The sequence below is a fragment of the Hypanus sabinus genome, chromosome 3, assembly GCF_030144855.1.
Source record: "Hypanus sabinus isolate sHypSab1 chromosome 3, sHypSab1.hap1, whole genome shotgun sequence".
Classification (NCBI taxonomy): Eukaryota; Metazoa; Chordata; class Chondrichthyes; order Myliobatiformes; family Dasyatidae; genus Hypanus; species Hypanus sabinus.
Genome location: NC_082708.1, coordinates 186,259,914 through 186,505,713, shown reverse-complemented (window position 1 = coordinate 186,505,713; position 245,800 = coordinate 186,259,914). Strand labels below are relative to the sequence as shown.

Here is a 245,800-nt window from a genome sequence, read left to right as displayed (position 1 = left end):
ATCTCTGCCTTAAGTGCACGCAATGACTTGGCTTCCACAGCTGCTCGTGGCAACAAATTCTACAGATTTACCACCCTCTGGCTAAAGTAATTTCTCTGCATCTCTGTTCTATATGGACATCCTTCAATCCTGAAGTTGTGCTCTCTTGTCCTGGACTCTCCTACATTGGGAAATAACTTTGCCATAACATCATAGCCTCAACATCACATCCCTGCTAGTATATTCTATACCTCTAGAAATGAATGCCAACATTGCATTCGCCTTCTGCAAAGCCGACTCAACCTGGAGGTTAACTTTGGGGTATCCTGCAGAAGGACTCCTAAGTCCCATTGCACCTCTGCATTTTGAATTCTTTCCCCATCTAAATAAGTCTGCCTGTTTATTTCTTCCGCCAAAGTGCATGACCATACACTTTCCAGCATTGTATTTCATTTGCCACTTCTTTCCCCATTCCCCTACACTATTGAAGTCTGCAGGCTCTCTGTTTCCTCAACACTACACACTCCTCCACTTATCTTGTATCAGCAGCAAATTTAGCCACAAATCCATTAACCCCATAGTCCAAATCATTGACATACATCGTAAAAAGCAGTGGTTCCAACACTGACTCCGGCGGAACTCCGCTGGTAACCGCAGCCAGTCAGAATAGGATCCCTTTATCTCACTCTCTTTCTACTGGTCAGCCAATGTTCCTCCCCTGTAATTGCATGGGATCTTATCTTGCTAAGGAGCCTCATGTGCAGCACCTTGATAAAAGCCTTCTGAAAATCCAAGTACACCCCCTCTACGGCATCTCCTTTGTCTACCCTGCTTGTAATTTCCTCAATGAATTGCAGTAGATTAGGCAGGATTTTCCTTTCAGGAAACCATGTTGGCTTTGGCTTTTCTTGTCATGTGCTTCCAGGTACTCAGTAATCCCATCCCTAATAATCAATTCCAACAACTTCCCAACCACTGATGTCAGGCTAACAGGTCTATAATTTCATTTCTGCTGTCTCCCACCCTTCTTAAATACCAGAGTAACATTGGCAATTTTACAGACATATGGTACAATGACAGAATCTATTGATTCTTGAAAGATCATCGTTTATGCCTCCACAATCTCTCCAGCTACTTCCTTAAGGACCCAAGGATGCATTCCATCAGGTCCAGGAGATTTATCCAGCCTCAGACTATTAAGCTTCCTGAGCATCTTCTCTGTCGTAATTTTCACTGCACCTACTTCACTTCCCTGCTGCAGATGTCTTCCACTGTGAAGACCAATACAAAATAGGCATTCAGTTCCTCTGCCATCTCTACATCTCTTATTACAAAATATCCAGCATCCTTTTTTATTGGTCCTATATCTACCCTCAACTCTTTTATCCTTTATATACTTAAAAAAAGCTTTTGGTATCTACGCTGATAATAGTCATCAGTTTCTTCTCATAATTCTTTTCCTTCTTAATGACCTTTAGTTTCCTTCTACAAGTTGTTAAAAGCTTCCCAATCTATCTTCCCACTAGCTTTGGCTTCCTTGTATGCCAGAGGTACAGCCCCAGCTAAGGTTCCTCCCTGTCTCCCCCCACCCCCAACAGCACTCAAAATGGATTACTTATTGTTAAGGGGGACAGCCAAAGGGGTACTCTCCACTACCTAACGCCCTCCCTTCCCTCTCCTGTGATCTCGGGGTGACTACCTGCCTGTAGCTCTTGTCACCTCCTCACTTTCCCTAACAAGCCAAAGGTCATTGAGCTGCAGCTCCAGTTCCATAATTCTGTCTCTAAGGAGCTGCAGCTCGATGCAGCTGGCACAGATGTGGCCATCAGGGAGGCTGACGGTCTCCTGGACATCCCTCATCTGACACCTGGAACAGAAAACTGGCCTCACAATCATATCCACTATGCTTGTTAGGAGGAGGACTAGAAAGTAACCTACCTCACCTAGGCCCGTCCTCACTGAAGCCCTGATGAGTGGAAACCCTACTACTACGATGACCACTCCGCTAGACATTGACTCTCTCTTATTTCGGAACTTTCTCAGCATCCCTGCGCAATGATGAGCCACTGCATCTGCGCACTTCTCCCCGACCTGTGCGAAGCTCTCTCTTCAATTCGATAGGTCTGCCGCTAATGCATAAAGGGAACAAAGTGATAAACATCAAAATAGATTTGTCTAATTTATTGGGATGCAATGAGGAAAAGGCACTTACGGCCCTTTGAGCCACACTGCCCAAAAAACCCCCCAATTTAATCCCAGCATAAAATGGAAGTTGCAAATATAGAGGCTATCCACTACATCCCCAATCCTAGTGTTATCTGCAAATTTGCTGATTGTGACAGTTCTCTATGTACTGCACCACCTTCCTGCCCTATCATCATACCTCTTTGTTAAATTAATGCCCAGAAGTTCTGTTCATCTCTCTTCTGAATGAACCCAATAATTGAACTTCCACAACCCTCCAGGGCAAAGAATTTCAAAGGTTCATTGTCCACCTGAAGGAGTTTTTCGAGATCTCACAGTTAAACAACCTACCACCGTTCTCAAACTACACCCCAGATTCTGGACCTCTTGTGGAAAACATCCTCTGTGCATCCAGACTTGAGGATTTCAAGAACTTGGATTTTTTAAAGATCTGCTCATTCTTCTAAACTCCAAAGTTGTATTCAATGGCTCCTCATCTGTTAGACCCACCATTCCTGGAATTGCTTCTTTGAACCTTTGTTGCACTTCTATACCAAATATTTTCTTTCTTAGGTGATGAGATCTACACTGTGCAAATATTCACTGTCTCGCCAATGCCTCATACAATTGCAGGAAGTCATCCTAACTCCAGTAACTGAACATGTTCATTGTCAAGTCGAGTTTATTGTGATGTGGTACAATGAAAACAGCTTGCAGCAGCATCACAGCCATGTAGGCACAGACAACAGACAGAACTTAAATTATACCTGAATTGTACAAGGGCTGCTAATGCAAAATGCTAATTTTCTTAGCATTTATAACTTAGATATGTAGGCCTGTGGTAGAAAGCTTGAACTGAGTAGAGAGAGGAAACAAGAACTGCAGAAACATAACATGAGTGCAAGAAAAAAGACATCAGTCAAGTCCATGAAGTGGTCCATTGTGTTCCATTGCTGAGGTAGGGTTTGGGTTGTGCAGGTCAGTTCAAGAACTTGATGATTGTAGCAAAGTAGCTGTTCCAGAACCTGATGGTGTAAGTGCTAATGTAACATCTGCCCTCCTAAGTTGGTTGCTATGCCTTCAGTGACATATAAAAACCATACATTGGTCCCTTTGAACATTAACACTATAGAATCTCTCTGCTTTTCTGTTCTGTGTACTGTGTCCTCACATCTTTTTCCACATTATTCTCCATCTCCCATGTTCTCACACACTTGTCTATATCCCCTTGAACCTTCTTTATGTCCTCCTCTTACAATGTTTATTTTCATTCACAAATTTGAACTATCATCTCCTAGTTAAATCATTCATATAGGTTGTGAATAGCAGGGGTCCAAAGACTGATCCCTGTAGAATGCGTAAAATGCTGGAGGAATCAGCTGGTAAGGCAGCATCTATGAGGGAAATGAACAGTTGACAATTTTTGGTCTCGGACCAAAATGTTGACTGTTTATTGCCCTCCATAGATGCTGCCACATTTCCCTGGATTTCCAGCATCTATCGAGTCTCTGGTGTCTGCTGTTCCCTGTGGTACATTGCTGGTCACAGCCTGCAGCTTGAAAAGATCCCATTTATTCCCACTCTTTCCCTCTGTCCAATGGTTGTTTCTCAAAGCTTGTCAGTACATGAATCCCCAGTTCCATGACTAATTGTTAAACAGTCCTTGAGTGGGATATCATAAAGCCATCTAGGGATCCAACATGATACATCTTTTGGCTCCTCCTCATCTACTGGTCATATCCTCAAAAAATTCCAAAAGTTTTCCCTTCATAAATCAACACTATCTCATTTCAGTTGTGTGATTCTTTCTAAGGCATTTTGTTATTACATCTTTACAGAGTCTAGCATCTTCTCTACTCCTGATGTTGGGTGGACAAATAAATAATTCATGATGAAGGGTCTCAGCCTGAAATGGAGACTGTGGGTAGTTTTTCATTGTTTCTATTGTGTTTCCTTGTTCTACTGTGAATGTGTGCAAGAAAATGAATCTCAGGGTAGCATATGGTGATATATACTTACTTTGTTAATAAATTTACTTTGAACGTACTCCCCTCCATAGATGCTACCTGACTGTTGAGTTCTTCCAGCATTCTGTGTGTTTTGCTCAATAATTCCATTTTCTTTCTCCTTCCCTAAGTAGTGAGGTCGTAATCATTGCCTTCCAATTCAGAATGACAATTCAGAATCGACAAAACATGAAACATCCAAGTGTCACACAGGACATGCCCTCTTCTCATTACTACCATCAGGGAGGAGGTTCAAGGGCCTGAAGACACACACTTGAAGTTTTAGGAAGAGCTTCTTCCCCTCTGCCATCACATTTCTGAATGGCCTATGAACACTACCTCACTAATTTTTGTATTTTTATCATAATTTTCATGTCTTGTCTAATTTATATTTAATTTTGATTAATTTTTATCCACTGCTGCTGCAAAACAATAAATCTCACAATGTATGTTTTTCATTGCCTGTTCGCCGCTGATGTTTAGGGCAACAATAAAGGTCCTTCATCTCTGGTGATGTTCAGGGCTTCCTTTATTGTGTCAGTAGCTTCCTCAGTTTTCATGACTGGCAGTCATGCAAGTCCTAAGCTGGAGACTCAGGAATACCGTCACACTCAGATGTAGAAGGATTCTTCATTGCTGCTTCTGCAACAGTTTTGTTTTACCAGGCAGGGTTGTTAGCCCTGCACTGAACCCCAGAACTTGGTGGACCAGTCTTAGACTGTCCTCTGTCCTTTGACCTGACCTACCAAGAGCCAAAGCAATAAAGCCCTGACTCCAGCCAACATAGCTCTCCAGATCATTGAGGCACAAAAGCCTCCAAACCCCACGACAAGGTTGTGGCCCTCTTGGAGGCACAACTTATGTCAGTGACAATAAACATAATTCTGAACATTACCTCCAATTCAGAAACTCTGTTCAGATTGTATTCAGAATGTCCATATCCAGTTCCCTTTATTTCTTTCTTGACAAATTTGTACAGATAAGCATACCGACGTAGAACATTTTCTATTGATGGTCTTCAGCACTGTGTGGATTTCAGCAAGGATAATGGACGGTACTTGTTTGCATAAGGCGATACTAGAGGCCCTATTTCCAGTTGTGAAGGTTTTTTTCCCCTCAATGTGCTATGGACAAGTGGGGGCAAGAGGGCAACATTGGATGGCAGGATTTGGGGTTTAGTGTTCATCAGAATTGAATTGGAAGTGTTGTCCAAGAACACTTTATTTGCTGACTATGGATAAGTAATAAGGACTAAGCCAAGATTAAGCTCCTGGAATGCAGAAGAATAGCAGCAAGGGAGAATGGTACCACAGCCATTGAATATATAATGTATCAATCGATGGTCCTTCGGTTTCTTCTCTTGTTCTGTACAGTTTAAGTTATCTGTGGCCTACTCAGTCTTTTAGCTTGTTCTTTCCAGCCTATTGCAGCTGTAACTACAAACAAAAAAAAGAGAACGTTAAAGGAAATTACTTCTAAAAGATACACCCAGTCCCCTGGTTTACAATATCTATGTTCACAAGAATCAGAAAAGACACTTTGATGGGTTTGTAGATGAGTATCTATGTGTCAAACTCGGGCAGTTGGGTAAAGTAATGTGTAATGCAGATTTTTAGGTGTGTTGATTGTTGACACAAACAACATTTCATTGTGTTTCAATGTACATGTGATAAATAAATCTGAAGCTGAAATTATTGGAAGATATTCCAAGGGAAAGGGGGAGGGAGCACCAGAGGGAGATGGAGAACAGACAAAGAGCGATTGTGAGGGGGACAAAGAGAGAAAAAGGGGGGGGGGCATAAATAAATAAATAAGCCCCTCTCGCAATCACTCTTTGCCTGTTCTCCATCTCCCTCTGGTGCTCCCTTCCCCCCCCTTTCTTTCTCCTGAGGCCTCCTGTTCCATGTCCTTCTCCAGTTCTGTATCTCTTTTGCCAATCACCTTTCCAGCTCTCAGCTTCACCCCTCCCCCTTCCACTTTCAAATCTCTTACTATCTTTTCTTTCAGTTAGTCCTGACGAAGGGTCTCGGCCCAAAACGTCAACAGTGTTTCTCCCTTTAGATGCTGCCTGGTCTGCTGCATTCCACCAGCATTTTGTGTGTGTTTGCGGATTTCCTCATGTTAGAGTTTTTTGAGGAGGTTGCCAGGAAAGTTGATGTAGGAAAGGTAATGGACTTTGATAAAGTCCTGCATGGGAGGTTGGTCAAAAAGGCTCAGTTGCTTGGCATTCAAGATGAAGTAGTAAACTGGATTTAACTTTGGTTTAGCAGGAGAAGTCACACAGTATTATATGATTGTGTCTCTAACTGGAGGCCTGTGACTCGTGGCGTGCCACAGGGATTGGTGCTGGGTCTATTGTTGTTTGTCATCTGTATCAGTGAAGTGGATGATAATGCAGTTAACTGGAACAACAAATTCACAGCTGCCACCAAGATTGGGGTGGAGTGGACAGTGAGGAAGGCTGTCATGGCTTGCAGCCGGAAAAATGGGCTGAAAAATGGTAGATGGAATTTACTGCAGACAAGTGCAACTTAGTCCCTCGAGACCCAGCAACATGTTCATAAATCTCCTCTGCACTCTCTTCAGCTTAATAAAGTCTTTTGTATAGGAGACTGACTAAAGCTGAGCACAATACAGATGGTACAATAGCATAGCAGTTAGCTTTACGCTACTACAGCATCAGTGTCTGTAAGGAGTCTGTCGTTCTCCCCATGACCATGTAGGTTTCCTCCGGCTTCTCCCGTTTCTTCCCCCAGTCCAAAGAATACCGGTAGGTTAATTGATCATTGTCAATTGTCCCCTGATTAGGCTAGGGTTAAACTGGTGGATTGCTGGCAGACTTGGCTCGAAGGGCCAAAGGGGCCTATTCCACATTGTATCTCACTGTCAGTCAATAGCTGTAATGGGCAGTGAGGGCTCATGGGGCTAGAAGAGCCCGTTACTGTGTTGTATCTCTAAATAAATAAACAAATGTGGCCTCACCAAGATCTTGGAGAATGTCAATGTAACATCCCGACTCCTGTGCTCAATACATTGATTTATGAAGACCAATCTGCCAAAAGCTTTCTTTATGACCCTGTCTACCTATGATGTGACAGATAAACAGTGCCTATGAAAAAGATTCACCCCCCCAGAAGTTTTCATGTTTTATTGATTACAACATTGAATCACAAAGGGTTTTTTTGACACTGATAAATATGAAAAATAGTCTTTTGTGTCAAAGTGAAAACAGATCTCTATAAAGTGATCTAAATTAATTACAAATATAAAACAAATTAATTGATTGCATAAGTATTCTCCCCCTTCAAGTCAGTATTTAGTCGATGCACCTTTGGCATCTTGAGTCTGTGTGGATAGGTCTCAGCTTTGCATATTTGGACACTGCTATTTTTCCCCATTCTTCTTTACAGAACTACTCGAGCTCTGTCAGATTGCATGGGGACTGTGTACAAGTCACACTAGAAGTTCTCAATTGGATTGAGATTTGGACTCTGACTTAGCCACTCCAGGACATTAACTTTGCTGTTTTTAAGCCATTCCAGTGTAGTTTTGGCTTTGTGCTTGGGGTCATTGTTTTGCTGGGAAACAAATCTTCTCCCAAGTCACAGTTCTCTTGCAGACTGTAGCAGGTTTTCCTTCAAGATTTCCCTGTATTTTGTTGCATTCATTTTGCTCTCTACCTTCACAAGCCTTCCAGGGCCTGCTGCAGTGAAGCATCCCCACAGCATGATGCAGCCACCACCATGCTTCACGATAGGGATGGTGTGTTTTTGATTATGTGCAGCGTTTGGCTTATGCCACAGATGGCATTAAGTCTGATGGCCAAAAAGCTCAGTTTTGGTCTTATCAGACCATAGAACCTTCTTCCAGCTGACTTCAGAGTCTCCCACATTCCTTCTGGCAAACTCTAGCTGAGATTTCATGTGAGTTTTTTCAACAGTGGTTTTCTCTTTGCCACTCTCCCATAAAGCTCTCCCATGAAGCACCCGGGCAACAGTTGTTGTATGCACAGTCTCTCCCCTCTCAGCCACTGAAGCTTGTAACTCCTCCAGAGTTGTCATAGGTCTCTTGGTGGCCTCCCTCAGTAGTCCCCTTCTTGCACAGTCAGTCAGTTTTTGAGGATGGCCTGATCTAGGCTGATTTACAGCTGTGTCATATTATTTCCATTACTTGAATATCAACTTCATTGTACTCCAAGGGGATATTCAGTGACTTGGAAATGTCTTGGTATCCACCTCCTGACTGTGTTTTTCAATAACCTTCTTGCAGAATTGCTTGGAGTGTTCTTTTGTCTTCATGAGGTGGTTTTTACCAGGATACTGACTCAGCAACAACTGGAACTTCCAGATACAGGTGTATGTTTACTATAACCTAATGAAACACCGTCTCCAAAAACAGATCTCCATTTAACTAATTATGTGACTTCTAAAACCAATTGGCTGCACCAGTGGTGATTTGGTGTGTCATATTAAAGGGGGGGAATATTTATGTGATCAGTTACTTTTGTATTATATTTGTAATTAATTTTGATTAGTCTGTTTTCACTTCGACACGAAAAAGTCTTTTTCTGTTGATCAGTGTCCAAAATGCCAAATTAAATCCATTGTGATTCAATGTTGTAAAACAATAAAACATGATAACTTCCAAAGGGGGGGGGGTGAATACTTTTAATATGCACTGTATTCCCAGATCCCTCTGTTCTACCACACTCCTCTGTGCCTTACTACTCACCATGTAAAACCTACCCTTTCTGGCCCTTCCAAACTGCAACATCTTACGTTTGTCTACATAAATTCCAACTGCTACTTTTCAGCCCATTTTTCCAGCTGGCCCAGAACCCTCTACAAGCTTTCATAAACTTCTTTGCTGCCTACTACATCACTGCCCTTGGTGTCATTTGCAAATTTGCTGATCCAGTTAACCACATTATCATCCAGATTATTGATATAAAATGACAAACAGCAACAGGCCCACAGGCCCAGCACCAATCCCTGGGAACACCACTAGTCCACTAACTTTTCCACCGACAGGCTCATAGGCCTATAATTTCCTGGCTTATTTTTAAAGCCTTTCTTAACAGAACAACATTAGCCATGCCCCAATACTCCAACACCTTACCCATCCAATACCCCAACACCTTACCCTTGGTTAAGGATGTTTTAAATATCCCTGCTAGGGCCACTGAAGTTTCTAGCCTCTTTCAGAGTCCAAGGGAACACCTTGTCAGGTCCTGGGGATTTATCTACCCTAATTCCCTCAAGACAGCAAACACCTCCTCTGTAATCTGTATAGGGTCCCTGACCTCGCTGCTGTTTTGCCTCATTTCTGTGTCCACCTCCCGACTAAATCCAGATGCAAAAAAATCTATTTCAGAATTATTCCATTTCCTTCAGCTCCATGCGCAGATTACAACTTCGATTTTCCAGAGGACCAGTTTGTCCCCTGCAAACCTTTTCCTCTAATATATCTGTAAAATCCATTAGGATTCTCCTTCATTTGCCTGCTAGAGCAATCTCATACCTTCTTTTAGCTCTCCTGATTTCCTTCTTAAAAATTCTCTTGTACTTTTATTCTCCATAAGCACCTCATTTATTCCTACCTGCCTAAACCTGCTATGCTCCTCCTGTTTCTAAACCAGGGTTTCAATATCTCTCAAAAACCAAGGTTCCCTAAACCTGCTATCCTTGCCTTTTATTGTGACAGGAACACACAAACTCGGTACCCTCAAGTTTTCACTTTTGAAAGCCTCCCACTTACCAAGTACACCTTTGCCAGAAAACAACCTGTCCCAATCCACACTTGCCAGATCCTTTCTGATAACATCAAAATTAGCCTTTCTCCAATTTAGAATCTCAGCCCGAGGACCAGACCTGTCCTTTCCCATAATTACAGTACCTAGAAATTAATGGTATTACGATCAATAGATGTAAAGTGTTCTCCTACACAAACTTCTGTCACCTGTCCTGTCTCATTCCCTAAAAGGGTACCTAGAGTTGGGGTTTCATCTCTCGAGTTCATCTCTGGAGTCTCTCGAGTTGGAATTTCTATGTACTAATTGAAGAAACTTTCCAGAACACATTTACAAACTCTTTCCCATCCAGCCCTTTTACAGTATGGGAGTCCCAGTCAATATGTGGAAAGTTAAAAATCACCTAGTTACTATCACAGCCTTATGTTTGTTGCAACAGTCTGCGATCTCTCTACAAATTCGCTCCTCTAAATCCTGTGGACTGTTGAGTGGTCTATAATATAATCCCAATAACATGGTCATAGTTTTCTTATTTCTCAGTTCCACCCATAAAACCTCAACTAAACGAGCTCTCCAGTCTGTCCTGCCTGGGCACTGCAGAGACATTCTCCCTGACAAGTAATGCCACTACACACCCTTTAAACCCTCCTGCTCTATCACATCCAAGACAACATTATATAATATTATACGGCTGGAAGAGTGAGCTGCCAGGCCTGCCCTTCCTACAACCAAGCCTCACTAACAGCTACAACATCAGCACGTGGAATTATGATCCATGTCCTAAGCTCATCCGCCTTTCCTACAATACTCCTTGCATTGAACTATACACAGCTCAGAACATTAGTCATGCCATCTCAACCTTCTGCTTGATGGCAGTTGGTCTGTACTTGCTGGACTTCAGAAGAATGGTGGGGGGGGGTGTGGTTTCATTGAAGAGCCTGATCTTTGTTCTCTTCAAGCTACGTGACTGTGCAGTAACAGAAATGCTCCTGTACACATAGCATTTGATGCCATGCAGCTGGAGTTTTCGTTTATATAATGTTTTATTAAAGTGCCACACAGTTTTCAAACCATGTAAAAATTTCCTGTTGGTCCGCGCAACTGTAAAAAAAAAATCAGAGGGAACGTTAGCCTAGATGGAGTGGCCATGGAGAGGATGTTTCCTATAGATGGGGAGTCTAGGATCAGACAGCAGACTCTGAGAATAAAATGGCGTTACATTGGAATAGAGATGAGGAAGGGTTTCTTTAGCCAGACGGTGGTGAATCTGTGGAACTCAATGCAAAAGGTGGCTGTGGAGGCCAAGTCATTGAATATACTTAAATCAGAGGTTAATAGGTCTTGATTAGTCAAGTGTCAAAGGTTATGAGTAGAAGGCAGGGATAATAAATCAGCCGTGATGGAATGGCAGGGCAGACTCGATGGGTCAAATGACCTTTTTCTTCTCCCATGTCTTATGGAATGGAATTGAACTCTGAGCTCAATGGGCTGGATTGAGTCGTGTTTCATGAGGAAATATGGAACAAGCACGCCACTCAAGTAGCAGTGAGAAGTCTGAGCACCTACCTGTACTCCTTTTGATGAGGTGTACGCATGTAAGGGTCACATGGATTAGCGACCACACCAGGATAGTGACAGTACCGGCTGTCGACCTTATGAGAAGGGAAACCAGACAATTGGCTTACTTGTGCTGAGAAAGGAAGAAGATCAAACAAGACTTAAAAGTCATAAAAACTCATCTGACCCCTCAGGGATTTTCCATCATTTGGTTTGTTAGTTTATTATCGTCATATTTACCAAGTCATAGAACATAGAACAATATAGCATGGGAAAAGGCCCTTTGGCCCACAATATTCTGCTGAACCAATTAAGTTAGTAATCAAATGGCCAGCTAAACAAATCTTTTCTGCTTACACAACGTCCATACCCTTCAATTTTCCTCACATTCATCTATCTAAAACAAGAGATAATCTGCAGATGCTGGAAATCCAAGCAACACACACAAAATGCTGGAAGAACTCAGCAGGCCAGGCAGAGTCTATGGTAAAGAGTAAACAGTCGATGTCTCAGCCCGAAATGTCAACTGTACTCTTCCATAGATGTTGCCTGACCTGCTGAGTTCCTCCAGCATTTTGTGTGAATTGCTTGTGTCTATCTAAATGTCTTTAAAGTCCCTGATGTATCTGTCTCTACCACCACCCAAGGCAGTGCATTCTAGACACCCACCACTCTGTGTAAAAAAAACTTGCCCCCACATCTCATTTGAACTTATCCCCTCTCCCCTTAAATGCATGCCCTCTGGTAGTAGATATTTGAACCCTGGGAAATGGATGCTGTCTGTGTACTCTGTCTGTGCCTTTCATAACCTTATACACTTCAATCAGAGCTCTCCTTAGCCCCTGCTGGTCTCTAATCCAGGCAGCATCCAGGTGTACCTCTTCTGCACCCTCTCCAGAGCCTCTACGTCTATCCTGTAATTGGGGGGGGGGGGGGGGGGCAGGGATCAAGGCTGTATGCTATACTCTGGATGTGGCCTAACTAGTGTTTTGAAGCGGCATAGATTCATACAGTGCTACAGCCCTTCAGCCCATCTAGTTTGTGCCAACTGTTATTTCTGTCTCGTCCCATAGATTCACACTGGACAACAGCCCTCTATACCCTACCCATCCATGTTCTTATCTAAACATCTCTTAAATGTTGCAATCTAACCTGCACCCACCACTTCTACTGGCGGCATATTCCAGTTCATCTTTATGTTTGGAAAGGTGGGTCTGGATGGTTTGCAAAACCAAGCTTTTCACTCTAAATTGGCGGACAGCTCTGTCAAGCAGCTCCGCACCATCCGTCACAAGTGGGACTTCACGGTGGCTGAACATTCAACATTGATTCCCATTCCAACACATTGGTCAATGGCTTCCTTTTGGGCCATGATGAGGCCACCCTCAGGATGGAGGAGCAACAACTTATATTCCATCTGGGTTCCCTCCAACCTGATGACATGAATGTGAATTTCTGCTTCCAGTGAACAAAATTTCACCCCTTAGCCCTGCTTCCTCTGTTCCCCACTCTGACCCTTTACTTCTTCCCAACTGCCTATTATTTCCCACTGGGAACCCTCCTCCTTCCTGTTCTCCTATCTGCTGTTGTCCACTCTCCTCTATCAGATTCTTTCTTCTCCACCCCTTGATCTTTCCTACCCACCTAGCTTCAACTATCACCTTCTAACTAGCCTCTTTCCCCTCCCTCACCTTTTAATTCAGGCATCTCACCCCTTACTTCTCAGTCCTGATGAAGGGTCTCGGCCTGAAATGTTAACTTCATTCTTTTCTACAGATGCTGCCTGACCTGCTGAGTTCCTCCAGCATTTTGTTGCTTTGGGTTTTCAGTATCTGAAGGTCATCTCGAATTTATGATTTTCTATTGTGGTTTATGTGACAATAACAAGCCAATTCCCACCAGTAATTGCTTGAAAGACAGAGAACTGACCTGCTGGGAAGACAGTGCACTGTTCCAGTTTCTTGTGAATGCCCCCCTCGGGAATCCGGGGCATCGAAGACGTTTTCCTCACGTAATCAGCACCGATTGGGACATTTGGAGCTTTGTGAGGAAGAAGGAGAATAGGGATAAAAGACACTTATGGTTGCAACTGAGAGAAGGAATTTATGTCCCACACTATTGAGTGTGGTGGTGATGTCACTAGAATTACACCATGGCACTGTGTGTGTGTGCGCGTATACTGTCAGGTCAAGCTAGATAGGGTAAATGCAAGCTGGTTTTTTCCATTGAGGTCAGGTGGGACTACAACCAGAAGTCATGGGTTAAGGGGAAACATCTTCACCCAGAGGGTCATGAGTGAAACGAGCTGCCAGCACAAGTGGTGCATGTGAGCTCAATTTCAACATTTAAGAGAAGTTTGGGTAGGTACATGGATGTTAGGGTATTGGGGGCCATGGTCCAGGTGCAGGTGGATGGGAGTAGGCAGTTTAAATGGTTTGGGATGGACTAGATGGGCTGAAGGGCCTGTTTCTGTGCTGTACTTTTCTATGAATCTATGACACTAAGCCTGTTGATATGTACACACATTCGGTGAGGTACAGATACAACGAAAAGATTCCTTGTAGGAACATCATAGGCATAGAAGCAGAGTGGTTAGCATAATGCTAATACAGTGCCAGCAATCAGTGATCAGGGTTTGATTCCTGCCACTGTCTTTAAGAGGTTTGCTCTGGGTGTCCCGGTTCCCCCCTCAAATTCCAATGACATACCGATTAGGGTTAGAGAGTTATGGGCATGCTAAGCTGCCTCCAGCACATCCTCGGACTGAGTTGGTCATTGACACAAATGATGCATTTTACTGAGTGTTTTGAAGTTTCGACATGCACGTGACAGATCAAACTAATCTTTAAAATCTTTAGGCGCACAAGTGCAGGCCACAGATAAATTACAAAAGACAGTGCCAGAGAGAGGGGAAACATGACCGTTCAAAACCAAAACCTCAGTGCAAACAAGATCAGTGTAAAGTCCACGGCAGCACAAATGGTGGTTTGTGATGTTCCGTTGCTCAGATAGGGTGAGGGTTGTGCAGGTCTGATGGTTGTGGAAAGTAGCTGATGGTGTGGGACTTTAGGCTCCTGTACTTACTGCACAATAGTAACAGTGAGAAGAGGATATGGTCCAGGCGGTGGGAATCCGTCAAAGTTCAAAGTGAAGTTATTATCAAGGTACATATAAGTCACATTTACAACCCTGAGATTCACTTCCCGTGGGCATACAGTACTCAACAATCTATAATAGAATAATAACCACAACAGAATCAGTGAACAACCTCACCAACTTATGCATGCAACCAGTGTGTAAAAGTCAACAAGCTGTGCAAATACAAAAAGTAGTAGTAATAATAATAATAATAATAATAAATAAGCAATAAATAGTGAGAACATGAGGTGAAGAGTCCTTGAACGTGAGTCCATAGATTGTGGGAACAGTTCAATGATGGGGCAAGTGAAGTCATCACCTCTGGCTCAGGAGCCTGATGGCTGAGGGGCAATAACTTCCTGAACCTGGTGCTGTGAGTCCTGAGGTTCCTTTACCTACAGCAGAGAGAAGAGAGCATGTCTTGTGTGGTGGAGGGTCACTGATGATGGATGCTGCTTTCCTGTGACAATGCTTTGCAGGAAAGCAGCACCCGTCATCAGGTTGCACCTTGTCGAGGAAGCGTCTCCTATAGTTGCTGTCAGTGGTGGGGATAGGAGGGTGGACTGTGCCTGTGATGCAGCAGCACCTTAGGTAGGTAGTATTGCCCAGCTTTCGTAGTAACAAGTACAAATGCAATGTTGGCATTCATTTCAAGAGGACTAGAAGACAAAAGCAAGGATGTAATACTATGGCTTTATAAGGCACTGGTGAGGTCTCACTTGGAGTATTGTGAGCAGCTACAGAAAGGATGAGCTGGCATTGGAGAGGGTCCAGAGGAGGTTCAGGAGAATGATGCCAGGTGTGAAAGGGTTAACATATGAGGAGCATTTAATGGCTCTGGGCCTGTACTTGCCAGAATGTAGAAGAGTGAAGGGAGGGAGGGGGTTCTCATTGAAAGCTATCAAATATTGGAAGGACTAGAGAGTGTGAACACAGGAGGTCTCAAAATAGAAGGGCGCCCCTTTGGGACAGATGAGGAGGAATTTCTTCAGTCAGAAGTTGGTGAATCTGTGGAATTCATTGCCACTGATGGTTGTGGAGGCCAAAGGAGAGCATGATAGGTTCTTTATTAGCAAGGACTTCAAATAATTTGGGGAGAAGGTAGGAGAATGGGGTTGGGAGGGGTAAGAAATCATCCATGATAGAATTGCAGAGCAGACTCGATGGGCTGAATGGCCTAATTCTACTCCTATGTCTTATGGTCTTATTGAGGGTCAGTAGCTCCAAACACTCTGTTGATCTGTCATCATTCCTGTTTACCAATCGGATGTACGCTTCTTAGAAAGGCTCATATTTACCTGTGAACGTGCAAGGGTTTGGTGCAATCTCATCAGGCGGAAACTTCTCTTTCTGTGAATGCAAAGAATAAGGGATTAACCTGTGGCCCAACAGGAGTCAGAACGTCTAAAGTAAAAGTCATCCTGCCGATTTTATTCCTCAAGTATAGTCTCAGAAATCCACTCTGCAGTGACAGGCAACTCACATGTATTCCCTTATAATGACATCCACGCAATGGGAGCTGAACAGTGAGCAGTCCTGGGCAACTCAGTTGAACCTCAGTATCCTGCTGTCGAAGTTGACTGTGTACGTTTGGGGGAGTGGGTGACCCTTGTGCAATGTCTCCATTCAGTCTACAAGTGTGACCTTTTTCATGCTCTACCCGAAAAACGAGGGTGAAGAGGAGGTTTACTGGGATGCTGTCTGATTAGAGGGCATGTGCTATAACAAAGAGGTTGGACAAATTTAGGTTGATTTCCCTGGAGCGACAGAGGCCGAGGATTGATCTGATAGTATGCAGTATGCATGGAATGAAAGCGGCAGGATTTTACACAAAGAGTGAAGCACATGTGGAACACCCAGCTAGGGGTGGTGGGAGAGGCAGATACATTAGAGGCACTTAAGAAACTCTTGGACGGGCACATTGATGATACAAAAATGGAGGGCTATGTGAGAGGGAAGGGTTAGATAGATCTTAGAGTAGGTTAAAAGATTGGCATGACATCGTGGGCTAAAGAGCCTGGAATGTGCTGTTGTGTCTATGTTCCATGTTCAGTGAATATACAGAGACTAGAGTGATATGGACATTGTGTAGGCAGAAAGAATTAGATTAATTAGTTAGGCACATCATTGGCAAAAAGGCCTGTTTTGGGACTGTACTGTTTGATGTATGTTCCATGCTAAAATTTGAGAGGTTAATTCCCTGACCAGAGGCTTGGTAAAGGAGCAACATGCTAAACCCTGCAGGAACTCTGCAGGTCAGGTAGCACCAGTGGGGTATCAGGTTTGTCTAATGGGGCAATGGAGGCCTAGGGAATCCATTGGAGGAAAGGTACAAAGTAAGTTTACAAGGATGTTGCCAGGACTTGAGGGCCTGAGATATAGGGCGAGGTTGAATAGGTTAAGACTTTACTCTCGGGAGCGTAGGAGAATGAGGGGAGATTTGATAGAGGTATACAACATTATGAGGGGTAATAGATAGGGGTAAATGCAAGCAGCTTTTTCCTCTGAGGATGGGTACTAGGTTCTAGTCTCACCCAACCTCCACGGACAAAGCCTGTTTAAGGATGAAAGGTGAAACATTTAATGGAAGCATGAGGGTCTTTGCTCAGAGAGCCATGAGTGTGCAAATGCAGGTTCGATTCATACATTCATGAGAAGTTTGGATAGATACGTGGATGGGAGAGGTACGGAGGGCTATGATCCAGTTGTGGGTCAATGGGACTAGGTAGATAGATGAGGACTATGCTAGGTGGATGGGGACTAGGCAGAATATCAATTTGGCAAGGGCTAGATGGGCCGAACAGCCTGTTTCTGTGCTGTAGTGCTCCGAGTGTTATCCAGATCCTAAAAGGCTCCCTGCTGGCAGAAACTGTCACAGCAACGCTATTGCAAACACACAAGTACAGTACACAAGGAAGCGAAGCAGAAGTGAACCAAATGGCCCTTCACACCTCCTCCATCTTAAAGAAAGTTATGGATATCTTTTTTACCTCAGTGCCTGCATTAATCCCTCATCCCTCCATTCCTTTTAATATTTAAAAATATGTGAATATTCCGAAGAGATAGGAACAGAATGAGGCCATTGTCCCATTGAGCCTTCTCCATCTTGGCTGATTTATTACCCCTCTCAACCCCATTCTCCTGCCTTCTCCCCATAACCTTTGACACCCTTACCAATCAAAAACCTATCAACCTCTGCTTTAACTATACCCAGTGACTGGCCTCCACAATCGTCTGTGGCAATGAATTCCACAGATTCACCTCCCCCTAAAGCAGGGGTTCCCAACTGGTCCGAGGCATAAAAAAGGTTGGGAACCCGATCTAAAGAAACTCCTCCTCACCTCTGGTCCTAAAGCGACATCCTCGTCTAACGCAGAGGCTCGGCCGTAATTCCAAAATCCACTGTCTCAGAGATCCAAATGTGCCCCTACTTGGAGATTGAGACCCTCTGATTCCGGACAATGCATCCTCTGGTTCTGGACACCTGAACCATGGCAGACCCCAATAGTTCTGGAGCAAACACGAGGAAATCTGCAGATGCTGGAAATTCAAACAACACACACAAAATGCTGGTGGAACACAGCAGGCCAGGCAGCATCTATAAAGAGAAGCACTTTTGACATTTCAGGCCAAGACCCTTCGTCAGGACAGTGCTTCTCCTTATAGATACTGCCTGGCCTGCTGTGTTCCACCAGCATTTTGTGTGTGTTGTCCCAAAAGTTCTGGTCCCTCTATTAAAGCTTGGAAAATATTTTTGGATTTCTCACTGTTTTTTTTTAAATTTTTTTATTAGTTTTTCAAAACATTTTCCAAATTAAAAACCCCAAATCCCAATGAGGAACATTAAAACAGTGCAAAATTAAGCATACAATAACAATATGCTACAAAGGAAGAGAATTTAACAAAAAAAAGCACCTAAATTAAAGACAAGTAAGCTTAGTGTCCTCCCCAAGCCCCACAACACAAGAAAAAACAACAGCAACTCCAGACCAACCACAACACAATATAGAGAGTATAAGTCAGGACAGCCAAGCTCCCAGACTGTGAATACACTCAGCAACAGAGGATAATAATGCCTTCTACCAGGAAAAAAAAAGGAGCTGAAAGCAAGGGACTGAAAAGAAAAAAAAACCCTAGTCAAGAGGAAGGTTATGAAAGGATTTCTCACTGTTTGACTTACCTGTGCGATCGGAGATGGCCCATAGAAGCTGTCCAGACACTTCTTGTACCTGTAGCAGGCAAGGGCATCCTCCGCTGCCTGGAATAAAGAACGCATGGATTTCTTACATGTTCTCTGGCCTGAAAAACAAACTCAGCAGACAAAGGAGATACGCCTGGAAATGCAAAGCTGTCGAGCCAGGAACCCCGAGGCAGAGCAAACAGCAACAAAAGGCTGGCTCAGTGGTGCAGTGGTTAGAGCTACTGCTCTCCCTAATGTATCTGCCTCTACCGTCACCCCCGATAACACATTCCCCACTCCCTGTGTAAAAAATCTTGCCTTTCACATCCCTCTCCATCCTTACCTCCAATCGCCTTAAAATTCTAGACTTTCCTGCCCTGGGTTCAAACCTCACCTCTGCCCTCAAATGTGCATGTACCTATCTCAGAGCTTCTTAAATGCCCCTGTCTGGAACACAGGCTTATGACATATGAGGTGCATAAATGGGATTGTTAATCAGAGTCTTTTTCCCCAGGGCAGGGAAGTCTGGAATTTTAAGCATGGACAGAGATGTCAAAGGTAAGATTTTTTACATAGAGAGTGGTGTAATATATTATTAGGGGTGATGGTAGAGACAGATACATTAGGGAGAGCTAAGACTCTGAAGGAAAATGGAGGGCTGTGTGGGAGGGAAGGGTTAGATTGACCATAGAATAGGTTAAAGAGTCAGCATAACATGGCGGGCTGATGTACTATGTTCCATTTTCTCCCTGTGGATTCATGGGATCACCCCTGCTGCTCTGGTTTCGTCCCACGTCCTAACGACATGCGGATCGGTAGGTTGACCAGCAACGATTGGACAGTGAGACCGAATTTGAAGTATTGCTTACAGTAGTGGTCACCATCCTTTTTTAAGCCCAAGATCCCCTACCTCAGCCTTAGTGAAAGGCAAGATCGACCTACTAAATCATTTAGAGAAAAACAGCTCAGATTGTACTTCCAACTTGAGGCCCTTTATTTGGGCTAATGGTATTTTAATTACATAAAAATGCTTTTGTCAAACTTTCAAATTAATTTAACCAAGGAAACACTGTAACTGGCATATCGAACAGGCCATAGCGGCATCATCCAGTAACGCCTAGAATAAACGGTGCTGAAGAGCACCAGTTTATCAGTTTATCAGTTTGACCACCAGTGTCATTACATGAGAAAAGTCCGCGACCTTCCCAGCCAAGACCTGCTGATGAATCACACAGTGATAATCCAGGAAGTCGGGAAAATCAGAGTCATTACGGCACAGTCCTGTAAAACCAACGCGCACACCGTGCATTGCTGGGGCCCCATCAGTAATAATTGCCACCAGTTTATGAATGGAGATGTCATTTTCACGGACTTTTTTAAAAACTAATTGTAAATATCCTCACCTCTTGCTCTCTCCTTTAAGTGCAAAAGAGTGAGGAAGTCCTCCTTTGTTGTAAAATTCTGGAAAGCCACTCTGACAAAAGCAACAAGCTGAGCTGTTTACATTACATCCAGGGGTTCATCAAACTGTCGTGAACAATATTCACAGAGTGACAAGTCCTTTAACACTGTCGATCCTCGTCCTCGGAGCAGCATGTTTGCTGGGCCTTCAACCCCGATTTCAGCTCCTCAACTTTCCTGGTATTGGTAAACTTACTGAGACGCTAGTATAAGTTTCAGGGGTACGCAAGCTAATGACACCACTGTTTTCGTTTCCCATTTCTTGGCCATTTGGGGAATGTTGGAATTTAAAGGGGGGGAAGGTTGTAATTGTCAGTATTATAAAAATACCAATTAGGATCATGGTAAAGCTGTTTGTAAAGAGAGATTGTTTCCAGGATTGCGGGGTTTTCCTTCCGGTCTTTTCTGCCCAGTGCGCATTAGTAAAAACCTCTGTATGTGAATATCGTTCTACCGTCCTAGATAAAGTTGTTCCTTTTGGGCACAAAGTTGTCAAGTGGTCCTTTTTCAAAGTAGATGTCACTACATATTTGCATCAGAAGGTTTATCAGGCATAATGTAATAGTATATTTATTTAACAACACACACAAAATGCTGGTGGAACACAGCAGGCCAGGCAGCATCTATAGGGAGAAGCACTGTCAACGTTTCGGGCCGAGACCCTTCGTCAGGACAGAAAGGAAAGATAGTAAGAGATTTGAAAGTAGTGGGGGGAGGGGGAAATGCGAAATGATAGAAGACCAGAGGGGGTGGGATGAAGCTGAGAGCTGGAAAGGTGATTGGCGAAAGTGATACAGAGCTGGAGAAGGGAAAGGATCATGGGACGGGAGGCCTCAGGAGAAAGAAAAGTGGGGGGGTGGGGGAGAAGCACCAGAGGGAGATGGAGAACAGGCAAATAACTAAATATGTTAGGGATGGGGTAAGAAGGGGAGGAGGGGCATTAATGGAAGTTAGAGAAGTCAATGTTCATGCCATCAGGTTGGAGACTACCCAGCCGGTATATAAGGTGTTGTTCCTCCAACCCGAGTGTGGCTTCATCTTGACAGTAGAGGAGGCCATGGATAATCATATCAGAATGGAAATGGGACGTGGAATTAAAATGTGTGGCCACTGGGAGATCCTGCTTTCTCTGGCGGACAGAGCGTAGGGGTTTAGCGAAACAGTCTCCCAGTCTGTGTCGGGTCTCACCAATATATAAAAGGCCACACTGGGAGCACCGGACGCGGTATACCACACCAGCCGACTCACAGGTGAAGTGTCGCCTCACCTGGAAGGACTGTCTGGGGCCCTGAGTGGTGGTGAGGGAGGAAGTGTAAGGGCAGGTGTAGCACTTGTTCCGCTTACAAGGATAAGTGCCAGGAGCAGAAAGGGGGGGTGGGGGGACGGAAAGATGTGCTTGGTAGTGGGATCCCGTTGAAGGTGGCGGAAGTTACGGAGAATTATACGTTGGACCTGGAGGCTGGTAGGTGAGGACAAGGGGAACCCTATCCCAAGTGCGGTGGCAGACGGATGGGGTAAGGGCAGATGTACGGGAAATGGGAGAGGTGCTTTTGAGAGCAGAGTTGATGGTGGAAGAAGGGAAGCCCCTTTGTTTAAAAAAGGAAGACATCTCCTTTGTCCTGGAATGAAAAGCCTCATCCTGAAAGCAGATGCGGTGGAGACAGAGGAATTGTGAGAAGGGGATGGTATTTTTGCAAGAGACAGGGTGGGAAGAGGAACAGTCCAGGTAGCTGTGAAAGTCAGTAGGCTTATAGTAGATATCAGTAGATAAGCCATCTCCAGAGATGGAGACAGAGAGATCGAGAAAGGAGAGGGAGGTGTTGGAAATGGACCAGGTAAATTTGAGGGCAGGGTGAAAGTTGGAGGCAAAGTTAATGAAGTCAACGAGCTCAGCATGCGTGCAGGAGGCAGCGCCAATGCAGTCGTCGACGTAGCGAAGGAAAAGATGCAGATGGATACCGGTATAGCCTTGGAACATGGACTGTTCCACAAAGCCAAGAAAAAAGCAGGCATAACTGGGACCCATACAGGTGCCCATGGCTACGCCCTTGGTTTGGAGGAAGTGGGAGGAGCCAAAGGAGAAATTATTGAGAGTAAAAACTAATTCCGCTAGACGGAGGAGAGTGGTGGTAGAGGGGAATTGGTTAGTCTGGAATCCAAAAAAAAGCAAAGAGCTTTGAGACCGTCTGGCTGGGGGGGTGGAAGTATATAGGGACTGGACATCCATGGTGAAAGTAAGGCGGTGGGGGCCAGGGAACTTAAAATCATTGAAAAAATTCAAAGCATTCAAATCATTCAAAAATTCAAAATAAATTCTTTATTTAGTATATTTTTCTTTTTTTTTCGGGATCTACTGGGGAAGTCTCAAAGATCGACCGGTCGATCGCGATCGACTGGTTGGCAGCCACCAGCGTACAGTTTGGGCCAAATACCTACAGGAATTATATCAATAAGACTGAAAGAGTACAGAAAAAAGTTTCAAGGTATTTGCTGGGAGTTGAGGCCCTCAGTTAGAGGCACTGTTCCCCCTAATTTGTAATACACAAAAATTGTGTGCTGTGCCATTTTTTGCCCAGTGACAACATGAGCACACTGAACAGTTTCTTCAGTAAACACAGCATCAATAAGTCAGTTCTAAAATGTTCAGACAAAGTGTCACAAGCTCCAAGTTGTCAACACGTCCACATCAGAAACCAGAAAAGGAAATGTGGTTGTGTACAATTGTGAAATACATTTAACATGCCAGTGAGGTAGATCGTGACGTGCTGAAATTCCTCTGTGCTCTAGTAGCAAAAGATGTGTGCAGAGGGAACATTGATTATAGGGAAAGGTTGAATAGTTTGGGACTTTATTCCCTGGGGTGTAAAAAATGAGGGGAAATTTGAGAGAGAGATATAAAAGTGTGAGAGGTATAGATAGGTTTAAGCAAGCAAGTTTTTCTGCTGAAGTTGGGTGAGACTAAAACTAGAGATTATGAGTTAAGGGTGAAAGATGAAGTGTTTAAGGGAAACAAGAGGGGAACTTCTTCACTTGAGAGTGGTGAGAGCATGGAATGAGCTGCCAGCGCAAGTGGTAGATGTGGGTTTGACTTCAACATTTAAGGAGAGTTTGGGTAAGTACATGGATAGGTGGGGTATGAAGGGCTGTGGTCCATGCGCTGGCCAACAGGAATAGGCAGAACAATATTTCAGCACAGATTAGAAGGGCTGAAGGGCCTGTACTACACTTTAGTACTCTATTACTTCAAGTCAAACTGCATCTGTGGAGGGAATAAACAGTCAACATTGCGGTCCAAGACTCTAAATCAGGCCTGGAAAGGAAGGGACAGGAACAAAATAATCCTTGATGCTGTAAGGTCTCAGCCCGAAATGACAACTGTTAATTTCCCTCCATGGATGCTGCCTGACCTGCTGAGTTCCTCCAATGTTTTGTGTGTGTTACCCCCCGGCTCTTCCATTACCTTGTTGGTGTCATAGGTGCAGCTGGTTTGCGGGCAGATCTGATACCCGCACGGGTCACAGGAGTGGTAGTTAAAGCGGTCCATGCAAGCTGTGTACGCGTTCCGGTGAGGCCTGCAGTAGTCGACGCAGGGCCTGACGGGAGGCAAGTTTCCTCGGTAGTGATCCATGTAGGTGGTTGGGATACACGGGTCTATGTTTGGAACCTTTAAATAAAGAGAAACGGATTGTCAAACCTGCAGCCCCGCCAGGAATGAAAGAGGGAATTCAGTTCACCCCCAGGGGAGATTGAAAACTTGGCTGAACAGTGCCACAATTGCCTCTTGCTCAACATCAGTAAAACCAAAGAGTTGATTATTGACTACAGGAGGAGGAAATCAGGGGTCCATGAGCCAGTCATTAGGGGAGCGGAGGTGGAGAGGGTCAATACCTTTAAATTCCTTGGGTGTTATCATTATCAGAGGATCTGTCCTGGGACCAGTACATCAGTGCTGGCACCAAGAAGAGACAACAGTGCCTCTAGTTTCTAATAAGTCAGAAACAGAATCAGGTTTATTATCACCAACACGTGTCGTGAAATTTGTTAACTTAGCAGCAGCAGTTCAATGCACTGCATTATATAGAAGAAAAACAAATAATAAAATAATAATAATAAATAAATCAATTACAGTATACGTATATTGAATAGATTAATTGTGCAAAAAACAGAAATTGTATATATTAAACAAATAAGGGAGTGTTTACAGGTTCAATGTCCATTTAGGAATCGGATGGCAGAGGGGAAGAAGCTGTTCCCGAATCGCTGAGTGTGTGCATTCAGGCTTCTGTACCTCCTTCCTGATAGTAACAGTGAGAAAAGGGCATGTCCTGGGTGCTGGGGGTCTTTAATAATGGACGCTGCCTTTCTGAGACACCGCTCCTTGAAGATGCCCTGGGTACTTTGTAGACTAGTACCCAAGATGGAGCTGACTAAATTTAAAACCCTCTGCAGCTTTTGAAGTTTGCGTAGTTCTGGCAAGTCATCTAAAAATTCCATTGATGCACAGTGACAAGTATCCTTGCAGCTTGGCATAGAAACACCAATGCCCAGGAATGGAAAAGTCTGCCAAAAGTGGTGACACAGCCCAGTCCATCACGGGCAAAGCCCTCCCCTTCAACGAGCACGTCTACAAAGAGCACAGCATATGAAAGCAGCATCCATCGTCAAGTATCTCCACCATCTAGACCATACTCTCTTCTCACTACTGCCATTGGCAAGGTGGTAGGGGCAGTTGCTTACTTGGGACAACTTTTAAAGAACAAAGACCTTTGTTTATTTCTGACATTATGTCGCTAATTGGGGCAGGAGACTTGAACAGTTTCTAACTAATGTCAGACACATGCAACGTGCATGGCTGTTAGACGCTACACCGTTCCTCAACTGTGTACATTTGCGTTCAAATAGTGATGATCCTTGGTGAGAAAGAAGCAGTAAGACAGTTCAGAACCGTTTTGCTCACTGCAGTTTCAGGCTGGAGGTGCCAGAAACGGTCGGGAGTGAAAATGAAATGATTTCACTACTTCAACAAGTTAGAAACTATGAAGAATTTGAAGATATCAATAATCGTCTTGAAAGCCATTTTTAGAAACATAGAAAATGATATGTGGGTCTTTGATATGAAATGATATGATAGGGTCTTTTAAGAGACTTTTGGATTGGTACATGGAGCTTAGTAAAATAGAGGGCTATAGGTAAGCCTAGTAATTTCTAAGGTAAGCACATGACCGGGACAGCTTTGTGGGCTGAAGGGCCTGTATTGTGCTGTAGTGTGTGTGTGTGTGTGTGTGTGTAAAAATCTTTTTTTTTCTCTCACCTCTTATGGGAGGTGTGTATGTGTATTTTTCCCCCAATCTCAGCTCTACCAGAGGCCTGGGAGCTTGAGGGTTCAGCACTGTATCCTTGCTGTTCCTATTAGAGCGTTCTTCTGGACCGAGGTCTCAGATGTTGCTCCCGGGATTTGTTGGAGCTACTCTCCCAGTCCAGGTGTCACAGCTCCTGGCTTTAACCTTCCACCCCCTTTCTATCTGCTCTTTCTAGCCCTGGTCTTTCTCCAGCCTCTCATACTCTTTCTTCCTGATGTTACTGTCATTCGGGATTGCTGCATCTGTTACAATTGCTTTCTTCTGTTCCTTGTACAGTATTTGTGTGTGTGTGTGTGTATATATATTTACATATTTATTGACATATATGTCAATATATAAATAAACTGGACATATAGATAAGCAGTAAAATATATTTCTTTCATTTACATTATTTATCTTCTTTTGTACATGGGTTGTTTGCCAGTCTTTATTTATGTTTTTTTTTCATAAATTCTGTTGTATTTCTTTATTTGCCAGTAAATGCCTGCAAGAACATTAATCTCAAGTACACTATGATGACATATGTGTACTTTGATAATAATGTTATTTTGACTTTGACTGTGGGCATACACTGGGCTGTGCTCAGTTGCCATCTCTAACTCTGCCCTTGGGGAGTTCAGCGTCACTCCACCATTCTATGGACTTGGTGTTCAATTCTCCTGCCTTCTCCCCATAACTTTTGATGACCTTACTAATCAAGTCAAGTCAACTTTTATTGTCATTTCGGCCATAACTGCTGGTACAGTGCATAGTAAAAACGAGACAACATTTTTCAGGACCATGGTGTTACATGATACAGTACAAAAAACTGACTGAACTATGTAATAAAAAACAAGAGAAAGCTACACTAGACTACAGACCTACACTGGACTACATAAAGTGCACAAAAACAGTGCAGGCATTACAATAAATAATAAACAGGACAGTAGGGCAAGGTGTCAGTCCAGGCTTCGGGTATTGAGGAGTCTAACTGTTACATAGTCTGGTTGTGAGAGCCTGAATGCTTCGGAGCCTTTTCCCCAGACAGCAGGAGGGAGAAGAGATCGTATGAGGGGTGCAAGGGGTCCTTCACAATGCTGTTTCCTTTGTGAATGCAGCGTGTAGTGTAAATGTCCGTGATGACAGGAAGAGAGACCCCAATGATCTTCTCAGCTGACCTCACTATCCGCTGCAGGTATTAACCTCCACTTGAAATATATCAAATGACTTGGCCTCCACTATTGTGGCAGTGACTTTCACAGATTGACCACCCACTGGCTAAAGGAATTCCTCCTCATCTCTGTTCTAAAAACACGTGCTTTTATTCTGAGGCTGTGTGTTCCTCTGGTCCTAGATTCCCCCACTTAAGGAAACACCCTCTCCACATCCACTCTATCTAGGCCTTTCAATTTTTGATATGAGATCCCCTCCCACCGCTCTTCTGATTTCCAGCGAGTGTAAGTACAGGCAAAGAGCCATTCAGTGCTCCATGAACATTAACCCTGGGATGTTCTCCAATGCCAGGACATCCTTTCTCAGACAAGGGGCCAAAAACTGCTCACAATACTTCAAATGCAGTCTGACCAATACTTTTTTAAGCTTCAGCATTATATCACTGCTTTTATATTCTAGTCCTCTTGAAATGAATGCTAATATTGCATTTGCCCACCTCACCACAGAGTCTGAGAATGTGGCAGTACTGCTGGGAGGAGGATGCAAAAGATGTTATTAGTTTAGAAGTCTGAAAGCAGTGGAGGAAAAGCTGTCCTTCTGGACATCCAGGCTTTCAAGCTCCTGTACCTTCTCCAAGAAGGTAGAAGAGAGAGAAGGGAAAGGCCAGGGTGAAAGGTGTCCCTGTTAACTTTCCTGAAGCAAAACACTGGGAAGGTGGACTGGATGGAAGGAAGTGACGAGCCTGCAACTGGGCACTGATGTCCAGCCCTAGAGGCCCTTGACAAGGTGCAGTCCCTTCTGCTGAAGGTTCTCCAACCGTGCTTCTAGAGATGGAGCAACACACACTAAAATGCTGGAGGAACCCAGCAGGTCAGGCAGCATCTATGAAGAAGAATAAACAGTCGCTGTTTTGGACTGAGAAACAAGTCCTAGTGGCTAACCATATTAATTCCTATCCCCATTCCTCTTCTGACACGTAGGTCCATGACCTCCTCTTTTGCCAGAATAAGGCCACTCTCAAGGTGGAAGAGCAGCACCTCAAATTCTGTCTAAACCTGAGGGCATGACCATCAATTTCTCCTTCCATTAATTTACCCTCCCTCTTTCCTCTTCTTTTTCTTTCCACTTAGGCTTCTTATCTCTCCTCCTTACCTGCCTATCACCTACCACTGGGTTTCCTCCTCCTTCTCTTTCTCCTATGGTCCACCTCCTCTCCTTCTTCTCCAGCCCTTTACCATTCCCACCCACCTGGCTTCACCTATCACCTTCTAGCTAGTCCTCCTTCCCCTCTATTTGCCTTTTTATTCTGGCAATGTTTTATTGTGGGAAAGCAGCATCCATCATCAGGGACTGCCAGATCATGCTCTCTTCTCATTGCTGCCATCATGAAGAAGGTACAGGAGCCTCAGGACCCACACCACCAGGTTCAGGAACAGTTATTACCGCTCATCCATCAGGCTCTTGGACCAAAGGGGAAAACTTCACTCGCCCCTTCACTGAACTGTTCCCACAACCTATGGACTCACTTTCAAAGACTATTCATCTCATGTTCTTGATAATTATTGTTTATTTATTATAATTACCTTTCAACCCACTCTAAGGTGAATCTAGCCTGTCCCTCCTACATAACTTTCAATTTTTCTATCATCCATGTGCTTGTCTAAGAGTTTCTTAAATGTCCCTGATGTATTGGACTCTACCACCAACCCTGGCAGCACGTTTCATCCACTCACCACTCTCTGCTCACTCATTTCTACCCTGGGAAAAAGTCGCAGGCTATTCACTCGATCTATGCTTCATATCATCCTGTATTCCTCTATCAAGCCACCTTTAATCCTCCCTCGCCACAGAACAAGGCACAGAAGACGTCATGACCATCCACTGCAACCAAAGAAGACCCAGGTTGTGATGCTTGTTCATACCACTGAACCCGGATTTCTGAGGTCGAAAGAATGGAACTGCCTAGTGCAACAGCTTTTTCACTTTAAAAATTGTTCCACACATCCTGTCAACATCGGAAATGATGGACAAAATGTAGAGTAGGGACATGTTAGAATCATGATTAGTATTTCCCTATTACAGTATCAACAACCCAGGTTCAATTCCCACTGCTGTCTGTAAAGAGACCAAGTGGGTTTCCTCCAGGTGCTCTGGTTTGCTCCCACATTCCAAAGACGTAAGGGTTAGTCGGCTAATTGATCTGTAATTGGACGGCACAGGCTCATTGGGCTGGAAGGGCCTGTTACCATGGTGGTTCTCCAAATAAATAAAAGCCTCGTTAACATAGAGCACCACAGCAGAAAAATAGGTCCTCTGGCCCAAAATCCCTGAGCCAAATGTCAAACCAGTCCAAACCAATCCTATCTTCCTGCACATGGTCCAAATCTCCCCATTCCCAGCACATTCATGTACCGATCTGTCTGATACATACTGCTAGTATTGCTTATGTATCTGCCTCCATCCCTCCTTCCTGGCAGAACATTCCAGGCACCCAACACTCTGTGTAAAAATCTTTACTCGAAGATTAAAGATTAGCTTTATTTGTCACATGCACATTGAAGCACATAGTGAAATGCACAAGGTCTGAGGATGTGCTGGGGTAGCCCACGAATGTCACGCAGCAAGCCCACAACTCACTAATCCTAACTCATGAGTCTTTGGAATGTGGGAGGAAACCAGAGAACTGGGAAGAAACCCTCACACCACAGGGAGAATGCGCAAACTCCCTATAGACAGGGGCAGGAACTGAACCCAGATCGCTGGCGCTGTAAAACGTTGTGCTGATTACTAAGCTACCATGCACTGTCTCCTAAAGGTCCTTTAAAACTTTCCTCCCCTCACCTTAGATGCATGTCCTCTAATTGATAATTCTACCCGAGGGAAAAAAGTTACTCAATCTCTGCCTCTCATTGTTTTCTAAAGTTCCATCAGATCTCCCCTCAGACTCTGATTCTCCAGAAAAAACAAACCCAAGTTTGTCCAAACTCTCCTCCTATTTGACACTCTTTAATCAAGGCATGGTAGCGTAGTGGTTAGCACAACGCTTCACAGTACCAGTGACCCAGGTTCATTTCCCACCACTGTCCATAAGGAGTTTGCACGTTCTCCTGACTGCATAGCTTTCCTCCAGATGCTCCGGTTTCCTCCCACATTCCAAAGACGTACCAGTTGGTAGGTTAATTGGTCATTCTAAATTGTCCCCTGTTCAGGTGAGGGCCTCTGTGAGTTAGAGTTGATCATGGATGTTGCGTTTGAGCTGTCTTGATACACAAGCCAGGGCAGTACAGTACGAGCAAGCTGTTGCCCATGCGACAGGCTCTCCCTCTCCACGCATCTGATGAACTCAAAGGAACAGCAGAGACCGATACAGTCTGGTACCAGCAGCGTCAGGGGAGTTGCCAGTCAACGTTGAACTCAATGTAGGACTGCCTTAGGGACTCCAGCTCTGGATCTTTCCCCTGGGGTTTGCTCCTGAACCCTTCCCCATGAGGGGGTATAGCCACAAGGCAAGGGAAGTTTGAGATCAGAGTTTCCCTTCTACTAGATGAGCTTCCAACCACAGCTGATGAGCCCCCTCTGCCCAAAGTGACTGGTTTTAAGGTGCCAGTAACCCGCTTTTGCCCCTTCTCCTGTCTGTAGAAACGGTCCCACCGGGCTTAGTAGTTAAGGAGCTGGAATTGGTTGTCTATTTGAGGTGCACTCCATTGGGAGCATTCAATAGGCAGTGGGATTTTGTCCCCATTAGAACTCCTGGTGATAACAACCTTAAGGGACCCCTGATTAGGCTGGGATCAAACTAGTGAATAGCTGGGTAGTGTGGCTCGAAGAGTCGAAAGGGTCTGCTCTGCACTGTATCTCAATCAACCAAATCAATTAATCAATCAATAAATAAATACATAAATAAGGCATTGCAGCAGAATTAAGCCATTTGGCCCATTGATTCTGCTCTGCCATTTGACCATGGCTGATCCTTCTCAATCCCATTCTTCCTGTAGCCTTTGATGGCCATAGTAATCAAGAATCTATCCTGTGATCCTCTTCTGCACCCTCTCCAAAACTTTCACCTCCTTTATGGAGTGTAGTGACCAGATCTGCACACAATACTGCAAATGTAGCCCAACAGATTTTTAATACAGCTGCAATATGACTTCCTGACCAAACAAGACAGGTAGCCATTCTACTTGTATCTGCTTCTGTTGGGATCAGTTGACTTTCTCAACATGGGCAAGCTTGTCTGGTCCCATTTTGCTGATCTCTTTACCAAATTATTCATCACCTTGTCATAGTGTCATAGAGAGTCACAGAGTCATAGGAAAGTACAGCACAGATCTAAGTACACCTTAGATCTCAGCACGATGGTTAGCACACTTTACAGTACAGGGCCAAAAGGGCCTATTCTGTGCTGTATTTCAAGCAAGCAATCAATAAGTAAATGGAAATCTCACCAGGCTCTATATCTTCATAGCTTGGGTGTTGTGGCCCCCTTCACTGCCTTGCCAGCACTGTCCCAACACATCAGCATTGTAGACTAGGTCCAATTGTGATCTCACTGCCACCTGTCCTACAGACTCTCTCTTTCCCCTTTGCACCCCTCCTCTTCAGCCACAAGTAATAGGCCATTAAACCTTTCATGATGTTAACCATGCCTATTTAAAACACAGAACATAGAACAGTACAGCAGTGGGATACATCCTTCAGCCCATTATGCCTGTACTGTCTGTGATGCCAAAATGAAATGATTCCGGTTAACCAGGCCATTAGCTTAATGGCACAGCCGCTTATCTGGGACAATTCTTAAAGACCAAAAACTACTTGAGAAAATACCTGGGATTCCCTTTGTTTATTTGGGGCAATATGCCACTTAACTGGGTGGTGGGGCAGAGATACGTCTCTACCAAAGGAGGTGGAAGGCACTCCTTCCCTCCACTATCCTGTAGGTCACCCTTAGGCAAGGTGTGGCATCTGCTTAGCCCCCAATCAAGGTCACATGAAGCCATGGGAGCAGGTGGTGGATGGTCGTATGAGCAGCTGGTGCAGATCACCAGTCCTGGTTATGCGACCACTGACGCCAGGCAGACAATCTCTGAAGAGTATTGATAATGGCTGGGGTCACCTGTCTTGTAAAGACACTGCCCAGAAGAAGGTCGTGTCAAACCACGCCTGTAGAAAGATTTGCCAAGAACAATCATGATCGCCCACATAATATGACACAGCACATAATAATGATGATGATGCTATTTAATTGGGGCATGAAACTGTTGGTGAACGGTTTCTTACTAGTGTCAGTCAAATGATCTTAGTGAGGCCATTTGACACTACACAGTGTTTTTGAGCGAATGGTTTTAAATAGCGTCAGTTGCATGTGTTTGCCTGCAAACAGCAGTGATTTTTGTCACAGATTGTTGGTGAGTAATAAACAGTAAGACAATTCAGAACTGTTTTGCTCACTACGGTTACAAACATTGAGACTTGGAGATGCTGGAAATGACCAGAAGTGAAAATGAAATGATTTTAGTGCTTCAACAAGTTAGGAACTACGAACAATTTGAAGATGTTATATGAGGAGTATAAGCAGGGTAAATGTAGGCAGGCTTTTTCCATTGAGTTTGGGAGAGACTAGAACTAGAGGTCATAGGTTAAATATTATAATGAAAATGAAGATTTGGAGGATGCAATCTTTGATAGTGTTGTATGAAGGCAGTCCATTATCTAGGTTTCTGCACTGATTTTGTTCATTTACAGTCAATCAAAAGAACATGGCAGCGTACACTGTATGAATTAATCCGTCGATAACTATTAGGAACTAATAGTTTTATAGTACTGTAGTAGCATTAGCAGTGTCCTATTTTGTTGTGTATTTCACCTAAATACATAATTTGTTACTCAGTTGAATGATAGTGTGTCTTGTTTATACTTTTCAACTATTTGCATAAAACTTCAGGTGACGGGTAGCCACTTAATTGGGCCAAAATGTACTGGTCCTGATGAGTCCCAAATACCTAGATTCTACTGTAATCCCATCTGTCCAAACATTCTCCTATGCTCCACAGAATAAAGACCTAATCTATTCAACTCAGGTCATTGTCGAGGATAACTCAAGTCATCCACGACCCCAAACAGATTACTGGAAGAGTTTGATGGATGCGCTAAATGGATTTCAGAGTGTGAAGAAATGAGAACAGAATGAGGGGATTTTTGAGATTGAGGGGAGATTTGATAGAGGTACACAAAATTGAGGGGTATAATTAGGGTGAGGGGGTGGCAAGAGCGTGGAATGAGCTGCCAGTGGATGTGGTGGATGCAGGTTCAATTTCAACATTTGAGAAGTTAGGATAAGCACATGGATGGGAGGGGTATGGAGGGCTACAGTCTCAGTACAGACTGATGGGTCTAGCCAGAATAGCAGTGGAACACGGACTGGATGGCCCAAAGGGCCTGCTTCTACACTGTAGTGCTCTAGGTCTCTGTGACTAGTATGTGGCTGAAAAGAACGGACACTAAATGTGAAGTGTAGAGAGATCTCAGATTGTGTGCCTACTGTCCCCTGAAGGTAACAGGGCTGATAGACAAGGTGGTTTATTATACTCTTCGTAACAAAGCCATGCTCTAACAATGAGGACTAAACAAGGACCTTGCCAGCACAGGAGATCTTGGAGACTGGATAGGCTGGGACCGTTTTCCCCATAGTGAATGAGACTGAGGGTGATCTTTATAGAAGTTTATAAAACCATGAGAGGTATTGTAACAGTTAGCAAAACACTTTACAACGGCAGCAACAAGGGTTCAAATCTCACTGCTGCCTCAAAGGAGTGAACGCACAAGCTTTCTCCGTGTGCTCCGGTTTCCTCCGGCATTCTAAAGATGATGGTTGTGGGTATGCTATGTTGCTGTCGGAAGTGTGCTGACTTCTGCCAGCTGTCCCCAGTGCATCCTCTGACTGTGGTGGTCATTTGCACAAGCAGCACATTCACCCTAATGTTTTGATATACATGTGACAAATAAAACTAATCGTAATTTTTTTTGAGGTGGATGGTCACAATCTTCCAAGCAGGGTAAGGGCGTCTAACACTGGAGGGCACTAATCTAAGGTGCGAGGAGAAAGTGGATTGGAGAGGTAGGTTTGCCACACGTAGGGCTGTGGGTACATGGAATGAGTGACCAGAGGAAGGCAGATACAATGACAAAGTTTAAAAGACGTTTGAACGGGTACATAGATAGGACAGCCTTAGAGGGATAAGGGCCAAATACAGGCCAATGGAACTAGCTTAGATGGTCACCCATGATACAGCCAGCACCATCACAGGCACTAGCCTCCCCACCACTGAGGACGTCTTCACAAGATGGCATCCTTCACCTTCCAGGGCATGCCCACTTCTCATTGCTACCATTAGTGAGGAGATACAGGAGCCTGAAGACCCACATTCAACGTTTCAGGAACAGCTTCTTCCCCTCCACCATCAGATTTCTGAATGGACAATGAACCCATGAACACTACATCACTATTCTGCTCTTTTTTTTGCACTACTTGTTTATTTTATTAATTTTTTAATTGTAAGTCAGAGCAATTTTATATCTTGCACTGAAATGCAATAAAAATCAGAACATATGTCAGTGATAATCAACCGGATTCCACCGCACCTATAGAAGTTTGCCAAGGTTTTCGATGACATGCCAAGTCTCCGCAGACCCCCAAGGAAGCAGCGGCGCTGTCTGTCGTGCTTTCTTTGCAATTATATTTGTGTGATGGGTCCAGGACAGGCCCTTTGAGATAGTGACACACAGAAATTTAAAGTTACTGACCCTCTCCACCTCTGATTCTCCAATAAGTTCTGACCCATGGACCTCTGGTTTGCCTCTACTGAAGTCTCCTGTATGATGTTGGAGTTGTATATGGAGTTGAACGCCTCACTTAAAACAAAGGCAAGGAAAACTAAGTTCCTGGCTCCTGTGTTTTCTCTTTTGATTAGCTTCTGGAGTTGCAAAACATAATGCTTGGTACCTGCTAACCTGCCTCTGTGTCCCTCACTCACTGGGGCACGTCTTCTTCCTCTGTTGTGCTAATGGCGAATCACACCCATCAGGAAGGTGCGTTATGGCCACCTACTGTAAGGGAATGTGACAGGAGCCATGACCGGCATCAGATAGTCCCTCCCAAACCCGTTTTAACTTAAAAGTTCACCAGGACCCTACATGCCTCAGGTGCCAGAATATCCTGACAACCTTGGCACCCCAGTCCTACCCAATAATTGCCTAAATAGCTTCCTCTGTTCCAACGAATATCTGTGGTACACCCTGATCACACATTGCACTGTCTCTGGCACCTCACAAAAGTCATATCACCCATTCCCATGTTTACCAACAAGTGTACACTCCAGTGTCCTAACCTCAGTCTCACCAAGCACACATCGTCCCTCCCATTCCTTCCCAAAAGGCACCCCCCCTGAACTGATGGAACACAAATTATAATACCACCTTCCTGTCTCACTCCTATCCCACAAATTCTGCCACTTCCCAATACCAGCCAACCTAATACAAGATTTGACCATACTTCCCAATATTAATTATAATATCTACCTCAGACTCAGTGCCTGGTTTGCTATAACATCTGCCCTTTCATTACCTGATACAGCCATATGTTTACAGCAGCACCATTTTCCACAGTCCTTTTAAACTCACCGGAACCCTTTCCCATACTCCTTTTAAACTCACCCTGTCCTTGTTCCCATTCCATCCTTCAAACTCTCTGGATTCACTGGAAAATAATTGGTATATTGCTGCAAAGCATCTAAAAAAAGAGTGAACCAAGAGCTGTCTGTAACTGCAACACTCTACTTGGCCTTCTAATTATCCTTTCTACTACTTCAATGTACTTACAGTCAGGGTCACTTTATTAGTTACAAGTGCTCGTTAATGCAGATATCTAACTGGACAATCATGTGGCAGCAATTAGGTGCATAAAAGCATGCAGACAGGGTCAAGAGGTTCAGCTGTTGTTCAGACCAAACATCAGAATGGGGAAGAATCGTGATTGCTGGTGCCAGATGGGATGGTTTGAGTATCTCAGAAACTGCTGATATCCTGGGATTTTCACTCACAACAGTCTCTGGGGTTTCACAAACATGAGGAATACTGCAGACATGCTGGAAATCCAAAGATGTTGGAGGAACTTGAACAGTCTCCAGAGTTTACAGAGAATGGTGTGAAAAACAATAACTTCCAGTGAGTGGCATTTCTGTGGGTGAAAACTTCTTGTTAATGAGAGAGATCAGAGGAGAATGAACGGCCAGACTGGTTCAAGCTGACAGGAAGGTGACAGTAACTCAAATAACCACATGCTACAACAGTGGTGTGCAGAAGAGCATGTCTGACTGTACCACACATTGAACCGTGAAGTGGATGGGCTACAGCAGCAGAAGACCATGAACGTACACTCAGTGGCCTCTTTATCAGGTACAGGAGGTATAGGATAAAGTGGCCACTGTGTATAAACATGCAATGATCTGTCTGGATGAAATTCAAACAAAATATCTCAGTAAGATTTCCAATTCTATTGGCATTTTTACAGGTTAAAATCCTACAGGAATGGATTTATGAGAATTTGACTGCACCTCATTCACTCTTTACCTCAGTATCGAAATGTTCCTTGACCTTTACATGTGGAAACTCAATTATTCGAGGTCTCGTGCGCTTATTCAGTGGTTTGTAGTCATCCAGGTAGGTGGTGGGATATTTTTCACAGGTGTCGCTCTAAGTGGAAACAAATTTACAGTTCAGTTATGCTCTGTGATCCTCTAATATTCTATAAGATTCAAGATTAGAACATAGAAATTTACAGCACATCACAGGCCTTTGGCCTACAACATTGTGCCAACCATGTAAACTACTCTAGAAACTGACTGGAATTACCCTACTGCATAGCCCTCTATTTTCCTAAGCTCCAGGTACTTATCTAAGAGACTCTTAAAAGACCCTGTTATATCTGCCTCCACCACCGTCATCAGCAATGCATTCCATACAACCACCACTCTGTGTGAAAAACCTACCCAGTGAATACTGAAGTAAAGTATTCATTAAGTACCTTTGCTACTCCATGCACGTGTTTCCACTATCACACCTGATTGGTCCTTTTCTCACACAGCTCATCCTCTTGCTCTTCACATACTTGTAAAACGCCTTGGGGTTTTCCTTAATCCTGCTCACCAAGGCCTTCTCATACCCCCTTCTGGCTGTCCTAATTCCATTCTTGAGCCCCTTCCTAGCAACCCAATAATTTTCTAGAGCTCTAACAGTACCGAGTTTCTTGAACCTTTCATAAGCTTTTCTCTTCTTCTTAACTAGATTTTCCACATCCTTTGTACACCACGATTCTTTTACCCCACCATCCTTTCCTTACCTCCATGGAACATACCGATGCAGAATGCCATGCAAATGTTCCCTGAAAATTTACCACATTTCTGCTGTGCATTTCTCTGAGAACATCTGCTCCCAATTTACGCTCCCAAGTTCCTGCCTAATAACATTATATATCCCTCTAACTCCAATTAAGTGTTTTCCCAAATTGTCTGCTCTTATCCCTCTCCAGCGCTATGGTAAAGGAGATGAAGTTCTGATCAATAACTCCAAAATGCTCTCCTACCGAGAGATCTGACACCTGACCAGGTTCATTTCTCAAAACCAGATCAAGTACAGCCTCTCCTCTTGATAGCTTATCTATATATTGCATCAGGAAACCTTCCTGAACACACCTAACAAACTCCACCCCTTCTAAACCCCTCGTTCTAAGGAGATGCCAGTCAATATTAGAGAAGTTAAAATCTCCCATCACAACAAACCTATTATTATTACTTCTTTCCAGAATCTGTCTCCCTATTCACTCCTCAATGTCTCTGTTACTATTGGGGGGGGGGGGGTCTATAAAAAAACACCCAGAAGAATTATTGCTCCCTTCCTGTTTCTGACTTCCACACACACTGACTCCGTAGATAATCCCTTCATGACTTCCTCCTTTGCTGCAGCCAAGACTCTATCCCTGATTAGCAATGCCACACCCCCACCTCTTCTGCCTCCCTCCCTGTCCTTTTTGAAACATCTAAAGCCTGACACACTCAGCAGCCATTCCTGCCCCTGAGACATCCAAGTCTCTGTAATGGCCACTATGTCATAGTTCCACGTAAGTTCATCCACCTTGTATCTGCATTGTAGTGTTGAGGAGGAGGACATAGAACGTAGAACAGTGTAGGCCCTTTAGCCCACGATGTTTTGCCAATTTATGAACCTACTGTGGAAGAAAATTTTAAATATAGTGTTAAAAGATCTGTGTGTTGCTAAAATGACCTTGAGGACATCCTGTATTTTCTTTTTAATTAAGTTGCATATCTACATGACTAAGATTATGGTGCAAGGTACTTACACTTGGAGTTATAACACAGCTGCATAAACAAGATAAGCACAGACAAAGGTGTCAGAAATCATGAAGAGACACTATGGACTGTCAAGCCTTTGACATCTAAGGGGGCTGCTGGATTTTCTCACCTGTCTACTACTGGGTATAAACATAAGCTGATTTCCTTGTAGCTGACAGTTCCACACTTGTGAACTCATCATGATATCATGGTAAAATAAAAGATTTGCCACTTGAACTCTGGAATTGAGCTTTATTTTTAAAATTCGCTGACACCCACTCTAGGATTGATCTAACCTAGGGGTTCCCAACCTGGGGTCCACAGACCCCTTGGTTAATGGCATGAAAAAGGTCAGGAACTACTGACCTAACCCTTCCATCCCACACAGACCTCCATTTTCATTTATGAGATTTAATTGTGTTCAAGGTCATAAAATGTTTAGTTTGAGTGATCATTCTTTTACTGGTTAAGTGGTTACAGGTTAATGGGAGACGGCACGAGAACGGGGTTGAAAAGAATTAACCAAGACTGAATGGCAGAGCAGACTCAATGTGATGAATGGCCTAATACTGCTACTATGTCTGGTATGGCGGGAGGAGGGAGGAGGCCACTGCGCAGGATTGAAATAAGCCGCAGAAAGCTGTAAACTCAGTCAGCTCCATCATGGGCTCTGGCTTCCCCATCATTCAAGACATCTTCAAGGAACGATGCCTCAAAAAGGCAGCATCCATCTCTAAGGACCTCCATCACCCAGGACAAGCCCTCTTCTCACTGTTATCATCAAGGAGAAGGTATAGGAGCCTGAAGGCACACACTTTACGATTCAGGAACAGCTTCTTTCCCTCTGCCATCAGCTTTCTAAATGGAAATTGAACCCATAAACGCTACCTCACTATTTTTTTCTCTCTTTCTGCACTTACTGTAATTTACAATTTTTATTATGTCTTGCATTGCATGGTTGCTGTAAAACCTCATGACATTTGCCGATGATACAAAATCTGATTGTGATTCTGTACCCGATGGTCCTATTTGACGCACTTGGCAGTGTATGGAGTAAAGAGAAGACATTTTTGGGATCATTTATTCAACACGCTCACAAATAGAGTAAAACTAATTTTAAAAACAGTTCTCGGTTTGTCAGACCAGCCCCAATTTCTCAATGGAACGACCTGTAGTGTGCAGACACCAGAGACTGTGGACACGGAGTTTGGAGCCAAAAAAAAAAAGATGCTGGAGGAATCCTGCAGGTCAAGCAGTATCTGTGGGAGGGAATGGATAGTCATTGCTTTGGGTTGAGACTGTTCATTTGGGCTGATGTCACACCTGGTGACATCACCAGGTGTCTGGAATAGGTTGTGCACCACAGAACAGTACAACACTATGGCCTTCAGCCCACGATAAAGGGAAATGGAGCAAGATGTTGAGTGATGGTGAGAGTCAGCTCCTGGAGGGAGATAATCAGAAACATGAAGGGCTACTATCAGTGGACTCTGATAAGTAAAGGAGATTAGAAGGGGGACCATTGCAGGAGAGGTGAAGGGGATTTGGAACCAGAATAGGATGGGGAGTGAAATATGTGGCTAGTCAATGGATAGAGCTGGGGGGGAGGGATGGGGGCTGAGGAGGGGGGGGGTGGGAAAGGGAACAAAACTGGGAGAACTGGAGGTGGATCAGAGGAAGTATGAGGGGTGATGTGGAGTTGGGATTAAGAAGCCACTGAAGGTGAGGGGTCCATGATACTGGAGAATTCAATACAGATACTATTGGATTGCAGACTCCCCAGACAGAATCTGAGGAGCTGTTCCTCCACTTTGTGTTGAGATCCACCCTGGCAGAGGAGGTAAACCACAGTTGGACATGTGGGAAATGGAAGGAGATTTGAAATGTCTTGTAACTGGGGTCTTGGGCTGAACTCTCATTTTAGTGTTATTGCCTCTGCCAACCTCTTTGAACCCGTTCCCCTCTTACCACAGGAATCAGGAGCCCATTGGGATATAAATGTTGGCACAAAGTAGTCAAGCTCAATACAATGGCGATTCCCACCATTTCTGAGATTCCTCTTGTCTGTACTCAGCACAGGGACATCGAGGAGTTGGAATTGGAATTGGATTATTATTGCCACATGTACCGAGCAATGGTGAAAAACTTGTCTTGCAGACTGTTTATACAGATCACATTATGGAAGTAGACCAAGGTCAAATAATAACCGAATGCCGAATAAAGTGTAACAGCTACAAAGAGAGCGCAGTGCAGGTAAATGGCAAGGTCACAATGAGATAGCTATGAGGTCAAGCTTCTCATTGTACTAGGGAACCATTGTAACAGTGGGATAGAAGCTGCCCTTGAGCCTGGTGGAACTTGCTTTCAGGCTGTTGTATCTTCCATCCAATGGAAGAGGGGAGAAGAGAGAATGTCCGAGGTGGGAGGGGTCTTTGATTATGCTGGCTGCTTTACTGAGGCAGCGAGGAGTGTGTACAGAGTCCATGGAGGGAAGGCTGGTCGACAACTCTCTGCTGTTGCTCGTAGAGCAGCTGCTGTATCAAGCTGTGATGCTTCCAGTCAGGACAGCTTCCGGTGGTACTAACTTACCGTCCATTACACTCGGGTAGCAACAAACATCCTCCATCTCCAGTGGTGCTGTTCAGGGCTTCCCTCATCATGTTGGTAGCTTCCTCTCGGTTTTCACTCCTGTCAGCCATGCAAGTCCCGGGCGGAGACTCAGGAATACCGTCTCACTCAGATGTAGAAGGATTCTTCATTGCTGTTTCTGTAATGGTTTTGTTTGACCAGTCAGGGTTGTTAGCCCTGAGCTGAACCCCTGAACCTGGAAGACTAGTGGACCACTCTTAGTCTGGCCTCTACCCTTTGACCCTCATTTGGCATGGGTGACCCTACCAAAAGCTAAAGCATAAAGCCCAGACTCCAAGCAGCATAGCTCTCCAGGTCATTGAGGTGTGCAAGCCTGCAAACCACAAGTTGGTGGTCCTCTTGCAGGAACACTCTATGGTCCATTGATAAAAATCAGTGAGGATTGCCAGGGACATGACAAATTCTTTCAGCCTCCCGAGGAAGTAGAGACATTGGTGAGCTCTCAGGAACCTGATGGTTGCAGGGAGGTCACTGAACCTGGAGGTGTGGGACCTCAGGCTTCTGTACCTCCTGCCCAACAGGAGCAGTAAGAAGAGAACATGGCCAAGAGAAGAGATGTGCTTGCAGAACCGTCGCAGCAGGAGGAGGAACGAGGGGCTCGGAAGAGCACTGAGTGCTGGGAAGCAGCTGAGGTGAGAGTGTTTTAAAAGGAGTATGGAAGGCAACTGAAGGGTTAAACAGAGTGTTGATTAGTTGATTTGAGGGAGTGAGTACTTGAGATAATTGGCAGGGACAAATAAAAGGAGGGGTAACTGTAGAGGAGTGGCCAGTGTGTGAATGGCTCAGGGTAGGAGTGGAGCTTTGAGGCTGAGGACAAGCTTGCTCCCAGTGAGGTAAGGCCGGGTAAGTTCCTTTAATTAATTTAATTACCTTAGGAGTAGGCAATGGAGGCAGCAGTTAGAGCAGTCGAGTGCTCCGTTTGCAGTATGTGGGAAGTCGGGGCGAGCACAGCTGTCCCTGATGACTACACCTGCAAAAGGTGCATCCAGCTGCAGCTCCGGACAAACTGAGTTAGGGAACTGGAGCTGGAGCTGGATGAACTTCTGATCATTCGGGAGGCAGAGGCAGAAATAGACAGGAGTTTCAGGGAGACAGTCTCCCTTAAAAGTCAGGATGCAGGTAGCTGGGTGACTGTCAGGAGAGGGAAGGGGAATAGACAGGAAGAGCAGAGCACCCCTGTGGCCGTTCCCATCAACAGTAAGTATACCGTTTTGGATACTGTTGGTGGGGACAACCTACCAGGGACAAGTTGCAGTGGTTGCGTCTCTGGCACTAAGACTGGACCCTCAGCTCAGAAGGGAAGGAGGGAAAAGAGGAGAGCAGTAGTGATAGGGGATTCAATAGTTAGGGGGACAGATAAGAGGTTCTGTGCGAGAGATCAATAATCCCGAATGGTCTTTTGCCTCCCTGGTGCCAGGGTCCGCGATATCTCAGATCGAGTTCTCAGTATACTCAGGATGGAGGGTGAGCAGCCGGATGTCGTGGTCCGTGTAGGGTCCAATGACATGGATTGGAAGAAGGAGGAGGTCCTGCAAAGAGCGTTTAGGGAGTTGGGTGCAAAGTTGAAGGACAGGACGTCCAGGGTTGCAATCTCAGGATTGCTACCAGAGCCACGTGCTAGTGAGGCTAGAAATAGGAAGATAATGCAGCTAAATACGTGGCTAAGGAGTTGGTGCAGGAGGGAGGCTTCATGTTTCTGGACAACTGGGCTTTGTTCCTGGGAAGGTGGGACCTGTTCTGATGGGATGGTCAATTTGGACTGCCCAATCTTTCTTTTTCTTTCTTTTTTCTTTCTCTCTTTTTTGTTTTGGTTTAGTTAGTGAGGTTTTTCTTTCTCTATCAATAAAATTTCCAATCTTTTTTTTACGATTGCTATGAGGTGTTGTAATTTCTCTCTGACCATTGTATATATAACAACATAATATATTACCTATTTGAATTTGATATTATATGCTTTTTGTCTTTAATATATGTCTTTTATATTATCTACTTGTTAAACTCCTCTTTTGATTTGTATATTCTTTATTTGAAAATCAATAAAAAAGATTGAAAAATGAAATGAATTAACTTTCCACATATTGACTGGGACTCCAACACTGTGAAAGGGCTAGATGGCTTGGAGTTTGTCAAATGTGTTCAGGAAAGTTTTCTAAATCAATAAATAGAGGTACCTACGAGAGAGGATGCAATACTTGATCTCCTATTAAGGAACCAGACAGGTCAGGTGACAGAAGTATGTGTAGGTGAACATTTTGGGTACAGTGACCATAATGTCATTAGTCTCAAGTTAGTTATGGATAAGGATAGGTCTGGTCCTCGAGTTGACGTTCTAAATTGGAGAAGGTCCAATTTTGTGGAAATGAGAAAGGATCGAGGAAGAGTGGATTGGGATAAGTTGTTTTCTGGCAAGGATGTGCTCGGTAAGTGGAAGGCCTTCAAAGGCAAAATTTTGAGAGTGCAGTGTTTGCATGTTCCTGTCAGGGTTAACGGCAAAGTTAACAGGCGTAGGGAACCTTGGTTTTCAAGGGATATTGGCGATTTGGTTAAGCAAAAGAAAGAGATGTATAGCAGGTATAGGCAACAAGGAACAAATAAGGTACTTGAAGAGTATAGGAAATACTAAAGGAGGAAATCAGGAAGGCAAAAAGAAGACATGAGGTTGCTTTGGCAGATAATGTGAAGGTAAACCCGAAATGTTTCTGCAAGAATATGTAAAGGAGGTTTCTTCTTTTTTCTTTGTTACTGTTGGGAAAGGGCTTCTTTGTTTTCTGAAAAGCAGGAATGTTTCTTTGTTGCGAGAGAATGCTGAAAGCTTGTTTGGGTTAAAATTTACTGATAACGAGAATGGTATTCCTTTGTAAACCAAATGGGGATTAATGTTCTTTCTTCTGAGTCTGTAAGCTTTTGTTGACGGGCTTTTGGGCAGATCAGCGCGAGGGGGTCGAGAGAGAGGACGCAATGCTGTAAGCTGGGCGAGGAACGGACCCCAAGCGGGGGTCCGAGGCCAGGAGGTACTCCGAGGAGGGGGGGGATGAAGCTGGATGTGCTTGGTTGACCACTCGGAGGGTCCTGAACTGCGAGTTGAGGAGTTCAGAGGGGATCGAATGGTGGCCAGAAGACTTCAGTAATTGAGCTCCAACGGTTGTGCACGAAGTGGTTTGGACTTTGATAAGTTTGGCGCCTTTTCTTTATTTTTTCTCTTCATATATACTGCATCATTATTAATCACTTAGTTATAGTAACCTTTATAAATTGTACTCATTTAATCGCATATGGTGTACTGTCTGTTTTTGGGCGAGGCGGGGACATCACACAGCATCCACACCAGCTGATTACCCAGTTTGGTGGGGCCGAAGGCTGCTCCCCCTAGACAAGAATGAGCTGAGCGAGCCTGAGGTGACCCAGGGGGTTACATTGATTAAGAGTAAAAGGATAGTAAGGGACAAAATTGGTCCCCTAGAAGATCAGAGTGGTCGTCCATGTGTGGAGCCTCACGAGATGGGGGAGATCTTAAACAATTTTTTTCCTTCAGTATTTACTCAGGAAACTGACATAGCGTATATGGAAGGAAGGGAAACAAGCAGCAGTGTCATGGGACACATAGAGATTAAAGAGGAGGAGGTGCTTGCTGCCTTACAGCTAATAAAGGTAGATAAATCCGCAGGGCCTGACATGATATTTCCTCAGACCTTGAGACAGGCTAGTGTAGAAATTGCAGGGGCCCTGGCAGAGATATTTAAGATGTCCTTAGCCACGGGTGCAGTGCCGCAGGATTGGATGGTAGCTCATGTTGTTCCGTTGTTTAAAAAGGCTCCAAAAGTAAACCAGTTAATTACAGGCCGGTGAGCCTGAGATCAGTAGTAGGTAAATTATTGGACGGTGTTCTGAGAGATCGGATATACAAGTATTTGGACAGCCAAGGGCTGAATAAGGATAGTCAGCATAGCTTTGTGCATGGTAGACCGTCTTTAATGAATCTTGTAGAGTTTTTCAAGGAGGTTACCGAGAAAGTAGATGAAGGAAAGGCTGTGAATGTTGTCTACATGGACTTTAGTAAGGCTTTTGATAAGGTCCCACGTGGGAGGTTGGTTCAGAAGGTTCAGACACTAGGTATCCATGGCAAAGTTGTGAACTGGATTCAAAATTGGCTGTGTGGGAGAAGACAGAGTGGTAGTGGCTGATTGCTTCTCAGACTGGAGGCCTGTGACTGGTGATGTGCCTCAGGGATCTGTGCTGGGACTATTGTTGTTTGTTTATATCAATGATCTAGATGATAATGTGTAAATTGGATAAGCAAATTTGCTGAGGACACTAAGATTGGAGATGTTGTGGACAGCGAGGAAGGCTTTCAAAGCTTGCAGAGGGATCTGGACCAACTGGAAAAAATGGGCCAGAAAATGGCAGATGGACTTTAATGCAAACCAGTGAGGTGTTGCATTTTGGAAGGACAAATATAACCATATAACCATACAACAATCACAGCACGGAAACAGGCCATCTCAGCCCTCCTAGTCCGTGCCGAACTCTTAATCTCACCTAGTCCCACCTACCTGCACTCAGCCCATAACCCTCCACTCCTTTCCTGTCCATATACCTATCCAATTTTACCTTAAATGACACAACTGAACTGGCCTCTACTACTTCTACAGGAAGCTCATTCCACACAGCTATCACTCTCTGAGTAAAGAAATATCCCCTTGTGTTTCCCTTAAACTTCTGCCCCCTAACTCTCAAATCATGTCCTCTCGTTTGAATCTCCCCTACTCTCAATGGAAACAGCCTATTCACGTCAACTCTATCTATCCCTCTCAAAATTTTAAACACCTCGATCAAATTCCCCCCAACCTTCTACGCTCCAATGAATAGAGACCTAACTTGTTCAACCTTTCTCTGTAACTTAAGTGCTGAAACCCAGGTAACATCCTCGTAAATCGTCTCTGCACTCTCTCTAATTTATTGATATCTTTCCTATAATTTGGTGACCAGAACTGCACGCAATATTCCAAATTTGGCCTTACCTATGCCTTGTACAATTTTAACATTACATCCCAACTTCTGTACTCAATGCTTTGATTTATGAAGGCCAGCATTCCAAAAGCCTTCTTCACCACCCTATCTACATGAGACTCCACCTTCAGGGAACTATGCACTGTTATTCCTAGATCTCTCTGTTCCTCTGCATTCCTCAATGCCCTACCATTTACCCTGTATGTTCTATTTCGATTATTCCTGCCAAAATGTAGAACCTCACACTTCTCAGCATTAAACTCCATCTGCCAACATTCAGCCCATTCTTCTAACTGGCATAAATCTCCCTGCAAGCTTTGAAAACCCACCTCATTATCCACAACACCTCCTACCTTAGTATCATCAGCATACTTACTAATCCAATTTACCACCCCATCATCCAGATCATTTATGTATATTACAAACAACATTGGGCCCAAAACAGATCCCTGAGGCACCCCGCTAGTCACCGGCCTCCATCCCGATAAACAATTATCCACCACTACTCTCTGGCATCTCCCATCTAGCCACTGTTGAATCCATTTTATTACTCCAGCATTAATACCTAACGACTGAACCTTCTTAACTAACCTTCCATGTGGAACTTTGTCAAAGGCTTTGCTGAAGTCCATATAGACTACATCCACTGCCTTACCCTAGTCAACATTCCTCGTAACTTCTTCAAAAAATTCAATAAGGTTTGTCAAACATGACCTTCCATGCACAAATCCATGCTGGCTACTTCTAATCAGATCCCGTCTATCCAGATAATTATAAATACTATCTCTAAGAATACTTTCCAGTAATTTACCCACCACTGATGTCAAACTGACAGGTCTATAATTGCTAGGCTTACTTCTAGAACCCTTTTTAAACAATGGAACCACATGAGCAATACACCAATCCTCTGGCACAATCCCCGTTTCTAATGACATCTTAAAGATCTCGTCAGAGCTCCTGCTATCTCTACACAAACTTCCCTCAAGGTCCTGGGGAATATCCTGTCAGGACCCAGAGATTTATCCACTTTTAAATTTCTTAAAAGCGCCTGTACTTCCACCTCTTTAATTATCATAGGTTCCATAACTTCCTTACTTGTTTCCCACACCTTACACAATTCAATATCCTTCTCCTTAGTGAATACTGAAGAGAAGAAATCGTTCAAAATCTCTCTCATCTCCCTCGGCTCCACACATAGCCGATCACTCTGATTCTCTAAAGGGCCAATTTTATCCCTCACTATCCTCTTGCTTTTAATATAACTGTAGAAACCTTTCGGATTTACTTTCACCTTATTTGCCAAACCAACCTCGTATCTTCTTTTAGCTTTTCTAATCTCTTTCTTAAGATTCCTTTTACATTCTTTATATTCCTCGAGCAATTCCTTTACTCCATGCTGCCTATATCTATTGTAGACATCCCTCTTTTTCTGAACCAAATTTCTAATATCCCTTGAAAACCATGGTGCTTTCAAACCTTTAACCTTTCCTTTCAACCTAACAGGAACATAAAGATTCTGTACCCTCATAATTTCACCCTTAAATGACCTCCATTTCTCTATTACATCCTTCCCATAAAACAACTTGACCCAATCCACTCTCTCGAAATCCCTTCGCATCTCCTCAAAGTTAGCCTTTCTCCAATCAAAAATCTCAACTCTAGGTCCTGTCCTGTCCTTCTCCATAATTATATTGAAGCTAATGCTATTGTGATCACTGGACCTGAAGTGCTCCCCAACACATACATCTGTCAGCTGACCTATCGCATTCCCTAACAGGAGATCCAACACTGCCCCATCTCTAGTCGGTACTTCTATGTATTGTTGCAAAAAACTATCCTGCACACATTTCACAAACTCTAAACCATCCAGCCCTTTTACAGAATGAGTTTCCCAGTCTACGTGTGGAAAATTAAAATCTCCCACAATCACCACCTTGTGTTTACTACAAATATCTGCTATCTCCTTACACATTTGCTCTTCCAACTCACGCTCCCCATTAGGTGGCCTATAATACACTCCTATCAGTGTTACTACACCCTTCCCATTCCTCAATTCCACCCAAATAGCCTCCCTAGAGGAGCTCTCTAATCTATCCTTCCAAAGCACCGCCATAAGATTTTCTCGGACAAGCAATGCAACACCTCCTCCTCTGGCCCCTCCTACTCTATCACACCTGAAGCAACTAAATCCAGGAATATTTAGTTGCCACTCACACCGTTCCTGCAACCCATGTTTCACTAATAGCTACAACATCATAATTCCAGGTATCAATCCATGCTTTAAGCTCATCCACCTTTCTTACAATGCTCCTAGCATTAAAATAGATACATTTAAGATACTCTCCACCTCCTCCTCCCTTTTCATCCCTAACAATGCATTCAAATTTATTATCCTTTTCTTTCTTCTCCCCTACATCTTCGGGCTGAGCGCATCCCTTCTCCATCACCTGCCTTTTCTCCCTCACACACTGTCTATTTACTTGCTCTACTGGTGAACTAACCTCCTCTCCCATAGTTTCCTCAAATTGATTCCTGCCCCCCCATCTCACTAGTTTAAAGTCCGCCCTGTAGCCCTAGCAAACCTCCCCGCTAGGATATTGGTCCCCCCAGGATTCAAGTGTAACCCGTCCTTCTTGAACAGGTCACGCCTGCCCCAGAAGAGGTCCCAATGATCCAGAAACTTGAATCCCTTCCCCCTGCTCCAATCCCACAGCCACGCATTCATCCTCCACCTAATTCTATTCCTACTCTCACTGTCGCGTGGCACAGGCAGTAATCCCGAGATTACTACCTTTGCGGTCCTTCTTCTTAACTGCCTTCCTAACTCCCTATACTCTGGTTTCAGGACCTCTTCCCCTTTCCTACCTATGTCATTGGTACCTATATGTACCACTACCTCTGGCTCTTCACCCTCCCACTTCAGGATATCTTGGACGCGATCAGAAACGTCCCGAACTCTGGCACCAGGGAGGCAAATTACCATCCGGGACTCCCGATCACCTCCACAGAACTGCCTGTCTGAACCCCTGACTATCGAGTCCCCTATTACTATGGTCCTCTTTCTTCTATCCCTACCCTTCTGAGCTACTGGGCCGTCCTCTGTGCCGGAGACCCGGCCACTGTCACTTCCACCAGGTAGGCTGTCCCCCCCAACAGTACTCAAACATGAGTACTTATTGTCAAGGGGTACAGCCACTGGGGTACTCTCTAGTACCTGCCTCTTCCCCTTCCTGACCATGACCCACCTATCTGCCTCCCGTGGCCCCGGAGTGACCACCTGCCTCTAACTCCTCTCTATCACCTCCTCACTCTCCCTGACCAGGCGAAGGTCATCGAGCTGCAGCTCCAGTTCCCTGACTCGGTCCCTCAGGAGCTGCAGTTCGACGCACCTGGTGCAGATGTGGACGTCCGGGAGGCTCGGAGACTCCAGGATCTCCCACATCCGACACCGAGAACAACAAGCTGCCCTCACACTCATACCTCCCAAATAACTGAAAATACAAGAACTAAAAGATAAGCCTACTGTGCCCTCTTCTGCCTAAGCCCCCTGAGCCCAAGCCCTACACTCTGCGCCCGGCTCACTCCGCTGCCCGCAAACGAAGCTGCCCGCTTCTTAAAGCTGCGTTCTTTTTATATCTTCCCTCCTTCCCAGGCCTCCTCACGCGCCTGGTGTAAATCAAGGCAGTACATACACAGTAAATGGTAGGGCACCGAGGAGTGTGGAGGAACAAAGGGATCTGGGAGCTCAGGTACATAATTCCCTGAAAGTGGCGGCACAGGTAGATGGGGTTGTATAAAGAAGGCTTTTGGCATCCTGGCATTCATAAATCAAAGTACTGAGTATAGAAGTTGGGATGTTATGGTGAGGTTGTATAAGACATTGGTGAGGCCAAATTTGGAGTATTGTGTATAGTTCTGGTCACCTAACTATAGGAAGGATATCAGTAAGATTCAAAGAGTACAGAGAAGATTTACTAGGATGTTGCCGGGTCTTCAGGAGTTGAGTTACAGGAAAGATTGAACAGGTTAGGACTTTATTCCTTGGAGCTTAGAAGAATGAGGGGGGATTTGATAGAGGCTTGCAAAATTATGAGGGGTATAGACAGAGTAAATGCGAGTAGGCTCTTTCCACTTAGATTAGGAGAGATAAATACGAGAGGACATGGCTTTAGGGTGAAAGGGGAAAGGTTTAGAGGGAACATTAGGGGAAACTGCACTCAGAGCATGGTGGGATCGTGGAACGAGCTGCCATCTGACATGGCAAATGCGGGGTCACGCTTAAGTTTTAAGAACAAAATTTGATAGGCACATGGATGGGAGAGGTCTGGAGGGTTATGGACTGGGTGCAGGTCAATGGGACTAGCGGAATAAAGTTTCGGCACAGACTAGAAGGGCTGAATGGCCTGTTTCCTGTGCTGTAGTGTTCTATGGTTCTATGGTAAGAAACAAGATTCCAGTGCTGGAATTCGGAGCAACAAAGAGCCTTTTTATTCTTTTTATTTTTCTAACTGTGTAAAATTTGTGTTTGATTTATATTTTTCTTATCAATGCTGTTATTATTCTATAGGAACGAAACTCAAGAGTGTTGTGGTGCTATGTTCATTCCACACTAACATATAGAAGCAAATGTTAGACAATATGAAAGCAAAATAAGGGAAGACTCGAAGCTGCAGAGCCCCTGCGTCCCCTCCCCCCCTTTCCTTTCTCCTATGATCCACTCTCCTCCCCTATCAGATTGCCTCCTCTCCTGCCCTTTACCTTTCCCACCCACCAGGCTTCACCACTCACCCTCCAGCTTGCCTCTTTCCTCTTCCCCCACCTTTTCATTTTGGCATCTTCCCCCTTCCTTTCCAGTCCTGAAGGGTCTCAACCTGAAATGTTGACTGTTTATTCTTTTCCATCGATGCTCCTGACCTGCTGAGTTCCTCTGCCATTTTTTGTGTGTTATAGAAATGTGGATTTTGGGAAGAATGATGAAAATACTGCGGAAAGCCAGAATAAGAAGAGGGCTGATAACATTAATCAGGAAGTGGCAGCCTGAAATTTCTGGGACATGTGCTGAGGAAAGACAAGTTGGAAATTGATGGAAGAAAAAGTTGCAGTTGACAGCACATGATGTTCTTGAGTTACATCAAGAGATGGCCAGGTAAAAGTTTTAAAGAGCTTCTTAGAACTTCTCAGATTAAATGGAAGACCATGATCGTCCATGTCTTAAGACATGTCACGTGATGATGATGATGTCACTGTTTATCTGACACTGTGTAGCTGTGATGCTGCTGCAAGTTAGCTTCTCATTATGCCTACGCACGCATGTAACGATAAACTCAAGTGACTTTGATCTGCTGGAGGCAGACACTGGAATCTGAAGCAACAAACCATCTGTTGGAGGAACTCAGCAGGTTAACCTGGGATGGCTCAGTAGCGTAGTGGTTCAATACAGGGGGCCTGGGTTCAATTCCCACCGCTGCCTGCAAGGACATTGTATATTCTCTCTGTGACCACTTGAGTTTCCTCTGGGCACTCCAGTTTCCTCACACAGTCCAAAGTTTAATTGGTCTTTGTAAATTGTCCTGTGATTAAGCTAGGATTAAGACCATGAGATACAGGAGCAGAATTAGGCCACTTGTCTCATCGAGTCTGCTCCACTATTTCCATCATGGCTGATCCATTTCTTTCTCAGCCCCAGTCTCCTGCCTTCTTCCTGAATCCCTTCATGCCCTGACTAATCAAGAATTAGAATTTATCAACCTCTGTCTTAAATATACATAATGACCAGGCCTCCACAGCTGCCTGTGGCAAAGAATTCCACAGGTACACCACTCTCTCAAACTGGGGGATTGCTGCGCAGCATGGCTCAAAGGGCCAGAAGGGCCAATTCTGTGCTGCATCTTAATAAATAAGTAATAAATAAATATCTTGTGGGGTGGGGGTGCTGTTGAGGTAAAGGAAATGTCGATGTTTCAGGTTGAAACCCTGCATCAGGGTTCAAGGAAACTATCTCTCTGAGCTAGAGCTTGACTGCTACCCAACCTGTGAGGTGACGAAGGGGGAGCATGAGACATAGAGGCAGAGCAGACATTCGGCCCATTGAGTCTGTTCCTACATTCCATCACAGCCGAGTTGCTTTCCCTCTCAACCCCGTTCTCCTGCCTTTTCCCGGTAACCTTGGCTAATCAAAAAGCTATCAACCTCTGTTTCGAGATTTGAAACCCCATCTTCTGACTCAGAGGTAAGACTGCAAAGAATGTTGCCTTTTTATAAGACATAGGAGCAGAATTAGGCCGGAACTGGGAGTGCTATAATGCGGGCATCTGAGGGAGCATTGAGAAACAGAATGTATACAACACACAAAGGGGTGAGAGGTCAGGCAGCATCTTTGGAGGGAAATGAACAAGTCAGCATATTGAACATAAGAAATAAGAGCAGAATTAGATCACCATTTAGTGTATTGAGTCTGCTCTGCCATTCGATTACAGCTGATTTATTTTCCCTCTTAACCTCATTCTCCCACCATTTGGCCTAACAAGTCTGTCCAATCGTGACTGACTGGTGTGCGGCAACACAGCTGGTCTTGGCTGGGGGAAGAGTTGAAAAGGCGACTCAAGGTCACCCTTTCACTGGAAACCGATCTAGTGAGGAGTGCGTGAGTCTTGCATCCCTTGGGGAAGATACTGGAGAGTTTTCTCCAATAACTCAGAAGGGAACTAGTCTGTTGCATTATTTATACCGCCCATGGATCCATCCTGATCTCCATACCAATTTACCTTTGGAATGGTCAGGTTGTCAGCCATGGGTCTGATGGGACTCTCTTTCGCCATTCGAGCAGCCATTGAAGAAAACTTCTTGTAATCGTGCTGGTATGTTGATTGTGATTCATGATCCTTTGTTTGAAAACACAAAGAAAAGTGATTAATTCATCGGGTTAACAGGATCCAATCTCTCAGTGCCCTCAGGATCCAATATAGGGTCCAGTCTGTTCAATGCTTCAGGGGGCATTAGAACATTGGAGCAGATCTTGCAGTCTGAATCCATTCCAACATTTTCCTAAACTGTGGCTGATCTGAGTCAGCTCTTATGAACCATTTTTGTTCTATTTCCATTTGTTAACTTTCACAGAGTAAAAACATCCATTAGAATCAGAATCTGATTTAATATCATTGCTATATGTCATGAAATGTGTTGTTTTGTGGCAGCAGTACATAATAAAAACTATAAATTATAAGAAATGAAAAAATAGTGAGGTAATGTATATTGGCTTGTTGTCCATTCAGAAATCTCAATCATTCTCAGTCTTGTGCTGTGTATTTAATATTTAAGCAATCTTGTGAATATGATGCTGATCAAGCATTCCGCTTTGTTAAATTAGTCAATACAGGTTTTACATACAAATAAGTAAATTGCTTATGTCATGAGGCACTATGTGATACGTGCATGCCTTGCTCAAAGTAAAGAACAAAATAAGACTCGCATTTCGGGTTTTCCATCTTTTTCTTTTGGTTAGTTGAATGCTTTGAAGTTGCAAAACACAATACTTGAACCTTCCAATCAGAGAGAAGCTTTATTTGTCACATTCACAATGCACCAACTCTGGTTAGCGAGAGATGCTACAAACTTCGTCAGAAAGGAAAAGGAAACATTTGTGAGGTTTGAGAAGCTGATGCACCATCAATAACTCACTCTGAGACGTAAGGCGAGATATCGGCTTTTATTGACTGGAAGAAGGAACCAGCAGTGAGTGACCATCATACTACATCCTGGAGAATGAGGCAGAGAATCAGACCTCGATCGCCTTTATACAGGGGCCTGTGGGAGGAGCCACAGGAGCAGTCAGAAGGGGGCGTGTCCAGACAGGCACACGTAGTTCACAGAAGCTGAATTCGAACAGCATGTTTTGAGGAGTATCAAGGAAGCAGGAGAAAATGTAAAGAGGGAATCAGGGGCCAGAAGATGCCCTTGATCAGCAGGATGAAGGAGAATGACAGGGCATTTTATACCCTGATTAAAACAAGAGCACTGGGGGTCAGGTGGGTTCAGTCAAGGACAAAGGGGGGAAATTATAACTTGAGCTATGGGAAGTGGGTGAAGTACTAATTGACTACTTTGCATTAGTTTTCACCAAGGAGAAGGTCAGGGAGGATACACAGCATTGCAGTTAACGTAAATCCATTATGTGCCAGTGGCCAGTGACCTGGGTTCAATCTCCACTGTTGTCTGTAAAGAGTCTGTGTTCTCCCTGTGGATTTCCTCCAGGTGCTCCAGTTTCTTCCCACATTCCAAGATGATGAGGTTACTAGGTTAATTGGTCATATCCATGTAATTGGGCAGCGCAGGCTCATTGGGCCTGAAGGGTCTGCTACTGTGTTGTATCACCTAAAAGTGGAAAGCAAGCTTGAATATTGGGTCTCTTGAAGACCATAAGGTGAGAGTCTCCAGGGCCTGACGTGACCTATCCCACTGAGAGAGATTTCTAGGGACAGTGATATTTCTATCCTCTTTAGTCAGAGGCAAGATCCCAGAGCAAAGCCTATGTTGTACCCCTGTTCAGAGATTAGCTTTAGTTGTCACGTGAACATTGAAACACACAGCAAAATGTTCCATTTGTGTCAATGACCAACACATTCCGAGGATGTGCTGGGAACGGCCCACAAGGGTTACCATGCTTCTGGTGCCAACATAGCATACCCGCACCTCACCAATCCATACATGTTTGGAATGTGGGAGGAATCCAGAGCACCTGGAGGAAATCCCCATGGTCACAGGCAGAAGCTATAAACTCCTTACAGACAGGGGCCGGATACCTAGGCTGATATAGTCAATTATGGGTGGGACTTCACAGGTGCCAACTAGAAACAAATCCCAAAACAGGACAGCTGCACATTATTGAGAAAGAAAAGTTTAGCAGGGACAAAGTCCTGGATCTTACCATTATGCAGACTCCTGGTGTCAGCTAGATGGAAGACTTCAAAGGCTAAATGTAGAAAAAGAAGACATTATTAAAACTATATCAGGTTATCTTCAATGTAAATTCAAGGCAATAAGTTTCCTTTTACCCATCCCTAGGATGTGAACGTTGCTGCCAACACTGCACTTATTCCCTTTAGCTGTTGCTTGGGCTTTATGTGACAGACCGGAATGTTGGGAGGGGGGTGTTAGGAACAAACTTGGTTAAGGCTGAGGTAAAGAGAGATGAGGAGGAATTTCTTTAGCCAGAGGGTGGTGAACTTGTGCAATTCATTGCCACAGATGACTGTGGAGGCCAAGTCACTGGGTATATTTAAAGTGGAGGTTGATAAGTTCTTGATTAGTCAGGGCTTCAAAGTTCATGGAGAGAAGGTAGGAGAATGTGGCTGAGAGGGATAATGGAATGGCAGAGCAGACTTGGTGGTCTGACTAGCCTAATTCTGCTCCTGCTCTTAATTTTGCAATTTATAAAAGTGAATGTTTTGTGCGCCTATCACTGGGATAATTGGGAGCTATGGTAGCGTAGTGGTCAGTGCGATACCATTATCGCTGGGAGCATTCCAGACTTCAGAATTCAACTATGGCACCTTTGTCCCCATGGAATGTGTGGGTTTCCTCCCACAGTCCAAAAACGTAGCGGGTAGGTCATTGTAAATTGTCCCATGATTAGGTTAGGGTTAATCAGGGTTGTGGGGTTGAAGGGCCTACTCTGCACTGTACTGTCTAGTGTCGCCAGGTTAGACTTTATAAAGCATAAGAGCAGAATTAGACCATTTGGCCAATCGAGTCTTCTCTGTCATGGCTGATTTACTATCCCTTTCAACTCCAGTCTCCTGCCTTCTCTCAATAACCTTTAATGCCCTGACTAATCAAGGACTTATCAACCCTCACTTTAAATATACCCAGTGACTTGGCTTCCACAGCTACCTGTGGCAATGAATTCCACAGGTCAAATTCCTCTGGTTAAAGAAGTTTCTCATCTCTGTTCTTTATCCCCTGGAGCATGGGAAATTGAGGGGAGATTTGATAGAGGTGTACAAAATTATGAGAAGTATATAGGGTAAACGCAAGCAGGCTCTTCCCCCTCAGATTGGGTGAGACTAGAACTGGAGATCATCAGTTTAGGGTGAACGGTGAAATATTTAAGTGGAACTTGGCAGGAAGCTTCTTCACTCAAAGTGTGATGAGAGTGTGGAACGAGGTGCCAGTGGAAGTGGTGAAACAGTCAAGAGAAGTTTGGATGTACACATGGGTGGGAGGGGTATGGAGGGCTATGGTTCAGGTGCAGGTTGGTGAGATTAGACGGAAAACCAGGCTGGCACAGACTAGATGGGCTGAAGTGCCCGTTTCTGTGGTGGAGTGCTCTAAGACACAATGAACCTACGGCACAGAACTTTGAACAATACTACACAGAAACGAGCCCTTTTGTCCACTTTGCAACAACACACACACAAGAGATTCTGCAGGTGCTGGAGATCCAAAGCAACACACACACACAAAAAGCTGGAGGAAATCAGCAGGTTAGGCAGCATCCATGGAAATAAATAAAGTCAATGTTTCAGGCCAAGACTCTTCATCAGGACTGGAGAAGAAGGGGGCAGAAGCTAAGATGAGGAGAAGGGGGGAGAGGAAGGAGTACAAGCTGGCAGGCGATAGGTGAAACCAGGTGAGTGGGTGAGGGAGAAAGATGAAGTAAAGAGGTTGGATTTGATAGGTGGGAGAGATAGAGGTGGTTTGGAAAGATAAAGGGTTGGATAGGAGAGGAGAGTGGACCATGGGAGCGAGGGAAGGAGGAGGGGACCCAGAAAGAAGTGATAGGCTGGTGAGGAGAAGGAGTAAGAGGGGAGCCAGAAAGTGGAATGGAAAAAGAAAAGGTGTGGGGATAAATTACTGGAAGTCAGAGGAATCAGTGTTCATGCCATCAACTTGGAGACTATCCAGGTGGAATACCAGGTGTTGTACCTCCAACCTGAGAGCTGGAATTGGAAGGAGACTGGAATTAAAATGGTTGGCCACCAGTATTCAACAACTATTAAGGTTTCTCAAACACCAGCAATCCCACTGACCTCCCCAACCTCCCAAGCCAATAATATTCATAACATCACTAATTGGGTCCAGTTCTTTGGAGACGGAGTTATTACCTTCTGATTGTTCCAATAACAAGAATCACTTCCTCTCACTGCATGAAGATTGTCTTCTAAAAATGGTTTTGTCAATTTTACCATGTATGACAGTTTATAAATGCGTGCGTGCGTATACAGGTGTGCGTGTGTGTGTGCGTGCGTGCGTGTGCGTGTGTATGTAGATATGTGGAGATGAACAGCAATGTTACATTGTATTAAATGAGAAATATAATTAATTATGATGTCACTCCCCTCCACTCCTGTGACATCATTGCACCTTCCCCAGTTGATGATTCCTCCCCTCTCTCAGGACAAGAAAGCTCACCAGCACCTCCTTGTCCTCAAGAGGCAAAAGAAATTTTGCCTCATCTTTTTTTTTTGATCACACAGTGTCCCCTGTCTGGATGCTTTCAGTAAATTGAAGGCAGAGAGTCAGAAAAAGCTGCAGAGAGTTGTAAACTCGGCCAGCTCCATCATGGGCATTAGCCTCCCCAGCATCCGGGTCATCTTGAAAAGGCAAACACAAAGTACACTGCAGATGCTGTGGTCAGATTAACACGTACAAACAGGCTGGATGAACTCAGGCAGCATCCGTTGAAATGTTGACTGCTCATTTCAGCTTGTTCGTACGTGTTGATCTTGAAAAGGCGATGCCTCAAAAAGACATCATTAAGGACAACTATTACCCAGATGGGTGGCAGGAAGGAGATGCGTCTCTACCAAAGGAAGTGTAAGGCACTCATTCCCTCTGCTAACCAGCAGGTCACCCTTGGACAAGGGGTAGTACCTGCTTAGTCCCTTGATCAGTCATGTGAAGCCATGGGAGCAGGTGGTGGATGGTCGTATGAGCACCTGGTGCATATCACAAGCCCTGGTTATGTGACCACTGACATCAGGCAGACAATCTCTCAAGCTGGGGTCACCCACCCTGTAGGGACACCGTATAGAAGACAATGGCAAACCACTTCTGCAGAAAAATCTGCCACTAACTGGCAGATGAAGTTCAACCCAAATCAGTGTGAGGTGGTTCATTTTGGTAGGTCAAATATGACAACAGAATATAGCATCGATGGTATGACTCTTGGCAGTGTGGAGGATCAGAGGGATCTTGGGGTCCGAGTCCATAGGACACTCAAAGCTGCTGCACAGGTTGACTCTGTAGTTAAGAAAGAATACAGTTCATTGGCCTTCATCAATCATGGGATTGAGTTTAGGAGCAGAGAGGTAATGTTGCAGTTATATAGGACCCTGGTCAGACCCCACTTGGAGTACTGTGCTCAGTTCTGGTCGTCTCACTACAGGAAGGATATGGAAGCCATAGAAAGGGTGCAGAGGAGATTTACAAGGATGTTGCCTGGATTGGGGAGCATGCCTTATGAGAATAGGTTGAGTGAACTCAACCTTTTTCCTTGGAGTGACAGAGGATGAGAGGTGACCTGATAGAAGTGTATAAGATGATGAGGGGCATTGATCGTGTGGATAGTCAGAGGCTTTTTCCCAGGGCTGAAATGACTAGCACGAGAGGTCACAGTTTTAAGGTGCTTGGAAGTAGATACAGAGGAGATGTCAAGGGTAAGTTTTTTACTCAGAGTGGTGAGTGCGTGGAATGGGCTGCCAGCGATGGTGGTGGAGGCAGGTACAATAGGATCTTTTAAGAGACTCCTGGATAGGTACGTGGAGCTCAGAAAATAGAGGGCTATGGGTAAGCCTAGGTAATTTCTAAGGTAAGGACATGTTCAGCACAGCTTTGTGGGCTGAAGGGCCTGTATTGTGCTATAGGTTTTCTATGTTTCTAACTCATGGTCATGGAAGGACTGTGATCACCCACATCATATGACAAGGCACACAATGAACAAACATGTCCTCTTCTCATTGTTACCATCAAGGAGGAAGTATAGAAGCCTGTAGACACACTCAACACTTAAGGAACAGTTTCTTCCCCCCGCCATCAAATTTCTCTTTGGACAATGAACTGAAAAGAGGACTCTGTCCAAGTTGCATGCCATCATGGACAATGACTCCCATCCACTCCATAATGTACTGGTTAGGCACAGGAGTACATTCAGCCAGAGACTCATTCCACTGAGATGTAACACCAAGCGTCATAGGAAGTCATTCCTGCCTGTGGCCATCAAACTTTACAACTCCTCCCTCGGAGTGTCAGACACTCTGAGCCAATAGGCTGGTCCTGGACTTATTTCCACTTGGCATAATTTACTTATTATCATTTAATTTTTTTTGGTTTTATTTTGCTATATTTCTACACTATTCTTGGTTGGTGCGACTGTAATGAAACCCAATTTCCCTCGGGATCAATAAAGTATGTCTGTCTGAACCCATGTACACTTCTTTTTGCTCCCTATTTGCATTACTTACTTTATTTTATATAATAGTATTTCTTATTGTAATTTATAGTTTTATCTGTGTGTTGCACTGTACTGCTGCTACAAAACAAATTTCATGACATATGCCAGTGATTTAAAACCTGATTCTGATTGTGACTACAAGGTTGGTGGACAGATTCTTAACAGTATGGGAGAACATTGGGACTCTTGAGATCCCGCAAAGTTGCTGCACAGGTTGATGGTTAAGGGTGGTTAAGAAGGCATATCGTGCATTGACCTTCTTTGGTCGGGGGACTGAGCTCAAAAACCACATGGTAATGCTGAAGCTCTATAAAATTCTGGTTAGACCACACTTAGAATATTGTATTCAGTTCTGGTCACCTCATTATAGGAAGGGTGTGCAGAGGAGATTTACCAGGATGATGCCAGTATCAGGGAGCACATCTTATCAGGAAAGGCTGAATGAACAAACACATTTTTCTTTGGCATAAAGAAGGATGAGACGTGATTTGAAAGAGGTGTACAAGATGATTATAGGCATAGAATGAGTTGACAGCCAGAGACCTTTTCCCCAGGGCATAAATGGTTAAGATCAGGGGCATAACTTTAAGGTGATTTGAAGAAAGTATGGGCAGGGGATGTCAGAGGAAAGTTTTTTATTTACACAGGAAGTGGTGGGTTCGTGGAATGCCCTGCCAGGAGTGGTGTCAGATGCAGGTACATTTGGGACATTTATGAGACTCTTAGATAAGCACAGAGATGACATTATTTCTTATATCCTTCACATACATGAGAAGTAAAATTCTTTGTTATGTCTCCATCTGAATGTGCAATTTATAGTAATTTATAATAGATATTATGTACAACAGGACAGTCAATATAGCTTACAATTAGCCCCCATAATCAGTCAATATAGCTGATACAATTGTATCAGCATGAATTAATCAGTCTGTTGGCCTGGTGGAAGAAGCTGTCCTGGAGCCTGTTGGTCCTGACTTTAATGCTGTGGTACCGTTTCCCAGATGGTAGCAACTGAAACAGTTTATGGTTGGGGTGGCTCAGGTCCCCAATGATCCTTCAGGCCCTTTTTACGCACCTGTCTCTGTAAGTGTCCTGAATAGTGGGAAGTTCAACTACAGATGCGTTGGGCTGTCCACAGCACCCTCTGCAGAGTCCTGTGATTGAGGGAAGTTCAGTTCCCATACCACCAGTGATGCAGCCAGTCAGGTCCTCTCAATGGAGAAAATTGGTCGGCTATGTAAGAGAGAAGGGGTAGATTGGTTACGGAGTAGGTTTGAAGAGTTGGTATAACTTTAAGGGCTGAAGGGCCTGTATTGTGCTGTACTGTTCTATGTTCTGCAAGGGATGAGACTCAGAATATTCCATTCCATTTCAGCTAGCAGGACCTTAAAAAAACTTAGAAGAGGCACATTTGTAAGTGTGTTCAGGAAAGTTTCCTTAATCAATTAGAGGTTTCAATTAGAGAGTGCGATACTGGATGCAGTTTGGGAGTGTTGGCCAAAAAGTCTACAAGTTAGTGGATGTGAACGAATCAAGGACAGGGAAAGCAGACAAACCAGTTGTCTTTGTCACCTGTGGACCCTGAACTGATACAGAGCAATTCAATGTGGACACAAGGAGCTTCAGGTAAACCTGAGACCTTTCTCAGATGAGCGGCTATTTATTATGTAAAGTGACAGATTTCAGATTTACCAGACGAGCAATCTGTAATCAGATTAGAATCAGTATCTGGGTCACATAGTTTAACTGGTCTGAACTAGTCAGAGTTGAAAGGAACAAAGGCTTGGGGCAGAAACCATAGAACAATCTTGGTTCCAGCCCTACACTCAAGCCAGTAAGAAGGTGACCCAGATGAATCAGGTGACCTTGAGCCAATGGGATGGAGAGCCATCAGTTCAACTGATGGGGAATCAGGAGCTCTATATATGTAACAATAATGACCCTTCAGCAACTAGAGAACAGCCATTGTGAATGAGGAAGATCCCACAGACACCTGGGGATTGGGACCACAAGGAACGCCTGGCCAGCAGAGACTCCTTTCCTGGGTAATAACTTTTCTCTTCATTGACTGTTCATGGAGGGTTAGGGAATTCTAGTGCACATGCCCACAGGTAGTTAGTTTGTAACTCACGTGCTCTTTAGTTGAGACAATAAATACCGATTCTTTCTGTGCCTGTCTGATCATTATTTATCAAATAAATAAATAGAGGGTTACCTCAAGCGGAGCGGCCAGTGAGTGAGTGGGCCAGTGAAGGAGTGGAGATTTGAGGCTTTGACTCGAGAGATTCTGGCAGTTTTGGCAGTTGGACTGTGCAATCAAGTCAATCAAGATTTGAATAGCTCAGACTCAGCAGAAAGCAGCTGATTGGGCAATCGAGGCTTCGACAAGAAGAGGCTGAGGACGAGCTTCACTCCAAGTGAGGTAAGGCCGGGTAAGTTCCTTTCAAAGGAGAAAGTTTCAAAAGTTGAGGCAAGTATTGGGTAGGTCATGGCAGCTGAGATCAGCCCCATGGTTTGTTCATCCTGCAGCATGTGGGAAATCAGGGATACTTCCAGTGTCCCTAATGACTATGTGTGCAGGAAGGGTGTCCAACTGCAGCTTCTGGCAGACCACATTGAGCATCTGCAGCTGCAATTGGATTCATACTGGAGCATCCGCGATGCTGAGAAAGTCGTGAATAGCACGTTCAGTGAGTTGGCCACACCGCAGGTAAAGGCTACACAGGCAGAAAGGGAAGGGGTGGCCACTAGACAGTGTAGCAGTAGGCAGGTAGTGCAGGAGTCCCCTGAGGTCATCTCTCTCCTAAACAGATATACAGTTTTGGATACTGTTGGGGGAGATGTCTCAACAGGGGAAGGCAGCAGCAGCCAAGTTCATTGCACCATGGGTGGCTCTGTGGCACAGGAGGGAAGGAAACAGAGTGGGAGAGCTATAGTGACAGGGATTCGATTGTAAGGGGAATAGATAGGCATTTCTGTGGCCGCAAACGAGACTCCAGGATGGTATGTTGCCTCCCTGGTGCAAGGGTCAAGGATGTCTCTGAGCGGCTGCAGGACATTCTGGAACGGGAGGGTGACCAGCCAGTGGTCGTGGTGCACATAGGTACCAACGATATAGGTAAAAAACGGGATGAGGTCCTACAAGGTGAATTTAGGGAGTTAGGAGATAAACTAAAAAGTAGGACCACAAAGGTAATAATCTCTGGATTACTATCAGTGCCACGTGCTATGTGGCTTGAAAAATGGTACAAGGGGGAGGGATTCAAATTTCTGTGGCATTGGAACCAGTTCTGAGGGAGGTGGGACTGGTATAAACAGGACGGTCTGCACCTGGGCTGGATTGGAACCAATGTCCTAGGGGGAGCGTTTGCTACTGCTGTTCAGGAGGCTTTAAACTAATGTGGCAGGGGGATGGGAACAAATGCAGAGAGACAGAGGGGTGTAAAATGAGGGTAGACGCAAAAAGTAGTAAAGTGAAAAGTAAAAGTGGCAGGCAGGCAAATCCAGGGCAAAAATCAAAAAGGGCCACTTTTCAACATAATTGTTTAAGGGCTACGAGTGTTGTAAAAACAAGCCTGAAGGCTTTGTGTGTCAATGTGAGGAGCATTTGTAACAAGGTGGATGAATTGAATGTGCAGATAGTAATGAATGAATATGATATAGTTGGGATCACAGAGACATGGCTCCAGGGTGACCAAGGATGGGAGCTCAACATCCAGGGATATTCAATATTCAGGAGGGATAGACAGGAAAGAAAAGGAGGTGGGGTAGCGTTGCTGGTTAGGGAGGAGATTAACACAATAGAAAGGAAGGACATTGGCCTGGAGGATGTGGAATCGATATGGGTAGAGCTGCATAACACTAAGGGGCAGAAAACGCTGGTGGGAGTTGTGTACAGGCCACCTAACAGTAGTAGTGAGGTTGGGGATGGCATTAAACAGGAAATTACAAATGCATACAATAAAGGAACAGTAGTTATAAAGGGTGACTTCAATCTACATATAGATTGAGTGAACCAAATTGGTAAGGGTGCTGAGGAAGAGGATTTCTTGGAATGTACGCGAGATGGTTTTCTGAACCAACATGTCGAGGAACCAACTAGAGAGCAGGCCATTCTAGATTGGGTATTGAGCAATGAGGAGGGGTTAGTTAGCAATCTTGTTGTGTGAGGCCTTACTTGGTTAGCATTCTTACTTGGGTAAGAGCGACCATAATATAGTGGAATTCTTCATTAAGATGGAGAGTGACATAGTTAACTCAGAAACAAAGGTTCTGAACTTAAAGAAGGGTAACTTTGAAGGTATGAGACGTGAATTAGCTTAGATAGACTGGCAAATGATACTTAAAGGGTTGACGGTGGATATGCAATGGCAAGCATTTAAAGATCGCATGGATGAACTACAACAATTGTTCATCCCAGTTTGGCAAAAGAATAAACCAGGGAAGGTAGTGCACCCGTGGCTGACAAGGGAAATTAGAGATAGTATCAAGTCCAAAGAAGAAACATATAAATTAGCAAAAAAAAAAGCGGCACACCTGAGGACTGGGAGAAATTCAGAGACCAGCAGGGGAGGACAAAGGGCTTAATTAGGAAAGGGGAAAAAGATTATGAGAGAAAGCTGGCAGGGAACATAAAAACTGACTGGAAAAGCTTTTATAGATACGTGAAAAGAAAAAGATTGGTCAAGACAAATGTAGGTCCCTTATAGTCAGAAACAGGTGATTTGATGATAGGGAACAAAGACATGGCAGACCAATTGAATAACTACTTTGGTTCTGTCTTCACTAAGGAGAACATAAATAATCTTCCGGAAATAGTAAGGGACCGAGGGTCTAGTGAGATGGAGGAACTGAGGGAAATACATGTTAGTACAGAAGTGGTGTTAGGTAAGTTGAAGGGATTAAAGGCAGATAAATCCCCAGGGCCAGATGGTCTGCATCCCAGAGTGCTTAAGGAAGTAGCTCAAGAAATAGTGGATGCATTAGTGATAATTTTTCAAAATTCCTTAGATTCTGGATTAGTTTTTGAGGATTGGAGGGTGGCTAATGTAACCCCACTTTTTAAAAAAGGAGGGAGAGAGAAACTGGGGAATTATAGGCCAGTTAGTCTGACATCGGTGGTGGGGAAAATGCTGGAGTCGGTTATCAAAGATGTGATAACAGCACATTTGGAAAGAGGTGAAATCATTGGAAAAAGTCAGCATGGATTTGTGAAAGGAAAATCATGTCTGACAAATCTTATAGAATTTTTTGAAGATGTAACTAGTAGAGTGGATAGGGGAGGTATGTGGTATATTTAGATTTTCAAAAGGCTTTTGACAAGGTCCCACACAGGAGATTAGTGTGCACACTTAAAGCACACAGTATTGAGGGTATGGTATTGATGTGGATCGCAAGGCTCAGTGCTGGGACTCCAGTTGTTTACAATATATATTAATGATTTAGACGAGGGAATTAAATGCAGCATCTCCAAGTTTGCGGATGACATGAAGCTGGGTGGTGGTGTTAGCTGTGAGGAGGATGCTAAGAGGATGCAGGGTGACTTGGATAGGTTAGGTGAGTGGGCAAATTCATGGCAGATGCAACTTAATGTGGATAAATGTGAGGTTATCCACTTTGGTTGCAAGAACAGGAAAACAGATTATTATCTGAACGGTGGCCGATTAGGAAAAGGGGAGATGCAACGAGACCTGGGTGTCATTGTACACCTGTCATTGAAGGTGGGCATGCAGGTACAGCAGGTGGTGAAAAAGGCAAATGGTATGTTGGTATTCATAGCAAAAGGATTTGAGTACAGGAACAGGGAGGTTCTACTGCAGTTGTACGAGGCCTTGGTGAGACCACACCTAGAGTATTGTGTGCAGTTTTGGTCCCCTAATCTGAGGAAAGACATTCTTGCCATAGAGGGAGTACAGAGAAGGTTCACCAGATTGATTACTGGGATGTCAGGACTTTCATATGAAGAAAGACTGGATCAACTAGGCTTATACTCACTGGAATTTAGAAGATTGAGGGGGGATCTTATTGAAACGTATAAAATTCTAAAGGGATTGGACAGGCTAGATGCAGGAAGATTGTTCCCGATGTTGGGGAAGTCCAGAATGAGGGGTCACAGTTGAAGGATAAAGGGGAAGCCTTTTAGGACCGAGATGAGGAAAAACTTCTTCACACAGAGAGTGGTGAATCTGTGGAATTCTCTGCCACAGGAAACAGTTGAGGCCGGTTCATTGGCTATATTTAAGAGGAAGTTAGATATGGCCCTTGTGGCCGAAGGGATCAGGGGGTATGGAGAGAAAGCAGGTACAGGGTTCTGAGTTGGATGATCAGCCATGATCATACTAAATGGTGGTGCAGGCTCAAAGGGCCGAATGGCCTACTCCTGCACCTATTTTCTATGTTTCTACTAAGGATTAAATCCTTATAATAAGAGTGAGAAGATAAAATCAGATGTAACAGTATTACAATGGAGTAGAGGCATGAGAGCCAAAGTTGATTGGAAGGGGTCACCAGCAGGGGTGATGGCAGACTGGCTGGAGTTTCGGGAAGCACAGGAAAGATACACGCCAAAGCTAAAGACGTATTCTAAAAGGGACTGTGAATGACAAAGGAAGTCAAAGACACAATAAAAGCAACAAAAAAAAACAATAGGGCATATAATATAGCAAAAAATTATGGGAAGTTGGAGGATTGGGAAGCTTTTAAAAACCAACAGAAGATAACTAAAAAAATGAGGGGAAAGATTTAATAGAAGGTAAGTTAGCCAAAAGTATCAAAGAGGGTTTCAGGCTGAAATGTTGACTGTACTTTTTTCAATAGATGCTGTCTGACCTGCTGAGTTCCTCCAGTATTTTGTGTGTTGTAAGGAGGCTAACAAAAATTGTTTCAGATATATAGAGTAAAAGATGGATGAGAGTGGATATTGAACCAGTGGAAAATGACACTGTAGAGGTAGTAATAGGGAAGAAAATGGTGGTAAGTTTATTAAGCATTTGCATCAGTCTTCATTGTGGAAGACACTAGCAGTTTGCTGGGAATTCAAGAGTATCAGGGAGCAGAAGTGAGTGTAGTTACCATTAGTGAGGAAAAGGTGCTTGGGAAGCTGAAAGGTCTGAAGGTGGATAAGTCACCTGGACCAGGTGGACTACATCCTAGAGTCCTGAAAGAGGTGGCTGAAGAAACTGTGGAGGCATTAGTAATGGTCTTTCAAGAATCACTCAATGTTGGAATGGTTCAAGGGGAATGGAAAATTGCAAATGTCACTTCATTCTTTAAGAAGTATTGCAAGGCCCAGAGCATTGAATGCCTAGATAGAGTAGATGAAGAGATGGTGTTTCCTATAGTGGGAGAGTCTAGGACTAGAGGGCACAGACTCAGAATAGGGAGACGTTAATTTAGAATAGAGATAAGGAGGAATTTCCTTAGCCAGTGAGTGGTGAATCTGTGGAATTCTTTGCCACAGGCAGCTGTGGAGGCCAAGGTTGATATATTACTGATTGGTCAGGGCATGAAGGGATACAGGGAGAAAGCAGGAGATCGGGACTGAGTGGAAATTTGGATCAGCCATGATGAAATAGTGGAGCAGACTCAATGGGCCAGATGGTCTAATTCTGCTTCTGTATCTTATGGTCTTAAAGAATAGAAGTCCAGTTCTCTCACAATAGCTGTGCTGATGCCCACCTTGTTCAGACCAGTGACACAGTACCATGGACTTTGTGCAATCCTTTTACAGTGTCAGCTTTAAGACTGAGTTACAATTCATGCCACTTCCTCTGGGTGCTCCAGTTTCCTTCCATGTTCCAAAGACATACATGTTAAGACCATAAGACATAGGAGCAGATGTAGGCTATTCAGCCCATCAATCATGGGCTGATCCAATTCTTCCAGTCATCTCCACTCCCCTGCCTTCTCCCCATATCTTTTGATGCCCTGGCTAATCAAGAACCTATCTATCTCTGCCTTAAATACACCCAATGACTTGGCCTCCACAGACGCTCGTGGCAACAAATTCCACAGATTTACCACCCTCCGACCAAGGTCATTTATCTGCATCTCTGTTCTAAATGAATGTCCTTCAATCCTGAAGTCGTGCCCCCTTTACCTGGACTCCCCTACCATGGGAAATAACTTTGCCATATCTAATCTATTCAGGCCTTTTAACATTCAGAATGTTTCTATGAGATTCCCCTCTCATTCTCCTGAACTCCAGGGAATACAGCCAAGAGCTGCCTCACACTGTAATCCTTTCATCCCTGGAATCATTCTCGTGAATCTTCTCTGAACCCTCTCTGATGTCAATATATCTTTTCTAAAATAAGGAGCCCAAAACTGCACACAATACTTCAAGTATGGTCTCACAAGTGCCTTATAGAGCCTCAACATCACACCCCTGCTCTTATATTCTGTATCTCTAGAAATGAATGCCAACATTGCATTCGCCTTCTTCACAACCGGCTCAACCTGGAGGTTAACCTTTAGGGTATCCTGCATAAGGGCTCCTAAGTCCCTTTGCATCTCTGCATTTTGAATTCTCTCCCCATCTAAATAATAGTCTGCCTGTTTATTTCTTCCACCAAAGTGCATAACCATACACTTTCTAACATTGTATTTCATTTGCCATTTCTTTGCCCCTCAACTATCTAAGTCTCTCTGCAGGCTCTCTGTTTCCTCAATACCACACACTTCTCCACCTATCTTTGTATCATCGGCAAATTTAGCCACAAATCCATTAATCCCAGTCCAAATCATTGACGTACATTGTAAAAAGCAGCGGTTCCCAACACTGATGCCTGTGGAATTCCGCTGCTAACCAGCAGCCAGCCTTTATTCCCACTCTGTTTTCTAGCAACTAGCCAATGGTCCACCCATGCTTGTAACTTCACTATAATTCCATGGGCTCTTATCTTGCTAAGCAGTCTCATGTACAGCACCTTGTCAAAGGCCTTCTGAAAATTCAAGTACACCAAGTCTATTGCATATCCTTTGTCTACCCTGCTTGTAAATTCCTCAAAGAATTGCAGCAGGTTTGTCAGGCAGGATTTTCCTTTCAGGAAACCATGTTGGCTTTGTCCTATCTTGTCATGTACCTCCCAGTACTCCATAATTTCAACCCTAACAATCAATTCCAACAACTTCCCTGCCACTGATGTCAGGCTAACAGGTCTATAGTTTCCTTTCTGCTGCCTCCCACCATTCCTAAATAGCAGAGTATCATTTGCAATTTTCCAGTCATCCGGTACAATGCCAGAATCTATCGATTCTTGAAAGATCATTGTTAATGCCTCTGCAATCTCTCCAGGTACTTCCTTCAGAACCCAAGAGTGCATTCCATCAAGTCAAGGAGATTTATCCACCCTCAGACCATTAAGCTTCCTGAGCACCTTCTCAGTCGTAATTTTCAATGCACAAACTTCACTTCCCTGACACTCTTGAATGTCTGGTATACTGCAGATGTCTTCCACTGTGCAGATTGATGCAAGATGTGCATTCAGTTCCTCTGCCATCTCTGTGTCTCTCATTACAATATCTCCAGCATCATTTTCTACTAATCCTATATCTACCCTCAACTCTCTTTTACCTTTTATATACTCAAAAAAGCTTTTAGTATCCTCTTTGATATTAGTCACCAGCTTCCTTTCATAATTCATCTTTTCCTTCCTAATGACCTTCTTAGTTTCCTTCTGCAAGTTTTTAAAAGCTTCCCAATCCTCTATATTCCCACTAGCTTTGGCTTCCTTGTATACCCTCTTTTGCTTTTACTTTGGCTCTGATTTCACTTGTCAGCCACAGTAGTGTCCTTCTTCCCTTCGAAAATTTCTTCTTATTTGGAATATATCTGTCTTGCATTTACCTCATTTTTCGCAGAAATTCTGCTTTCCTTCCTGCTTGTGTCCCTTTCCAGTCAACTTTGGCCAGTTCCCCTCTCATGTCATTGTAGTTTCCTTTATTCCACTGAAATACCAACACATTGGAATTTAGCTTCTCCCTCTCAAATTTCAAAGTGAACTCGATCATATTGTGATCACTGTTCCCCAAGGGTTCCTTAACACCTCTGGATCATTGCACAACAGCCAATCCCCTAGTGGACTCAAGCTGTTCTTAAAAGCCACCCCTTAGACGTTCTATACATTCTCTCACTTGAGTTTCAGTACTGGCCTAGTTTTCCCAATCCACTTTCATGTTAAAATCCCCAATGATTATTATGACATTGCCCTTCTGCAACGCCTTTTCTATCTCCTGCTGTAATTGGTAATCCACAATCCGGCTGCCTTTAGGGTCCTTTTACCCTTGCCATTTCTTAACTCACCCCATAGAGACACTACACCTTACAATCCTATGTCATCCCTTTCTAAAGATTTAATATTATTTCTTATACACAGGAGCACTCCACCACCTCTGCCGACTAACCTATCTTTCCAATACACCGTATATCCTCGGACACTCAGCTCCCAGTGGCAGCCATCCTTTAGCCAAGTTTCAACATGGCCACAACATCATACTTGCCAATCTGTAGCTGAATTTCAAGATCATCCATTTTATTTCTTATGCTGTGTGCATTCAAATATAACACTTTCAGTCCAGTATTTGTTGCTTTCTGCTTTAACTGCACCATGTCTCTATTGCCCTGTAACTCATCCTACTGGCTGTGATTATGCCTCATCTCCTGCCTGGCCTTTCTATCATCTCTGTTACACGCTATCTTTGATTTATTTCTGTTTTCCCCTTCCTCAGCCCTATCACTCCGGTTCCCATCCCCCTCCCAAATTAGTTTAAACCCTCCCTAACAGCTCTTTTAAACCTGCCTGTTAGGATATTGGACCCCTTCGGGTTCAAGTGTAACCCGTCCTTTTTATACAGGTCGTACCTCCCTCAGAAGAGGCCCCAGTGATCCTGGAACCCAAAACCCTGCCTGCTACAGCAGTTTCTCAGCCACACATTAATATGCCTGATCATGCTATTCTTGCACTCGTTAGCATGTGGCACAGTCAGCAATTCTGAGATTACTACCCTGGAGGTCCTGCTATTCACCTTCCTACCCAACTCTCTGAATTTTCTCTTCAGGACCTCATTCCTTTTTCTACCTATGTCATCGGTACCAATGTGTACCATGACTTCTGGCTGTTCACCCTCTCCCTTCAGAATACTCTGCACCCAATCTGAGACATCCCATACCCTGGCATCTGGGAAGCAACACATCATGTGGGTATCTCTTATCAAGCTTATCCAAGATGGCGGCGCAACGCATCTTGCAGTGGACACTCCAGAGCTGATTATCTGTTATTTGTGAAGCGGGGTGCCGTGCACAATCATAATTCGATGAAAAACGGACGTGGGAGCACAAAGGAACATCCGAAAATCTCCAGGAAGACCTTCTTCGTTGCTGCTGCTGCTGTGAGAACCGGGACTCTGCTGGGAAGAACAGGACCCCAGTCCTCGGGGTCGCATTGCCGATGGCCGTTGGCGGGGCTGTCTTAATACGCTCGGCAGAGGATGGCGCTTGGAGAAGCTGTGCCGGAGGGGATGGTCAAAGGCTCGGAGGTTGCAGTGGACTCCGAGTCCGTCGAAATCAGTGTCACAGGTAGATACGGTGGCGAGGAAAGATGCTACCGTCCATGTAAGCTTGCATTCAAGACTTGTGCTGGCAGCTCATTCCACTCTCTCACAACCTGCTGTGTGAATAAGTTTCCTCATGTTCCCATTAAACTTTTCACCTTTCACCCTTAATTCATGGCCTTTGGCTGTCATCCCATCCAACCTCAGTGGAAAAAACCTGCTTGCATTAATCCTATCTCTACCCCTCATCGTTTTGTATACCTCTATTAAATCTCCTCTCAATCTTCTACATTCTAAGGAATAAAGTTCTAATCTAATCAATCCTTCTTTAAAAAAATCAGGTCATCCAGAACTGGCAACGTGCTTGTAAATTTTCTTCGTAATCTTTCAACATTCAATCATCCTTTAGTTCCATTTAATATCAGAGAAATTATACAATATGCAATCTGAAATTCTTGTTCTTCACAGACATCCACAAAAACAGAAGTGTGCCCCCAAGAATGAGTTAAAACATTAGAACACCAAAGCCCCCTACTCCCCCATGCAAAAGCAGCAGCAAAGCAACGATCCCCCCACCCACTTCAGCAAAAAAAAGCATCAGCACCCTCCACCTACCGAGTAACAATAGCAAAGCCCCCAATAAAGACCATAATCTGCAGTACAACAAAAATCAATCATTCACCTGACAATTTGACATACCACAGGCTCTCTCTCCCTAATAAAGGGAAAAAGAGGTGTTCCCTTTCACAGCGAGAGGGGAGATATAATACTCACTGATTTACAATGATAGAAGTTATTTACATCTTTCCTGTAGATAGGTGACAGGATATTGAATTAGTTTGATGAGGGATCTTGGCCTGTAACATCGACTCTTTATTCCTTTCTATAGATGCTGCCCGACTTGTTGAGTTCCTCCAGCATTTTGTGTGTGTGTTGCTCTGAATTTCCAGTATCTACAGAATTCCTTGTGCTGTTGAGTTTAGGAGTTGGTTTGCAAGTTGTCCAAGTTATTGGTGAGGCTGCCCTTGGAGTACTGAGAGTACGGTTACCCTGTTACCGTAAAGATGTGGCATGGCAGTGTAGCAGTTATCACCTGTGATCACCGCCTGGAGTTCAATTCCCGCTGCCGTCTTTAAGGTGTTTGTGACCACGTGGGTTTCCTCTGGGTGCTCTGGTTTCCTCCCACATGTAAAGCCGTCCAGGTTAGGATTAGTGAATTGTGGGCATGTTATCATGGTGATGCTTGCAGGCTGCCCCAGCATATCTTCAGAGAGTGTTGGTTGTTGACACAAAACGATGCTTTTCACTGTTTTCATGCACACGGGACAAATAAAACTAATCTTCATCTTTTAAAACTTGAAAGAGTGCAAAAAAAGCTTTACAAAGAGATTGCTAGGACTAGAGCATCTGAGAGCTTAGGTTTTTAATTCTTTGGAACATAGGAAGCTGGGAGGTAACCTTAAAGAAACATTTAAGAAAGGCATAGATAAGGATGGTAACAGACTTTTCCCCAGGGTAGGGGAGTCCAAATCTAGGGGACACAGCTTTAGGGTGAGATAGGGAAGATTTAAAAGGGGCCTGAGGGGAAACTTTTTTCATTTCGAGTCTGGCGAGAACATGGAACGAGCTGCCAGAGGAAGTGGTTGAAATAGGTACAATATTTGGAAATGTTCATGGAGATATGAGGCTTAGAGGGATATGTGTAGGAAATTGGGACTAGCTGGGTGGGCACATGGACTGGCTAAGCTGAAGAGACTGTATCTATGCTGCATTGCTCTATGACATATCATATGTCTTCTCCAAAGGTCGTTACCTTGTCATGATGGAGGGGCTTGTCGGTTCCCGAGATCCTGAGAGTGATGCCGTCTGGTGCTATGCTCCTGGTAGGGTCACCCATGGTGGTAAGGTCGAGGGGGAGATTCCAGAGAAAGAGCAATTCCAACCAAGACCTCAGTGGTGGAGCTGGCAGAAGACAATGATGTATCACAACGGCAGTGAAGATGGAGGAAGGCTGCAGCAGTGAAGGGTCCCCTGAATTCCATGCCACTGGACCCTGACTGACCCTGATCTGTCAAGGACCGTGTGGTGGCTGCCCGTGCATCAGACTCCCCTCGTTAAACAAAGCCATGCACAGGCATTCTCCATTAAGAGAACAACATACTCGACGTGAGTGATCCACTACACTACGATTATAATGACTTATCTTTGGTCACTGAAACCAGTTCAATGGTTCAATTTAATATCAAGAGAACATACACAGTATACAACTGGCAATCCTTACTCTTTGCGGATATCCTCGAAACAGAGGGAAAGAACCCAAAGAATGAACATTAGGGCCTCAAAGCCCTCCTCCCACACACAAGCATGAGCAAAGCGTCAACCCGCTCCCCCCACCCCCGTTGTTCCAACAGAAAGCAACGGGAACCCACCACCCACCCCAGAGACCATGTTCTGTAGAACATCAAGAACTAGTGTCCCTCCTAACCCTTCGACAGCTCAACAGGCCCTCCCTCTGCCTAGGTGCAGATCGAACAAATGAAGTGAGTTAAAGAAAACACAGACAACCATTTTCATGTTTCACAACGTTATCCATCATGGAAGTGCAAATATATTCTGACAATCACCAATAAAACACAGTTCTCTTCAGGAATGTTATAAGGGTGCACGTCACTATTTTGTTTTCGCTGACCCATTCTGTAGACCCATGAGCCGACTGGGTCAGTCAGTAATTGTTACATGTCCTTCAGACACCCTCCAGGTTCGATTCCGACATCAGGTGCTGTCAACGTTCTCTCGGAGACCATATGAGTTTCCCCTGTGTGTTCCACCTCCCTCCTACCTCGCAATTGTGGGAGTCGAGGAGTGGGGCAGGGGGTGTTGGCAGACTAATCACCTGCTGTAAAATACACTTTGCGTGTTAGGGGATGGCAGGAAGATCATGGAGACAGACAGAAAATAAGGGAAAGAATGAGACTGAGCTGACATGGGCTTGAAGGACCAAATGGCCTCTTTCTACCATCAGAAAACACAAAGTGCAAAAGATGGAAAACACTCCACAAACACATCTCCCACACCTTCATACAGACCAAGCCAGTACATGGGTTGTGGGTGTGAAAGGTGGCCCATTCACCTCCCCGTTCCACACTTGGGTCGGCACTTAATAGTAACCCCGCGCAGCCAGTGCCTAATGGTGACCTCACCCCCCCCCCACATGCCTGTCACCTAAAGGTGATCCCCCCACACCTGTCATCCTGATGCTGACCCCCTCGCCTGGTACCTGAAGATCAGATCGCAGTTGTGCAGGACTGAAACTTGTGCGCATTAATTCCCACCCCTGTTTAAGTGTTGCCCTGAGAGTGGGGCAGAAAGTGAATGATATTGTTTTCCAGGACTGTGTAACTGATAAGGACGTGATTGATTAGTTTGCAATTAAATTTTTGGTTGGTAAACATCTAAAGTACGGGCATGGAAAGGAATCACTGAGTGTCCATAATTACGTCATATTTACATCCCTGATTAAGCAAGCTCCCTGGTCAAGGCCACATGACCCGTGTGCCCCCACGACGGCAGGTTCACTGGGGTTGGTAGCAGTGCGTGTAGAAGACTGTCACATTATTGGTGTACCGCACTGGTAAATCGTAACCAGTGTGCTTGGCGCCAAGACTGGCTGCTCCAACCGCCGATGGCTGCTTCAGCTTCATCAGGGAGAACTTGGACAGCAGTCTCCCCTCCGGCTTCTGCCTCGCTTCCGCCAGCACCTCGAGAAACCCTGAGGAGAAAACAGAAAGGACTTCGGTTCTGCAGCAACGGACGCAAGGAAGCGGAGCTAAAGATGGAAAGATAAATATTTGCTTTATCTTGTCACATGTACAGCGAAGCAGACAGTGAAATATGTCACTTTGCACCAACAACCAACACCGTTCGAGATGGTCAGCTGAGTGTGCCAGTGTTTGGAGTGGACTTGACTCATCAGGCTCAGGTGAGGTAAAGTGTCTGGTGAGTTTCTCTGTCTGTTCTTACTTGTTCAACCCTCATCCTTTAGGGCAGAGTAGCGTAGTGAGAATAGTGTTTTGTACTCTGTGTGGGATGTGGGAAGTTGGGAGATCTCCGGCCTCCCGGATGAACACATCTGCATTGGGTGCACCAAGCTGCAGCTCCTGGGAGAACGCATTAAGGAAATGGAGATGTCGCTCGGTGTCCTTCGACTCATTCGGGAGAATGAGGAGGTAACAGATAGGAGCTACAGGGAGGTAGTTACCCCTAGGTTGCAGGAGACAAGTAAACTGGGTGACTATCAGGGGAAGGAAGGGAATTTTACACACCGTTGCGGGGGAGTGACCTACCAGGGGAGCCACAGTGACCAGGTCTCTGGCATTGAGTCTAGTGCTGAGGCTCAGTAGTGCAGAGGGGTGAAAAGGACTGCAGAGCTGATAGGAGATTCCACAGTCAGAGAGACAGGTGAGATTCTGTGGGCACAATAGAGTGGTTTCTTGCCTCCCAGATGCCAGGATCAGGGATGTCTCAGACTGGGTCCATGGTGTTCTCAAGGTCAAAGGTGAGCTGCCAGAAGTCTTGGTACATATTTGCACCAATGACATCGGTAGAAAACATAGGAAGAGAGATTTTAGAAAGCTGAGAAACAGAACGCCCAGGATATTAATCACTGGATTGCTGCCTGTGCCATGAGCCAGTGAGGGTAAAGAAGTTGAAGAAGAAAGCCCCTAACTCTGGGTGGAGTCATTGGGACTTTCTTATTTTTTACGAGGCCCCGAATTGCTAGCTCGATGCTAGCATGAAGGGACACCGGGAGATTGGAGCTGGGAGATAAAATGGACCAGACGTGATGAAATGGTGGAGCAGACTCAATGGCCTGGATCTGTTGCCATAGCAGCTTATAAGTATGTCCGCAATGTAATTACCCTAACCCGTGCGTTTTTGGATGGAAAGCGTGCAAGGGAGCTGGCTGGATTTGAACTCGGGAGCCTTTGCTCTGAAGTCCGGTGCTGATGCCACTACACCACCAGCTGGCTAGTGAGGGTAAGAATGGGATGGCTTGGCAGGTGAATGTGTGGCTGACTAACTGGTGTAGAGGCCAAGGGTTCAAATTTAGGGATCGTTGGGATCTGTTCTGGGGAAGATACAACTTGTACAAAAGGGACGGGCTACACCTGAACCCGAGGGGTACCAATATCCTTTCGGTCAGGGCTGCCAGAGTTGCTTGAGAGGGTTTAAACTAATTTGGCAGAGTGATGGTGCTGAAGATGAGGTAGCTGGTTTACAAACAGAAGCAATGTTGAATGGGGAGAGACTGTTGATAGGGCAAAACTGCAGTCAACAGGATGAGTTGCAATGTAAAAGACAGACAAAATCAAAAAGGGTGAATACAGGACTGAAGACGTTATATTTGAATGTGTGCAGTGTGCAGAATAAGGTAGATGAACCAGAAGCACAGTTACAGATTGGCACGTATGACATTGTGGGCATCACTGAATCATGGCTGAAAGATTATAGTGGGAGCTTAATGTCCAAAAGGACAGGCAGGTAGGCAGAGGGGGTGGTGTGGTTCTGTTGGTAAGAAAATGAAATCAAATCATTAGAAAGAGGTGTTGAATCATTGTGGGCAGAGATAAGGGTAAGAAGACCCTGATGGGGAGTTATATACAGACCCCTGAACAGCAGTAAGGATGCAGTCTGCAAATTGCAACGGGAGATAGAAAATACATGCCAAAAGGGCAACATTACAATAGCCACTGGGGACTTCAATATGCAGGTAGATTGGGAATATCAGGTTGGTGCTGGATACCAGGAAAGGGAATTTCTAGAATGCCTACAAGATTGTTTTATAGAGCGGCTCACGGTTGAGCCCAATAGGGGATCAGATGTTGCACAATGAATCGGAATTGATCAGAGAGTTTAAGGTAAAAGAACCCTTAGAAGTAAGAGGTCATAATATGATCAAATTCATCCTGAAATTTGAGAAGGAGAGGCTAAAGTCAGATGTATCAGTATTACAGTGGAGTAAAGGAAATTATAGAGGCATGAGAAGGGAGTAGGCCAAAATTGATTGCAAAAGAATATTGGCAGGGATGATGGCAGAACAACAATGGCTGGAATTTCTGGAAGCAATTTGAAAGGAAGAGGAAGACGTTTTCTTAAGGCAAAATGACATAACCATGGCTAACAAGAGAAGACAAAGCCAATATAAAAGTCAAAGAGCTGGCATATAATAGAGCAAAAATTAGTGTGAAGTTAGAGGATTGGGAAGCTTTTAAAAACCAACTGAAGGCAACTAAAAATTTCAGAAAGAAAAAAATGGAATACGAAAGTAAGCTAGAAATAATATTAAAGAGGATACCAAAAGTTTCTTCAGATACATTAAGTGTAAAAGAGAGGTGAGAGTGGATATTGGCCCACTGGAAAATGATGCTGGAGACGTACAGTAGTAAAGGAGCATGGAAATGGTAGATGAACTGAAGCAGTATTTTGCATCAGTCTTCACTGTGTAAAACACTAGCAGTGTGGTGGAAATTCCAGGTGTCAGAGAACATGAAGTTACCATCACCAGGGAGAAGGTTCTTGGGAATCTGAAAGGTCTGAAGATAGGTCACCTGCACTAGATTGTCTACACCCCAGGATTCTGAAAGAGCTGGCTGAGGAGATTGTGGAGGCACTAGTAGTGATCTTTCAAGAATCACTGGATTCTGAAATGGTTCAGGAAGACTGGAAAATTGCAAATGTCACACCACTCTTCAATAAGAGAGAGAGGCAGAAGAAAGAAACCCAGAGGCCAGTTAGTCTGACCTCAGTGGTTGGGAAGATGAAGAGTGTTTGGGAAGATGAAAGAGTCGATTCTTAAGGATGTGATTTCGGAGTACTTGGAGGCACGTCATAAAGTAGGCCATAGTTAGCATGGTTTCCTTAAGGAAAATCTTGCCTAACAAATCTGTTGGAATTCTTTGAAGAAACAACAAGTAGACAAAGGAGGATTAATTGACGTTGTGTACTTGGACTTTCAGAAGGCCTTTGACAAGGTGCCACACATGAGGCTGCTTAACAAGTTAAGAGTCCTTGGTATTACAGGAAGGATACCAGCATAGATAAAGCAGTGGCTGAATGGCAGGAGGAAAAGAGAGGGAATAAAGGGAACCTTTTCTTATTGGCTGCTGGAGACTTGTAGCGTTCCACAGGAGTCTGTGTTGGGACTGATTTCAGTGATTTGGATGATGGAATTGATGGTTTTGTTGCAAGGTTTACAACCGATATGAAGATAGGTGGAGGACAGGTAGTTTTGAGGAAGTAGAGAAGTAGAGATTAAGTGAAAGGGCAAAGAAATGGCATTTGAAATATAGTGTTGGGAAGTGTTTGGTCATGCACTTTAGTAAAAGAAGGGTTGACTATTTTCTAAATGGAGAGAAAATTCAAAAATCCGAGGTGCAAAGGGACTTGGGAGTCCTAGTACAGGATTCCCTAAAGGTTAATTTGCAGGTTGAGTCAGTGGTAAAGTAGGCATTTATTCCTACAGAATTTTAACATTCATTCTAGAGGACTAGAATATAAAAGCAAGGATGTAATATTGAGTCCTTATAAAGCACTGGTAAGGCCTCACGGAGTATTGTGAGCAGATTTAAGACCCTTATGTACTGATACTGGAGAGGGTTCCAAGGAGGATTATGAAAATGATTCCAGTATTAAACAGCTTGTCATATGAAGTGTTTGATGGTTCTGGACCTGTATTCACTAGAATTCAGAAGAATGAGGGGTGACCTCATTGAAACCTAGGGGTGAAAGGCCTTGATAGAGTGGAGGTGGAGAGGATGTTTCCTATGGTGGGAAAATCCAGGACCAGAGGACACAGCCTCAGAATAGAGGGGCGTCCTTTTAGAACAGAGATGAGGAAGATTTTCTTTAGCTAGAGAGTGGGGAGTCTGTGAAATACTTTGCCACAGGCACTTGAGGCCAAATCTTTATGTATACTTACAGCAGAGCCTGACAGATTCTAGATTGGTCAGGGCATGAAGGGACACCAGGAGATTGGAGCTGGGAGATAAAATGGACCAGACGTGATGAAATGGTGGAGCAGACTCAATGGCCTGGATCTGTTGCCATAGCAGCTTGTAAGTATGTCCGCAATGTAATTACCCTAACCCGTGCGTTTTTAGAATGTGGGAGTAAACTGGAGCACCAGAGGACACCCACATGTTTACGGGGAGAATATACACCTCACAGACTGCGGCGGAATTGAATCCAGATCTCATAACGGGCACTGTAAAGCATTACACTAACCACTACACCGAAAATGGCCATCCATCAGGAGACCCCGACCCCTTCCCATTCCCACAGTGACAGGTCTGTCCATAACCATCTCTACTGCCAGGGAGCAGCACTTCATATACAGCCTTGGTACGGTAGCATCACACTTTACAGCATCAGTGATTCGAGTTCAATTTCCGCTATTGTCCATATTGTACGTTCTCCCCATGACCCCTGTTTGGAATTGGTCTTACTAACTCATATGTCTTTGGAATATTCCAAAAGGTACATGGGTTAGTAAGTCCAATTCCAAAGAGGGGTTGATTCCCAAGGCAGTGTTCTGAGAGAGCTCTTCATAACTCTCCTCTCCCCACCATCCTAAGAACTCACCATCTTTGAGCAGGTCCCAGCTGTTCCAAACAGATCCCACGCAGACTATCGGTAGACCAAGCTCCCCCTCAAAAAGTATCTGGAACAGGGAAAAACCTCAATTAAGCCTAAACCCCGTAAGTCCATAACACAAAGGAGTAAAATCAGGCCATTCAGCCCATCACATCTGCTGCACCATTCAATCTTGGCTGACTTATTTTCCCTCTCAACCTCATTTTCCTGGCTTCTACCCAAAAGCTCCGCTTTAAATATATCCAATGGTTTGGCCTCCACAGCCTTCTGTGGCAATGAGTTCCACATATTGACCAACCTCTGGTTAAGAAATTCCTTCTCATCTCTGTTCAAAGGTGATGTCCTTCTCTCTTGGGTCCTAGACCCACCCCCCCCCCAGTGTTGGAAACATCCTCTCTATGTCCACTCCATCTAGGTCTCTAATCTTGCCTGTAATCTGGAGTCGGCAGTAACACTTGTCACCCAGCTCAGGCAGAGAAGCACCAGTAACAACCGGTCCCTCCAGTTACCACCCAACTCACTCACAGAGTTATACAGCACAGAAACAGGCCCTTTGGCCCATCTGACTCTGTGTCTAGCCCATACCACTTCTGATCCATCTACTTGTCCAACTGTGTTTTAAATGTTGTCACCACTGTTCCCGCTCAGCTGCGCGGGTGCACGGCTGCGCAGTAACTGAAATGCTCCCGCGCACACAGTCTTTTTTGCTACTCAGCTGGAATAAAGACATATGAGAAGAAGTTTACAAAATGTGGAAGATTTCCATTGTACTATATTTCAATTTACCCTTCAATGAATAAATAAAATCCAAAATATGTTGCAAAATCACATGGATCTCAGCGCATTTATTCCTCTGCATAGATACTACCTGACCTGATTAGTTCCTCCAGCATTTTGTGCATGTTCCTCAAGAATACCCATCAACTTTATTTTGTTCTTGACAATAAAAACTTCTGATTTCAGGAGTTATCTGAGCACAAATCCATGCGATGTTCGATTTTATTTTACCTTGTCTGCAGCCGGTATCACAGCCACGATGTGCTGAGCCAATTCCTGTCCTGCTCTTCTGAACACACTGCAGCTCAACGCATCTCCATCTTTTGCCACTGAAAGCAATGTTTAAAAAACAACAGTTTTAATTGTTGTCCTCTTCTCTCCCACCACCACCAGGATCAAATCTCCTGAAGGATCTCCAGCTACTAAGATGGCCTAAAACTGGGGTTCACCCACAGACCCTTTGGTTCAAGCCATAAAAAAGGTTCAGAGCCCCTGGTTTAAACAGTCGACGTCAAGTTCATCGTGAGATGCCCAAGTGCATTCACAGATGCAATGAATACTTGTAGCAGCAGCAGAGACATAACTTTCACAAGAAGAATAAAATTATACAAGAAAGAACACATATGGTCATAGTGCTGTTGTACTGAGGTAGTGATCAGGGTTGTCCCAGCTGGTTCAAGAACCAAATGGTGGAAGGGAAGTAGCTGTTCCTGAACCTGGTGGGTGTGGGACTTCAGGCTTCTGCACCTCCTGCCCAGTGGCAGCTGTGAGAAGATGGCCTGGCCTGGATGGTGGGGATCTTTGACGACAGATGCTGCATGAGACCACCCTCAAGGTGGAGGAGGTACATCTTATATTCCATCTGGGTAGCCTCCAACCTGATGACATGAATGTCGATATCTCCTTCCAGTAATAGTTTTTTCCCTCCCCCTCCCCTCTTCTTCTATTCCCCACTCTGCCTTTTATCTCCTCACCTGTCTATCATTTCCCCTCCTCCCCTCCTCCCTCCCTTTCTCCTATGGTCTACACTCCTTTCCTATCAGATTCCTTTGTCTCCAGCCCTTTAACCTTTCCCACTCACATGGCTTCACCTGTTACCTTCCAGCTATCCTCCTTCCTCTCCTCCCACCATTTTGTTCTGCTGTCTTCCCCCTTCCTTTCCAGCCATGAAGAAGGGTCTCAAACCAAAAAGTTGACTGTTTATTCATTCCCATCGATGCTGCCTGACCTGCTGCGCTCCTCCAGCATTTTGTACATGTTACTCTGGATTTCTAGCATCTGCAGAATCTCTTGTACATGGACAGGAATTGTTCAGAAAGCTGTGGACCCAACACTGACAAATGGGACAACCTTGCTCACCACAGACCAGTTGGTTGGAGGGATCTGTTTCTGTGCTATACAGCTCAATGTGACATTCTTGAGGTAGCGTATCAGAGATGCTGTCAAAAGTTGGGAGGGAGGTGCCCAAGTCCACTGCTCTCTGCAGCTTATGTTCCTACACAATCTAATCATCATACCAGACCATTCAAAAGCTTACTGTACCATTTATCAATCATGGATCTGGTCACCCATTACATGAAGGATGTAGAGGCTCTGGAGAGGGTGCAGAACAGTTCCCCCTAATTTCTTTTGAAAGCTGCGTGGACCAACCATTGTTCTAAACAGGAAATTTTTACACAGCCTAAAAACTGCGCAGCATTTTGAATGTTTTGTTTGCAATATGTATGCTACGAATAATTAGAATGAAAATTGAAAATATAATTTTGCCATTTGTGTAATTTGTTCTGTTTTTCATGCGTTGGGTGCTTGATGTTTCCTTGAATGGGTTCCATGGTGTTAGACCTTTGTTTTGTGGCGGCTATGGGAGGACGAATCTGATTTGTATTCTGTATAGATACTTTAATAATAAATGTACATTGAACCTTTGGAAAAATTTCTCTATTAAAAATTTCTATTTGTTAATTAAAGGGTATAACGAAATACAGTAGGACAAAGGAAATATTTCACGTTTCGTAAACTTCTTCTCATCTGTCTTTATTGCAGCTGCACAGCAACAAAGGTGATGTGCACAGGAGCGTTTGTTACTGCGCGGCCGTACACACATGCAGCTGAGAGGGAACAATGTTCACTGTAAGGAGAGATTGGACAAACTTGGTTTGATTTCACTGGAGCGTTTGGAGGCTGATGGGGGGACCTGATAGATGTTGATAAAATAATGAGGCATATTTTAAACACATAATAACAAATTACGAAGCTGGCAGAGAGCCAGAATCTTGTACCCAAGGTAAAAATATTAAATACTAGAGGGCATAGCTTTAAGGTGAGAAGAGACAAAGTTTTAAGGGGATATTTTACAGGCAAGTTGTTTTCTATTGCAGAGTGGAAATGATAGGCAAGACTGGGCTGCCAGAGGTGGGTGGTAGAAGTAGATATGATCGTGACTGTTAGACAATCACATGAATATGTCAATATGAAGCTACCAGAAGGAATGACTGTGGCTATATTTCATTAGGAGTTTGAGGAGACTTGATATGTCACCAAAGACACTCACTGATTTCTACAGATGTACTGTGGAGAGCATTCTGACTGGCTGCATCACCATCTGGTATGGAGGGGCCACTGCACAGGACAGAAAGTTGTAAATTCACTCAGACCCATCATGGGCACAAGCCTCCATAGTATCCAGGACAACCTCAGGGAGCGATGCCTCAGAAAGGTGGCATCCATCATTAAGGATCCCCATCACCCAGGGCACGTCCCAAAGAATGTCCCAAAGTTTGGAACAAATAAAGGACCTTTCAAACTACTCTTCAATGTTATCATATGGAAACAAGTCAGCTAAGCTGTGTACAACAAGATTCCACAAGTAGCAATGTGATACAACTAGATAATCTGAGCTATCCTGATGTTGGTTGGTGACACGTACCCAGAACATTGTGGGGAACTCCTCCTATCTTCTCTGAAAAGTGATCCTATCTTTTACGCCTTTCTGAGTGACCATGTGAAGTTGACCTCATCCCACTGACTGCAATTTTGTCCGACCACCTGCCTGTCCTTCCTCACAGCCTCACTATGCACTGCATCTACTTGATTACCAACTGCCCCATCCTCCCCCTGATTACTCTGGTTCCCATCTCCCTGCCAAATAAGTTTAAACTCTTCTCAACAGCTCTAGCAAACCTGCCCCCCCCCCAAGGATATTAGTCCTCCTTGGGTTCAGGTGTAACCTGTCCTTTTTGTACAGATCATTCCATCCACAGAAGAGATCCCAATGATCCAGAAATCTGAAACACTATCCCTTGCACCAATTCCTCCGCCACGCATTTATCTGCCTAATCATCTTATTCTTACCTTCACTGGTGCATGGCACAGCCTGCAATCCAGAGATTACTACCCCTGAGGTCCCACTTTACAGCTTTCTACACAACTCCTTCTATGCTCTCTTCAATATGCACCAGAACTTCCGGCTGCTCATGCTGTGGACCTGACCTGAGACATCCCTGATCCAGACACCGTCCAGGAGTCTCTTTCACATCCACACAATCTCATGTCTGACTAAGCCACACAATCTCCTTTAACTACGGATCTAGTTTGTGGAAGAAGCGATGTTGTGTCAGGAGAAAGTGAGAGGGATCTGGATGTTTTCAGTATGCTACGTTTGAGGGGCTGTGTGTTAATGAGCCGTACGAGAAGCTAGGTTAAGATGGAATTCGGTAATGAGTCTGGGAAGAGGAGATGCTGTCAATTTGAAGGCGTTTCGCTGGGCAGAAAGAGAAGTAATGTTCCCGCAACCCAGCAACCAACAATCCAGAGAAGAAGATTACGCCCTCAGGCGATTTTACCTTTGGCTAGTACTTGACAAAGTCCAGCAATTTTAGATTTCTCAAAGTTCCGATAGAAGTGAGTAAGGAGGTCCATCCGATTGGATATCTGCATATTTTGGAGAGAGGAGAGTTTGAGGGCCAGATCTGTATTCTTTCACAGGAGCTAAGGCTCTATCTCTCTGCTTGGGCTAACACAAAATCCAGTCCTATGTTGAAGACAGCTGCACCTACTGTGCCTCAGATATCGTCACTAAAGCATCATGTGCTCCCTTTTCCAAATATGAGGAGGATTTCAGTCTCCGTCACCAACTGGGAGGTGCGCTCCACCGTGCTCTACTGTGAGATTTCTCTCTTCTATTCCTCTAACGCTACCAATAAAACACACTTGCTTTCTCACTGTTCCAGTTCTGATGAATGGCTCTGGAGTTTACAGAGAATGGTGCAAAGAAACAATAAAAAACATCAGGTGAACGGCAGTTCTGTGGGCAAAAATACCTCGTTAATGAGAGGGGTCAGAGGAGAATGGCCAGACTGGTTCAAGCTGACAGTAACTCAACCATGTGTTACAACAGTGGTTTGCAGAAGAGCATCTCTGGCTACACAACACGTCAAGACTTAGATGAATGAGCTACAGCAGGAGACTACACTAGATTCCACTGAGTGTGCACATACTTCGATAATAAACTTTTGCTTTAACCTCCTAAACCTTTATTTGCAATCTGTCTTTTCCTATTCTTTCTAATAGCATGGAGTGTGGAAAGACAGAGCACCAAACGGCATTCTTTGGGCACCATGGGAGTGTGGCGGGTTAGCATGATATCATTACAGTTCAAAGTTCAGTTCTGGTGCTATCTTCCAGGAACTTGCATGTTCTCCCCACAACTGTCCTGGCGCTTCGGTTTCCTCCCACAATCCAACCATGTACAGGTTAGTAGGCTAATTGGCCATTGTAAATTGTCCTGTGATTAGGATAGGGTCAAATGGGTGGGGGGGGGGGGGGTTGCTGGGGCAGCACGGCTCGTTAAACCAGAAGGGCCTGTTCTGCATTGTTTCTCTAAATATTCCTTCATGAAAGAATTCACAAACCGGCACTTCTGACCTGGAAGTAATCGTACATGGCCTTCTGTACCAGCGAGATGTCATAGGGTGCGAGCTTGAAGTTATCTGTGACGTCAAACACAGTCTTGATAGCCAAGTGGGATATCCAATAAGCTGCAAGGAGATAACAGAGGGTTTTACTGAAGCTGGTCCATCCACCACCATCCAAACCTCATTCCTCCAAGGACCCCAACCGCCCAGGGCATGCCCTCTTCACATTACCACCACCAGGGAGCGGGAAGTAACAGAAGACGCACACTCAACAAGCTTCTTCTCCTCCACCAACAGATTTCTCAACGGTTCATAAACACCACCTCACTATTTGGCTCTCTTTTTGCTTATTTACATCTCTTATTATGACTTATAGTAATATATTGCACTGTACTGTTGTCACAAGTTTCACTGCTAGAAAACAACAAATTTCACAACACATGCCAGTGATAATAGACCTCATTTGGAAGTGCAGTTTAACTTTACTAAGAAAGAGGGACAGAGAGGACAAAGGGATTGTTGAGCGTCGAGGACACCTTCAAAAGGCAATGCCTCAAAAAGGAAGTTTCAATCATTAAGCACCCCCACATCCAGGACATACCCTCTTCCCACTGCTGCCATCAAGGAGGTGGTATGGGAGCCTGAAGACCCAACATCTCAGGAACAGTTTCTTCCCCTTGGCCATCAGATTTCTAAACAGACCCTACCTCGCTACCTTTGTTCACTTTTTGCACTTCTAATAAACCGTCAGTTAGTTCAGAACTGTGTCGTTCACTGTGGTTTCCTGCATTCAGGCTTGGAGATGCCACAAACAGCGGGAGTAGAAATGAAACAGTTTCACTACTTCAACAAGTTAGGAACAGCGAAGGAGAGAAAATCTGCAGATGCTGGAAATCCAAGCAACATACACAAAACGCTGGAGGAACTCAGCAGGCCAGGCAGCATCTATGGAAAAAGAGTACAGTCAGCAATTCGGGCCAAGATGTCGACTGTTTACTCTTTTCCATAGATGCTGTCTGGTCTGCTGAGTTCCTCAAGCATTTTGTGTGAGGAACTGCGAAGAATTAAGGTATCAACAATTACCTTGAATGTTACAATGAAAATGAAGCTTTGGAGATTCTTGAAGGCACTGTACCAAAGGTAGCCAATTATCTACGCTAGGTGTCTGTACTGATTTTGTTCATTTACACTTAATCAAAAGAACACAACAACATACACTAAATGAATTTCTCCAGTGATAACTATTAGGAACTAGTACAGTTTTATAGTACTGCAGTAGCACTGGTAATGTTCTAATTTGTTCAGTATTTCATTAAAATATAACTTGTCACTCAATTAAACAGCAGTTTGTCTTTTTTTAATACATTTTTAACTATTTCCATGAAACATGGGTTAATTGGGGTAGTTGCTTAATTGGACCAAAATATACTGGTCCTGATGTGTCCCAATTAGCTGGAATCCACTGTACTTACAAAGGACCTGTAGTGTGCTGTACTCTTCTCTATCCTAAAAACAGCTTCTTCCCTTCCATCATCAAATTTCTGAACAGTCCATAAACCCATGTGGAGTATGATTTTCTCCTAAGGCAGGGATTCCCAACCTGGGGTTCCCAGATCCCTCGATTACTGGTATTGGTCCATGACATTAAAAAAATGTTGGGAACCCCTGTCCTAACCGGTTCTTTTAAGTTTTTTAATGATTCTTTTTTCCTGGAATATTTTTTGTTTCTTTTTTTGAAAAGCAGATCGATTCTTCTGAACCACTTTTCATTCCTCCGAACCCCAGGAAGTTACAGGGTCACAGAGCAAACATGGAAACAATGGGCCAAATGGCCCCATTCCTTTCTATAAGCATTCTATAATGCGGCTTGTAGGTAAAGCTTCAATCACTCTTCACAGAAAAGCCCCTAAACCAGGAATCAAACTTATAACTCTTGGTCAGTGCTTTTCAAATGATATGAAATTCACAGCTTAGAAAATGCTTTCTGACATTCTTCCTATGCATCTGATGTTGTTCTGAGATGCTGAAATAGATCAGTTGGGAGATCGTGGCACTCCAGACCTAAACGTCCCTGGTTCAGTTCCTGGTCACAGCAATGACACTTTGAATCCTTACTCTCAGGAATGCAGGCACAGCACCTTGAAGCGGACAAAGGTCGGCCATTGCTGGGGCAGGCTTCAAGCCAGATGAAAATGTCGAGGCCCAAGAGCAGAAAATGATCTGGTGATCAGCCCCACTGCTCCGTGACAGCCAAAATCCCCCTCCCGAGTCCTCCCGTCCGCCTGCGTTTGACCTGGCTCCCTCTCTTCTCGCTACTGCCACGGGGCAGGAGGTGCAGGAGTCTTGGGTCCCACACCACCAGGTTCATGAACGGTTGTCTTCCTACAACCAGCAGGCTTCCCTCATCTCTGTGCTGGACTGACTACACAACCTGCAGCAACACAGACAAAACACTGGAGGAACTCAGCAGGCTAGGCAGCATCTACGGAAAAAAATTACAGTTGACGTTCAGGCTGAAACCCTTTGGCCTGTAGACACACTCTCAGGGACTCTACCTTTTTTCATGGATTCTATTGCACTTCTTTATTTTCCTGTGGCTGCAAGGTTGTATACGGTATACATAGTCTGATAAAAATTTACTTCAAACCCACTCTGGATGAGTCCAGAATTGCAAACTCTCCAGAAAGAATCAAAGCAGCCAAGAAGTCAGAAACAAAAGATCCACGGAAGCCTGGCCCGCTCACGAGTACTCCCAATTTTCTACCCCACTCACCAGATCCCTCGTCCCCCAGCATATGACCCCAGCCTCCACAGCCGATCTCAGACCCGTCAGGATTGACGAGCTTGCAGTTGGAGCCCGTTCCCGAGATCAGCACGATTCCGCCTGGGAGCAAAGATGACAAGACTTGACTAAGGCGGGGTTGTTTAGCTCGAAGAGCGCACCTTGCAAACCGGTCAGCACCGAAAGGACAATGTTAGCAAGTATAACAGAAGAGTACAGCACTAGGTAGGAAGGACATCAAGAGAGATAACGGGAGAGTTCAGGCTGTGGACCTGTACTCACTGGAGTTTAGAAGTATCAGGTTAGATCTTACTGAAACTTATTGAATGTTGAAAGGCCTAGATAGAGTGGTGGTGGAGAGAATGTTTCCTATAGAGGGTGAGTCTAGGTCTAGAGGGTACAGCCTCAGAATAAAATGACGTACCTTTAGAACGAGATGAGAAGGAATTTCTTTAGCCAGAGAGCTGAGAAACTGTGGAATTTATTGCCACTGATGGCTTTGGAGGCCAAGTGATTGGATACATTTAAAGCAGAGGTTGATAACTTCTTGAGTAATCAGGGTATCAAAAGTTACAGGGAGAAGCCAGGAGAATGGGGTTGAGACGGATAATAAATCAGCCATGATGGAACGGCAGAGCAGACTCGAGGGACCAAAAGGCCTAATTTTGCTCCGATGTTGTGTGGTCTAAAGAGCTTCCCGACTTCGAGACTGGGGCTGACTGCCAGCACCCAGCCCTGCAGTTTCTCCACAGAAGTCAGCAGGAAATCCACAAAACCATGAGGCGTAGAAGCTGACCTAGGGCATTCGGCCCAACGAATCTGCTCTATAATTCCAGCACAGACATGATGTCAGTCCACCTTGGGTGAGTTATTAGGAGTAGGAGGTGGCAGTGGTGTAGCTGGTCTTTCAGCAATAGAGACCCCGGCTCAATACTGACATTGTGTGCTGTCCATGTGGAGTTTGCATGTTCTCCCTAATATCTTCTCCGTGTAAAATTATCTATCCCGATATCCCACCTATATTTTCCTCCAATTGCATTAACTATTTCCACTCTGGGAAAAAGTTTAACCTTTCTATGATTCTTATCATCTTATACATCTCTAGCAAGTCACCTTCACTCCTAAGAGAAAATCTCTAGCTTACTCAACCGATCCTCATAAGACATGCTCTGTAACCCAGACTCTCCTCTGCACACTCTTTAAAGCTTCCACACCCTTCCTATAAGGAGGCAACCAGAACTTAACAATATTCTAAGTGAAGGTCTAACCAGAGTTTAATAACACTGCAACATTACTGGAGCTCTTGAACTCCATCCCCTGACTACTGAAGAATGCCTTCATATGCCTTCTTAACCACTCTATCCATCATCAGGAACCCCCACCAACCAGGACATGCTCTCAACTCACTGCTGCCATCAGGAAGGTGGTACAGGAGCCTAAGAACTCACACCACCAGGTTCAAGAACAGTTATTACCCCTCAACCAGCAAGCTCTTGAACAGAGAGGATAACTTCACTCACCCTGTCACTGAACTGTTCCCACAACTCATGGACTCCCTTTCAAAAATTCTTCTTGTTCTTGATTATTTATTGATTATTTATTTATTCTTATAATTATTTTTCCCTCTTTTTGAACTCACACATTTTATTTTTGTTTTTCACAATGGTCATTTATCCTGTGGTGTGCGGTCTTTCATTGATTCTATTGTGTTTTTTGGATTTACAGTGTATGCCTGCAAAAAAATGAATCTCAAGGTGGCATATGGTGACATACTGTATATGTACTTTGATAATAAATTTACTGTGAACTTGTGCGGCAACTTTGACAGATCCATGGACATTTATCCTGAAGACCTGCCTGTTCCTTAACGCTAATAAGAATCCTGCAATTAACCCTGCGCTGTGCCTTTAAGTTTGAGAATCTGTGCTGAGTGACAATAGACAGTAGGTGCAGGAGTAGGCCATTTGGCCCTTCTAGCCAGCACCGCCATTCAATGTGATCATGGCTGATCATCCACAATCAGTACCCCATTCCTGCCTTCTCCCATATCCCTTGAGTGGAAGAGTGAGGACTCCCTGCCTGTGAAATACACGTCGGGGTGAAGGAAGAAGACCCCGACACCAAACGCATAAGCAACCCCATTGAGCCTTACCCCTATTGGTGGCAGTGGCTATCCCTCCCATCGCATCCGTGGTGATGTAGTACATCTCACTCAGGTTTGGGTACCTGTCCCTCAGGAGCTGAACCAGTTTGCTGATGGCTTCTTTCTGCTCCCCACCGCTCAGCGACATTCCCTGAGAAAGCAGCAAGTACTGAAATAAGAGGTAGCTGAAACTGGTTAATAACGACCCACATCAGTGCAATGGAGAAAAAATTGCCCACTGAACTAAAAGCAAAGGACATGGAAGCTTTAGAGAGGGTGTAGAGGAGATTTACCAGGATGCCGCCTGGAATAAAAAGCATGTCTTAAAGAGGGTAAGTTGAGTGAGCTATCACTTCAGATCAGGAGCTCCCAATATCTTTATGCCATGGACCAATACCATTAATCAAGGGGTCCGTGGGCCCCAGGTTGAGAATCTTTGCTTAAAAGAGCAAAAAGGGATGAGAAGCAACTTCACAGAGGTGTACAAGACGTTAAGAGGCGTAGATTGAGTAGACAACCAGAGACCTTTTGTCCAGGAAGGAAATGACTAATACTAGGGGGCATAATTTTAAGGTGATTGCAGTGAAATATAGGGGGGATGTTGGAGGCAAGTTCTTTACACAGAGAGTGGTGGGTGTGTGAATGTGCTGCCAGGGGTGGTGGTAGAGGCAGATACATCAGGGACATTAAAGAGACTCTTAGACAGGCACATGGATGATAGAAAAATAGGGGGCCATGTAGGAGGGACAGGTTAGATTAATCTCCCCGTGACCACCTGGGTTTCCTCCCAGAGTCCAAAGACATACTGGTTGGTAGGTTAATTGGTCATTATAAATTGCCCCAAGATTAGGCGAGTATTAAAGTGGGGGGTTGCTGGGTGGCACTGCTCGAAGGGCTGGGTAGGCCTACTCCACGGTGGATGTCAATAAATTTAAAAATAGGTTGGCACAACATCCCTGCACTGCACAGAAGGGCCTATACTGTTAGTTAGTTAGTTGTGTGTATCGCAGCAACATCTTTGCACTCAACACCATTGAGACCAAAGAACTGATTGTGGGCTTCAGAAAAGGTAAGACGAGGGAACACACACTAGTCCTCATTGAAGGATCAGAAGAGGAAAGAGTGAGCAATTTCAAGTTTCTGGGTGTCAACATCTCTGAGGATCTATCCTGGGCCCAACATATCGATGCAGCTACAAAGGAGGCACAACAGTGCCTCCTTTCATTAGGAGTTTAAAGAGTTTTGCTATATCAACAAAGACAGTTACAGATTTCTACAGAGAGCATTCTAACTGGCCGCATCACCGTCTGTTATGGAGGGGTGGGGGTCACTGCACAGGATCAAAATAAGCTGCAGGAAGTTGCAAGCTCAGTCAGGTCCATCATGGGCACTAGCCTCCCCAGCATCCAGATCTTCAAGGAACGACACCTCAAAAAAAGTGGCACCCCCACCACCCAGGACATGCCCACTTCTCATTGTTACCAACAGGGAGGAGGTACAGAAGCCTGAAGGCATACACTTAACGATTCAGGAACAGCTTCATCCCCTCTGCCATCTGATTTCTGAATGGACATTAAACTCATGAACACTACTTTTTGGTTCTCTTTTTACACTACTTAGTAACTTTAAATATATAAATACATACACACACACACTGCATGACATAATAAAAAGAGTAAATAATTGCAAAGTACTACTGCTGCATAATAACAAATTTCACAACTTAAGACCATAAGACAGAGGAGCCATTCAGCCCATCAAGTCCACTCCGCCATTCCATCATGGTTGATCCTGGATCCCACTCAATTCCATACACCTGCCTTCTTGCCATAACCTTTGATACCCTAACCAATCAGAAAACCATCAATTTTTGCATTAAATATACCCACGGATTTGGCCTCCGCCGCAGTCGTGGCAGAGCATTCCACAGGTTCACTACTCTGGCTAAAAAAATTCTTCCTTACCTCTGTTTTAAAGGGTCGTCTTTCAATTTTAAAGCTGTCCCAGAAAACATCCTCTCCACATCCACCCTATCTAATCCTTTCAATGTTCAGTAGGTTTTAATGAGATCCCCACGCATTCTTCTAAATTCCAGTGAGTACAGGCCCAAAGCTGCCAAACGCTCCTCATATGTTAACTCCTTCATTCCCGGAATCATCTCATGAACCTCCTCTGGACTCTCCCCAATGACAACACATCCTTTCAGAGATATGGGTCCCAAAACTGTCGACAAAACTCTGTGAGGCCAGACTAGTGCCTCAGCATTATCTCCTTATTTCATATTCTATTCCCCTTGAAATGAATGTCAACATTACATTTGCCTTCTTTACCACAGACTCAATCTGTAAATTAACCTCTGGGAGTCTTTCACGAGGACTCCTAAATCCCTCTGCGCCACTGATGTTTGAACCTTCTCCCCATTTAGATAATAGTCTACACTTTTGTTCCTTTTACCAAAATGCATGATCATACATTTCACAACACTGTATTCCATCTGCCACTTTTTTGCCCATTCTTCCAACTTGTCTAAGTCCTGCTGCAATCACATTGCTTCCTCAGCACTACCTACCCCTCCACCTATCTTCATATCATCCACAAACTTTGCCACAAGGTATATGCCAGGGATATTAAACCTGATTCTGGGCTGTAGCATTCTATGTTCAAAGTTAAGATTCGTATCAAAGGTTGGCATTATGAAGCATTTTAAAACAGTTTCCAATTAATTCGTTGTATATGGGCATTGATGCCAAGGTCAGAATATGACATCGACACATAAGAGACTGCAGATGCTGGAATCTGGAACACACAAACTGCAGGAAGAACTCGGAGGATGAGGCAGCCTGTGTGGAAGGAAATGGACAGCTGATGCTTTGGCTCGAGACTTCACCCGGCCAGGAAAGGGAGAATACCCCATATAAAATGGTGGGAGGTAAGGGGCAGAACAAGAGTTAGCAGGTGAAAGGGTTGATCGGCAGGTGAGGGTGGGAATAATGTCAATTTACTATCAAAATACCTCTACGTCGCTCTGTACAACCCTGAGATTCATTTTCTTGTTGGCATTTACAGGAAAATAGAGAAATATATTCAAATTTATGAAAATGCTATACATATATAACTACTGACAAACAACTAACGTGCAAAAAATGCAAATGATGCCAATAACAAAAATAAATAAATAATACCAAGAACATGAGCTGTGGAGACCTTGAAAGTGAGCCCATAGGTTGTGGAATGTTGAGGTGAGTGAAGTTATCCGCACTGGCTCAGGAGCCTGATGGTGGAAGGTTATTAAATGCACCTGAACTTGGTGGTGTGGGACCTGAGGCCCCTGTACCTCCTGCCCGATGGTTGTAAAGAGTCAATGGTAGTAAGGAGATCATGGCCTGAAAGTCTACTCCTAGTGTTGAAATGTGATGAGCGTCCCAGACTTGTACCGATGTCCGCAGCAAGAGTCCAAGATGAAATGATTAAGATCAGCACAACGTTCTGAGTCCGAAAGTTAAGAAGCCCAAGTCCCACTCGAGAGAAATGTGCACAAAGTCTCGGGTGAATCTCTCAATGTGGAACTTAGGGTGGGCCGCATTGATATAACGCCTCAGCACGAAGGTAAAATCATACTCGCCCTCTCAGAGCATAGAAGAGAACAGGCCATTCGGCCTGCAATGTTGCATTGATCCTGATGTCAGTTTAGACTGTCCTCCCCTGTGTATTACCTTTCTGTGCCCTTCATAATCAAACGTCTATCTATAGACTTCTTAAGCTCCACCTCACTACCTATTCCAAGATCCTATACCTCTTACCTCATCTTTAATTTTAAAAACCCATATCAGGTCTCTGTGCAGTTCTGGTCACATATCTACAGGAAAGATATCAATAGGAAGTGATCTGCCATTACTTTCTTCTGGGCAGTGTCTTTACAAATCAGGTGACCCCAGCCAGCCATTATCAACACACTTCAGAGATTGTCTGCCTGACATCAGTGGTCACATAACCAGGACTTGTAATCTGCACCGGCTGCTCATATGGCCTTATGTGACCCTGATTTGGGGGGGGGGGGGGAAAGAAGAGAGAAAGCTAAGCAGGTGTTACACCTTGCAAACTAGTCGAGGGAAGGAACACCTTACAATCTCCTTTGGTAGAGACGCATCTCCACCCCACCACCTTAATTGAAAAGAGCACAGAGAAAATTTACAAGGATGTTGCCAGGACTTGAGGAACTGAGTTACAGGGAAAGGTTTTTATTCCCTGGCGCTGAGGGGATGAGGGGAGTATGGAGGGTTACGGTCCCGGTGCAGGGAGATGGGAGATGTCAGTGTAAATGGCTCGGAATGCACTAGTTGGGCCTGTTTCTGTGTTGTACTTTTCTATGGTTCTATTTGATAAAGGTATACAAAATTATGTATAGGTAGGGCAAATGCAAGCAGGCTTTTCTGCTGAGGTTGGGTGGGTCTACAGCAAGAGGTCATGGGTTAAGGGTGAAAGGTGAAAAGTTACAGGGGAACATGAGCGGAGATATGAGGGGTACAGATGGGATAAATGCAGGCAGGTTTTTTCCACTGAGGTTGCTCTGGATTCCCAGCATCTGCAGAATCTCTTGAGTTTATGATGTGCTGGGGGAAACTGTTTAAACTGTTTAAAAGGCTCCTAAATATGCAGAAAATGGGGGGATACTGACATAGAGTTGACAGAAGGGACTAGCTTAAAAGGGGATTTAATTACTAGTTTAATCAGTTTGGCACAACATGGTGGGCTAAAGGACCTACTCCCATGTTCTGTGCGTCCTAACGTAGGTGTCAGCTCAAATCTTCGACAGTTCCTTCCCTCCCGCTGATTCCGCTCGACCCACTGAGCTCCTGCTGCAGATGTTTGCAGTACAACACAGATAACACACTCCTCTCCTCCTCTGCAAACTCCTGATAGCCATGTCCACCTCCACCCTCTGGAACATCACCAGCTCTTGTACCTCGTGCCCTCTTACATCCGATTACCAACAGACCCCTGCATCTTCCTGTAAAGTCTTCCAAATAACCGCTCTCCTTAATTAAGTAATAAAATCACTACTGGCATTGCCATTAACCTCCACCAGGGTTAAATGATAGCCAGTGTGACAGGATTTACAAATAAATCATTAAATTAAAAGTTCAAAGTACTAGATGTTGCAGCTTGGCAATTAGCTTGCAGATGTTTCATCCCCAGTCGAGGAGACATCCTCAGTACGCAGCTGTTGGTGCTTCTCTCTGGGAGTGCTCGTGTTTAAATAGGCCCCCGTTTACTTGCTATCCCTTCAGTTCACCTTTGAATTCTCCTGGCTCATGTTTCTTTGGCTCTTAGGGGTTCGATGATATGTTTGTTTATGGAGTTATCAGAAGAGAACCACACTTCTAAAAATTCTCGTGCTTGCTTCATGTTTGACTGCACCAGAATCTCCGCGGTGTCCCAGTTAAAGTGGTGTCCTTCTCGGTCTACATGCAACGAGATCAGCCACAGTGGTTACGTCTCCATGCTACCAGTCTGTGTTCCCGTAAACAAGCTGCGAGCTTATGTCCTGTCCAGCCAGCATAGCTCTGGTTGCAGTCTCCACGGGTGATCCTATACAACACATCGCCTTTGTCAGTTGTCTTTACTGGTACCTTGGTTCTTTGGACAAGCTCCCCTAAAGTCACACCGTCAGTCTACAAGAGATTGCGATGCCATGAGGTTCGAGCAGTTGAGCTGTCACTTCCTTGGGCCTCTACCCTTTGTTTCCAATCTGGCCCGGTGCTTAGATCAGCCGAACAGCAGGTCATTCTAAACTCTCACTTGCATGTTTTATTCAATTACTTTCATAGATTTGTTAAGCAGACTCCAAGTAATTGAAAGTAGCAGTCACAACAAGAGTTAGACACTCCCAAGTGTAAATATCACCAATAATTTGACATGGTCCAATCACAATAAGACCACAAGACCTAAGTGCAGCATTAGGCCATTTGGCCCATTGAATCTGCTCCGCCTTTCAATCAAACCTGATCCTTTTTTTTCCCTCCTCCTCAACCTCAGTTCCCAGGCTTCTCCCAGTAACCTTTGTTGCCATGTCTGTTCAAGAACCTATCAATCTCTGCCTTAAATACACCCAACAACCTGGCCTCCACAGCTGCACGTGGCAACAAATTCCACAAATTTACCACCCTCTGGCTAAAGAAATTCCTCCGCATCTGTTTTGAATGGACGTGCCTCTATCCTGAAGCTGTGCCCTATTGTCCTAGACTCTCCCACCATGGGAAACATCCTTTCTAAATCGACTCCATCTAGGCAGTGGGCAATGTAGACAGAGGCCCTGAAGAGGAGGCGAGTTTAGTCAGCTCCATCTTGGGTACTAGCCAACAAAGTACCCAGGACATCTTTAGGGAGCAGTGTCTCAGAAAGACACTGTCCATTATTAAGGATCTCCACCACCCAGGGCATGTCCTTTTCTCACTATTGCCATCAGTTAGGAGGTACAGAAGCCTGAAGGCACACACTCAGCGATTCAGGAACAGCTTCTTCCCCTCTGCCATCTGATTCCTAAATGGACATTGAACCCATGAACACTTCCTAACTTTTTAAATATATATTATTTCTGTTTTTTGCACGATTTAAAATCTATTCAATATACGTATAGTGTAATTGATTTACTCATTATTTTTTTCTCTGCTAGATTATGTAGTGCATTGAACTGCTGCTGCTAAGTTAACAAATTCCATGACACATGCCGGTGACAATAAACCCAATTCTGATTCTGTTCAGCCAAGGTGGCATGCAGAGGGTGAGAAACCTTGTCCAGAATTGCCAGGATTTTCTGTAGGGTCCTTTGTTCTACCACAGCCTCTATCCAGTGTGTCCAGTTTGACTTCTATAACAGAACCAGTCTTTCTAATCAGTTTATTGAGCCTGTTGGCATCACCCGTGTTGATGCCATTGCCCCAGCACATCACCACACAGGAGATTGTACTAGCAACAACAGACTGGCAGAACATGTGAAGGAGAGGCCTGTATACTCCAAAGGCCCTCAGTCTCCTCAGGAAGTAGAGGTGACTCTGGCCATTCTCGAACACAGCCTCTGCTTGGTGCTCCACTCAAGTCTGTCATCCAGGTGCGCCCCCAGCTACTTGTAGGTCCTCACCATCAATAGTAACAGGGAGCAGTACAGGCTTAGTCTTCCTACAGTCCATCACCATCTCCCTTGCTTTACTGCTATTGAGCTACAGACGATTCAGCTTGCAACATTATAAATGTCTGGTCAGAGTTAATAATAAATTATCAATGATAAGAACTGGATGATAAAGGTTTCAAATCTGTTAAAGTAGCAACTTGGCACTTTACCAGTTTCTATTTAAATATATTTCCCTCCGCCCCTCTGTAACAATCCACACAAACTACCACTGATTACTTGAAGCGTTATGAATGAATGCCCACCCCGCAGGTACAACTCCACACTCTGTAAGCTGATCCATTGTTTCACTGTGATGTCATAAACAGATTTGTCTAATAAATCTCATTGAGTCCCTCATTCATTGGTTGTTATGGTTATTATTCTGTAGATTTATTGAGAATGTCCACAAAAAATTAATCTCAGGATTGTATATGGTGACACATACAGTATGTACTTCGATAATAAATTTACTTTGAACTTTGAAGCTGACTTTGATTGAGTATCAATTTCCTGTTCCACAATAAAACCCAATGAAAATACATACCCTGATAAATTCTCTGGAAATTCTTTGGTAACAGCTTCTTTCCCCAGGCTGTTAGATCTCTGAATACTGTGCTGCCATCCAGCACACATGTACACCCCGTCTGAGTGTTCTGCCCTTCCCTTCCCACTCCCCAACTTGGCAACACACTCTCATCCAGAGTTGGTCACTGTTGTATCTTATATTGCTGCCGTTTCACATATTTATACAACTGCTTGTTTTACTATAATAGTGTCAGTAACATTATACTGTCTCACATGAACATGTACCTCGCGCTGTATGTCAACCTGTCAATCTTCAGGCCAATACACACAAAATGCTTGAGCAACTCAGCAGGTCAGGAGGCATCTATGGAAATGAATAAACAGTTGACGTTTTGGGTTGAAACTCCAGCATTTTGTGTGTTGTAATGTTAACAAAGTCACCAGAGACATACTGAAGCTGGCAGATATAGAAGTGTTTTATTTAACCAAAATGAACAGCAAGCATCATATTGAGACACTTTTAGAGGGAGAGGCCTCCCGACCCGATACTACCTGACATTTTTATGTGCTAAAGATCAAAGGTAACAGCAGGACAATTCTATAGTTACAACGTGCACACCAGGCACCCAAACTGAATGTTAATCAGCATTGGCTGCTTTGCAATCAACTCTAGTCCACTGCTCCAGGAAAACCATGTTTAGGGCTGCATTTTAAATTCAATCTACAATCCACATTCATATCTGAAGATCAGTTGCTGATGAAGTTAATATTTGCTATAGACCCTAACATGCATTACTCTGGATTTCCAGAATCTCTTGTGCACATAATCTTGAGACCATGCCAATCAGGAACTTGAGCTAATATCATTGTGACTGCATGTGCTAGGTCATAACTACTGCATATGTGCTCTTTGTGACTGTATGGACTTTATTTTGCACCTTGGACTGCAAATGAACGATGATCATTTAACTAGGGTTATTAATTTCAGTTGCCAGCTCTCCTATCCGTTAAGCTTGAATTTAGGGATTTCTGTGGCTTGAACCCTGTTCCAATAATTCAGAAGTACTTCCCTACAGTATGACCAGTGATCCAGGAACACAAGTTCAAAGCTCCAATGGAATTTAAGGTTAAACAGCTGACTAAACCAATGGAATCAAATGAGCTTCCATCAGCAATTACCCCTTCCCCTCACCCATCCGTAATTTGACTTCTACCCTCTTCCTTTCAAACCCAACAAAGTGTTTCAGCCTAAAATGTCAACTGATTATTCCTCTCCAAAGTCAAAGTAAAATTTATTATCAATGTATATATGCTGTCATATACTACCTTGTGATTCATTTACAAGCAAATAGAGAAATCTAATATATATATATATATATATATAAAATGACTAATAGACAACTAATATGCAAAAGACAAATCACGCAAATAAAAGAAATATTGAGAACATAATTTGTAAAGGACCCTGTCGGTTGTGGAATCAGTTCAGCGTTGTGGTGAGTGAAGTTATCCACACCGTTCAGGAGCCTGATAGTTGAAGGGTAATAACTGTTCCTGAACCTGGTGGTGTGGGACCTCAGGCTCCTGTATCTCCTGCCCAATGGTAGATTCGAGAAGAGAGTATGGCCTGGTTGACCAGTGGGCAGGGGATGCTGCTTACTTGTGGCAGTGCTCCTTGTAAATGAACTGAAAGGTGTGGACAAATTTTCCTGCAATGGACTGGGCTGTATTTGTCACCTTCTGTTGACTTCTCCATCCCTGGGCATTGGTGCTTCCAAAGCAGGCCATGATGCAACCAGTCAGGATGCTCCCCATACTGCATCTATAGAAGTTTGTCATGCTGGGGGCTCCGAGAGTCCGGGGCCAAGGACTGAAGACCCAGGGACAGCCTGCCCTGTTATTGGCAGCCTATCACTGTGTGTGCGTGTGTTGAACATTCTGGGCTTGCTTTGTTGGCACTGGAATGTGTGCTGATACTTGTGGGCTGTCTCCAGCACATCCTTGGGTGCTGCTTGTTGATGCATATGCCACATTTCACTGTACGTTTCAATGTGATGAATAAATAGACCAGCAAACACTGGAACAGGCTGAATGCTGTACAGGCGCCCTCCCTCAGGTTACAGACCTGGATCAGGACAGGTTACGTAAGGTTCCTTCCTTAGAGGACTCCATCTGTAGAGGTTGTGGATAGCGAGACACCAAACATACACTCAGTGGCCACTTAATTAGGCACAGCTGTACACTCGTTAAAGCAAATATCTAATCAGCCAATCAGGTGACAGCAACTCAATGCATAAAAGCACGCAGGCATGGTCAAGAGGTTCGGGTACTGTTCTGAGCAAACATCAGAATGAGGAAGCAATGTGATCTAAGTGACTTTGTGGAATGATTGTTGATCCCAGACGGGATGGTCTGAGTATTTCAGAAGCTGCTGGTCTCCTGGGGTTTACATGCACAACAGTGTCTAGAGTTTACAGAGGATGGCACGAGAGAAAAAACACATCCAGTGAGTGGCAGTTCTGTGGGTGAAAACGCCTTGTTAATGAGAGAGGTCAGGTGAGAATGGCCAGGCTGGTTCAAGCTGACAAGAAGGTGACAGTAACTCAGTAACACATTCAGTGATTCAGAAACAGCTTCTTCCCCTCTGCCTCTGATTTCTGCATGGACATTGAACCTCGAACACTACCTCACTACTTTATTTTTATTTTTGCACTATTGATTTAATCTAACTATTTTATACATAGTCACTGTCACCTTCTTTCCCATTATTTTGTACTGCTTCCGCAAAGACAACGAACTTCACAACATATAACAGTGATACAAAATGTGATTCTGAACCACGCGTTACAACAGTGGTGTGCAGAAGAGCATCTCTGAACACACAAACACATTGAACCTTGATGGGGATGGGCTACACTAGCAGAAGACCATGAACATACAGAAATACACACATTTAAGGCTGAGACTGAGACAGTTACACACTGTAGATACGGCGATAAGACAGAAGCATCTGTAAGAAATGACAGAACCATCTCCAATGATCAAGTACTGACCTACTTGTGAAGATTTAGCAATACAGCGTAGTAACAGGCCCTTCTGGCCCAATGAGCCCACGCTGCCCAATTACACCCACAGGACCAATTAAAGTCGGGTAGCATCTGCGAAGGGAAATGAGCAATCATCATTTCTGGTCAAGACCCTTCACCTGCACTGGTCTCCACACAAAATGGAAACTGCCTGCTTCCCCTCACAGATGATGCCTGACCCAATGAGCTCTTCTAGCAGTTCCTACTTTCTTAAAAAGTTTATTTGGAGCTCTGGCATGGTAACAAGTCCTGACAGAGTCACCCTGCCCACTTACCCCCATGTGGCTAATTAACCTTCCAACCAGTACGTCTTTGGAATGTGGGAGGAAACTGGAGCACCCAGAGGAAGTCCGGGGGGTGGGGGGGGGGGTCACGGGGAGAACGTACAAACTCCTCACAGACAGTGATGGAATTGAACTCGGGTTGCTGGTGCTGTAATAGTGTTAACAGGTTACCCAAATATTCTTCCAATATTCATTAAGGTTGTTGGATGTTTTGAGCAAGTTCTGGTTTCCTTACCAAGGACTTGAGTGGTACTCCTGGGTCACTGCCAGCATGCATCTTGGCTTCCTCGACCATTTGGTTGATGGCTGACAAACACCGGTCCACCCCAACCAGCTGCGGAGAAAAAAAAATTAAACCGAGAGAGATCAGACGACCACAAATACCAACTTATCTCAACCAAACTGAGATAACGTGGACACAAGAGATTCTGCAGATGCTGCAAGTCCAGAGTAAAACCCACAAAAGGCTGGAGGAGCTCAGCAGGTCAGGCAGCAGCTATGGAAAGGAATAAAGAGCTGACGTTCTGGGCCGAAACCCTTCATCAGGAGATACCGTGGAAGATGCAGCAAGATAAGAGTTAAGACAATGTCCAGGCAAGGATCGTTGAGAGAGAGGGTGCAAACAGCCCAAGCAAGAAAGGTCTGAAGAGCACAGCTCCCTTTTGCATTGCAACAGAATTGATTTGACAGGCAAGTTTTTTAAAAAAAAACTTGAGAGGGGTGGGTGCCTGGAATGTGCTCCCTATGGTAGTGGATACATTAGGAACTTTTAAGAGACATTTAGCTAAGCATATGAATATGAGGAAAATGGAAGGATATGGACAGAAGAGATGAGTTAGCTATCTGATTACTAATTTACTTGGTTCAGCACAACACTGTTTTTTTTACTCTAATTGTTCCCACATTCCTTTGTTATCCCTCTCCCTCTGCACACAGTAATAAAGCAAAACATTTTCTGCATTTTTTAAGAGATAAAACATAATAACAAGACCTTGCAGCTCAAAGAGCCTGCACCACCCAATTAAACCCACGAGGCCAATTAACCTACTAATCCAAACACCTTTGGACTGCGGGAGGAAACCGGAGAGCCTGGAGAAAACCCACACAGTCACAGCGAGTGCGTACAAACTCCTTTACGGACAGCGGCAGGGATTCAACCCAGTTCGCCAGCGCTGGAAAGCGTTACGGTACCGCAGCATGTTGCACACTGTGAAGAGATTAGCGGCCTCATCTCGTGTTCTATTTCACAACACTCGTTACTTTGAAACCTTCCTCACACGGGCGCACAAGCACACACATTAATCCGTGTGCCCCCATCCACAATTTCCTCCTTTACACAGTTCGTCTTTTTTAAACTTCAACTGTCAAAATAAAATTGTATGATAAACTTGAACTCCTGATCACTCACCCTCATGGCCCCTTGCATGTTGTCTGCCTGCACTTTTCCTGTAACACATTCTCCCTTCTGTAGTTTACACCATGTTATCAGCCAGATTTTTTTACATCCTATTTTTTTCTCTCCAGTACTTTCCTCCTGTACTATCTCGATATACTAACTTGTGATAAAGTTATCTGCATGGATGGCATACATAAAAAGCTTTTCACTGTACCTCAGTGCATAGAACAGTAATGGCCCTTCAGCCCACAACGTTGTGTTGACCGAGGTAAACCTACTCCATGAAGCAGGAGCAGATCTTACAGGCGACACTGCTTATATTTCACTGGGAGTTTGAGGAGACTCAATAAGTCACTAAAGACCCAGCAAAGTTCAACAGAAGTACGGCGGAGAGCATTCTAACTGATGGCATCACCACCAGTTAGAATGGTTTGGTGGGGCCATGGCAAAGGATTGGAAAAACCTGCAGAAAGTTGCAAACTCGGCCGGCTCCATCGTGGGCTCTAGCCTCCCCGACATCGAGGACACCTTCAAAAGGTGACGCATCAGAAAAGGTGGCATCCTTCATTAACGATCTCCATCATCCGGGACATGGCCTCTTCTCATTGCTGCCATCAGGGAGGAGGTCCGGGAGTCTGACAATACACACACTCAACATTTCAGGCACAGCTTCTTCCGCTCCACCATCGGATTTCAGAATGGACAACGAACCCATGTACACTGCATCACTAACTTTTGCAAACACGAGGAAATCTGCAGATGCTAGAAATTCAAGCAATGCACGCAAAATGCTGGTGGAACGCAGCAGGCCAGACAGCATCAAAGGGTCTCGGCCTGAAACATTAACAGTGCTTCTTCCCATAGATGCTGCCTGACCTGCTGCGTTCCACCAGCATTTTGTGTGTATCACTATCTTTTGCTCTCTTTTTGCACAACCTATTTAATTTTTATAGATATTTCTTATTGCAATTTATTGCTTTTATAATGTAATTGCACAGTACTGCTGCTGCAAAACAACAAATTTGATGACATATGGGGGTGATATTGAACTGATACAAATTACTCCACGCAATGGGAAGAAACTGATGACTGTGAAAGGTACAGAATTGACCAGATAGACACCGTGTGCCCCGCAATCCCGATGTTCCCCAGTGGACAAAGAAACCAGCCCATACCCAGTGGTTGGTAGAAGGTCCATCTGCCTTGGCCACAATGGTTCCATCTTCAGCAATCAACACAACATTCGAGCTGGTCCCTCCTCTAGGATCAGAACTAAAATTAATTTTTGCTACCAAAGCCCAGTGAACAGTGATCTGTAAGGGATAGCAGGAGAGGTAGGCTATTTAGCCTTTCAAGTCTGCTCTGCCATTTCATCATGACTGATTTATAATGCCTCTCAACCTGCCTTCTGCCCATAACCTTTGACACCCTGACTGATCAAGAACCCATTAACCACAGCCTTAAATGTACTCAAAGACTTGGCTTCCACTATCTAGTCGGAGCTGTTAATGTTTCCACGGCGCAAGGGAAGTCATTGTAGTGAAGTTGGACACCAGATCTGGTCCACTCTCTGGGGTGGTGCAAGTGGGGCGGTGCGGCGGAGGGGCGAAAGACTGGGGGGCTGTCGTGGTTTGATTAGGCACCCTTCCTCCCTCCAGCCCCTTCCTTCCCTCTACCCTCCCCCACACTCTTCCCTTCGTCTTTTTCCCCTTTCCCTCCTCCTTCCTTCCTTTTCCCACCCTCCCTCCCTCCCTCCCCCCCCTCTCTCTCTTTTTCCCTTCCCCTTACTCACCCCTCTACCCCACCGTACAGCGGCTTCATTTCGCGGAGACGGATGTCTCTCATGTGACCCAGGACCGGCAATAAGCGTTCGCTGGTCACGTGATGCGGAAACGCGGTCCGAGCCGGCAGAACGCGGAAGCTGGTTGGTTGCTTGGAATAGTGCGAGAGGAATCCGCATGAGAGAAAGGAGAATCAAACATCGACTCCGGCATGTTTTTAAATTCAAAGTAAAATTTATTATCAGACTACATATATGTTACTTTGTATAACCCCGAGATTCATTTTCCTGCGGGCATACTCAGCAAATCTATAGAATGTTAACTGTAAACAGGGTCAACGAAAGAGCAAGAGCTTAAAAACACATCAACGGCAAATGCAAATATAAATGAATAGCGATAAACAACATGAAATAGCAAGATAAAGAGTCCTTAAAGTGAGATAGTTGGTTGCGGGATCATCTCAATAGTTGAAAAAAGTTTTGTACAAGAGCCTGATGGTTGAGGGATAGTAACTGTTATTGAACCTGAGTCCTGAGGCACTTGGTGGAGATTTTTAATGATGGACGCTGCTTTTCTCCGGCAACGTTTCATGTGGACGTGCTCGGTGGCTGGGAGGGCTTTACCCGTGATGTACTAGGTCGAATCATCTACATCTTGTAGGATTTTCGGCTCAAAATCATCGGTGTTCCCATACCAGACCGCAATGCTATAAATCTATGAAGTTTGCCAAGGTTTTAGATGTCGTGCTGAATCTCCGCTGACTCCTGGAGGCGCTGTCGTGCTTTATTTCCAATTACATTCATATAGTTGCGTATGTTGCAAAATATATTTTCAGAAGTCAATGAACTCGCCTGTAATTGCAAAAAATCCCCTCGGACTATCTGCCTGGATTCTGCATGTAAACAAAAAATAAACTACAAAATCTGCTTTTTTAGCCTAAACGATATTTACAAGAGTGGTCAATGGGGTTCTTCGGAGTGAAGCAACGGGAAGAAAATACTTTGACATAAAGTGCCGGATGAAAGAAAAGAATGGCATTATCTGCATTGTTATTTCAGGCCTATAGTTTAAAAGTCCGGTAGCTTTATCTCCGCTTCAACCGAACTCTATTGCTTTACATCGGTGAGACGCAAACAAAGATTTTTCTTTTTACGAGTGTGAGACAGGTAAATGTTACTTTTCGAAGGAATTTATGGTCCTGATAACACAAACACAAGGCATTCTGCTGGAAATCTTAAGCAACACACACGAAATGCTGGAGGAACTCAGCAGGTCAGATGACGTTTATGGAGGGGAATAAATAGTTGGCATTTTGGGCTGAGACCCTTCATAGATGTTTCTCTACCCTGTCTCCCACAGTCCACTCTCCTCTCCTATCATAGAAGCATAGAAAATAAGTGCAGGAGTAGGCCATTCGGACCTTAAATCCTGCACCGCCATTCAGTATGATCATGGCTGATCATCCAACTCAGAACCCTGTACCTGCTTTCTCTCCATACCCCCTGATTCCTTCAGCCACAAGGGCCATATCTAACTCCTTCTTAAATATAGCCAATGAACTGGCCTCAACTGTTTCCTGTGGCAGAGAATTCCACAGATTCACCACTCTCTGTGTGAAGAAGTTTTTCCTCATCTCGGTCCTAAAAGGCTTCCCCTTTATCCTTAAACTGTGACCCCTCATTCTGGACTTCCCCAACATTGGAAACAATCTTCCTGCATCTAGCCTGTCCAATCCCTTTAGAATTTTATATGTTTCAATAAGATCCCCCCTCAATCTTCTAAATTCCAGTGAGTACAAGCCTAGTTGATCCAGTCTTTCTTCATATGAAAGTCCTGCAATCCCAGGAATCAATCTGGTGAACCTTCTCTGTACTCCCTCTATGGCAAGAATGTCTTTCCTCAGATTGGGGGACCAAAACTGCACACAATATTCTAGGTGTGGTCTCACCAAGGCCTCGTACAACTGCAGTAGAACCTCCCTGCTCCTGTACTCAAATCCTTTTGCTATGAATACCAACATACCATTTGCCTTTTTCACCGCCTGCTGTACGTGCATGCCCACCTTCAATGACTGGTGTACAATGACACCCAGGTCTCATTGCATCTCCCCTTTTCCTAATCGGCCACCGTTCAGATAATAATCTGTTTTCCTGTTCTTGCAACCAAAGTGGATAACCTCACATTTATCCACATTAAATTGCATCTGCCATGAATTTGCCCACTCACCTAACCTATCCAAGTCACCCTGCATCCTCTTAGCATCCCCCTCACAGCTAACACCACCGCCCAGCTTCGTGTCATCGGCAAACTTGGAGATGCTGCATTTAATTCCCTCGCCTAATCATTAATATATATTGTAAACAACTGGGGTCCCAGCACTGAGCCTTGCGGTACCCCACTAGTCACTGCCTGCCAATCTGAAAAGGTCCCGTTTACTCCCACTCTTTGCTTCCTGTCTGCCAACCAATTCTCTATCCACATCAATACATACCCTCAATACCGTGTGCTTTGTTTGCACACTAATCTCCTGTGTGGGACCTTGTCAAAAGCCTTTTGAAAATCTAAATATACCACATCTACTGGCTCTCCCTTATCCACTCTACTAAATACATCTTCAAAAAATTCTATAAGATTTGTCAAACATGATTTTCCTTTCACAAATCCATGCTGACTTTGTCCAATGATTTCACCTCTTTCCAAATGTGCTGTTATCACATCTTTGATAACCGACTCTAGCATTTTCCCCACCACCGATGTCAGACTAACCGGTCTATAGTTCCCCGGTTTCTCTCTCCCTCCTTTTTTAAAAAGTGGGGTTACATTAGCCACCCTCCAATCCTCAGGAACTAATCCAGAATCTAAGGAGTTTTGAAAAATTATCACTAATAGACAATAGACAATAGGTGCAGAAGTAGACCATTCGGCCCCTCGAGTCTGCACCGCCATTCTGAGATCATGGCTGATCATTCACTATCAATACCCAGTCCCTGCCTTGTCCCCATATCCCTTGATTCCCCTATCCATCAGATATCTATCTAGCTCCTTCTTGAAAGCATCCAGAGAATTGGCCTCCACCGTCTTCCGAGGCAGTGCATTCCACACCTCCACAACTCTCTGGGAGAAGAAGCTCTTCCTCAAATCTGTTTTAAATAACTGACCTCTTATTCTCAATCCATGCCCTCTGGTACTGGACTCTCCCAACATCTGGAACATATTTCCTGCCTCAATCCTATCATATCCTTTAATTATCTTAAACGTTTCAATCAGATCCCCTCTCAATCTCCTCAATTCCAGCGTGTACAAGCCCAATCTCTCCAATCTCTCTGCGTAAGACAGCCCTGCCATCCCAGGAATCAACCTAGTGAATCTATGCTGCACTTCCTCAATTGCCAGAATGTCCTTCCTTAAACCTGGAGACCAAAACTGTACACAATATTCCAGGTATGGTCTCACCAGGGCCCTGTACAAATGCAAGAGGATTTCCTTGCTCTTGTATTCAATTCCCCTTGTAACAAAGGCCAACATTCCATTTGCCCTCTTCACTGCCTGTTGCACTTGCTCATTCACCTTCATTGACTGGTGAACTAGGACTCCGAGGTCTCTTTGCATTTCTCCCTTACTTAACTCTACACCGTTCAGACAATACTCTGCCCTCTTGTTCCTGCTTCCAAAGTGGATAACTTCACATTTATTCACATTGAATGACATCTGCCAAGTATCTGCCCACTCACCCAGCCTATCCAAGTTTCCCTGTATTCTCCTAACGTCCTCTTCGCATGTCACACTGCCACCCAGTTTAGTATCGTCAGCAAACTTGCTGATATAGTTTTCAATGCCCTCATCTAAATCGTTGACATAAATCATAAAGAGCTGTGGTCCCAATACAGAGCCCTGTGGTACCCCACTAGTCACCTCCAGCCAGTCCGAGAAACACCCATTCACTGCTACCCTTTGCTTTCTATCTGCCAACCAGTTTTCTATCCATGTTGAAACCCTGCCCCCAATGCCATGAGCTCTGATTTTACTCACCAATCTCCTATGTGGCACCTTATCGAATGCCTTCTGAAAATCTAGGTACACAACATCCACTGGCTTACCCTCGTCTAACATCCTTGTTACACCCTCAAAAAACTCCAACAGATTAGTCAAGCATGATTTGCCCTTGGTAAATCCATGCTGGCTCAGCCTAATCCTATAACTGCCATCAAGATATGCCACTATTTCATCCTTAATAATGGACTCAAGCATCTTCCCCACGACTGACGTTAGGCTAACAGGGCGATAGTTCTCCGTTTTCTCCTTCCCTCCCTTCTTGAAAAGTGGGATAACATTAGCCACCCTCCAATCTTCAGGAACTGATCCTGAATCTAAGGAACATTGGAAAATGATTACCAATGCACCCGCAATTTCCTGAGCCACCTCTTTTAGAACCCTCGGATGCAGACCATCTGGACCCGGGGATTTATTAGCCTTCAGTCCTACCAGTCTACTCATCACAGTTTCTTTCCTAATGTCAATCTGTCTCAATTCCTCTGATATCTTATGACCCTGGCCCATCCATACATCTGGGAGATTGCTTATGTCCTCCCTGGTGAAGACAGATCTAAAGTACGCATTAAATTCTGTTGCCATTTCCCTGTTTCCCATAACAATTTCTCCCAATTCATTCTTCAAGGGGCCAACATTGTTCTTAACTATCTTCTTTCTCTTCACATAGCTAAAAAAGCTTTTGCTATCCCCTTTTATATTCCTGGCTAGACTGAGCTCATACCTGATTTTTTCTCTCCGTATTGCTTTTTTAGTTAAGATCTGCTGTTCCTTAAAACTTTCCCAATCATCTGTATTCCCACTCATCTTAGCCCTGTCATACTTCTTTTTCTTTAATGCTATACAATCTCTGACTTCCTTTGTCAACCACTGTGGCCCCTTCCCCCTCTTTGCATCCTTCCTTCTCATTGGAATGAACTGCATTTGCATCTTTTGTATTATGCCCAAGAATATCTGCCACTGCTGATCCACTGTCTTTCCTGCCAGGGCATCCGCCCATTTAACTTTGGCCAGCTCTTCCCTCATGGCTCCGTAGTCTCCTTTATTTAATTGCAACACTGATACCTCTGATCTGCCCCTATCCCTGTCAAATTGTAGATAAAAACTTATCATGTTATGATCACTACTTCCTAATGGCTCCTTTACTTCAAGATCACTGATCAATTCCTGTTCATTACACATCACCAAGTCCAAAATAGCCTCGTTCCTGGTTGGCTCAAGCACAAGCTGTTCCAAAAATACATCCCTTAGACACTCCACAAACTCCTTATCCTGGGGTCCAGCACCTACCTGATTCTCCCAGTTCACCTGCATGTTGAAATCTCCCATAACGACTGCATTACCTTTAGCACATGCCAATGTTAACTCCCTAATCAACTTGTACCCAATATCCACGCTACTGTTTGGGGGCCTGTACACAACACCCATTAGGGTCTTTTTACCCTAATGGGTGTTCCTCATGAGCTGTTCCTCAGCTCAATCCACACAGACTCTACTTCCCCTGTTCCCAAGTCACCTCTTGCTAAGGACTGAATCTCATTCCTCACCAACAGGGCCACCCCACCCCCTCTTCCCATATTTCTGTCTCTACGATAGCACGTATACCCTAGTACACTCAATTCCCAGACCTGATCCCCTTGCAGCCATGTCTCCGTTATCCCAACAATATCGTAGTTCCGCATTTTCATCTGAGCTTCAAGCTCATCTGTCTTATTTCTGACACTACGCGCATTCAAGTATAGAATTCTTAGCCCATTCCTCCTCTCTTTGCTTAAAACACTGTCTATTGTACCTAACCCAGCTCCTTGAACTTCCATCGGGCTAATTGCACCCTGAATTTTGATGACCTTATCAAGATCACCCAAACCTTCTACACATTTAACCTCATGCTCCTTCTGACCAACCCTCTGGATCTGGATCCCTGCCCCCTGCACATCTAGTTTAAACCCCCCCGAGCAGCACTGGCAAACACTCCTGCAAGAATGTTAGTACCCCTCCGGTTCAGATGTAGACCGTCCCTTCGAAACAGATCCCAACGTCCCTGGAACAAAGACCAATTATCCAAAAACCTGAACCCTTCCTTCCTGCACCATGCTCTCAGCCTCGTATTAATGTGCATAATCATTCTATTCTTCGCCTCACTCGCACGTGGCACAGGTAGCAATCCCAAGATTGTCACTCTGGAGGTCCTGCCTTTCAGCTTCACTCCTAACTCCCTGAACTCTCTAAGCAGGACCCACTCACTCACCTTACCTACATCGTTGGTCCCTACATGGATTACTACATCTGGGTTCATGCCCTCGTTCTCAAGAATAGCCTGCACCTGATCTGAGATGTCCCGGACCCTGGCACCAGGAAGGCAACATACCATCCGAGACTCCCGATCTGCCCCACAAAATCTCCTATCTGCCCCCCTAACTATAGAATCCCCTAAAACTATCGCTCTCTTCTCTTCCCTCCTCCCCTTTCTAGTTGAGGGTTCAACCTCTGTGCCAGAGGCAGGACCACTACAACTCATTCCTGGTAGGTCATCCCCATCAACAGTATCCAGTACGATATACTTATTGTTAATGGGAATGGCTGCAGGGGTGCTCTGCTCTCTCTGCCTGCTCCCCCTGCCTCTCTGGACCGTCACCCATCTGCCTACTTCTTGGATTTTTGGTGTGACTACCTCCTGATAACTCCTATCTATCTCTGCCTCTGCCTCACGAATGATCCGTAGTTCATCCAGCTCCAGCTCCAACTCCCTAACTCGGGCTGATAGGAGCTGCAGCTGGACGCACCTCTTGCAGGTGTGGTCATCAGGGACAACTGTGTAGATAATTCATCCACTATTTCTTAGGCTACTTCCTTAAGCACTCTGGGATGCAGACCATCTGGCCCTGGGGATTCATCTGCCTTTAATCCCTTCAATTTACCTAACACCACTTCCCTACTAACATGTATTTCCCTCAGTTCCTCCATCTCACTAGACCCTCAGTCCCTTACTATTTCCGGAAGATTATTTATGTCCTCCTTAGTGAAGACAGAACCAAAGTAGTTATTCGATTGGTCTGCCATGTCTTTGTTCCCTATGATCAAATCACCTGTTTCTGACTGTAAAGGACCTACATTTGTCTTGACCAATCTTTTTCTTTTCATGTATCTATAAAAGCTTTTACAGTCAGTTTTTATGTTCCCTGCCAGCTTTCTCTCATAATCTTTTCTCCCTTTCCTAATTAAGCCCTTTGTCCTCCCCTGCTGGTCTCTGAATTACTCCCAGTCCTCAGGTGTGCCGCATTTTTTTTGCTAATTTATATGTTTCTTCTTTGGACCTGATACTATCCCTAATTTCCCTTGTCAGCCACGGGTGCACTACCTTCCCTGGTTTATTCTTTTGCCAAACTGGGATGAACAATTGTTACAGTTCATCCATGCGATCTTTAAATGCTTACCATTGCATATCCACCGTCAACCCTTTAAGTATCATTTGCTAGTCTATCTTAGCTAATTCACGTCTCATACCTTCAAAGTTACCCTTCTTTAAGTTCAGAACCTTTGTTTCTGAATTAACTATGTCACTCTCCATCTTAATGAAGAATTCCACCATATTATGGTCACTCTTACTCAAGGTGCCTCGCATGACAAGATTGCTAACTAACCCTTCCTCATTGCTCAATACCAAATCTAGAATGGCCTGCTCTCTGTTTGGTTGCTCGACATGTTGGTTCAGAAAACCATCCCGCATATGTTCCAAGAAATCCTCTTCTTCAGCACTCTTACCAATTTGGTTCACCCAATATATATGGAGATTGAAGTCACCCATGATAAATACTGTTCCTTTATTGCATGCATTTGTAATTTCCTGTTTAATGCCATCCCCAACCTCACTATTACTGTTAGGTGGCCTGTACACAATTCCCACCAGTGTTTTCTGCCCCTTAGTGATATGCAGCTCTACCCATATCGATTCCACATCCTCCAGGCTAATGTCCTTCCTTTCTATTGCGTTAATCTCCTCCCTAACCAGCAATACTACCCCATCTCCTTTTCTTTCCTGTCTATCCCTCCTGAATATTGAAGATCCCTGGATGTTGAGCCCCCATCCTTCGTCACCCTGGAGCCATGTCTCTGTGATCCCAACTATCTCATATTCATTAATAACTCTGCACATTCAATTCATCCACCTTGTTATGAATGCTCCTCGCATTGACACACAAAGCCTTCAGGCTTGTTTTTACAACACTCTTAGCCCTTATACAATTATGTTGAAAAGTGGTTCTTTTTGCTTTTTGCCCTGGATTTGTCTGCCTGCTACTTTTACTTTTCACCTTACTACTTTTTGTTTCTACCCTCATTTTACACCCCTCTGTCTCTCTGCACTTGTTCCTACCCCCCTGCCACATTAGTTTAAAGCCCCCTGAACAGCAGTAGCAAACGCTCCCCCTAGGACATTGGTTCCAGTCCAGCCCAGGTGCAGACCGTCCCCCTTCCCCCAGAACTGGTTCCAATGCCCCAGAAATTTGAATCCCTCCCACTTGCACCATTTTTCAAGCCATGTATTCATCTGAAATATCCTCCCATTTCTACTCTGACTAGCACGTGGCACTGGTAGTAATCCAGACATTATTATCTTTGTGGTCCTACTTTTTAGTTTATCTCCTAACTCCCTAAATTCATCTTGTAGGACCTCATCCCATTTTTCCCTATATCGTTGGTACCTATGTGCACCACGACCACTGGCTGTTCACCCTTCCATTCCAGAATGTCCTGCAGCCGCTCAGAGACATCCTTGACCCTTGCACCAGGGAGGTAACATACCATCCATCAGATACCATACTATCAGATTCCTTCATCAGATAACATACCATACTATCAGATTCCTTCTTCTCCAGCCCTTTCCCTTTCCCACCCATCACCTCCCCCTGGTGTCCCTCCTCCTTCCCATTCTCCCACCATCCACTCTCCTCTCCTATCAGATTCCTTCCTCTCCAGACCTTTCCCTTCCCTGGCCACTTGGCTTCACCTGTCACCCCCTGCTCCCTTCCGCCTTTTTATTCTGGCGTCTCCCCCTTCCTCTCCAGTCTTGATGAAGGGTCTCCACTCATAGAGTTGACCGCTTATTCTTTTTCTGACCCTACCAGTTCCTCCAGCATTTTGTGTGTGTATTACACTGGGAGATAATGCACTGGTACATCATTTCTGGTCAGGAAGGATGTGGATACTATAGAGAGGGAGCAGAGGAGATTTACAAGGATGTTGCCTGGCTTAGGGAGCGTGTCTAATGAGAATAGGTTGAGTAAACACCTTGGAGCATCAGAGGATGAGAGGTGACCTGTTAGAGGTGTGTAAGATGATGAGGGGCATTGATCATGTGGATAGCCAGAGGATTTTTCCCAGGGCTGAAATGGCAACTGGTGAAGCACCCAGGGAACAGTCTCTCCTATCTCAGCCACTGAAGCTTGTAACTCCTCCAGAGTTGTCAAAGGTGTATAGATGACCTCCCTCACTGGTCCCCTTCCAGCACAGTCCTCTGCTCTTGAGGACAGCCTGCCTGGCAGATTTACAACTGTGCCATATTCTTTCCATTGCTTGATGATTAAATTAACTGTACCCCAAGGGATATTCCATGACTTAAAAATTTTCTTGTATCCATTTCTTGATTTGTGCTTTTCAATAACATTTTCACAGAGTTGCTTGGAGTTTTCTTTTGTCTTTACAGTGTAGTTTTTGCTAGAATACTGACTCACCAGCAGTTGGACCTTCCAGATACAGGTGCATTTTTACTACAATCAATTGAAACACCTTGACTGCACATGGTGGATCTTCATTTAACTAATCATGTCACTTCTAAAACCAACTGGCTGCACCAGCGATGGTTTGGTGTGTCAAATTAAAGAGGATGAATACCTAGACAATCAGATATTTTATATTTGTAATTAATTTAGATCTCTTTGTAGAGATCTGTGGTAAAACAATAAAACATGGACTCTTCCAAAGGGGTTGAATATTTTTTATAGGTACTGTGCTCTGATAATAAATTTTACTTTGAACTTTGTACTTCTTGCTGCCTCGGTATATAATCACAGACCCCACCCACCCCAGACAACCTCTATTCTCCTTTCTCCCATCAGAAACATAATCAGTTTAATATCAGCATATGTGGTGAAATTGTGGCAGCAGTACATTGCAATACGTAGTAATAATAAAATCTGTAAATTCCAGTAAGAAGTGCGTATATTTACACTCAAACTTCTTACTTCTTATTTTACTTAAAATACTTATCTTTTTAAGTTTAATTAAATAAGTAGCGCAAAAAGAAATAAAAATAAAGTGAGGAAGTGTTCATGGGTTCAACGTCCGTTTAGAAATCTGATGACAGAGGGAAAGAAACTATTCCCTGAAATGTTGAGCATGTGTGTAACACCCTGGTTAAGATTCTTACTGCTATGTTGTAGGTATTTCATTTTAGCAGTTCTGTAAGACCAGTCCATTCTGCTCTCTGATTATTTGGGTCTGAGCTGAGATAAGAGGCTTTGTTGTTCAATTTAGGAATGTGGTGTTGGCCAATTAGGATGGTGGAATGGGGGAAGGGGGCTTTCTTTGGCGGGAGCTGGGAGAAGACAGGAGGGTGGCCAAGGAGGCTGTCCCTGTTGCACAAGGTGCTTTGTGCAGATTGAGTGGCTTTGAGGAGGAAGGACCGGTGCTCCCGAGAGAGAGCCCAATTGTTGAAGATGGACCTTGAGCGACATTGGGAGGGTGGTTTGTGCTTTCACACATCGCGGGTCCAGCATGCGGGTTACAGACAACGTCAAGCTTTGAGCTCCACCGTGCACAAGTGGCAGCTTAAGTATAATGGGTTCTTTTTGTTTTTTTTCTTTCCTTAAATAACTGTTTGCTTAAGTTAACATTCTTAAATATACTTCTATATAATTATTTGCAGTTTTCAATCTGTTATTTCTTGTCGGGGTAGTAAATCACACAGACCAGGGCTTTGGTGGACGAGACATCCCAATCTTATGGGTTTGGCCATACACACCCTCGACGTACAAAGCCTGAGAAAGGTGGAATCCAGTGGCTGTTAGCGAGGGGCTAACCAGCCACATTTCCAGAGATGCCCAGTAAAAGGGGGTTGCATGTGTCTTCCGGCTGCTGTACCTCCCTTCTGATGGTAACAATGAGAAGAGGGCACGTCCTGGGTGATGGGGGTCCTTAATGATGGATGCCGAAGCATTGCTCCTTGAAGATGTCCTGGATGCTGGTGGGGTTTGTGCCCATGATGGAGCGGACTGAGTTTACACCTTTCTGTGGCTTCTTTCGTTCCTGTGCAGTGGCCCTCCTCCTCATACCAGATAGTGATGCAGCCAGTTAGAATGCTCTCCATGGTGAGCATTGGGCAGAAGATAGAGAGGTCTGAAAACACCTCCCCTCCAAGGACTTCTCACTGCCTGCTTCATTATCAAAGATCCACACACCCCAGACATTCTCTCTTCTGTCCCAACCCACAGGCAGAAGATACAAAAGACTGAAGGTACGTACCACCAGGCTGAAGGTCAGCTTCTAAACAAGTGTTATAAAACTACTGAATTGTCCTCTAGTGCACTAAGATGGACTCTTGGCCTGACAGTCTACTTTCATCATGGCCTTGCTCCTTACTGTCTGCCTCCACTGTACTTTCTCTGTAGCCAGCACTTTAGGGCAGGGGTCCCAACCTGGGGTCCATGGACATCTTGCATAATAGTACTCATCCATGGCATAACAAGGTTGGGAACCCCTCCTTGGTTTACTGTCCTGGAGAAACACAGCACAAAAACAGCCCTAAGACCATCCAGTCCATTCTGAACTATTATTCTGGATTCTAGCATTCCTCAGATCCTCCCAGATTACTTGGCTCTGATCTGACCTCTCCCCTTAGTCCCGTCCCTGCAGTGTTCTCACTATCTTCCCCTCTCTGATTCAGAGCAATTAGTCTATACTCATTGTGTTCACTTTCATATCAACAGGACACACGCGAAAGCTACGGTTGGTGGAATCTGGAGCAAAAATTCCATATTCTGGTTCCACCAGCATTTTGTGTGTGTTGTTTGAATTTCCAGCATCTGCAGATTTCCTCGTGTTTATTCCGTATTCTTGTACTGTTTCCCCTCAAACTGCTTCAATGCACTGTTGTAATGAAATGAGCTGTATAGTTGACATGCAAAGCGAAGTTTTCACTGTGCCTCAATACACATGCCAATTTAAACCATTTTACCAGTAAGATTCCTATTGGCTTGGTAGAACAACACAGAACACAACGGACTGGTTTCAACACACACTAGTGAAGAAGTTTCCCCTCAGCTTCCCTTTAACCCATGACCTCTAGTTCTAGTCTGACTCAGTGGAAAAAGCCTGCTTCCATTCAGCCTATCTTTATGCCTCATAATCGTGTATACTGCCTTTAAATATTTCCTCATTCTTCTATACTCCAATCCCATGTTCAATTGCCTTGGCTGTAGACTCACTTTCAGCTTAGATTTAATGTTTAATATCCTCAGCACTCAGCACTCAGCTTCCCTATTTGCGTGATTTGCTCGAGGCGCTTCAGCGCAGAACAGTATCTGCGGCTGTGGCCTGCAGCCATTGACACGGTGCTCAACTGACTGACTTGGAGGCTGAGCCGTGGCCATCAGCTCCTAGACTGGCTTTATTCACCTCAGCGGCTCGAGGCTGTAGACTCTCTTTTGGGAATTCCACACTTTGATGTTTAATGTTCTTTGTTTAATGTATGGATCTATTTCTTTTAGCGCAATGACTCCTCTTAGCACACTTATTGACTGATAATTTACCCATGCGTATTGATCTCTTGTTCTCTGTCTGCAAAATGAATATACCAGTTAACCTTGCCTCCTCCTGCGTGCTGTTATTTAATTGGTATGTAACTGTATACTTTGTGTTATTTGTTCACCTTTTGCTGTTTGTGTGATTTGCTTTTTCTTGTATATTTGATGATCTTGTTGTGTGGGGTTTTTCTTTAAACGGGTTCCATGGTGTTTCTTTGTTTAGTGGCTGCCTGCAGGAAGGCAAATCTCAGGGTTGTGTACTGCATACAAACTTGGATAATAAATGTACTTAGAACTTTGAAATTTGAGTAAAGTCATAACCTTTCCCTATATCTCAGCTTCTCAGGTCCTGGCGACGTCCTTGTAAATTTTCTCTGTGCTCTTCCAATCTTATTTACGTCTTTCCTGTAGGTAGGTGACTAAAAGTGCGCACAATACTCCAGATTAGGCTTCACCAACATATTATACAGCTTTAACATAACACCCCAACTCCTGTACTCACTATTTTGATTTATGAAGGCCACTGTCCCAAAAGCTCTCTTTACGACCCTATCTAGCAGTGATGCCACGTTTAAGGAATTAGGGATCTGTATAAAGTTTACAAGGATACTGCTGGGGCTTTAGTTGTAGAGAAACATTGAATAGGCAAAGGCTTTATCCCCTGGACTGTAAGAGAATGAGGTGAGTTTTATAGAGGTATATATGGAGGCTTTTACCTCTGAGGTTGGGTGAGACCAGAATTAGAGGCCATAGGTTAAGGATAAAAGGTGAAACTTCTTCACTCAGAGAGAGGTGCAAGTGCGGAACAAGCAGCCAGAGGAAGTGGTGGATGCGGGATCAACTGAGACATTTAAGAGAGGTTTGGATAGGTACATGGATGAGAGAATGGAGGGCTATGGTCCAGGTGCAGGTCAATGGGACTAGGCAGAAAAACAAGTTAGCATAGACTAGATGGGCAAAAGGACCGGTTTTGCTGTTTGGGTCCCTGGATGGTGGGAAGGTGAGAGGTGATGGGACAAGCGTTGCATGATCTTTGTTTGAAAGAGAATGTGCCAGAAGAAGGAGGGGGTGCGGTAGATGACAAGTGAATAGATTAGGATTTGAGTTTTTAGTTGATACTTTCTTTTATCTCCTTAGTTATCTGAGGCTGGCTCTCCCCACCCTTACTGTCCTTGCTTTTAACTGGAATATACTTTTGTTGAGCACCGTGAGAAATCTCTTTGAAAGTCTTCCACAGTTCCTCAACCGTCCCACCATGTAGTCTGTGTTCCCAGTCTAGACTAGCCAATTCCTCCCTCATCCCATTGTAGTCTCCATTGTTTAGGCATGTTTTAGATCAAACTCTCTATTTGTAAGAGAAACTCAATCATACTGTGATTACTCTATCCAAGAGGATCCCTAATTACAAGATCTAATTTTACCTGTCTCACAGCACAGGACCAGATCGAAGACAGTGCGTTCCCTTGTTGGCTCAGTAATGTGCTCTTTATAAGGAGTTTGCACATTCGCCCCGTGACTGCACGGGTATCCGCTGGTTGGTCTGCTTTCCCCCCACATTCCAAAGGTGTATGGGGTGATAGGTTCACATGGGGGTAATTGGGTGGCACCAGCTGGTTGGAGCACAAGGGTTTATTAACTACCATGCTGTATCTCTAAATCGGGGTTCCCAACTGCTTTATGCCTACCCCTACCATTAACCAAGGAATTAGTAGACCCCAGGTTAAGAATCCCTGCTCTAAATTAATATAAAGAATTACTGTAAAAAATAAAATTTACTTTGAACATAGGAATGGAACTGGAATTGGTTTATTATTGTCACGTGTACCAAGATACAATAAAAAGCTTGTCTGGCATGTTCCTCATACAGATCATTACACAGAGCACTGAGGTAGAACAAGGTAAAACAGTAACAGATGCAGAATCAAGTGTTAAATTTACAGAGAAAGATACGGGCCAAATGCGGGCAAGTGAAACCGGCTTAGTCTGAATCAGAATCAAGTTTAATATCACTGGTGTATATCGTCCAATCTGTTGTTCTGTGGCAGTGGTAGATTGCTGTAAAACACTGTAGATTACAATCAGAGGAAAGTTTAATCAAGAAACAACAAGAAAGCACAGATAGTGAGGTAGTGTTTATCGTTCATTCAAAAATCTGATGGCGGAGGGGATTGTTCCTATAACGTCGAGTGTGTGCTTTCAGGCTCCGGTACCTCCTCCTTGATGGTCGCGATGAGGAGAGGGCACGTCCTGGGCGATGGGGGTCCTTAGTGACGTCTACTCCCTTTTCACCCTTGATGATGGCTGCCGCTTTTCTCCGCATCCTTTCGCGTGGGTGTGCTCAGTGGCTGGGGCGGCTTCACCCGTGATGTCCTGGGCCTCTTGTCGGATTTTCCGCTCAGGAGCACTGGTGTTCCCACAGCAGGCTGTGGCCAGCCCACGCTCGGAACTTTGACACGGTTTTCGATGCCTCGTATCTCCGCAGACTCGCGAGGAAGCAGCGGCGCTGTCTGTCGGGCTTTCTTTGCAATTATATTTCTGCGATGGGTCCAGGGCAGGTCCTCTGAGATAGTGACATGTAGGAATTTGAAGTTGCTGATCCTCTCCACCTCTGACCCTCCGTTAACGTTCTCGTGATGGAGCTGGTTGAGCTGACAAGACTATGCAGCTGTTTCCTTTGTGTAGTGGCCCCTCCATACCACACTGTGATGCAACCAGATCTCCACGATACATCCGTAGACATTTGACACAGGTTTCTTGATTGGCAGGGACAAGTCGGGCCGAACGGCCTGTTTCCGAGCCCGCATCTCGGCGTACGTTAACCCTTCACTTGCCAGCCCTCCCTCTCTCAGAAGTTCAGCTTGAAATCTGAAGCTCGCTGATCCCTGCAAGCATGAATGCCGAAGCTGTGACTTGAGATAAGAATCGCCTCTGAGGTAGAAAGGCGTGACCGGTTATTTTGCAATATGGGAGGGGAGAACACGGCGTCATTGACTCGGGCTGTAGGAGGAATCTCCCCACCCATTTTTTTGGTCAGTTTTGTAGAGTTTCAGTTGCGGGCTTGAAAGCATCGTCGGCTTTGAGGCTGAGATCTGTCTCCGGCAGTTAAAACAACAGCGGATGAATGTGGACGCCGTGAGCAGCCCCGCGAGGCGGAAATAGCCGATGCGCGGAAGTTTTCAGTGGAGAAACTTAAGACAATTTTTTTTTGAGAAGGTGGGGGGTGACGGGAGAGGAACGACTACAATATGGACAAGGCCATAAAGGAGGGGCAACTCTATATCTTGCAACCTAAATTCGGAAAGGTAAGGCTCCAGAAGAAATATTTGAGATCTTTATGTATTTTCCTATTCAATAGTAATTGTGCACTCTCTCGGGTCGGGTGACGGCGGCTGCCAGGGAGCACAGTTGCACTTAGTCTCTCTGTATATGTAAACTTTTATGTTCAGCGCTGTTTTCTAGTGCCCTGGGCACTTTGCATCTTTTTTTGCACTCGTGTGAAAAACTTGAATCGGTAAAACTGCAGCCGAGTCCCACAGGAGGGCTCCTGGTCTGCATTTTAAGCGTTTATTTTTCTTAAAATATTAATCCACTTAAAAATCAGGTCTGGCGTCTGCGTGGGCTAACGTTACTCGTTTAAGAGCAGGCCAGTTAGGGTAGTTGGACTTAGCAAGGATTTGTTTAAAAATCTTGGTCTGATACAAACATTTTGAGTGGCCTTTGTGGTTTACACAGTTGGCCTGCGTTCTTTTGTCTAAATTAACCACGCTCTTAAGATTTAGTCGGCCGATCGGCAGTGATATTCCAGACAGGAGAAAAGCTGCAGATGCTGGAAATCCGAAGCACACAACACACACAAAATGCTGGAGGAACTCAGCAGGCGAGGCGGCATCTATGCAAAAGTGTGAAAAGTCCACGTTTCGGGCCGAGACCAGGGTCTTGTTCTCTTCCATAAAAACTGCCTGGCCAGCTAAGTTTCTCCAGCATGTTGTGCGTGCTGTGTTGCTTTGGGTTTCCAGCATCCGCAGATTTACAAGTTGTTAGAGATATTCCAGTCTTGTGTTGACTCCCGTTGTCTGAATGTGTTAGTTTAAACCGCAGAGGGGACAGTCACTTAGAGTGTGAGTGAGTGTGTGTACAGAACTCAGGCCCTGGTGAAACTGGAATCACATACGGCCCAGGACACAGATTAGAAAAGGGTGGACGCTGATTTGAGTGCACTCTGTTACATTGACTATTCTGTTTATTATACATAACTATGATAGCACATTTAGACGGAGCTAAAACGTAAGGATTTTTACTCACGTATGTGAAGGATGTAAGAAATAAAGACAATTAAATTCAATTGGCAGCGCACAGTGAACCGGCCGGGTTCTGCTGGCGTTTTTGCAGCTTAAGGTCACTCTTTTTGCTGGCCAGTGACTTCTACCATCCAGTTCCTAAAAGCAACGGAATTCATTGCGAACGTGCATGAACAAATAACGGCTGCAAATCTGCCCCTACGCCGTCAGATTGCTAAATGGACAAAGGACCCTATCTCACTTTTTTTTTGCTCTCTATTTGCACTGCTTGTGTAATTCAGCATTTTAGATATATATTTCTGATTGTAATTGGCAGATTTTATTATTATGTACTGTAATACGCTGCTGCCACAAAACAGGACATTTCACAAGATGGCCCGGTGATTTAAAACCCGATTCGGATTCAGAAATAAGCACATTGAGAGAGAAAAGGTTCGTTCAGTCTGAGTGACAAGTGTTTCGCATTTTAAAGAATAAGGGTTTCCAAACTTTTCAGCCAGACCCAGTGTTTTGGAAAAGGAACATTCGGCCCACAATGTGTTGACCCATTTGACCTACTCTTAAGATCAATCTAACTTTTCTCTCCCACATAGCCCTCCCAAGGATATAATGCTGAGGCTTTGTAAGGCATTGGTTAGACCAGACTTGGAGTATTATGACCAGTTATCTAAGAAAGGATGTGCTGGAATTGGAGAGTTCACAGGAGGTTCTCAAGGATGGTACTAGGAGTGAAAGGGAGCCTTTGATGGCTCTGGGTCTGAACTTGTTGGAGTTTGGAAAAGTAAGGAGTGATCTCATTGAAACTTATTGAATATTGAAAGGCCTCCATAGAGTGGATGGAGGGAGGATGTTTCCTACAGTAGGGGAGTATAGGACCAGAGGGCACAGCCTCAGAATGTGGTGGGGGGTGGGGGAACTTAACTCTGACATCCTCCTCCCTCCTCCCCCACTCTGCCCTTTTCCATTGGCCTTTGACGCCCCGGGGAAATGCTGCTGACTGTCCACTCGATCTATGCCTCTCGTCATCTTGTCCACCTCCATCAAGTCATAAAGTCAAGTATATAAAATAGTACAGCACGGGAACAGGCCATTCAGCCCACAATATTGTGCCGTACTAATTAAGCAAGCCCCTTCTGCCTACACAATGCTCATCTCCCTCAATCCTCTGCACGTTCATCTGTTGTCCAAGAGTCTCTGAAGTGTGTCTGTCACATCCAACTCCCACCGCCACTCCAGGCACCCACCATTTCCTGTGCGGGACTGGGGGAAATAATTTGCCCGGCACATCTCCGAACTTCCCCCGTCACCTTAACTGACTGTAATTCCACTGGAGCAGAGTTAGGCCATTCAGCCCATTCAGGCTACTCCATTCCATCGTGGCTGCTTTATTATCCCTCTGAACCCCATTCTCCTGGCTTTTCCACGTAACCTTTGACACTGACTGATCAAGAAACTCTCAACCTCCTCTTTAAATATACCCAAATGACCTGGCCGCCATAGCTAGCTGTGGCGATGAATTCCACAGGCTCGCCACCCTCTGGCTAAAGAAATTCCTCCTCATCTCTGTTCTCAAGGCCCGTCCTTCTACCTGAAGCTGTGCCCTCTGGTGCTAGTCTCACTCACATGCATGCCCTTAGATTCCCAGCTAAGAAACAACAGTTAAGAAATTTCTTTTATTTCTGAAGTGGTTTAGCCTTTGGGGCTTCTGTTTTGCATTGCGTATGTCCTGAAGCTGGCTAATCACAAAGGTATCCATGAGGGGAGGAAAGTCATTGGAATTCCTCTTTCATGCCTGTCCCCTCCCTCACTCTACCCACTGCTGAGCACCAGCTCAATGACATACTGTGTAGTACCGTGACTCCCTGGAAGATTCCAAGCAATTTCCAGAGCAATAATCATAAAACTAGGGCAAAATAATAGCAGAATCAAAATTATAATGTTATAATTAAATTAAATTACAAAAATAAGAGGTGAATCGGTAGTGAGGTAGATTCATTGTCCATTTAGAGATCTGATGGGGGAGGGGTAGAAGCTGTTCCTGAATCATTGAGTGTGTCTCTTCAGGCTCCTGTACCTCCTCCCTGATGGTAGCAATGAGAAGAGGGCATGGCCTGGGTGCTGGGGGTCTTTAAAGATGGATTCTACCTTTTTGAGGCACTACTGCCTCAAGGTGTCCTGGATGCTGGGGAGGCTAGTGCCCATGATGAAGCTGGCTGAGTTTACAACCCTCTGCAGTGGTCCTTGTTGCAAAGATTTGGTGGTGGAACGAACCCAAGTGCTGAACACGGGCGTGGAGGCTGAGTAGGGAGGTGTTATGGTGGTAGTGAGCGTGGAATTGGTGCCAAGGGAGTCTTCGCCTGGAGTCTAGGTTTTAGTAGAGAATTCAGGAACAATGCTAGACTAGAAATGATCGTCCTAAGAACCATGGAACAAGGTTACTTGTACACAAGTCGACCAAACAAACTGGCAGCTCCAAGTTGTGGTCACAGGATTTTTGTACTGCATCTGCTGATGGAAAGCAGGTGTTTGTAGTTAGTGGAACCTGGGAATGATTGGGAACTAAACGAGGTGATTGAGGCCCAATTCCTGAGGAAAATAGCCAGGTGGGTGATTGCCAGAAGGGACCCTGACAGTCCTTCCACACCAGACTGCGATGCAACCGGTTAGAATGCTCTCTATGCTACATCTGTAGAAATTTGATAGTCTTTGGTGACAAACTAAATCTCACCGAGCTCCTGATGAAATACAGCCTCTGTTGCGCCGCCTTTGTAATAGCATCAATATGTTGGAGATCTACAGCGATGTTGATGTCCAGAAACTGGAGCCCTCAATGAGGACTGGCATGTGTTTTCTCGATTTTTCCCTTCTGGTCTTGCTGATGTTGGGTACTGTGACGCCACTCAACCAGCTGATCTCTCTCACTCCTGTACGCCTCCCTCATCACCCTCTGAAATTTTGCAACAGCAATTGAGTCATTTGCAAATTTATAGGTGGCATTTGAGCTGTGCCTAGCCACACAGTTGTGGGCGTAGAGAGTGGAGCAGTAGGCCAACCACGCAACCTTGAGGTGCGCCATTGTTGATTGTCAGCGAGGGGGAGGTGTTATTTCCGATCTGAACTGACAGTGGTCTACCAGTGAGGAGGTCGAGGATCCAGTTGCAGAAGGCCCAGGTTTTGGAGCTTGTTGCTTAGAACTGAGGGTATGATGGTTTTGAAAGCTGAGCTGTAGTCAATAACCAACAGCCTGACGTAGGTATCCAGGGCTGAGTGGAGAGCCAGTGAGATTGCATCTCATTGTCGTAATAGGCAAATTGCATCTATTATAACCTGAAGAATTTACATGGCAGTTGACATTTAATGCAGAAAATTGTGAGGTGTTGTACTTTGGGAGCATAAACCAGGGTAGGACTTGCATGATCGAATAAGGCTTGGTGTGCAGAAGAATCTGGGAATAGAGGTCCGTAATTCCATGAAAGTGGATTCGCAGGTATATGGGTTGTAAAGACAACTTTTAGCACATTGGCCTTCGTCAGGGACATCTACCACCCAGGGCATGTTCTTGCTCTGCTGTCATGAAAGTGGTACAAGAGCTTCGGGACGTATATCACCAGGTTAGGAGCAGTCATTACCCCTCAACCTTCAGGCTCTTAAACCAGAGGGGATAACTTCACTCAACTTCACTTGCCCCATCATTGAAACGTTCCCACACCCAATGGACTCACTTTCAAGGACTCTACATCTTATGTTCCCTATTTATTGCTTATTTATATTATTGTTTCTTCTTTTTGCATTCACACAATTGAATTCAATTGACTATTCCTTACATCATGTACATGAGTAAAAAAACTTTGTTATGTCTCCATCTAAATGTGCAATTTATAGTAATTTATAATAGTATGTACAACTGGACAGTCAATATAACATAGAAATACAATTGTGTCAGCATGAATTAATCAGTCTGAAAGCCTTTACGCTTTTACGCTGTGGTATCAGTTCCCGGATGGTAGCAGCTGGAACAGTTTGTATTGGGGTGACTCAAGTCACCATTGAACCTTCAGACCCTTTTTACACACCTGTCTTTGTAAGTGCCCTGAATAGTGGGAGATTCACATCTACAGATGCGCTGGGCTGTCTGCACCACTCTCTGCAGAGACCTGCGATTGAGGGAAGTACAGTTCCCATACCAGGCAGTGATGCAGCCAGTCAGGATGCTCTCAATTGTGACCCTGCAGAAAGTTCTTAATTATCTTCTACACTGTGGCTAAATGCCCCAGTTGGGCAGTCTTTCATTTATTCTGATATAGTTTATTCTACCGCTTTGTTGAGTTTGCCCACAAGAAAATAAATCTCAGGGTGGCATACATTATATGTACTTTGATAATAAATTTACTTTGAACTCTTAATGAGTGAAACATGAGTTATGGTAGTGCACCACACAAAATGCTCGCGAAACTCAGCAGGTCAGGCAGCATCTATGAGGGAAATGGGCAGCTGACATTTCGGGTTGTGACCCTTCCAGCAAAACATCGACTGTCCATTTCCCTCCATGGATGCTGCTTGACTTGCTGAGTTCCTCCAGCTCCACGTGTGTGTGTGTGTTGCTCTAGATTTCCTGCATCTGCAGTCCAGTCATGTTGGTGTTATAATTTTAAGTTACAGAGATTTGGACTGCAGATATAAGCTAAATTCAAGTCTCACCTTGAAAGCTGAAGAATTTAAATTCAGTTTATTAAATCTGGAATTAATCAGAATCATGTTTAGTATCACTGGCGTATGTTGTGAAATTTGTTGTTTTGCGGCAGCAGTACACTGTAATACAAAATTAGAAAAGAATAACTATTTAGTTGACTGCAAGTTTCTGCAACATTCGTGGACTCAGGGCCTTGGACTATTTTTTTTGTGTGACTGTATTTTACTGATATCTTGTATGTGCCTTGTGGTATGTATGGCCGTTGGTGCTGTGGTTTGCACCTTGGCCCTGGATTAATGCTGTTGGGCTGTATTCATGTCTGGTTGAATGACAATTAAACTTGAACCTATAAACTTGGATATAAACTCTAAAACATACATATTTGATGGTTCCCATCGGAGCTGCACACGACAGTCACCACTTATTCGTGTCATCTTCTCTGTAGAACTAGTTTTTAAAAATGTACGTCTTCAGTATCCCCTAAGGAGTGGTATTACTCCATGAATTTCTCTTAAAGAGGAGAGGGTCAGCAACTTTAAATTCCTCAGTATTATCGTTCACACACACATGAATGCTCTTACGAAGAAAGCACGGCAGCACCCCTACTTCCTCAGGAGTCTGGGGAGATTCGGTGTGGAGAACATCACTCACCTCAACACTGAGCTGATCCCACAACCCATGGACTTGCTTTCAAGTCCTCTATAACTCGTGGTCTCGGTGATATTTATTTATGTAATACTTTGTATTTTACATTTGGTCTTTTGCGCACTGGATGTTTGTCACTTTTGATAATAAATTTACCTTAAACTATTTACTTTCAACTGTCCAAAATGCAACACCTCATGCTTGTCTGGGTTAATCTTCATCTGCCATTTTCCGCTCACTTTCCCACTGATCTATACCCTGCTGAATACTTTGACAACTTCCCTTGCTATATAAAAACTTCCCAGTTTTTCTGGTGTTTGCAGACTTATTAATCAGTCCACCAACATTTTTGTTAAAATCATTTATATAAAGAACAAACAACAGAGGTTCCAGCAATGATTCTTGCTAAACACCACTGGTCACGGACCTCCAGTCAAAATAATGCCCCTCTGCCACTACCCCCAGTCTTTTATGGCCAAGCTAATTTTGAGATCAATCTACCACGTTAACGTGGTTCCCATGTGTCATAGTCTAAACTGAAGTCTATGTTGGTGACACCTGCTACACTACTCTCATCAGATTGTCTCTATCATGGATGTAGAAACTTTGGAGAGGGTACAGAGGAATTTGACCAGGATGTTGTCTAGATTAGAGAGCATGTCTCATCAGGACTGCTTGAGCAAGCTAGGGCTTTTCTCTTTGAAGTGAAGGAGGATGAGAGGTGGTTTGACAGTGGTGAAAAGAGGCGTAGGTGAAGTGGACAGCCAGAGACTTTTTCCCTGGGTGGAAATGGCATAATTTTAGGGTGATTGGAGGAAAGTATGAGGGACATGTCAGAGGCAGTTTTTTTTTAAACAGACAGTGGTGGGTGTATGGAGCACCCTGCAAGGGACAGTGGTAGAGACAGATTTATTAGGGACATTTAAGAGATGATAGATGATAGAAAAATGGAGGAATATGTAGGAGGGAAGGGTTTGATTGACCTTAGTAGGTTAAAAGGCCAGCAAAACATCATGGGTTGAAGGGCCTGTACTGTGCTGTAGTGTTCTGTGTTCTAATTTTTTAAGACATGACTTGTTTCAAGGGTCTCTGAGGTTCATGTTGCAGGTGTTCCTGGATTCTGGTTGCTCCTAGTCTTCCTGCTGTTTTTGAGCAGTTTGAACGATGTGGACCGGGGTGTTTCAGAGAAGAAAGCTTTCCACTCTGGCCTGCAGTGGGCTAGCGGCGTGATTTGGATCTGAACTAAAGTGGATGCTACTACTGATGTGATATTTTACGTCTTGTCTGCTTGTTTTTTGCTGTTGTAGAAGAGGTTCTTTTTTTTTTGTGTTGGTTGGTTGATGTTTTCTTGAAGAGATCCATGGTGGCTTGTTTTGTGGCGGCTACCTGTGGACAAATCCCAGAGTTCTGCAATTCTGTACATATACTTTGATTCTTTGAATCTTTTTCTTGTGCGAATAAATCTGATCCCTCAATCTCCTCCGTAGATTTTTGTATCACTGATGCAAGGCATATTGGTGTATAATTTCCTCACAGGTTTCTACTGTCATTCTTTCTATCAGTGGCATAGTAACATAACGGTTAGCGAAACGCTATTACAGTTCCGGTGATCTGGGTTCAATTCCCGCTGCTGTCTGTAAGGAGTTTGTAAGCTCTCCCCGTGACTGTGCAGCTTTCCTTGGGGTGCTCCAGTGTTCCAAAGTTGTAATACGGTGAAATGAGTCGTTTGTGTCAACGACCAACACAGTCCAATGACGTGCTGGGTCGGCCCACGAGTGTCATCATGTTTCCAGCATCAACATAGCATGACCACAACTTGTCAACGCGTGGAATGTGCGAGGAAACAAGAGCACCCTGAGGAAACCCACACGGTTATGGGGTGAACATTCAAATTCCTCGCGTACACAGTCAGCAATTTGGCTCCAATCGCTGGCACTGCTGTGCATTGCTGTAACCTCTGCATCACCGTACCAACCCCTGTTATCATCATCATTATGTGCTGTGTCATATGATGTAGGCGATTGTGGTCTTGGGGCCATGATTGTTCTTGGCAAATTCTATAGAAGTGGTTTGCCATTGCCACCTTTACAAGACGGGTGACCCCAGGCATTGTCAATACTCTTCAGAGATTGCCTGCCTGGCGTCAGTGGTGGCATAACCAGGACTTGTGATCTGCACCAGCAGCTCATACGACCATCCACCACCTGCTCCCATGGCTTCACGTGACCCTGATCAGGGGGCTAAGCAGGTGCCACACCTTGCCCGAGGGTGACCTGCAGGCTAACAGAGGGAAGTAGTGCCCTACACCTTCTTTGGTAGAGATGCGTCTCCACCCTGCCACACTAAGTTTCTCTTTGCAGTTTTGCGTATGTGTACTTGTGTGTATGACAATAAGTTCAACTTGATACCCATTCACATGGTCACAGGGAGAACGTGCAGACTCCACAGAGGCAGCACCTGAGTCAGGTTTGAACTGGAGTCACCAGCTTCAGTGTCGCCCTCTTCTGGTAATGTTGGTCATCGGGTAAATCCATGCGCAGGGCATAGGAGAAACATACTATTGAACTATTTTTGAATTGGTTTATTATTGCCATGTATATTGAGGTACAACAGAAAATAATCTTTGTTATAGATGCCATTCATATAGATCATTTCATTACATCAATACATCAAGGCAATACAAGGCAAAGCAACAGCAGGGAAGTGTAGTGGTTAGCGTAGCACTTCAGGGCTAGGGTTCAATTCCTGCCACTGTCTGTGAGGAGTTTGCATATTTTCCCTGTGAGTGTGTGGGTTTCCTTTGAGTACTCTGCTTCTCACATTCAAAAGACGTATGGTTATGGTTAGTGAGTCATTCGTTTGCCACATTGGCACCAGAAGTGTGGCAACATTTGCAGGCGGCCCAGCACAAACCTCACTGATTTGACTTGGCACAAACTATGCATTTCACTGTATGTTTTGCTGTATGTGTGGCAAGTGTAGCTAATGTTTAATTTTTCAACAGAATGCCCAGTAAATTGTCTTATGGTCTTTAAATTTCCACTTAAAAATGTAGAATGGTTTTACTTGAAGTAATTGAGAAGAATGAGAGGGGAACTTGAAGCATACAAAGTTATGAAAAGGATAATTCGAATCGAGGCAGGAAAGTTGTTTCCACTGGTGAGAGAGACTAGAACTAGGAGACACGGCTGAAGATTCAGGGGAGTTGATTTAGAACAGTGAAGAGGAGAGTGCTTTTCCAAGAGTGTAGTGAATTTGTGGGATTCTGTGCCCAGGGAAGCAGTTGAAGCTACATCATTAAATATATTTAAGACATAATTGATCTTTTTCTGGGCTGAGGGTCTTGGAGATGAGTCCATGGCCTGACTAGTGATGATCTGATTGAATGGCAGAGCAGGCTAATGGGTGAGATGGCTGTCTTCTGTTCTGGTTGTTATGTGAGGCCTAGAACTACAGAGAGCAGCCTGTAATGAGGAGCCACGCTCCAGGGCAAGCTTGTGTCAAGAACCCTATGGGCCTGATCCCCTATTTTGTTAAATGTTGTCTTATTGAGAGTAGTTAACTCTTTATACTTTCTATTTAATCTTTTCAAGTTTATTTTGACTGGCACAAGCTTTCAATGTACTGCGCATACTTAAAGTGGACTCCCAATTAGTCCTAAGTGTGAGGTCCTCGTGCGTTCTGAGAATGATTGTGCGGTGTTGCTCGATCAAGCCACTGATGTTTGGTTGTTCCTCTGAATAAGCTCTCGTTTTTGTCTCCACATGGGAGCTTGTTGTTCCTTAGTATTTGGGTTCAGCCTTCTGTCAGCGCACACCATGATAATCGTGGTTTCACTTAGGGCTCTATAGTCAGAGAAAGAGATAAGCGTTTCAGTGGCCATGGGCTGAACCTCCATGTGTTATGTCATCTCCCTGGTACTGGGGTTAAGGATGTTTCTGAGAAGGTGCAGGACTTTCTGAGAGGGGAGGGTGAGTTATGGTCTACATTGATGCCAATAACATAGAAAGCAAGGGAGATGAGTTCCTTTCTGCTCTCTGGGTCTACAACCCAACCAGTCAGCCATTTGATCCTTAGTCGTCGATGTTTTTCATACAATGTAGATGTGCAAAGGTGCATTGAAAAACTTGCAGCAGTATCGGAGATGAAGAGGAATTTCTTTAACCAGAGGATTGTTAATCTGTGGCAGACTTGGCTGCATGTGGACATGGAGGCCAAGTCATTTGGTATATTTAAAGTGGAAGTTGATGGTTCTTGATTGGTCAAGGCATCAAAGGTTATGGGGAGATGGCAGGAGAATGGGATTTGATCAGGAGTGGTGTTTTTGTTGGCAGTGTGCTCAGAATAAAATAAGTACATGAATAAGTACATGGTGACACGTGTACTTTGATATTAAAGTTTGATTAATATCAAAGCAGTTGGGACTGGAAAAACACATTAACACATTCTGTGGGTTTTTGGAACGTTTGTTAAACTTAGTGGTTTTCATCGAACAGCTGAGAGGTAATGTTGCAGCTGTAGACATGAGATTCTGCAGATGATGGAAATCCAGAGCAACGCACAAAATGCTGGAGGAACTCAGCAGGACGGGCAGCATCTATAGAGGGGGATTAAACAGTTGACAGTTTGGATCAAGTCCTAATGAAAGGTCTCAGCCCATAGCTTGTATGCTTCCCTGTGACCATAGGTTGACTGTGTGGTTAAGAAGGGGTACGGTGTATTGGCCTTCATTAACCATGGGATTGAGTTTAAGAGCTGAGAGGTAATGTTACAGCTGTGTAGGACCCTGGTCAGACCCCACTTGGAGTACTGTGCTCAGTTCTGGTCACCTCACTACAGGAAGGATGTGGAAACTATAGAAAGGGTGCAGAGGAGATTTACAAGGGTGTTGCCTGGATTGGGGAGCATGTCTTATGAGGACAGGTTGAGTGAACTCGGCCTTTTCTCCTTGGAGCGACAGAGGATGAGAGGTGACCTGATAGGGGTGTGTAAGATGATGAGAGGCATTGATCCTGTGGATAATCAGAGGCTTTTTCCTAGCGCTGAAATGGCTAGCATGAGAGGACACAGTTTTAAGGTGCTTGGAAGTAGGTACAGAGGAGATGTTGGGCTAAGTTTTTTTACTCAGAGAGTGGTGAGTGTGTGGAATGGGCTGCCGGCGACAGTGGTGGAGGCTGATACGATAGGGTCTTTTAAGAGACTCCTGGTTAGGTATATAGAGCTTAAAAAAGCTAGAGGGCTATGGGTAAGCCTAAATAGTTCTAAAGTAAGTACATGTTCAGCACAGCATTGTGGGCCGAAGCACCTATATTATGCTGTAGGTTTTCTGTGTTTCTAAGGATGCTCCAGTTTCCTCCCACATTCCAAAGACATATGGGCTAGTGGGTAAACTGTAATTGGGTGGTGCTGATGCGTTGTACTGGACGGGCCTGATACCGAAATATCAAGACAGAGAGGGAATGTTGGATGCAGGTCTGGGATGGTGATGGTTTCTGATGCATTCGGGGCATTCGGAGACTCTTGGATAGGTATATGGACGATAGAAGATTGGACGGATATGGGATGTGTAGGATGGAAGGGTTAGATTGATCATGGAGTAGGTTTATGTGGGTCGGCACAATATTGTGGGCTGAATGGCCTGCACTGCGCTCTTCTACATACATTCTGTGTTCATTTGGTCTCCCGTCAGCCACAATATTTTCAGGTGTTCAACCTCAAAGCCTGGAATTTCCCCTTACTAAACCACCACCTTTCGTCATCTCCCTCACTCCTTGAAGTGTAGTCCTGATATAGCACCATATTTCCTGGTTTCAAATGTTGTTTGATCCCACACCTGTGAAATGAGCACCGTTTATTACCTTACAGTCTGCAAGTGATAAGCACTCATAGCTGACTCTTAACCTCTTCCTGTCTTTACTGAAAGTTCAGATTTATTTGCCACGTAGATAAATTGCTGTACTTTTTCTATGTCTCTACATTGAAACATACAGTGAAATGCATTGTTTGCGCCAGTATTGTGCTGGGGGCAACCCGCAGGTGTCACCACACACTCCTGGCGCCAGTGTAGCAGGCCCATAATGCTCGGCACAACAACATGAAAATAATCCCCGTTTTTCTTTTCTTACTGTCTCTGTCTGTCTGTCTCTGTTTCTCTCTCTCTCTCTCTCTCTCCACACATACCTGGTCCTCTAACCACATTTCTTTGTTGCAAGTAAAGACTTTGCAAGCAATCACTTTTGGTCAGCATGCTTTTTAACTTGGGATGCCTTTCGACGCATGAAAGCATGCCCACCACCCAGGTCATGCTCTTTTCTCACTGCTGCCATCAGGAAAGAGGTCACAGGAGCCTCAAGACTCGCACCACTAGGTTCAAGAACAGTTACTAGCCCTCAACCATCAGGCTCCTGAACCTGGGGGGGGGGGGGGTGGGGGGGATAACTTCACTTGCTCCATCACTGAGGTGTTCCCACAACCTTAGACTCACCTTCAAGGACTCTTCATTTCATTTTCTTGATTTTATCTATTAATGTTATTTATTTAATTTTGTATTTGTACAGTTTGTGTTTTGTGCTTTGGTTGAATGCCCAAGTTGGTGCAGTCTTTCATTGATTTAGTTATGGTTGTTATTCTATGGAATTATTGAGTATGTCCGCAAGAAAATGAATCTCGGTTGTGTATGATATATATGTACTTTGATAATTTATTTTGAACTTTTGAACTTTGTCTTTTGGTTTTAATACTATGACCACTTTGATCACTTGATGCTAAAATGGACCTTGATGCTTTTGCTCCAATAATATCAATTCTTGTAAAAATTGTGTGGAATATAGTTTTTTTTGTTGTGAAATGTGCTCATGATTGTCTGTGTCTGTGACGCTGCTGCAAGAAAGTTTTTCATTGCACCTGTGCATACGTGTACTTGTGCAGATAGCAATAAACTAATTTTTGATTAAAAGGCAATAAAGTCTAGGCTGACACATAAACAAAATTAAATGTCAACCAAGTGTTTACTAAATGGTAGAACAAAGTGAAAGTCAAGTTTATTATCAAAGTGATAATATGGTAGCTACCATGTACGGGTGATGGGATGGAGATGCGTCTCTACCAAGGGAAGTGCTCCTTCTCTCTGCGAGCCTGCAGGTCACCTTTGGGCAAGGTGTGGCATCTGCTTAGCCCCCTCCCCCGGATCAGGATCATGTGAAGCCATGGGAGCAGGTGGTGGATGGTCATATGAGCTGCTGGTGCAGATCACAAGTCCTGGTTATGCCACCACTGACGCCAGGCAGGCAATCTCTGAGGAGTCTGATAATGTCTGGGGTCACCCGTCTTGTAAAGACACTGCCCGGAAGATGGCAATGGCAAACCACTTCTGTAGAAAAATATGCCAAGAACAATAATGGTCATGGAAAGACCATGATTGCCCAGATCATACGACGTGGTATATAAGGTAAATTTATTTGGAATGTTGGCTGGATACAACAGACATCACTAAGAACCCTCCTTCATTTGCTGGAAGCCAGTTTCCTTTTAACATCTCTCTCCACACCTTAACCCTGTGCCCTCGAGTTTTAGACTTGCCTATCCCGAGGAACTGTTTATTTGTGACTGCTGTTGATAAATCTTCCTTCATCGATGTGTAATTGGGAACATACTGACCTACTGCGGTACAGTATGGTACACCAGCTGCACCAAGTTTGACCAAGGGGCACTTCAGCGAGTGATCAGGACTGCACAGAACATCACTGGGGAAACAAGTACCAGATATGGAAACCACCTACAACTTGCTCTGTGTACGGCAAGATCGTGATGGGCTTATCTCACCCGGGTAATCGCCTGTTCAACCTCCTGCCATCTGGGAGGAGATGTACATCTAGACTGGAAACAGCTTTTGTCCCCAGGGCTGCCGTGTGCTTGAACAGTGGTCCATGTTAGATTTGTTTGTTTCTAATTCAGTTGTAACTTGAGCGTCACTCTTTATTGTCATTAGGTAATTTTATTTCCATTTGCACTGAATGGATTAGCACTGCATTTGCATTTTTGTCAGTAGTGATAATAAAGCTCTAACTATGTTTCCTTGTGTTCCGCAGTGCACCTGAAACTGGGTATTTGAGATTAGAACGTTCTCTCCCTGTTGAAACTTCCATTTAAAAATCTTTATTTATTGAGATACAGTGCAGAAGAGACCCTACCTTGCCTTATTTGCCACACACCTTATTTAAGCCTAGCCTAATCATGGGACAGTTTACAATGACAGCTTACCAATTGGTATGTCTTGTGGATGGTGGGGGAGGAAACCGGAGCACCCAGAGGCAGCCCACACGGTCACAGGGAGAACACACAAACTTTTTGCAGGCGGCAGCAGCAGCAGCAGGAACCTGATAGGAACAAGTCCTTCTGGCCTTGGGGCCTCTCCTGTGATGCCCCATCAATAACTCTCGGAGACGCGAGGCGAGATATAGGCCTTTATTGGCTAGAAGAAAGAACAAGCGGCAAGTGACCACCATGCTACATCCTGGAGACTGAGGCCGGGGCTGTGTCTCCAATCACCTTTATACCGGGGTCCGTGGGAGGAGCCACAGGAGCAGTCAGCGGGGGGGGGGGGGGGCGTGTCCAGACAGGTATATGTCGTTCACCACATCCTGCCAATCAGCTGGATCGTAGTGGACCCGTGCAACTTTATCTTGTCCTCGATGCAAATCCAAGGCGGGCAACACGGTAGCATAGTGGTTAGTGTAACACTTTACAACACCAGCATTCCCGCCGCTGTCTGTAAGGAGTTTGTACGTTCTCCCATGTGAGTTTCCTCCTGGTGCTGGGGTTTCTAGAGGTTGTGAAGAGTTGTGGGAGGGCTTTATCTGTGATGGACTGGACTACATTCAAGAGCAATGGTGTTTCCATTCCAGGCTGCGATGCAGCCAGTCAATATACTCTCCAGAAGTTTGTCAAAGTTTTAGATGTCATGCTGAATCTGGGCAAATTTCTAAGGAAGCAGAGGTGCTGTATGCTTTCTTTGTGATTGCACTTGCATGCTGGGCCCAGGACAGCTCCTCTGAAATGATAACACCGAGGAATTTAAAGTTGCTGACCCTCTTCACTTCTGATGTTCTGATGAGAACTGGCTCACGGACGTCCAGTTTATTCCTCCTGAAGTCAATAATCAGCTCCTTGGTCTTGCTGACATCGAGTGAGAGGTTGTTGTTGAGGCAGCGCTCAGCCGGATTTTCAATCTCCCTCTTAAATGTCACTATCTTTGATATGGCCAATGACAGTGGTGTCATCAGCAGACCTGAATATGGCACTGGAGCTGTGCTTAGCCTCACAGTCATAAGGGAGAAGAGAAGGGGGCTAAGCACGCAGCCTTGTGGTGCGCTGATGCAGATTGTGGAAGAGATTTTGCCAATCAAACTGATTAGGGTCTGCAAGTGAGGAAATAGAGGATCTAATTACAAAAGGCGGTACTGAGGTAAATGTCTAGAAGCTTATTGATTAGTTTTGAGGTGAGGATAGTATTGAATGCTGAGCTGTGGTTGATGAAGATCATCCAGATGTATGAATCTTCCCTGTCCTGATGTGTCAGGATTGAAAGAAGAGCCCTTGAGAAGGGTTCAATGCACTTTCTCAGCAGGAGTTGATGTGTTTAATCACCAGTCTCTCAAAGCACAGTGGATGTAAGAGCTACTGGACGATAGTGATTGAGTCAGGTTACCATGTTATTCTTGCAGCTTGCTTGAAGCGGGTGGTTACCTCAGACTGTGTAGCTAGAGGTTAAACATATCCAGCCAGCTGATCAGCACATGTCTTTGGTACTTGACCAGCCACCCCGTCTGGGCCGGATGCTTTCCGTGGGCCCACGCTCCTGAAGGATGCCCTCACATCAGCCTCAGAGACTGAAGTGGGGGTTGTGGGAGTTTGTGAAGGGTTCGTCTGTTGTTTGTTTTCATATTTATTTGAATAAGAGTGTTGAGGGGCTTATTGGTAAGTTTGCAAATGACAGAAAAATTCAGCAGGATGGAGATCGGGGGAAAGTGAGCAGAGAAATGGCAGATGGTGAAGTTTATTCCAGACAAGTGTGAGCTGTTGCATTTTGGACAGTTAAAAGAAAGAAGATATTCATAATTCAAAGTGAGTTTATTGGCAAAGTATGTATATGCCACCAAATACTACCCTGTGATTAATTTTCTTATGGGCATTCACAGTAGAACTAAGAAATGCTTACTAACCAGCAGACCATAATCTCTGAAAATTGGAAATTACACCTCCACCTTGCTGTCAATCACAGGGATGTGGGTTTAGCTCTTTGCTCTAATCTCTACACCCATGATTGTGTGGCTGGGCATAGCTCAAAATGCCATCTATAAATTTGCTGATGAGACAACCATTGTTGGTAGAATCAGATGGAGATGAGGAACTGTACAGGAGAATCAATGCAAAACTACATACAGAGACTGGTAAAACAAGTGATGTGCAAAAAGAAGATCTGTGCAAATACAAAAATAATAATAAGTAAGTAAATGATGGGGAGAACAAGTGTTGTGGAGTCCTCAAAAGTGAGTTTTGCTTGGACTAGAGATTGGTGCCTTACAGTATCAGTGGCTGGTCCGGAATGAGGCGCTTGTTGGTCTGACTCAGAGGGAAGTAGTTTATCACACTGAGGCTGTCATCACATGCTGACCCAGTGTAGCAAGAATTACAAGTTTCATTTTCCCTCCAGTTTGTTCATCAAACTGCTTGTATTAGACAATATTTCGGCAGGCAGAGGTTCCCTTTTGTTAACACTAGATCGTAGTTTTGTTTTCAACCCAGTTCCAAGTTCCCTAAGCTGTTGGTGGGATTTGAACTGGCATTTCCGATGTTGAAACACTGCAAGGTAGTACAGGCCCTTTGACCCAGGATGTTGTGCCAACACTTTTGACCTACTCCAACATCAACCTGACCTTTCCCCCTCACATACGTAGCTGTGAATACAAGGGATTCTGCAGATGCTGGAAGTCCAGAACAGTACACAAAATACTGGAGGAACTCAGCAGGTCAGGCAGCATCTATGGAGAGGAATAAAGATCTGATGTTTTTGGCCGAGACCCTGTTTTCTAATGAAGCCCTGATGAAGGGTCTCAGTTTGAAGCATTGACTCCATAGATGCTGCCCTCACATATAGCCCTCCATTTTTCTTTCATCCATGTGCCTATCTAAGAGTTCCTTAAATGTCCCAAAGGTATTTCCCTCTACCACCACATGCACCCACCATTCGTTTTGTGGGGTAGTGGGGGGGGGGGAAAGAAAACTATCTCTGACATCTACCCTCTACACTTCCCTCCAATCACCTTAAAATGATGCCCTCTGGTATTAGCCATTTCTCCGGCTATCCATTCGATCTACGCCTTTATCAAATCTCCTCTTGTTCTCCTTCACTCCAAAGAGAGAAACCCGAGCTCACACAGTTTTTCTTCATAAACGTGCTGTCTAACCCAGAAAATCAACAAACTTCACAATCAAGTTTATTATCTCCGGTATATGTGGTGAAATTAGTTGTTTTGCTGAGGCAGTAGAGTGCAGGAGATAAAAATTACTCTAAGTTATAAAACATTTAGTTCCAAAAAGGCATAATGAGGCAGGGAGCTGTTGCCTTGTCTATTCGTCCTTCCCCACTAATTTCACCCCATCCCACCCGCCCCTTATCCCTGCAAGCAGCCTAAATGCTACCCCTGCCCCCTGCCCGCTCCATCCTGGACCCCCTTCCAGGTGAGGCAACACTTCACCCTGCAAATCCGCTGGGTTTGTGCATTGTGTCCGGTGCTCCCGATGCGGCCTCAGTGAGAACTGACAAACTGGGGGAGCGGGGCCACTACGTTGAGCACCTCTGCACCTTCCCAGTGGCCAAACATTTTAATTCCCATCCCCATTCCTCTTCCTACATGCTGGTCCTTGGTGCCCCTTGTGGCAAGATGAGGCCACCCTCAGGGTGGAGCAGCACCTTGTATTCTGTCTCGGTAGCCTCCAACCTGATGACATCAATGTTGATTTCTCTCCTTCCAGTTTAAAAAGAACACCTCTTTCCCCACCCCGCTCTTCTGTTCCCACTCTGGCCTCTTGCCTCTTCTCACCTCCCCGTGGGTCCCCTCCTCTTTCCCTTTCTCCCACTCTCCTCTCCTATCAAATTCCTTTTTCCCTAGCCCTATATTTTTCCTGCCCACCTGGCTTCACCTTCCAGCTATCCTCCTTCCCCTCCCCCACCAATCTTTTTATTCTGGTGTTTTTCTCTTTCCAGTCCCGATGAAGGGTCTCAAACTGAAATATTGACTGTTTATTCATTCCCATTGATGCTGTCTGCCTTGCTGAGTTCCTCCAGTGATTTGTGTGTGATACATAGAAAACAGGTGCAGGAGCAGGCCATTCGGCCCTTCGAGCCTGCACCGCCATTCGGTATGTTCATGACTGATCATCCAACTCAGAACCCTGTACCTGTTTTCTCTCCATCCCCCCTGATCCCTTTAGCCACAAGGGCCATATCTAACTTCCTCTTAAATATAGCCAATGAACCGGCCTCAACTGTTTCCTGTGGCAGAGAATTCCACAGATTCACCACTCTCTGTGTGAAGAAGTTTTTCCTCATCTCGGTGCTAAAAGGCTTCCCCTTTATCCTTAAACTGTGACCCCTCGTTCTGGACTTCCCCAACATCAAGAACAATCTTCCTGCATCTAGTCTGTCCAATCCCTTTAGAATTTTATACGTTTCAATAAGATCCCCCCTCAATCTTCTAAATTCCAGTGAGTATAAGCCTAGTCGATCCAGTCTTTCTTCATATGAAAGTCCTGCCATCCCAGGAATCTATCTGGTGAACCTTCTCTGTACTCCCTCTATGGCAAGAATGTCTTTCCTCAGATTGGGGGACCAAAACTGCACACAATACTCCAGCTGTGGTTTCACCAAGGCCTTGTACAACTGCAGTAGAACCTCCCTGCTCCTATACTCGAATCCTCTTGCTATGAATGCCAACAGACCATTTGCCTTTTTCACTGCCCGCATGCCCACTTTCAATGACTGGTGTACAATGACACTCAGGTCTCGTTGCATCTCCCCTTTTCCTAATCGGCCACTGTTCAGATAATAATCTGTTTTCCTGTTCTTGCAACCAAAGTGGATAACCTCATATTTATCCACATTAAATTGCATCTGCCATGAATTTGCCCACTCACCTAACCTATCCAAGTCATCCTGCATCCTCTTAGCATCCTCCTCACAGCTAACACCGCCGCCCAGCTTCGTATCATCCGCAAACTTGGAGATGCTGCATTTAATTCCCTCGTCTAAATCATTAATATATATTGTAAACAACTGGGGTCCCAGCACTGAGCCTTGCGGTACCCCACTAGTCACTGCCTGCCAATCTGAAAAGGTCCCATTTACTCACACTCTTTGCTTCCTGTCAGCCAACCAATTCTCTATCCACATCAATACCATACCCCCAATACCGTGTGCTTTAAGTTTGCACACTAATCTCCTGTGTGGGACCTTGTCAAAAGCCTTTTGAAAATCTAAATATACCACATCCACTGGTTCTCCCCTATCCACTCTACTAGTTCAAAAAAATTCTATAAGATTTGTCAGACATGATTTTCCTTTCACAAGTCCATGCTGACTTTGATGATTTCACCTCTTTCCAAATGTTCTGTTATCACATCTTTGATAACCGACTCTAGTATTTTCCCCACCACTGATGTCAGGCTAACCGGTCTATAATTCCCCAGTTTCTCTCTCCCTCCTTTTTTAAAAAGTGGGGTTACATTAGCCACCCTCCAATCCTCAGGAACTAATCCAGAATCTAAGGAGTTTTGGAAAATTATCACTAAGGCATCCACTATTTCTTGGGCTACTTCCTTAAGCACTCTGGGATGCAGACCATCTGGCCCTGGGGATTTATCTGCCTTTAATCCCTTCAATTTACCTAACACCACTTCCCTACTAACATGTATTTCCCTCAGTTCCTCCACCTCACTAGACCCTCGGTTCCCTACTATTTCCGGAAGATTATTTATGTCCTCCTTAGTGAAGACAGAACCAAAGTAGTTATTCAGTTGGTCTTCCATGTTCTTGTTCCTCATGATCAATTCACCTGTTTTTTGACTGTAAGGGACCTACATTTGTCTTAACCAATCTTTTTCTTTTCACATATCTATAAAAGCTTTTGCAGTCAGTTTTTATATTCCCTGCCAGCTTTCTCTCATAATCTTTTTTCCCTTTCTTAATTAAGCCTTTTGTCCTCCTCTGCTGGTCTCTGAATTTCTCCCAGTCCTCAGGTGTGCCGCTTTTTCTGGCTAATTTGTATGTTTCTTCTTTGGACTTGATACTATCCCTAATTTCCCTTGTCAGCCACAGGTGCACTACCTTCCCTGGTTTATTCTTTTGCCAAACTGGGATGAACAATTGTTGTAGTTCATCCACGTGATCTTTAAATGCTTGCCATTGCATATCCACCGTCAACCCTTTAAGTATCATTTGCCAGTCTATCTTAGCTAATTCACGTCTCATACCTTCAAAGTTACCCTTCTTTAAGTTCAGAACCTTTGTTTCTGAATTAACTATGTCACTCTCCATCTTAATGAAGAATTCCACCATATTATGGTCACTCTTACCCAAGGGGCCTCGCACGACAAGATTGCTAACTAACCCCTCCTCATTGCTCAATACCCAATCTAGAATGGCCTGCTCTCTAGTTAGTTCCTCGACATGTTGGTTCAGAAAACCATCCCGCATACATTCCAAGAAATCCTCTTCCTCAGCACCTGTACCAATTGTTGCTCTGGGTTTCCACCATCTGCAGAATCTCTTGTGTTTATAAAGAGATGGTTCAGTAATTCCGCTTATTATCAGAGAAGTTATATATCCTGAAGTTCTTTTTCTTTGCAGACATCCATGAAAACAGAAGAGTGCCCCAAAGAGTGAGTAACAGTTAAAACATTAGAACCCCAAAGCCCCCCACCTACTCCCTCCTCCCACACACAGCAAAGCAACAATCCTCCCCCACCTCTGCTCTCTTGTGCAGAAAAGTCAGCACCCACCTCCCACCAGCATGCAATAGCAGGGCCCCCAGTATAGACCATGATCTGCAGTACAACAAAAACTAATTGTTCACCCAACAGTTCTCCATGCCACGGGCTCTCTTGCTTCCTAGTAAAGGGTTGCCCCCTTTCATTGCGAGAGGTGAGACTCAGTGATTTACGGAGTTAAAAATCTGTCGTGCCGCAGTTTTTCGGTGTTCTCTGACCCAAGAGTCGGCAACAGTGTTGCACCAACTGACTAGGAGAGAGGGGGAGAGTGTGACTCGCCGAGTTCACGCCTCCAACAGCTGATCCGCTGTTCCAATGTTCCGTTTTCTCCTGCCACACTTCAGCTGGTGGCACCCGGCTTAGAATCAGCCTGTCTCTGGGGCCGCGAAGCCTTGGAACTCGGAAGGCATGCTTGTCTTCTGGGCCGCGTCCTTGGGATATTGAAAAGTGGCTGATCGTGAGACCCTGAGAGCAGGTCCGACCACCGCAAAGAGCCGAAGTCTGTGTAACTCTAGGTCAGGGTCGTTAACAGAACCCCATCCACTATGAAAGGGAAAAGAGGGATGTCAAAGGTAGAAATTAAGCTGTTTTCATAGATTGTGTTAATTTAGAGCTGTCACGACTCTGCCTCCCCCTGGTGTTCATGATTTCATGGATTTTTCAGAAGAGGAAGTGAAGGTGCTGTTCCTAAGATGTTAAATGTGGGTTTTCAGATTCCTGTACCTCCTCCCCAGTGGTAGTAATGAGATGACGGGATGTTCCAGGTACTGACTGTCCACGGTGGTGGATACTGCCTTCTTAAGTCACCCTCTTGGAGATGTCCTGAATGGTTTGGAGAGTAGTGCCTGTGATGGAGCTGACTGAGTTTGTAATCCTCTTGTGATTCTATGAATTGGAGCCAGGCTTTGGTGCAACCAGTCGGAATCCTCTCCATGGTATATCTGTATCAATTTGAGGAATCTTTGGTGACATACCCAATCTTCTGAAGCTCCTGATGAAATATAGGCTTTAGTGTGGCTTCTTTGTGATTGCGTCAATACGTTGGGCCAAGGATAGATCCTTTGAGATGTTGACGCCCAGGAAGTTGAAGCTGCTGGCATTTTCCATTGCTGACCCCTTGATGAGGACTGGAGTGTTTTCTTGACTTCCCCTTCCTGAAGTCCACAAATAGTTCCTTGGTCTTGCTGACATTGAAACAGTGTTGCTGTTGCGACACCACTCAACCAGCCAATCAAATCTGGTATTTAAAACAAATAGAAAATGCATGAACCATTTAACAAGTTGGGCAGTGTCTGTGGGAAGAGAAACCGAGTTAGCTTTTCATTTGAACTGCTGACGAATATGGGGCATTGGCAGCAATCTTGGCTTTCTCACAGACTCAGTGCTGGAGGAACTCAGCAGGTCAGGCTGTGTCTGTGGAGATTAATGATGGCTTGGGCCTTTTTCAGGATTTGGAAGGGTATAGGAAAGATACCAGAATAAAAATGATTTCAATTTTAACCTGTGTGTGCTTTTCTAATACTAAAAGTTTGGATGTCCCTACCTCTATTGTGAAACGCTGGATAGATATCAGAGTTCTGCTTTCATTACTGAGCATCAGACTGGTAAAGGTTGTCAAACCTTGGAGAAGGTGCTGAGGAGATTTACTGGAAGGGGAACATTGGTTGGGGGGGGGGGGCTCAGTTAAATTTTTCTGTGAGAACTGTGCAGATGAACAGGAAATTTGACAGGGGCATTTTAAATAATAAGTGGTCTTGAAGTTAAAAACCTGATAGAAACGTAGTGTCATGGTTGGCATGACCCTATTACAGCACCAGCAGTCTGGGTTACACCACCCTCTGTAAGAGGTTTATATAACCATATAACAATCACAGCACGGAAACAGGCCATCTTGGCCCTCCTAGTCCGTGCCGAACCCTTAATCTCACCTAGTCCCACCTACCCGCACTCAGCCCATAACCCTCCACTCCTTTCCTGTCCATATACCTATCCAATTTTACCTTAAATGACACAACTGAACTGGCCTCTACTACTTCTACAGGAAGCTCATTCCACACAGCTATCACTCTTTGAGTAAAGAAATACCCCCTCGTGTTTCCCTTAAACTTCTGCCCCCTAACTCTCAAATCATGTCCTCTAGTTTGAATCTCCCCTACTCTCAATGGAAACAGCCTGTTCACGTCAACTCTATCTATCCCTCTCAAAATTTTAAATACCTCGATCAAATCCCCCCTCAACCTTCTACGCTCCAATGAATAGAGACCTAACTTGTTCAACCTTTCTCTGTAAATTAATTGCTGAAACCCAGGTAACATCCTAACTTAATTGCTGAAACCCAGGTAACATCCTGGGTTGTTCTCCTCATGACTGTACGTTTTCTCCAGGTGCTCCCACATTCCAAAATAAGACCACAAGATGTCGGAGCTGAATTAGGCTATTTGGCTCATTGAGTTTGCCTGATCCAAACTTCCTCTTGGTCCCAATCTTGTGCCTTCTCCCCGTATCCCTTCATGCCCTGACTAATTGAGAATCAATCAACCTCTACCTTAAATATACATAAAGTCCTGGCCTCCACAGCTGTCTGTGGCAAATAATTCCACAGATTCACCACCCTCTGGCTGAAGAAATTCCTCCTCATGTCTGTTCTAAAAGAATGCCCCTCTGTTTTGAGGCTGTGGTCCTCTGGTGTTGGGCTTCCCCACCATAGGATGCATCCTCTCCACATCCACTCTCTTTTGAGGTCATTCACCATTTGATGGGTTTCAATGAGGTCACTCCTCATTCTTCTGAATTCTAGTGAATACAGGCCCAGAGGCGTCAAACGCTCTTCATAGGACAAGCTATTCAATCCTGGAATAATTCTCGTGAACCTCCTTTGAACCCTCTCCAGTTTCAGCACATCCTTTCTTAGATAAGGGGCCCAAACCTGTTCACAATACTCCAAGTGAGGCCTCACCAGTGTTTTATAAAGTCTCAACATTATCACATAGATTTATTATCGAAGTGCATATATGTTGCCATATACTATCTTGCAATTCACTTTCTTGCAGGAAAATAAAGAAATAAAGAAAAACAGGCATTTGGATAGGGACGTGAAGGTGAGGAAAATGGAAGGATATGGACATTGTGTAGGCAGAAGGAATTAGTTCTGTTGGCCATATGATCACTGATTGAATTGGTTTGGTGCAACATTGTGGGCTGAAGGCCTGTTCCTATGCTGTACTGTCCTATGTCCTAATTTATGAAAAAAATTACATAAAATCAGACAATCAATGTGCAAAAGACAAATTGTTTAAATACTTATAAAAAATTTAGAATACATGATTTGTAGACATCTTGAAAATGAGTCTTTAGGTTGTGGGATCAGTAAAGAGTTGAGGTGAGTGAAGCTATCTGCTTCAGGAGGTGGAACCAGATGCTGGTAGGGTAGAGGTTAGTAGGTTAAGGGCTCATGTGTGTAATTGGGTGGCATAGGCTTGTTGGGGCAAAAGGACCTGTTACCATGCTTTATCTCTAAATAAATAACAGACAATGAATGCCTAGATGATCTGGGTCTAGAATGAGATCACAAATACAAGAGGACATGGGCTTAAGGTGAGAGTGGGCAAGTTTAACAGAAATTTATGAGACAAGTTTTCTACCAGTCCATAGTAGGTAGGTATGTGCTGGTGGAGAGTTGGTAAATGCAGGATACGACAGCAGCATTTAACAGGCATTTAAACACACAAGAACACGCAATGAATGAAGGGATATCAGAATGTGCATGTAGATGTCATTAGCTTGTTTGGCACAGACTTGATGGGCTGAAGGGCCTGTACTGTATTATGTAAACTATGGAGTAAGTGGCCAATTTGTCATTTGCTGAAGGTCTAGATCTCAGTTGGGCCAGAAGTACGGAATGATGAGCCAGGTGGAAACACTTCTCGCTGCTTCTCAGTGCATGTGAGGCAATAAACCAGTTGCAATTCCAATTTGAGGTGATTTTTGAGGGCATTGTTCATTATGTGCCATTCGCATGGGCAATGTATGAAGTGGGCAATCTTGACCTTGGCTGCTCTTGGCAAATTTTTTTTCAGAAGTGGTTTGCCATTGCCTCTTCTGGACAGAGTCTTTACAAGACTTGTGACCTCAGCTATTATCAGTACTCTTTAGAGATTATTTCAAAGGTACATTTATTGTCAGAGAAATGTATACAATATACATCTTGAAATGCTTTTTCTTCGCAACCATCCATGAAAACAGAGGAGTCAAATGTTAGAACCCCTCCAGCTCCCCCCCTCCTGCGCGTAAGCGGTAGCGTGCAACAATCCTCCCCCCCCCCCACCCTACTGGCAAAAAAAGCATCAGCATTCACCACCGAGCACTCAAGCGTGAGCAAAGCAACAGTACAGACACAGACTTGTAGTTATCCCAAAGACTTTGCATTTCACCGGGTATTTGACATGCCACCGGTGTGTCTGTTTTCCCAGTTAGCAGGGAAACATAACAAACTACTCGCTGTTTTATGATGTTAAAAGTCCGCCACTTGGCTTTTTTGAGCTCTGTGCCCAAAAATCTGGGCACAGAATTGCAGATATTCCATCTCTCCCAACGACACATGGGTTTCCTGTCTTAATGCTGACCCTTAATCTGCCCGTCTTCGGAGCCCCGAAATACTAGGCTTCCAAATCTGAGCCAGACTCTTAGGCCGAGCCCTTGGTGTGCCGAACAACAACAGCCAGTTATGAAACCTTGAGAGCGGGTCCCATTCCCACAAAGAACCATAGTCAGCGTATAACTCCAGGTCAGTGTCTTCAAAAGAACTCTGAAATGTTTTTAAAAAAGATATTAAAGATGTCTTCCTGGTATTAGTTGCATAACCAGGAATTGTGATATGCACCAGCTGCTCATACAACTATCCACCACCCTTCATGAGACCCTGATTGGGGGGCTAAGCAGGTGCTACGCCTTCTCCAAGAGTGACCTGCAGCCTAGTGTAGGGGAGGAGCACCTCGCACCTCCTTTGGTAGAAATGTATCTATACCCTGCCAGCTCAAGGTAGAATGTACTGCGATATAATTGTAATTTTGCAAGAATGTTGATCTGTTGATGGAAATGATTATGAAGAAGTGTCAGGAGAGGGGGGGGGTTAATTGGAGAACTGTACAACGGAGAGAAGGGGCTTTCCCTCTGTCTGGCGAGGAAGCTGCAGTAATTTGCTGAGACACGCACTGTTTGCAGCCCAAGAGACGATGGTTTCCTTCAGCAGTGAGGAAGTGAAAACTGTCCAAGGGCACAGGTGGGTGTGTGTGCAGTTTAAAGTAACTCGAGGAGCCGAGAGGCAGAGCACAGAATGTGGCACGGTAGGAACAGACCCTTCAGCCCAATGCATATTTGCTAACCATTAAACTAATCGGAACCTTGCTGTCTAAAAGTCCTTAAGGCATTCATCATACCTTCTGACAGTGTTCCATGCATGAATGAAGTCACTGGAGAAAAGTTCTGGTAGATTCAAAGCAGCTTCTTTATTCGACAAATCAAGGTATAGCAGGCATCAGACGGAGGCATTTTCGGTCAACAGGTCTCGCTGGCCCAACATGGGGCTCTAGTTTATATGCTAAACTTCGAAGGACAGTTCCAGGTTTACAAAGTATGGACAATGCTCTCTTTGAAACTACACATTGTATTCACACACTCACTACAGACATCCAAATGAATTTTAATCAGCATTGTCTGGTCTGAGATTCACAGCTTTTAGGAGCCCATTGTTAAGAGCTTTACTCTAAATTAAATCCACAATACATATTCAGATATGAAGATCGGTAGCCAAAGTCATTTGCTAAATGTATATGTGCTAAACCCCAAATTTTTTCTAACACACAAACCACACATTTGCCTTGTTAATCTATTAAACTTTTTCCTTCTCACCTTGATGTTATGCTTCTAGTATTTCACATTTCTGCCTTGGGGGGGGAAAAAACACTTGAACCATCTGTGCCACCCATTATTTCTTAAACTTCCATCAGGTTTCCTCCTTGGCTTCCAACCCTACCCAAAAAAACAACCCAAGTTTGTCCAGCCTCTCTCTAATGCTAAAACGCTACATCACCCTGGTAAACCTCCCTTCCCCTCTTCTCAGAACAATTTACAATGACCAATTAACCTGCCAACTGGTACGTCTTTAGACTGACAGGGGAAACCGGAGCACCCGGAGGAAACCCATGAGGTCACAGGAAGAATCTACAAACTCTTTACAGGCAGTGGTGGAGATTGAGCCTGAGTCGCTGGTACTGCAAAGTGTTGTGCTAACCGCTACATTGCTGTGCCAACCTAACCTTCTCTGCACCCTATCCAAAGCTTCCACAACTCTGCATGATACTCCAAACGTGGCTACATTTGCAGCCCTCAATGACGACTGTTTGTCCCCCTTCATAGATGCTGCTTGACTTGCTGAGTTCCAGCATTTTGTGTGTGTTGCAGATATGATGGTGGTGTTGGCGTGTGGCCAAGTGGTTAAGGTGTTGGTCTAGTGATCTGAAGGTTGCTAGTTTGAGCCTCAGCTGAGGCAGCGTGTTGTGTCCTTGAGCAAGGCACTTAACCACACATTGCTCTGCGATGACACCGGTGCCAAGCTGTATCGGTCTAGTGCTCTTCCTTTTGTTACATATTCAGGCAACAATAAATATATGAGATCGGCAAGGGTTTCTTATAACAAACAACACGTTTATTAAACACAGAAAACAAATCCCCCAAAAGTAAACAAACACTACCGTAACCGGAAACAGCTGCTGAGCGGCTGTTCAAACAGTTCGTAAAGTGATATTGCAAAAACAGTTCTTTAAAGTGGTATTGCCAAAAGTTCGATATGCTCAGAGTCCATTTAAAAGGAGAGACTTTACAGGACGATTTAGGTTCTCTTTCACGTCGCTTGCTTCGATCCCCGACGTCGAACTTCCCACGAAGTTTACGAAACAGAACGGCTTAAAGGCACTGACCTTTCCTTCCTCACTATCCTCAATCCTTTCTGGTAAACCCAGGGATTAACACGAAGATAGTCAACGAAATCCTTCCAAATAAGGATCAAACAAAGGTCGCCCCCGTTTCACCGTAGAAAGCGATTCTCCTCGATCTTTAACTTCCAACTTTGAATCTTCACTCTCCTCTAATTGCGAAATAACAGAATCATAAAGAACCTGCTGGCAATGACCTTTTAAACTTTAGGCACTAAATAAAAACTTCATCCTTCAACTAAACTGCGTCATCACTTCAAACACGCAGTGGCATGAAGTCAACTTGGCAAATCCAGCCACGAACTGCCCCTCCTCACAGGGTGGGGTCTACCTTTTATAACCTGTAAAAAAAACCTGTCACATGATCTCTACTGGCGGGACAATGACATTATTCCACCATCACAAGACCATCACCTCAAGTCCAGTACAGCTTCAACGCCAGTCACATGACAAGGGCTCCACTGTCATGCGTCACGAGTACGTAACACCTCCCTCCAAAAAAAACATTTTTGGTCTGACAAGAACAAAAATTTTTAACAATTGCTTACAAGAAAAACAAAGGTATAAATTTTATAACATACACAATACACAACACCATCATATAACAGCTTATAAGTCACAATACAGTAGGAGTGTTACAATTGAAAAAAAAACCACTCCATAAAAAAAAATTACATTCAACATCGAGATAGACAATCAGCAACCACATTATCTTTACCTTTAATATGAGTCATCACAATATTGTACTCTTGTAACATCAAACTCCAATTTAATAACCTTCTGTTTTTGTTTTTCATCTTACTCAGAAAAACTAACGGATTATGATCAGTGTAAACAATATGTGGTTTCTGAGTTGTACTAACATATACCTCAAAATATTCCAAAGCTAAAACAAGAGATAACAATTCTTTCTCTATTGTCGAATAATTTCTTTGATGCTCATTAAATTTCTTAGAAAAGTAAGCTACTGGATGATCAACCTCATCACCCTCATTCCTTTGCATTAATACTGCTCCTGCAGCCTCATCACTAGCATCCACAGCCAATGAAAAAGGTTTTCCAAAGTCAGGTGCCTTAAGCACAGGTTGTTGACATATCATTGTTTTCAATTTTTCAAATGCTTCTTGACAAGGCACCGTCCATACAAACTTCTCATTCTTCCGCAGAAGGTTAGTTAATGGAAGGGCAACATTAGCAAAATTCTTACAAAATTTCCGATAATATCCTACCATTTCCAAAAACCTTCTGAGAGTCTTTTTCCCCGTTGGAGTGGGAATCTCTAAAATTGCCTGAACTTTTGCCTGAACAGGAGCTACCTTACCTTGACCCACAACATAACCAAGGTAAGTCACAGTGGCATGTCCAAATTCACTCTTAGCTAAATTAATAGTTAAGTTAGCTTTTGAAAGCCTTTCAAACAATTTCTCCATCGCAATAATGTGTGCTTCCCAAGTATCATTTCCTGTCACTAAATCATCAATATAAGCATCAGTATCTTTCAATCCCTGAATCACAAAGTTAATCATCCTCTGGAAAGTACCTGGGGCATTCTTCATCCCAAATGGAAGAACATTATACTCATATAATCCAGATGGAGTTACAAATGCAGAAATCTCTCTACCTCTGTCCGTTAATGGAACACACCAATACCCTTTCAATAAATCAATCTTTGTAAGGAACTTTGCCTTTCCAACTTTATCTACACAATCATCTACTCTAGGAATTGGATATGCATCTGTTTTCGTTACAGCATTCACCTTCCTATAATCCGTACAAAACCTAATACTACCATCTGGCTTTGGCACCATAACACATGGCGAACTCCAATTCGAGTTAGAATGTCTAATGATATTATTCTCTAACATATATTCAATTTCTTTCTCAGCAAGTTCACATTTTTCCTTGTTCATCCTATATGGATGTTGTTTAATAGGTTTGGCATCCCCAACATCTACATCATGTGAAGCTATAGAAGTCCTTCTCGGAACATCTGGAAACAACTCCCTATATTTAAAAATCAACTCCTTCATCTGTTGTCTCTGATCTAACTGTAAATGTGCTAATTTTTCATCAATATTTTCCAGAATGGTTGAATTTGGTAACCTAACAGAAATTTAGAATGAAAGTCAGATGAATCATCTATCATGTTCCTAGTTAAATCAAACTCATTCTCACTAACCACAACAGTCACAGTATCAGATTGTTTCTCAAAATATGGTTTCAACATATTTATATGGCAAAGTTGTGTTGACCTTCTACGATCTGGAGTTTTTACCACGTAATCCACATCATTGATTTTAGACACAATTTCATAAGGACCATGAAATCTAGCTTGTAAAGGATTTGTCTGCACTGGGAAAAGAACCAACACCTTATCTCCAGGCTTAAACATCCTCATCCTAGCGTCTTTATCATACCAAGTCTTCATTTTCTCCTGAGCCAACTTTAAATTTTCCTTAGCTAAGCTACAAGCTTTATGTAACCTGTCCTTAAATTTCAACACATAGTCCAACAAATTAGTGTGTATTTCCTTATTAATCCACTGTTCTTTCAACAAAGCTAAAGGTCCTCTAACTCTATGCCCAAACACAAGTTCAAATGGACTAAAACCTAAAGATTCCTGTACCGTGTATTCCCTTACTGCAAATAAAAGTAAGTTTATACCCTCATTCCAGTCACTTTCATTTTCCACACAAAATGTCCTAATCATATTCTTGAGGGTAGAATGAAACCTCTCCAAGGCACCCTGCGATTCTGGATGGTATGCAGACGAAGTGATTTGCTTAGCTCCCAATTTATAAACTATCTGTTGAAACAATCCAGACATAAAATTACTCCCTTGATCAGTTTGTATCTCCTTAGGTAATCCAAAATAAGTAAAAAAATTTATAAGGGCCTTTGTCACAGTCTTAGCTTTTATATTCCTAAGTGGTACTGCCTCTGGAAACCTAGAAGTACAACACATGATAGTCAACAAATACTGATAACCAGTTTTTGTCTTTGGTAATGGACCAACACAATCTACAATAACTTTAGAAAATGGTTCACCAAATGCTGGGATAGGTTGTAATGGAGCTACTGGTGTAACCTGATTTGGTTTACCCACAATTTGTCAAGTATGGCACGTTTTACAAAACATCGCCACATCTTTTCTTAGACCAGGCCAGTAAAAAATGTTTTAAAATCTTGTCCACAGTTTTCCTTACCCCTTGATGTCCATCTAAAGGCACACTATGAGCTAAAGTCAAAATCTCATTTCGATAAGCTTTTGGAACAACTACCTGGTAAACAACATTCCAATCCTCACTTGCAGGAATTGTAGGCGATCTCCACTTCCTCATCAACACTCCTTTTTCCAAGTAATATCCTACTGGCACCTTATCAATTTCACTATCTAGTAAAACCTGCTCTCTTAATTTTATAATCTCAGAATCTCTATTCTGCTCTGCTATCATCTCCTTCCTAGACAAAGATAAATCTTTATAGTCAGACTTACTCCCAGAATCTTGTTCAAACAACGAAGATAAGAAAGTCTCTGACACATCATCAAAACTCGAATCCTGAGTTGAACAGTCCTGAATAACAACCTCATTCTGCGCATCAATCTTTTTAGCCATAGCTCTAGTCACAACACAGGAAGAATCTGTGTTAGAATTCAACTCTGGTTCCTCTGACTCCATTGTCAAATGCACTTCAGGAAAAACTTGTCCACCTGCCAAGTCATTACCTAACAATAAAGAAATACCCTTCACAGGTAAGCTATGCTGTAACCCTACTTTAACAAATCCAGTAACTAACCCCGACTTTAAATTTACTTTATGTAAATGTACAGGCATAAAATCACTTCTAACACCTCTTATGTAATTTACTTCACCAGTATCAGACTCTTCATTAAACTTCAACACACTGTCTAACATCAGTGATTGAGAAGCACCAGTATCCCTAAGGATTTTTATTGGCACCAGAGTAGATCCTTCCTTCAAGGATACAAACCCTTCAGTTACAAAATGATCATATCCCTTTCTAACTTGGTCAGACTCTAACAAAGCCTCATTTGTTTTTATCAAACCCTGTAACTTTACAGGTGCTTCAGTATGTTGCACACAAGCATCTGGAACTGCTTCCTTCTCTTTCTTTTTCAATTTGAAACAGTTAGCTATTACATGGCCAGGCTTCTTACAATAGTTACAAGTAAGACCAAACTGTCTTTCCTTCACAGGCTTTCCTTTCTCATCAACTTTCTCATTAACCTCCGATTTAATTTCAAATTTATCTGGAGTCTCCGTGTTATTTTTCCTCTTAAAAATTCTGCCCTGAGGAAATTTGTTCTTATGGATCAAAACATACTCATCAGCTAATCTAGCACAGTCCTGCAATTTATCAGTATCCTTCTCATTTAAGTAGGTCCTTACTTCAACAGGAATGCTTCTTTTAAATTCCTCCATTAAAATCAGCTCTCTCAATGTATCATAGTCCCCATTTACATTTTTAGAAGAAACCCATCTCTCAAAACACATAGCTTTATCATAGGCAAATTCCACATAAGTTTTTTCCACAGACTTTTTCAAACTTCTGAATCTTTCCCTATATGCTTCTGGGACTAACTCATATGCGTTTAAAATATGCCTCTTTACAATATCATAATCAAGTGCTTGCGCAGCTGTTAAAGCTGTGTAAACTTGTTGTGCTTTGCCTTTAATTACACTCTGTAACAACACTGACCATTTATCTTTCGGCCACTCTGACATCCGAGCAATAGTTTCAAAATGTTGAAAATACCTTTCCACTTCTGTTTCACTAAATGGAGGGACCAATTTAATTTCTTGACTAGCAACAAACGTTTTTTTAGAACCAGAAGACTGATTCCCAGACTTTAATTCCTCCATTGCATATGCAAATTCTCTCTGCTTTTGTTCCATCTCCAATTTACACCTCTCCAAATCAGCTTTACTTTGTTCCAATTTCATTTGTTCGATTTGCAACTGCATCTCCAGATTACTTATTTGAAACGACTCTAAAATCGATTCATCAAAAACACCCGAATCCACATAGTGTGACGCGATTTTTCTCTGTATCACAGCCTTAGATGTAGTCTGCAAAATACCTTTAAGTCGCAATCTACCAGCTAGCTCAAACACCTCAGTTTTTTTCGCCTTCGCCAACACCTCCGCAGCTGGCGAAGCCAGAAACTCATCAATATTCATTACTGCCGAATACCACAACAAGCCAAACAAAAGAACCGAGTAATCCCCGTTTCCAAAACACCGATTTAAAAGTCAGCAAGCATGTAAACTCAAAAGATTCAATCCAGACGCAGCCCCCATATTTAATGTTACGTATTCAGGCAACAATAAATATATGAGATCGGCAAGGGTTTCTTATAACAAACAACACGTTTATTAAACACAGAAAACAAACCCCCCAAAAGTAAACAAACACTACCGTAACCGGAAACAGCTGCTGAGCGGCTGTTCAAACAGTTCGTAAAGTGATATTGCAAAAACAGTTCTTTAAAGTGGTATTGCCAAAAGTTCGATATGCTCACAGTCCATTTAAAAGGAGAGACTTTACAGGACGATTTAGGTTCTCTTTCACGTCGCTTGCTTCGATCCCCGACGTCGAACTTCCCACGAAGAATTTACGAAACAGAACGGCTTAAAGGCACTGACCTTTCCTTCCACACTATCCACAATCCTTTCTGGTAAACCCAGGGATTAACACGAAGATAGTCAACGAAATCCTTCCAAATAAGGATCAAACAAAGGTCGCCCCCGTTTCACCGTAGAAAGCGATTCTCCTCAATCTTTAACTTCCAACTTTGAATCTTCACTCTCCTCTAATTGCAAAATAACAGAATCATAAAGAACCTGCTGGCAATGACCTTTTAAACTTTAGGCACTAAATAAAAACTTCATCCTTCAACTAAACTGCGTCATCACTTCAAACACGCAGTGGCATGAAGTCAACTTGGCAAATCCAGCCACGAACTGCCCCTCCTCACAGGGTGGGGTCTACCTTTTATAACCTGTAAAAAAAACCCGTCACATGATCTCTACTGGCGGGAAAATGACGTCATTCCACCATCACAAGACCATCACCTCAAGTCCAGTACAGCTTCAACCCCAGTCACATGACAAGGGCTCCACTGTCATGTGTCACGAGTACGTAACACTTTGGACAACATCGGTGGTGTGGAGAGGGGAGACTTGCAGCATGGGCAACTGCCGGTTTTCCATACTACCTTGTCCAGGCCTCAGTCAACAGCGAAATTGAACATGAGAACACCGAACATGAGAGAAGAGAAGAATTAAGAGTTTTTTTAGACAGACACATAAATATGCTCATATTGGAGGGGTAAGGTTCATGTGGGGGCAGAAAGAATTTAATTTAATTTGGCATTGTGTTCAGTGCAAACTTTGTCAGCCACAGGGCCCATGCCTGTTCCCATTATATGTTTTATAATAGGTTGCATCTTGAGCCAAGCTGATAGTGCAAATCGGCCCAGATATCTCGTGTTCTCTGAAGATGCAGGGCAAATTCTATCTAGTTAATTACTTGCTCATTGGTTTGTTCTCACATTCACATGGTGGTGGACAATATTATCAAGTGTAAAATATCATCAAGGCCAATGCCAGCAAATCCACAAGTCTGCCCTGAGGCTGGAGACAGCCTGTCCTGGAATTGGAGAACTGTTGTTGTGGTGGGTGGGAGGGAGGAATGGGCTTGTTTGGCTGCATGCTCTGTTTTGTTATGTTCTGTGTTGTTCTGCTAAGTATTGTGGGTCTGCTATGTTGGCACTGGAATGTGTGGCGACACTTGTGGGTTGCACATCCTTAGTTTGTGTTGGCTCCTAACGTAAATGGTGCAATTCACTCAGTGGCCATTTTATTAGGTACACCTGTACACCTTATTAATCAAGTCAAGTCACTTTGTATTGTCATTTCGACCATAACTGCTGGTACAGTACACAGTAAAAACGAGACGACGTTTTTCAGGACCATGGTGCTATATGAACAATACGGAAACTACACTGAACTACGTAAAACAACACAAAAACTACACTAGACTACAGAGCTATCCAGGACTGCATAAAGTACACAGAACAGTGCAGGCATTATAATAAATAGTGAACAAGACAATAGGCACGGCAGAGGGCAGTAGGTTGGTAGTCCGATGGCTTGGGGGAAAATCTGTTACATAATTATGATGGCGTCCGGGATTCTATTAATGCAAATTATCTAATCTACCAATCATGTGGCAGCAACTCAGTGTATTAAAGCACGCAGACATGGTCACAAGGTTCATTTGTTGTTCAGGCCAAACATCAGAACTGTGATCTAAGTGACTTTGACTGTGGAATGAATGGTGCCAGACAGGGTGGTTTGAGTATCTCAGGAACTGCTGATCTCCTGGGATTTTAATGCTCAAGTCTCTGGAGTTTACAGGGAATGGTGTGATAAACAAAAAATAAATCCAGTGATCGGTAGTTCTGTGAGCGAACACACCTTATTAATGAGAGAGCTCAGAAGAGAATGGCTGGACTGGGTCAAGCTGATAGAAAGGCAACAGTAATTCAAATACTTGTGTGTTGCAACAGTGGTGTGCAGAAGAGCATCTCTAAATGCACAACATATTGAATCTTGAAGTGGATGGGCTACAGCAGCAGAAGACCATGAACTCAGTGACCGCTTTATTAGGTACAGGAGTGTATGTTTAAATGTAATAAATAAATGAATCTTGATTCTGTATCTGTGCTGCTCACTGCAGTGTCTGGATTTTGCTAAAACCCCTTGCCTCCAGACCTTGTCATTGCTGTGGTCTGAATGTGAAACAATTGAAATTGCGAGGAGTGGTGAGGCTGACGTCTTGATGACGTTTAATAAAATGTGCTTTTGAAGAGTCCTGGTAAAGCAGTTTGGTGGTTACACAAGGAAGGTTATTGTTGGACATCAGTCGGCCCAGCCACAGTCTGAAATGTTTAAGTGTCACCTCACAATAATACTGTTGTAGCATCTTCAGTATTTGAAGTGCAGAACTTGATTTCAACAGATAAGTTCATGGTGATGTGGCTTGTGGGAACTTCCAGTACACAAATTGATTGCCACTGTTATTCTTTAAACGGACCTCTTGTATGATAGACTCGTGACCTTACGATCTGCTTCATTGTGATCTTTAGATCATAAGGCTGTTTATTGTTTATCTACACTGCTCTTTCTCTGTAGCTGTATAACTTTATTTTGCTTTTTGTTATTGTTTTACCTTGTTCTACCATAATGTACTGTGATTTGATCTCTATAAACAGCATGCAAAACGAGCTTTTCACTGTACCCCGATGCATGAGACAATAATGACCACTACCATGATCTCTGCCACCGCATTGGGTAGCAACCTTGTTGTTTCTTTTGCGTTTTTGTCTTTTTTTTTAATGAGGCTGAGTGGTAAGCTTCATGTTCACCCAGCACGGATGGAAAGCGTGCCAGGAGCCGGCCGGATTTGAACCCAGGACCACTTGCCTTGAAGTCCGGTATGGATGCCACTACACCACTGACTGGCCAGTGTACTGGTTAGCACAACACTGTTTCAGCTCAGGTGGAGTTTGAAGTTTAATTCTGGCACTGTCTGCAAGTAGTTTGTACGTTCTCCCTGTGACTGTGTGGGTTTCCTCTGGGCGCTCTGATTTCCTCCCACAGTCCAAAGACATACTGGTCAGTAGGTTAATTGGTCATTGTAAATTGTCCCGTGATTAGGCTAGGATTAAGTAGGTGGGTTGCTGTCCACACGGTCCATTGGACCAGAAGAGCCTGTACTGTGCTCTTTGTCTAAATAAAGTTTTCAAAAGATATGAAAACTGGAAAGCACCTTCCACCAGGCTGAAGGACACAGGCGTTCTAAGTGTTACATTTTGTAACTCCAAAACATAAAACTAATTGAAAGAAAAACATGGGGAGACTGGGAGAACATGTACTCTTCAGATTCTTTACTTTAGCGAGGCGTGCATGTATGATGTAATGACGTGATGCCGTATGCCATTCACGTACTTTTACATATAACCCATAATGAATTATTTAAATGAAGAATGCTTTATCAAATAATATTTTTACAATATTACTCATTAAATACACAACACTCCTCCCTGCTGAGCCATAGCTCCAACACAATAGAGAATGCATCTTCACAATATACAGAGTATACTATATAATAAACTACTAATCATTGCCGTCATCAGTGACCACTCATAGTCAAGTGTGATTCTTCTCCCGGTGGTCGATCTGCTCACTTGTTGGTCTTGAGATGACTGAAGAGGCTGATCCGTGATCCACAAGTCCTGTTTCAGTACTGATGGGAGTAGGTCATTGAGGTGCTGGTGGATGTGGCAGGTTGGGCTTTTCCCAGTCTCTCCCTACATGGAAGCAGCTTAGTCTCAGTGGTACAGTGGGATGTATTCTTTGAGCTCCGCAGTCCCCTCATGGACAGTCCTTATCCAGCTTTTCCTATCCCGTGCTAATTTCTCCCATCCATTCAGGTTAATGTGGCGCTTCCTCAGGTGGGTCTTGATATTGTCCTTGAGCTGCTTTTTCTGCCCTCCAGGAGTGTGCTTTACATCCTTGAGATGGCCGAACAGGAGTAGTTTAGGGAGGCGGGAGTCGGGCATAGGGATGATGTGGCTGACCCATCGCAATTGGTGTTGAGTCACAATTGTGCCTATGGAGTTAATGTTGGATTCCTCCAGGATGCTGGAGTTAGTACGCCTGTTCTTTCAGCTAACTCTTAGAATCATCTTGGAGGTATCTTTGATGGTAAGTTTCTAGGGACTTGATGTGCCTGCTGTATATTGTCTGCTCCATATAGCAAGGGGGGAGGACTATAGCTTTGTAGACCAAAAGCTTAGTGATGCTCTTGATAGCCTGTTCTTCTAAAAACTTTCTTTTCCAGCCTGGCAAACGCTCCACTCATGCAGTCTATTTTGCAACAATCTGGACACCACAGCATAGTAAATTTTAAGCAACACGTCCAACAATAGACAATAGACAATAGGTGCAGAAGTAGACCATTCGGCCCCTCGAGTCTGCACCGCCATTCTGAGATCATGGCTGATCATTCACTATCAATACCCAGTCCTTGCCTTGTCCCCATATCCCTTGATTCCCCTATCCATCAGATATCTATCCAGCTCCTTCTTGAAAGCATCCAGAGAATTGGCCTCCACCGTCTTCCGAGGCAGTGCATTCCACACCTCCACAACTCTCTGGGAGAAGAAGCTCTTCCTCAACTCTGTTTTAAATAACTGACCTCTTATTCTCAATCCATGCCCTCTGGTACTGGACTCTCCCAACATCTGGAACATATCTCCTGCCTCAATCCTATCAAATCCTTTAATTATCTTAAATGTTTCAAACAGATCCCCTCTCAATCTCCTCAATTCCAGTGTGTACATGCCCAATCTCTCCAATCTCTCTGCATAAGACAGCCCTGCCATCCCAGGAATCAACCTAGTGAATCTACACTGCACTTCTTCAATTGCCAGAATGTCCTTCCTTAAACCTGGAGACCAAAACTGTACACAATATTCCAGGTATGGTCTCACCAGGGCCCTGTACAAATGCAAGAGGATTTCCTTGCTCTTGTACTCAATTCCCTTTGTAATAAAGGCCAACATTCCATTTGCCCTCTTCACTGCCTGTTGCACTTGCTCATTCACCTTCATTGACTGCTGAACTAGGACTCCTAGGTCTCTTTGCATTTCTCCCTTACCTAACTCTACACCGTTCAGACAATACTCTGCCCTCTTGTTCCTGCTTCCAAAGTGGATAACTTCACATTCACATTGAATGACATCTGCCAAGTATCTGCCCACTCACCCAGCCTACCCAAGTCTCCCTGTATTCTCCTAACGTCCTCTTCGCATGTCACACTGCCACCCAGTTTAGTATCGTCAGCAAACTTGCTGATATAGTTTTCAATGCCCTCATCTAAATCGTTGACATAAATCGTAAAGAGCTGTGGTCCCAATACAGAGCCCTGTGGTACCCCACTAGTCACCTCCAGCTAGTCCGAGAAACACCCATTCACTGCTACCCTTTGCTTTCTATCTGCCAACCAGTTTTCTATCCATGTTGAAACCCTGCCCCCAATGCCATGAGTTCTGATTTTACTCACCAATCTCCTATGTGGCACCTTATCGAATGCCTTCTGAAAATCTAGGTACACAACATCCACTGGCTTACCCTCATCTAACATCCCTGTTACACCCTCAAAAAACTCCAACAGATTAGTCAAGCATGATTTGCCCTTGGTAAATCCATGCTGGCTCAGCCTAATTCTATTACTGCCATCAAGATGTGCCACTATTTCGTCCTTAATAATGGACTCAAGCATCTTCCCCACGACTGACGTTAGGCTAACAGGGCGATAGTTCTCTGTTTTCTCCTTCCCTCCCTTCTTGAAAAGTGGGATAACATTAGCCACTCTCCAATCCTCAGGAACTGATCCTGAATCTAAGGAACATTGGAAAATGATTACCAATGCATCCACAATTTCCTGAGCCACCTCTTTTAGAACCCTCGGATGCAGACCATCTGGACCCGGGGATTTATTAGCCTTCAGTCCTACCAGTCTACTCATCACAGTTTCTTTCCTAATGTCAATCTGTCTCAATTCCTCTGATATCTTATGACCCTGGCCCATCCATACATCTGGGAGATTGCTTGTGTCCTCCCTGGTGAAGACAGATCTAAAGTACGCATTAAATTCTGCTGCCATTTCCCTGTTTCCCATAACAATTTCTCCCAATTCATTCTTCAAGGGGCCAACATTGTTCTTAACTATCTTCTTTCTCTTCACATAGCTAAAAAAGCTTTTGCTATCCCCTTTTATAACCTGGCTAGACTCTCATACCTGATTTTTTCTCTCCGTATTGCTTTTTTAGTCAAGATCTGCTGTTCCTTAAAACTTTCCCAATCATCTGTATTCCCACTCATTTTAGCCCTGTCATACATACTTCTTTTTCTTTAATGCTATGCAGTCTCTGACTTCCATTGTCAACCACTGTGGCCCCTTCCCCCTCTTTGAATCCTTCCTTCTCATTGGAATGAACTGCTTTTGCATCTTTTGTATTATGCCCAAGAATATCTGCCACTGCTGATCCACTGTCTTTCCTGCCAGGGCATCTGCCCATTTAACTTTGGCCAGCTCTTCCCTCATGGCTCCGTAGTCTCCTTTATTTAATTGCAACACTGACACCTCTGATCTACCCTTATCCCTCTCAAATTGTAGATAAAAACTTATCATGTTATGATCACTACTTCCTAATGGCTCCTTTACTTCAAGATCACTTATCAATTCCTGTTCATTACACATCACCAAGTCCAAAATAGCCTCGTTCCTGGTTGGCTCAAGCACAAGCTGTTCCAAAAATACATCCCTTAGACACTCCACTAACTCCCTATCCTGGGGTCCAGCACCTACCTGATTCTCCCAGTTCACCTGCATGTTGAAATCTCCCATAACGACTGCATTACCTTTAGCACATGCCAATGTTAACTCCCTAATCAACTTGTACCCAATATCCACGCTACTGTTTGGGGGCCTGTACACAACACCCATTAGGGTCTTTTTACCCTTACTGTTCCTCAGCTCAATCCACACAGACTCTACTTCTCCTGTTCCCAAGTCACCTCTTGCTAAGGACTGAATCTCATTCCTCACCAACAGGGCCACCCCACCACCTCTTCCCATATTTCTGTCTCTACGATAGCACGTATACCCTGGTACACTCAATTCCCAGGCCTGATCCCCTTGCAGCCATGTCTCCGTTATCCCAACAATATCGTAGTTCCCCATTTTCATCTGAGCTTCAAGCTCATCTGTCTTATTTCTGACACTACGCGCATTCAAGTATAGAATTCTTAGCCCATTCCTCCTCTCTTTGCTTAAAACACTGTCTATTGTACCTAACCCAGCTCCTTGAACTTCCATCGGGCTAATTGCACCTTGAATTTTGATGACCTTCTCAAGATCACCCAAACCTTCCACACATTTAACCTCATGCTCCTTCTGACCAACCCTCTGTACATGTAACAAGCTGGAGGAACTCAGTCCTGACGAAGGGTCTCGGCCCAAAACGTTGACTGTTCATTTCCACGGATGCTGCCCGACCTGCTGAGTTCCTCCAGCTTGTTGTACATGTTGCTTTGACCACAGCATCTGCAGTGCACTTTGTGTTTATAGTAAATTTTAAGTTGTCCCATTCAGGCCTAAAGTTTTAATCGCTGCAGAGGATTTCTTACTCTTGTGGGATAACGTCTTTCCTGACAAGGGGGAATCACTCTGCTTAACAGGTGAGAGTAGTGGCTGTGAAATGATCTCAGGTTCTGGGGCTTCCTCCGTGGTGTCTGTAGGAGCTGACTGCAGGAAGTGGTTCCGGCAGATCTGGATACCTTTCTTCTAGATGTGTTGCCATCCTGAACAAGCTGTTCGATCCCAGGCCACCAGCCAATGCTTTCATTTGACCATGCCTAGATGATTGGCCTGTAGCTCCTCCAACACTGCAGCTCCCAGCTTGGATGGGACAGCTCTCAGTCCCCACATAAGGCAGCTTTTGTGGAGGGCAAGTTCATCCTGGCAAGATGGAACTGGGAGAACTCTGATTTCTGCTGCACACTCCGGCCAGATTAGATGACCATGTAGACCTGAGAGAGTGTGAGATTTTATCTGGTTTCCCTTCGGATCATCTCTGCTGTAATAGGGAGACTTTCAATTTGTATTAGGGAGAATGTGTCAAGAGGAGTGTCCTCTTTTGTAAATTATTCAGGTATTTCCTTTTCCAAGGGTAAACGTGACACTCCATCAGCATTACTGCGCTTCGTTATCCTCTTGAATTCAACCTTGTAATTGTCTCCTCCAAGAAACAGAGCCCATCTCTGCATTTGTGCTGCTGCTGATAGTGGAACACACTCCTATAAATTGAAAATGGACACTAGTGTTTGATCAGTAATGAGGGTAAACTCTTCCCATACAGGTACTGGTTGAAGCATTTGACATCCCAAACCAGACTGGAGGCTCCTCTGTCAATCTGTGCATAAGTTTTCTCTGCAGTGGTAAGGGAATGTGGTGATGCAAGCTCATAGTGGCCAGGTTTGGCAGGAACCTGTTATAGTAATTGACAAATCCTAAAAAGGGCCCCATTTGAGACATGTCCTTTGGCCTTGTGGCATCCTCCACTCTCAGCACACTCATGTAATGCTTTTGTGTCAATAGGTGACCCGTAGTAAGTCATGCTGTGTTTTTTAAAAAAATTCACACCTGTTACTTTGTTCTCTGAGCCCATAATCTCCTAATCTTTTTAACACTGTCTTGAGACGACCCTTGTCATCCCCACTGGTAACAATGATGTCATCCAGGTAACACTGAGTGCCAGGGCAGACTTGCCGCACTTGGTTCATGGTTTTCTGCCCGAGTGCAGGTGCAGGTGCTACTCCAAAAATATTATGGCGCTAAAGCCCTCTGTGCGTGTCTATGGTGGACTCTTCAATCGGTGGGTAGGTCTCAGCTACATTCACTTTGCTGAAGTGTTTGCAAAGATATTCTCTATCATGGGCAGAGGGTATTGATTTACTGTCAGTACTGGGTTGATGGTGACATTAAAATCACCACAGATCTAGTCAAACCCATTCATCTTGTCCACTTGGACCACAAACATTGCTACGTTATCACGAGTTGTGTAAGGAACAGGACGGGTTTTGCAAAACTTGGGTGTGACATTTTCATTTAACGTTACTTCGCCCTTGATAAGTTTGAGTTTTTCAATGCCATCCTTGAACATTGCTATGGCATCATCCACTGCCTTTCTTAATTTCAGTTGACTCTATTGTAGGGGATGTGACATGCAAATTGTGGATGGGTCTCCAATCAAGTTGTAGTTGTGTCAGCCAGTAACATCCCCACAATGCTGGCCCTCCTGTTTTTGCCATATACAAGCTCAATGTGCTTATTGGTTTTCCATTTCACTGTTACAAATGTCATTCCCACGGGAGTCATCTTCTACAGTATCAGTTCTTGATTGGATATCTTTGAAATGCAGTTCAAACTCATTTTGTGGAATGACTGAAACTGCCGAGCTGGTGTCCAATTATATTTTAATTTGCCACTCACTTCTGGTGTAAGCCATATCGCTTGCTTCCTGTTAGTTTCCACATTGTACAGTTTGTAAATCTCGAGGCTACCTGGTTCTGTATCACCTTCATCATTATTAGATTTTTCATCAACATCTTGCATATTACTGCTCTTCTTGAAACTGCACTTGACTTTTATTTCTCTCCCCTGTGCAGTCTATTTATTTTTATCTGCCCAACATGTTCTTTGTAAGTGTCTTACTTTGTTGCATTGTCTGCAAGTTTCACCTTTAAACCTGCATTGGTCTGGGGTATGTGAGATCCTGCCACAATGGTAACACAGTTTGTTCAGCCAAGCCGGTTTCTGTTTAGACTTTGCAATTTTGTTCATGTTCACTTTCTTTCCTGACTGCAACTCAATTGCATCTTTGTCTGCTGTTTCTATTGATACAGCAATTTCAACTGCTCTTCATACAGGAATCGGGTCTTGGCCCGAAACGTTGGCTACTCTTTTCTCACGGTTGCTGCCTGACCTGCTGTTCTTCCAGCGTTGTGTATGTATTCTTTGATCCACAGCATCGGCAGTTGTATTTTTTGTCTTTTGAGCCATTTTTGAATGATTTCTTGTAAGGTTTCACAAACAAAACAATCTCTCAATGTGCCATTAAGCCAATCACTGAACTCACAATGATAGGACAATTTCTTCAATCCAGCCATGTACTCTGAAATGGATTCCTTTCCTTTTGATTCTACTTATGAGACCTAAAGCATTCTGCAATCATCAATGGTTTTGGTACTAAATGTTCCTACATGACTCTCACAATATCAGCAAAGCTCATTTCAGCTGCTTTGGTTGGAGCTGTCAAACATCTATGCAAACTGTATGCCTTTAAACCCAATGCAGTCAGCAAAACTGGTGCTCACTTTTCATTGGCTATTTCATTTGCTTCAAAATACTGCTCAATTTGCTCAGTATACAATATCCAGCTACCTGTTGCGTAATTGAACGTGTCTGTCTTTGTGATGTAGCCAGCCCTTTCTACTTTTTAAAAAAAATTATCATCATCCTGTACTCACTGTATGAACCAACAAATTTGTCTGTTCTCTATCCTTTTTAACTCGACCACTTCTCTCTTTTGAAAAACACATGCTGAGATGTTTATTCTTAAACTCTAACATCTTGCTTTCCTTTAACAGGTAGGAAGTCAGCTTGGTTATTTTTAAAAACCTCCTTGCCGCCACTGTTATATACCTCCAAACCTAAAACTAATTTAAAGAAAAATGCAAGGAGAATATGCATGTTTCTTCAGTGAGGTGTGCACTTATGTCATTGTGGTGTAATAACATATTCCATTCACGTACTTTTACATATAACTTGTTATGAATTATTTAAACAACAAAGAAAGCTTATTCAAACAATATATTTACAATATTACTCAAATATTACTGAAATGTTAAATACACAACAGTAAGACTATTGAATAGTCCCTTGGTACAATAAAATAGACTCAGGAGATTCTGCAGATGCTGGAAACCCAGAGAGACAGACACACACACAAACTCAGCAGGTCAGGCTGCATCTCTGGAGAGGAATAGAGAATCAATGTATCAGGAAATAAGATGAACTTTGGACCTCACTACCTACCTCGTTATGATCTTGCACATGATTGGCTACGTGTACTGCACTTTCTCTGCAGCTCTTACACTTTAATTCTGCATTCTGTTGTTGTTTTACTTTGTTCTACCTCAATGCACTGTTGAAATGATTTGATCTGTATGAACAACACACAAAACAAGCTATTCTTTGAATCTCGGTACATGTGAAAACAATAAGAAACTATTTGAATATTATCTTGCAGTTCAGAAGTGCTTCATGCCTTTTTGAGGTGCTATATAAATGCAGGTTTTTATCTTTCTCTGTTGTTGCTGGTTATCTCAGTGCTGCGTTCATCACAGATGGTTTCACAGAACACCCACTCAGTTTCCTCCACTTCTTTCATTTTATTTATATGATAACCGCATCTCCTGTGGTTGTGAGGGCCATTACACAATGTTCCTCTGTTCCTTCCTTCCCTCTTTCCTGCCCCCTGCCTGCCATTGCACACTAATATTAGCAGCCACTTTTCAAAAAGTACTTTTGGTCAGCAGTAAAGTGCTTTTGGATTTTTCCGTAGAATGCTATATAAATGCAAAACTGTGAGGGATCCTGATGAGACCACAGGACATAGGAGTAGAATTAGGCCATTCACCACATTGAGTCTGCTCAACCATTCCATTATGGCTGATTTAATATTATCTTCAACCCCATTCTCCTGCCTTCTCCCTGTAAACTTTGAAGCCCTGACTAATCGAGAACCTATCAGCCTCCGCTTTTTTAAATACCCAATGACTTAGCCTCCACAAGACTTGGTCAATGACTTGGCCTCTGGATTGCCTCCATCTTTTATGAACAGAGCATAGAAGAGGTCAGGCCCTCGGCCCAGGATGTCATGGTGACCTTTTAGCCTACCCAAGGTCAATCTAACACTTCCCGCTCACATAGCCCTCCAATTTTCTATCATCCATGTACTTGGACCCTACAGAGCAGCTGCTCTTGCTCAGATTGCACTTTCTCATATTGCTCTAGACCAGAGGTTCCCACTCTCTTTATGCCATGGACCAATGCCATTAAGGGCAGACTGCTCCAAGCCTTTCATAGAACAGTGTAGTCCCTTCGGCCTATGATCTTGTGCCAGTGTTTAACCTACTTGACTATCATTCTAACCCTTCCTTCCCGCATAGCCCCTCTATTTTTCTATCATCCATGTGCCTATCTAAAAGTCTCTTAAATGTAGCTGCCTCTGCCATCACCCTTGGCAGGGTGTACCAGGCACCCGCCACTCCCTGCAAAAAAAAAATCTACCTCAGACCTTCCCCCAACCCACATACATTCCTCTCAACTCCTTAAATCTATGCCCCTTATATTAGCCATTTCCATATTTCCATCTTGGGGAAGATGTCTGGCTGTACACTCAATCTCTACTACTTATTGTCCTGTACACCTCTATTATGTCACCTCTCATCCACCTTTACTCCAAGCAGAAAAACCCTAGCTTGTTCAACCTATCCTCATGAGACATGCTCTCTATTTCAGGCAGCATCCTTGTAAACTACATCTGGACTCTGTCTATAAGGTAAACTCTTCCCTTGTCCAAAATCTATTTCAATTTGTTTGCCTTAATGCCAAGGTGAAGGCTTTGATCATTCACCTACCTGTAGAGTACCAATCAAACTGCTGGAGGGTCGAGCAGCATCTGTTTGGGGTGGGGGGGGGGGGTTGGAAGGAATTATTTTGGGTCAAGACCCCATATCAGGATGGAGTGGAGCTCTTCAGTATGAAGAGGAGACTTGTGTGGTGTTTTGTCGTTGACAGAAGCTGTCCTGTGAATGTAAAGTGCACAATAGCACCTCAGCTTTCTCAGGGGACTAGGGACCTCACCCAAAGAGCAAAGGATACCAAACAGAGCAAATACGAAAGAGAAAAAATAGTAAACAAATAAGCAAAAAATAGCGAGACCATGAGATGAAAGTGAGTGCATAGGTTGTGGGAACATTTCAATGATGGGGTGAATGAAGTTGTCCTCTCTAGATTGAGAGCTGTTAGTGCAATAAGAAGTATATATCTGAAAAAAAATAGTGCAAAAAAGAGGGTATAAATACTGCGGAAGTGTTCATGTCCATTCAGAAATCTGAATGCGAATGGGAAGAAGCCGTTTCTAAAACATTGAATGTGCATTTTCAGGCTCGGAGGCCGTTTGACCCTTTGCGTTCTGCCAGTTGGTTGTGATGCTCACACGAAGGGCAGCACAGTAGCGTAGCAGTTACCACAATGCTTTACAGTGCCAGCGATCAGGTTTCGATTCCCACCGCTGTCTGTGAGGAGATTGTTTGTTCTCCCTGTGGGTTTACACCAGATTGCTTCTGCCTCCTCTCTTTCAAAAACATATGGGTTAGGCTTGTGAAGTTGTCAGCCCTCTATGTTGGCACCAAAAGCATGGTGATGCTTGTGAGCTGCCCCCAGCACATCCTCGGACAGTGTTGGTCAATGACGCAAATGATTCATTTCACTGTATATTTCGTTCATTGTTTACAGCTTTGTAAACTTTGTCAAAGATGCAGTTAGTGTGGCAGGTTTCTTTGTCAGAAAGTTCTTTTATTCGTTGAGATACAGCAAGGAGTTCACCCTTCTGGCAACCCCCCCCCCCAACCCTGATTTAACCCATGGCACAATTTACAATAGCCAATTGCCCTAACAACTGGTACATCTTTGGACTGTGGGAGGAAACCGGAGCACCCAGAGGAAACCCAGGGGGGTCATGGGGAGAACATACAAACTTCTTACAGACGGGAATGGAACCTGAGTCACTGGTACTGTCAAGAGTTGTGCTAACCACTATGCTACTGTGCCAACCCTGGACGTCTGAGCCAGGATGTCCTGTGCTTTGTAGAGCAGTCTGGGCATTGACAAACTGACCTCAATTTAACAATGGGATTGTGTCTGCAGAATTAATAGAACTTTTCTCCTGTAACTGTGGGATTCACAGTGAGAATCTTAATAAAGAGATTTAAAACTCTTCTAGCCAGTGTTCAGAAAGCAAGAATTTGCATTTATATTATGTAGAAAACTCATTGCAGAGAGAAGCCATTCAGCCTAGTGGATTCTTGCTTCCCCACCTGCATTAATAGAGCATTCTTCCCCAGAGATTCTTAGCAACCACAAAATACACGAGGAACTCAGCTGGTCAGGCAGCTTCCATGGACGGAAGTGGGCATTTGACATTTCGGGTAGAGACACTATCATGGCATTTCAGCAAGTACTGTCGAAATGTTCTGCATAACAATAACATTCATGACGTGATATAAAACCTGATTCTGATACTAGATGGGCTGAAGGACCTGTTTCTGTGATGTAGTGCCCTATGACTATCACCACTGGGAGATGAAATCCTGCCCATCCTGAGGAAGGGTCTCGCCCCAGAATGTCGACTGTTTTTTCCTCTGCACAGATGCCGCCTGACCTGCTGAGGTCCTCCAGTATTTTGTATGCATTTCAGTGAGGATTCGATGCAGTGTTTCAAACTGAAACATGAACTGCTCCGGCTCTCACATCCACAGATGCTGCCTAACCCTCTGCGCATTTTCACCCAGGCCATGGACTTTTCTTGCTGCTGCTGTCAGGACTCTCACCATCAGGTTCAGGACAGTTACTAACCCTTAATCATCAGGCTCATGAACCAGAGGGAATAACTTCAACTCAGCCTCACTTGCCCCATCATTGAAATGTTCCCACAACCCATCTCACTTTCAAGGACTCTTTATCTCATTATCTCATGTTCTCGTTGCTATTTATTAATGTTTGCATTTGCACAGTTTGTTGTCTTCTGCACTCTAGTTGATCTTTCATTGATCCTGGCACAGTTACTATTCTATAGGTCTGCTGTGTACACCCACAAGAAGATGAATCTCAGGTTGCATATAGTGACATTTTTGTCTGTTTCTTTACAAGGTTCTGTTTTTTTCACAACGCTCAACCCAGCATGGATGGAAAGTGCACAGCAGCTGTGCTAGATTTGAACCGGGGACCACACGCCTCGAAGTCCAGTGCTGATGCCACTACACCATCGGACTTCTATTACACCTCCTTTTGCAGAGACATATATCCACCCCGCCACTCACTTAAATGTATGCCATTTGGTTTTACACTCCTCCACCCTGAATTTGACAATCTGCCTTTTCTATGCCCATCATGATTTTATCAGCCTCTATCAGGTCACCCCGAGTACCTCCACCCTGCTGCCCAAATGCGCAGATCCTCTCCAAATCCACTCTATCTGTGTCCTCTGGTCATAGACTCCCCCACTACTGGAAACATCCTCTCAACATCCACTCTATCTGTGTCCTCTGGTCCTAGACTCCCCCACTATAGGAAACATCCTCTCCACATCCACTCTATCTGTGTCCTCTGGTCCTAGACTCCCCCACTACAGGAAACATCCTTTCCACATCCACTCTATCTGTGACCTCCGGTCCTAGACTCCCCCACTACAGGAAACATCCTCTCCACATCCACTCTATCTGTCCCCTCTGGTCCTCGACTCCCCCACTACAGGAAACATCCTCTCCACATCCACTCTGTGCCCTCTGGTCCTAGACTCCCCCACTATAGGAAACATCCTCTCCACATCCACTCTATCTGTGACCTCCGGTCCTAGACTCCCCCACTACAGGAAACATCCTCTCCACATCCATTGTATCTGTGTCCTCTGGTCCTAGACTCCCCCACTATAGGAACATCCTCTCCACATCCACTCTATCTGTGTCCTCTGGTCATAGACTCCCCCACTACTGGAAACATCCTCTCAACATCCACTCTATCTGTGTCCTCTGGTCCTAGACTCCCCCACTATAGGAAACATCCTCTCCACATCCACTCTATCTGTGTCCTCTGGTCCTAGACTCCCCCACTACAGGAAACATCCTTTCCACATCCACTCTATCTGTGACCTCCGGTCCTAGACTCCCCCACTACAGGAAACATCCTCTCCACATCCACTCTATCTGTCCCCTCTGGTCCTCGACTCCCCCACTACAGGAAACATCCTCTCCACATCCACTCTGTGCCCTCTGGTCCTAGACTCCCCCACTATAGGAAACATCCTCTCCACATCCACTCTATCTGTGACCTCCGGTCCTAGACTCCCCCACTACAGGAAACATCCTCTCCACATCCATTGTATCTGTGTCCTCTGGTCCTAGACTCCCCCACTATAGGAACATCCTCTCCACATCCACTCTATCTGTGTCCTCTGGTCCTAGACTCCCCCACTATAGGAAACATCCTCTCCACATCCACTCTGTCTGTGTCCTCTGGTCCTAGACTCCCCTACTATAGGAAACATCCTCTCCACATCCACTCTATCTGTGTCCTCTGGTCCTAGACTCCCCTACTATAGGAAACATCCTCTCCACATCCACTCTATCTGTGTCCTCTGGTCCTAAACTCCCCCACTATAGGAAACATCCTCTCCACATCCACTCTATCTGAGCCCTCTGGTCCTAAACTCCCCCACTATAGGAAACATCCTCTCCACATCCACTCTATCTGTGTCCTCTGGTCCTAGACTCCCCTACTATAGGAAACATCCTCTCCACATCCACTCTATCTGTGTCCTCTGGTCCTAAACTCCCCCACTATAGGAAACATCTTCTCCACATCCACTCTATCTGAGCCCTCTGGTCCTAAACTCCCCCACTATAGGAAACATCCTCTCCACATCCACTCTATCTGTGTCCTCTGGTCCTAGACTCCCCTACTATAGGAAACAACCTCTCCACATCCACTCTATCTGTGTCCTCTGGTCCTAGACTCTCCCACTATAGGAAACATCCTCTCCACATCCACTCTGTCTGTGTCCTCTGGTCCCAGACTCCCCCACTATAGGAAACATCCTCTCCACATCCACTCTGTCTGTGTCCTCTGGTCCTAGACTCCCCCTCTATAGGAAACATCCTCTCCACATCCACTCTATCTGTGTCCTCTGGTCCTAAACTCCCCCAATATAGGAAACATCCTCTCCACATCCACTCTGTCTGTGTCCTCTGGTCCTAGACTCCCCCTCTATAGGAAACATCCTCTCCACATCCACTCTATCTGTGTCCTCTGGTCCTAAACTCCCCCACTATAGGAAACATCCTCTCCACATCCACTCTGTCTGTGTCCTCTGGTCCTAGACTCCCCTACTATAGGAAACATCCTCTCCACATCCACTCTATCTGTGTCCTCTGGTCCTAAACTCCTCCACTATAGGAAACATCCTCTCCACATCCACTCTATCTGTGTCCTCTGGTCCTAAACTCCCCCACTATAGGAAACATCCTCTCCACATCCACTCTATCTGTGCCCTCTGGTCCTAAACTCCCCCACTATAGGAAACATCCTCTCCACATCCACTCTATCTGTGTCCTCTGGTCCTAGACTCCCCTACTATAGGAAACATCCTCTCCACATCCACTCTATCTGTGTCCTCTGGTCCTAGACTCCCCTACTATAGGAAACATCCTTTCTACATCCACTCTATCTGTGCCCTCTGGTCCTAGACTCTCCCACTATAGGAAACATCCTCTCCACATCCACTCTGTCTGTGTCCTCTGGTCCTAGACTCCCCCACTATAGGAAACATCCTCTCCACATCCACTCTGTCTGTGTCCTCTGGTCCTAGACTCCCCCTCTATAGGAAACATCCTCTCCACATCCACTCTATCTGTGTCCTCTGGTCCTAGACTCCCCTACTATAGGAAACATCCTCTCCACATCCACTCTATCTGTGTCCTCTGGTCCTAGACTCCCCTACTATAGGAAACATCCTTTCTACATCCACTCTATCTGTGCCCTCTGGTCCTAGACTCCCCCACTATAGGAAACATCCTCTCCACATCCACTCTATCTGTGCCCTCTGGTCCTAGACTCCCCCACTATAGGAAACATCCTCTCCACATCCACTCTATCTGTGTCCTCTGGTCCTAAACTCCCCCACTATAGGAAACATCCTCTCCACATCCACTTTATCTAGGCCGTTCAATATTTCACAGCTCTAATGAGATTCCCCCATCATCCATCTAAACTCCAGTTGAGTACAGGCTATCAAACTGTTGTAATTATAACTGCAGGAATTTATCATTATGGGTGTTGGCAGAAAGTGTGTACCAATACAAGAGTATGTATATGTTCTGATCTGTAAATTGTGGCATTCCTCCTCTCTGTTTTAAAGGGATGTCCTTCTATTCTGAGGCTCATAATAGAAGCATCCTTTGTACATCCACTGGAACTAGGCCTTTCATCATGCTCTCTCCACCTTATTGTCTACCTGCTCTGCACTTTCGCTGTAATATTATAATCTGAACTTGTGTATAGAATAGTTTGTCTGGATGGCACTCACAGAATCTTTTCACCATACCTCAGTAATCTACCATTTATAATGACCAACTTGTTGTTCAGAATCCTACTTGGTTTACCAAACGCCTCTTGGAAATTTGTGTTCAACATCTCCTGTGGCCTACACGTCCCTGAGATTAATTCAATGCCTTCCAGAGTATAATTCCTATAGAACATAAAAGCAAGAATGTAATTTTGAGGCTTTATGAAGTGTAGTGAGCAGTTTAGGGCCTCAGCAACGGGAATAAAATGGACGATCTTGAAGTTCAGCTACAGATCAGCAAATATGACGTTGTGGCCATCTCTGAAACTTGGCTAAAGGATGGTTGCCATTGGGCGTTGAATGTCCAAGGATATATGGTATATTGGAAAGATAGGTTAGTAGGCAGAGGGGTGGTGTGGCTCTGTGTATAAGAAGCAATATTAAATCATTGGAAAGAGATGACATAGGATTGGAAGGTGTAGAGTCTCTCTATGGCTCAAGTTATGAAATGGGAAGGGAGAAGGATCTTGATGGCAGTTGTATACAGGCCTCCAAACAGCAGCTGGATTGTGGATTACAAATTACGGCAGCAAATAGAAAAGGCGTGTCAGAAAGGCAATGTCATGGTGATGGGGATTTTAACATGAAAATGGTTTGGGAAAACCAGGTCGAGTCAGTACTGGACCTCGAGAGACAATTTGTAGAATGTCTGAGGGATGGCTTTTTAGAACAGCTTGTTGTTGGGCCCACTAGGCGATTGGCTGTGCTGGATTGAGTGTTGTGCAATGATCCGGAGATGATGAGCGAGGAACCCTTAGGGAGCAGGTGATCACAATATGATCGAGTTCACATTGAAATTTGAGAGGGGAAAAAGTAAAATCCAATGTGTCAGTATTTCAGTGGAATAAACAAATTGCAATGGCATGAGAGGGGAACTGGTCAAAGTTGACTGGAAAGGGACATTTGCAGGAAAGACAGCAGAGCAGCAATGGCTGGAGTTTCTGTGAAAAATGAGGAAATACAAGACAGATATATTCCAAATAAGAAGAAATTTTCAAAGGGAAGAAGAACACCACTGTGGCTGACAAGTGAAGTCAGAGCCAAAGTAAAAGCAAAAAGGAGAGCATATAAGGAAGTTGGAGCTAGTGGGAAGATAGAGGATTGGGGAGCTTTTAAAAACTTGCAGGCAGAAACCAAGAAGGTCATTCGGAAGGAAGAGATGAGTTATGAGAGGAAGCTGGTGACTAATATCAAAGAAGATATTAAAAGCTTTTTGAAGTACATAAAGGGTAATAGAGGGTTGAGGGTAGATATAGGACCAATACAAAATGATGCTGGAGATATTGTTATGAGAGATGCAAAGAGGGCAGAGGAACTGAATGAGCATTTTGCATCAGTCTTCACAGTGGAAGATGTCTGCAGTATACCAGACATTCAAGAGTGTCATGGAAGTGAAGTTTGTGCAGTGAAAATTATGACTGAGAAGGTGCTCAGGAAGCTTAATTGTCTGAGGGTAGATAAACCTCCTGGACCTGATGGAATGCACCCTCGGGTTCTGAAGGAAGTAGCTGGAGAGACTGCAGAGGCATTAACAATGACCTTTCAAGAATCAATAGATTCTGGATGACTGGAAGATTGCAAATGTTACTCTACTACAGTATTTAAGAAGGATGGGAGACAGCAGAAAGAAAACTATAGACCTGTTAGCCTGACATCATGGTTGGGAAGCTGTTGGAATCGATTGTTAGGGATGAGATTACAAAGTACCTGGAGGCACATGACAAGATAGGCCAAAGCCAGCATGGTTTCCTGAAAGAAAAAATCCTGCCTGACTAACCTATTGCAATTCTTTGAGGAAATCACAAGCAGGGTAGACATCGGAGATGCAGTAGACGTGGTGTACTTGGATTTTCAGAAGGCTTTTGACGAAGTGCCGCACATGAGGCTGCTTAGCAAGATAAGAGCTCATGGAAATACAGGGAAGTTACTAGAATGGGTGGAGCATTGGCTGGCCAGCAGAAAACAGAGAGTGGAAATAAAGGGATCCTATTCCGGCTGGCTGCCAGTTACCAGTGGAGTTCCACAGGGATCGCTGCTTTTTACAATTATATGTCAATGATTTGGACTACGGTATTAATGGATTTGTAGCTAAATTTGGCGATGATACAAGGATAGGTGGAGGAGTGGGTAGTGCTGAGGAAACAGAGAGCCTGCAGAGAGAAGGGGAATGGGCAAAGAAGTGGCAAATGAAATAAAATGTCAGAAAGTGTATGGTCATGAACTTTGGTGGAAAAAATAAATGTGCAAACTATTTGGAAAGGGAGAGAATTCAAAATGCAGAGATGCAAAGGGACTTGGGAGTCCTTGTGCATGATACCCTAAAGGTTAACCTCCAGGTTGGGAAGTAGGCGAATGCTAAATTGGCATTCATTTCTAGAGGTATAGAATATAAGAGCAGGGGTGTGATGTTGAGGCTCTATAAGGCACTCGTGAGACTGTGGCGACCCATTTCCTAGCGTATCCGAACCGACTCACAATTAGATAGCCTACGGGGGTTTGTGAGCACAGAGCTTTGGAGCCTCTGCGCCATGGGGAGCCGGTTGACAGAGGCTTAAAAGTGAGGCTGAAGTTTTCGAATAAAGTTTTTTCCTTCGACTGCAGTTACCGACTCCGTGTCGTAATTTTAGCGCTGCGTGTAGCACACCGCTACAATTGGTGACCCCGACGGTCCAAACGATTTTTGGACCAGAAATGACCGACGCCGCCTCTGTTCATGCGGTTTCGTTGAAACTGCCGGGTTTCTGGACACAGCGCTCGAACCTATGGTTCCAGCAAGCCGAAGCCCAATTCCACGTTCGCCAGATCACCTCAGAAGACACCCGCTACTACTACGTGGTGAGCTCCCTCGACCAGGACACAGCGGCCCAGGTCACGGAGTTCGTACAGTCGCCCCCGGCAGACGGCAAGTACACGGAATTCAAAGTCCTGCTCCTCAGGACTTTTGGACTCTCTCGGCGCGAGCGGGCTGCCCGTTTACTGCACCTGGATGGCTTGGGTGACGACGAAAGAGGAGGTTTTCACGGTGGACCGCCTCAAACCGGCCCATGTGGACCTGGCGCAACCGGCCGAGTTTCCGGCGCCTCGGCGCAGAGGCCGACCTCCCAAGCAGGTTCTGGCCCAGACTGTGGACATTGGGGGGTGTATCGCCGGTTCTGGGGGGGGGGGGGTTATGTGGTGACCCATTTCCTAGCGTATCCGAACCGACTCACAATTAGATAGCCTACGGGGGTTTGCGAGCACAGAGCTTTGGAGCCTCTGCGCCATGGGGGGCCGGTTGACAGAGGCTTAAAAGTGAGGCTGAAGTTTTCGAATAAAGTTTTTTCCTTTGACTGCAGTTACCGACTCCGTGTCGTAATTTTAGCGCTGCGTGTAGCACACCGCTACAAGACCATACTTGGAATATTGTGTGCAGTTTTGGGCTCCTTATTTTAGAAAGGATATACTGACATTGGAGAGAGTTCAGAGAAGATTCACAAGAATGATTCCAGGAATGAAAGGGTTACCGTATGAGGAATGTCTGGCAGCCCTTGAAGTTCAGGGGAATGAGGGGTGATCTCATAGAAACATTAGATATGGCAAGTTATTTCCCATGGTAGGGGATTTTAGGACAGGAGGGCACAACTTCAGGACTGAAGGACGTCCATTTAGAACTGAGATGCAGAGAAATTACTTTAGTCAGAAGGTGGTAAATCTGTGGAATTTGTTGCCACAAGTGGCTGTGGAGGCCAAGTCAGTGGGTGTATTTAAGGCAGAGATAGATAGGTTCTTGATTAGCCAGGGCATCAAAGGGTATGGGGAGAAAGCAGGGGAGTGGGGATGACTGGAAGAATTGGATCAGCCCATGATTGAATGGTGGAGCAGACTCTTTGGGCTGAATGGCCTACTTCTGCTCCTATATCTAATGGTCTTATCGGAGAAAGTTTGTGCTGAAACTAGAGAGGGTTCACGGAAATGTTTCCAGGATTGAATGGCTTGTCACGCGAAGTGTGTTCAGTGGCTCTGACCCATATTCACTGGAATTCAGAATGGGGAGGGGGGTGACCTAATTGAAACGTACATTGAATGGTGAAAGGTCTTGATAGAGTGGATGTGGAGATGATGTTTCCTGTGATGGGAGAGTCTAAGACCAGAGGGAATGGCCTCAGAATAGAGGAGTGTCCTTTTAGAACATAGATGAGATCTTTAGCCAGAGAGAGGTGAATCTGTGGAATTCTTTGCCACAGGCAGCAGTGGAGGCCAAGTTTTTTTTTGGATATTTAAGGCAGAGGTTGATAGATTCTTGATTGATTGGGGCATGAAGGGATACGTAGAGAAGGAATGAGATTGGGGCTGAGAGGAAAAATAGATCAGCCATGGTGAAATGGCAGAGCAGATGTGATGGGCCAAATGGCCTAATTCTGCTCCTTTGTCATACAGTCTTATGGTCAGTAGCTTTGAAGTTCAAATTCATAGATTGGTAGAATTGAGGGATACTTTGGCAGTGAAATGAAGCCAAGCTGGGCGATCCATGGTCTTGTTCGACATAGGGCTTGTCTGAGGGGCTGAGTGGCCTATTTCTGCTCCTATTTCTATTGCTCTTTGTGGGTCTGAGATGATAAGTACCTGTGTTCCTGGCAGCTCCCAACAAATGCTGCCAATGGCTGGGGTTTTCAAAGTAAACTTATTAGACAGACAGCCAGACATACTTTATTGACCCCGAGGGAAATTGGGTTTTGTTCCAGCCGCACCAACCAAGAATAGTGTAGAAATATAGCAATATAAAACCCATAAATAATTAAATAATAATAAGTTAATCATGCCAAGTGGAAATAAGTCCAGGACCAGCCTATTGGCTCAGGGAGGAGTTGTAAAGTTTGATGACTTCCTGTGACACTCAGAGTTACATCTCGGTGGAATGAGTCTCTGGCTGAATGTACTCCTGTGCCTAACCCCAGTACAATACGGAGTGGATGGGAGTCATTGTCCAAGTTGAATGGGGAGTTAACATTGGCATGTGGTAATGTCGCAGTAGTTATGGGGGATTTCAACCTGTAGATGAACTGGGAGAATCAGGTTGGTGCTGGACCACAAGATAGGGAGTTTGTAGAGTGTCTACGGGATGCATTCTTGGAACAGCTTGTATGAGAGCCGACCAGGGACAAGACTATTCTGGATTTAGTGTTATGTAATGAACAGGATTTGATAAGCGATCTCGCAGTAAAGGAGCCATTAGGAGGTAGTGATCATAATATGGTAAGTTTTTATCTGCAATTTGAGAAGGATAAGGGCAGCTCGGAGGTGTCAGTGTTGCAGTTGAACAGGGGAAACTATGGAGCCATGAGGGAGGAGCTGGCCAAAGTTGACTGGACGGATATCCTAGCAGAAAAGACAGTGGAACAGCAATGGCAGACATTCTTGGGAATGATGCACAAGGTGCAAAATCAGTTCATCCCCCAGAGAAGGAAGGATTCAAAGTGGGGGAAAGGGGCCACAGTGGTTGACAAAGGAAGTCAGAGATTGCATAACATTAAATAAAAAGGAAGTATGATAGAGCTAAGGTGAGTGGGAGGACAGATGATTGGGAAGTTTTTAAGGAACAACAGAACTTAACTAAAAAGGCAATACGGGGAGAAAAAATGAGGTATGGACATAAGCTAGCCAGGAATATAAAGAAAGGTAGCAAAAGCTTTTTTAGGTATGTGAAGAGAAAGAAGATAGTTAAGAACAATGTTGGGCCCTTGAAGAATGAATTGGGTGAAATTGTTATGGGAAACAGAGAAATGGCAGAAGAATTTAATACGTACTTTAGATCTGTCTTCACTAGGGAAGACACAAGCAATCTCCCAGATGTATGGATGGGCCAAGGACATAGGGTAACAGAGGAAATGAAATAGATTGACATTAGGAAGGAAACGGTGATGAGTAGACTAATGGGACTGAAGGCTGACAAATCCCCAGGTCCAGATGGTCTGCATCCTAGGGTACTAAAGGAGGTGGCTCTGGAAATTGTGGATGCATTGGTAATCATTTTCCACTGTTCCTTAGATTCAGGATCAGTTCCTGAGGATTGGAGAATGGCTAATGTTATCCCACTTTTTAAGAAAGGAGGGAGGGAGAAAACAGAGAACTATCGACCTGTCAGCCTGACTTCAGTGGTGGGGAAGATGCTAGAGTCCATTATTAAGGATGAAATAGTGGCATATCTAGATAGCAGTGATAGGATTGGGCCGAGCCAGCATGGATTTACCAAGGGTAAATCATGCTTGACTACTCTGTTGGAGTTTTTCGAGGATGTAACCAGGAAGTTAGACAAGGGAGATCCAGTGGATGTAGTGTACCTCAATTTTCAGAAGACATTTGATAAGGTCCCACATAGGAGATTGGTGGGTAAAATCAGAGCTCAGGGCATCGGGGGGGCGGGGGGGAAGACATTGACATGGATTGAAAACTGGTTGGCAGATAGAAAGCAAAGGGTAGCGATGAATGGGTGTTTCTCGGAATGGCAGGTGGTGACTAGTGGGGTGTCACAGGGCTCGGTATTGGGACCTCAGCTGTTTACAATTTAGATGAAGGCATTGAGAATAACATCAGCAAATTTGCTGATGATACTAAGCTGGGTGGCAGTGTGACATGTGATGAGGATGTTAGGAGAATTCAGGGTGACTTGGATAGGCTGGGTGAGTGGGCAGATACTTGGCAGATGAAGTTTAATGTGAATAGTGTGAGGTTATCCACTTTGGGAGTAAGAACAGGAAGGCAGATTATTATCTGAACGGTGTAGAGTTAGGTAAGGGAGAAATACAAAGAGATCTAGGAGTCCTTGTTCATCAGTCACTGAAGGTGAATGAGCAAGTTCAGCAGGCAGTGAAGAAGGCTAATGAAATGTTGGCCTTTATTACAAAGGGAATTGAGTACAAGAGCAAGGAAATCCTCTTGCATTTGTACAGAGCCCTGGTGAGACCACACCTGGAGTATTGTGTACAGCTTTGGTCTCCAGGGTTAGGGAAGGACATCCTGGCTATAGAGGAAGTGCAGCGTAGATTCACGAGGTTAATTCCTGGGATGTCTGGACTGTCTTACGCAGAGAAGTTAGAGAGACTGGGCTTGTACACGCTGGAATTAAGGAGATTGAGAGGGGATCTGATTGAAACATATAAGATTATTAAGGGATTGGACAAGATAGAGGCAGGAAATATGTTCCAGATGCTGGGAGAGCCCAGTACCAGAGGGCATGGTTTGAGAATAAGGGGTAAGTCATTTAGGACAGAGTTAAGGAAAAACTTCTTCTCCCAGAGAGTTGCGGGGGTCTGGAATGCACTGCCTCGGAAGGTAGTGGAGGCCAATTCTCTGGATGCTTTTAAGAAGGAGCTAGATAGGTATCTTATGGATAGGGGAATCAAGGGATATGGGGACAAGGCAGGAACTGGGTATTGATAGTAGATGATCAGTCATGATCTCAAAATGGCAGTGCAGGTTCGAAGGGCAGAATGGTCTACTTCTGCACCTATTGTTTATTGTCTATAAGATGGCATGCAACTTGGACAGCATCCTCTTTTCAGACACCACTATCAGAGAGTCTAGTTCCACCCCCACAACATCACTGGCCTTACGAATGAGTTTGTTGATTCTGTTGGTGTCTGCTACCCTCAGCCTGCTGTCCCAGCACACAACAGCAAACATGATAGCACAGGCCACCACAGACTCGTAGAACATCCTCAGCATCGTCTGGCAGATGTTAAAGGACCTCAGTCTCCTCAGGAAATAGAGACAGCTCTGACCCTTCTTGTAGACAGCCTCAGTGTTCTTTGACCAGTCCAGTTTATTGTCCATTCGTATCCCCAGGTATTTGTAATCCTCCACCAGGTCGACACTGACCCCTTGGATGGAAACAGGGGTCACCGGTGCCTTAGCCCTCCTCAGGTCCACCACCAGCTTCTTTGTCTTTTTCACATTAAGCTGCAGATGATTCTGCTCGCACCATGTGACAAAGTTTCCCACCGTAGCCCTGTACTCAGCCTCATTTCCCTTGCTGATGCATCCAACTATGGCTGAGTCATCAGAAAACTTCTGAAGATGACAAGACTCTGTGTAGTAGTTGAAGTCCGAGGTGTAGATGGTGAAGAGAAAGGGAGACAGGACAGTCCCCTGTGGAGCCCCAGTGCTGCTGACCACTCTGTCTGACACACAGTGTTGCAAGCGCACGTACTGTGGTCTGCCAGTCAGGTAATCAATAATCCATGACACCAGGGAAGCATCCACCTGCATCACTGTCAGCTTCTCACCCAGCAGAGCAGGGCAAAGTACATACATATTACCTTATACAGCCCTGAGATTCATTTTCTTGTAGGCATTTACAGGAAAATAAAGAAATACAATAGAATTTATGATGAAATATATATAAACACTGAACAGCTACTGTGCAAAAGAAGACAAGTCATGCAAATAATATTTTAAAAAGTAAATAAATAACACTGAGAACATAAGTTGTAGAATCCTCGAAAGTGAGTTAATAGGTTGTGGAATCAGTTCAGTGTTGAGGTGAGTGAGTACAGGAGCCTGATGGTTGAAGGGTAATAACTGTTTCTGAACCTGGTGGCGTGGGCCCTAAGGCTTCTGGACCTCCTTCCCGATCATAATAGCAAGAGAGAGCATGGTGGGGTTCCTTGATGATGGGAGCTGCTGGTTTTTTATCTCCTTATTCCTGTTCAGAGAACCATTTTGTCTGGCAGTGTAGAAACACTTTTTCCCTGTATTTTCCAGCTTTTCCTGTGTCCTTCATTTTAAGGTTGGTGTTGGATATTACTTCAACTTATTAAGATGGGCTAAGCAGTTGATAAGGGCTTGAGTCACTGGGATTAGTGGTGCTATAGTCCGTTGATTAAATCATGGTTTTAATGGCGCAACTGAAACTGAAACAATTGCCAAGTCTGTACACTCCCTACCCTATGGGCTGACTCATCACCGGTGCTCATAGATTGTACTGAACAAACACATAACCTTTCACCTTAGTAACTCACACAAAATGCTGGAGGAGCTCAGCAGGCTAGGAGAGAAATGGACAATGTTATGGACTGAGATCCTTCATTAGGACTGGAAAGGAAGGGGACAGAAACTAGAATAAGAAGGTGGGGGGGGGGAGAAGGGAAGGAGTACAAGTGGCAAGCAATAGGTGAGACCGGGTGAGGGGGAAAGTAGGTGGTTCAGGGAGGGGTGATGAAGTGAGAAGCTGAGAGGTGATAGGTGGAAAAGGTAAAGCGTTGAAGAAGGAGGAATCTGATAGGAAAGGAGAGTTGACCATTGTAAAAATAGAAGGAGGAACACTGGGGGAGGTGATTGGCCGGTGAGAAGAATGAGGAATGAAAAAAAAGGGGAGGGGGAGAAGTTACTGGAAGTCAGAAATTGATGTTTAGGTCGTCAGCTTGGTGGCTACCCAGGTGGGGCCTTTGTGGGTATCCATGCGTTTGGAGAAAGTGTGAGGAGCTGAAAGAGAAATTGTTTGTGAGAACCGGTTCCCCTCTTCCCCTGCCCCCCCCCCCCCACCTATCACCTTCTTCTGTTTTCTGCCTCCCTCCTTTCCAAGCTTGATGAAGGGTCTCTGTCTGAACTCGTTTGCCCAGTCATCTATGCAGGCAATTCCGCATTTTCCAGAATTGTCCTAGTGACAAGACCTCGGTGGTGGCAGGGTATTTGTTACCCTCACAGCCTGAGGGAAGAGGCTGTTACCCAGTCTGCTCCTGTTGCTCCTGTACCTCCTTCCTGATGGTGATGGGTCAAAGAGATTGTGGGATGGGTGGTGGGGATCCTCAGCAATGCTTGAGGCCCTTTGTCTACAACGCTCCCGGTAAATGTCACAAATGGGGTGAGGGAGACCCGGGTGATCCTCTGAGCAGTTTTTACTGTCCTCTGCAGGGTCTTGCAGTCTGATGCCTTGCAGCCAGACAGGACACACTCAATAATGTAGGAAGTTGTTTGAATGAGGGCAGGGAGCCTGGCATGCCTCAATCTCCTCATCAGGAGCTTTGACAAAAGGGGATGTCTCAGGAAACTGCTGTCCATCATCGGGGACCCTTGTCACCCTGGACATGCGCTGTTCTCTGCTGCCATCTTGCAGGAGGTACAGGAGTCTGAATACCCACACCTCAGTATTCAACAGAAGCTTCTCGCCCACTGACACCAAGTTTTTAAACCCACCTGAAAATCTCAAACACTACTTCATACTACATTTCTTTTACACTCTCTTAATTTGCGTTGATGCCTTTTTTGTTGTGCAAGTTATTTAATTAAGTTTAGTAATTTAAGGTTTGTTACATCTGTATTTTTCAATGTGGAGCGGAGAGTAGGTTGTAAATCTGGTGGGAGCAAAGGATGTTGGGAATGGCGAGGGTGGAGTGCTGTGGGAGGGGTGTGGGACAGGTGCAGGCGGGGGGTGTGGGTGAAGATGCACCCAGCCCTGAGACACTAGGCAGACAAGGCCATTTTATTCCAGACAATTGGTTTATTGATCATTGTAGAATTTCTCTCTGATGTGTCTCGCTCCCTCCCCTCTTGCTTGCCCTTTTCCCAACCATAATTTCCCTTTCCCTGCCCCTTTTGCACTCTTAGTCCACAAGAGAGATCGTATCAGTCAGGTTTATCATCACTCACATTGGAGATTGGGACTTAGAGGGAAATGGATCAGCCATGATACAGACTTGATGGGCCAAATGGCCTAATTCTGCTCCTATATCTTATGGTCTTGTATGTCTTGAAATTAGCTTTTATTTGTGGCAGCAGTACAGTGTGATATATAAATTTACAGTACTGTGCAAAAGCCTTAGGCACCTTAGCTTATATATGATTAAGGCTTTTGCACATTGAAACATACAGTGAAATGTGTTTGTCTCAATGACTGTGCTGGGGACAGTCTGCAAGTGTCACCACACATTCTGGAGCCAGCAGGTTTCTGAACAGTCCATGACATGAATGCTACTTTAGTGTGTGTTTGTTGTGTGTGTGTTTTATATATATCAAAAACCTCTTTTTTGCTGGGCGTCTCTACAGATGTGGCTTGCTAGCCCCTTACTAACAGCCACTGGACTCACTATGATTGAGCAGTTAGTAGGAAAACGAAAAGGAAAAAAAATAAAAAAGGGCTCTTTAGAGTTAACCCATTCCAAATGTGTACATAAGTTGGAGCTCATCTTGACGTTGTCTTCAACTGGTGCACTGGGTCCACTGTCTGCATGGAAGCACACACTATCTTTTGAAAGTCATTGGAAATCCATCTCGAACAAACGGGCTCGCCTATGGGAGTACTGGTCCTTCCACCTTGAAGCCATTCACCTGCACAAAGCACCTTGTGCAACAGGGACAGCATCCTCAGCCAACTTCCCTCCCATCTTCTGCCAACTCCTGCCAAAAATACCTCGACTCACACCAGTGATCCTCACCAAAAACCTCCACCCAGTGTTCTCTAGAACCTTCTAATTCCACCACCCTGATTGGCTGACACAACATTCCTAAGTCGAACAACAAAGCCCCTTTAGCTCAAACACAGAGGCTGAAAGCAGAATTGACTGCTTTTAGAGAACTGCTAAAATGAAATACCTGCATCATAGCAGTAAAAATCTTAACCAGGGCGTTACACTCTCTCCCCACCCCCCACCCCCACCAAAAAGTAGTCATGTCCTCATGACTTTGAAACTTATTAACCCATCAATAATAACACAGCTTTCAAAGGAATTTTGTGATGTCATAGGCCAGTCGATCTGGGGGTTTCCTGACTCTTTGAGACCTCCTTATCCCGTCTTCAGCTCCTCCAGCTTCAGCCACCCCTTGTTACCCTTCCTGTCTACTAGAGAGTGCACTCTCATGTCTTCTGACACCTCAGGTCACCCTGCTCCATGACTGAACTTGGCTTCCTTCAGTTTAAACCAGTGCTGCCAGGCATCTTTAACCTCCGCTGGTGCTAACCGGTGTGACAATTCTCAGAAAGGGGTGTCCTCAGTCGCTCTAATAGTGTGGCAAGTAATCTTGGAGTAATCAACATCAGACTCGTCAGTAGAAAAGGCATCTTCGTATCCCAACATCTTCTCAGTTAATCCACTTTGTCATCCCTCGAGCATCCTGACAAATGTACGGGTTCCTGTCACTAGCCATTGCTCTCCTTCCTCCTGAAATGTGTGCCTAAACTTCATCTGATCTCCTGCACTTCAGCAGTGCCAAAAGCATCCTCCACAGCTTGCCGTTAGGTTAGCTGACATAGCTAATGGATTTTCTGCCTTGAGGAACCTCACTATATCAGCCACTGGGGCCTTTAAGCTCTCTACCAGTCAATTTATTCATATTATCTGAGCACTGTCATTCATCCAGCGACTGAGATGTCTGCTCAGCCCGAACCTCATTCTTCCCCTAACACACACAAAATGCTGGTGGAACACAGCAGGACAGACAGCATCTATAGGGAGAAGCACTGTCGACGTTTCGGGTCCTGACGAAAGGTCTCAGCCTGAAATGTCGACAGTGCTTCTCCTTATAGATGCTGCCTGGCCTGCTGTGTTCCACCAGCATTTTGTGTGTGTTGTTTGAATTTCCAGCATCTGCAGATTTCCTTGTGTTTCCTCATTCTTCCCCATCAGGTATGAACACTCCTAGCCTACCATTAACTTTGCTCTCTACAGATGTACTTCTGCATTTATCAATCAGTGATGTAAAAGCCAAAACCAGCTCAGAATTTAAATCAACCTTCAAAAGACTCAGTAGAATCACATCAGACAACACCTTCCCCTCACTGCACAGAGAGAGCAACTTGTCTTTAAAGACTCCACCCTCAGCTATGGGGAAACCCAACTTCCAGTTTGGTATTCACTCCCCTCTTCTCTAAAGCTACGGATGGCCCATGTCCCTGCCTCTCCAGATACCCCAAGTGTAGCAGGCAGATCCACTCCCATCCGGTCATTAGTCTGAACTAAAACGACATCTAAACTGCCGTCCCATGATCATAACTTTCCCAAATACTGGAACCAAACTGAAAACTCGTATCAGCAATTCATCTGGGCTGCAGATATCCACCCCAGTCAGAACAAAGGCCTTAAGCCTGATTCATACTTCTGCGTCGTATCTACGCTGTAAGCACCGCGTAGGGTACTTACCGTAGGGTAACATACACCTACCCAAAAAAGTAACTGGCGTTGCAGCGGCGCAGACCGCAACAACTGTGATTGGTCCGCTTGGTAGCATTGCATTTCCTCCCATGCATTTCCAGTCGCTTCTTCTCAGCCATGTCTGTACACCGATGCGAAACAGATGAACCAAATCGCCAAATCTACCTGCCGACATGCAGAAATGGTTGAAATGCATTTCTTTGTGCATGTCTCTCATGAAGAAACTCAACACAGTGGCATAGAAACCCCACCGTCAACTAGCGTTTTGGCACACACCAACGCTTGCTCGCTACGGATTAGAGTCTGCGCAGAAGTGTAAATCAGGGCTACGGCATAGCCCATACACAGAAGTATAAATCAGGGCTACGGCATAGCCCATACACAGAAGTATAAATCAGGGCTACGGCATAGCCCATACACAGAAGTATAAATCAGGGCTACGGCATAGCCCATACACAGAAGTATAAATCAGGGCTACGGCATAGCCCATACACAGAAGTATAAATCAGCCTTAAGTTACAAGTAATCTCTTTGAATTACACCAATGCTTAATCCCTACGGCGTTCGCAATCGCACATTTTAACCACTTTCCGGCACAATAGTTTAACACAGGTTTAAACACACAAGCCACTTAATCAATTCTTAGAGTGATTACACAGTATTCAGTGAATCCAATTCTGGACAAGAGGCCCCACTATGAAACCTCTAGAGATGCCGCTCTTTAGCACTCGCTGACGGCCACCAGACTCAGTGGTAAGAAATCCACCTTTCTCAGACTCTGTATGTCTGGAGTCAATATGACTTAGGTCCCACCAAACCTGGGAGGTTGGGATGTCTCGTCCACCCAAACCCCAATCTGTGTAAATACTGTCCCTGTGCAGTATTAGCCTTTGTCAAGAAATAGCGGACTGTGCACTGCATGCAATTATATATAAAAAAAGTATATTTGCAAATGCCAGCTTTATCGAACAGTTAGTAGGAAAAAGAAAAGGGGGGAAAAAAGAATAAAAAGGGGCCCATTACAGTTAACCCAGTCCAAATGTGCACATAAGTTGGAGCTCATCTTGACGTTGTCTTTAACTCGTGCATTGGACCCACTGTCTGCCTGGAAGCACACACCACCTTCTGAATGTCACTCAAAATCCATCTCCAACAAACGGGCTCCCAGCCCCCTCAGGAGTATCGGTCCTTCTTCCTTGAAGCCATTCATCTGCACCAAGCAGCTTGTGCAACAGGGACGGCATCCTCAACCATCTTCCCTCCTGTCCCCTCCCAAAAAGACCTCGACCCACACCGGTGTCCGTCACAAAAACCTCTCCACCCAGTGTTCTTTAGAGCCTTCTCCGAATTCCACCATCCAGATTGGATGACACAACATTCTCATGTTGAACAACATAGCTCCTTATCTTTAGCTCAAGCCCAAACATGCTAAAAGCAGAATGGACTGCTCTTAGAGAACTTCTAAAATGCAATACCTACAGCATAGCTGTCAAAATCTGTACCATATATACTACTTGTAACGTAGTGTTTTGTGTTTTGCTGCTGCATTTCTCAATGTATGTCAGTGGTAATAAAGCTGATTCTGAAGTGTAGACAGAGTCCACGGAGGGGAGGCTGGTTTTGTGCCGGGCTGAGATATGCCCATGTTCTATGACACAGTGCACAACGAACGAATAAACATAACTGATGTATAAGCTCTTCTTGGGCTTCCAGCCGGGAACAGGTATCAACTTTAACCAACATTTCGATGACCAACTGTGCTATCTTCATCAGGGATGATGCCTGGCCGTGTCTAGTCCAGTGGTATTTATACCCTCATTGTCCGTCCCTCCTCATCCAATCAGGTTTCCGCTCTCCCACTTCGTTTACAATCAAATTCCAGTTCTGACTTGGAGCAAGATCTTCGACTTTGTTAAAGTTCTTTTGCTCTAGTTTTATTTCAATGGTTGCCTTCACCAGGCGATCCTGAAAGCACGGCACAGTAGTTTTGCACTGTCTAAGTCAATTCTATGGCCTTTGCGAATGCAGTGTCCTGCTACCACCGATTTCTCCAGGTAACCCAAACAGGTACACCTTCTACGGTTCTCGATGCGGGTTTCCAAGGTGCGTCCCATCTGGCTGATATACTCTGCTCCGCATTCACGGGGAACGCATCTTCCATGCACTCGACACCGTGAGTGGAAAAAAAATATTACCTCCTACATCTCTTCTCTCTCCCACCCACCCCCCCCCCCATACATTCCTCCAAACATACTAAAATTACGCCCTCTGGTATTAGCTGTTTCCACCCTGGGAAAAAGTCCCTGTCTATCCACTCTATCTATGCCTTATTAGCTTGTACACTCAGTCAAATCACCTCTTATCGTCCTTCACTCCAAAGAGGAAAAACCCTAGCTTGCTCAAAATATCCTCATGAGCCATGTAAAGTCTTGGGTTCTTTTGTTTTACTTTCATTTTGCTCTTATGAAGCTGTGGTGCAGCCTGTAGTAACTGGTGTGTTTTTTTTTGAGGTTCCTTTGTTCCTCCATTACACAGCAGCGTAGAGGTTAGCAAAACGCTTTACAGTGCCAGAAACCTGGGTTCAGTTTCTGCCACTGCCTGTAAGGAGTTTGTACATTCTCCCCGTGACCTCATGGGTTTCCTCCCACCGTACAAAGACTTGGTTGGTAGGTTAATTAGTCAAATTAATGAAGCCCAAAACCAAGAGCAGCAATAGAAGGACACGTGAAACAGCAGGATATTCGGGGAAGAGTTTTTACCCACAGTATAGTGACATCACGCCCACATAAGGTTGAGGCAAAATTATTTGAAGCCAGGCTAAAGGTACAAATGAGATCCCTCTGTCATCATGGGCGTTAGACTCCCCAGCAACCAGGACCCCCTTCACCCAGAACATGCCCCCTTCTCATTACTACCATCAGGAAGGAGGCCCAGGAGCCTGAAGACACATAATGTTTCAGTAACAGCTTTTCCCTCTCCCATCAGATTTCTGAACGGACATTGAACCCATGTACACTACCTCATTTTTTTCCCTCTTTTTACTTAAAAAAAATAGAAATTATATATCCTTATTGTAATATATAGTTACTTATTGCAATGTACTGCTGCCACAAAACAACAAATTGCTCGACATATATCGGTGATAATAAACCTGATTCTGAGTAAATAAAAAGCCAATTGTCAGTCTGAAAGTGAAATCAAGTGATTATGGAGATGGATAATTCCCAGGAGAGGCTCAAGAAGGATCTAGATGGAAGAGATTGAGTTGCCTCATGTTTGAGCTGTGCAGTTCAAGTGGTTATGTTGGTGGGTGATTTGCAGGAGAGGCTCAAATGACGGGGTACGATGAGAATAGGTTGAGTGAACTCAGCCTTTTCTCTTTGGAGCAACGGAGGATGAGAGATGACCTGACAGAGGTGTATAAGATGATGAGAGGCATTGATCGTGTGGATAGTCAGAGGCTTTTCCCCCAGGGCTGAAGTGGCTGGCACGAGAGGGCACAGTTTTAAGGTGCTTGGAAGTAGGTACAGAGGAGATGTTAGGGGTAAGTTTTTTTTTAATGCAGAGAGTGGTGGGTGTGTGGAATGGGCTGCTGAAAATACTGGTGGAGGTGGATACAATAGGGTCTTTTAAGAGACTCCTAGATAGGTACATGGAGCTTAGGAAAATAAGGGCAATGGGTAACCCTAGGTAAGTACATGTTTGGCATAGCAAAGTAGGCCAAAGGGCCTGTATTATGCTGTAGGTTTTATATGTTTGTGTTTCTGATTGAGTTGGCTCTTGTTTGAACTGTGCAATTCACTGAAAGTGGTGTACAGGGTAGGCAGGGTGGTGAAGAAGACTTTTGGTACATTGGCCCTCATCTATCAGGGCGAGGAGTATAGGAGCAACACACACAAAATGCTGAAGGACTTCAGCAGATCAGGCAGCATCTACAGAGAGGAATAAAACAGGGAATGTTGGAAACATTCACCAGGTCAAGCTGCATCTGTGGGAAGGAATTCTAAACATGGGCATTCTATACATCACTACTAAAAGGATAAGGAGCAAGCAGGACCACTCAAGGATAAAAAGTGGAATATGTGCATGGAGGCCAAGGTTGTGGCTGAGGCCCTAAATGAATTCTTTAATCTGTGTTTACCCAGGAGAAGGATTCATTTGCTAGGGCATTTTGAGTTTAACAAAGGAGGTAGTTTTTGGTCCCTACAGAATATCAAGATGGATAAATCCCCAGGTTATTGAAGGCAGCAAGAAATGAGATGTTTGGGGTCTTGAACAAAATCTTTGTGTCTTCAGCAATTTGCAAAGTCCTGAAGGATTGGTGAGAAGCTAACGTTGTTCTTTTATTCAAGGGGGATATTCCTGGAAGTGAGAGACCATGAGTCTCACGTCAATGCTGGGGAAGTCTCCATCAATGGAGAGGATTCTTAGGAATAAAATTTATGAGCGTTTGGGAAACCATGGCTGAATTCGGGACAGTAGGCTTGGCTCTGTGTGGAGCATGTTAATATCTTACTAACTTGATAAACGATTTTTGAGGAGTTGGAGGTAGAGCTGTGAATGTTGTCTATGTAGATTTTAGTAAGGCATTTGACGAAATCCCTTGTGGGAGGCTCATTGAGAAGAACAAAATACATGGGAAGCCAGGGGAGTGGGAAAGGTAAAAGACTGGAGAAGAAGGGATCTGATAGGAGAGGATAGTGGACTATGGGAGAAAGGGAAGAAGGAAGGGCACCAGGGGGAGGTGATGGTTAGGTGAGGAGAAGAGGTAAGAGGCCAGTGTAAGGAATAGAAGAAGGGGAGTGGAAAAATTACTGGAATGAGAAATCTACATTCATATCATCAGGTTGGAGGCTACCTGTTTGGAAGGTGAGGTGTTGCTCCTCCACTTGAGAGTGGCCGCATGATGGCAAAAGAGGAGGCCATGGACTGGCATGTCGGAACAGGAATAGGGATAGGATTTGAAATGGTTGGCCACTGGGAAATAACCGTTTTTGACAGTGGAGCGGAGGTGCTCGACAAAGAAGTCTCCCAGTTTACGTCGGGTCTCGCCAATGTAGAGGAGCACTGGAGGCAGATTTGCAGGTGACGGTTTGGGTTCTTGAATTTCTAGTGTCTGCAGAATCGCTTGTGTTCGTTAAGTGTAGGAGTTGGGATTTTAGATTAGATTAGCTTTACTAGCTGTGTGTACATAAAAACATCGAAACGTGTATCGTTTGCATCAACGTTCAACACAGCCAGAGGATGTGGTGGGGGCAGCCTGCTAGTGTCGACTTAATTCTGGTGCCAGCATAGTATCCCCAGAACTCAGTAATCTGCATGACTCTGGAATGTTGGAGGAAGTCGGAGCACCTGGAGGAAACATGAGGGGCACTGTCAGGAAAAAGCACAGTGTCTTTTTCCCAGGAAGCGGCTGCTAAAAAACAAGAGGACACAGGTTTAACATCAGAGGTGAGAGATTTAAAAGGGACATCAGGGGCAGCTTCTTCATCTAGTGGATTTTTGGAATGAGCTGCCTATAATGTGAGTAGATGGGACGAGCTCAGTCAGTATGGACGTTGGGCCGAAGGGCCTGTTTCCCAGCTGTCTGTGGAGCAATGGTGGCCTAGAGTCATTCTTTGCTGTTTGTTTTATGTAATTTTATTTCTAATTGTGAGGCCCCCCCCCCCACCCCCACCCAACTGGTCACCGACTATAGATGTTGTGTCTCAGCTGACTGGATATGCAAGCCTGGGCAGTACAATATGGAGGGCAAGCTGTTACCTGTGATGCAGACTCTGTTGTTCCAAAGCAATGGCAAACTCCCTAATCCTTTCCCATGAGTGGGTATAGCCGCAAGGCAGTGGAGGTTTGAGATCCTTCTGGATGAGCTGACAAGCCCCATCTGCCCGAGGTGCTGGTAACCTGCCTTTGCCCCTTCCTGTCAGTAGAAATGACTCTGCCAGGCTTAGTCACACGTGAAGGCCAGGAGCCGGGCTTGGCTGTCAGGGGCTGTTTGAGACACCCACTTTTGGGAGCATTTGATAGGTAGTGGGAGCTTATCCCCTCCAGGAGGACCACAACCTTTGGAGGCCTGCATGCCTCAATGACTCAGAGCTATGTTGGCTGGAGTCAGGGCCTTGTGCTTTGGCTCACCCATGCCAAACAGTTTAAAAGGCAGAGGCTAGACTAAGAATGGTCCAACTGCCCTCCCAGGCTTTGGGGTTCAGCTCAAGATTAACAACCCTGATTGATCTAAAAACATGTTATCATTTAGTAGCAAAATACTGGCAGTGAGGGAAGTGGTTGGTGGAGACGATTCATCTGGATGGTTGGATGAAGAACCTGGACATGACACTTGGACTGCCCATTTCTCCTGCAGATGCTTTATGACCAGCTGAGTTCCTCCAGCAGATTGTGCATTGCTCCAACTCCAGCATCTGCAGTCTGTTACTTTATTGTCACCAAACAATTGATGCTAGAGCGTACAATCATCACAGTGATATTTGATTCTGCACTTAGCGCTCCCTGAAGTATAATCAAAGTAAATATAATAAAAATTTAAATTATAAATCATAATTAGAAAAGGGAAAGTAAGGTAGTGCAAGTCAGGTCCGAATATTTGGAAGGTACGGCCCAGATCTGGGTCAGGATCTGTTCAGCAGTCTTATCACAGTTGGAAAGAAGCTGTTCCCAAATCTGGCTGTACAAATCTTCAAGCACCTGAACCTTCTCCTGGAGGGAAGAGGGACAAAAGGTGTGTTGGCTGGGTGGGTCTTGTCCTTGATTATCCTGGCAGCACAGCACCAACAGCGTGCGGTGTAAAGTGAGTCCAAGGATGGAAGATTGGTTTGTGTGATGTGCTGGGCTGGTGTTCATGATCTTCTGCAGCTTCTTCCAGTCTTGGACAGGACAACTTCCATACCATGTTGTGTCTCTGATTTAAAAAGAATGCTCTCTGGGCCAGCACTTAGCAAAACCTGTTGTGCAACCACAGATAAATTACTAAGAATGCAAGCACTTTATGAATGGCTTTTGACCACCCTGTGTTTCACTTCCATGGCTACGGAATGGAAGGAGATGTTTGCTCAGTAAATGTACACAATTCTCTGGGGAAGGTATTTTCTGCTAAAATTAGCACATGAGGTCAGAACAGCTTATAACAATCACACCTGCGGTGGCACACGTTAAGTGCAGGCCTTTTACTTCGGCTTTGATAAGAGCTCACTGGCCCCAGATAAAATAAGGTCCAGCATGAGACCTTGATAAAAGTGGACCTTATCCCATATCTCAAGAGACAGGCACGGAAGAAGAGAAGTCACTTCTGTGTACTGGCATAGTGTTCAGCCCTCTCAGGATAAGGGTGCCCTAACACCTGGCACAACGTTCCTGGTGTGTTGGGCAGCAGTACCTCGTAGAACACAGGACAACACAAGAGAAAGACTAGACTTGTTTGTCACATGTACATCAAAACATTGGGATGGCGGGGTGCATATATGCCTCTACCAGAGGTGATTAAAGGCACTCCTTCCCTCTGCTAGCCTGTTGGTTACCCTTGGGCAAGGTGTAGCACCTGCTCAGCCCCTGATCAGGGTCACGTGAAGCCATGGGAACAGGAGGTGGATGGTCGTATGAGCAGCTGGTGCAGATCACAAGCCCTGATTTTGCGACCACTGAGACCAGGCACAATCTCTGAAGAGCATTGATCATGACTGGGGTCACCTGTCTTGTAGAGGCACTCCAACAATGCAAAACCACTTCTGAAGAGAAATTTTCCAAAAACAATCATGGTCATGTGCCTCCGGTGCTAACATAGCAGGTCCACAACTTACTAACCCATTCGTCTTTGGAGTATGGGAGGAAATACATATGGTCACGGGAAGAACAAACAAGCTCCTTTCAGATAGCAACAGGGATTGAACCCTGATTGTCTGTTGGCTGACACAATAAAGGTACACCATGGTGGAACAGGGCCCTTTGAGACTTGTGGACCCGGCTTAGCACGTGTCCCATCTGTGGACTATGTCTGCACTTCTCACTGCCTCTCTAAAGCAGCCAGCATAATCCAAATATCACCCACCCTAGACGTTCTCTAACGCGCCCACCCCCTCCAGCCCATCCTCTACGTCTCCCATTAGGCAGATGATACAGAACCCTGAAGGTATATATCGCCAGGCTCTAGGGCAACTTCTATCAGACTCTTGAATGGATCTCTTGCGCAATAAGGTGATCCTTGGCCTCACCACCTTCCTCGTTATGATCTTGCACTTGAGCATTTTTCTGGCAGCTTTTACACTATATTTTGCATTGCTATTGTTTTACATTTTTCTACCTCAATGAACTGTAACGATATGACCTGTAGGAACAGTATGCGAGACAAACTTTTCACCAGATCTTGGTACATGTGACAATAATAAACCAATACCTGTACAAAACATGTGCTGAATTAACCACTCCCATAACCTGGGAATGGACAAGTAGCTTGGTTTGCATGAACGTGTTGGGCCAAAGGGCCTGTTTCCACTCTGACTGTACGACCATGATTCTACTAATAAAATATCAACTTATTCCTGTAGTAACACACCACAGCTAGACTTGTGGCTGCTTGCTACATTTAACAAAAAATCTATTTGTTCCTTTTAACTGAGGATCTGTTGATTTAAGAACATCCATAATTTGGCAGTGGTTTCCTGTTAACCCTCACTGATCCCTGACGGGTATTTTGATTATCACTGGTTAGAGATGATTGCCCACAAAGATCGTACGGTAAAATGTAGCACAGGATAGCACAACCCACGGTATCTACGCCAAGCACTGTGCCGATTTAAACTAAACTCTTCTCCTTACACCAGAAGAGCTAGCATTGGTTTAAACCAGATAGGATTGGTTTAATTGCGTGGCAGGGCACATCTCTACCAAAGAAGGAGAAAGGTGCTCCTTCCCTTCACTACCCTGCAGGACACCCTTGGGCAAGGTGTAGCACCTGCTTAGCCCCCCCCCCCCACCGATCAAGGTCACATGAAGCCATAGAAGCAGATGGTGGATGGTCGTACGAGCAGCTGGGGTGTTTCACAAGTCTTGGTTATGTGACCACCGAAAGGAAAAAAAATTTAAGAGACCTGAAGGGCAATTTTTTTTTACACAAGGTGATCAGTATATGGAACGAGGAAGTGGTAGGCGTGAATACAAATCAGTCCTGATGAAGGGTTTCGGCCTGAAACTGTAATTCTCTATTCTCCTCCATAGATGCTGCGTGACCTGCTGAGTTCCTCCAGCATTTTGTGTGCATTATAATGGGTACAATTACAATGTTTAAAAGAATTTTTGACTGGTACATGAATAGGAATGGTTTAGCAGAGTATGGGCCAAACACAGCCCATATTCACACAGTGAAGTGGGGATAACATCATTCAACTTCTCTCGTCCCGTCACTAAACTGTTCCCACAACCCATGCACTTTCAAGGACTTTTTATCTCATGTTCTCAATATTTATTCCTTTGTTATATTATTGTATATTTTTTGCATTTGCACAATTTGTTGTCTTTAGCATATTGGTGTTTGTCTGAGCTGTTGGGTTTGTTCTTTCATTGATTCTGTTTTAGTTATTAATGTATAGATTTATTGGGTAAACCTGCAAGAAAACAAATCTCAGGTTGTACATGTACTTCGATAATAAATTTACTTTGAACATAGGAATAGTATAGGGGTGGGTGTGTGTAATGCCCTGTCAGGAGTGGTGGTAGAGGCAGATACATTAGGACCATTTAACAGACTCTTACATATGCTCTTTTCTTCTCTTCTTTGGCTGTCCATCGATTTTGATGTTGACTGAGGCCTGGGCGAGGTTGTATGGGAGACTGGCAGTTGCCCATGCCCACGCCACTGATGTTGTACAAGGGAAGGGCACTAGGACTCAAGCAGCTTGGCACTGGTGGCGTTGCAGAGCAATGTGTTGTTAAGTGCTTTGGTCAAGGCCACAACACGCTGCCTCAGCTGAGGCTCGAACTATAGACCTTCAGATCACTAGACCAATGCCTTAACCACTTGGCCATGCGCCAACACAGATGCACATGGACAATAGAAAAATGGGGTGTTACGAAGGAGGGAAGGGCTAGATTGATCCTAGATTAGGTTAGAGGGTCTGCACAACATTGTGGGCTGAATGGCCTGTACTATGCTGTAATGTTGTATATTCTGAAAGAGATAGCACCAATAAATGTCTTGGTCATTTGGGTCAAAGGTCCTGTTTCCCAAATCCACGACTCTGCCTGAAGAGTCAGTGATTTTCCAGTGTGGTTGGAATGACCTGGAGCATGGCACTGTGGTTTATAACCTGCTGCAGTGAAGGGCCCGTCTTGGGTCAGCTGATGAAATACTTAAGTAGGATTGTTTGTTTGTTTATTTATGTAGAGATACAGTGCAGACTCGACCTCACCGGCACTTAGAGCTGTCTGCCAGCAACCCTTCAACTTAATTGTCACAGGACAATTGACAACGACCATTAACATACCAACCACACATAAACTTCTCACAGAGAACGCCAAACTGAAACACCCTGAGTTTAACAGTATCGTGCTAACTACCGGGGCGCTCACTGTGGTGTTGCAGGAAGCCAAACATCTGAGATGCACACATTGCATTGCAGGTGAGAAGGGATCAGAATCAGGTTTATTATCACTGACATATGTCATAAAATTTGTTTTATGACAGCAGTTCAGTGTAATACATAAAATATACTCTAAATTACATTAAGAAATATAGACCATAAAACACGGAGCAGAATTAGGCTTTTCAGCCTATTGAATCTTCTCCGCCATTCCATCATGGCTGATTTATTATCCCTCTCAGCCCCAGTCTCCTGCCTTCTCCCTGCAGCCTTTAACGCCCTGATTAATAAGAGCCTATCAATCTCTGCCTTAAATACAGTGCTTTGATAAAATTTTCACATTTTACTGTGTCATTTTCCAAATTTAAAGTATATTGAAGTAGAAGTTTTTGAGCTGATCTACAAAACATTGTGCATCATGTCAAATCAAAAGATTTCCAAAACCTGTGAACAATCTACTGAAAAGTTAAAACTAAAATTGTGAAGCTGAAGAAGTATTCATCCCCTTTGTAATTACTCTGCTGATTTTCCTCAGGTGCAGTACTGTATATTACCTTACCAACTCAGCCAATTGTTGATGTAGAAAATTGGAGGATCACCTGAATACGTTCCCCCTCTCTCTGTAAGGTCCAACATTATGGTAGATTTTCAGCAGACCAAACTAAAATGAATTTAAAAGGCATTCAAGACAAGTCAGTGGAGAGGCACAAATCTGGGGAAGGGTGCAAGACCATCTCAGTCACCGTAGTTCTGACCATTGTGAAAAGGGGGAAAAGATGTGTAACCACAACCACACTGCCTGGGTCAGGCTGCCCCTTTGAACTTATTCGCCGGAGAAGAATGGCACTTGTAAGAGAGGCTACTGTGATACCAACAGTCACTTTAGGTTGCAGAAGTCAGTGGCTGCAACTGGAGATGAAGTTCATGGCTCCACAATCTCTAAAGCCTTGCACAAAAAAGCGTATTTATGGAAGCATGGTAAGGAAGAAGCCCTGGCTAATACAAAAAGCATATCCTTGCCTGGAAAGACTTTGCAAGGTGTCTCTTAGAAAATACTGTAAAGATGTGAAGGAAGGTTGCATGGTCAATTGAGACTAAAGTCAAACATATTGGTTTCAACACTCAATGGTCCATGCGTCAGCCAGGTAACACCATCCCTACTGTAAAATATTGTGGAGGTTGCATCATGCTATGGGGATGCTTTTCAGCCACGGAGACTGGAAATCTGGTCAGGATTGATAGGATAATGAATGCTGCTAAATACAGAGAGATCCTGGATAAAAAAAAATCTGATGTCCTCTGCCAAAGAGCTTAAACTGGGGAGGAAGTTTGTCTTTCAATAGGACAACAACCCAAAACACTGCCAGTGTAACCATGGAGTAGTTTCAAATAACCGAACACCTCTGGCAAGACCTCAGTATTGCTGTCCACCACCGTTCCCCAGCTAATCTGGCACAGCTTGACCAATTTTGCAAAGAGGAATGAGCAAATCTTGCTCCATCACATTGTGCAAAGCTAATAGAGACTTATTCTAAAGGACTTCTGGTTGTAATAGCTACGAGAGGTGATTCAACTAAGTACTGAGCAAAGGGGGGTGAATACTTTGGAACTGCTGGCATTTCAGATTTTGAATTTTTAGGTTTTAGTGCTTTATAATATTCCATTTTTGGGCTCTACTGTGAAAAAAGGAGCATGTGATTCACAGATAAAAATTCTTAGTTAAATTGATCAAAATCCCTGGTTGTAATACTCATTTATGTAAACAAAATCCTTTACAAGGCAATGTATACCCTATGTCTTCACCACCACAGTCGTTCTGTGGCAATGAATTCCACAGATTGACCGCCCTCTGGCTAAAGAAATTTCTTCTCTTCTCTGTTCTATCATTGTCCACTCTCTCTTGGCCTTTCAGTAAGTAATGTAGTGTAGTGTACATGGGTTCATTGTCCATTCAGAAATTGGATGGCAGAGGGGATAAAGCTGTTCCTAAAACATTGAGTGTGTGTCTTTGGGTTTTTTTTGCCTCCTCCCTGATGGTAGCAATGTGACGAGGGCAAGTCCTGGTTGGTGATGGTCCTTTTAATGAGGCATTACCTTTTGAAGGTGTCCTCGATGGTGGTGAGGCTAGTGCCCATGACTGAATTTACAGCTCTCTGCATCTTTTTTCAATTCTGGGCAGTGGTCCCTCCATACCAGATGGTGATGCAGCCCGTCAGAATGCTCTCCATGACTGATCCTGCTATGAATGTGAATGCTTTGCATCGGTTGAGAGCTCTGTTCGACATGAAAGTGTGTGTACGCTGTTGGCCTCTGAGAGGGTTGAGAAAAGATTTGGGTGTTACCCTTATGTGCCTCCAGCAGTGTGCTCTGTAGCTGCTGACAGATTTCTACCGGGGTTTTCCAGAAAGAGGAAGGATGAATCTAACAACAGACTGTTGTGCAGTAAAGAAGTTGCCTGTCTGTTCACAAAGAACCTCCCCTCTTCAGAGAATACTAACGTGGAGAAGCTGATTCATGAGATTACTGGTGGATGTGAATTCTGAGCTGCATACCCTGGTAGTGATACAGTGATGAACAGATTTGATCGTTTCCCAAGAATTGATGCTTTCGAAAAACTATCATGGCTGATTGCAGTCTCCGAGTTCAGGAAGTCAATTATTTTGTTGAAAATCTGAGATATGTTGATAAAGATTAGCCACCATTGAGCACATCTACATGCAGTGCTGTTGCAGGAAAGCAGAATCCATCATCAGGGTCCCCCATCCAGGCCAAACTCTTGCGTTGCTACTTCAGCGACCTATGGATGTGTGCTCCAAAATTCCTCTCTGCGTCTGTGTTCTCATTGTTCATCCTGGTACAAAGTATACAAGGTGTTTGGTTATAAATCAAACCTAGCGTGACCAGAAAGGAAATTTAATACATCAGATATTCTGTGCATTTTAAAGGAAATATTTGCATTTCTAAAGAAGAGAAATGAGCTTTATTTGTTACCTGTACATCTATAAAAGAGACTGGAAAGAGTGATGTGAACAAGGATGATATCTGCACTTGAGGTGGGAGGGGGAGCTTTAAAGGAGATGTTTGGGCAAATTATTAACAGAGACAAGTGTAGTGGTCACCAACCTTTTTAAGCCCAAGATCTCCTACCTCAGCCTTAGTAAAAGGCAAGATCGACCCCACATCAATTATGCGCACCAGGGCAGAAAAGACTGGAAGTAAAACCCCGCAACCCGGAAGTAGACATAATGTATAAACACCGGGGGTACCCACCCTTTTTTTTGCACCACGGACTGGTTTAATATTGATAATATTCTTGCGGACCGGCACGCAGGGGGGCGGGGGGTGGTGTTAAACACCACCGGAATACAGCGATACTCGAAGCAGGTTCCTTATGTCCAGTCTATTCTAGTTTTCGCGGCTCTCAGCTTCTGTCCCACTTGCTCACATTTTTTCCACTGAGAAAACTCAGTGGGTTCATCTTTAAGTGCTGGGTGCTTGGACTCAGGGTACTGAAGTAGTTTTGAGACATTGCTTCATTAGACAGCCTCTGGGCCTGAACTCAGCCTCCCTCCCGCCCGCCCGCCCACCGCCAGACGCCTTGGCCAGGTGTGACTGGTCATGGGTGGGGCGAGAGGACAAGGTAAGGGCCGGAGGTCCCCGTACTGGGGCCGCGGCAGTCACAGTCCGGAGAGCGCGGCCGACTGAGTGGGGAGTGCGACAGAGCGCCCGCCCGCACCCCCCCACCCCCCCGTAGGAACTGTCGGCTGACAAATGTTTGTTTCAGTAGATCACAGCACGGTAGCTGCTCTGATACTTACGAAACGCTGAGTCCGAATTAGGTCGTCTGTGAATGTGCTAAACAGGTTCAGAGGCAGCACTCCAGGCCAGTAGCGACAGCACTTCCCGAGGCCAACCGGTGATCCCTGACGCGAGGGTGTCACTGCGTTTAGTCGCCTGATGGCTTCGCGTGGGTTCAAGTTCAACAGTGGGCTGACAGGGAATGAGGAAAAGTGCAGCTGACTCGTATCGTTTCCTCGTGGTTGGGGACCTGTGAATTACACTGTGTAGTGCGGGAGAGCTATGCGCATGCGTACTGGACAGAAAGAATGGAACTAAAACCCCGCAACCTGGACACAATCTCTCAGCAGTATTTGTGTATTTTTTTGGGGGGATCAACTGGGAAAGTCTCAAAGATTGACTAGTCGATCGCGACTGACGGGTTGGCGACCACTAGACTAGTGGGTTCCTGGAGATGGGAAAAGAGATTTAAAAATTAGCTTTTTGTCACATATATATTGAAACATAGAGCGAAATCTGTTGTTTCACATCAATGGCCAATCCTTTCCTGCACGCATTGGGGGCAGCCTGCAAATATCACAACTTACTAAGTTGTGCCCACACTTACTAACCTTAACCCGTACAACTTCTGTAAGGATGCAGGAGCAAACCAATGCGTTCACGGGGAGAACATAGTGACCACTACAATACTGTGCTGCCTCATATAGTGTCTATAGTGCCACTCTTAATCTTGGGTTGTATATTTATGAAGTGTCTTCTTAATCTTAAACCCATCACCCCTACTGGGGCATAGGCCACCAACCGCAGCTCACCAGAGTCCTCTGGTCCTGAGTCAATCCTTCACCTTGTCCCCAACGATGAGGTCTTTGGAGCTTCTGGCATTTCTGTAGCTTTGGGTTTTTATAGGATGGGGTTGCAAGCCCCATGCCCAACTCTCCTCCTGTTACAGGTGAGCTTGGGGCCATCCTTGGTGGAGTTCTCTCACTGTAAACCCATTATAATCCTGTACATCTCCATCAGCTACCTCCACTCCAAGGAAATTTGTTGATGGGTGATATTTTCAAAGAGCGTGTTTGACCATATAGAAATGACTGTTGTGAGAAACTATACATTTTAACTCTATTGGCTCTTCAGCTCATTTGCCTGTCACCTTCCCCTGGTTCCCCTCCTCCTTCCTTTTCTGCCACGGTCCACTCTCCTCTCCTATCAGATTTCTCCTTCTTCAGCCCTTTACCTTTTCCACCTATCACCTCCAAGCTTCTTACTTCATCCCAACCATCCACCTTCCCCTTCAACTATCACCTGCCAGCTTGTGCTTTTTTCTTTCCTCCTTATTCTGACTCTTCCTCTTTCCTTTCCAGTCCCAATGAAGGAAATCAGCCCGCAACATCAACTCCCTACTCCTCTCTACACTGTCTGACCTGTTGAGTTTCTGAGTGTGTGTCGCTGAAAATTTTCAGCATCTGCGGAATTTCTTGTGTTTGTAATTGGTTCTTCAAGTTCTGTTTTGGGAGCACAGTGCTGGCCTGTCAAATGCCTTCCTTAACATTGGGATGATTCATTGGATGGCAATGTAGTAAGATGTTTATGCAGAGGCTTGTTTGTGCTTGGCTCCCAGAGGAGTTGATGCAGGTCTTGGATCTGTGGAGAGTCATTTTCCGAATCGTGAGCTTCGTTAATGTGGCCCACTATTACTACCTGTCTCCGAGGTCAGTGGCCAGCTGTTTCCATGTTCCTCGTCTTGAAAAGATATGCTGGAGCACTGCGTGCAGTTCTGGTCTCCTTACTTGAAGAAATGTATTCTGGCTTTGGAGAAGGTCCACCAGAGATGAGAGGCTTAGTCTAGGACAGGAGTTCCTAATCTATTTTACACCTGGACCAATACCATTACACAAAGGGTCTGTGGATCCCAGGTTGGGAACTGCTAGTCTGGGACAAGAGACTGAGTTTCCCGGGACTATATTTGTTGACAGAATTCAAGGAGATCTTACAAAAACATAGAGAAGGGGCAGGAAAGTTGTTTCTACTGGTGAGGGAGAGACAAACTAGCAGACATAATCTCAAGATTAGGGCGAATAGATTTAAGGTAGACATACAAGATGTTGGTGAGGCCTAATTTTGAGTATCATGTGCAGTTTTGGTCATCTTCCTCCAGGAAAGATGCAAATAAGATTGAAAGAGTGCAGAGAAATTTTACAAGGATGTTGCTGGGACTGAAGGACCTGAGTTATAAGGAAAGATTGAATAGGTTAGGACTTTATTCTTTGGTACATACTGTAGAAAATTTAGGGGAGATTTGATAGAGGTAAACAAAATTATAGGGGTATAGATAAGGTAAATGCAAGCAAGCTTTTTCCACTGAGTTTGGGAGGGACTATAACTAAATGTCATGGGTTGAGAGTGAAAAGTTTAAAGGTAATGAGGGGAATCTTTACTTAGTGTCATGAGAGCCAGTGCAAATGGTGCGTGCAATGTTTAAGAGGATTTTGTAAAGGTACATGGATGGTAGGGGTATGGTGCTGGTGAAGGTTGATGGGAGCAGGCAGTTTAAGTGATTCAGCACAGGCTAATGGTCCAAAGAGCCTGTTTCTGTGCTGTGTGGTGATAAGAAACTGCTTTTGGTAGAGGGTAGTGAATCTGTGGAACTCCCTAACCAGGGAAGCAGGTTACCTCTTTAAGTATATTTAAGATATATTAACATCTAGATTTTTGCATAGTGGAAGAATTGAGGGCAGTGGGGAAAAGGCAGGTTGGTGAACCCAAGACCAGAGCCAGATCAGCCATAATCTTTTTGAATGGTGGAGCAGGCTTAATGGGCCAGGTGGATGACTCCTGCTCTAGTTCCTATGTTCTTTTTTTCCCATCCTGACGGAGGGTCTCGGCAAAGATGAGGGACCTCTTCAGCCAGAGGTTGGTGAATCTGAGGAATTCATTACCACAGATGGCTGTGGAGGCCAAGTCATTGAGTATATTTAAAGCGGAGGTTGATATAGATTAACCAGGACGTCAAAGGTTTCAGTGTGAAGGCGGGAGAATTGGGTTGAGAGGGATAATAATGGGTCAAATGGCCTAGATCTGCTCTTGTCTCCTGGTCTTAATTCGGTCAGTATAGACCACTGGGGTCACGTGGCCTCTTTCTGTCCTGTATTATTCAAAAAATTATCAGTCGCTAGAAAAATTCACTGAAGTAATCATGCTGTTCTCTGTTCTAAAGATGTTCAGAGATGTTCTAATCATCTCTGTACTGAAGGGATGTCCTTCTATACTGGGGCTGTGCCCTCTGTTCCTAGACTCTCTATAGGAAACATACTCTGCATGTCCACTCCAGGCCTTTCAATACTCAATGGGTGTCAATGAGATTCACCTTCATTATTCTAAACTCCAGCAAGTATGGGCCCAGAGCCATCAAACGCTCATCATATGTTAACCCTTTCATTCCTGTGAACCTCGTTTGGTCTCTCTCCAATGCCAGCACATCCTTGATGTCTCTGGAACAAGTTTTAATCAGTAAATGTTATTAAGTAGGGTCCTGTGAGGGTCAGAGATGTGTTTGGAAATTTTGTTTCATTGATCCTCGTTGTACTGAAGAACCCAGCAAATGCATTGGAAAGTCAATGTGCTGTTGGTTTCTGATAGGTATGCTTGGAGCAAGAGCAGTAATGGAGTAGTATGATTAAATGTTTTTATTGAATGAATAAATTATGCTGGGGAACTTGCAGTACAGGAGTGATGAATTGGGCCCACCAAGACTAAAGCATGTGTGTGTTTTAAAAAAAAGAGAGAGAGCTTCTTTCAGATCATCATGCAATCACAGAACAGTACAGCAAAGGAGCAGGCCCTCAGCCCACAAAGTCGTGCCAAACCAAATAAACTAGTGATTAAATAGTCAACTAAACCAATCCCTTTTGCCTACACAATGTCCATATCTCTCCATTTCCCTCACTTTCAAGTCAAGTCACGTTTATTGTTATTTAACTACATACATATATATTAATGTATATAACCATATAATGTCTATAGAAATGAGACATTTCTTCGAACCAGGGTATAAGGCCCAGTAGTACACATAACACACAATAACTTAGGAAGGTAAGGATTCATGTGCCTATCTGAATGTCTCTTTAAAAATCCTGAATTTAATTGCCTCTACCACTGTCTCAGACAGCTTGTTCCAGGCACCCACTACTCTCTTGTGTTTTTAAAAAAAATATAACAAAAAAACAAAACTTGCCCCTCATATCTCCTTTAAAATTATCTTAAATTTCCTCACCTTAAATCCATGCCCTCTGGTATTAGACATTTCAACCCAGGGTAAAAGACACTGTCAGTCTACTCTATCTATGCCTCTCATAAGCTTATAAACCTTGAACAGATCTCTGTCTGAATTTTTGTATTCGATCAATTTTAGTTGGCCAAGTCATGGTGTGCCTGCTCCTTACATTTTCTTTGTGGTCCTTTTTCAGAAAAGCTGGAAGAAGAATTGGTTTGTCCTGTATCCAGCCAGCCAGCATGGGATCTCCCGGCTGGAGTTCTTCGACAACAAGGATGGGGTCACTGTGTCCGAGAAGCAGTCTACCAAAAAGATGGATAAAAAGATCATCCGGCTGTCCGACTGCATCAGCATCACGAATGCCCCGAACGAGGTGTGTCCGAAGGATTCCATGTCTGCCTTCACCATCGAAATGGAGGAAAAACTGTACACTTTCGCGGCAGAGAAGTCGATCAGTGCAGAATGGGTTGAGAAACTCTGTGAGATAGCTTTCCCGGTGAGTCTCAGAAACGTCTGTGAGCGTGGAAGGTGCTGTGGAGAGCATTGTGAGCCTGATAGTCGTGCAGCATGGAAGCTGGTCCATACCAACTCATTCACCCTGCTCATATTTGCCCCTGTTTGGCCTGGATCCCTCTAAACCAGGGGTTTCCAATGTTTTTTCTGTCATGGACCAATACCATTAACTGAGGGGTCCCTGAGAACCCCTGCTCTAAAGCTTTTCTTTCCATGTACCTGTCCAAGCTCCTTTGAAATATTATTACTGTACCTGCCTCAACCAATTGCTCTGGTAGTTAATTTTGTATACTGAATGCAAGATTGTCTGCAGATGCTGGAAATCCAGAGCAGCGCATACAAAATGCTGGAGGAGCCCACCAGGTCAGGCATCGTCTATGGAGTGGAATGACTAGTTGATACTTCAAGCCATGATCTGAAATGTCGACTCTTTATTTCCCCCCACAGATGCTGCCTGACCTGCTGTTCCCCCAGCATTTTGTGTGTGTGATTCCATGCACTGCCCACCCTCTAGGTCAGGGGTTTCCAGCCTTTTTTATGCCCTGGGGACTTTGTAATGCGGCAGCAAGTTCACGGGTTTGATAAACGAGACAGAAAACACTAATTAGAAATAAGCATATTAATCATTTATCTGCAGACACTAAAAATTTTACCCAACGTTTAAGTCCCCTCAAGTTGCACAGTCTACAAAGCTAAATATTGAACAAACAGATACTTAGCAAAAAGTGCATGAAGAGCATACATTCCCAATGGTTCTGTGTAGTGTGCCCTACAGACAAAGGGAAAGAGAGAGCAAAGCTCTCGGGTAAGTGCCGTGCATGCAGCCAGCCAATGGGAAAGAGCGGCGGCAGTTTATAGACTCACCTATCAGTGGCCGACACAGTGGAAATGACGTTTGACTGGAAAATAAGCCCCACTCCCACAGTACAGCTTTACCATGAATCAAGGGTTTCATGGAGCCCAGGATAGGAACTCCTACTCTGCGTGAAAAAGTTACCCTTCAGAACATAGAAATCTACAGCACATTACAGGCCCTTCGGCCCACAATGTTGTGCCGACCATGTAACCTACACTAGAAACTGCTTAGAATTTCCCTAGTGCACAGCCCTCTGTTTTTCTAAGCTCCATGTACCTATTTAAGAGGCTCTTAAAAGACCCTGTTGTATCCCATTCCATCACCACCACCAGCAGTGCATTCTCATACATCCCCTCAATACCTATTCCCAAGCACCTTGAAAACTATGTCCTCTTGCATTGGCCATTTCAGCCCTGGGAAAAAGCCTCTGACTATCCACACAATCAATGTCCCTCATCATCTTATCTACCTCTAACAGGTCACCTGTCACCCTCTGTCACTCCAAGGAGAAAAGGCCGAGGTCACTCAACCTTTTCTCATTAGGTACGCCCTCCAATCCAGGCAACATCCTTGTAAATCTCCTCTGCACTCTCTCCACAGTATCCACATCCTTCCTGTTGTGAGGTGACCAGAACTGAACACAGTACTCCAAGTGGGGTCTGACCAAGGTCAGCTGTAACATTACCTCACCACTCTTGAACTCAATCCCACAGTTGATGAATGTTAACAACACTGTCAACTTGTGCAGCAGCTTTGAGTGTCCAATGGATACAGAGCCCAAGATCTCTCTGATCCTCCACACTGCCAAGAGTCTTACCATTAATATTATATACTGTCTTTAAATTTGACCTATCAAAATGAACCACTTCACACTTATCTGGGTTGAAATCCATCTGCCACTTCTCAGCCCAGTTCTGCATCCTATTGATATCCCGCTGTGACCTCTGACAACCCTCCAGACTATCCACAACACCCCCAACCTTTGTGTCATCAGCAAACTTACAAACCCACCCTTCTACACCCTCATCCAGGTCGTTTATAAAAATCAAAAAGAGGAGGGGTCCCAGAACAGATCCCTGTGGAACACCACTGGTCACCGAACTCCATGAAGAATACGAACCATCTACAACCATCCTTTGCCCTCTGTGGGCAAGCCATTTCTGAATCCACAAAGCAAGGTCTCCTTAGATCCCATGCCTCCTTACTTTCTGAAGGAGCCTTGCATAGGGAACCTTTTACTGAAATCCATATACACCACATCCACTACTCTGCTTCAGGTTCCTGTTAAGTTTCCCCTCTCACCTTAAATCCATGTACTCCAGTTCCCAATTCCCCAACCTTGAGAAAAACGACTGAGTGTTTTCACCCAGTTGTTACGTGAGTTTTTCCAAAATTCCCAGGATTTGCAGGTGACACAGAGAATGGTGGTGTCATGGATTGGTGTAGAATGTTGCCAAAGGAGACGGCGGGATATAGACCAGTTACAGTTATGGGTGGAGAAATGGCAGGTGGAACTTAGAAGTGTGAGGTGTTGCACTTTGGGAGGTAAAATGTAAAGGGATTTCCCGCAGCTAATCGCAGGACTCTTGACAACACTAATGTACAGATGGATGTTGAGGTACAAAGCGGTAGCTCCCTGAAAGTGGCTTGCACAGGTTCACAGGGTGGTAAAGAAGGCGTACGTATGCTTGCCTTTCTTAGTCAACGCCTTCATTTAAAGAGTCAAGAAGTTGTGTTGCACCTTTATAAAGTTTCAACAATTCTGCATAGACTAGATGGACCAAAGTGCCTATTTCTGTGCTGTAGTGCTCTATGACTCTATGACCATGTTGTACTTTACCAAAGTTCAAAATACATTTATTATCAAAGTATGCATGTTATACAAATTTGAGATTCATCTGCATGCAGGCGGCCACAAGGCAAGAAACCCAAAAAGCCTCCAAAAAAGGACCAACACCCAATGTGCAGAGAGAGAGGAAAAAAAATCAAATCATGCAAACAATAAAAGGAAGCAACAGCATTCAGAAAGAAAATGAGCCTATAGCCCTGAAGCCTGGAGCAAGCCCACAGCCTGAGCTTCAGTTCATCGCACAGCAGAGTAAAACGTCGTGAAGTTTGCAGACACGGAGCAGTCGGAGTGATCACACAGTCCCAGGGCCGTGCAGAGTGGAGTAGACGTCACGGAACAGCGAGCAGAATCAATGTGCTTTTATATTACGTTAACACATTATGGAAATTTGCTCCAGTAGAAGGAGTTAAAACAAGAATGGTTTTTGATCTTTCGTCACCACTGTGATTGTTCTTGGCAAATTTTTCTACCGAAGTGGTTTGCCCATCTTCTGGGCAGTGTCTTTACAAGATGGGTGACCCCACCTATTATCAATACTCTTCAGAGATTGTCTGCCTGGTGTCAGTGGTCGCATAACCAGGACTTACGATATGTAACAGCTGCTCATACGACCATCCACCACCTGTTCCCATGGCTTCGTTTAACCTTGAACTGCTACACCTTGCCTAAGGGTGATCAGCAAGCTAGCAGAGGGAAGGAGCATCTTGGACCTCCTTTGGTAGAGTCGTTATCTCCATCCGCCACCTGTTCTGATCTTTAGCGTAATCAAAAATAAATCTGCATTCTAGTATTGTGAAATTGCCCGCTGAATGAATACCCGTTCCTGTATGTAATATTCGAGAACCCGAGGATGTTCTTGTGTGTTAATGATTCGTGTTTGTGTTTCATTGCAGCCTGTTGCTGGGGACACCGGTGGGTCTCAACCTCTGGAGATGGCAGAGAACAGTATCTACTTCTCCCGATCTGAAGGTAGGTCGAGTGGGTTAGCTAGCACTTAGTTATATGAACAACAACTCACACAAAATGCTGGTGGAACACAGCAGGCCAGGCAGCATCTATAAGGATTGTCGACGTTTCGGAAGTTATTTAATTCCCGTCATGCCTCTGACTGAGATGAGTCCCTGACTCCACTCTGTGGTTTCAGCTTTTCTGTCCATAGATTATCTTTAGATCATAGAGAAGATTAATTGAATAATTCACCATGATCACTTGGGAATCTGGAAGAGTTTTTTACTTGATGTCTTTATACATAGTCGATAATTTAACTAAGAGATGCCCTCCCACATGCCCTCTATTTTTCTATCATCCATGTGCCTATCTAAGAGTTTTTTTAAATGTCCCTAATGTATCTGCCTCTCCCACCACCCCTGTCCATTTCCACCCTAGGAAAAAGTTTCTGTCTGTTCACTCAGAATCAGGTTTTATCTCACCGGCGTGTCATGAAATTTGTTGTTTTACGACAGCATTACATTGCAATGCATAATAATAAAAATTATACGTTACAATAGAAGTGTGTGTGTGTGTATATGTGTATATATATATCTGGGGTGCCAGAGACTTTTGCACAGCACTGCATTTGTCATTGTGGAGCAGAGAGCCAGTTTGCAAGGCTGGCAGATGCAAGTGATGTTGGGATTGATGAGAATGGAGCACTGCGGGAGGGTGTGGGACAGGAGGCAGGGCCAGAGTGCCAGGATGGGAGGTGGTGTCTCAGGGCTGGGCAGATAGCAAAGGGAAAAGCCCTGATAAGACATTCTCTCAGCGTCCTGGTAAATCTCTTCTGCACCCCCTCTAAAGCTTCCATATCCTTCCTTTAATGAGGTAACCAGAACTGAACTCAATGCTCCAAGTGTGCTCTAACCAAAGTTTTATAGAGCTGCAACATTATCTCAAACCACTGACTAATGGAGGCCCCTCAGTAGTAAAGTGGTTAGTGTGATGCTATTACAGGTCAGGGAGTTCAGAGTTCATTCCTGGTGTCCTCTGTAAGGAGTTTGTACATCCTTCTGTGGAGTGCGTGGGTTTCCTTCGTGTGCTCCAGTTTTCACCACAGTCCAAAGGAGTGCCGGTTAGTAGGTTACTTGGTCATTGTAAATTGCCCTGTGATTAGGCTAGGCTGCACATCTTGAAAGGTTGGAAGGGCATGATCCGTGCTGTACTGTATCTCTAAATGAAAAATAAATAAATAGACACACCATTCAACTTAACAACTCTATCAACTTGAATGGCAACTTTGAGGGTCTGTGGTATGTAGATTTAATGCTTACTTCATTCTCATTATGCCTGTGACAGATTGGTTTATCCCCCACTCTGTGCCTTCATCTTCCTTTTCTATCCATAGATTATGCTGTTTATTTTCAGGAGAAAATTAATTGTTTAATTCGCTGTGATCCTTTGGACATCTCAAAGGGCTGTGACTTGATGTGTTTGTGTGTAGTTGGATAATTTATCTGAGAGATGATGATTGAAAAATAATATTAGAAAAGACCCACTTTGTTTTTAGAGTCACAGAATCTGGACAGAGTGCAGAGAAGATCGTGGACGAGAGGGGTATGGAGAGCCATGGCCCTGGTGTGGGTTGATGGGATTAGGCAGAATAACGGTTCAGCATGGGCCAAAGGGCCGGTTCCTGTGCAGTCACACTATGACTCTATGATGCGTTGGGGCTACAGGAGCTGAGTTATAGGGAGAGGTTAGACAATATGGGACTTCATTCCTTGGAGAAATTGGAGATGGAGAGATAACCTTGTAGAGGTGTACAAAATCATGAGGCAAAGATATTTTTGAGGGAAAAGGAACCAAAAACCAGAGGGCATAGGTTTAGGTGAGAGAGAAAAGATTTAGGAGGAACCTGAGGGGCAACTTCTAAAGATTTGAACAATGTTAAAGATCAGCTTTATTAGCCACACGTACATTGAACTATACAGCGAACTGCATTCTTTGCATCAACGACCAACACAGTGTGAGAATGTGCCTGGGGGCAGCCCACAAGTGTCACCGTACTTCCAATGCCAACATAGCATGCCCACAATTTACTAACCCTGACTAGACTGTATGTTTTTAGACTGTGGGGGGAAACCAGAGCACTCAGAGGAAACCCACAAGGTCCCGGGTAAACCTTACAGAGAATCGGGGTGAGAAATGTATCTCGATCACTGGCACTGTAAAGCATTTTGCTAACCACTACGGTATCGGGCCAACCCATGCAGAGGATGATCAGTATATGGAATGAGCTGCCAGAGAGAGTAATTGAGGCAGGTATATTCACAATATTTAAAAGACAATTGGCCAGGTACATGGATAGAAAAGATTTAGAGAATGGGTTTCCAGCATTTCTATGGCTTTGGCCAATAACGTTAAGCAAGGGGTCTGTGGGCCCCTGGTTGAAAATCCTAGTAGAGAGAGATATCGTCAAGTGGAACTGGCTTAGGTTGGCATCTTGATTAGGATGTTATGTTGAAGTTGTATAAGACATTGGTGAGGCCAGTATTGTGTGCAGTTCCAGTCATGTACCTAAGGAAAGATATCAATAAGATTGAAAAAGTGTAGAGAAAACTTACAAGGATGTTACCAGGAATTGTGGACGTGAGTCATAGGGAAAGGTTGAATAAGTTAGGACTTTATTCTCTGGAGCATTAAAAAGATTGAGAGGAGATTTAATAGAAGTATTAAAAAATTATGAGGGGTATAGATAGAGTAAATGCATACGGGCTTTTTCCACTGAAGTTGGGTGGGCCTGGGTTAAGGATGAAAGGTGAAATGTTTAAGGGGAGCCTTTTCACTCGGGGTGGTGAGAGTATAGAATAAGCTGTACATGGAAGTGGTGGATTTGGGTTCAGTTTCAATATGTAAGTGAAATTTGGATGAGTACATGGATAGTAGGGGTGTGGAAGGTTATGATCCCAGCGCAGGTGGATGGGATTAGGCAGATTAATCTAGCACATACTGTACTAGATGGACCAAAAAGCCTGTTTCTGTGCTCTAGTGTTCTATGATTCTATGATTGGCGTGGGTGAATTGGCCATGCTGTATGCCTTTGACTATGAATCGAATCATTACAACCCAAATGGAGGCCATTCAGCCCATTGAGTCCATGCTGGCTTCCAATATCACTATTCTATCATTTCCACCCTCCTGTCCTTTCTGCACTTTTCATTTCTTAGCCCTGTATCTGCCACCCTTGCAGGAAGACAATGAGATACAGATAATCTCCACAGCACCCCCCCCCCCCCCCACTCCTTTGAATGTTGGGTCATTCACTTCAAATTTGGAGCCCTTGGACTTTGACACACCAGACAAGTTTAAGTTTATTGTCATCTGACTGTACACATAAACAACCAACCAAAACAAATGTTATATATATGTTATAAAAAAGGTATATTCCTCTGCACTCACACTAAATATATCACATACAGCACATAAAACAATATATTACCATAAATAAGTTAAAGTCCAAAGTACAGATCTATTGCCAATAAATGCATAATAGAATAATGACCGTAATAGAATGAATGAAAGATGGCACTGATTTGGACATGCAACCAGCATGCAAAAAAACAACTAACTGTGCAAGTACAACCAAACGGAACAGTATTCCTCCAGACCACAGTGTGCCCACAGAACATATAACTCAAACAGCATGTAAAACAAAATATTACCATAAATGAATTAATAAAATATAATTCAAAATGTATGTTAAGCACAACACAGTTAAACTGTAAACAGCTCTTTGTCCTAGTGACGAGACCTCGGTGGTGGCAGGATATTCATTAGTCTCTCAGCCTGAGGGAAGAAGCTGTTACCCTGTTTGACAGTCCTAGTCCTGATGCTCCTGTTCCTCCTTCCTGATGGTTGTAGGTCAAAGAGATTGTAGGATGGGTGGTAGGGATCCTCAACAATGCTTCAGGCCCTTCATATATAGGACTAATAGGACCTGCTTGCCTTCTCTAACCCTACTTCCCTCTCTCAACCCGTCATGAAAGTTGGAAGGCATAGATAGAGTGGATGTGAAGAGGATTTTTTCCCATAGCAGAGGAGTCTAGGATCAGAGGACACAGCCTCAGACTAGAGGGAAATCCATTTAGAACAGAGATGAGGAATTTCTTTAGCCAGAGGGTGATGAATTTGTCTAATTTGTTGCCACAGATGTCTGTGGAAGCCAGGCCACTGGTGCTTTTAAGGTGGAGGCTGATAGGTTTTTGATTAGTATAGGCATGAAGGGTTACAGAGAGGAGACAGGAGAATGAGGTTGAGAGGGAAATGGATCAGCCGTGATGAAAGAGCAGAAAAGACTTGACGGACTGAATGGCCTAATTCTGTTCATATGTCATATATTCTAATGATATTGTACCCTCTTCCAAATGCCCACTCCATCCTGCCCTGCTGCAAGAATGCCTAGTCTCCTCATCCCTGGCATTATTTTATTCCTTCAAAATAATGAGATCTCTTGTATGAGACCTGGGCTTAGTAGCCTTGTCTCCTGCGGAGAGTTTCGTAGTTCTGTAGGGAGGCCACTTGTCCATGCTGTCCCTCAGTAAATCGGTTTATCATTGCTACACATACCGTGGAGAAACCTGCCTTGCATGCTGTCCATGGAGGATGTTCTCTCTGTGACCCTGTAGGTTTCCTCCAGGTGCTCCGGTTTCCTCCCACATTGCAAATGTGTTAGTGGGTTAGTTGGTCACATGGGTGCATTTGGGTGCCGTGAATGGCCTGTTACTATGCTGTATCTCTAAGTAAATAAATAGATATTGATAAATAGATAAATTAATAAAAAGGCATTATACAGTAAAACAAGTGTGGAGTGTTACAGTTCTAGAGGAAGTGCAGTGCAAGTAGACAGATGTATGGTGCACAGCGAGGTGGCAAAATTCAATTAATTTCCGTGCAGCCTGTTAAAGATATCAGCTTTACTTGTATCATTTTGGGTTAAATGAAATCAGCGAGGAGGTGCTAAGGAGAAACATATGCCACCATGTATAACCCGGAGATTCATTTTCTTGTGAGCATACTCAATAAATCTCTAGAATAGTAACCACAACAGAATCTAATAAAGACTGATCAACTAGGGTGTTTGAGCAGAGTGCAGAAGACAACAAACTGCACAAATGCTAAAAGAAGCCATAATAAATATCGAGAACATGAGATGAGCCATTGAAATTGAGTTCAATTATATGGCTCCCTGAAAGTGGACTTGCAGGTGGACGGGATGGTCAAGATGACTTTCGGCACCATGGCCTTCATCAGTCAGGGTAACTAGTGTAGAAATTGGGTTGTTATGTTGCAGTTGTAGAAGAAGCTGGTGAGGCCACACTTGAAGTATTGTGTTCAGACTTGGTCACACTGCTCTAGGAAAAAAATGTCATTAAACTGGAAAGAGCGTGAAGGAGATTTATGAGGATGTTGCCAGGACCAGAGTGACTGAGACGTTGAGCAGGTTAGGACTTTTCCATTGAAGAGTAGGAGAACAAGGGATTGATGTGTATAAAGTCATGAGGTGAATTCTTATTATTTATTGTAATGCCTGCACTGTTTTTGTGCACTTTATGCAGTCCTGTGTAGGTCTGTAGTCTAGTGTAGCTTTCTCTGTGTTTTTTACGTAGTTCAGTCTAGTGTTTGTACTGTGTCATGTAACACCATGGTCCTGAAAAACGTCTCATTTTTACTATGTACTGTACCAGCAGTTATGGTCAAAATGACAATAAAAAGTGACTTGACTTGACTTGTTCCCAGGGTTGGGGAATCAAGAACAAATCAGAACGCGTAGGTTTAAGGTGAGAAGAAAGAGATTTACCAGGAACCTGAGGGACAAATTTTTCACCCAGAGGGTGATCTATGTATGTAAAGAGCCACCTGAGAAACTGGTAGATTAACTGCATTTAAAGGGCACTTGGACAGGTACAGTACTATGCAGAAGTCTTAGGCACATATATAGCTAGAGTGCCAAAAAACATTTGCACAGTACTGTATTTTTCAACATAGACCAGAGATTGAGTTTATAAATCTGGTGGGAGCAAAGGATGTTGGGAATGGGGAGGGTGGAGCGCCGTGGGAGGGGTGTGGGACAGGTGGCAGAGAAGGAGTGCCAGGGGTGGGGGTTGCCATGGTGCGGACACACCCAGCCCTGAGATACCAGGCAAGGTCATTTGATTCCAAACAGTTGGTTTATCGATCATTACAGAATGTCTCTCTGATGTTTCCTGCTCCCTCCTCTCTTCCTTCCCCTTTTCCTAAGCATGATTCCCCTCTCCTCGCCCTCTTCCCACTCCCAATCCACAATACAGACCCATATCAGAATCAGGTTTATCATTATTTGTTTTTTTTTTTGCAGCAGTACAGTGCAATATGTAAAATTACTACAGTACTGTGCCAAAGCCTTAGGCAGCCTAGTTGCATACATGGGCCTAAGACTTTTCCATAGTGATGTACAAGGATAAGAAAGTTTCAGATGGATATGGGCCAAACACTGGCAAATGGGACTGGCTTAGATGGGAATCTTGGACGGTATGGACCAAGCTCGTTGAATGGCCTGTAACCATGCTGTATGGCTTTCCGACTCAGCCCCGACCTGTCTGAACTCTGCAAGAAATGTCAGTTAAAGCAATGATTATGTGCGTGGGGCAGATTATGTTGAAGATCTCAAATCAGTTGTTGTATTGACTGCCAACCAGAACATTACATTTCTAGCGTAGATAGGAAAATGTGTGTTAATATTTAGTAGTGCCCTGTCTATTAATAGAGTCATGCGCTTGAGTTGTCAGCTTCACGAGCATCTCAGGGTTGAGCAGGCTGCCAACTGAAACACAGCTGAACCCTCTTGTGCTGCATTCAAATGCCCGCAGTGCTGGCACAGTGCCCAGCTCTCTCTCATCCCAAGAATCGGCACCTATAGGTTCCTGTCCAGGCTGATTTATCAGTCACGTTCTGGCGGGGGGGAGGGGGGGGAGATGCAATGTTGCTGGAGGCTGCACAGTTAGAGCTGTAATTGTGTAATTTTGGGGATGAGATGCTAAACTGAGGTTCTTCCTGTCCTTTCTGGTAGAAGTGTAAAGATCCTTGAGCATCAGTTTAAGAAAGGATAAGAGAGTTCTCTGTGGTATCATGGACCAGTACCTAATCTGCTTTTGTAGTCATGGTGATCTGTTTTGGGATCTTGCTGTGTGAAAAGTAACTTTTGTGTGACCTACATTTTAGAATGTGCCTGCAAGGGGAATAAAGTCTTCAGCTTTAAGATGTTCTCAATACTAGGTACATGGCACTTGATGAATGCAGCTTTCTTCATGTATCTTTGCTGGTAGTGGGAGCAAGTCTGTACAGAGTCAGAGAGGGCTCTGAAGGCACTGGATTAAAGTACCATTCTGGGTACTCTATGTGCAGAGAGGATTTAAGAGGATGTTGTGCGGATTATAGGGAGTGAGTTACAGGGATGGATTCAACAGGGTACGACTTTATCCATTGAAGCATAGCGGACTGAGAGGTGATATTAGAGAAGTGCATAAAATCATGAGGGACCACTGTTGAGCACATTTACAATGAGTCTGCCGCAAGAAATCAGCATCCATCATCAAAGAGCCTCACCATGCTCTCTTCTCGCTGCTGCCATTGGGAAGGAGGTGTGGAAGCCTCGGGTCCCACATCCCCAGGTTCAGGGACATTCATTACCCCACAACCATCAGGCTCCTGAACCAGTGTGGATAACTTCACTCACCACAATGAGCCCCAGGTCCCACATCCCCAGGTTCAGGGACAGTTATTACCCGTAACCATCAGGCTCCTGAACCAGTGTGGATAACATCACTCACCACAATGGGCCTCAGGTCCCACACCACCAGGTTCAGGAACAGTTATTACCCCAGAACCATCAGGCTCCTGAACCAGTGTGGATAACTTCACTCACCACAATGAGCCTCAGGTCCCACACCACCAAGTTCTGGAACAGTTATTACCCCACAATCATCAGGCTCCTGAACCAGAGGGGATAACTTCACTCACCACAATGACCCTCAGGTCCAACACACCACCAGGTTCAGGAACATTCATTACCCCACAACCATCAGGCTCCTGAACCAGTGTGGATAACTTCACTCACCACAATGAGCCCCAGGTCCCACATCTCCAGGTTCAGGGACAGTTATTACCCTTAACCATCAGGCTCCTGAACCAGTGTGGATAACTTCACTCACCACAATGAGCCTCAGGTCCCACACCACCAGGTTCAGGAACATTCATTACCCCACAACCATCAGGCTCCTGAACCAGTGTGGATAACTTCACTCACCACAATGAGCCCCAGGTCCCACATCTCCAGGTTCAGGAACAGTTATTACCCCACAATCATCAGGCTCCTGAACCAGTGTGGATAACTTCACTCACCACAATGAGCCCCAGGTCCCACATCTCCAGGTTCAGGAACAGTTATTACCCGTAACCATCAGGCTCCTGAACCAGTGTGGATAACTTCACTCACCACAATGAGCCTCAGGTCCCACACCACCAGGTTCAGGAACATTCATTACCCGTAACCATCAGGCTCCTGAACCAGTGTGAGTAACTTCACTCACCACAATGAGCCCCAGGTCCCACATCTCCAGGTTCAGGAACAGTTATTACCCCACAATCATCAGGCTCCTGAACCAGTGTGGATAACTTCACTCACCACAATGAGCCTCAGGTCCCACACCACCAGGTTCAGGAACATTCATTACCCGTAACCATCAGGCTCCTGAACCAGTGTGGGTAACTTCACTCACCACAATGAGCCCCAGGTCCCACATCTCCAGGTTCAGGAACAGTTATTACCCGTAACCATCAGGCTCCTGAACCAGTGTGGATAACTTCACTCGACAGCCTCGTTTTCAAGAACTCTTAACAACTTATGTTCATAGTTTTATTTTTCATTTGCACGTTTTGTCTTCTTTTGAACATTTGTTGTCTGTCTTTGTGTATTGTAGAAGTTTTTGTAAATTCTATTGGATTTCTTTATTTTTCCTGTGAATGCCCATAAGAAAATGAATCTCAGGGAATTTGGTAACATATATGTACTTTGATAATAAATTTACTTTGACATTATGTTGTTTGCATCAATGGTAGGCACAGTCACAGAAAAGGAATGGGGGCTTATTTTGCTGCTGCTGTTTTGTTGCTTCTTGTGTTCTGTGTTGATCTGCTGAACTTTGTGCGTATGACATGTTGACAACAGAATGTGTGGTGACCCTTGTGGTTGACTCTTCGATGTACGTGTGATAAATAAGTGAATCTCTGTTGACCCAATCCTTCCCCTCTCAAGCCATCTATCTCAATAAATCACCTCTCGCTCGTCTCAACTCCAACGTATTGCTTAAAATTGTGTGTGTGGGGAGGGAACTAATCATACTTTGAAACACCATTCTGTGAACTGTCTCCAAAGTTTGTATATTAAGCCATTAATCAAGTCAGACTCGTAGTCAAGTCAAAATAAATTTACTATCAAAGTACATTTATGTTGCAGTATACTAACTTGAGATTCATTTTTGGTAGTCATGCACTGGAGAATAAAGAAATACAATAGAATTTATGAGACAGTAAGCTGTGTTTAATAAAGACTGAGCACCATCGACACCCATTAGGTTCATAACAATATCTTTATTTTTATACTTTACTCTCTTGCAATAAAGGCCAATATTCCAATTGATTTTCTAATTATTTACTGAACCAGTATGCTGTGTGTTTTATTCAGTTATAAAACTTATCCCACACTTGCTGGCTTCTTCCCTCTTCCTTTCCAACTCCGATGAAGCATCTCGACCCTAAGCATCGACAGTTTATTCCCCTCCATAGATGCTGCCTGACCTGCCGAGTTTCTCCAGCGTTTTGGGTGTGTTACCGTGCTTTGCTGTCAAACATTCTTAACAGCACATTCCAGTTGCTAGAACGTGTCCAGCCTAAACATGCCCAGTGCAGGCGCGGAGCGATCTTGTGTTGGGCTGCTATGTTTGCATGTCTGAAACAGTTCCAGTTCAGAGCATTTAAACCAGATCCATCCATGTGTCAGTTACATGAAGAGCTTGCCACACCCGTCTCTGCCTTTCTTCAGCTAAACTGTACTCAGAATTAGAATCAGGTTTAACATGGAACACTACAGCACATTACAGGCCCTTTGGCCCACAATGTTGTGCCAACCTTTTAACCTATTCTAAGATCATTCTAACCCTTCCCTCCCACACGGCCTCCACTTTTCTTTCATTCATGTGCCTAAAGATTTATTGTTGCTGACATTTGTCTTGCAGCAGCAATACAGAGCAAAGATAACTAGAAATGATGAAAATAAGTGAAAAAGGAGTAACTGGATTAACAATGGGTACAGGGACTGTTCAGAAATTTGATAGCGGAGGGAGAAGCAAATAAGAGATATAGATCAAATGGACAGCCAGAGACTTTTTCCCCTGGGTGGAAATGGCTAACACGTAGGGGCATTATTTTGAGGAGTTTGGAGGAAAGTATAGGGGTCGGGTGAGTCAGAGGTAGATTTTTTGCACGGAATCAAAATCAGATTGTTGTTTTGTGGCAGCAATACAGTGCAATTCCTAAAATATGCTATAAATTATCATAAAATATATTTTAAAAATAAATAAGTGTAGCAAAAATACAGTAGAAATAGTGAGGTGGTGTTCACAGACTCATTTTCACAGTTAGCCTCTTCAGAAAAGAATCAGAATCAAGTTTATTATCACTGACCCATAGAAAAGTACAACACAGATGCAGTCCCTCCAGCCCATCCAGTGTGTGTCAAACCATTTAAAATGCTCTCCCATCGAGCTGCACTGAAACCATAGACCTCCATTCCCCTACCATCCATACTTCTCTTAATTGTTGAAATTGAGCTCACATGCACCACTTGTATTGGCAGCTTGTTCCACACTCTCATGACCCTCTGAGTCAACAAGTTTCCCTCATGCTCCCCTCAAACTTCCCACCTTCCGGCCTTAGTCCATGGCCTCTGGTTGTAGCCCCATCCAATGCCTGCTTGCATTTACCCTACTGATACCTCTACTAATATTGTATACCTCTATCAAATCTCCTCTCAATCTTTTATGTTCCAAGGACTAAAGTCCTAACCTTTTCAATTATATGATGCAATTTTTTTTTAGTTCTGCATCAAAGATAGAAAAATTACAAAAATAGATGTAAAGGTAGTTAGTATTGTTATTCCTATGTTACTCAGCCACTTCCACATGGGAGGAGTTCACATACTGTACAAGCAGGGTTATTGATAAAGTCCAGATGAATGTCCCGCATGCTGGCATCTTGGTGTGCTCTGCACTGTCCCTCAATATCAAACACAATAAGTACATTGTAAAAAAAAATGCAAAAACTAGATTAATAATGGGTTCATGGACCATTCAGAAATCTGTTAGCAGAGGGAAGAAGTTGTGCCTAAATTGCTGAATGTGGATATTCAGGCTCCTGTACCTTTTTCCCGCTGGTAGCGATGAGAAGGGGGCATGTCTCTGATGGTGACGGTCCTCAGTGATGGATGTGACCCTTCCATGCCAGGTACAGTGCATTGTTTTGTTGATACCACCTCAAACAGCGTTTCTATCCAATTTGGCTCAGCCGCTCCCACTGGGTTATGAGCTTTATGTTCTCTACAGGAGGGGTTGGTGTCTGAGTTACAAGGAGAGGTTGCGAAAAAAGTATTTTATTCCCTAGAACAGGCTGCCAGGATTTAAATGGAGCTCGAGAGGCTTTTGGAAAAGCACATAAAGTTGCGGGGGACTGGAAGAATTTAGAAATATAGTTATATTTTATTGATCCCAAAAGAAATTACAGTGTCACAGTAGCATTACAAGTGCACAGATACACACATATTAGAAAAGAAGCAAGAAAGAATAAAAAAAACTCAAAGTTTCACAGGTGGATGTCATCACTTCCCCAGCTAGAGGTTGATTCATTATACAGCCTACTGGCTGAGGGTAAGAACGTCCTCATATAGCACTCTTTGTAGCAGTGCAGTTGTCATAGTCTAGTATGAAAAGTGCTCCTCTGTTTAGCCAAGGTGGCATGCAGAGGGTGAGAAACATTGTCCAGAATTGCTAAGATTTTCCGAGGGGTCCTACCACAGCCTCCAGTGTGTCCAGTTTGACTCCTATAACAGAGCCAGCTTTTCTAATCAGTTTATTGAGCCTGTAGGCATCACCTGTGTTGATGCCATTGCCCTAGCACACCACTATATACTGCACTGACGACAGCAGACTGGTAGAACATATGAAGGCGAGGCCTGTATACTCCAAAGGCCCTCAGTCTCCTCAGGAAGTAGAGGTGACTCTGGTCCTTCTTGTACACAGCCTCTGTGTTGATGCTCCACTCAAGTCTGTTATCCAGGAGCAGCCCCAGGTGCAGATCCTCACCACATCCACGTCCTCACCATCAATAGTAACAGGGAGCAGTACAGGCTTAGTCTTCCTACAGTCCATCACCATCTCCTTTGTCTTACTGATGTTGAGTTGCAGATGTTTCAGCTTGTATCTTTTGACGAAGTCCTCCACCAGGGCCCACATTCTTCCTCCTGTCCTCTCAACTATTGCTGAGTCATCAGAGAATTTCCGCAGATGACATGACTCTGTTGTTGTATCTAATGTTTGAGGTATATAGGGTAAACAGGATGGGAGCCAATACAGTCCCCTGTGGGGCCCCAATGCATCTTATACACAGCTCTGAAGCCACACAAACTGCGGTCTGCCAGTCAGGTAGTCCATTACCCAGGATACAATGGAATTGCCCAATATGCATTGAATGGAGCATTTAACCCAGCAATGAGGGCTGTATATCAAATAAATGAGATCCTCACAGTGCTTCCCTGCTTATCCAAATGGGAGTAGGCTCTGTTCTGCTGGTAGATGACAGCATCGCTGACTCCAATGTGCTGCTGGTAGGCAAACTGCAGGGGACTGAGAGCTGATCCGACCAGGAGTCGGAGGTGATCATGCTTGTCCCGGCGTGTGAAGTCAGCTCTGGGGACTGGGCAGGTGAAGATCACCAGTGAGATCCAATGGCCAGGGAACGCAGTGTTGCAATACTATGCGGAGAATGAAAAGCACAGGAGAGGTCGGGGTCAGCCACTGAAACCAAGGAGAACCCCAATTTGTGATGATTGTTCTTACCACGGTACTCAGACTTCTGAAGTTAAGAGTGGAACTGCCCCAGTGCAACAGCTTTTCCACCCCTGCACAGGTTTCCTGTCATTGTTGGACATGATGGACAACCAACTAATGTGGAATCAGAATCGGGTTTAATATTACCGACTATTGTTGTGAAATTTGTTGTTCTCTGGAAGTAGTGCAGTGCAGTACATAATAAAAACCGTGAGCTACAGTATGTGTGTGTATTTTTACATATATATATATTTTTTTGTGTGTTTTATTGCGGCATTGCTCCTTGAGGATGTCCTATATGCTGGGGAGGCTAGTGCCTATGGCTGAACCGAATGAATTTACAACTCTCTGCAGCTTACTCCGATCCTGTGCATTGCATCTCCCCCCCCCCCCCCCCCCCACAATACTAGATGGTGATGCAGCCAGTTAAATGTTCTCCATGGTACATCTGTAGAAATTTGTGAGTGAATTTGGTGACATATGAAATATTCTCAAACTCCAATGAAACGTAACTGCTGTCATGACTCCTTTGCAACTGCATCGATATGTTGGGCTCAGGATACAGGCAGTCCCCGAGTTACGAACGAGTACCGTTCCTGAGTCCGTCTTTAAGTCAGATTTGTACGTAAGTCAGAACAGGTACATTCGGTATTATTTAGTGTCAATTAGTCAAATGTTTGTCTTAGTATATATTTTACCTTTCTATGCATATAAAACACTTAAGAAAAGTATGTTTTTCTATAATTAAACCACTGTGTTGTTTAGTAATAATTGTAGCTATCATCGGGCAGGGCCTTTCACATGCTCCATTATTCTCACTTTATTCTTTACCTGTATCCTTTAAAATTGTTCTGATCATTGACCGCCTGTAGCCTAATGCTTTCCCAATGACTGATGGTGTTTCACCTCTTTCCAATTGCTTTATTGTTTCCACTTCATTTTCAATTGCGATCGTTTTCCGTCAACAGAACAGAAAACTGCAAATTCAGCAGCAGCCGCGGGTCCTCTGCTTCCCCGGGTCCTAAAGTCCACCCTCACTGAGACAGGTTAAATGGGACTTGTGGGGCGGTGCTGACTGGAAAAGTGGGTGTCAAGGTGAATCTTGCTAAGAAATATTTAAGCCAAATACAAAGTTACACACTCAACAGTGTTAACGACAACAACTTAAAATGGCGGATGGGATCATGATCCGACTTAAAATGGCGGACGGCATTCTCCTCCCTCCATTCGTAAGTACGAGTTCTTCGTAAGTCAGACGTTCGTAATTCAGGGACTGCCTGTAGATCCTCAAAGATGTTGACACCCAGGAACTTGAAATTGCTCACCCTTTCCAGTTCTGTTTCCTGATGAGGACTGCTGTGTCTTCACATGCCTTACCCTTTCTGAAGTCCACAGTCAATTCTGTCGTCATACTGATGTTGAGTGCAACGTTGTTGCTGTGACACAACTCAACCAGCTGGTATGTCTTGCTCCTGTACATCTCATCACAGCCTGAAATTCTGTCAACAATAGTTGTGTTATCAGCAAATTTGTATATGGCATTTGAGCTATGCCTAGCCACGCAGTCATGTGTGTAGAAGCTGGAGAAGTGACCTGTAGAGATGTATAAGATTATGAGGTGCATAGACAGGCTGAAAGCACATCGTATTTTCCCCAGGGAGGGTATACTAATCATTGAGGGGATAAGTTTAAAATCAGAGGCAAGACATTTAAAAGAGATATATTGTTCATACAAAGGCTGATGCGTGTTTGGAATGTGAAGTAGTAGCACTTTAGCACCATTTAAAAGTCACCTAAGTAAGTAAATGTTTTAGAGGGTTTTGGGTCAAATGTGGACAGATGGGACAAGCTGGCTGGACAACACAATTGGCGTAGACGAGTTGGGCCGAAGGCCTGTCTCTGTGCTGTATGACTAGGACTGGAAAACCAAGGATGTAATGCTGAGACTTTGTGAGGACTCACTTTGGAGTGTTGTGAGCTGTTTTGGGCCCCACTATCTCAGAAACGATGTGCTGACATTGGAGAGAGTTCAAAGGAGGTTCATGAATGATTCTGGGATTGAACAGCTTGTCATGTGAGAATTATCTGATTGTTGTGGGTCTGTACTCACTGGAATGCAGAAGAATGGGGGAGGGGGAATCTCATTGAAAACGATTGAATGTTGAAAGGCCTTGATAGAGTGGATGTGGAGAGGATGTTTCCTATAGTAAGGGAGTCTAAGACCAGAGGACACAGCCTCAGAATAAAGGTATATCCAGAGATGAAGAGGAATTTCTTTAGCCAGAGAGTGGTGATTCTGTGGAATTTGTTGCCACGGGCAGCTGTGGATGCCAAGTCAGGTATTTTTAAGGCAGAATTTGATAGGTTCTTGATTATTCTGGGGCATGAAGGGATACGGGGAGAAGGCAGATTTGGGCAGAGAGGGAAATGGATCAGCCATGATGGAATGGTGGAGCAGGCTCGATGGGCTGAATGGCCTAATTCTGCTCCTATTTCTTATAGTCTGGATTTACTATTGACCATCTTATTTTCATAGCTATATCTTTCTTCTTCTGACTAAAACGTAGTGTTTAGTGTAAAACTATTACAGTCCTAGCGACCTGGGTTTAGTCCACATGGGTTCAGGGGCCTGATGGTTGTAGGGTAATAACTGTTTCTGAACCTGGTCATGTGGGACCCAAGGTTCCTGTACCTCCTGCCCGATGGTAGTAGCAAGAAGAGAGTATGGCGGGTCCTTGGTGATGGATGTTGCTTTGCTGCGACAGTGCAGGTTGTAGATGTGCTCAGTGGTGAGGAAGGTTTTGCCTGTGATAGATTGGGCCGTATCCACCATTTTCAGTAGACGTTTTCATTCCCAGAATTGGTGTTGCTGTACCGTGCTGGATGCATCTCTAGAATCTGCATCTCTACAAGTTGGTCAGAATTTGCTATATTGCGTACATCCTTTTGATGTGAATCATTCTTGCTCTTAAACACTTATAACTCCTTTTATTTATTTATCTAATTTATTTGCTTGCTTGTTTCTTCATTCACTCATTTAGAGACTCAGTGTGGAACAGGCCTTTCAGGCCAAACAAGCTGCACTGTCCGGCAACCCACCTATTTAACCCTAGTCTAATCACGGGACAATTTGCAATGACCAATTAACCGACTAGCTGGTAAAGTCTTTGGACTATGGGAGGAAACTGCAGCACTCAGAGGAATCCCACTCCTTACGGGCGGCTCTGGAATGTAACTCCAAACTCTGATCCCTTTGGCTGTAATAGTGTCATGCTAATGACTATTGTACTGTGGCGTCTCTTCCCTGCTATCTTTGCAGTACTTCAGCTGACTAAACAGCATTGTTTCTTCTCCTTCTTGCATAGTGAACGAGTTCTGGGTGAACATGCAGAAGACCGAAGCATCGGAGAGATGCAAGCTACATGGCACCTACATTCTCAAAGCCGACAAGGAGAAGCTGCTGCTGAAAGACACCAAAACCAACGAAGTTCTCTTCAGCTGGCCGTACAAGCTAATGCGTCGCTACGGCCGTGATAAGGTAACCTAGGGTGTGTTTGGGAGCCTCCAGTTGTGTGTGCAGAACTTGGAAGGGTTTAGCACAGCGCAGGCCTGGTGTCACAGGTGGAGAAGTATGCATTTGACATGCTGGCCTGGGCACTGGTTAAAGAAGCACACAGAAAATGCTGGGGGAGCTCAGCAGGTCATGCAGCTTCCATGGAAATGAATAGTTGACGTTTCAGGCCAAAACCCTCCTTCGGGACTGGGTGACTCAATAGGTCAAATGGCCTAAATCTGCTCCTTTATCTTATGGTCTTACAGCCAATCTTTTAACCATCTCTAAGATCAGTCTAAATCTGTCCTCCTTCCATAGCCCTCCATTTTTTTACCATACCGGTCTGATAAGACCTTTGCGAATTTGTTAGGTATTGATGAAACCTTTCCTCATCGTCAAGACAGCCCTAGTCTTCTCATAGAATGTGACCAAACCATTGTACAAAGACATTAGGGCAAATGACCAAAAGATGGGACGGTGGTTTCAGGCTTGGAGAAAGAGTGGGTTAAGGAAGGAATTAAATTGGGAAGATGAATTGGGACTATCATTAAATCAGAGAAGCCAGCACTTTGCAACAAAGTTCTTTAAGGATAGGTTAAATAAGGTAGGGCTTTTCGCTTGGGAGAGGAGGATGAGCGGAAGTGCTTTGATAGAGAAGAGACATAGATTGAATGGACAGGCAGCGTCTTTTTACCAGAGAGGAAACAGCTAATACCAGGGATCCTAATTTTAAGGTGATTGGAAGAAAGTATAGTGGGGATGTCAGAGGCAGATATGTTGGGGACATTTATGAGATTCTTACTGTAGATGACTGCATGGATGATAGAAAAATGGAGGGCTACGTGGGAGGGAAGGGTTAGATTGATCATGGAGTAGGTTTAAAGGATTGGTATAACATTGTGGGCTGAAGGGCCTGTATTGTGCTGTACTGTTCTATGTTCTGCAAGAGATGAGACTTAGGATTTTCTATTCCATTTCAGCTAGCAGGAACTAAAAAGAAACTAAAAGAAGCTCATTTGCAAATGTGTTCAGGAAAGTTTCCTTAATCATATAGAGGTTCCAATTAGAGTGTGCGATTCTGGATTCTGAGCTTGTGGACTTGCAGAATCCTTCACCACAGAAGATGATGGAGGCTAAATCACTGAATAAATTTAACTTCTATGTCAGGGGAATGGGCAGAGAGAAGGAATAGGGTAGTCAGATGGCGTTTCGGCCATGTTTGAATGATAATGTAGGCTTTAAAGTGGGTGGCACTGTAGCGTAGTGGTTATCGCAACACTTTGCAGCACCAGAGTTCTGGCTTCAGTTACCATCGTTTTCTGTAAGGAGTTTGTACGTTCTCCCTGTTACTGAGTGGGTTTCCTCTGAGTACTCTGGGTTCCTCCCCACATTCCAAAGATGTACCGGTTAGGACTAGTGCGTTGTGGATATGCTATGTTGCTGCCAGAAGTGTGGTGACGTGTGGGCTTCCTGAAGCACAGTGTAGGGCTGAGTTGGTTGTTGACATAAACGGCACATTTCACTGCTTGATTTAATGTACATGTGACAAAATAAAGCTAATCTGTGTGTTTATCAAGTGGCTTCCTCTTTCTGTGTTTCTGTACTTCAGGGCTGGAAAGAGAGACTATTTGCCAATCTTCCAATCTGCACAATCTCTTTAGTCGAAAGGAGCCATGCTGAGTCTGTCTGACTCGGTTCACAATGGGAAAATATACAATTGGGGGGGGGGGAGAGCGAGAGAGAGAGGAAGAGGGGGAGAAGTAGGGGGAGAGAGAGAAGGGGGGGGGGCAGAAAGAGAGATTATTCCAAATCCCTGTCACCCAAATAATCAGATGTCTGCCCTGCTGGGTGCAGTCTTTCAATGAATCTATAGTTTCCTGTATTCGCTGTAAATGCCTAGAAGAAAATGAATCTCAGTTTTATATATGGTGACATACATGTACTTTGATAATAAATTTACCTTAAACTTTGAACAATCAGGATTACATCAAAAAATTGTCCTCCAGTGATGCACAACACAAAAAGCCTCCTCAATCACATTTGTATTAGTTCTTGAATCGAGCCATCCTATTAGTTCAAAATTAAAGCACTTAAAGCCCTACTGAATCTGTTGTCACCTTTCCAGATGACAACAACCCATAAAACTAAAAGGACATAGAAGCAGGTTTAGGCCATTTGAATTTGCTCCATTCGATCGTGACTGATTTTTCTTCCCTCTCAAACTCACGGTGTGTATAAAACTCTTGCTTATTTCTCCCCACTTCCAGGTCATTGCTCTGTTCTTCAAATTGCTTTCCTTTTGTTACTGACCCTTCAGCATTCCCTAAAGTCAGGCAGTAATGATTTTTGTATGTCATATGTACATTGAAACCTAGAAAATGAAGTGATAAGCATTGTTTGTGTCAAATCAGATCAGTGAGATTTATTGTGGGCAGTACCCAAGTGTCGCCATGCTTCTGATGCCAACATAACATGCCGACAATTCACTAAGCCTAACCATACAACTTTGGACTGTGGGAGGAAACCAGAGCACCCGGAGGAAACCCATGCAGTCACAGGGAGAACGTGCAAATTCCTTATAGGCAGAGGTGGAAAATGGTCATCATTGGCGCTGCAAAGCATTAGGCTAATCGCTACAATCCCGTGCCACCTGAAAGATTAGCTTTATTTGTCACATGTATATCAAAACTTCCAGAGAAATGTGTCACTTGCGTCATTGACCGGCACAGCCTGAGGATAATGCTGGGGGATGTTCGCAAGTGTCACCTCGCTTCCAGTGTCTAACCCTAACCTATACATCCTTGGAATGCGGGAGGAAACTGGAGCTCATTATCACGGACAGAATGTCCTTACAGACAGTGGCAGGAATCAAATCTCTACTGGTGATTGCTGGCGCTGTAAAGCAATTGCACTAACCACTACACTACTGTGCCGTTCCTGATAGATTTAGCTTGTTAATACTTGTATCACTTTTTTCCCGTTACACCACTGGCGTTTAGAGCAGCAATGAAGGTTCTCCATCTCTGGTGGTGTCAGGACTTCCTTCCAGTTTTCACTACTATCAGCCATATAAGACCCGGGTGAAGACTCAGGAGTACTGTCAAACTCGGATGTAGAAGTGTTCTTCATTCTCGGACGTAGAAGGGTTCTTCATTGCTGTTTCCTTAACAGTTTTGTTGACCAGTCAGGATTGCTAACCCTGAGCTGAACCATTGAACATAGAGGACTAGTGGACCACTCCTAGTCTGGCATTGACCTTTTGACCTGTTTGGCATGGGTGACCTTACCAAGGGTCAAAGCATAAAGCCCTGACCCCAGCCAGCATAGCTCTCCAGGTCACTGAGGCACAGGTGCCTGCAAACTGTACGACAAGGTTGTGGTCCTCTTGGAGGATCATTTGTATCAGCCAGATGGCAAATGATAGCTGATAAGAGTCTAACCTACACACACACACGACGGAAACTATTCAAAATATCAGGAAACACATGTTCACACTTTTCACCCTTTTTTTTTCAACAAAGCTGTGTTCTTTGGTGCATTTTGATATAATTTTATTGCAGTTACTTGTTTGACAACTGTAAATAACTTGGATCCTCCTAGTCAGACTGCAACACTGCACATTTTATTTCCACTGCAAGGCGCAAGGGAGGGTGTCCTTTGTCACGCTGTCACTTGATGTATTTTCCGACCCCGTTTTATTGAAGAACGCTGCATGGGAGGAAGTGGCTGATCAGAGGATATTCAGTTCAGAGACTTTCTGTTCCGCAGTTTGTCACTGCAGTTGTGTTGTACATCAAAGCCCTGCCCCACTTCCTTTTGGGCATATTGTTCCAAATTTCTCTTCACACAGTTTGGCATGGTTCACAGCACAGAAAGAGGCCATTCAGCCTATCTTTATCCCGAACTGTGTTCACTTGGCTTCCCCTGAAATACTTCTATTCATTCTCACTTCTCCTTCTGGCTGTGTGTTCCACATTTGAACAACTTGCTGGGCAAAGAAGCTCCCCATTTTTAATCTCTGAACAATTATATCTATGGTCAGTGGTTCCAGTCAGACCCCACAAAGGGACAGGCCTTTAATCAGTGAAATGTCGGGCCAACATAGTATCCAAGATATCTTCAAAGAGTGGTGCCTCAAAAAGGTGGTGTCTGTCATTAAGGATCCCCATCACCAGGACATGCCCTCTTCATGTTGTTACCATCAGGCAGGAGGTACAGGAGCCTGAAGGCACACACTCAGTGATTCAGGAACAGCTTCTTCCCCTCTTCCATCTGATTTCCGAATGGACGTCGAACCCATGAACATTACCTCACTACTATATGTTATTTTGCAATACCTATTTAACTATTTAGTACATACGTTTGTACATACATTAGTACATACTGTAATTCAGTTTTTTTTGCTGCCGCAAGGTTAATAAATTTCTCAACGTATGCAGTTGATATTAAACTTGATTCTGATTTTGAAGTGGTTCAGCGAGTCACTTGGGTTAAGGGAGTTCGTCAGAGGGTAAAATACTATGGCCAAACAAGAGAAAATCCACAGATGCTGCAAGTCAAAGCATCACACGCGCTCAATGCTGCAGCAACTCAGAAGGCCAGGCAGCGCCTATGGGAAAGAGTGAACAGTTAATGTTTCAGACCAGGGCACCACATTAGGACTCATGACCAGAGACGCTGAGTTCCTCCAGCATTTTGTGTGCGTTGCTTTAATATATTATGGCATTGACGTCGATGGCCATGCCATAAGAACAATTTATTTTTTTTTTAAATCATTAAACTTTTTGCATCAATTTTTATTTTTCTTCTTTTTCTTAAAAGATGGGCAGCCTGGCTGACACAGTCATGGAACATTATAGCACAGTGCAGGCCCACAATATCATGGGCCGAAGGGTCTGTAATGTGCGGTACTGTTCAATGTTCTATGTATTGGAATTGGTTTATTATTGTCACATCTATTGAGGTACATTGAAAAGCTTGTCTTGCAGCATTGTTCATACAGATCAGGTCATTGCTCAGTGCGGTGAGGTAGAACCAGGTAAAACAATAGCAATGCAGAATAAAGTGTCACAGTTACAGAGAATGTGCAGTGCAGGTAAACAAGACATAACGTAAAGATTTTTACTCATGTATGTGAAGGATGTAAGAAATAAGGTCAATTCCATTCAAGACGATAACGAGGTAGATTATGAGGTCGGGTCGATCTTATCTTACCGTTAAAGAGTCTGATAACAGTGGGATAGAAGCTGTCCTTGAGCCTGGTGGGACGTGCTTTCAGGCTTTTGCCCGATGGGAGAGAGGAGAAGACAATGTCCAGGGTGGGTGGGGTCTTTGATTACGCTGACTGCTTTACCGAGGCAGCGAGAAGTGTAGACAGAGTCCGTGGAGGGGAGGCTGGTTTCCGTGAGGTGCTGAGCTGTGTCTACAACTCTCTGCAGTTTCTTGTGGTTAGGTGGTTCCTATGTTTCTATCCTGGGTTAAAAAGCATCCCCCCCCCCACCCCCACCCCTGCCGATTATCTGATGGCACTTTAACCGAGCTTTTCTCTTGTTGACAGGTCATGTTCTCCTTTGAGGCTGGCCGCAGATGCGACTCTGGTCCAGGAAACTTCACCTTCGAGACCAAGCACGGGAATGACATATTCCTGATGGTGGAGAATAGCATATTGGAACAGAAGGCCAAGGCTGAGCGGTATCGCTGCAGCTACGACCCGCCTGATACTGGGAATGGCAGCGGCTCTGGCGATTCCCTGACCTTCGATGTGACGCCTCCTGGCACGGCCGGGACAAAAGGAAACCCTGGCAGAGGATCCGGGGGATCAGAGGGAACGCCCGCCACGAGGAAGGAGCAAGTGACGCCTAAGGGTCTGGAGGAGAAGGACCTGTCTAAGCACCTAAAGTCCCGCAGTCTGCCAGAACCCCCCAGCACCGGGCCGGCAACACCCCCACGCTCTCCTGTCCCCAAGCTGCCCAAGCACCTGGTGAACTCTGACCCTGGCTCCATCTACTCTGACCCAATCGATGCCTTGACCGGCAACAATCGCAGCTTAAACTCTCTGTACTCTGATCCGCTGGACAGTGTCCCCAAAGCCTCTGGACCCCAACCCCTGCCCCGCCCAGTCTTAAAGGACGCCAAGGCGGCTGGGCAGTCCGCAGAGCCCCTGTACGCGGACATTTATGAGCGGGTGAACTATGATTTCTCGCGGGCGGCCATCAACCCCAGGTCGGAGGAGCATATCTATGATGAACCAGAAGGCCGGGCACCCCTGCAGCCTCCTGAAGGGAGGGGCCCTCACCCTCTCCCTGTCCCCACCACCATCTACGACCACGCCAAGAAAGGGGAAGAGGAGGCCCGGAAGATGAAGAAGGTGCCTTGCCCCTCTGCTGTCGATGACGGCTTATCGTCAGCTCCTCCAAGAAGCGGCGACCAGTTGGCTGGCAAGTCCAGGAAGCCCAAACCTAAACCTCAGCCAGCACCAAAACCAGCCAGCAGGCTTGGCATAAAAGACAAGCAGACAGACTCCAAGGAAATTGGGAAGGAGTTGGTCAACCCTGTGCCTGAGAAGCCAGTGCTGAAAAGCAATTTTAACAGCTCAAATAACTGCATTTACAGTAAGGTTGTGAAACCCAAAAAGCTAGCGAAGGAGGTATCAGTTGATAATATCGCCACTAACCAGGACTCTGTTTACGAAGATCTGGGGGACCTTTAATGGGCTGAATCTGAAGATTAATTTGAATTTATGTCTTCATTATAGAATGTTAACTCACATTTCCATAGTTCTGGAACACTGCTTCAAGCAAGGATAGAGAATGGATTTCCTGTACGAACAGCCAAAACAAAAATGTCGGTATTTTTTCTTATTTCCTCCTGTTTTGTTCAGCTGTAATAGGGAGTTGAATTATGGATACTGTGATACAAATTATAGAGTTTTTTTTAAGGCATAAGGTACCTTTAATGTGAAAACAGTCCAATTATTAATTTCAGTCTGTGTCTCTGCCAGGTTCCTGTCAGACCAGTGTTCACATACACTCAGTGGCCTCTTTATTAGGTACACCTGTACATCTCGTTAGTGCAAATATCTAATCATCCAATCACGTGGCAGCAACTCTATGCATAAAAGCATGCAAACGTGGTCAAGAGGTTCAGTTGTTGTTCAGACCAAACATCAGAATGGGGAAGAAATGTGATCCAAGTGACGTTGACCATGGAATGGTGCCAGATAAGGGTGGTTTGAGTATTTCAGAAACCGCTGAACTTCTGGGATTTTCACACATAACAGTGTCTAGAGCTTACAGAGAATGGTGTGAAAAACAAAAAAAAACATCCAGGGAGCGGCAGTTCTGGGGGTGAAAGTGCCTTGAGAGAGGTCAGAGGAGAATGGCCAGACTGGTTCAAGCTGACAGAAAGATAACAGTAACTCAAATAACCACACAGAAAATCCAAACAGCATGCACAAGATGCTGGAGGAACTCAGCAGGCCAGTCAACATCTCTGGAAAAGAACAAGCTGTTGACGTTTTAGGCTGAGATGTTGATGGTTTGCTCTTTTCTGTAGATTTTGAATCTTGAAGTGGATGGGCTAGGGCAGCAGAAGGCGACACTGGGTTCCACTTGGGTACTTAATAAAGTGTCACTGAGTGTAAGGCTGGGTAATGAGCGGTGTGGTAGTTCTTTTTTCCTAGCCATCCGCTTGCCGACATCGCACGTCCCCATTTTTGGGAAATGGTATGGTACGAGAATTCTCTTCCCGGAATGCTTGTTTTGGGACAAATGGCTGGCCCTGAGATTAATGCCTCTCCTTCCTGGAGGTGAGTCCCAGGCTGTCTCAATCGCGATGATGGGTGAAAGAGGAGGAGGAGAAGATGGAAGAAGACAAAGACGTGGAACCTTTTTTTGAAAGAAGCATGAGAACCCACATCATGGAAGTTGATGTTAAGTGGCGTCCACAGTGGAAGGACACTCGAATAGTGACAGTAAATTTGACAGAAGACTTCATTGATACGCTACTGATGGTGGATTATTACTGAGTACTCTTCAAAACTTGCTGTAAAGATTATTTTTATGTATAAACAAATAACAGTTTATCACTGATCTAGTTTTGTATTAACTAAACTCTTCCTTTGGCTCTGAATGTGTAGACACTTCTTCATTGTACATTGGAAAGCTGTTAATTATTTTTGAGAATACTCCATTACAAGTATGTCAAGATTTGAAAGGTTAATTAATATTCACTTTATTTGTCACTTGTACATCAAAACATACAGTGAAACGCATCATTTTGCACCAAAAACCAGCACATTCTGAGGATTGCCCACAAATGTCACCATGCTTCTGGCACTGACATCGCATGTCCACAGCTGAGTGCCCAAGCCTATGCTGTGTGGTGTGCGATCAACTATCAGAATGTGGCAAGTGTGCATATATATCCATATAACAATTACAGCATGGAAACAGGCCATCTCAGTCCTTCTAGTCCGTGCCGAACGCTTTCTCTCACCTAGTCCCATCGACCTGCACTCAGCCCATAACCCTCCATTCCTTTCCTGTCCATATACTGATCCAATTTTTTTATTAAATGACAAAATCGAACCTGCCTCTACCACTTCTACTGGAAGCTCGTTCCACACAGCTATCACTCTCTGAGTAAAGAAATTCCCCCTCATGTTACCCCTAATCTTTTGCCCCCTAAGTCTCAACTCATGTCCTCTTGTTTGAATCTCCCCTACTCTCAATGGAAAAAGCCTATTCATCTCAACTCTATCTATCCCCCTCATAATTTTAAATACCTCTATCAAGTCCCCCCTCAACCTTCTATGCTCCAAAGAATAAAGACCTAACTTGTTTCTCTGTAACTTAGATGCTGAAACACAGGTAACATTCTAGTAAATCTTCTCTGTACTCTAATTTGTTGACATCTTTCCTATAATTCGGTGACCCAAACTGTACACAATACTCCAAATTTGGCCTCACCAATGCCTTGTACAATTTTAACATTACATGCCAACTCCTATACTCAATGCTCTGATTTATAAAGGCCAGCATACCAAAAGCATTCTTCACCACCCTATCCACATGAGATTCCACCTTCAGGGAACTATGCACCATTATTCCTAGATCACTCTGATCTGCATACAGCTGATTGATTACGTGGTGAATCGATAGGGTCTCCTATTGAATTCTCCAACTTCCGGTAATTCCATCCCCCTCCCTTCCCCCATCCCAGCTTCACTCTGCCTCCTCCTCCAGCTGCCTATCATCTCCCTCATGGTTCCGCCTCTTTCTACTACCCATAGTACATTCCCCTTACATTCCTTCTTCACCTTTCCTGCCTATCCCCTCCCCCACCCCTTGATCTTTCCCTTACTGGTTCTTCACCTGGCACCTACCAGCCTTCTCCTTACCACCCTCCCCCCACCTTTGTAGGGCCCCTGACCCCTCCCTCTTCAGTCCTGACCAAGGGTCTCAGCCCGAAACGTTGACTGTTCGTTTCCACGGATGCTGCCCGACCTGCTGAGTTCCTCCAGCAGGTTGTGCATGTTGCTTTGACCCCAGCATCTGCATTTTGTATTCCTTCTTTTGGGCACAGGCTTCCTAATGTGCTTGTTTTCATCTCGTCAGGACTCCCTTACTGTTAGTTGTCCATTGTGTACCATAACTAACAAGACAGTAAAAAAGTTCAATCATTATCGTTCTTGCTCCACATAGAGTAACACGTAGTTCTTTGGAATATGGGAGGAAACAGGAGCACCCCAGCGGTCACAGGGAGAATGTCCAAATCCCCTACAGACAGCAGCGGGGATTGACCCCCAGTTGCCCGCGTTGTAAAGTGTTACACTAATCACTGCACTACCCTGGCACCCCACATGAATTTGTACAGTGCACTTGCTTTCCCTGTGTGTGATCTTGTGACATAGTATGGATGCTCACATTGGCAGGTTGGCCAAGCCACGTCAGTTCCTCCTCTCCGTGCTCCTACTTCTTTATGGTTCTTGGTTGCTATCGGGGGGCGGGGGGGAATGAGCAGGAGCAGAGTTTCTGTGCCAACAGATCTGCTTTTAAATTGGTCCATTTTGTGGCTTCTAGATTAGGGGTTCCCAACCTGGGGTCCATGGACCCCTCAGTTAATGGTAGGCTGGGAGCCCCTGTTCTTGATCATTTTAAGCAATGGAAGCAATCACAGATGAACAAACTCGAACATGACCGCTTCACATTCACAGTAGCCTAATGCTTCACAGCGCCAGTGACCTGGGTTCAATTCCTGACGCTACCTGTCAGGAGTTTGTGCATTTTGCCCGTGATGGCGTGGGTTCCGGTTTCATCACGCATTCCAATACGGTAAGCTGTGAGCATGCTATGTTGGTGTCAGAAGCATGGTGATATTTGCAGGCTGCCCCCAGCACATTCTTGGACTGTGTTTGTTTTTGAAGCAAAAGATGTGTTTTACTTTGTTTCAATCTATGTAAGACAAATAAAGCTGATCATTTATTTTGAATCTTACATGCTTGTAACTAGCCAAGAGGTGTGGGGTGGTGGAGCTGCGGGACTAGCAGTGACATCCAGTGGATGGCTTCAATGGAATTCCACAACTCACATTAGTAATTGGATTACGTATTATTGTTACATGTACCAAGATGCAATGAAATGAATTTGGTTGCGTGCCATCTTGACAAAAAGGCAAAACAGAATGCAGAATAAAGAGTTGCAGTTAATGAGAAAGAGCCGCACAATAACACAAACAACATGCAAGGGCCACGCCAAGATGGAATGGAAGTTCATCTTTAGCTAATGAGAAGACCATTCTTAAGTCTTATAACAGCTGGATAGAAGCTTATCCTTGAGCCTGGTGCTACGTGTTCTCAAGCTTTTGTACACTGAGTGGCCTGTTTATTGGGTAAACCTCTGCACCTGCTCCTTAATGGAAAAGTCTAATCCGCCAATCATGTAGCAGCAACTCAGTGTATAAAAGCATGCAGATATGGTCAAGAGGTTCAGTTGTTATTCAGACCAAACACCAGAAAGGGGGAGAATGTGATCTAAGTGACATTGACCATGTTATTGGTGCCAGATGGGGTGGTTTGAGTATCTCAGAAAGTGCTGATCTCCTGGGATTTTCACACACTATAGTCTCTAGAGTTTACAGAGAATGGTGCAAAAACCAAAAAAAAAAGCATTCAGTGAATGCCAGTTCTGTGGGTGAAATGCATTGTTAATGAGAGAAGTCGGAGGAGAATATCCAGGCTGGTTCAAGCTGACAGGAAGGCAGCAGTAACTCTTGTAACAACATGTTACAACAGTGGAGCACAGAGCATCTCTGAATGCACAAGACATTGAACCTTGAAGTGGGTGAGCTGAAGCAACAGATGACCACAACATAGACTTAGTGGCCACTTTATTAAATACAGAAAGTATCTTATAAAGTGGCCACTAAGCGTATCTTCTGCCAATGGGATGGGATGAGATGAGAAAGAGAATAACCAGGCTGAGAGAGGACCTTGATGATGTTGGCCATGTTCCAGAGTCAACAGGAGGTGTTGACAAAATCTATCCGGGGGAAGCTGGTTTGTATGATGGACTGGGTTGTGTCCTTAACTCTGCAATTTTGTGTGGTCTTGGGCAGAGCAGTTGCCAAATTGAGCCATCAATGTACCTGGTGAAGGAGAACATTAGTATGCATCAAATCAGATATTCTGCAAGCTGTCAGTTTGGAACTGTTCCTGTAACTCAGGCTCACACCCATTTCTCTTACCCTGGCTGCCCTGAGCTTGATACAGTAGTGGAGGCCAAATCATCAAGCTGAAGTTGATAGGTTCTAGATTGCTCCAAAGTTTACAGGGAAAAGGCAGGAGAATGGGGTTGAGAGAGATGATACTATACATCAGCCATGATGGAATGGTGGAACAGTCTCGATGGGCCCAATGGCCTAATTCTGCTCCTATGTCTTGTGGTCTAGAAGCAAACATTAGTTCAAGGCCAGTAGTAGCACTCAGTAGATAACCCAGTCTGATGTGGTGATCAGATTCTGTGAAGTGAAAGGATTAATGAGGGGATGTATTCCTGTTCTGGCACACTTCTATGGCATGGGAAAATGTTGATATCAGGTGAATATCCCACTCTAGTGTCATTTTGATATAAGTTGAGGGAATGGAAGCTGCACCAGAAAGATAAAGGTTAGCTTTATTTGTCACATGTACAGTGAAGTGTGCTATTTATGCCCAAACTAACACAGTCTGAGCCTGTCTTGGGGGCAGCACACAAGTGTCAACGGGCTTCCAGCGCCACCATAGCAAACCCTAACCTCTTGAAATGTGGGAGGAAACCAGAGCAAGTGGAGAAAACCCATACAGTGTTGGGGAGAATGTACAAGCTCCTTAATGACAGCAGCGGGAATTGAACCCCGGTCGCTGGTACTGTAAAATGTTACACTAACAACTCCGCTACCGTACTGCCTTTTCCCTGTTGTGTACTTTGTACTTTGGCCTGTTAATTTCATGACCCTTTGTCTGTCCACTGGGAAAAATGTATCAGCAAGTGCTGCTGATAGCAATGTTTGTTGGCACAGAAAACTTGTAGTACAGGCTGAAACAGGTCCAGCAACTCCTGTGGTCCAACGTGCTTTCAATATACAGTACAGATGGATACTAACTAATTTTAACTAAGATCTGTATAATCTGTGGTTAATTAACCTACTAGTGCAACTCTTGCAAACTCAGCCAGCAACATTTACAGGAACTTCAGGCTGGTTCCTGGAACCCTTCAACTGCCGTTTCATAGAGACTACTGCACTGAAATATGCCTTCAAGACTGATTGGTCCATGTCTACTTCTAAGCAAGTCTCATGTGCCAAAATTTGGCCCATATCCCTTTAAACCAGGGGTTCTCAACCTCCTTTATCCCTACTGTTAACTAAGGGGTCCTTGGATACCAGGTTAGGAAACCTTTCCTATCCGCCTACTTGACCAAATTGCGAGCCGGTCATGTGATGGGATCCATACCAGTCTTCAAGACGAGTGGTCCCGGGTTTGAATCCAGCCGGCTCCTTGCATGCTTTCCATCTGTGCTGGGTTGAGCGTTGAGCTAGCAACTCAGCCTCATAAAAACAGGCAAAGTTGCCACAAAAACGGCAAGAGATATGCTACAACGTCTGGAAAGGAACACTACACACCTGTCCAAATAGCTTTAAAATGTTAATAATATACCTGCTTCAACCACTTCCTCTGAAGCTTATTCCATATATGGATTACCCTCTGGATGAAAAAGTCACCCCTGAGGTTACAAATAAGTGTATACTTACTCCAATCTTACAGAGTTTTTCAAGGTTACTGGCAAAGCTGATGAAGGAAAGGCATTGGTTATGGTCTACCTTTGACAAGGTCCTGCATGGGAGGTTTGTCCAAGAAGGTTCAATGGCTTGGCATTCAGGATGAGGTAATAAATTGGAGGTGACTTTGGATTTGTGGGAGAACCAACTGAGTGTTAGCAGATAGTTGCCCCTCTGAATGGAGGCCTGCAACTAATGGCGTGCCACATGAATGGGTGTCTGGTCTGTTGTTTGTCATCTATATCAATGATCTGGATGATAATCTAGTAAACTGGATTAGCAAATTTGCAGATAACACCAGGATTGGGGACAGCATGGAAGGCTATCAAAGCTTACAGCAGGATCTGGACCTAGCTGGAAAAATGGGCTGAAAAATGCAAGATGGTATGCAGGCAAGTGAGAGTCATAATGTTAGAGAACACAACAGCCCTTTGGCCCACCTTGACCATGCCAGACCATTAATCTGCCCAGTCCCATCGACCTGCACTCAGACCATAGCCCTCCATACCCCTGCCATCCACGTACCTATCCAAGCTTCTCTTAAACATTGAAATCGAACACGTGCACAACTTGCACTGGCAGCTCGTTCCATACTCTCACAACCATCTGATTAAAGAAGTTTCCCCTCATGTTCCCCTAAAAACATTTCTCCTTCCACCCTTAAGCCATGACCTCTAGTTGAAGTCTCACCCTATCTCAGTGGGAAAACACGAGGAAATCTGCAGATGCTGGAAATTCAAGTAAAACACACAAAATGCTGGTGGAACACAGCAGGCCATGCAGCATCTATGGGGAGAAGCGCTGTCGACGTTTTGGGCCGAGACCCTTTGTCAGGACTCAGTGGGAAAAGCCTGCTTGCATTTACTGTAGCTATACCCCTCATAATTTTGTATACCTCTATCAAATCTCCCCTCATCCTCCCACAGCCCAGGGAATAAAGTCCTAACCTATCCAACCTTTCCCCTTAACTCCTTATGACTCTACCTACCAGTGACAGCACCTACAATGAATTATGGACCTGTATTCCAGGATCCCTCTGTTCTACAGCATTCCTCAGTGTGCTGTTACTCAACATGTAAGACTTACCCTGGTTGGTCCTTCCAAAGTGCAACAGCTTGCACTTGTCTGTATTGAATTCCATCAGCCCATTTTCCCAACTGCATCAGATCATTGATAGAGACAAGACCCAGTACCCATCCTTGCGGTGCACTAGTAGTCATAGGACCCCATTGAGAAGCAACCAACTTTCTGGCTTTTCCCTCAAAGCCAATGTCTAATCAATCCCATTTACAACCTCATCTTGAATGCCAAACGACTGAACCTTCTTGACTGGCCTCTCATGCAGAACCTTGTCAAATGCCTTGCTGAAATCCAAGAAGACAACATCCACTGCCTGGCCTCCATCAACTTTCCTGGTCACTTGCTCAAAAAATTCTATAGGATTGGTTTCTGTATAGGTATATCCAGTCCCCTAGTTCTGAGGGAACACCTTGTCATGCCATGGGGATTTATCCACCCTAATTTGCCTCAAGACAGCAAACTGCTTCTTTGCCTCATATCTATAGGCTCGGTGTCTATTCGCCAAGTCAATTCAGATGCAAAACATCCAATAACATCTTCCCCATCGCTTTCTGCTCCATGCATAGATTACCACTCTGATCCTCCAGAGGGCCAATTTTGTCTCTTACTATCCCTTTGCTCTTAATATAGGATATCTGCAGAAGCCTGTAGGATTTTTGTTCACCTTGTCTGCTCGAGCACCCTCGTGTCTTCTTTTGGCCCTCCTAGTTTCCTCCTTAAGTGGTCTCTTGCATTTCTGATACTCAAGTACCTCAATTGTTCATGCTATCCACCTCCTTTTTCTTAACCAGAGCCTTCAATATCTCTCAAAAATATAGGTTCCCTAAACCTGATATCCTTGCCTTTTAATCTGACAGGAAAATACAAACTGTACTCTCAAATTTTCACTTTTGAAGGGCTCCCACTTACCAAGGACACCTTTGCCAGTAAACAACCTGTCCAATCCACATTTGCCAGATCCTTTAAGATGCCATTGAAGTTGGCCTTTCTTCAATTTAAAAGTTCAAAGTAAAGTTTATCATCAGAGTACATCTAGGTCACCACATACAACCCTGAGATTCCTTTTCCTGTAGGCATACTTGACAAACCTATAAAGCAGTAACTGTAAACAGGATCAATGAACAACAAACTATGCAAATGCAAAGAAAAATAAATAGCAAGAAGAAGTGTCCTTAAAGTGAGTACAGCAGAAATAGAATGAGTGCAGTTTTTTAGGATTTTCCACTCAAAGGCATTGGTGTTCCCACACTAGGCCATAATGCAGCCAGTTATGCACTTCCCACCACATGTCTGTAGAAGTTTGCCAAGGTTCTCGATGACATGCCAAACTTCTGCAGACTCCTGAGGAAATAGAGGTGTTCTTGTGCTTCCTTTGTAATTATATGATGGGTCCCAGGACAGGTCCTCTGAGACAGTGATGCCCAAGAATTTGAAGTTACTGACCCTCTCCACCACTGATCTTCCAATGAGTACTGGCTCATGGACCTCTTGTTCCCCTCCCTTGAAGTCTACAGTCAGTTCCTTGGTCTTATTGACACTGTGTGAGAGATTGTTGTTATGACACCACTTAGCCAAGATATCAATCTCCCTTCTGAATGCTGATTCATCATCACGTTTGATACAGCCACAACAGTGGTGTCATCAGCAAACTTTTATTTGGTATTGGAGCTGTACTTAGCTACAGTCATAGTTGTAAAGTGAGTAGAGCAGGGGGCTAAGCACACATCCCTGTGGAGCTCCTGTGCTGATGGAGATTGTGGAGGAGATGTTTTTTTGCCAATCCAAACTCTCTGGGGTCTGCAAGTGAGGAAATTCATGATCCAATTGCACAGGGGGCTATTGAGGCACAGGTCTTGGGAGTTTACTGATTAGTTTTGAGGAGATGATGGTATTAAATGCTGAGCTGTAATTAATAAAGAGCATCCTGATGTGTGCATCTTTGCTGTCCAGACGTTCCAGGGATGTGTGAAAAGCCAATGCAGTGGCATCCACTGAGACAGTGGGTACCACACACTGCCAGAGTGAGAGGTTGGAGATATCCAACCAGCCAGTTTGTCAGCACAGGTCTTCAGTACTTGGTCAGGTACTCTGTCCAGACCAGATGCTTTCCTTGGATTCACTCTCTTGAAAGTAGCTCACATGTCTTCTTCAGATACTAAGACCAAAGGATCATCAGAATCTCAACCCAAAGACCAGACCTATCCTTCTCCATAATTACTTTGAAACTAATGGCATTCTGATCACTGGATGCCAAGTGTTCCTCAGCACAAATGTCTGTCACCTGCCCTGTCTCATACCCTAATAGGTGATCTCTAATTGAGATTTCTATGTACTGAACACATTTGAGAAAGTTCTTTCTCATCCAGCCTTATTACGGTATGGGAGACACCGTCAATATGTGGAAAGTTAAAATCACCTATTATCACAACCTTATGATTCGTACAGCAATCTGCGATCTCTCTACAAATTTGTTCCATTAAATCCCACTGACTGTTGCGCGGTCTATAATGTAATTTTATTAACACGGCCATACCTTTCTTATTCATCAGTTCTACCCACAAAGCCTCACTCGACGAGCTCTCCAGTCTGTCCTGACTGAGTACTGCTGTGCTATTTTCCCTGACAAGTAATACCACCCCTCCCCCTTTAATCCTTCCTGTTCTATAACATCTAAGACGACGCAATCCCAGAACTCTGAGCTGCCAGTCCTGCCTCTCCTGCAGCCAAGTCTCACTCCTAGCTAGTGTCATAATTGTGTGTGCACTTCCTACAATACTCTTTGCATTGAAATATATGCAGTTCAGAACATTAGTCCCACCATCTCAACCTTTTGATTACTGACTTTGCATGTAAGCTTCACAACAACTATCCTTCACAACAGCTCCACTATCTATTCTGCTGCTCTGGTTCCCACTCCCATGCAGCGCATGAGGTGCTGCACTTTTTGGAGGTCAAATCAGAAGAGGACTTGCACAGTGAGTGGTAGGGCACCGAGGAGTGCAGCGGAACACAGGAATGTGGGTGTTTTTATTCTTCAGCCTCAAACCCCTACTAGGGCAAAGGCTGCCCCCCAGAGTCCTCTGTCCTGGGCCAGTCTTTCAAGGGCCTCATGTGTAGCCCACCTTCGAAGATCCTTCCCACCCAAGGGAGGAGGTCTTCGAAGTTTCCATTGCCATTTCTGTAGTTTGGGTTTTTACAGGAAGGGGTTGCTAGCCCCATGCTCAACCATTCTCATTTTGTAGCCAGGCTTGGCACAGTCCATGGTGGAGCTGGGAATACAGATCCATAATTCCTTGACAGTGGTCACAGGTAGACAGGATCATAAAGAGAGCTTATGGTACACTGGCCTTCACATATCAAAGTATCAAGTAAAGGAGTTGGAATGTTATAATAAAGTTGTACATGATGATAGTTGGGCCTGATTTGGAGTATTGCTTGCAATTTTGGTCACCTACCTACAAAATTGATCAATAAGATTGAAAGGGTACAGAGAAAATTTACGAGGTCGTTACCAGGACTTCAGGACCTCAGTTATAGCGAAAGATTAAATAAATTAGGACTTAATTTCCTGGAACATAGGAGAAAGAAGCAAGAGTTGGTAGAGGTATACAAAATTATGAGGAGTTCAAAAAGAGTAAATGCAAGCAGGCTTTTTTCACTGAGGCTGGGTTGGAAAGCACTAGAGGTGGTAGGTAAAAGGAGATTATGAGGGGGAATTTCATCACTCAGTTTGGAATGAGCTGCCAGTGGAAGTGGTGGATACAGGTTCAATTTCAACACTAAAAAGAAATTTGGATAAGTACATGGATGGGGGGGTGGGGGGATGTGGTATGGTCCAGGTGCAGATCAATGAGACTAGGGAGAATAATATTTGACATGGACTAGATGGACTGAAGGGCCTGGTTCAGGTTTGGTAGTGTTCTATGACTAAATCTTTCCCCTCTCATCTTAAATCTTTGTCCTCTCATTCTTAATTCCCCAAGCCTGGCAAAAAGACTGTGTCCATGCTCTCCTATGCCCCTCATGATTTCATACACCTCTGTAAGGTCTCTCCTCAGTCTCCTAAGCTCCTGTGAATAAACCCAACCTGCTCAACTGCTCTCCGTAACTTGTTCCTCAAGTTATCTCGTCAATCTTTTCTGCGTCCTTTCCAGCTTAATGGAATTTTTCCAATAGTATGCTGAACAAAACCAAACACAATATTGCAAATGCGGCCTCAAGAATATCTTGTGCCACTTTCCCGCAAGTGCCCCATCATGGAACACAATGAGCAAAGTTCAAAGTAAATTTATTATCAAAGTATCTATATGTCACCATATACAACCCTGAGATTTGTTTTCTTGCGGTTATACAGAGTAAATACAAAGAAACGCAATAGAATCATTGAAAGACCGCACTCAGTAGGAAGGACAAGCAACCAATGAGCAAAAGACAATAAACTGTACAAATGCAAAATAAATAAATAATCAATGAACATTGAAAAAATGAGGTGAAGTGTCCTTGAATATGAGTCCACAGGTTGTGGGAACAGTTCAGTGATGGGGCGAGTGAAGTTATCCCCTCTGATTCAAGACCCTGATGGCTGAGAGTTAATAATTGTTCCTGATCCTAGTGGTGTGAGTCCTGAAGCTCCTGTACCTTTTTCCTAATGGCAGTCATGAGAAGAGAGCATAGCCTGGGTGGTGGGGTCCTTGATAATGGATGCTGCTTTTCTGTGACAGCACTCAGTGTAGATATGCTCAGTGTTGGCGAGCACCTTATCCATGATGGACTGGGCCGTATCCACCACTTTTTGTAGGATTTTCAAGTCAAGTCACTTTTATTGTCATTTCGACCATAACTGCTGGTTTAGTACATAGTAAAAATGAGACAACATTTTTTCAGGACCATGGTGTTACATGACACAGTACAAAAACTAGACTGAACTATGTAAAAAACAACACAAAAAAACTAGACTACAGACCTACCCAGGACTGCATAAAGTGCACAAAACAGTGCAGGGATTACAACAAATAATAAAGAGGACAATAGGCACAGTAAGGTGTCAGTCCAGGCTCTGGGTATTGAGGAGTCTGATAGCTTGGGGGAGGAAACTGTTACACAGTCTGGTCGTGAGAGTCCGAATGCTTCGGTGCCTTTTCCCAGACAGCAGGAGGGAGAAGAGTTTGCATGAGGTCCTTCATAATGCTGTTTGCTTTGCGGATGCAGCGTGTAGTGTAAATGTCCGTAATGCCGAGAAGAGAGACCCCGATGATCTTCCCAGCTGACCTCACTAACTGCTGCAGGGTCTTGAGATCCAAGATGGTGCAATTTCCGAACCAGGCAGCGATGCAGCTGTTCAGGATGCTCTTAATACAACCCCTGTAGAATGTGATGAGGATGGGGGGTGGGAGATGGACTTTCCTCAGTCTTCGCAGAAAGTAGAGACGCTGCTGGGCTTTCTTTGCTATGGAGCTGGTGTTGAGGGACCAGGTGAGATTCTCCATCAGGTGAACACCAAGAAATTTGGTGCTCTTTATGATCTCTACTGAGGAGCCGTCGATGTTCAGCGGGGAGTGGTCGCTCCATGCCCTCCTGAAGTCAACAACCATCTCTTTTGTTTTGTTCACATTCAGAGACAGGTTGTTGGCTCTGCACTAGTCCGTTAGCCGCTGCACCTCCTCTCTGTAAGCTGACTCATCGTTCTTGCTGATGAGACCCACCATGGTTCTATAGCAGGCTATGATGGGTGGGGGAGTTTTCTATGGTCTGGCACTAGTGG

The 245,800-nt window shown here is 44.4% G+C and overlaps 3 protein-coding genes across 4 annotated transcripts; 1 reads left to right on the top strand and 2 right to left on the bottom strand.

Annotated features, from left to right (window-relative positions):
* Positions 1 to 5,571: 5,571 nt before the first annotated feature.
* LOC132390959 (uncharacterized) lies at positions 5,572 to 73,227 on the bottom strand. The gene is made up of 10 exons (XM_059963492.1): positions 72,638 to 73,227; positions 54,748 to 54,792; positions 52,589 to 52,705; positions 36,391 to 36,513; positions 23,715 to 23,918; positions 18,794 to 18,871; positions 15,912 to 15,963; positions 13,405 to 13,515; positions 11,485 to 11,608; positions 5,572 to 5,605 (listed from the first exon to the last, which is right to left on the bottom strand). Exons 2-10 carry the CDS (start codon positions 54,748 to 54,750, stop codon positions 5,572 to 5,574), a joined length of 846 nt encoding a protein of 281 aa, XP_059819475.1. The 5' UTR covers positions 54,751 to 54,792; positions 72,638 to 73,227.
* A 66-nt stretch (positions 73,228 to 73,293) lies between these two features.
* nagk (N-acetylglucosamine kinase) lies at positions 73,294 to 104,428 on the bottom strand. Of its 2 annotated transcripts, XM_059965776.1 has the most exons (10): positions 104,343 to 104,428; positions 103,726 to 103,810; positions 101,390 to 101,488; positions 90,101 to 90,242; positions 87,940 to 88,050; positions 85,177 to 85,289; positions 84,096 to 84,183; positions 80,485 to 80,582; positions 79,465 to 79,543; positions 73,295 to 74,593 (listed from the first exon to the last, which is right to left on the bottom strand). In XM_059965776.1, exons 1-10 carry the CDS (start codon positions 104,393 to 104,395, stop codon positions 74,397 to 74,399), a joined length of 1,065 nt encoding a protein of 354 aa, XP_059821759.1. In that variant the 5' UTR covers positions 104,396 to 104,428; the 3' UTR covers positions 73,295 to 74,396. The 2 variants fall into 2 exon arrangements, with proteins under 2 accessions (XP_059821760.1, XP_059821759.1); XM_059965777.1 differs by lacking the exon at positions 87,940 to 88,050 and having other exon boundaries at positions 73,294 to 74,593.
* A 14,544-nt stretch (positions 104,429 to 118,972) lies between these two features.
* LOC132391959 (docking protein 1-like) lies at positions 118,973 to 233,772 on the top strand. Its single transcript, XM_059965778.1, has 5 exons — positions 118,973 to 120,478; positions 204,936 to 205,238; positions 208,854 to 208,929; positions 225,455 to 225,627; positions 231,200 to 233,772. Exons 1-5 carry the CDS (start codon positions 120,422 to 120,424, stop codon positions 232,349 to 232,351), a joined length of 1,761 nt encoding a protein of 586 aa, XP_059821761.1. The 5' UTR covers positions 118,973 to 120,421; the 3' UTR covers positions 232,352 to 233,772.
* The last annotated feature ends 12,028 nt before the right edge of the window (positions 233,773 to 245,800 follow it).

Bases quoted from the DNA above. Each gene is read 5' to 3' on its own strand.
- LOC132390959 (XM_059963492.1), bottom strand. The intron at 36,514-52,588 runs GTAAATTGGTAT...GTTTCCACTTAG, and splicing joins ACAACCTGACCATTCCAAAG to AGCGACACCTGTGAAAAATA. The intron at 13,516-15,911 runs GTAAATATGAGC...TTCCTCACAAAG, and splicing joins AAACCCTTGCACGTTCACAG to CTCCAAATGTCCCAATCGGT.
- nagk (XM_059965776.1), bottom strand. From the start codon at position 104,395: ATGAGAGACATCCGTCTCCGCGAAATGAAGCCGCTGTACGGTGGGGTA. The intron at 85,290-87,939 runs GTGAGTGGGGTA...ATCTCCTTGCAG, and splicing joins GCTGGGGGACGAGGGATCTG to CTTATTGGATATCCCACTTG. The intron at 74,594-79,464 runs GTGAGTTCTTAG...TTTTCTCCTCAG, and splicing joins CTGGGACCTGCTCAAAGATG to GGTTTCTCGAGGTGCTGGCG.
- LOC132391959 (XM_059965778.1), top strand. From the start codon at position 120,422: ATGGACAAGGCCATAAAGGAGGGGCAACTCTATATCTTGCAACCTAAA. The intron at 208,930-225,454 runs GTAGGTCGAGTG...CTTCTTGCATAG, and splicing joins CTACTTCTCCCGATCTGAAG to TGAACGAGTTCTGGGTGAAC. The intron at 225,628-231,199 runs GTAACCTAGGGT...TCTTGTTGACAG, and splicing joins GTCGCTACGGCCGTGATAAG to GTCATGTTCTCCTTTGAGGC.